Source organism: Astatotilapia calliptera, chromosome 17 (genome assembly GCF_964374335.1).
Source record: "Astatotilapia calliptera chromosome 17, fAstCal68.1, whole genome shotgun sequence".
Classification (NCBI taxonomy): Eukaryota; Metazoa; Chordata; class Actinopteri; order Cichliformes; family Cichlidae; genus Astatotilapia; species Astatotilapia calliptera.
This window is the reverse complement of record NC_137438.1, coordinates 7,786,811-7,998,091: the sequence shown is the minus strand read 5'-3', so window position 1 is coordinate 7,998,091 and position 211,281 is coordinate 7,786,811. Positions and strand designations below refer to the sequence as shown.

General features: G+C 40.4%; 5 protein-coding genes across 9 annotated transcripts; 2 read left to right on the top strand and 3 right to left on the bottom strand.

The window, feature by feature from the left end:
* The first annotated feature begins 1,938 nt into the window (after positions 1-1,938).
* znhit6 (zinc finger HIT-type containing 6) lies at positions 1,939-60,667 on the top strand. Of its 2 annotated transcripts, none has more exons than XM_026147485.2 (10): positions 1,939-2,163; positions 2,587-2,652; positions 5,325-5,431; positions 5,541-5,626; positions 14,351-14,454; positions 43,137-43,205; positions 43,392-43,472; positions 47,703-47,783; positions 57,123-57,247; positions 59,721-60,667. In XM_026147485.2, the coding sequence occupies exons 1-10, from the start codon at positions 2,048-2,050 to the stop codon at positions 59,969-59,971; spliced, it is 1,086 nt and encodes a 361-aa protein (XP_026003270.1). In that variant the 5' UTR covers positions 1,939-2,047; the 3' UTR covers positions 59,972-60,667. The 2 variants fall into 2 exon arrangements, with proteins under 2 accessions (XP_026003270.1, XP_026003271.1); XM_026147486.2 differs by having other exon boundaries at positions 1,946-2,163; positions 59,754-60,667.
* Positions 60,668-71,500: 10,833 nt separating this feature from the next.
* Positions 71,501-74,461, bottom strand: ccn1 (cellular communication network factor 1). Its single transcript, XM_026148135.2, has 5 exons — positions 74,144-74,461; positions 73,710-73,944; positions 73,028-73,372; positions 72,711-72,916; positions 71,501-72,588 (listed from the first exon to the last, which is right to left on the bottom strand). Exons 1-5 carry the CDS (start codon positions 74,189-74,191, stop codon positions 72,286-72,288), a joined length of 1,137 nt encoding a protein of 378 aa, XP_026003920.2. The 5' UTR covers positions 74,192-74,461; the 3' UTR covers positions 71,501-72,285.
* Positions 74,462-75,389: 928 nt separating this feature from the next.
* Positions 75,390-160,646, top strand: ddah1 (dimethylarginine dimethylaminohydrolase 1). 3 transcript variants are annotated; one of them, XM_026148137.2, is made up of 7 exons: positions 75,390-75,820; positions 82,632-82,958; positions 134,607-134,706; positions 139,610-139,683; positions 146,347-146,466; positions 151,819-151,962; positions 157,093-160,646. In XM_026148137.2, exons 2-7 carry the CDS (start codon positions 82,665-82,667, stop codon positions 157,207-157,209), a joined length of 849 nt encoding a protein of 282 aa, XP_026003922.2. In that variant the 5' UTR covers positions 75,390-75,820; positions 82,632-82,664; the 3' UTR covers positions 157,210-160,646. The 3 variants fall into 3 exon arrangements, with proteins under 3 accessions (XP_026003922.2, XP_080147840.1, XP_026003921.2); XM_080291714.1 differs by lacking the exon at positions 75,390-75,820 and adding an exon at positions 82,402-82,495; XM_026148136.2 differs by lacking the exon at positions 75,390-75,820 and having other exon boundaries at positions 82,407-82,958.
* A 774-nt stretch (positions 160,647-161,420) lies between these two features.
* On the bottom strand, positions 161,421-168,639 carry mpl (MPL proto-oncogene, thrombopoietin receptor). Its single transcript, XM_026148139.2, has 12 exons — positions 168,297-168,639; positions 167,925-168,042; positions 167,420-167,589; positions 166,807-166,958; positions 165,799-165,934; positions 165,596-165,707; positions 165,195-165,364; positions 164,609-164,751; positions 164,064-164,244; positions 163,747-163,828; positions 163,496-163,583; positions 161,421-162,816 (listed from the first exon to the last, which is right to left on the bottom strand). The coding sequence occupies exons 1-12, from the start codon at positions 168,388-168,390 to the stop codon at positions 162,358-162,360; spliced, it is 1,905 nt and encodes a 634-aa protein (XP_026003924.2). The 5' UTR covers positions 168,391-168,639; the 3' UTR covers positions 161,421-162,357.
* A 5,724-nt stretch (positions 168,640-174,363) lies between these two features.
* Positions 174,364-197,638, bottom strand: tie1 (tyrosine kinase with immunoglobulin-like and EGF-like domains 1). 2 transcript variants are annotated; one of them, XM_026147324.2, is made up of 24 exons: positions 197,343-197,638; positions 196,113-196,409; positions 195,845-195,952; positions 195,593-195,748; positions 194,875-195,006; positions 192,986-193,126; positions 192,724-192,852; positions 192,116-192,261; positions 189,370-189,514; positions 189,124-189,288; positions 188,439-188,579; positions 185,209-185,511; positions 184,502-184,792; positions 183,992-184,188; positions 183,763-183,909; positions 183,613-183,676; positions 183,345-183,455; positions 180,853-181,043; positions 180,489-180,602; positions 179,700-179,770; positions 178,661-178,701; positions 175,774-175,870; positions 175,573-175,672; positions 174,364-175,389 (listed from the first exon to the last, which is right to left on the bottom strand). In XM_026147324.2, the coding sequence occupies exons 1-24, from the start codon at positions 197,404-197,406 to the stop codon at positions 175,318-175,320; spliced, it is 3,423 nt and encodes a 1,140-aa protein (XP_026003109.2). In that variant the 5' UTR covers positions 197,407-197,638; the 3' UTR covers positions 174,364-175,317. The 2 variants fall into 2 exon arrangements, with proteins under 2 accessions (XP_026003109.2, XP_026003110.2); XM_026147325.2 differs by lacking the exon at positions 185,209-185,511.
* Between the last annotated feature and the right edge of the window lie 13,643 nt (positions 197,639-211,281).

Below are 211,281 nucleotides of genomic sequence, written 5' to 3'. Positions count from 1 at the left end.
AAATTAACAACAGGCACACTAGCGGGGCAACAATAAGACGAGCTGCACAAGAGGAATGGTTTTTATAAGTGGAGGCCACAGGTGTTTTCTTTTCCTCGTCGTCTCTTTTGTTTTTTCACAAGTTTTGCATTTGGCAAGGTCTGTGTCACTGCTGGTTACATGAGGTGATACCTGGACCCTACAGAGCTCGCACAGGTAGTTCAACTCCAGGATGGCACATCGATATGTCCAATGCCAGAAGGTTTTCTGTGTCTCCCAGCAGTCTTAAGAGATAAGGAGGAGATTCCACGAGACAGACTGTTTCTCTAAGAAAGATGAAATAGTTGTAGAAGGCCCTTAACCCAATAGCAGGACCTGTATCTGCTCCTTTGTGCAAGAAGGAATAGGATGAGCACTGCCAGAGCTACAAAATGACCTCCAGCAGGCCACTGCTGTGAATGTCTGACCAAATTATCAGAAACAGATTTCATGAGGGTGGCGTGTGGCCTGACATCTTGCCGTGGGCTCTGTGCTCACTGCCCAACACTGTAGAGCCCTAATTGCATTTGCCATAGAAAACCAGAATTGGCACCTCATGTTTCTTACAGTTGAGAGTAGGTTTACCCTGGACACATCTGCCAGACGTAAAAGGGTCTGGAGAAACTGTAAAGAGTGTTAGGCTGCCTGTAACATCGTCTGGCATCTCGACACATCTGCCATTAGATATTAGGATGAAATCCTTGGAGCCATTGTCAGATCCTATACTGGTGCAGTGAGTCCTGGCTTCCTGCTGGTGCACAACAATGTGGTGAGAGGAAGCAGGCAGTTCCTGGAAGATGAATGAAACAACATCATTGCCTGCCCCCCCACGCTTGCCTGACCTGAATCCAATAGAACGGCTCTGGAAGTTCTGTCAGTTTGCTTCTCACGCTGTTCAGCAGCGCAGTCATGTACAGATCTGAGTGAAGCTCCTCCAGGGTACCATCTGTCATGCCATTAGGAGCATGCTCTGATGTTTTCAGCACGCCCCAAAATGGACTAGTCTGCTGTGTCATTTTTTCACCTTTTGGGGTATCAGTTGATATAGCATCCTTTCGTTCGTTTACCCAGTCCACATCAGTATAAATATCCAGCGCGATTTTTTTTCCAGTTAAGATCTGATGAGTTTTCAAAGTCTTTATTTAACTTTAAAAAGTGACACTGTCATTTTATAAAACGAATTCAATTAATTCACAATGATGCAGCGGTTAATCACAGTAATAGCGTCCGAATGCAGTGGCCTACTGAGGCCCTTCTGTGTGGAGTTTGCATTTTCCTCTTGTGCCTCTTGTGGTTTCCTCCCACAGTCCAAAGACATGCATGTTAGATTAAGTGGTTATTCTAAATCAAGGAGCAAATGTGAGCATGAATGGTTGTTTTTATGTTTTGGTCATACAATAGGACGACCAGTTCAGGGAGTGCAGGTAGTATAGACTCCAGCTTCTCTGCGATCCTCAATTAGAGAAGTGATTAAGAAGATCGATGGATGGATGAATTCACTTTTCTTTCCAAACTGCTGATCAGTTTTTTGAGGGATGTTGAATATGGTGCATGGGCATGTACCCTCTTGTTCACACACACACAGCTTAAAGAAATCTTCTTTAATTCATATCACTCACTCCTTTAATAAACACAGCCTATATAAACACACATAGAAATCTCGTGAGAAAAGAAACTCAAATAAGTGCTGGAGCTTGTGAGAGGGTCTGATGTAGCTACTATCCTGCCCAGCGACCCATTATTGCTCTTACTTCTTGCATATTCTATTATCCGTGTCTATTTTCAATCTATTTTAAGCTTGGATACACTGGCAGGCACAGAGACCAAAAATAACAACAAACAAACAACAACAAAAACAGTGCTGGCGAGCTGATCATGGGATGCATTTCTGACGCGCAGACACCGAGAGGCGCCAATGAGCACATTTTCCAACCGGAACTTGTATCCACGTGCTGGCACCGGGGCGGAAGAGCATTTGTTTTGATCCCGGCGTGTCGCTTCGTCCGCGTGCAACTACAATTCTCCCGTTATGAGCGCAGTAATTCTTCCAACAGCACACATAATGTCATCCGCGGAGAACAAAGTCGAAAATAGCAGCACCGAAGAAGAGGAGAGAGGGAAGAAAAGAAAGATGTCTCTTTCCAGGTAAGCGATTTAAACCGACTGCAGCTCAGCCACAAAACTAGGACAATATTTTGCGTTTGCTGTAAAGATTGTTTGCTCAGCTTCACTTCTCAGAGTCGGCATAATCCTAATATTTGTTAACCGAGTAGCAGATACATCTGCTGTCCCATACCAGATGCTACTTATCGTAATATGTTTATGCTAGGCAGTTATGAAGTTAGCAGGCTATTAGTTAGCTTCAAGTGAGACCACCACAGCCAAACTCTTCACTCTGTTTCTTCTTCGTTTATTAACACTTACTTTAACCTTTTAGTATATATTAAGTATATCTCCTAAAGTTTGTCACACAAAACATTTTCTGGCTCAACTACAGGTTATGTGTGCGTGTTGAGCACCGTTACTTGTTAAACACACTCACAGTTTGACGTGTTGTATGTCCTGCAGTTGTGGTGTTTGCGGATCAGAGGAGGCCAAGTACAGGTGTCCAGCCTGCCTTACTCATTCCTGCAGGTGAGATGAATATCCTCTGATTAAGTGCTAAAGCCTTAGCAGCAAATACACACAAAAACGAAGCTGCTTATCCATAATGTGGTTAGGACTAATTGTGCTTTTGTAAACCACTGGGTGACTTCACCTCTTTAGACCTTTATAAATTCAAAATGTAGAAGTTTATTCTCTTATTCTTTCATGACCTTCTTCCAGGATGTGGCTGTTATTGATTTATTGATACTCTTTTAAAAATTTGTTAATATACAAATATTTTAAGTGGAATAGAAAGTGACCTTATTGTGAAGTAATTTAAAACTGCAACACATTTTCACCTTGTAAAGTGTCCCACTGGTGTTGCATTGTTTGCTTTCACCTATCAGAGAGCACAGTGTGGGGCTGTGGAATAATAATAATCCATGGAAAAGGACAGATTTTGGCATCTTAAGTCATCTATGTCAATTAAGTTTTAAATACTGTCATAGAATAAACAGTACTTCTGTATGCATGAGTGTACTGGACAGCATTCATAAGTGAGGTCCAATCACATTTTAACTCCAGCTCTCATACTCTGTTGACTGTATATAGAAATGGCACTTATTCCTCAATGGTTAATGAGGTATGTGGTGGACACTCTAAACTGTATTTGGGCTGTGATCATTTCATTTCAAATTGCACCTGTGAATGGACCCCCAATTCTGAAGCCTTTGTCATTACCTCTTTTCCCTTAAGGTAGTGCAGTTGAGAAGCAGACATTTTGACAAGTTGTCCAAAGAAACTCATGACAGAGTTAGCGGGTTGTGTATGGCAGTCCTTTGTAAACTAGTTGCCAGAGTCTGACCCATAGCCAATAACACCAGAGGTTCCCATTTTTTCAGCCAAGCAATTAATAGTGCTGTGGTAGTTTCAGCTTTTTGTCATTGGCAAAAAGCTGAAATGACTACCTTCTAGATTGGCCATTGCACTGATGGAAAATGGTTCCAACATTTTTGAAGTTAACTGTTCATTTAATCACATCGCACAATCTTTTTTTATTAATTTATTAGGTCCAAGATTTCATGCAGGAAAAAAAAGAGACATAACATTTACAATGTCATCACAGACAATTTTGTGTTTGTAGTGTTAAAGCTCCACTGGGATAGCATAATTCTGTCTTCCATTTGTTTTCCATCGCTATTTAAAAAACAGAGGGAAAAAATACCCGGTAACCTAAGAATTACAATCTTCCACATCTTCTACCCTTACGTGCAGATAAATATTATCGATGACTGACAGATGGCCGTGTTTTTGTTTTTACTTTCTGAACTTTCCTTTGATTCATGTCCAGCATCAGCATGCCTCAGAACAGCATGCCTCACAAAATCTCAATGGTCCGTTGCCCATTCTTGGAATTCTGTCGATGCTAAAGCATTTACAACTTCACCTTCTAATACTGAATAGTACAAAAATTATATTGCTAAACATTTCTTTAAGATTTATCTGACGGGGGCTAACAAATGTGCTTTCCACTCTCGTATTGTTGCCTGTTGTTTTGGGCATCATTCAGCATTCCTTTTACATAGTTTCTAGGAATACAGTCTCTGGTATGACTTGGGCCAGATATCCGTCTTTCAGCAAGAGTGCGAAAACTGGCCTAGTCATGCCAAGGTTTTTGTGTTTGGTGTGAAGGAGTGTACGTTTTTATATTTAACCCCCCAACGCCTCGTAGATCTCCTTTTATACATGAGCTTTTAAGACTTCTGCATCATCAGTTCAATTCCCAAAAAACCCCAAATAAACTGCACAATATATTTTTAAACAAATGCCAAACGTGTAGCAAATATGATACAAATCGAAACTAATTTATACAAATTAAGATTTTTTTTTATTGTATTTTTTAACGTCAGAAGCTTAAATAAATACTCCTTTTTTTTTTTCTTTTGAAAAATTAGGATTTTCCTGGCAATTATTTCATGGTACAAGCTTTAAAGGGTTAAGATCTTTCAAAAACAACACTTGAAGTCATGACAGAGAGCATGTTTAGCCTGGTTATCAGCTGCAGCTGGGAACATCATCTCAAAGATAAGAGCAAGCCTCACTCCAGAGCATGTCCACTGCAATTGTGAATCCATGAACTGATTTATCTGTAAACTTTGGAAACTTCTTATTTTGGACTTAATATTTGTATTTATTTTACTTTTATTTTGACGGTCCTTTTGAGTTGAATTCATGTGTTCCCTGGGTCACTATTTTAATTTGCTGTTGGATGAGACAACAGGGTGATTCACAGAGTTGAGCAGGTGAGATACTGAAATAATCATTGAATGATCAAAGAGAAATTGACAGGTTAGTTGACTACCAAAATCATCTTTAATCTTGTATTATTTAAAAATGTCAAACATCCCGCGTCAGGCAGTATTACCCAATGTTCCTTTGGGTTATTTTAAAAAACAAAAAAACAGTACAGTTTGTTTGTTTTTAACATTTTTCTTTGGCTCCCTTTCAGGCAAGGATTTATGGTTTACATTGACTAGCACAATTCTACATTCTGTTTTTATTTACATTTCACACAGTGCCCTTTTTTGTGAACTGGCTTAATCATTCCAACCTAAACTCAATTTCCTTCGGGGTCAACCTTTGGGATCAATAAAGTTTTATTGAATTGAATTGAATAAGGAAATGACTGCCTACCATGACTGTCCGTTTATCTTTTGTAGCTTGCCGTGTGTGAAGAAGCACAAGGAAGTTTCAGGATGCAGTGGCGTTAGAAATAAAACAGCATTTGTGACACTGTCACAATTTGATGAAATGGCACTTCTCAGTGGTGAGCAGCCTCTTTGCTGGTATAAGTCATTCTATTAATGTGTGTTATCATAGAAATGTGCTATTTTCTCATTTTCATAATTACCATTGGCCCTTTGTCTCAACTGTAGATTACAGGTTTCTGGAGGATACTGGCCGATTTGCTGATGGTGCCACCAGAGACAACCTCGTCCAGGCTCCTCGTGTCACTGTCAAAGTAAGCCCTGTGTTGATAGGTTTAGTGTGTTGAATGTTGTTTTGTTTTAAATTTTTGGGCATATGTGAGCATGAATTCAGAATGGAGTACAGATAAATTCTTGTATTGTTTTTAGTAACAAACACTAATAATTGTGGCCCATTCTAGCTTAGATTTCCACTGAATTCAACTCGTTCTGCCCCTCAGAGTAAGCCCAGTAATAAAATATTTGGGGGAGATGTTTACCTTTATTTGTTTTATGATGTTACAAACATAAAAAAGATTTAAATATGAGTTTTAAATGTTAGTATAATAAATTAAAATAGGGTGGGTTGCTTTGGTGAGGACGTGTGCTATTTAAAATAATGGTGCTTACTAGAACCATATACCTTTATTCATCTTGTCCTAATAGACTGGTTCAATAGTGTAGTGGTTTACATATTTACCTAACAAGCAAAAAAAAAAATCCCTTTTTTAAATCTGGGAGAAGACCCAAATCCCTTCATAAGGAAGTGTGACAGTTGTCAAAAATCTGCCAAATCAAACATGTGGAGCTACCTGATGAGGAGAATAACAGATAAGCACAGTTTGTTGGAGAACTGTTTATGACCCCTGGTGAAACCTTGTAGAAAAGCCAAAACCCTTTAAAAGTGTGGAGCACATACACTTAGTTGACACTCTATTAAATACACTTTGCTAGTACCAGATTGAACCAAGGTGATGGAAGCATTCCTCCAACTCTGATTCATAATTTGTAGCATTAGGCAGCTGCTGCACATCTGTGATGAGAATCTCCTGTTCCACCACATCCCAAAGGTGTTCTATTGATTTGAGATCTGGTGCCTGTGGAGGTCATTTGAGTACAGTGAACTCATCATCATGACATTGGCGTGAGATAATTTGAGCTTTGTGACATGGCTCATTATGCTACTGGAAGCAGCCATCAGAAGCCATCAGGGAACACTTGGCTCAAAAAGGAATTCACATGGTCAGCAGCAATACACACATGTAAAGATCCTCATTTGATATTCCTCACCATCACCATGCCTCCTGACATCGCACCCACATTAAACGCAGGGACTGAACACACACACACACACACACACACACACACACACACACACACACACACACACACACACACACACACACACACACACACACACACACACACACACACACACACAATGGCCTGTATTTGTATAGCGCTTTACTTAGTTCCTATGGACCCTAAAGCGCTTTACACTACATTCAGTCATCCACCCATTCACACACACACACATTCACACACTGGTGATGGCAAGCTACATTGTAGCCACAGCCACCCTGGGGCGCACTGGCAGAGGCGAGGCTGCCGGACACCGATGCCACCGGGCCCTCTGACCACCACCAGTAGGCAACAGGTGAAGTGTCTTGCCCAAGGACACAACGACCGAGACTGTCGGAGCCGGGGCTCGAACCGGCAACCTTCCGATTACAAAACGAACTGCCAACTCTTGAGCCACGATCGCCCATAACAGAACACACACACATTGGACAAAACAAACAAATGGCCAACTGTACCCTCATACATACAATAATAACACTGAACCATTGAACTTACAACCACTTGCCCTTTATATAACTAACTACTGCATAATTTATCCATATCCATCTCAATGATCTCAACTGCACTACTGTAAATGCTGGATAGACAATCATACTGTACAATACAATAATTATAGTTTTTACAACTTTATTAATACTCGCAATTGTATATCTACAATCTTTATAGTTTTCATATTTCATATTTCTGTATAGTTTTCATATTTCTAACCATATTTATAACCTCCATTGTACATTGTAACATACCTATAATTAGAGCTGGGCGATATAACGATATGTATCGCGATATAACTTTTACTCGATAGAGAAATTAAGCTATCGCGATGGACCTCGCCGCTCTTGTCCTCTTAAAATAAAAAAAAGTAAAAAAAAGTAAAAAAAAAAAGGTCAGCCAATCCAAACTAAGTAGCGCAGAGCCGAACCAATCGCAGCCGCAGCGTCATGTCGCGTGACTTGTTACGTACAGCACAAGTGCCAAGCCGCACGTGTGTTTGTTTGGGAAGCAGCCAGCGCGTAATGGAGGAAATGAGTGTGCCGACTAGAAAAATCAACCGAGCGTGACCGAAGAGAAAACAGATGATGGTTCCAATGCCGGAGAGATTGTCGAACGGAAGAGCCATAGAAGTTCCGTAGTGTGAAGGTATTTCGGCTATTTCAAGTCTGACAAAAAACAAGAGTAGCGTGCACTGTAAATTGTGCCGAAAGCAAGTCTGGAAATACAATAAACTGGTGCATGCGTCACACTGTGCGCCACGTTATTGTTTCGGTGAAATGAATTTCTACAATACTGTTACTGTTAATTCTACTCTCTGCAGTGTTTAAATGCTTACATATACACACAGTTACTGTCCGTCCACACATACGACTCGGTTCTGCTTCTATGCCCCAGCTTTGTTTACTTTTTCCCACCGAGGCTTCTAGACTTCTGATTGGCCAACATTTCTGCACGGTTAGGAATCTAGCGCCACCTGCTGCTTTGGCATGTTCATAGCAGCGTTTTCCTTCATTTCTGCCTTTATGTGTGGACGGGATTATTTTTTAAAACGAAAACGGAAAATCTCCGTTTTCAAAAATACCCGTGTACGTGTGGACGTAGCCTCAGTCTCTGACTGGAAGCGCTAATTCGTCATTCGGCTTTTGTCAGACTAAAGTAACTGTTAAAACTGTTTGAAAAGCTCAGCTATACAACAAGGAGAGATTGAGAATTTCCTTTTAGTTCTCAGTTTATTTGATATTGACAAAAGTTAGTCAGTTTTGTCTGTTATTCTGTAAAACAAACTAAGATTTATTTTTAGAATTAATATTTTGTTTCTAAGTGGAATTGACAATTTAGTAGTCTGTTTCGTTTGTTCTATTTTGAAACTTAAACGCTTTAGCGGCTGCCTTTTGTGTAGTTTGCAATATTTGCCTTTATTTATCTGAAAAAGTCTCATGTTCCTTAAGTACATCTACCCTGTTGAACTTATTATGGGAAATAAATATTTAAATAAAAACAAGCTGCTGATTATTTCACATTTTACTTGTGAGCAACGGCACATTTAAATCTTACAAATATAGTTATTTGGCTTATATCGTGATAGATATCGTTATCGCCTGAAATGAAAAAAACATATCGTGATATGAAAAAATCTCATATCGCCCAGCTCTACCTATAATAGACCCATATTCTGTGATATATCTATATTATTGCTAGAGCACTTCTGGATGGATGCAAACTGCATTTCGTTGCCTTGTACTTGTGATTTGATTTACTGATTATATATTTGGGTCAATGCGCAGTTCAACAGGTGTACCTAAGAAAATGGTCGATGAATGTACCGATATGATATATACATCTTAAAGTAATAATAGTGTCAGATCCACATCAGACATATCCAATATCCCATAAGTGTTTTTCTCTTTGTGCTTTTATTGCTTTGCTTGTGTAATTTGTGGCTGCAGTTCCGCAATTTAAACATTTTTTTTTCTTCAAACCACTGACATTCTTTTGTGTAATACTTCATACCAGCTATTACCTGTTCTTTTACTGCAGCCCAATTCAAGTGGCATTTGATAGCTTGAAGTAATTTGTGTTCTTTTATGGGAAGCAGTCACTGCTTCAGCTGTTATAGATCAATCAAAATAATGAGGCTTATTCTCAGGGAAAGATAAAGGCTTGGCGCATGATGAGCTCTGGGATTTGGGTTTTTCTCCAGAACATTGCAAGTGCGGTAATCTGTTACTGGCCCTGTATATCCGCACCTTTTTAATAAATCTTTTTTACTGTCTCTTACTGCCAATCTGAAGTGATAAAGGAGCCAGAAAGGAAATGCTTGTCTTTTCAAATTTAGATGAGGGCAGTAGGAGTTCAGGCCATCTTTGGTTTGATTGCTAATGAAACTCACACAGCTGTAGTTATTGGCGTAAAACAGATGTTTGGTAATTGGATGTATTTGTACCGTGACAATACCCCCTTGCCCCAACGACTTTTTCACAGAACTGGAAGGTCAGCCTAGGATCCAACTTATCTGTTATTTACTAGGAATAGAGGCTGTCTTCAACACCATTTCTTGTTTCATTGACAGCTGTTTTGTTAGATGTATGTTGCAGAGATATTTCTTAGAGTCTACTAGCTGTTTGGTTCTACTTGCTTTGGGATCTTCATAATGCCTCGAGGGACCCCTCATTGCTTTATATTTCTCTATGAAAACAGAGATTGACAGACCACGTGACTTTCACGCGTTGCATTTTAGGTACGAGTGGCAGCAAATTCAAAACACTGCATCAAGCGCTAGCCTTTCCAGCACCATGTTTACATTTTATTTGCCCCAAAAACGGTTGTGTACAAAACGAAGGAGAACACGATCAACGATCATTAAAAATGACTGAGCTGATTATTAGCCCCTCCCTCGTACTTTACTCTCGCGCTGCTCCGTGTGGCAAATCGAGCGCACCTCTCTGCATTTCGAACACGTGTCACAACAATTAAGAGCAGCGGTCCCCAACCTTTTTTGCGCCACGGACCGGTTTATGCCCGACAATATTTTCATTGACCGGCCTTTAAGGTGCCGCAGATAAATACGACAAAATAAAACTAGTACCGGTACCGAAAACATTATTACTAACACACGTGAAAAGACCAAGGAAAACCGAGTAAACGATAAAAACGATAACAAAATAACGCTGAAAACCGATAAAAACCCTGAAAACTATACATTTCACACCTGAGCCTCAACTCTCACGGCCCGGTACCAAACGACTCGCGGACCGGTACCGGTCCGAGGCCCGGGGGTTGGGGACCACTGATTAAGGGGACCCGAGGGAAGCGGAAGCTCGGAAAGCTAAGCAGAAGTTATTTGGAGAGGAGAGTGACTGCCGCTGGTTGAAAAGAGAGGTAAAAAACAAACAAAAAAAAAAAAAACTTAAGTGGTGTGGAAACATTATGGGTTCGCGGAGTCAGACGTGGATCAAGTAGACATAGTGTGTAAACTCTGCTACAGTGTCGTAGCTGCACCACAGAGCAACACTGCAAAGTTCACTAAACATAGATGTTTACATTTTTCATTTATTTTTTATATTGCAAACATTTGCACTGTTATCAGTATTTGCACACTATTTTATGACAATCTTTAAAGCCATTATTCAATACATTGTTATTGTTAAATAAATATCGTCAAATAATCGAGATCTCAATTTCAGTGAAAATAATCGTGATTATCATTTTTGCCATAATCGAGCAGCCCTAGGGTTAGACCCATACAAGCATACAGAGTGGACTAAAGATGTTACCGTGCTGCACAGCTTTCATCACGCACATATTTATAACTATATGGTCCCAAGTGTGAGTGCATACACTCACAAAATGTTTAGTATCTTCAGATCCCTGCAACAAGCTCAGGTCCAGTTTACTTTGGTGATTTGGACTATTCCATTTTACAGCTGTTGTTAAATTTTTTTTCTTTACCTCCTGTACAGGCCAACGCAATTTATTTGTCTTTTCAGGTTGTAGTATTACACAACATTTTCAGATCCAATAGAAATAAAAATAAGTGTTTCGTAATTCATTCAATTTATTGTCTTTATTTATAACTGGCATTATTGTTTTATTCTATTATAGAATCTTACAAGAAAAAGGCAAAATTGTATTCCATTGTGCTTTATTAGCTGCTTTGGTGAAAAACAAGTCAACTGTGCAAAAAAAAAAAAAAAACCCATATCAAAACAACATACTGGAAAACAGTTATTCATCACTTGATTGCTTCAATACAACACTTGGGCACATATATGCAGGACTTTTCGTGGCTGTTTTGATCTCGCTCTCTCTCTTAACCGATCAAATCTGGCTGTGGTAGCAGCTTTAAACTCGGTATGACCCAGGTTGATAGAGGGTGCCCAGTCTGAATCGCATTCCAGCATTTTGTAGGCTGGTTTTCCTACAAAACACAACAAACATTAGCCCGCAAAGCCACAGTGAACAAAGCAGCATAGCGCAACGAATTCAAATCAATATAAGACTTATTTGTAACCTACATCAACAATTATGTTATGATAAATTATGTAATGACTACAACAGAAGACTTACATTTGTGGAAATGCTTGGAGCGGACTAACATGTGAGCTGGAGTGTGCTGGAACGTTATATTTGGTCTTCGAATAACTGCAATCCAGGCCATCCGTCAGTTCTTTGTTACTTCGGAAACATGGTTGGAACAATTTCTCTTCCACGACAGAATCAGATAAAAACCGTTACGCGTCGGCTTCCCGTGGCTATCATGCGACGAGCTTTTGCAGTTAATAATACAACAGCTTCTTGCCATTCTTTGTGTTTCTTTTTATCGCTGTGTGACTGTTTTCTTGTGAAAGCCTGCGTGCGCTAGTACCACTTGCCACTCGTACCTACAATCCTTTGCGGTTTTGACGTCACATTTTCGATCTCTATATGAGATGAGATTCTAATAAGCAGTATTTGGTATGACAGTCTTTAACGAGCATGTCTGTGAAGGTTCGTAATCCACTGTGAACGACCATCTTTGAACAGAGGCGGTGGCTTACGACTCCAACTGTCTGCCATCTATAATCCAGTTTTGAGATCCCTTCCCAGAGGCCTTAATGCCCACTCACATCCTGGGCTATATGACCTCAGTAAATCACGTGGCAGGGTGGGGCTAGGTGGGTTCACCCGATAGCTTGGCTGATTGTGACCCACACCTCATTTCACACCTTGGGTCATGTGATTAGGTAGAGGATCAATAGGAGGTCCATGACCCTCTTGGGGACACTCCCATAGGGTTTAAAATCTGGAACTGTCCACGAATTGCTCTTAGAACTAAAGAAGCTTCTTGGATGAAACGTCTTCAAGAAAACTTTAAAAAGTCCAGATGCTTTTCTTTCCAAGCTCCTTAAACTATGATGACCTGTATGACTGAGAACCTTCACAGACGTATGACAATCTTTAATATTCAACATAGTCTGAATTCTCTTAGACAGGCTTTCTCATAGTTTCTTCATGATTAGTTCTCCAGGCTTTTTGAAGGACAAAGCTCTGTCAGTGCGCCCCAGGGTGGCTGTGGCTACAATGTAGCTTGCCATCACCAGTGTGTGAATGTGGGTGTGAATGGGTGAATGACTGGATGTGTAACGTGCTTTGGGGTCCTTAGGGGCTAGTAAAGCGCTATACAAATACAGGCCATTTTGGATGTTCTCTGTTCTCTTTTCAAGATGAGCCACTTCAATATTTGTTGAGGTCTTGGCTTGGGGAAGGCCAGTCCATGACAGATTGTGATTTTCTATCCAGGTATGATTTTACTGCATTGCCAAATGTGTTGGGGATCATTGTCATGCAGAAAAAAAATGAAGCCATTGACAATTGGATGCTCTCCAGATGGCATTGCATAGTTGTTAAAAATATTTTTCTATGTTTATAATTCCATCAGTTTAGACAAGATACTCAAACCATGCCAGGGCATCTGCCGTTTACAGATGGCTGTAACTCTCACTGTTGTACCCCTCCTCCCTTTGCCCTCTTCTATACATAATTACAATTTGAACCAAAAATGTCAAATTTGGATTCATCCTCCCCATGAGACCTGAGTAGATGGACCAACTGAAGGACCAGATGTGTCTTTCAGGTCCTCTGTCAGGCCCTTGTTGGATTTTTTTCATATTTCTCCAGGACAGTTTATCATAGCTTTTTTTAGTCCTGCCACTACTTCGTTTGTTTTCCACTTTCCTCAGTGTACGATGTGCCAAGTTTTCATCTAAGTGTTATTTGGGAATCACCTTGTTGGTGCAAAAAAATTATTTTTATTCCTGCTTTGCTGTGTTTTCTTTGGCATTTTTTTTAATTACACTGCAAAATGGGAACAAATCATTAGGTTTTATCATTAGGTGGCAGACCACTAGTAACAAAATGACTAAATGGAAAAAAAGGGCTAGCTTCTTGGAACCAAAATATAAAGAAATGAGGAATGGTTTAACACTTTTCCACAGTACTGTAGAACTAATGGGAATTATCAGGATACTAGAAAATACTGGCTCCCAATCTTGTTCATACAGATGTCACTCACAGGTTAGGGTCAGGTGTGTGCTTTGGAACTCGTTTGTTTATCTTGACTTCTTTCAGCTGTGTGGTTTTGGTTATTTAACCATTTTAACTACAGCTTATCATTTCAGTCGTTCATCCATTCATTCATACTTTTTTGACAGCTATTCATTTCATGGCATGTAGTGAATCTTTTGTATGGTTTATACATTATGTTTCGGTACCAGTTTAACATAAATGTTTACCTATTGTATATTTATTGTATTTAGCCAACCATTACCCACACTTATTAGTTGACAGTTTCAGCTGTTGGTATAGATTTGGCATATATTCCCATCTCCCATCCTTCATGTATCCTGGCTGCAGAAGTACCACGGGAGAACTTGTACCCCTGCTTGGGAGTCACTGCTGTACAGGGTTGTTCTACTGATGGGGCTGCAAAGACTATTTTGTCTTTACATTTTGTATTCTAAATTGTAAATGTATTGAAAAAGACCACATATAATTTTTGCTACTTGTGCTTAAAATGGCAATAAATTAATGATATAGTTATTGCTGATTGACACGATTAATTTAACTTTACAATGAAACTATATCATCTTTATTTTTCTGTTCTTCAGTCTAAGAAACTGGCCTCTAATGCCAGGAAGATGAACATCACCCTGAGATTCCTCCCCATCACCTTCTCTAAGAGCAGAGAAAACTCCACCTTCTTCCTTACAAAGTAAGCATACACCTGCTCAAATGCAGAAAATATCATTATTGTTAATGTTATATTTTGAATTCTGTTGGATGGAGTTAAATGTCAGTGTATTTTGGAATATATCTAAGGTAAGTTAGTAACTTTCTTCATTTTGTAAAGTAAGGCCCTGTCATTATCTTGACCATAATAAAGGATGTACAGGATGAAGATTTTCCCACACACATCCTATACAGGGTCCAGAGAAAATAAAACTTGCTGACACACAAACAAATGTGATATTAATAGGTAACATAAGTGTTTAGAGTTCTTTCAGGGGAATACCATGAAAAGCCTTACAAAGACATTCAGGCACTGTTGAACATACTGTCTAAGACAGCACTTTAGTGTTTTCTGGTAAAGCCCTGCTTAATCTGCTGCAAAATGAGCTTCTGATTAGTGCTGTTTTACTTTACCACAGGATGGCACTCTCGTGAAGTGTTTTATCTAGACTTGGCTTTTCACACGCTTATCTCATGGCAGTCTTGTGCATGGTGATGAATCCTGAATCTCTAACCATGTGTATGAAAGATTCATTCCCCACGAGAGTCTTTAAATCGTTAATAAAGGAGTTTATAATATACTAAATGGGACATGAGCTGAGATGATTACCATGATGTTAGAGCTTGCCAGACACATATGCCAGCTTGTTGCAGAGAATCAGTGGCATCATAGTCCATGCTGGTGGACACCTTGCAGTTAATTTTTTCCATTCTTGCCCAGCTTCTATTGCATGACACGGCTCAACTCGACTCAGTAATTTACATAGTACCCATTCCTGTTTAGGGGCATGGTAGGATGGTTTTAAATCCTTGTAAAGGCTGAAGGAACTGAGGAAAAAAAGACTGCTAAAAGGAAAAAACTGGAAGGTTTGAGTAATTTCATGTCCCATGTTGCACATCCTATGTTGCACATATGTCGCTTCTTTCTGGCCTGTCAGCAGCCTGCAGTGTTTACATGTTGCCTTTTAGTTCTGGCTTACATGGTTTAGAATCTCGACTGAAGCAGTACCTCTTTTGCCAGGTACGATGTGCTTTGCACAGTGGAAAACCAAAACCAAATGGCATGCAGGGAGACTTTCAGAAAAGTCTCAGCTTATTTAATATTGCAGACTTGCAGTTATTTAGACACGAAGGTTTTATTGTTTTCTTTAGAAATAGCGTGTATTTAGTTTTTTGTTTTTTTTTTATTTTGGTCAAATTTGTTCAAATGCGCTGGTTGTCTTGTCATTTTTGGCAGCTATTCTAACTCCCTGGACAACCTTGTGCCACTCATTTTGCAATTTCTTTGAGGTTTGGCCCTGGCTCTCTAATCCCACAGTGGAAGAATAAAGAAGTGGAAGAGGGGGGGAAATTGTTATTGAACTGCACATTAAAGTTTTACGAGTCTTGAAATGCCCAGGGACAACATTAGGTGCCAATCAGGATTGCCACTAAAAGAAACCTTTGTCATTCCCTCCAGCTGGTTTTATGTTGTTACTTTCCCTTTCACCACCCTCTTTTCCATCTGTAAAGTCGACTGCTCTGTCATGTCTGTGTCTGGTGTTCTGCAGGTGCTGATTTAAGTGAGCACATCACATCGGCTTTGTCAGGTTCTTGTGGCAGACTCCAGCTTCATACTCTGTGTGTTCAGTTCAACAGTTGTCAGATGTTTTAGGGTTTTTTTTTGTTTGCACAAATTTTTATCTGAAGGATACAGATATGATATATTTTCATCGTCCTGTTAGCCTAGCATCAGTAGAGGAATCACCAGCCAACTGTCTCACTAGATTTTTCAACTAACCGCAACACTGCACCATTTACAGGCTACCAAATAGACACAAGGGTTGGGGTAAAGGTATATAATAAATAAATGGCAAAGGGCTGAGAGAGAATTTGTTTCAGAATGTACCAAGTACATAATATAAAAAGCAGATGTGTGAACAGTGTGAGTGCAGCTGGTTAGCGACATATTCATGCTACGCACTCACAGTGCCAGAGAAGGATCATTACTGGCATACAGCTGACTGGAGGGTTTTCATGCCTGGTGGTGGTGTGTGTGTACGTGTGAGTGTACATGTATATGCGGTGAGCTTGGGAGCACGTGTCTTTTTGATTACATGTTTGTATGCAAAATAATGGCTGTGCAGCTACTTTCTTTCCACCTCTTACCCAATGACTAATTTAAAAAACAAGGCAAGAACAGTAAAGAAAAAACTTGAGGCTGCCTCTCACTCCAGTCCTTAGAGGATAGTAGCTGGCATTTGGCAGAACATTGGGTGTAGTTGTATTAGGATAGAATTATGTGTTCTACAGTCTCAGCCTGGCAGGTCAGAGAATTTTCCTCACAGATGACTTGAGTGGACTGGACAACACATTGCAGAAGCAGTTATTGCATGTAATAACTGAAAATATTTCTATAATAACTTGGGATGATTAGTAATATGAGCTGCAGCAGTTTTCATGCCCTGTGTATTACTTTCCCATATATTGGGTTGGGAGAATCAGCCTTAATTAACCCAGCTTTCTGGGTGAGAGTGGTCCTATATTTGCTCCCAGTTATTGACAGGTGTTGAACAGTGAAATCCAAAATGAAGTGTTTCTTATTGACAGTAGAAGATAACATAATAGCTTTGTAGACGAAAGCAGTGGTATCCCATATGTGCTGTAGGCTCAGTTAATGTACTATAAAGGTATTTTGAATGCTTGGCATATCTTGTGTTGTTTAATTTTTTTAAATTGCGTTAAAGAAAGTCCATTCAAATTACTTAGCATTTTTATCTTCACCAAGGAGGTTGATTTTGGCAGCTCATGTGTCTGTAAACACGATAGCTCGAAAAGTTTAGAATGAATTCTAATAACATATAGAAAGTATAGTATAAATATTTCAATTCTGTGTCACATTTGACCTCTGACCTCCTCCTTCAAGGTCCATAGATTGATCTGAAGGTCAAAGTGATAACAGTGCTATATAGAGCTTTAAAACTTCCTCTTCCTGACTGCCATTGTTTGTACTGACAACATAGGGGCATGTGGAGAATGGAGGGGATCCAAATATGACTGCTTCAAGGTCAAATAACATCAAACTTAAATGTCATATTCTCTGATCTCACTTTAACATTTAGGGTCTGCCTTTTCTTTCAAGTTGACCCCAAAATGTGTTATGCCTAGGGCTGCTCGACTATGGCAAAAATGATAATCACGATTATTTTCACTGCAATTGAGATTTTTATTATTTATTTAACAATAACAATGTTTTGAATAATGACTTTAAAGATTGTCAAAAATAATATAAAATAGTGTGCAAATACTGATAACAGTGCAAATTTTTGCAATATAAGAAATAAATGAAAAATGTAAACCTCTATGTTTAGTGAACTTTGCAGTGTTGCTCTGTGGTGCAGCTATGACACTGTAGCAAAGTTTACACACTATTGATCCACGTCTGACTCCGCGAACCCATAATGTTTCCACACCACTGAAGTTTTTTTTACCTCTCTTTTCAACCAACAGCAGTCACTCTCCTCTCCAAATAACTTCTGCTTAGCTTTCCGAGCTTCCCTCGGGTCCTCTTAATTGTTGTAACAAGTGTTCGAAACGCGGAGAGGAGCGCTCGATTTGCCACACGGAGCAACACGAGAGTAAAGTACGAGGGAGGTGCTAATAATCGGCTCAGTCATTTTTAATGATCGTTGAAAGCCCAGATTGTAATTAGGGCCCGAGCACCGAGAGTGCGAAGGCCCTATTGTATCTGCTCCGTTTCTTATTATTATTATTATTATTATTATTATTATTATTAGGGCCCGAGCACTGAGAGTGCGAAGGCCCTATTGTATCTGCTCCGTTTCTTATTAGGGCCCGAGCACCGAGAGTGCGAAGGCCCTATTGTATCTGCTCCGTTTCTTATTATTATTATTATTATTATTATTAGGGCCCGAGCACTGATAGTGCGAAGGCCCTATTGTAATTGCTCCGTTTATTATTAGGGCCCGAGCACTGAGAGTGCGAAGGCCCTATTGTATCTGCTCCGTTTCTTATTATTAGGGCCCGAGCACCGAGAGTGCGAAGGCCCTATTGTATCTGCTCCGTTTCTTATTATTATTATTATTATTATTCAGGCGAAACAAGGGCCTTTTTGAGGGCCTAAACATGCTCAAAAACTCATGAAATTTTGCACACATGCCAGGTCTGGTGAAAAATTTTGTATTTTAATGGTTTTACATATGAGCACTGGGAAATGGCTCTACAGCGCCACCTATGCCTTGTTAAATGCAGCCCTACGACCACATCGTTTGAGCTACATGTATGAAATTTGGCACACATGTGTATCATGCCAAGACGAACAAAAAAGTCTGTGGGCCCATTGACGCAAACCCAACAGGAAGTCCGCCATTTGGAAGAGAAGGTGACATTTTGGCTCTAATTTTGCCATTTCCATGCCTCGAACTTTTGCGAACTCCTCCTTGGGGTTTCATTTCATAACCTTCAAATTTGGACAGTGTCAACTACACCCTTGTGCCATGTTAAATTGCGGAGCTTTTGAGTTTTCACAATACTATGAGGCCGTGGCGCCATGGCGAATTTCGATGACTCGCCATGAAAATCTTATTGCCTCTCATTTTGTCATACATTTTCTGACCTTGACCAAAGTGAACACATATGATAAGGCTCCACCCCTGAACATATTTCAACTGCCATATTTGACACCAGGGACAGTGCCACCTAGTGGGAACAGGAAATGTCATGTTTTACACTTTGGGGTACAGTATAGTGATGGGTGACATCTGCAGCCTCAAATTTCTCCAGGAAAGCCTTAAGGAGTTGGTCTTGGGTTACAGTGAAAACTGTGACTTTTCACGCAAGGGTGTGACCCCAGCAGCATGACGAACTTTGATGTCACGCCATGAAGAAACAAATTAGTATAACTCAATGAAATCCAGTCTGATCAGTACCAGACTTTACAGGCATGATGTCAGACCCGCCCTGAACAGATTGATGTGCCCATTGTCGGAAATACGGACAGCGCCACCTAGTGGCAACAGGAAATGTCATGGCTTTAACTTTGTTGTACTGATTTTCACAGGTTGATCGTGGCCACCTCAAAAGCGGTGAATATCACCATCAGTCCCTCGTGATGCTTCAGTGCAAAAATTGTGACTTTAAACTGAACGGCGCACCCTGGTGGCAACGCGGTTCATCATGAAAGATGAAGTGGCTTTTGAGGGGCTTGGAAAGTTTATAGAGGCTTGAAATTTGGCACACACCTCCAAATGGATGAAGGCATTGTTGTCATGTAACCATTTTCCTTGAATAGCGCAAAATGGCTCCACAGCGCCCCCTACAATATTTCAAAACATCAGCCCCTGCTCTGTGTTTCATCTATGAGTCTGACACTTGGTAAGCTTGTGTAAGACATCAAGATGTACAAAAAAGTCTCTTGGAGCAATATCCCAAATCCAACAGGAAGTCAGCCATTTTAAAATTAATGTGTAATTTTGATGACATTTTCCTCCCTTTTCAGGCCTCATACTTTGACGAACTCCTCCAAGGGATTTCATCATATTGAAGCATTCTTCAGTGTGTAGAATCTAAAGACCTTTGTGATATTAAATTGCGAAGCTTTTTCCGTTCAGGGAAACGGGGTGGTCATGGCGGCACGTAGAGTTTCAATCACTCGCAAAAAGCAGTAATCTGCTGTCACTAAAAAACACAATGTCCAATCTCTCCCAAAGGTCGCAGGTGTGATGAGACTCGAGCTTGGAAATGTTTGTTATGCTATTTGTCAATAATGGTTAGAGCGCCACCTAGTGGCATGACTATAATCCTGGTTGAATAAGATGAAATGTTAGCTGGTGATTAAAAGCATGAAATCCATCAATGTGACATCACATCGGACGTGCCGGTTTGAGGTGTTGGCAGTGGCTCGACGTGCCGGGGGTGTGAGGGCCCTCATAACGCTGCTTGCAGCTTTAATTATTATTATTATTATTATTATTCACCCCAAACAAGGGCCTTTTTGAGGGCCTAAACATGCTCAAAAACTCATGAAATTTTGCACACATGCCAGGTCTGGTGAAAAATTTTGTATTTTAATGGTTTTACATATGAGCACTGGGAAATGGCTCTAGAGCGCCACCTATGCCTTGTTAAATGCAGCCCTACGACCACATCGTTTGAGCTACATGTATGAAATTTGGCACACATGTGTATCATGCCAAGACGAACAAAAAAGTCTGTGGGCCCATTGACGCAAACCCAACAGGAAGTCCGCCATTTGGAAGAGAAGGTGACATTTTGGCTCTAATTTTGCCATTTCCATGCCTCGAACTTTTGCGAACTCCTCCTTGGGGTTTCATTTCATAACCTTCAAATTTGGACAGTGTCAACTACACCCTTGTGCCATGTTAAATTGCGGAGCTTTTGAGTTTTCACAATACTATGAGGCCGTGGCGCCATGGCGAATTTCGATGACTCGCCATGAAAATCTTATTGCCTCTCATTTTGTCATACATTTTCTGACCTTGACCAAAGTGAACACATATGATAAGGCTCCACCCCTAAACATATTTCAACTGCCATATTTGACCTCAAGGACAGCGCCACCTAGTGGGAACAGGAAATGTCATGTTTTACACTTTGGGGTACAGTATAGTGATGGGTGACATCTGCAGCCTCAAATTTCTCCAGAAAACCCTTAAGGAGTTGGTCTTGGGTTACAGTGAAAACTGTGACTTTTCGCAAAAGGGTGTGACCCCAGCAGCATGGCGAACTTTGATGTCACGCCATGAAGAAACAAATTAGTATAACTCCATGAAATCCAGTCTGATCAGTACCAGACTTTACAGGCATGAAGTCAGACCCGCCCTGAACAGATTGATGTGCCCATTGTCGGGAATACGGACAGCGCCACCTAGTGGGAACAGGAAATGTCATGGCTTTAATTTTGTTGTACTGATTTTCACAGGTTCATCGTGGCCACCTCAAAAGCGGTGAATATCACCATCAGTCCCTTGTGATGCTTCAGTGCAAAAATTGTGACTTTAAACTGAACGCCGCACCCTGGTGGCAACGCAGTTCACCATGAAAGATGAAGTGGCTTTTGAGGGGCTTGGAAAGTTTAAAAAGTCTTGAAATTTGGCGCACACCTCCAATGTGGTTAAGGCTTTGTTGTTATGTGATCATTTTCATTGAATATCCCAAAATGGCTCCACAGCGCCCCCTACAAAATTTCAAAATCACAGCCCCTGCTCTGTGTTTTATGTATGAGTCTGAAACCTGGTAAGCTTATAGGAGATATCAAGATGTACAAAAAAGTCTCTTGGAGCAATATCCCAAATCCAACAGGAAGTCAGCCATTTTAAAATTAATGTGCAATTTTGGCAACATTTTCCCCTCTTTTCAGGCATCGTTCTTTGACGAACTCCTCCAAGGGATTTCATCATATTGCACTATTCTTCAGTGTGTGGAATCCAAAGACCTTTGTGTTGTTAAATTGCGAAGCTTTTTACGTTCAGGGAAACGGGGTGGTTATGGCGGCACGTAGACTCTCAATCACTCGCCAAAACGCAGTAATCTGCTGTTACTCAAAAACACAATGTCCAATCTCACCCAAAGGTCGCAGGCATAATGAGACTCGAGTTCGGAAATGTTTGTTATGCCATTTGTACATAATGGTTAGAGCGCCACCTAGTGGAACGACTAGCTAATCATGAATGAATGAGTTGAAATGTTAGCTGGTGGTTAAATGCATGAATTCCATCAATGTGACATCGATCGGACGTGCTGGTTTTAGGTGTTGGGCGTGGCTCGACGCGCCGGGGGTGCGAGGGCCCTCATAACGCTGCTTGCAGCTTTAATTAGGGCCCGAGCACCGAGAGTGCGAAGGCCCTATTGTATCTGCTCCGTTTCTTATTATTATTATTATTATTATTATTATTATTCAGGCGAAACAAGGGCCTTTTTGAGGGCCTAAACATGCTCAAAAACTCATGAAATTTTGCACACATGCCAGGTCTGGTGAAAAATTTTGTATTTTAATGGTTTTACATATGAGCACTGGGTAATGGCTCTACAGCGCCACCTATGTCTTGTTAAATGCAGCCCTACGACCACATCGTTTGAGCTACATGTATGAAATTTGGCACACATGTGTATCATGCCAAGACGAACAAAAAAGTCTGTGGGCCCATTGACGCAAACCCAACAGGAAGTCCGCCATTTGGAAGAGAAGGTGACATTTTGGCTCTAATTTTGCCATTTCCATGCCTCGAACTTTTGCGAACTCCTCCTTGGGGTTTCATTTCATAACCTTCAAATTTGGACAGTGCCAACTACACCCTTGTGCCATGTTAAATTGCGGAGCTTTTGAGTTTTCACAATACTATGAGGCCGTGGCGCCATGGCGAATTTCGATGACTCGCCATGAAAATCTTATTGCCTCTCATTTTGTCATACATTTTCTGACCTTGACCAAAGTGAACACATATGATAAGGCTCCACCCCTAAACATATTTCAACTGCCATATTTGACATGAAGGACAGCGCCACCTAGTGGGAACAGGAAATGTCATGTTTTACACTTTGGGGTACAGTATAGTGATGGGTGACATCTGCAGCCTCAAATTTCTCCAGAAAACCCTTAAGGAGTTGGTCTTGGGTTACAGTGAAAACTGTGACTTTTCGCAAAAGGGTGTGACCCCAGCAGCATGGCGAACTTTGATGTCACGCCATGAAGAAACAAATTAGTATAACTCAATGAAATCCAGTCTGATCAGTACCAGACTTTACAGGCATGATGTCAGACCCGCCCTGAACAGATTGATGTGCCCATTGTCGGGAATACGGACAGCGCCACCTAGTGGGAACAGGAAATGTCATGGCTTTAATTTTGTTGTACTGATTTTCACAGGTTCATCGTGGCCACCTCAAAAGCGGTGAATATCACCATCAGTCCCTTGTGATGCTTCAGTGCAAAAATTGTGACTTTAAACTGAACGCCGCACCCTGGTGGCAACGCGGTTCACCATGAAAGATGAAGTGGCTTTTGAGGGGCTTGGAAAGTTTAAAAAGTCTTGAAATTTGGCGCACACCTCCAATGTGGTTAAGGCTTTGTTGTTATGTGATCATTTTCATTGAATATCCCAAAATGGCTCCACAGCGCCCCCTACAAAATTTCAAAACCACAGCCCCTGCTCTGTGTTTTATGTATGAGTCTGAAACCTGGTAAGCTTATAGGAGATATCAAGATGTACAAAAAAGTCTCTTGGAGCAATATCCCAAATCCAACAGGAAGTCAGCCATTTTAAAATTAATGTGCAATTTTGGCAACATTTTCCCCTCTTTTCAGGCATCGTTCTTTGCCGAACTCCTCCAAGGGATTTCATCAGATTGCACTATTCTTCAGTGTGTGGAATCCAAAGACCTTTGTGTTGTTAAATTGCGAAGCTTTTTACGTTCAGGGAAACGGGGTGGTTATGGCGGCACGTAGACTCTCAATCACTCGCCAAAAGCAGTAATCTGCTGTTACTCAAAAACACAATGTCCAATCTCACCCAAAGGTCGCAGGCATAATGAGACTCGAGTTCGGAAATGTTTGTTATGCCATTTGTACATAATGGTTAGAGTGCCACCTAGTGGAACGACTAGCTAATCATGAATGAATGAGTTGAAATGTTAGCTGGTGGTTAAATGCATGAATTCCATCAATGTGGCATCGATCGGACGTGCTGGTTTTATGTGTTGGGCGTGGCTCGACGCGCCGGGGGTGCGAGGGCCCTCATAACGCTGCTTGCAGCTTTAATTATTATTATTATTATTCAGGCGAAACAAGGGCCTTTTTGAGGGCCTAAACATGCTCAAAAACTCATGAAATTTTGCACACATGCCAGGTCTGGTGAAAAATTTTGTATTTTAATGGTTTTACATATGAGCACTGGGAAATGGCTCTACAGCGCCACCTATGCCTTGTTAAATGCAGCCCTACGACCACATCGTTTCAGCTACATGTATGAAATTTGGCACACATGTGTATCATGCCAAGACGAACAAAAAAGTCTGTGGGCCCATTGACGCAAACCCAACAGGAAGTCCGCCATTTGGAAGAGAAGGTGACATTTTGGCTCTAATTTTGCCATTTCCATGCCTCGAACTTTTGCGAACTCCTCCTTGGGGTTTCATTTCATAACCTTCAAATTTGGACAGTGTCAACTACACCCTTGTGCCATGTTAAATTGCGGAGCTTTTGAGTTTTCACAATACTATGAGGCCGTGGCGCCATGGCGAATTTCGATGACTCGCCATGAAAATCTTATTGCCTCTCATTTTGTCATACATTTTCTGACCTTGACCAAAGTGAACACATATGATAAGGCTCCACCCCTGAACATATTTCAACTGCCATATTTGACACCAGGGACAGCGCCACCTAGTGGGAACAGGAAATGTCATGTTTTACACTTTGGGGTACAGTATAGTGATGGGTGACACCTGCAGCCTCAAATTTCTCCAGGAAAGCCTTAAGGAGTTGGTCTTGGGTTACAGTGAAAACTGTGACTTTTCGCAAAAGGGTGTGACCCCAGCAGCATGGCGAACTTTGATGTCACGCCATGAAGAAACAAATTAGTATAACTCAATGAAATCCAGTCTGTTCAGTACCAGACTTTACAGGCATGATGTCAGACCCGCCCTGAACAGATTGATGTGCCCATTGTCGGAAATACGGACAGCGCCACCTAGTGACAACAGGAAATGTCATGGCTTTAATTTTGTTGTACTGATTTTCACAGGTTCATCGTGGCCACCTCAAAAGCGGTGAATATCACCATCAGTCCCTCGTGATGCTTCAGTGCAAAAATTGTGACTTTAAACTGAACGGCGCACCCTGGTGGCAACGCGGTCCACCATGAAAGATGAAGTGGCTTTTGAGGGGCTTGGATAGTATATAGAGGCTTTAAATTTAGCACACCCCTCCAAATGGATGAAGGCTTTGTTGTCATGTGATCATTTTTATTGAATAGCGCGAAATGGCTCCACAGCGCCCCCTACAAAATTTCAAAACCACAGCCCCAGCTCTGTGTTTTATGTATGAGTCTGAAACCTGGTAAGCTTGTGTAAGATATCAAGATGTACAAAAAAGTCTCTTGGAGCAATATCCCAAATCCAACAGGAAGTCAGCCATTTTAAAATTAATGTGTAATTTTGATGACATTTTCCCCCCTTTTCAGGCCTCATACTTTGACGAACTCCTCCAAGGGATTTCATCATATTGAAGCATTCTTCAGTGTGTAGAATCTAAAGACCTTTGTGATGTTAAATTGCGAAGCTTTTTCCGTTCAGGGAAACGGGGTGGTCATGGCGGCACGTAGAGTTTCAATCACTCGCAAAAAGCAGTAATCTGCTGTCACTAAAAAACACAATGTCCAATCTCTCCCAAAGGTCGCAGGCGTGATGAGACTCGAGCTTGGAAATGTTTGTTATGCTATTTGTCAATAATGGTTAGAGCGCCACCTAGTGGCATGACTATAATCCTGGTTGAATAAGATGAAATGTTAGCTGGTGATTAAAAGCATGAAATCCATCAATGTGACATCACATCGGACGTGCCGGTTTGAGGTGTTGGCAGTGGCTCGACGTGCCGGGGGTGCGAGGGCCCTCATAACGCTGCTTGCAGCTTTAATTATTATTATTAGGGCCCGAGCACTGAGAGTGCGAAGGCCCTATTGTATCTGCTCCGTTTCTTATTATTATTATTATTATTATTATTATTATTATTCACCCCAAACAAGGGCCTTTTTGAGGGCCTAAACATGCTCAAAAACTCATGAAATTTTGCACACATGCCAGGTCTGGTGAAAAATTTTGTATTTTAATGGTTTTACATATGAGCACTGGGAAATGGCTCTACAGCGCCACCTATGCCTTGTTAAATGCAGCCCTACGACCACATCGTTTGAGCTACATGTATGAAATTTGGCACACATGTGTATCATGCCAAGACGAACAAAAAAGTCAGTGGGCCCATTGACGCAAACCCAACAGGAAGTCCGCCATTTGGAAGAGAAGGTGACATTTTGGCTCTAATTTTGCCATTTCCATGCCTCGAACTTTAACGAACTCCTCCTTGGGATTTGGTCCTATAAGCTTCAAATTTGGACAGTGTCAACTACACCCTTGTGCCATGTTAAATTGCGGAGCTTTTGAGTTTTCACAATAGTATGAGGCCGTGGCGCCATGGCGAATTTTGATGACTCGCCATGAAAATCTTATTGCCTCTCAATCTGTCATACATGTTCCGATCTGGACCAAAGAGCACACATATGATAAGGCTCCACCCCTGAACATATTTCAACTGCCATATTTGACATCAAGGACAGCGCCACCTAGTGGGAACAGGAAATGTCATGTTTTACACTTTGGGGTACAGTATTGTGATGGGTGACATCTGCAGCCTCAAATTTCTCCAGGAAAGCCTTAAGGAGTTGGTCTTGGGTTACAGTGAAAACTGTGACTTTTCACGAAAGGGTGTGACCCCAGCAGCATGGCGAACTTTGATGTCACGCCATGAAGAAACAAATTAGTATAACTCAATGAAATCCAGTCTGATCAGTACCAGACTTTACAGGCATGATGTCAGACCCGCCCTGAACAGATTGATGTGCCCATTGTCGGGAATACGGACAGCGCCACCTAGTGGCAACAGGAAATGTCATGGCTTTAACTTTGTTGTACTGATTTTCACAGGTTGATCGTGGCCACCTCAAAAGCGGTGAATATCACCATCAGTCCCTCGTGATGCTTCAGTGCAAAAATTGTGACTTTAAACTGAACGGCGCACCCTGGTGGCAACGCGGTTCATCATGAAAGATGAAGTGGCTTTTGAGGGGCTTGGAAAGTTTATAGAGGCTTGAAATTTGGCACACACCTCCAAATGGTTGAAGGCATTGTTGTTATGTAACCATTTTCCTTGAATACCGCAAAATGGCTCCACAGCGCCCCCTACAATATTTCAAAACATCAGCCCCTGCTCTGTGTTTCATCTATGAGTCTGACACTTGGTAAGCTTGTGTAAGATATCAAGATGTACAAAAAAGTCTCTTGGAGCAATATCCCAAATCCAACAGGAAGTCAGCCATTTTAAAATTAATGTCTAATTTTGATGACATTTTCCCCCCTTTTCAGGCCTCATACTTTGACGAACTCCTCCAAGGGATTTCATCATATTGAAGCATTCTTCAGTGTGTAGAATCTAAAGACCTTTGTGATGTTAAATTGCGAAGCTTTTTCCGTTCAGGGAAACGGGGTGGTCATGGCGGCACGTAGAGTTTCAATCACTCGCAAAAAGCAGTAATCTGCTGTCACTAAAAAACACAATGTCCAATATGTCCCAAAGGTCGCAGGTGTGATGAGACTCGAGCTTGGAAATGTTTGTTATGCTATTTGTCAATAATGGTTAGAGCGCCACCTAGTGGCATGACTATAATCCTGGTTGAATAAGATGAAATGTTAGCTGGTGATTAAAAGCATGAAATACATCAATGTGACATCACATCGGACGTGCCGGTTTGAGGTGTTGGCAGTGGCTCGACGTGCCGGGGGTGCGAGGGCCCTCATAACGCTGCTTGCAGCTTTAATTATTATTATTATTATTATTCCGGCAAATGAATCGGCCTTTTGAGGGCCTAAACATGCTCGAAAACTCATGAAATTTTGCACACGCGTCAGGTCTGGTGAAAATTTACGTATTTTAATGTTCTCAGACATGGCCAGGGAAAATTAGCTCAGTAGCGCCACCTAGAAAAATGAAAAACGCGAGCCCCCGATATGGGTATGACCTACATGTTTGAAAGTCGGTACACCTATAAAATGTTCAGAGTCGAACAAAAAAGTCTATTATGGCAATGTCCTAAACCCAACAGGAAGTCCGCCATTTTGGATTGAAAGTGACATTTTGGCTCTGATTTTACCGTTTCCATGCCTCGAACTTTAACGAACTCCTCCTTGGGGTTTGATTTCATAACCTTCAAATTTGGACAGTGTCAACTACACCCTTGTGCCATGTTAAATTGCGGAGCTTTTGAGTTTTCACAATACTATGAGGCCGTGGCGCCATGGCGAATTTCGATGACTCGCCATGAAAATCTTATTGCCTCTCATTCTGTCATACATGTTCCGATCTGGACCAAAGAGCACACATATGATAAGGCTCCACCCCTGAACATATTTCAAGTGCCATATTTGACATCAAGGACAGCGCCACCTAGTGGGAACAGGAAATGTCATGTTTTACACTTTGGGGTACAGTATAGTGATGGGTGACATCTGCAGCCTCAAATTTCTCCAGGAAAGCCTTAAGGAGTTGGTCTTGGGGTACAGTGAAAACTGTGACTTTTCGCGAAAGGGTGTGACCCCAGCAGCATGGCGAACTTTGATGTCACGCCATGAAGAAACAAATTAGTATAACTCAATGAAATCCAGTCTGATCAGTACCAGACTTTACAGGCATGATGTCAGACGCGCCCTGAACAGATTGATGTGCCCATTGTCGGAAATACGGACAGCGCCACCTAGTGGCAACAGGAAATGTCATGGCTTTAATTTTGTTGTACTGATTTTCACAGGTTGATCGTGGCCACCTCAAAAGCGGTGAATATCCCCATTAGTCCCTCGTGATGCTTCAGTGCAAAAATTGTGACTTTAAACTGAACGGCGCACCCTGGTGGCAACGCGGTTCATCATGAAAGATGAAGTGGCTTTTGAGGGGCTTGGAAAAAATATAGAGGCTTTAAATTTAGCACACACCTCCAAATGGATGAAGGCTTTGTTGTCATGTGATCATTGTCATTAAATAGTGCGAAGTGGCTCCACAGCGCCCCCTACAATCTTTCAAAACCACAGCCCCTGCTCTGTGTTTTATGTATGAGTCTGAAACCTGGTAAGCTTATAGGAGATATCAAGATGTACAAAAAAGTCTCTTGGAGCAATATCCCAAATCCAACAGGAAGTCAGCCATTTTAAAATGAATGTGCAATTTTGGCAACATTTTGCCCTCTTTCCAGGCACCCTTCTTTGACGAACTCCTCCAAGGGATTTCATCAGATTGAACCAATCTCCAGTGTGAGGAATCTAAAGACCTTTGTGATGTTAAATTGCGAAGGTTTTTACGTTCAGGGAAACGGGGTTGTCATGGCGGCACGTGGAGTTTCAATCACTCGCCAAAAAGCAGTAATCTGCTGTCACTCAAAGACACAATGTCCAATCTCTCCAAAAGCTCATAGGAGTGATGAGACTCGAGCTCAGAAATGTTTATTATGTCATTTGTACATAATGGTTAGAGCGCCACCTAGTGGAACGACTAACTAATCATGAATGAATGAGTTGAAATGTTAGCTGGTGGTTAAATGCATGAATTCCATCAATGTGACATCAGATCCGAGGTGCTGGTTGTAGGTGTTGGGCGTAGCTCGACGCGATGGGGTGCGAGGGCCCTCATAACGCTGCTTGCAGCTTTAATTATTATTATTATTATTATTCAGGCGAAACAAGGGCCTTTTTGAGGGCCTAAACATGCTCAAAAACTCATGAAATTTTGCACACATGCCAGGTCTGGTGAAAAATTTTGTATTTTAATGGTTTTACATATGAGCACTGGGAAATGGCTCTAGAGCGCCACCTATGCCTTGTTAAATGCAGCCCTACGACCACATGGTTTGAGCTACATGTATGAAATTTGGCACACATGTGTATCATGCCAAGACGAACAAAAAAGTCTGTGGGCCCATTGACGCAAACCCAACAGGAAGTCCGCCATTTGGAAGAGAAGGTGACATTTCGGCTCTAATTTTGCCATTTCCATGCCTCGAACTTTTGCGAACTCCTCCTTGGGGTTTGATTTCATAACCTTCATCTTTGGTCAGTGTCAACTACACCCTTGTGCCATGTTAAATTGCGGAGCTTTTGAGTTTTCACAATACTATGAGGCCGTGGCGCCATGGCGAATTTCGATGACTCGCCATGAAAATCTTATTGCCTCTCATTTTGTCATACATTTTCTGACCTTGACCAAAGTGAACACATATGATAAGGCTCCACCCCTAAACATATTTCAACTGCCATATTTGACATAAGGGCCAGCGCCACCTAGTGGGAACAGGAAATGTCATGTTTTACACTTTGGGGTACAGTATAGTGATGGGTGACATCTGCAGCCTCAAATTTCTCCAGAAAAGCCTTAAGGAGTTGGTCTTGGGTTACAGTGAAAACTGTGAGTTTTCGCAAAAGGGTGTGACCCCAGCAGCATGGCGAACTTTGATGTCACGCCATGAAGAAACAAATTAGTATAACTCAATGAAATCCAGTCTGATCAGTACCAGACTTTACAGGCATGATGACAGACCCGCCCTGAACAGATTGATGTGCCCATTGTCGGGAATACGGACAGCGCCACCTAGTGGGAACAGGAAATGTCATGGCTTTAATTTTGTTGTACTGATTTTCACAGGTTCATCGTGGCCACCTCAAAAGCGGTGAATATCACCATCAGTCCCTTGTGATGCTTCAGTGCAAAAATTGTGACTTTAAACTGAACGCCGCACCCTGGTGGCAACGCGGTTCACCATGAAAGATGAAGTGGCTTTTGAGGGGCTTGGAAAGTTTAAAAAGTCTTGAAATTTGGCGCACACCTCCAATGTGACGAAGGCTTTGTTGGTATGTGATCATTTTCATTGAATATCCCAAAATGGCTCCACAGCGCCCCCTACAAAATTTCAAAATCACAGCCCCTGCTCTGTGTTTTATGTATGAGTCTGAAACCTGGTAAGCTTATAGGAGATATCAAGATGTACAAAAAAGTCTCTTGGAGCAATATCCCAAATCCAACAGGAAGTCAGCCATTTTAAAATTAATGTGCAATTTTGGCAACATTTTCCCCTCTTTTCAGGCATCGTTCTTTGACGAACTCCTCCAAGGGATTTCATCAGATTGGACCGATCTGCAGTTTGTGGAATCTAAAGACCTTTGTGATGTTAAATTGCGAAGCTTTTTACGTCCCGGGAAACGGGGTGGTTATGGCGGCACGTGGAGTTTCAATCACTCGCCAAAAAGCAGTAATCTGCTGTCACTCAAAAACACAATGTCCAATCTCTCCCAAACGTCTCAGGTGTGATGAGACTCGAGCTTGGAAGTGTTTGTTATGCCATTTGTACATAATGGTTAGAGCGCCACCTAGTGGAACGACTAACTAATCATGAATGAATGAGTTGAAATGTTAGCTGGTGGTTAAATGCATGAATTCCATCAATGTGACATCAGATCGGACGTGCTGGTTTTAGGTGTTGGGCGTGGCTCGACGCGCCGGGGGTGCGAGGGCCCTCATAACGCTGCTTGCAGCTTTAATTTAGATTAAAATTCGATTAATTGAGCTGCCCTAGTTATGCCTTTTAAAGAAAGTGTTGTCAAGAAAAAAGCGAAGGAACCGGCTGGTTATTATTATTTTTTTTAATAGATTATATAGTAATCAATATCCACGCTCTTCTCTATGAACTACTCCTACAAAATAAAAGCCTGCACTTTGTGCTTGTTTTTATTGCATTACAATTTTTGTTATGGTTTATATGAAAAGAACAAAGAAAACAAATGTATAAAAAAAAATAATGCTATTCTCTTAAAAGAAAATGATTCCCAGAAAGTGAGCTGTTTTGGCTGAGGTTTGCACTCTGGGTGCTTCTTGTCTGTTACTGCTTTTCGTACAACCAGTCCTTCGTCTTTCCTTCGTCTGTGACTCATCTCTTTGCAATAGGTCACTCAACTGAATGGGTTGTATTCTGGTTATAATCATATATAAATAAAAAGTTGCCAAGTGCCTATGTTATTTTGCAGTTAAGTCACTGTCTTGCAGCAATTACATCATTGCACACTTGCTTAAGTTTTGGTCATGCCATGGTCTCCAACCACTGTTTTCCTCAGTGTGGCTGTAGCATGATTGGAAGTTAAATTGATGGTTATAAAGTTATCTCTGGGAATGTAAAACAGCAACAACATAATACTAAGTGTTATTCTACTGATGATTTGACAAGGTCCATAGACAGATCCACAGCTGTAATTTGATGGCAAAAAGAAAAGACAACCAGAAAATGAAGGCACACAAGAAGGAGATATGAGCAGCTGGTGACGTGCTATGCAACGTAAACGAAATGCTCGACTGAGCTGGAGCACTTGCTGGGTTTACTTCATATGACAGGAAATGGAAATTACAGATTTTATTTTAAAATTTAAATGTTATTATGTGACAATAATGTGCAGGCTCCTGAGGAGTTATAAGCTTAACTTTAGATATTGTTAAGATAGTTTTAAGCAGCTCTGGTATTCCTCCACCCAACATTTCCAAGGGAAACATCCCTGCTGTTGCAGAGCTAGTAAGATGAAAGTGCACCAAAGTACAGACTGTTTTTGTTCTGGGTGGGTTAATTATGCTGCTGTCTGGGAGGTGAAGGACATGAGGGTGAGGGTCACAGTAGTCAGTTGTCTGGAACAGCAATACTTTGAAAGGTTATATGACTTAAATCTAATTATAAACCAAGTCCAGTGTAACTGACCTATCAATGATAACCTGAGTTACTGTGGACAAAGAATGATTGGCCCGATATGCCAGGGTTTGTTTGCAGTGCTATACTCTTTGTGATCAGTTAAGTCAGGTGGCTCGATGGTGTATCGTATTTAAAAACTCCCTGGCATTTTTATTTAATTAAAATGGAAAAAACTAAACCTGTTATAAATAAAATATATAATAGTTCATAAAAAAAAAAATCTAGTCCTCTTTAGATTGAAGAGGCTTTCTCCCAACAAGCCATACCTGTTTTTATTGTTTTTGATGTAGCACTTGGGTGTTCTGGAATTTCTCTGAGCATTGTATAGTCTGACCTTGGGGTGAATTTGCACCTGGTAGGATTTACTGTGATGAATGTTTCACACGTAATACTTCTCACTGTACAACGGTGGACTTTATGACCTCTCTCAGATTGATGGGCAGCAACAATTTATTCTTTAAGATCATTGATGGCGTTGTATGAACTAGGGCTGCCACAAACGATTATTTTGATAGTCGAATAGTCACTGATTATTTTTGCGATTAGTCGACTAATCAGATCATCATCCATTGGACGTAAAACGTACAGCTTATTGCACCAGCAGCATCTGCTCTTATATAACTATCATTGGCTTACAGCTTTAAGTGTTTAAGGTCTGTGCTAACTAAAAATAAAGACAAGATGATAGTTTATTAAATTTTAATGAAGTTTGCAGATTGTTTCGGTGAAGTTTAATAAACTCAGCCGTCTGCTCCTTGCTATCTAAAATATAACAGGACACCAGAGTATATTCTCGAGCATCTCACACTTCTGATAATCAGTTGTCTGCCTGACGTTTATTCAGCTGTGTAAAAACTATAACTTTAATCTCAGCCAAACCGATTTACTCAGGAACAAATAAAATACTGAAAAAAGCCAAACAATAACATTTTTAAGTTATCTAAGTGACTTATATATCATGTTTAACCTGAGTAGCAAAAGACAGCAGTGGGTTTGAAAACGATCTGCCGGGAGTCCGGTGTTCTCACCGGCTCTAGTGAGCCTGTAACCCCAGTTAGCTAACGACGTAACAGACGTCTCCGAAAACGTCGGAGCGCTTTTGAAAATATGTGGTGTCTTGATAAACTGAGCAGATTTTTGAGGTTTACACAGCTACATTCTCGTCTGAAAATATGTTAAACGTTTATTTTGTGACCCAGAAAGAATAATAAGAGTAACATTAAAACTAACTAGCTACCGCCATTGTTGGAAACTGAGCTTCTTCTTCTTCGGAATTTAACGGCAGCTGGTATCCTTGTACATGCAGTGCTGCCATCTTCTGTTTCAGTCCGTTATTACACTAAATCCTACTACTTATTCCTGCGTCTTTTGGGATCTTACAAAGCTTCAAACGACGCGTCTACTATTAAATTAGTCGTCGACGATTTTGATAGTCGACGTAATCGTGGCAGCCCTAGTATGAACACACACCTGAATGCTCACGAGCAGCAAACTGCTTTTTATATAGGTGCTCACACTTGCTGATGATTGCTCCATTTGATTAAAATGCACCTGGATGCTGGTTATCCTCTTAATTCTTATGGAAGCAGTAAGGGTGTACTTAGTTTTTCATGCAGTACTTCTGCATTTCGACTTTTTAAATTAATTAATGACATAGTGTTATATGTCACAATTTGTATTTCATCTGAGGTTGTATTTCTGTAATTTAAGACCTGACATTGTTTCTAGATTCTGATACAAAAAAACGAGCTTGAAGTGACTGTACTTTCTTTTTACATTGACTGTAACTGTCAGGCAGCAAAAATACTTTTTTTTTTCTTGCTATGCGGGTGGATGTTCGTCTAACGATGTGACATCACATGTAAACTATGAATAGTGGAGGTAGTTTTTTATCCCTCAGAGGTCTAATTTACAATTGGTGGTATCCCTAACCCTATACTTGGGGAATGGCAAAACAGTCTCTTTATTTTTGTGTTTTTGAAAAAAAAAAATGTCCCAGTTTGAAGAATAATTTTCTTTGTTCCCGATTGCCAGCACTAAAAAACAAAATATACATATTATGATTGCCTAGGGTTAAATTTACTCTCTGGTTAGTAATGCCGTCGATGACTTGGCTCTCAGCGGGATAAAGCATTTGTTTGCCGTTTATCTCGATCCCTTGCTGTGAAGGTGCAGTGGAAATTCACATGCAGAACATGTCGCAGCTGAAGTTTGCCACACTGAGAGTATGGAAAAGGGCTGTAATTTTAGTAACTCTATTAGACCAATTAATGCAATTTTGAAAATGCCGTAATGTGGCAGTGATATTCATCGCAGGTTAGCAGAAACCAAAGTGATGTGTGAGCCGTTGCATGTGATGAATGAGTACACAAATGGATTAAAGCAGGATTTCATGGCAGGGGACGACTATTCATCACTTCACTCTCATTTGCATTACCACTTGTGCTTTCCAAGTTCAAGTGAAACAATCAGCAGCAGCTTTAGTCTGTGTTTTTTTTAGACTCCAAACGACAGCTTTTTGGCTGGCTTGGCTTGATACAGAGCAGAATCTGTGCCTGCCGCCATCCGAGGCAAACCTTACATCAGAATGGCAAGCTGCATCACTGTTACAAACACTGTCATCACAGTTGGCCGCATATCCGAGGGCCACACATCAGTCTCTTGACTAGGGGCAAAATTCCAAAATGCAAATTGACCAGAAACTCGATTGTGCTATAGATGCAGGTGACATGAAAAACTTGCATTTGGGTAAAATGTTGGAATTGGGTAAAAAGCTTTACATGCGTTCACTCGTTATTCACATAGTTTTGTACTTTGCCAGAAGAACTCGGTTATTATTGCGATGATTCCTGTTTATAAATGAAACTATTAACAAACACACACGCACACACACTGTGTAAGGTTTTGAGCCACCTGCCATTTTGTTATATTGTGATTCCAAAGACCTTCTTGTAATTGTAGTCTTGAACAATATGTCACCAGACTGTCTGAAGTTCTTTAAAAATGTTTCATTTTTCAGTTCAATCCTTGTACCTGACCATTTTCATGCAATGCACGTTTGTTTGTTAGACCATGCAACACTGACGTCATTAAAAAACAACAAAAATAAATAAATAAAAAGGGCACCTATCTCAAGAGGTAAGCCAGCGTTGTCTATATATAACAGACAACTGGATAAAGATTTAGCTTTAAATTGTTTTATTGGGCATTTCTTACTAGCAGCCTATTGCAACACTAACAGCATGATTCACATTTTGTCCTTTGTGTCAGATTTAAGATTAACATAAGCCAAAGTCGCACTCAAAGTCTGGCCTGTACGTGTTAACATATTTGTGTTCATGACTTTTCGGGAAGGTTAGTCCTGTGCAGGGTGTCAAACAGCTAGAGTGTAAGAGACTCGAATAAGAACACTTGTGATGCGGCTGCATGTAATCTTTCTTTTCTTTGCCTTCTTTCCATCAGCCGCTCTGTCGCTCCACCCTTTGAGGTTGCGGACACAACTATCGCTTTGAATTCTGACTTTAGTTTTTGTATCTTAATAGACAGTCCCCACAATCCTGTCATCTAATTTTACTAGCACCCACTTGCCACTCAGATCCTGGCATCTGCCTCTGACCATCAGAAACACAGCACACATGGTTTCACGTGTAGTGACATTTTTGTTGGATCGGTCCAGTCCTTAATCCAGCCAGATGGATTTCTGCTGCGACTGCCAGACCACCAGTCAGGGTTTCTGCTCACTGCTGTGGATAGCACACACAACACCAATCACTTACTAAACCAACAGTGTGTACTCTGGTTAATGAATTTATCCATCTCCCCGATCATGCTTTCATTCGTAGTGTCCTCCACACATCAGGACAATTGCTCAGACTCTGTATAAAGCAGTAGCCAAACCTCAAATAGCAAAGGTTCAGTATGCTTAAAACATACTAGTTTGTACAACATAAACTGTTGAAAAGTAAGCTTGCAGTCATAGGGACTATTATAGTTATGTGAAACAGGACCTTTCTTTTCAAACCTCACCAGTTAATGCATAAAGTGGACCTGATTATTGGATTGTCTGTTTCGTTCATTATGCTGCTTAGCGGGTTTTCATATTAAAAACAAGTTTAAAAAGAAATTGAAAGATAAAAACACAGGATCAAACGAACCCCAGAGTGATTATAAGGCCACACATTATTATATACACGCCACACACTAGGGGTGGGTGATAGAAACGATATACGATAGAAACGATATAAATTTGGCCAACGATGGAGATTTTGACTATACCGCTCTATCGCGATAGTGCATGTTGATGATGTCACCAAGCTGCGCATCGCAGCGGCTACAACCATTATCATCTGCAAATTATGGAGGTCGACAGTCATAGCAAAGAGATGAAGCACTTTTGAAATATGGGGAAAGCCAAAAACTGCGCTTCCTCCTCTTCCGTAACATTGATTCATTAATGTTGAATTCTCTCGCAGCTGTTCTATTCCCATGTTGTTGCAGTATATTAATAACTAACTTCGTATTGTGGATGAATAATCTCAGTTGTTCTCCTGACTGAAGTTTGGCCCGTGCATAGCATCCTGCTATGCGATTGCATTTGTCCCTGACCACCAGAATCCCTCACGTTAACTTTTATCGAGTGGAAAAAAGTTGGCGTTCATCCTTCAGCTTCACTGTGCTAATGTTATGCTAACATAGCTGTGTTGCTAGCAATCACGTAGCACAACATTATATACCAGGTAGTCCAACTTCAGTAACCCTGCAAACGCCACTGCTGTTTAGTTTTCTGTCTTCATTTATGTTGGAAGTGGTAGCAGAGCTGTACGTTTTAATTAGTTTCAAAAATCTCTGTCAGAACATGGTATGAAATGTTTAGGTGTAAACTAGCGAGCTAACTTCCTGTTAACTTCTAACTCTGTTAAATTTAATAAATTCTGTTTTCGTGGAAGCCTGGATGTTAAACTTAATTGTTACACCTGGTAAAGCAGCAACGCTGATAATTTTATTAAAGATGAAAGAATTTAGACCGTTTTTAACTCTGTGTTCGTTTGACTTTGGGACCTGAAATGGACGGAGTTTTGGACCCAGATTACTCTGCGAAGCTCCTCACTACGGCAGCCGTAATGCACAACCAGAATTCATACGCACACTCTGAATTTTTGAGAAAATTAAAGGATTTTAGATGTGCCTTATAGTGTGGAAAATACGCTATACAGAAGAAAAGAATATATCGCGATATATATCGTTACCGCACATGCTTTAAATTATATCGCGAAATGGATTTTAGGCCATATCGCCCAGCCCTTCCACACACATTATGTATTTATGGTATTCTTCAAGGCAAAGATTCAATTCGGTGATTAGTTGGAGTGACTGTCTGTTCACAAATATTAATGTGAGCAAAGGAAAAAAAATCCTCCAATTATTTGCTCGCCTAAATCTGCTATTGTGCTGCAATATCCGTCTTTGCTACTCAGACTGTTGAATATCATATCAGGGGTTTTTTTTTTTAAAAGACACTTTTTGCCAAGACGGTGAGTTTTCAGAGTGAGAATGAAGTAAGTTGAATCTGAATTGTGAGTTTGCTGTTTTACTCCCAGATTAGATCATAGGCTTTGTTGGATCTTGTTAAAACTCAGTCTTGTTCCAGTGCTATCAGTAAAAACTGTTAAAGGTCTAGGTAGCGTGATCGATTTTGACTTTTATATGCAGCTCTTTCCAGTTTTTGTTTTTTGTGTGTGTGATTAATAATGATGGCACCTTTCACAGGTATGCATTTTGGCCTGGCCTGACCCAATTGCCTGCATATTTGGGCAAGCCTCTTTTCCATTGAAAGACATGATTTCCATTTGCCATAATGACAGAGTAATGGCATCACACCTGGTGCTCCACCCTCATTTGCTTACACATGGAAACACACAGACAGTTGTGCAAGTCAGTCTGACGCACTAAACAAGAAACTTGGCCCAAACTAAGCAAACACATAAATTTCTTTGAAAAATTGGGTGGATTTCTTAGATGCCTTCCAAAGTAGGAAATCACCGCCCAGTCCATTGTCTTCCTGTCTGCTGGGGCCTTCACTTTGCCCCACACCTTACAACCAAGTGAAAATTCAACCTTTTACTCAGTGTTGTGCGCACATACACTGAACAAAAATATAAACGCAACACCTTTGTTACTGCTCCCATTCCCCATGGGATGGACGTAGAGACCTAAAATTCAATCCAGATACACAATATAACCATCCCTCCCAAACAGTGGTCACAAATCAGTCCAAATGTGTGGTAGTGGGCACATCTGCTATATTGAGATAATCCATCCCACCTCACAGGTGTGCCACATCAGGATGCTGATCTGACATCATGAGTAGTGCACAGGTTTACCTCAGACTGCCCACAACAAAAGGCCACCCTGGAATGTGCAGTTTTGTCTCACAGCAAAATGCCACAGATGCCACAAGCAATGAGGGAGCGTGCAATTGGCATGCTGACAGCAGGAATGTCAACCAGATCTGTCGCCCGTGCATTGAATGTTCATTTCTCAACCATAAGCCGTCTCCACAGGCGTTTCAGAGAATATGGCAGCACATCCAACCGGCCTCACAACCGCAGACCTCGTGTAACCACACCAGCCCAGGACCTCCACATCCAGCAGGTTCACCTCCAAGATCGTCTGAGACCAGCCACCCAGACAGCTGCTGGAACAATTGGTTTGCACAACCAAACAATTTCTGCACAAACTGTCAGAAACCATCTCAGGGACGCTCAACTGCATGCCCGTCGTCCTCATCGGGGTCTTGACCTGACTCCAGCTCGTCGCCGTAACAGACTTGTGTGGGCAAATGCTCACATTCGATGGCGTCTGGCACGTTGGAGAGGTGTGCGCTTCACGGATGAATCATGGTTCACATTGTTCAGGGCAGATGGCAGCTGAGAATGTCCCAGTTCTTGCATGGCCGGCATACTCACCGGACATGTCACCCATTGAGCATGTTCGGGATGTGCTTGACCGGCGTATACGACAGCGTGTACCAGTTCCCACGAATATCCAACAACCTCGCACAGCCATTGAAGTGGAGTGGACCAACATTCCACAGGCCACAATTGACAATCTGATAGACTCCATGCGACGATGTGTTGCACTGCATGAGGCAAATGGTGGTCACACCAGATACTGACCGGTTCTGGGTCCCCAGACCCCCAATAGCGCAAAAAACTGCACATTCCAGGGTGGCCTTTTGTTGTGGGCAGTCTGAGGTACACCTGTGCACTACTCATGATGTCAGATCAGCATCCTGATGTGGCACACCTGTGAGGTGGGATGGATTATCTCAATATGGCAGATGTGCCCACTACCACACATTTGGACTGATTTGTGACCACTGTTTGGGAGGGATGGTTATATTGTGTATCTGGATTGAATTTTAGGTCTCTACGTCCATCCCATGGGGAATGGGAGCAAAAACAAAAGTGTTCCGTTTATATTTTTGTTCAGTGTATAAATACACACATTTGGTCTTTTTGTTTTTTTTCCTTATCCTGTTTCTGTTTGCATTGGGGAGAAAAAAGCCATCTATGGTATAATGCTACCATGTGGACCCGACAACAGAACACTGCCTGGATTTTTAGTTAGCAGGACGTGTCAGTGGTTTGGACATTTATCCAAATATACAGTTTATTTACTAATTTACTAATTTACTAATTTATTTATTTGACCAGAACTTTGTTGTTAGGCTAGTTGCATTGTTACTATTTAAGTATGGTCAAATAAAATGTAGTGAACTTGTATTTTCCTCATTCCTACCTCTGAAAATACAAATTTAAACTGCTGATTTATTCTGTGTTCTGGGTTTAACTGACAGACTAGCTAAAGTTCCGCTTTACTTTCATTTAAATATTTATCCTGTTCACAGGACATAATTTCATTTACCTATGGAGAGTTTAGTCCACAATCACAATATTCTCCTGTTTTATCTGTCACTCACCTATGTGTCTTCAGCAAGTGAACTGCTCAGCTGTGAACCCATTGTGAGCTCAAGCTCTCATATTTGGACACTTTGTTCCCAGTAGAGTGCAGATGATGCCTTATTCATTCTATTTTGTACAAAGGTGGCAAAAGTACAGACATTCTGTACTTGAGTAGAAGTACAGATACTACTGTTAAAAAAAATACTCCAGTAAAAGTTGAAGTACTCTATCAACTTCTTTAATTAATAATGTAATGGCTCAGTCGATTTTCTTAGTGTACAGGCTGGTGATCATCTGGGCTGCTGCTGAGGTTTACTGCTTTTTGTGGATGTACACAATGAATTCAACCAGATATCAGCAGATGTTTCATAAGTTTTTCTGGATGACTTCCATTGTCTACACTGACAGTACACTGTTATGCTGGCTTTTTTCTAGATGGTTTAATCTCTCTGGCTTGGCTTTAAAATTGAGCTTTCGTTGTTCTGAAATTGAGTGGACAATCTGGCCAAAAGGTCATAACATGACAGTATGCAGTAAGATGGCCTTTATTTATCCCTGAGCCGTGATAAGCTTTGTAGATAACCCTCTCTTAAACCACTGTCAATAGCTCCTGTCATCACTGCCATCCAAGAGCAACCCCTAAGCCCAGCAGTTTGGTGCCTACCTGTTAATGTGCCTACCTCTATGGCTCAAATTAACCTAACATATAAAATCCTACAATATTGAAAATATAGCTAGTTACAAATAACAATAACAAACAATACAAATAAGGGCGATGGGACCCCCAGCAAAAAGAAACAATAACAGGAATAAGACTACAAACCGTCAGTTTCTGGCTTCTCCCCTAAGCTAATATCAGTAGGCTAAAGTATTAGAGTTACTTGTATAGGGCTGCTAGTAACTCCCACCTCAACTTGTTATTAATAAACAGAAACTGTAAAACCAGCAGAGGGATGATGCTGTTGGTGATGGAGATGAGGGAGTAAATAAGAGGGATCAAGACACCACTTACCAACCTCCATGCTGTAGCTTCACTGGCTTTATACGGTTGCGAGTGAGCCTTCTGCAGCCACTCAGGTAGGAATACATCAGAGGAAAGAGCAGGTTGATGAGAATGGCAGACAATAGGAGGTTGATGCACGTGCTGGTGCACTGATGGTGCTCGTAACAAAAACAAACCTCCATGATGTGCTCCAAGTCAATCTTGGTGAGTAGCAAAGCCCTAATAACAAGGTCTCCTTTGCTCTCCTTACATTTATGCTTTGGGACTTTTTGAGGGTAATGTTTCATCTTCATTTTTAAGATCTGTTAAGGCTTTAGTCCTCTGCTTTGCTGTAGAAGTGTTTGATGATTCAGCTCCACCCTACTCATGGCAAACTCTGTGGTCTTGGTTAACACAAGTCCTTGTAGTTAGGTTTAGCACTCACTATTCTGTGGCATGACTCTGGAGAGAACAGCATGCTGCTGCTTGTGCCATTAGGTTTTATTCTAGTCCTTTCTTCCTCTGCAGCATTATATTTATTTTATGATGATCACTTGGTGTATGATCTGCTATAGTTTGACGAAATAGCTATGTGGAATATTAAGTGTTGTGAATCCACCAAAAGATTCTGTAAGAGATTACTAAGGAATAGATCATCATACATCATGTTATTCTTATCTCCCAAACGGTTTGATGTATTAGGTTTTGTTGGCTTTATCTGACGGCAGTAGTAGAATACTGCAGCTGCTTAGGGAATGATTGTTTGGTTGTAGAGCACACCCAGCAACCCAGAAAACCCGACCACATTTCACAGTTACTGCCCAAAGCATTACCCCAGAAGAAGTGATTATTATGCGATATTGGCCAGCTGGTGTCCTAGTATTGAGTGTATATGTCACGGTTTCCATGGTGACTGTTTTTTTTTTCTTCTTCTTCTTTTTGGTTTTTTCATTTGCACGCAGTCACACAGATGGACAGGATCTTGGAAGCAGCCAGATGTATTGTCTTGGACAGATTAGAGCCGTGTCCATGTTGTGCTCTGAAATTAAACAAGGGCATTTGTGTTTGACTGTGAATTGAGTACAGTGAGAATAACAATAACCTTATATGAAAACACTGTTTTTGATGAGCTGCAAATAAAAATGTGCATTTCTGTCTCTTCTAGAGAAAAACTGTTTCTGTGGCACCTGAAGCTCATATTTCCTCAGAGCAGTTCAGAGTTCACTCAGAGGAGGTGAGTAATCAAGTAATAATTACATTTCTTCAATAGTGTATCACAAAAGTTTCTTCTAAATCTTTAGCGTTTAAGTGTGCCCTGAAACCAAAGTGTGTTGATATTGAATTGAAGTTGGGACCATTATTGATCCTTTATTTTCTCTTGCATTTGCCTCTCTATTAACGATGCCTATTTTTGTTGCAGGGTGTCTGACAAACAAACCTTGAAGCAGATCTTGACTTCTTATATTCACCCTACAGAGTCGGACCCTGTCACACGTCAGAAGTGAGCTTTCCCCCCTCACATTTGAAAACAGAACATGTTTTTTTTTTGGTTCAGTTTGTTTTTAGAAGCTGAGATATTTATTTGAAAAATGATGTAAAAGCTCTAAACGTTGCTTCAAGAAACTGAGTCTGTAAAAGGAAACCGCTTCTAAGTGAAGGTTGAGACACTAACAGAGCCACACAGAAATGTGTCTGTAATTAAAGTTTCATCATTAGAACAGGAAAACCAACATGTTCATGTGTACATATTGTGTACACATTTAAAACTGTAGGATAATTAAATTCAGTTTTATTTATATAGCAACAACAATCACACCTTACAGCCAAGGGTTGTTTACCTTACAACAAGGTAAAGACCCTACAATAATATAGAGAAATCCACAGCAATCAGACCCTTTGAGCAAGCACTTGGTGCCAGTGGGAAGGAAAAACTGTTTTAACAGGAACAAACGTCTAGCAGAGCCAGGCTTGGGGAGGGGGGGCAGCCATCTGTCACAACCAGTTTGGAATAATGGGGGAGAAAGACAGGACAAATACACGCTGTGCAGGAGAGCCAGAGATGAATAACGTAGAGAGGGTGTCTATCTCCCAAAGCCAAACTGGGAGCTGGTTCCACAGAAGAGGTGCATGAAGGCTGCAGGCTGTGCCTCTTCTGTTCTACTTTTAAATACCCACAAGTTCAGGACCTTGTATGTGAGGAGAAGGATTTTAAATTTCATTCTGGATTTAATGGGGAGCAATTAAGAGAAGCCAGTGTGGGAGAAATATGCTCTCTCTGTCTGGACCCTGTCAGTACTCCCTGTCAGTTGTCAAGGGACAACTTTGACAGTACTGAATTACAATGGCCCGGCCTAGTAGACAATTATTCGAGTAATCTAGTTCCCGTGAGCTGTTAGTACCTTTCCTTGCTTTGGAATGTGCTCCTAGATAAAACTTTGTCCTTGCTTTGTGGCAGTGTGGACAAGCAGCAACTGTGCATTGATTCATTTGGGAATAGTACTAGTGACTTGCCGTCAAAGTGAAAACTATTTCTGTGATCTTGGGAGTAATTTCAGGTATGTGATCCCTTGTGTTTAGCGTTACTGATTTTTATAAATCTGCTAAAACTCCAGCTTTATCTTGCAGCAAAGCTGGAAATCATAAACTAATCCGTTTCATTCAGCAATAGAAATTCAGCTCACACAGATTTGTTTAGTTTTTTTTTTTAAACCCATGAATAAAAATAGAAAACATAACAATGTGATAATAGACCTAGAAGTTAACACCTCTTTGATGTATGGCTTGAAAGACCTCTAAGTTCGGGGATAATGACTGCTGCTCAGCCCTTTGTTTTCTGTTGAAAAGTTTTAATGAGCACTTTTTATTGTTGGCAGCGAGTTTGAAGTAGTGTTTTGTTCGTAGATTCTCATAGTTGAGAAAGAGAGCGGAGAAAAGGAAGCCAAATGAATCATTCACAGTAATTATAGTTGAAATGTGGATGGTGGCATTCATACTTAATGGTTTAATGTCAAGTATCCAATTTGACCTGCTTCAAAATTGTAATGCATTGTATACAAGATTTTTGCATTGCCCAAAATTGTCTCGTAAACTGTCACATTAAGCGTCTGAATCAGCTACAGCAGAACAGCACAATAGAGTCTTGTGTTCAAATAGAACCATGGTTTTGACTGTGGGTCTTAATACGCTGTAAAAGCTCTCCTGCTATAAATCATGCTTTTAAAACTGCTTTCACTATTTTCATTATTTTTTGAACTCTGACAATACTTAATACCTATTTTGATCTACAAAAACTATCATTACTTTTCTTGTACAATGGACCCTGGGTGGATGATGTAAACTGGTTGCACTGCAGAGCTATCATTACAAAGTTGCTATTTCTGGGCCATTATATTAACTGTTAAAAACACACACACACACACACACACACACACACACACACACACACACACACACACACACACACACACACATTACTGTTTTTGTTTGTGATTTCCAGGTGAAAGAAAACAAAGGAAATGATATTAGTCTTTTAAAAATGTCCTGATGATCAGAAAAAAGACAAGAATTGGGCTGTAGTTTTGGTGGACATAGACAGCTTCTAAAAGTTGACTAAAGGAGCTCAAAAATGATCCTAGCAATGAGCTAAAATGAGGATGACTAAAACCAAATGGTGTGCTTACAGGTTTTGTCCCACATGGAGTCTAAAAATCTTTGGGTAATGAGTGAATATCGATTTCCTTTTAGACTGCTTATGAAAAGGGAACCGGTGGTCACCACCAACATCACCTAGGTACATGAGCCTGCTACTTCAGTCAGCTCAGCAATCCAGATAATTTAGACTGACTGCAGCAGAATGTGCCTCTCTCGCTGTCTTCATTTTGATGTGCAATTGAGGTTCATGTTTTACTCCTCAACAACATTGGGGCCATTCCAACCATCTGACAACAGTGACAGCCTGGTGGTAAAATGACTTTCTTCAAATTTTAGAAAACCTTAGACACAGTGTGTTTTAAATAGCAAATTTAAACTGCTGATGATAAAGTTAATATAAGCTTTACGTTTTTGTGTAGTCAGGGTTCAGTTCTAGTAGTAAACCCTCATAACCTTTTTTTTTTTTTTTTTTTTTTTGTTGGCTCTTTTGCCATCAGAATTGTTGTCTAAAGGCAAAGAAAGATGCCCAACGGATTTACTTTACCAAATTGACCATCCCAGCCTTGCCATAATGGTCCATTTGATTCACCTTTTATTGTTTATTTTATTTTCACTTACTGAATATGGGACAGACTTTACTGGGGGAAAGAAGGGGAGAAAGAAAGAGGGAAAGAGAAACAGCTGAGAAGAGGGACGGGGGAGAAGGGCAAAAACCAAAAACCAACAGAATGAGCAGAAAAAGAAAAAAAAGAAGAAAAAAAATGCATATATCAGTCACCTGGGTCACCTGCTGAGAAAGAAAAAAGAAAACAAGCAGAAGAGAACAAGAGTAATAGAATAAACAACATCACAATGATATATGGGAATATGACAGTAAATACTAAATATTAAACATTATTGTGCAGCACATAAGATCAACAGAACACAGTGTGCTTTGAGGTAGGAGCCGAAAAGGGTGTAGTTTGTGGGTGTGATCACCCGTGTGTACACCTGTGAGCATGGACGCGCTTGTTTTTTAAAAGGTTCCTTCATGTAATGATCTGCTAGAGGGTGTGGGGGGGCCACTGCCCCGTCCTTCAGGGCATGAAGCAGATATGGAGGAGATCAAAACTCCAGACATCCAGAGGCCCCCAGAACACAAGAGACCAAGGAAGACCAACCCTCATAACCTTAATGAAACTGAAAGCCTTGGGAGGCTCATGTTCAATAAAAGATTTTGATAGCTACAGTTCACCGTTCCACAGGAAGTTTCATAAATATTACTGTATCTAATTAAAGTTATCTGTAGAATGTGAATGAGATGGGTTGCCTGTAACGCTGGTGATTTCTGCTACTGTGCTTTGTCACAGCTATGCTCATGTTTCTCAGAGTGGATAGATTGTCAGCTTTTAATAAGTTGAATTTATCTCCCTGCACACAGAAGCTGTTTTTCAAGAGGTAATCTTCTGTGCTGCTCTTTGTTATCGATCAGCTCAGTACAGTTCAGTAACACAGGATGTGGTCGGGGTCTCCGCACGTTGACATACATTTGCTCTTTTTTTCCATTTCCCAAGCTCTTGTTTCTCCCATCCTGAACAGTAGTCTTTGAACAGGGCAGCTTCTTAGATTGCACTATTTCTTATCTGAACCTCTTACAGAGCAGTGATTTGACTCCTCTGACCTAAGCTTTATACTGATAACAGCGATCAGTGCCTTACTGCAAAATCCACATCAAGAGCATTGTGTAGAGGTGTACAGCTCTTTAAATAGAGACGTGACATAGTCTTTGCCAATCTTTTATACACAGGCTCTTTCTAGTTTCAAGCCAGTGAGGTTTCAACTCTGCATGTTCCATTGGCTAGCTGTTCGCAGCAGGCTCAGGTGCTGTGGTTGACAGTACATACAGTGATTTAATTTGCATAGGAACCTCAGTGGGAGCCTATACATATGTCAGTCAGTATACCAGTGTACATTTGGATCACTGCTGTGCCACGCTCAGTCAATGAGCTCTTTGTGTTTTGACCCTTTTCGTCACTACCTTAAAGCTAGTCACTGTGGCCATATGTTTAGTTCTTGGTGTTAATGTGAGTTTGTTTTTCAGGTTGAAGATGTATGTGCAAGCTCGGTTTGATCATGTCAAAGTCTTCATGAAAGTGGAGGGAAGAAAGGCTAACTCTGTCAGGTGAGATGCTCTTTCACTCCATCCCTAGCATCCCCCTCTGTATCTCCTCTCTCTACATCCATGATTCTTCACTGTGGCCCTTTACTTTCTTCGTCACCTCTCTTGCGCACTCTGTTGTTTTTGATTGATTGATCTAAGATATTCAGACTCTTCTATCTTTACTATCTTTCTTTCCTGCATCTTCATCTATGCCTCCTATATCATTCATGCAGATGTATTCTGCTTTGCTTTTGAGGGAAGCAAGACAGAATCTCTGGGAGAAATTCACCTGGTATCACAGAAACTCATGTCGAGGGGAGTTAACAACACAGTGATGGCACGGCAGGCATACTGAAAACAGTCCATGAGAAAACAACCTAAAGTGTCACACTGGGCAAATTTAAATCTGGTCAGGGGTTTTTGATCTTTACCCCTAAGCCGTAAAAGGCTGATGGTGTAATGTTGTCACCCTGCCAGGTGAGCGAGCGGGCGCGCACAGCTAAGTTTGTGAAAGTGATACCTCGAGAACAAGACGACGTAGGAGCTTCATATTGATACCATAGGTGTATATACTACTGTAGGACAAGGCTATGGGATAGCACTGGTGGTTGTTAGTATTTTAGAAGTCCTCAGCATCTTTTGATCACAGCTTGCATGTGGTGATAATTTTCTTTTTACATCTGTGAATTAGCTAAGTTATTTAAAAATTTGACATTTGCTTCTTAGACTTGGGCTCTCTCCACTTTGCATACCTTTTGTTTTGCATGCGCCTTCTTTTTTTTTCTTTTTTTTAAATTGTGCATTCATTTTTTGAACGGGTCAGGGAGAGGTGATGGTAGCACCCATCTGCCTCGCCTACTTTTAGGCTCTTTGGCAGCCTTCCGTTTCTACTTAGTGACAAAGTGAATGATGATCCTTGGTGCTCATTATATTTGCCCCCTGGCTGAGATGAGACATCATAAAACTTCCCATCCTTCATTCTTGTCTCACACACACACACCATCATTTTGCTTTGCAGCAGCAGGTTCAGCTGCACACTTCTTCTCAGGAGATAAATTAAATTTTATAAAAGCATATAGAGGGATAAGAGATTTACCAAGACCCTTACCTTTTTATCCTTAATGCATAGTTTTAAATTCTTCTCATCTCTGAGGCCACAAATATGAACCTTGTACAAGCTAGTGTATTACAATAAGTTCATAAAGGCAGTAAGTTTCCAACCATTACAAATTTCTATAAAGTGTAGCACAGTATAGTATAGTCTACTAGTCACTTTGTTATATACATATAAACTAGAGATGGACCGATCCGATATTACGTATCGGTATCGGTCCGATACTGACCTAAATTACTGGATCGGATATCGGAGAAAAATAAAAAATGTAATCCGATCCATTAAATATCACGAAAGCACCTCACAAAACTTGCAACACGCCGTAACTCACCTCAGAACGTTAGCACGTCGGAGCAGTATGCATCACGTGATAGAGCGGCTGTAGCATGCGGGACCTGTCGGTGGTCTGGATAGCATTTGAAGCTTCGCTAGCAACCCAGCATTTCATCTCCGACAAAGTTATCCCCGAGAGAAGTAAAGCAAGTGTGTAAGTCCATCTCTGAATGTTTGTAAAGCATTCCTGCGTTAAGCTTAACAAACGATATATGGAGCGACTGCTTCTTCTTGCTGCTACTTCAATCATGAAACTGCTTAAATCAGCTGATCAGCTTTTCTGTCGCGAGTCCGTGTCTCTAGTTTGCTTTTGGCCCACTTCGCACCAGAAAGAGGAAACCAGCGGCTGAACAACAGCAGCACGTTTAAGCTTGATCAGCTGTTGTTAGAATTCATTTAATATTACTTTCTACTCGAGGATCTTTTTCTATGTAGCTGACGCTGGTAACTGTGCAGGGGCGGATCTAGCAAAGTTTAGCCAAGGGGGCCGATAGGGCGTTAACAGGGAAAAGGGGGCACAAAGACATACTTTTCTTTCTTATTCTCATTTAAAATGTCTCGCTTTTAATAAATAATTATCTGACACCCAAAGTTTTAATTTGATGCAAAATGAATAGAAGTCAATTACTGTATATAGTAACTATTAAGTCTAATATATATACCCTAGTAAGCTATAGTACATTTTCCTTTGGGAAGGTACCATCTGTGCAGTCTGCAATTTTGTTGAAGAAAGATGTTGAATCTATTTAATATTTCTTGAAAAATAATTGATTTCTGTGCATTTTTTTTCACACTGCATCAAATTAAGGTTGATTACGTCGATTAAGCATCATGAGGTGGAGTGTGAGGGGTGGTTCCCCATTTTTTATTTATTTATTTTTGTTGCTGGGAGTTGGAACCCTATTAGTTAGGTTGCTTAATATTTACGCCAAGTACTCTTTAAAATACCAGAATAGGGAGGATGGTGTAGGTTTACAGTTTTTTACATACGCTAGGACACATTTCTCAATACTTAGGTCACGTTTGCAAAACTCCTCACACAGTGAGCACAACAGAAGTCTATGTGGGCTAAACTGAGGACCAGTTATCATTGTTTTGGCACAAAATGCATTCAATGACTACATCTCTCAAATTTCATGAATCATCTTCTCACTCAGACACAACAACTGCCAAAAATCTTTGTACGTACAGGACATTTTGCATGTGCTTACATACTGTTTTCAAAACTGTTAAACTTATGGCCAAAACAATAACACAATGCAAAACTTGAAAAGACAGCAAAATCCAACAGCAATATTTTATTGAAACATATTTTAAATCTAAAAATGCAGTTTAACCAGCCACAGCTTATTCTCATTGTAGATGAACATCTACACAGGTGTTACTCCTTCAATTTTTCAACTCCTTCAATTCTGGCATGCCAGAAGATTCTTTCCTAGGTGTATTGCCCTAGATGACATAAGATGTGATGTGGCCAAATGGAGAAGACCGAGTAGATTAGCATTACTATTGTATGTGTATCAGTGGATGGTGTGTATACAAATTCTTGTATTTTGGGATTACTTAGTGCAAAAAAATAAAAATACATAAACAAATATTAACGAATTCTGCATGATGTCTGATTCATTCCAGTAACATATATTGAAATTATAAACAGAGATGTGTCCTTGTTTTACACAAGAAAACACTGTGTAATGCTACACGTTGTTAGTGTTTTTTAGGTCATTGTTTTGTGGGTGACAAAGTGTGTTTGTCGGCTGTCAACCTTTGCTAGTGTTCTGGAAGAATGAGTTTATTTGAGGCCTGAATGAAGTGTTTTGGTAGTTGTAGTGCATTTTGAATGTGAAATGAACTGCTTTGCCAAGCTGACGGTCAGTTAGGAGGATTGTGTGAAGAGTTTTGCAAAAGTGACCTAAGTATTGGGAAATGTGTCCTAGCGTCTGTAAAAAACTGTAAGTTTATTAGATTGATCAGTATTGCTGAACTATGAAATATTTTTTTTTGCATACAGGTATAACAGAATAGCTTTAGTGTAGTTGTTGTTTTAAACTTGAGTATGAACTTATACAAAATGCAGCAAGATATTTAAAAAACAGTTTTGTTGATTAAAAAACACTATATCGGATTCATATCGGTATCGGCAGATATCCAAATTTATGATATCAGTATCGGTATCGGACATAAAAAAGTGGTATCGTGCCATCTCTAATATAAACCACGCTAAAATTCATACTCGTGTCCTACCTTAATGTTATTTAAACCTAATACAGAGAGCAGGGACAGCAACAAGCATCTATAATAACAACAAGGGAAAGTCAGTGCTCTGCAGCCATCAGAGCTCTGACTTGCTCAGGCATGGACTCTGAATCCTTTATCAGCAGCTCATACTTGAAGCCTTGTAAGACGATAGTCAGGGTCCGTATGGATTGCACATGGTTTTCTAGCACATGATTCAAGAGCTTTATTAAAGTGGAAGCTTGGGAATTGGGAACCTTTTTTGCATTCTTTAAACCATTCCTGAAGTACTTCTGGAGTGTTGCGGGGTACATTATCAAATTCACCCTGTATGTTTTATCTGAAAGCATAAAGCATCATAGTTTTAATAAAATATTGATACACTTTTTATGAAAGGCAGTGACACAGAAGATGATGGTGGAGTTTTGCCGAGAGCTTTAATAATCATGTTGACGTGTTTCTTACTTTAAAGCTGAAGTGGATGTTATAAACATAAAAGTAAATTCAAAAGGACGTTTTTAGAGAACAAATTAGAGATGGAGCTGTGCTTTCTAGAAGTGTGACTAATGTGTGCGTCGTAACTTTGTTCATTTAAAACCTTTCTTTCTTTACAATGATGCTTCAAATTGCACTTGGTATGTTACAGCATCAACACATTGTAATGTTCCATTTAACATTACTTTATTACATATTTGCATAAATGTATCCAGTGTCGTTGTATCAAAAGTCATTTTTTTGTTTTTTCCCCCCTAAGGCTGTTCTGTTTAGGTGGGCGGGGCACATCATATGAGGTGATCATGTCAAGGTGGAAATAATAGCACAGGAATTTCCTGTTAAGATTTCGTTTTTACATAAATGAATCACTACTTTTGTCATTTTTGGCAGAAGATCATTTCTTTCAAAAGGTCTTATACGTGACTTTTAACAGCGTTTGGCCTGATACACATTTAGTAGTCGTTAGTAATGAGTAACTGAGCAGCATGAACAAATCAATCTATTTGACATTCTCTCCTCAGTATCTGCCAGAACAGTGTTTTAAGTGTCTGTTAATTCAGAGTACAATTTTTAGTTTTGAATCCAAATGAATAGAAGAGGGTAAAATTCTATATTTTTTAGGGTAATAATCTTATTAACTATGTACAGTTCTGCATCTCAGTCTTGTGTCAACAGGTTCTACTTTAATGAGAAGAGAGGCTCTATCTGCGCTTGTATCTTGTTTAAGAGGTTCCAAATCCGGTCGGATTATTTCAACCACAAATAAGCCTCTACTTTCTGAATAATGCAGACTTGGTGGAAAACCCCTAATTTTACAGTGTTATTAATGTTAAGAAGTCATGGATAGAAGTAGTCATGGCTTCTTAGTGGTCATTTGCCACGTCTAACACAAAAGGTATGACTGCGTGTTTTTTGTTGTCTACTGGAATATCAACCACCTCCAATAAAGGAGTTCTTGTGCTAAAATAAGTGGCGCTTGTATAGCCCACATCCTCTTACTGGAAAGGTGAGCATGTGCATCAAGGGAACCATTCACACATTTCTGATGTTTGTTTATGGGGTTGTTTTTTTTTTCGTGTTTATTTTTTTTTTTAGTCATTCCTCCCATGTGATCCTGGGGATGCCCTCTCCTCTTTTCCCTTACCACTGCCTTTCCTCTCAGTCTGCCAGACGGAGAGGGATGCATCCTTGATGTCTAAAATGGAGCTGCTCTTTTTACAAAGCGAACCGTATTTTTCTGCTTTCTGGGTTTTTTAGTTTAGTTTTTTTAACCAGTATTGTGCTGTTGCCTTAAGGCAGTGATGTTCCTGTCCTGTTGAAGCTGTTCTTTTTCTCACATATTTGTGGCTAGTGCTTTCCTTAGTCCCCTGGAGCTTTTCTATCTGCTCTCCCTCGGCTTGCCCTAATGCTACGTTCAAGTATGTTTCTGCACAGCAGATGCTTACCTCAGGTCTCCTGCTGGTTGCTGAACAGCAAGGCATTTCTAAGGTATTCATTAGGTAATAATGACATTTTTCTTCTTTCAAGTGACTTCAGCTTTTACACAAACACACAGTGTGAAATAGTGTTTGTTAAAAAGCACTGTTTGACTATCTTCAGTTGTCACTTTTGGTAAAATTTGCTGTAATTTTTGTTTGGGAGAACATGGGCAGACACATGGTGCTTGAAGGTCTGCACTGAAACAGTTTTGTGTTACTTTTTAAACTGAACCTCTGTAGTGCAAACTTTTCCAAACCTGGCTTAAGAGGAGTTACACCCTGAAATTAAGGAATAAAGGTGCAATTAAGTGTATAAAGTGTGGACAGGGATGGTTGCCTAGGACACTGGCTGACCTGTACTGAATGTGGACATCAAGGTAGAGCTATTAGTCAGAGTTAACAGCCATAAGACTTTATGCAGTTCTGACAAAGAATTACTCTGAAAATACGATCTAATTATGAATGTGAATGTGTAGGCAAAATATGAATTATGTTTGTCTTTTTTTATGCCAAAGCAACATTACAAAAAAAGCCATTAAAACAGCTTTTTAAAATTGTGTTTTGGTGTTATAGCCCAAAAAGAAAGAGCCTGATTTGCACATCCTAGTTTTACAGATGGAGGTCACTAACATTTTTTTTCACTTCTTTCTCTCTTTTTTTTTTTTACCCCACTAGTTTTGCATTTGGCTAAAGTCAATGTCACTATTGTTAGCATGAGGCAAGGCCCTACAGAGGTTGTACAGGCAGTCCAAATCCTCCAGGATGGCACATTAACATGTGCCTTTGCCAGAAGATTTGCTGTCTCCCAGCACAGGACTCGTCTCCACTCTTTTGTCCTTGAAATCCTTGGACCCATTTTCAGACCCTGTGCTGGTGCGGTGGGTCCTGGGTTCTTCCTGGTGCACGATACTTCCCTATCTCATGTTGTGAGAATATGCAGGTAGAGTAGTGTTGTGCAAATTGCTACTGAAGTATCGATTCTTGCAGTGCCAGAAATGTATGTTCTAGAATCAAATGTCATATTGAAATATCGATATTTTAGTGATTTCAGGTAAACTTGTAGTTCATGATTAACAGGAACACAATGGAAAGTAACTATATTATTGAAATTGTCTGAATGATTGTTAGGAACTACTTCTTCCGCCTGTCATAGTGATATACAAAATATGGCTGTATAAATGCATCAGTGGGCGCACTCACTCAGTTGAGGATCATAGGCAGAGTCACAAACAGCCAAGATGCGGTGTGTGACAAATGTGGCAAGGCCACAAACCTTGTTAAACACAAACAATTAAACAATTAAATTGTGACACAAAATATGATGATGAGGTGAACCGAAGTAGGACGGGAAGGACAGGTGCTGCACGCTGAGTCCTTTGGTGCAGGAGAAAATGTGGAGCTGTTGGCAACGTGTAGTGCTTCTGAATTTTGGAAAGTGACTGACTTCTAGGCTTATTTTTGTGTCTATGTTTAAATGATGTCAATTCAATGCTTCCTTAAAATTACAGAATCCCATTTGTTTAAATTGTAGAGCACTTGAAGTGGAATATGGAGACCAGGTGTCTTAAAAATATACAAGGTACTTGCTGTATTTTTTTTTATTTTTTTACTGAGTGCTATTTTTGAGCTATTTTTTTTAGCAGTGTATTTCCGGGAAACCATTGGGGGGGGGAAAAATCATTCATCTCTAAGATAAGAGATTTACCATCAGAGGTGGAGTTGATGGAGTTCGGCTTGTGCTGATCTGTTGTGTGATTTCAACATAGTTTGGTTTCCATGTCTGATCTGATGACGCCTTCTGTATTTTATACCATTTCCTTAGGTTATTTTTAGGTCAAATCAGCAATGTGGTGGAACAGCTGCAACTTTTACTTGCATTCACATTTTCTTTTCTGAGTGCCTACTTTTTAGCAGTTAACAAAAATGAAAGGGGACATTGTCATTGCGTGAGGAAAAATAACTGAGGTCAAAATTTTTTGGAGGAATCCCGGAAACCTTCTGCAGCCAGCCGCACCCTGTGAGTCAATATCAGTTCAAACAATAAGATTGTCTTAACAATTAACAGCAGTGTTATTCTGTAGAACGCTTGTGCAACTGGACTTGTGTAATTGTATGTTTGCAATAGATTTATATCTTAATCTAATAGTTTTCAACATCACAGTACAGAGATCGTTCCCATTTAAAACCTCCAGTTTCATATTGCGATGGCCGTCCATCCCCAAAACAGCTCAATCTTGCACGTGATCTTGCAATGCCTCGAGCTCTTTGTCATGTTCCTAAAGACTTTCTCCAGTTTATTTTGTTGTGTTGTTTTGCCAGGTAAGGCAACAACTTTTGGGTGTTCGGTGTGTTTCCCAGAGTTCAAATCCACATGAATACCAGGCCCGAAGGTTTCCAGCTAGAGATTTGCGGTGTGACGGAGTGGTCAATGTTGCTTGACTCATCTGTTGTTGGTTTTAATGTTGTGGCTGATTGGTGTATGTATTCAGTGGTCATATTTGCAGTTTCTCTATGTCCTTCCCATTTTACACGGCTGTCTCTTTGCTGATGGGACTCGGCAGCAGAAGGAAAACAATGGGAACCTCCCTGAAGAGAACATCAGTGTGTCCTCTGTTCATTCACAAGAACATTATATAGAGTATATAGAGACCAGATGTGTGCACGCTCTTGGCTGAGCCACCCGGTCTTGATCTTCAGAAATATCCAGGATTTAACACTGCAGGGAGCCACTCTCTCTGTTTGCCAGCTACCCCTCTTAAATGGTTGTTTACCAACATGTATGTTTTAATTTAGCCCCCCCCCCCCCCCCCCCCCCCCCGGAGAAAAAATGTAAAAAACATCCGTTAAGAGTAATCTCTTTATCAGTAAGACATAAAAATGAATGACATGGAAACAGTAGATATTTGGTGTGCACATCAAAGTGGATGCAGTCATTGTAAGTATGCTACTTTCTTGCATATTGTGGCTTTTCACACTGGATTCTCCTTTTGATCTGAAACGTCACTTTGTTTTACTTCAGGAAAAAATGTGCTGTGGCTGTTAATATGTAAAATAATGCGTAGTAGTAGTAGTAGTAGTAGTAGTAGTAATCTCCATTAATGACCTGTAAATGTCACATTATAGCAGTGTTTTGATCGGTGCGCGTAGTGGGTGGATACCTGGGTGGATCTAATTTTCATGTGATTTTTCCAAAACAAACAATGGCTTAAGTCAGTTACGGTTCTACAGTACACATGTGATGTCTTGTGTTTTGGTGACAGCAACCTAAGCTGGCTCTGTGTTGCTAGCTCATGTCTCCAAGAATCCAGTCAACTATTCAGATCGGTGATTTATGACCATCTCTAATGTGCCACAGGTCTACTTTAAGACAAAGCTAGGCTGATGTCATCAAGTGCAAATAGTTAAAGGAGCGGTAAGAAAGCTGTGCTTGAGAGATGTCGTCGACTCTCAACTAAAGTCAGTTTCCATTCCACGAGACAGGCACTGAGCAGGATCTCGTTTTGCTGCCAAGCCATGACTCAAATCTCTATCAATCCTTTAATGAGCGTCAGCAGTCACTGTGCCTCGGGCGACAAGAGAAATAAAGAGCTGCAGTTGCCGGTTTAGGAGGTCCAACAGTAGTGATGTGACTTTATTTTTGCATGACATCTCTTTGTTATAAACACTCGTTTGGTCTCTTTTGTGCTTTCATTTGATTTAAAATAGGTATCATGAGTTGGACATTGAGAAGAGCCTGAGGGATAACCTGAGCTACAAAACACTGATTGAATATCCTGAGCTGCATGTTGTACTCAAAGATCACTGGAAGGACTATCCACTGAAAGGACCAGGTAAAAAAACAAACACACCCACCCTAATCTCAGCCCTTTTTCTCATCTCATCTAACTTTCTGTTATTTTCCCCTGCATGCATGCTTTTCTGCTGATTTCCAAACAACTTTTAGTAACTAAACAACAGGATGAATATATAATGAGTTCAAATACTATGTAGCCCCCAAACGCCAATCTCTCTCCACTCCCCCGATTCCAGCAGCATTGTATCATGTCCTGGTTTCTCCAGCTGAGGCTTTAAGACTTTGTTCCCTTATTTTTCACTATGGCAACATGCTACCCAAAAGGAAATGAGCGTGCTCTGTTCAACATCACTTACACCACCTTAACCTCAACTGCAATTGTGGCCAGAAAGAGGATCAAACATGGCTTATTGCTGAAGATTGACCTCATAAGCTGTGAAGTGAGAATAGACGAGAAAACAGGAGATGAGTCCGTGCTTCTTCTCACCTCTGCGTCACTTTCCACTACTGCTGGGTTTTCAGTGTCGAGAACCATCAGTCGCGTCAAAACAGGACAGCGTGTCACGAAAAGCACGCTCATCCGTTTGGTTCCTGTGAGATGTGTACAGTTCGGTCCAGCTGTGGTTATCGCAGTACTTTCGGTATGATCACAAAAGACCACACAAACACAGTATCACAGTTACTGTCAGAGCCAGACTAGCCGAATGGCGAATGAGATCATTTTTAGTCTGAGTGTGTGCGTGTCTGTGTTTTTAGTGATAAGGCCTCGGTACCACGCTGTTTTCCTATAAGGTTAGCTGTAGAAACACACTGATGATTACACATGCCATGGACTGTGAAGCTAGACGGGAAATGATAACAAGCAATTGGACAGCGTGGCAGCGACTGTATCTGCTGAAGTAATGTTGGGGGTCTGGCAGGCTCCAAGCATGCACCGTGCAGCCAGACAGTTTAAACTGAATTCTATATTTTGTTCTATAAACAGACCTGAAATATGACAGAAGTCTTAGAAAGTACTGTCTGCAGCCCCAACGTAGCCAAAAGGTTAAAGTCAGTTATCTTTGGGTTTCTGTCGCGCAGAGCTCACTCGTCACTTCACTGGAAATGTTGCAGTACCACTCTTGGGTGTCAGATCTACAGGGTGGGCCATTTATATGGATACACCGTGATAAAATGGGAATGGTTGGTGATATTAAAGCCCTGTTTGTGGCACATTAATATATGTGAGGGGGCAAACTCCTCAAGATGTGTGTTGACCATGGTGGCCATTTAGAAGTCGGCCATCTTGAATAAAACGTTTGTTTTTTCAATAGGAAGAGGGCCATGTGACACATCAAACTTATTGGTAATGTCACAAGAAAAACAATGGTGTGCTTGGTTTCAACATAACTTTATTCTTTCATGAGTTATTTACAAGTTTCTGACCACTTATAAGATGTGTTCAATGTGCTGCCCATTGTGTTGGATTGTCAATGCAACCCTCTTATCCCACTCTTCACACACTGATGGCAACACCGCAGGAGAAATGCCAGCACAGGCATCCAGTATCTGTAGTTTCAGGTGCTGCACATCTTGTATCTTCACACCATAGACAATTGCCTTCAGATGACCCCAAAGATAAAAGTCTAAGGGGGTCAGATCGGGAGACCTTTGGGGCCATTCAACTGGCCCACGACGACCAATCCACTTTCCAGGAAACTGTTCATCTAGGAATGCTTGGACCTGGCACCCATAATGTGGCGGTGCACCATCTTGCTGGAAAAACTCAGGGAACGTGCCAGCTTCAGTGCACAAAGAGGGAAACACATCATCATGTAGTAATTTCAAATATCCAGTGGCCTTGAGGTTTCCATTGATGAAGAATGGACCCACTATCGATGTACCCTATATACCACACCAAACCATCACTTTTGTTGTTCCAACAGTCTTGGAGGGATCCATCCAATGTGGGTTAGTGTCAGACCAATAGCGGTGGTTTTGTTTGTTAACTTCACCATTCACATAAAAGTTTGCCTCATCACTAAACAAAATCTTCTGCATGAACTGAGGGTCCTGTTCCAATTTTTGTTTTGCCCATTCTGCAAATTCTGTGCGCCGATCTGGGTCATCCTCGTTGAGATGCTGCAGTAGCTGGAGTTTGTAAGGGTGCCATTTGTGTGTAGCTAATATCCACTGAAGGGATGTTCAACTAATGCCACTCTCCAGTGACATGCGGCGAGTGCTACGCTGTGGGCTCTTGCTGAATGAAGCTAGGACAGCCACTGATATGTCTTCATTAGTGACAGTTTTCTTGCGTCCACATTTTGGCAAATCCAACACTGAACCAGTTTCACGAAACTTAGCCAGGGTGTAGTTACCGTTGCATATCGCTTTCAACATAACACAAGTTGTTCCCAATGCTTCTCTTTTTCTCTCATGACTCTCATGTACATGTTTTAACCTGTTAGAGTTTTACTATAGGAAATAACTGTGTGCAGTCACCTTATAAAAATGGGATTATATTGTTTCAGCTGAACCTGCATCAGCTTGTGCTCCTTTTGCAGCAAAGAATGACAAGGTTGGCCAAGAAAAGGAAACTGCGACCCAAGTTTCGCCATCGCCACAAAGATCTCCCACAACAGGAGAAACCAACATCAGCAGAACTGCCCAAGAGATGGAACCCCCACCACAGAAAAAGGCAAAGAGAGGAGATGAGGAGCAAGAGGAGGGAGAGATCACAGACAGTAGTGATGAAGACGATAAAAATATCCCATGTGATTAAAGCTGCGACGATGCCAAAGATCCCAATAATGACACGAAAGTGACTAAAGATGAAGTGCAGTAGAAGTCGGTGGTGGACAGTGTTGTTATTAATGAACACAGTGACAGCAGCAGGGATCAGTGAATGATGAGGGGATTACTGAAGAAAGAGCGGAGGTCAGCATGACTAAGGAGGGGGCTCTTAAAGAGCCGATGGCTATTCTCATATCCCTGCCTGTGGAGATGAAAATGAGTCAGCTAATGCTGCTGACAGCCGGGGGATTGGAATGACAGTATCCAGATACTGAGGCTGTGACGCTGCACACGTCACAGGAAGTCATCAGTCTTCTGTCAGTTTACTTTAGTCCTTTTTCAGTATTTGTATATAGGTCATTTTCAGTAGCGAGAATAACTGTTAATGAAATGTATTATTATTTGCACTTAGAATCATTTCAGTTTTTATTTTTATACTGACTGATTTCATAAGTGAATCACTGATAATATTTAGGGTTTTGATATTACTTTAATTTCAAAGCAATATATATATGTTAGTAAAATAAATGTGTTAATAACATCTTATTCTGTTAAAAATGTTGTTTTGTTATTAAATGAATTTATTTTAAAAACCATCATCTGTACTAGGATTTGTGTGTTTTTAAATTCAGTTTTTATATTTGTCTGGATTTCTGCTTTGTCAAATAAAATCAGTGTTTGGAAATGTTGGTTTTCATGATACTTATTTCCCCTTTATGTGTAATTCTCATACTGCAAAGATAAAAATATATTTTTATTAACATAGAAAATCTTGTAAACAAAACTCTGAGGCCATCACTGTGTTTGCTGATGTAGCTGTTTGACAGCTGTTTGAGGGTTTGTGATTTTTAAAAAAAAATAAAATAATTTGCATAATGTTAAATCTTCAAATTCTAGGGGCACTTGACACTCAAAAATACAAAAGCTCAATGCAATTTATTTAGTTTCTATATGTGGAAACATGTAAATTTGCTTCCATATGGTGGACAACAGGAAAAGCCCAGAAATGACTTGTATTGAATATGTATTTGTAATGTATTAAGTTCACTGGGCTTTTATGGGCTTTTTCACTAATTTTCAGTCTAGTCCTTGTATCTTATTATCCTCAGAGAGCCACTTAATGCTGACTTTGTCCAAAATCTCAAGGGATTCTCCAATGTTGTCTCCACATAACTGATAACATCACAAAGAACCAATTTTATATGCTCTCGTTCAGAAATTCAGGAAACTGGAGAAGTGGGGGATGTAAAAAAAAAAAAAAACTAGATTAGCAGTATGTGAAAGTCCTTACGAAACGAAAAGGGGAAAAAAAGGAGGTCCATCTGAAAAAAGTCTGTTTGGCAGTAGCTTAATTTTTCAGCAAGACAAACACACTGCAAGTCCAGAAAAAGTTTTCCTTCGGATCACAAATACAATAAAATGCCATCAGTCATGGACAGGCCTCCCACTGCCTGGACCCAACATCAGGGAAGCTGTGTGGAATCGTCTTGATAGGAAATGGAACAAAATCAACATCCAAAGAGGAGCTTTGAATATCGTTCAAGAAGCCTGGACAACTATTCCCGAAGACTGCTTAAAAAAATGACAAGCTGATAAAGAGTTAAGGCTGTCTTTAAGAATAAACGTGGTCATACAAACTATTGACTTTTACAATTATTAGAATTGTAGAATTGTACAAACTCTGTTGTTGCCTTATGTACTTTATTTCCATGCATGTTTGCACATGTTTCAATAATTTGGTGCACCCACCTTCCATTTTCCTAGCAAAACGTAAAGAAATAGGGGGTGACTCAACTTTTCTTTAAGGTGAGTATCAAGCCCGGTGTCTAGCAACACTTGGTCACGTTTTGGATACAGTCAAAACATGACTCATAAAAGGACCGCAACTACTGAACAAAAGAAACGGTGCTTGTAGAGATCATGTGATATAATCGTAAACTCCAAAGATAATTAATAGCTAAACTAACAATAACCAAAAAATGCAGAAAAGAACTCACGCCCGTCTCACTCTCGTTGAGCAGTGTCTCCCTCTGTTCATTTAAGTGAAAACTTCTGGAAACCAGAAAATTGTTCCTCAGTCACCTTTAAAGTTCAGCAGCTCTCCTTTCTGTCAAGCTTCACTAAGATCATTAGTCTCGTTTTTCCATCAACTAATAAAAATTCATGTTGACATGCTTGTTTTTCCTGACACCTCAGGGTGTCTCCCTGTGTAAATGTACTTACGTATATGGTGCCTCCATGTTCTGTATTCTTACCTAATGTTAGTTTATTGCCACACAACAGCGTGCCAGTAATAACTAACCGTGCAGCCCATTGGTGGGGCCCATGTTTATGGATGTATTTTTATGACCCCTTGCTAACCTTTTTTTGGATGTTAACCCTGATGGACGGCTACCCTTTGATGTCTGCCTTGTGATGACGCATTTTCCACCCTTTTGCAGTTAAGGGCGGTGATCTCACAAGTGATTGTGCCTTAACGCTTCAAATGAGTAGTGCAACTTTAGCATCTGTGTTCCAATTTGGGCATACGTTTTGAACCACACGCTCATATCCAGATAAATCTAGAAACACTTTTCCATGTAAACATTATCAGCCCAAAGCATTGTTCAATGTTTTGGCTTACAGCTTTTAATTTTACTGCTGCAGATCTGAAAATGCTTTCTAAAAAAACTGTTTTTAACAGCTCTCTTGGCTCTGTCTAAAAGTTTTTAAAAAAATCTGCCTACGTGTATCGGAAACAGTCGGATTGTCTTTTTTTCCCACCAGTTGCCTGAGTTTAATAGATATGATTCGTTAATTGTGTTTTATACTGACTGGCGCACAAAGCCTACACAACCAGTAGGGGTGTTTTGTCCTTCAACCAAAAAATAGTGGTGCTTTATTAGATCACTTCATACCCCGTACACTGTTGCTGCATTGTAGCTTCTTCCCTACTGTGTACAGTATACAATCTAATATTTAGAAATTGTTCAAGATCTGTTGTCTGAGCAGTACCAAAGACTACCGCTACAGTACAGTACTAAAGAGTGGCTGCTCCTGGCTCATCTGTTTCTTGTTTTTTCTCATGGCTCTTCTTGTGCTGAATTACCATCTATTTTATTTTAGCAGTTCTCTTAATTTTCCTGTCCCAATAAAGTTACTCAATGTGACCACACAAAAGTTGTGCCTTTGTTGCTGCTTGCTGTTAAAATGAAATTGAGGCTGTTTTTAGTCTGCGGATAGCACAGGCACTGGAAATAATGCCTCTATATTATCTAAATTGCCTTTGAAATTTCTGAAGTCGGTTCCCACTTAATTTTTTCTTAATTTGATGGGTAAGGCTCACTTGTACTGCGTGCAGAGCTGTTTTTCTTTTAACAAGACCAGCTCTGGGGATATGGCTCTGCTGTGGTGACCTAAGGCAGGTACTGAAGCATAAAGTCATGCTTCAAGAGCCAGATGTCACACATCTTTGCATGGCACATTGTGCATCCTAAGAGTTACGTTTTGCAAGCGTACTTCACATTTTTAAATGAAATCTTTTAAGCTTATTTGTGTTCCAAGTGAACAGAAGTACAACTAATCGAGGCCATTTGCTTTCCCCAAATATATTATGTGACATTTTGGATCATCCTACAGTAATAATTTACTGTGGTCTGTTCTTTATCAAGCTCATAGAGCTAATGGGAAATCTGAAGCCACTTATTTTGCAATACTACAAGTTTTCTCTGGTCAACAGACGGTACCTTTTCAGCATGTAGAGATGTTGTAAGATGGGATTATGTGCGAGTACTTTAGTGTAATTTTGCACAGAGCCATATTAAGCCACTTTCAAGGATACACTGTGCCTGAAGGCTCCCATTGAGAGAGTTCTGAAAGTGTGACTCCTAGTAACATTTTATGTAGCATGAGCAAAAGGATAGCATAACTCCACACCTAATTAATTCATAGTTCTTGTCATACTGTCATGTTAGACTAAACCTTCCTGCAACTGGAGACAAGATATGAGAGCCACGTCACTAATAGTTAAACAACCAAACAAGCTGAAATTTAGCATTTACCAACATAAGCTCGCATCCTCTGAACAGACACAAATACTGAAGACAGTGGGGAAATAATTATTTACCCCCTGCAGAATTTGTAAGTTTGCTCTCTTTAAAAAGGAGGATTCTGTGTTCAGATGAACAGAATCCACCTTTTGGAATCACAGATACTTGTTATCTATTGAGACACTCATATAACATATATAAAACACCTGTCCACAGAATCAGTTTTTTCCATTCCAACCTCTTCACGAACATGGGCAAAACCAAAGCGCTGTCAAAGGATGTCAGGGGAAAGATTATAGGCCGACATAAGGCTGGAAAGGGCTACAAGTCCATCAGCAGGAAGCTTGATGAGAAGTTGATGACTGCTGCGGTTACAGAGAATTGGAAGAAATGTAAAATTACCATCAGTCGTCCTTGGTCTGGAGCTCCATGCGAGATCTTACCTCATGGGGTGAGGATGATCATGAGAAAAGTGGTAGATCAGCCCAAAACTACACGGACTGATGGACTGATATCTTGCAACAACTACAAGGTTGCCGTGACCCAAAGACCCATAGTCTAATATGGACACTGGATGACTTTCGCGCATTCACGGGCCAATGGAAGGGACAATGTACCATAAAATTTTGAACAAAAACCTCCTTCCCTTCAATGTTACTTAGGCAGAACACTGAAGATGAGTTGTGGCTGCGTCTTTGAGCATGACAATGACCCAAAACATCTCACCAAAGAAAAAAAGAGTGTCTAAAGAAGAAGCACTTTAAGGTCATAGAGTAGTTTAGCCAGTCTCAAGACCTCAGTCCCATATGAATCTGTGGAGGGAGCTATAGCTTCGAGTTGCTAAAAGCAGTCAAAAAACCTAAAGTATTCAGAGAGTTTCTGTAAAGAGGAGTGGCCCAAACATTCCTCCTGAAATGCGTGCAAACCTGGTGGTCAGATACAAGAAACATCTCGCTGCGCGTGCCAACAAGGGTTTCTCCACCAACTACTAAGTCATATTTTGTTTGGGGATAAAATACTTATTTCACCAAAAGACAAATACAAATCAATGTATAACTTCTATGTAACAGGGTTATTTTCTAAATATTTTATTGGTATTCTGTGTCTCTCCATTACAATGAAACACTGTTCACATGAATATGAATAAAAAATAAAAATAAGGCTGAAATCTTGTCTCTGGACTCGCTCCACAGACATTCCCAGTTGTATGCATGCATTCACTTGTTCCCTTTGTCTGTTTTATGTCAACCTGACAGTCTGAACTAACAGAGCATGCTTGATGTCTATTATCCTTTTGGTATCAGTTCTGGGTTATCGTGGTGAAATCATCCTGAGTTTCTTTCTGATTGTACTTTCTGTTACACGTCAGTGTAGGAACTGTGCACAAGCATTATGATTTTTCCATTTTCCCAGAACTCTTATTTCCCAGCTGTAAACCTGTTCATTGCAGAGAGAATATGAAAAGGACTGTGTTTATACAGATCCAAAGTGCTTTACACTTTACAATGCATTAACCTATTTGCAGAGACATGAGCATTCAATGTGCCCACCTAACCAACAGAAGCAATTAGGACTTTAGTCTTCTTTCAAGGAGACTGGGCATGTGGACAGGAAAATAACCATTAGTCCTGCATTTGGTGGGATGTAGCCTTACAGATTTACATCTTCTTGAAATAATAATGCAAATGTATATTAAAACCATTTTTGAGACTATATTTAATCACATGCAAAATGTGGCTGTAATGAGCGCACTGATTTAATGTGATGGGACACAGTGATGATGAAAAAGACAGGATGCATTATTCTGCTGAAAGCCTTTCAGCAGGCGCCTTTCCTTTTCTTAGCTGACAGGAATGGCAGCCAGTGTGGTCTTCTGCTGCTGTAGCCCATATGCTTCAAGGTTCAACAGAGATGCTCTTCTGCATACCTTGTATGTAATGAGTGGTATTTTGAATTGCTGTTGCCTCTTCTCTATATACCCTAGAGATGATTCTGTGGCAAAATCCCAGGAAATGAGCAGTTCTGAAATGCTCAGACCAGCCCACCAACATCCATGCCACGTTCAAAGTCATTTAAATAAACTTTCTTCCCTGTTCTCATGCTCGATTTGAATTTCTTCAGGCTATCTTGAGTATGTCTACTGGTGTAAATGCACTGATTTGATGCCTTTTGATTGGCTGATATTTGCATAAATGAGCAATTAAACAGTTAAACCTAATGCAGCTGCTGGTGAGTTTATGTGATTACCTTGTATTGGAGTGCTAGTCTTGAAGAGATCTCTGCTTAGGCACTCTAAAGCTCTGCTGAAAGACTTGTGCTGGTCATAGACTAAATTACGAAGTGATTGTTGGCAGCTGACTGACTTTACTGATCAAGCATGTTAAACCTTCTTTTGGCTGTCGTGGCTGTTGTGGTTAAGTTGGAGATGCTGCTCCATGTGAAGGAATTCAAGTTTTTAAAAGCCATCAAAGGCAAGATGGAGACTGGTGCAGCACTGGCATTTGGAGTGATGCGGGCATTTTAATAATACCTATCGAGATTTCAGACCTCATTTATAGTCATGAATTCAGTGGGAGTATATAGAGTTCTCGCAGCAGGATGAAGCTCAGCGAGACTCTTGCTCCTGTGCATGTAAAGAAGCCAAGGTAGTTAGAATGTTTAAAGAGTTCTGTTGGAAAGAGTTCCTGTGGATGTCATTAAAAGTCCCACCTTGCCTGCAATATGAAATGGGATTGTAAGCTTTCAAATGGGAGTTTTTCGAATCTACTCGAAGTCTGTGTTTTCTATCTGAAAGAGCTGGCATTAAGAGCGCTAGTTGTAAGACAGCATTTAGTAAGCGTATACGTGTCTCTTTTTTTAATATTTTTGTGTGTTGACCCAGTTACCAATTGTGAAAAGCAGAGAAACGCAGGAACTTTTTAGCCCACGAAGCCTAAAGTCACTGCTACTATTCATTAGCTACTTTTCCATGCTACAGCTGTGGTCAGTTCCAGAGATCAAAAGATGCAGAAAAAACATCAGAAATGGTTTTACAGGCGAAAGTAGGTGGCAATATAATGACTGAAGACTTTCAAGCCCTTATCCCTTCACAATGGTGGAAACTGAGCTGCAATTACCCAGCATGGGGGAAACAAAAGACTTGGAAAATGCATTAAGCCTTGTCACTTAGTGTTCCACAGCAACATCAGCAAACCCTGCAGCCCAATGCTGCTCGAGAGTTCAAAGCACACTTTTAAATGCTAACCGAGAAGAATTTTTATTTTATTGCATTAGATATTGTGGAGCAGATTTCAATTATCTTGATTTTCTCTGAACTTATGTTTCACACATTGAAGTTTTTAATGTCTATTAGGAGCATATCTGCATGGATCATTAAAGTCTATAGCATCTGCTTTTGGGAAATAATGTCCAATATATTTCTATTTTTTTAAGAACTTTCTGCACTAATCAGTTTCTGTTTGAGAAATTGTTCTGTTTAAATGCCTGCAGCTGGTATGACGATCTGCAATGTGGTCTAAAGATATTTGGTCATCCAGCTGAGACACTGACTATTTTTAAAGATTAAACAGATGGAGCACTTCACAAAGTTTTAAGGACTTGAGGTGTCTCCCAAAATCATTTTTCTCAGAAGATTATTAGATAACTTGTCATATTTTCTATTTCCATGACTTTATATTAAAAGATTTATTAAACTATAATCCCAGGAATTAGGTGGTGCATTGAATAGCATGTAATAATGATTTACAGGTGATAATGAACATCAAAAAACTATGTAGGTTTAACCGTACTTACCGACTACAACCACTGTTGTGCGGATGACATGTAGATGGTTGATGTGAGAGAACAGAATGAGATGGATGCAGATGATCTGCTCTGGTGACCCCCAAAGGGAACAGCCAAAAGATTGCTCACACAATTTCATATAACCAAATCATGTATCTTGACTCGTCTGTGCTAAGAACCACCGGGTCCCAAATGCATGAGCCTCAGCATGTGTAACGAGTGTTTTCAGTGAGAAGAAACACAAGGAATCATGTGACAGATGATGATGGCACCATAGTCTTTTGAGAATCCCAAAATCTAGTGAGATTTAGTCATCTACCAAATACCTCTAAAACATGTAGAAGTAGTGCTGTTGAAATATGATTCATTTACTTTTCTTCTTTGCTGCACATTGCATCCACGTTTGATTTAGCTCAAATTTTACAGCTGGGAGTGACGCAACGCTCCCATGAATCTGGTGGACAGCAGTTTGGACTGTTGCCACAAAGCAAGAACGTCCTGGGGTCAAATCCACCACCTGATCTGTGTGGGGTTTGCACGTTGTCCCTGTGTCTGCGTGGGATGTTTTCAGGTACTCCAGCTTCCTTGCACAGAATACACGCAGTTAGTGGGGTTAGGTTAACTAGTGATTCTAAATTGTCCATACATGAGTGTGATTGGTTGTCTGTCTCTCTGTTAGCCCTCTGACAGACTGGTGATTGGTCCAGTGTGTACTAACCTCTTGCCCTATGGCCCCTAGTCCCTCGCCACCCTGAAGTGGATAAGGGTGGCGAGGACACTAGCTTGTGAATCCCCCATACTATGAAGCCACACTTTCCATCTGTAGTCTCTTCATTTCACCTGCTGGCTGAAGATCAACACCCAATAACAATGTGCCGACTTTTTTCTGAGTCACTTTTCACATTCTTCTCTTTCTTTTTTTTCTTACAATGGCACCGCGGCAAAAGGCAAACCCTCTTGAAAACTCAACAAAAGAATGTTTCTGCCAATAAGAGGGGCTTTCAGTACCATCAGCCTATTTATCCTTAATGTCAAACTTGCAGTGTTGGGAGACAAACAGCTCCTGACTGTGTGACCTCATTAGCCTGCCCATGTCGAACGATAGAAAGAGGAGTAAATGCCAGTGTTAGCTCAGCTGACAGAGTTGGAGATGATTCATTGCAGAAATCCATTAGTCTGAGACTCGAGACGCCCAACAATTAAGCTCTGCCTCTCCCATCAATGTGCGGCTTGTTAGAGCTAATAATCACGGTAGTAGCCAGCGTCCCTCTGGGACATCCCAAACAATCCAACAGCCTGGGAGGGAACTGACTCGGATTTTCCCTTAAGCCCACTCATCATTTATTCTTATGTAATTGCCAGAGGGTATCTGGTGGGTGTGTCAGGAGATATTTACTGCCGCTGTTGCGTTGTGTGAAAGGGTCCCACACCCTGTCAGGATCTGGGGAAAAAAGGGTGCCTTTTACATCATTCTTTTTACCATGAGAGTATTATGCAAAATAGCAGCGCTACAATGATACCTATGATGTTGAGCAAGTTTTCAGACACACATTTCACAGCAACAACTCTTTAAAACGTGCAGGTCTTAACAGGTGTGTGAGTCTAGACAGAAATCACACACAGCATGCTGTTTCCTCCTTTGTCCAGCAGATGGTAGGTTATGAAACAAGTATCTGTATGCAACCCTTCTTTCTCCTTGCTCCTGGGTTGCTTACAACAGTGAGCATTAACCTGAGGTTGTAGATGGAGGGGGCAAAGGGCTGTAAAAGAGTTGACATCAGCTCTCAGCAGCATCCAGCGGGTTGTAATGGCCACTCTCAGTCCTGTTAGCTTCTGGTTGCACTGCATTACGTAGTTGCTTGATGAGACTTTAATGCTAATGTCTTTGTCATATAAACACTTTATTTTTTGGTTTAGGGAGTGAGGTAGTCACCGAGCAATTTAATTGCAGGGGCGCCTGTGTGAGAGAGAGCGATAGATTTTACAGGTTTGTGCTGTGTTTGCTCGAAGACCACAGTTATTTCACCCACACTCCCCTCTTTTTGGAAAAGGAATTCTTTTTTGACATAGTAAAGGCTGAGGAATTGTAAGTCTCTACATTGACCAAAAGCACTGCTCACATAACGTACAGATGCCATTACATAACCAAGTGTGCTGCATTCAGTTATCAAAACAAATGAGTCTGATTGCATTGCAACGTCCCAGCCATGAAAGACAGGGAGGGAAATTTTCTTTTTTTGGAAGGAGCAGAAAGGGAAAGAGTGAGAAAAAAGAAAAACAAAGCACCCTGAAAGTGTTTAGACCCTTTAGTCACACATCTTTGTGATTAGGTAGACCTCAGAAGCCTTTCATGTGTAAAACTTCAGTGAGCACATCCTGTGCGGTGTGTGGCGTGTCCTGCTCGGCCTCTCATTAAATACACTCGATTGAGATTTATTTCCAGGAGCTATGTGGGAAAGTTATGCGGAAGTGGCACATTGTGTGAGATTAGACAGGTTTTTTTTCCCTTACTTGCCAGGAGATAAAAATGCCTTCTGTGGACACAAACGAGAACTCGGGAGGGTTCGTGTATATTTGGAAAATTTCCTCAGCTGAAGTGAACATGTTGCACTGAAATATTTTCCAACATCTGCCACCCATCAGGATGTCTGCTTTCTGAGCCACTGCTGCATTCCTGAGCCGCTCCCTCTACCTGGATGAAAAAGAAGAAGAAGAAGAAGAAGAAAACCCTTCCCTGTCGTTCTCCTCAGCGCGATGCTTCTAAATGGCTACCATTGTGCAAACGTCAGATCCTGTGAGAACTAGCACAAGTTTTTTTCTTTTTTTCAGGTTGTTATTCTTCAATCATACATTCCATACTTTTATGGATTTCATGAACCTTAAGGTTATAAAACTTAAATCGGAGGCTTAAATCATACAGAATGAGTCTATTAAAGAATAAAACAGCAGAATATGAGTCGAGAAGCGTTAATGTGATGGTAGCAAAACACTGTTTTAGTGCCCTTGAAAACCACAGTTTCTAATACCAACTGTGTTACCCCTGTTTCCTGCTCTTTGCTTGTTTCTGTCTCATAGCAGTATTCATGCCTCTTAAACCAAAACCTGGAAGGGAGAGTTAAGTCCTCCCTGCTCTGTTTGACTGTTTACAACTGTTTAGCAGACCCCTGCAATTTAAGAGCCAACAGGGGCCAATGCATCTAATTCACTTTTTAAAGGTAGCTGCTAAAGAGTAGTCAATTTGGTAATGCTGTGTGAAAAAAAGAAAACAAGAATGAAATAAAAAGAAAAGGGTAACTGGGAATGTATTCATGATATACAATAATTCCATTGTCCTTGTTGCATGGTGTCTAATCCCAGCCCATTCAGCGCAGCACTTAAGATTCTTGGCATACTCCCATACTCATTGCTACTCATGAACTTAATCTTTTTTTTTCCTCTTCTCAGAATCGGTCAAGTGTGTGGCTTAGCCAGATCAAATGAAAGCAAACTAGCTCGCTGCAGAATGGCATTCCAAAAGCACAAAAAGTCAGGAGAGCAAGCCTCCAAGGTTGTGTTATATAAGAGCAGAACGAGCCGCTCGGTGTCTGTCTGAGAATCTGTTGGCTCTATTGAATGATATAACAGAGGGCTTAAATATCCCCGGTGCGTCGTTTGTTTGTCCCGTCCCGCAGTGCAGTCTGAACAGACTCGACTCTGGGCTCGTCGTGTTTCATATAAATAAATCAGTTTTATTGTAGCATATAAAATTAAATCATTTTACAATTTATTCCAGTATGACACATAATATCCAAATAAAGTAGCTACATTATTTTATTTTGATAAATAATATTAATAACAATAATAATAAAAAAAAACATTCATTCATCCTTTGACATGTTTCGCTTTGTCTTTTTTTCTTTCTTTTTTTCTCATGAAGGGAGGTCAATAGCTGCCACAAAACATGAACAATAATGCCCACGTCAGGAAGGAATGAAACCGCGCGCCTGTTAAACAAGTCGAGAGTTTACATTTCATCGTCTGGTGTCTTTTTTTTCTTTCTCTAAAAAAAAAAACAAACCAAAGATACAACATGATAATGCTAATTGAAGTTGCGCATGTGCATATCTACATATACACACACAAGTCTACAGTCTGGGTCATGTCTGGTGTACGGGATCAAAATATACACAGTGAATCGATATCAGCGACTAAGATTAATGTACAAATATTAATTACATCTTGCTCCTTAACGAAGCTACTTCAAATGCTCCAATTAATACGAAGCAGTTCATATTAGGCATGCTGAGTCACAGCAAACAGTGCACTTCATTAAGTCCTCATGATGTAAGCCAACAATTCCTTGGGAATCTCGTTACAACAAGAAGCTGGTAGTTGATTGGTGGTCTATTTACACCCCTGCTTTCATCTAGACTGCCATTGGCTGCCAATGCTGCTGCTGCTGCTGCTGCTGATCTCTTTCTCTCACGGAGGGGTTTTGGCTGCTCCTCACCAATCAGTCTCTGAACTTGTGGATGTCGTTGGAGAGGCGGTAGAAGGGATAGGAGGCTTCGTTGGCATGGGGACAGTTGTAGGTGCACTTGCAGGACTCAATCATCATGATGTTCTTGTAGAAGGTCTCGCCGTCCTCACAGCGGAACTTGACGCGGATGGTTCTGGTGTCGTGGGGGCTGCAACAGCGGCTGTCCATGCAGGTTCCGCAGTACCTGGGTCTGTACTTCTTCAGGCTGGAGCAGCCGGCGTAGGTGAACTTCACCGGCTGGCTCGATCTCTTAGTTCTGCTGCACTTCTTTCCCTTCTGCAAGAAGAATGGGCACAAGAGCGACAATTGTCAGTTGCGCACTGAGACCCAGCTGTAGCATACCTTCAGCATCATGCGTGCTTCCATTGGATTGGTTCAGCTAGCTGGCTCGAGCTTACCTTCAGACTGGAGTAAGGTGACTGGGTGCATGGCCGCACTTCGCAGATTCTCGACTCTCTGACCAGCTTGCATTCACTGTTGTTGTTGGTGACTCGGGTGGAGATGCCAGTTCCACAGCTCTTGGAGCACTGGGACCAGGGTGTGGTTTGAACGATGCACTTCTGGCTCTCGAACATGTGGTGGACTTCCGGCTGTGGTCTGTATGCTATGATTAAAAAGAAGCAATGAAAACATTAGTGAATCTGAATGCAGTTTATTTTACCATCTCAGTTGAACCCAGAAGAAAAACCTTCAGAATTAAAGACTGCTTTCTTACCTGGTAGGGACTTCAGCCCTCCCTTGACAATTGAAATGAGCTCATTCCTGTTGGTGAGATCATCTTCCAAATCCTTCATCACTGAGTCTTTGCCAAAGATCTTCTCTAGGATGTCTGTCTCCTTGCTGTCATCACACACCCACTCTTCACAGCACTGGCCTGCTACCTTGACCAGCCTGGGGTTGGCACAGCCCAAGTTGGGAAGAGAGAGCTCCTGCGGGCATAGCGGTACGCATCCCACTGCCCCATCAATGCATGTGCACTGGTGTTTGCAGTTGGGCTGGAAGCTCTCTCCATTCTGGTAGATCCTGCTGTTGTACTCACATGGTCTGCCCTCTGACTTGGCTGCAGCAAGCAGGGAGAAAAAGGAAAAAAACAGAGGGAGAGGAATGTTATTCTTTCCTGCTTTGCTCAAAGAAGTCTGCTGAAGACATCACATGGCTGCCAGATAAGGATCAGTTAAACTGTGAAATTCTTCAGGCTGCCTGTGAGGAGTCTTTTTCCCTCCACAGTGGGCTGCCTGTGCTTTGAGGTTCAGACTAGTTTCCTCCTAGCTGCATTCCATAGTGTTGAAATCACATAGGTTCCCATATTCTTGAATAATAATCCCTCTTATTAAAAAAAGTCTTCAGGCTAAGTCATGAGGCATGCACATCTGGAGGAGGATGATCTTTATACATACCTCGGCAGATGCCACGAGTAGTAGCAGCAGCAAAACTGGCCCCAAAGTTACACTCCAGTCCTTTAGTGTGGTCACAGGGCTCGGTCAGACTACAGTCCTCGTTCAGCTGCCTGGCGCAAACTTTGCAGCAGCCGCAGCCATCCAGGACGACACTCACGCCGGGTGCGCACTGGGGCATCTCCCGAGGGCAATCACACACGGAGGGGCAGGAGGTGGAGGAATAGGAGGAGAGGACCTGTATAACCAAAAAAGAAAAGAAAAACACAAAACCATCTTTTAGAAACGTTTAAAATCAAGCGACATAGAATGGCTTACAACAAGATAAACTTAGTCTCAAAAGAGCAGCTTCTCCTCTCTCTAACTAAATGTAGGGAATTAAAACCGCAAAACGTTTCTCTTTATATTTCAGTGAAGAGTGAGAGAGGGAGACTCACCAGGTTAAAGCTTCCGAGGAAGGCAACGAAAACAGTAAGCACCAGCATCTTGGATAAATTTCTTGTGCGCGTTCAAAAGGAATCCTGCTCTCGGTGTAAGGAAAAGTCTGTCTTCGGAGGAGTCCTTAAGTATTCCCTCTCTTAGCCGTTTGTCTCTCTTAATGTCTTTGCTGGTAGTCTCTATCGTCAGAGGCTCCTTTAGAGTAGAAGAAGCTCTCAGTGAAGCGCTTGCAGTCTGCTGAGGTCCGGCCACCTCTGTACTTTTATACTATAGTGAGAAGCTGACGTCGTCGCTGGCCTGCCTGCTGAACTGTTCCCAAACTATGCCAGGAATGTTTCTCGGCGCATTTTCCATCCAAGACCTAAGCTCCACCCTGTCTAAACCTTTCTCTTTTTTTCTCTCTCTCTCTTTCCCAAATGGATTTTTCCCCCCTGGATCCCATCTGAACACACTTTTCCGTCTCACATTTTTCCCTTCTTGTTTATCCCCCCTTTCATTTTCTTCCTCTGCTCGCCCCTCACGTCTATCACATCAGCTTCATTTGGTTTTTTTTTTCTGAAGTGGTGAACTTGAGATGCTTTATTGTCACTTTTGTGTGTGTGTGTGTGTGTGTGTGTGTGTGTGTGTGTGTGTGTGTGTGTGTGTGTGTGTGTGTGTGTGTGAGTGTCAGCCGTTGAATTTTAGAGTCACTTGTCTTCATATAAGAATGCCATGTCGCAGAATATCCCCAAAATAGCATCCCAAGACTTAAAGATCAGATCAGAAGTTTGAACAAAACTTTATTATGGATCAATTTAAGTGTCAGTTATGCAGTTGAACATGTTCGACTGTTGCTGATTACTGTGTCAGGCATGCTTTTGCCTACACAGTAATTAGGCGCAGATCAGTTGATTAAATACACTTTTACAAGACGATGAACACGTTTAAAATAACCGTACGAGCTTTTCTCTTAAAGGTGTAGGCAGAAATACGTTGAACAGTCTATTTCTGGCTCTCCGGTGCCTTTATTCAGGGGAGCTAAGCATTACCAGATGCGCACCAGAGCTCAGACGTAACAATATTGCCATATTTGGTATGGCAGTAGCTTGCATTATTAACATATTTCTCTCCCCCTTGGCCAGCATTCCTGACAGCATAAAGGCTTGTTAAATATGTTCTTCATGCAGGGAAATTCCTTTTCCTTTCATCCTTTGAAGCAGTTTTGCCCCCCTTACACACTCACACAATGTGTCCATCATGTTTCGTGGGGGGAAGAAAGAAAGTGGGTCCTGCTGTAGGTGAAGTGATCTAATTTTCCGCAAGAGATGCGGTGATGTTAGTGGTGTTTGGTGGGGGGAGACAAACACTTGGGTCTTTGTCTTAGCTTTTAACAACACGAGTCTCAATAAGTCTCTTCCACCTGAGTTTTGAAATGATTCCGAGTTATAATAGCTTTGACCAGGTGGCAGCGAAATGCGTAAAGACGAGATATAAACCGTTGTTATTGTCACGACGGGATGGCAGATTCCAAACAGGATTTCTTTTTTCTTTTCTTTTTTGCATGAGGGCAAAGAGTTTGTGTTTGTAAGGATCGGACATTTCACTTCTCCCCTCTTCCCTGTAGCCTTATGTGTAGACTTTACATAACGGTACAGTGAGACAGCAGCACTGAGCAAGACGGCTGAAGAGCCTCTCCGGTGAGTTTGGACTTCCTTTGTTTTTTTTGTTCTGTTTTGATTTTCATTTTCCTCTAGTGAGCCTAACATTGGTGGCTACCCTCAGAATAAAATCCCCTTTATATGATAATAGAACATAGCAGATACATTTCTTCTAAAAAAAAAAAAACCAGCCACAAAAATAAATAACCCTTGGTAAAGCGTCTTCTTCTTTGTTTTCTCGCAAGAGACACTTTTTAAAAGATCTTTTAATAGCCTATAGGTTTCCCCACGTGGACTGATTGTCGTGGTTGTTATTTTTGTGGCCATATTTTTATAATTCCAATTCAAGACACTAGATGGTGATGTGTAAGGAATAACTGGTGGATGACCATTTTTTTTATTATTATAATTTAAAGACTGACCAGAATCCAAACGTCAAACCATCTTTAAATAGAGGAGGACGTATTCAAGTGATAACAGTCCTTGTCCGTGAAGCCTCTTACTCACGTCTGTGTGAGTATTCAGAATGGAGATGGACGTGTGGGTGCAGCCTTTTTGGATAGGGGGTGTGTCTTTGTGAGCACATGTGTAGTGTTCCTGTGTGCATTGCAACGCTGTATTATGAAAATGGGTCTCTATTTTTGTGGCAGTTATACAATTTTTTAAAGGGAGATTTCTATTGTGGCCCTGACAGAACGCACTGAAAATTTAGAAACAGCTACAAAATCACGGAAAAACACAACGGAAGTTAAATAAAGTACAATAGAAATAGAAAAAAACAACACAGTAGAATTTGAATGAAACACAACGGAAGTTGAATAAACAAATGGTAAGAAATGCTGCAAAAAGCGCACAAAACGCAACAGAATTCAAATAAAACACAATAGAAATAGAAAAAAACACAAGTGAAGTTTAGGAAAACAAGAGAAATACAATGAAAAATGCAGCAAAAGCTCAGAAAAAACTCAAAAAACAATCTAAGTGATTTTGGGGAGATAATTTGATGGACCAGCTGCAGAAGTGACAAGCAAACAGTAGGTAGCTAACATCAAACATGCACAATATTATATGAGTTGTGTGATTAAAACACATGTTACAAATCCAATAAGTCTTGAAGCGTTTTAAGGGGCAAACCTTTGCATGTTTTCCTTTCTTGTTATTCCCACAGCTGTTTGGTCACGTTGTCTCCACTGAAACATTTCACTTGTACTTTTTTGTGAATTTGTTTATTTTTCTCCTTCTGTTGTGTTTTTGTCAACTTCTGTTGTATTTTTTCTGTTTTCATTGTGTTTTGTATGCTTTTGTGGTCATTTTCTTTTTAAATTTCCTGATGTTTTCTTAAGTTACAGTGCATTTGACCTCTCAGGACAACCGTAGATATCCCACACTGAGACCCTCTAACACACGTCCAGCATGGTTAGGCTGGATAAAGACACAGTGTGTTAAGCAGGCTTGATGAGGAAAGTTGATTTTTTTTTAAGCTTAATCGTGCATTTAATTCCACAAATGTATGTAAAAATAAACACTGAAGTGGGAGAACACTCCTTTAATGGTCATTTATATTATTGCTTTGTTTGATTGTCCACTTCTCAGTTGTCCTTTAGTGTTGTAATGGTTTTATGCCTACCTCTGTGTGTGTATGACAGCATGTTTGCATCCGTCCCAGTGTTACAATGATGGGAAGCAGTGTTTTCATTTTACGTCAGTGGAGAATAACACGCAGCAATATTCATTCCATTATTCCCCGTTCATTTTAGGAAACATTCCAAAAGCTGGATGTGCGTCTTTTGTTGTAATTGCCCTTGCCAAATAGTTTCCACTAAAGCCATCGGAGAGCCCCTCACGCAAACAGCACACATTACGGTCCTTTGACCTTCGTGATGATGAGGGACTCGCTCTCCTTCTTGACAGAATCGATGATTGGATTGTTGTCACTGCTCTGCATCTGAGCGACTTCAAAGCCTCTGGCTGGGAAGTCTAAGCAGTTTCAACGTTGACCAATGCTTGAGAGATTCCAAGGCTCACTGTGACGGAAGCCCATTATCAGAACCCATCAGGACTGCATGACCTTCAGGAAGTCTAGACGGGTGGCAGCCCTCAGCTTCCTTATTTATGTTTAAGACACGGATGGACCAGGATCTACATGTTTAAACAACAGATTCCATTGTACTGTAGCCAAGACAGATGTCATAACTAGCATGCAGTTTGTACTAGCAACATTTCCTTCTTCTGTCAGCTCACGGAGAAGCAGGAAATTTGATGAGTTACAGCTTGTTTGCATATGAATGGCTGCTTAGATTAAGCAAGCAATTAAAACGCAGAGTCCAGTTCTGAAGAAATATAAATCTGACAAGTTCACAAGAAGACAAACACATGAGATCACACTTTCACACGAATTTCTGATGTAACTTTGTGATACCAGACTTCCTGATTCATTAAGAAGGAAATCAGCTTAGTGAAGGTTGACCTCAAGTGCTTAACTGTTATATCATTGTTATATTGGCACAGACAGTGTTCACTACGGTGTTGTTCAAGGATATTTTTCGAAAGATAATTTCATTTTGGGTCTGATGATAATTTGGATTGTGCTTTCCTTTTTTGTTGTTTGCTTACTAGTGCTCTGAAATATGTTCTGATTCTGTAATCTGCTGTAGTTTCACATTGCACAAAGATGTAGTAAACCGAGGGTGCTAATTATCACGTAGTTGCCCATAACAGGTCATTTCCTTTGCACATCCAAATGCATTTCTGTGTTTGGTAAAAGATGGGAGGAATCTTTCGTCTTTTGCATTCTTGTTTTTTTAGTCATCAGCGACGCATCAGTTTTGCGTGAAAACACACATTTTTCCCCAGTGGCTATTTGAATACTTACAGTAACTCCAGCTTTGCTTTCCTCCCGTTGTTGTATACTCGTACTTTGCTTCCTGTTGAAATGTTATTTACTGCGTGAACCAGCAAAGCCAGAGAACATGCTAGTCTTGAAATATAGTCGGACCATTTCCACAGCAGTCCTAAGAACCTTCTGGCTCTGTCAGCAAATGACAAAAGAGGAACCTCCTTTTTGTCCAAAAAACATAAAACATCTGATAACACGGAAACATGTCTTCCATTTCATCTTAAATTAATTATAGCTAAGACAAGTTCAAGGTAAAAATTCTCTTTGATACTTGGCTCCATTAACATTTCTCTGAGGTTTAGTGCATTCCAGGAGTTGTTGCGCGATGAGGAGATTAAATGTACTGGTGTGTCTGATTTTGCTCAACCTGCCTGCTCTGATTGTAATGAACATGACGGATAACGTTAACAGATTCTGTGCAAACAGACAGAGTGTCTGGGTCTTTTCCTACACCAGTGTAGAAGTCATCGCTAAATTTATTGGGAACAATGTTTGGCTGTGAACTAATACACATTTGGTGTAATAGCAATTACTTATACCTGAAGGATTATCTATCTATCTCAAGGCCAATTCCCTGAATACGCTGATTGCGCTCAACTGTGGGTGTAAGTGCCTGTATATGGTCGATTAACTATAGTAAATGATGATAAATGTTACTGCATCCTCTTCTTTCAGTGAAACTTGGCTTGTTGATGCTGTTTAAAAGGTTTCATTCACAGGAAACTCGTATAGCTGCTATGTAAAATAGAATATCCATTGCTGTTCTTCTAGAATGATCAATTTTTATGTATGAAATTTATCCTATTACTTTATTTTTTTTATATTACTCTCTGTAATTAGGCACAGAGAGTGAAACATCCTTCGATCACCTGTGTAATCATGCATGTCACTTCAGACATCTACGATCTTATGATGAGTTCAATCATAACTGCTTCCGCAGCCCGCTGTGCTGCTTCAGATCCGTGTCTGCTTTCACCATTTTGATTATATAGCTGCACATTGTACCAGCCAGGTGTGCCTGAAGTATGAGGGCTTTCCTTCGTCTAAAGTAAGCCAAATTCCTCAGCTTGGAGAGAGAAAAAAGAGGCTTTCTTTTGTGCCACGTCCATCTGCGATCAGGAATGATGGGGAAGGGGAAAAAAAGAAGTCTGAGTGGGGGCAGGTGTTAAAGCTGGGCAAGTGTGGTGGTGGTTGGTGATCCTGGCTGGGGTGGGGAAAAAAGAAGAAGGAATGCGGGGCTTCTGGAATGTACTGGAATGTTTAGAGCAGTCGAGGATAATTGAGTGAATCTGGAACAAGAAAAGACAAACCCAGGTCCCGCAGTGGAAGAATGTGCTTCTGGGACGTCTGAAGAAACATTCCATCCATTCAGACAGCTTCACCGGGCCCAGAACCTTCCTTAGATGGCACCGTAGGGAATACAACTCCACCAGCCCACCTCCACCCATGCACCATTCCTTCTATACATACACATTTAACAGTGAGCTTCCTTTCAAATCCTTCTTTCCCTACATATCATACAACAAACTTCTCTTTTTATATATTTATAGTCTTTCCCTTTGAGTTATGTGTGCAGTATTTGTTTCAAGTCTGCCAAGATGAAAGCAGATACACGTCTCAAGAATATCAAGTTCAAGAATGAAGGTGTGCACACGTTTCCTTCATTTCGAAATGTATTTTGACCCAAGTTGGAATGGTGTGGGAATCAAATAGATATCTGCTACTCATCTGTCTTTATGTTCCCAGTTTTATCAAGATCCACACGCTATTCTTTTTGTAGTGAAGGTCTTTTGTGAAATGTATTTCTCAGGGATACAGTTATTTTTTCATTACCAAACTTAGTGTTGAGGTCAAGGAGATTCCTTACTTTGTTGGCAGCTCCTCTTCTGACATTACACTGTGGAGCTGTTTCACCTAAAATGTGAAGATGCGGGAATACTTATTATCAATCTGTCAGTGCAATCTCATCAGTGTTGTAAAGACGCTTGTTTTTCTTCATTCAAGGCATGATGATCAACTATTTATTGCTTTTTTATTGATGACAAGTAAAGTCAAGTAAAGTTTTGTGCTTTTAATATTTCTTCCTACATTTAAATTCCAAATTAAATGCTAAATGCTCTTTTTCAGTGCAACTAACTAACCTTCACTTTCTGCTTGTTCCTTTGATAAGCACCACCAAGAGGAGTCATAAAGTAGTTACTGCAGGTTTAATATAAATATCGATTTACCACAATGAGGATCATAATCAGAGGAAATAACACCACATACAGTGGTGAACAATGACAGCATTTCCATAATTCAGTAGTTCCTAGAACCAATTTTTACGGTAATAACTTGGAGTAATCGTTTTCTGCGTCTCACGTCACTGTTACACTGTTTCTTCTATGCGTTGAGGTTTATGTTTATGGACAGCTCTCTTAAGGTCCTGCCAGTCAGGTTGATGTTTGAACACTGTAAAACCTCTATTCTTTTGTTTTTCATTCTGTTTTAGATTTGCTGCTGTTCTTGGGATCATTATCCTTTGAATGACCCAATTTCAGGCAAACTTTAGCTGTCACATAGATGGCCTCACATTTGACTCTAGAATACTTTGTTATACAGAGGAGCTCATAGCCACCTTGGTGATTGCAAGGTGTCCAGGTCCAAATGAGCCATTCCTGTACTATAATGAACTTTAACATTTCACATGCTGACTGAGTCTGAGACGTGACTGTTGGATTTAGTTTTGTTATTTTTGTTTGTTTTCAGTTTCTCTGACCGTTGCGCTGTCTGACCTTGAAGTGAATTTTCCAGGATACCCACTTCCGAGAAAATTGCGGCATTGGCCTGAATGCTCCAAGCTAGCAAGCAGCCAGAACGTCTGCTTTTGTAGAGGCAGTCACCTCTGCTGATGGTCATCAAATCAAGTGCGAATCAAATTTGATTACCCTCATAATTACCCTGGAAGTATGGGACATAGTTTTTCACAGGACTGCATCCTGTGAAATGTCCCCCCACATAACTGTAATGTGTTATTAACAGGAACACCAACAAGCTAAAATGGTCTAAGTCAGGGGTGGGCAACTCCAGGCCTCGAGGGCCGGTGTCCCCGCAGGTTTTAGATGTGTCCTTGAACCAACACAGCTGATTTAAATGGCTAAATTAGCTCCTCAACATGTCCTGAAGTTCTCCAGAAGCCTGGTAACGAACTAATCATGTGATTCAGGTGTGTTGACCCAAGGTGAGATCTAAAACCTGCAGGACACCGGCCCTCGGGGCCTGGAATTGCCCACCCCTGGTCTAAGTATTCCATTTATTCATTTTATTATTTATTTATATTTTTATATTTCTATGGATGATGCACTGATCGCAGACCACTTTTAATTTCGTTGTACCTGTGACAAAGACAGTAAAGACATTCTGATTCTAATTGACCAGCCAACAGTCCACAGCATTATTTACAACCACATATGAAGGGAAATGTATGTCCTTCTATAACTGAAAAGCTACATCCGGGTAGTGTTTTGCATTTTCCTTGGCAAAAAAAAAATCTAACAAACCCTTTTTGTTTTGTTTTCTGATTTGTCCCTACAGAGATATGGAACCTGTATTTTTCCTTGTTAATGATTTGAATAGACTGTTAACTCGGGTTTTACTATCAGGTTTTGCTCTGTTGATCCAGTGGATAATTGATTGAGCCATAGGCTCATGGGGTCCTGGGCTGAGCGCCTGGCTGAGGGCTGACAGACTCAGGCTACACGTGATGGTCGGTGCGCGTCACCGAAGCGCTGTCGCTCGCCTGGAGACTGGAGCAGGGCTGACTGACACTGTGTGCAGCAGTAAATAAAGAATAAAAGCCCAACAAACTAACAGGGAACAAATAAGCAAGCTAGGAATTATCGAGTCAGCTGACTCTAGTATTTTTCTCTCTCATTCATTCGCCGAGTTGTCTCTCAGGGTGTTTTTTTTCTCCAGATTTGAACGTGCCAAGTAAAGGGAACGCAAAACATGGCTGGTTTGATGGCAGGTTTCGGTCATTACACCCACGCCGTCGTTCGGGGAATCCCTGTGTCCCTGGCCAAAGAAGCGCTGCGGAGCAGCCAGACGGAGGTGGACCTGGCCAAGGCGGTGAAGGAGCAAGAGGCTTACGTCGAGGTCCTGAGGACGAGGCTCGGGCTGGAGGTGGTCGAGCTCCCCGCGGACGAGTCGCTCCCGGACTGCGTGTTCGTGGAGGACGCGGCCGTGGTGTGCGGTGACACGGCGCTCATCACCAGACCCGGGGCTGAGAGCAGGAGAGGAGAGGTAGGGCAGTGTCAGCATGATTCAGTACGACGAAAATAAAGTTTGATGTGAAAGTGGAAAGGAAGGCGTCCTCCCGCCTCCTTTGTCCGCTGTGCTCACTTGGCATGCAATTAAGCTGCAGGAATAAGCAGCTGGATGCACTGGCATCAAGATATACAAGTGGGTGATGAGGGTCACAGCACGTAGGTGGGTTATAAACATATATTTTTATCAGTTAATAACATCAACGAAAACGTAAGCATGAGTCAGTTTCTAATTAACTTAAATAAAATCGGATGTGTAGTATTTAATTCATCCTTAAACAAGCTTGAATTCAGATTTTGAATTTTACAGCCTGGAAAAGAGCTGCACTATTCAAAGCTATACGTGAAACCAGCTGTATGTATACTAGGCAACACATATTAACCCAGTGCACTGTGCACCAGCCTTTAAACAGGAATTATGCTCATTACTTATATGAGGCAACGCCCATATTAAAGACAATGCTGCTTTTGTTTTTAACATAGCACACTACAAAAACTATATAAAAAAGTGACAGTTTAAAAAGAACTGAGATGCTGAATGTTCATGCACTTTTAGTATGTATTGCCAACTTTAACATCATATTGTTTCTGTGGTATGGAGAGCATTAATGTCAGAGCATCCTAGAAGCCAAGTAGCTCAGATTCTGGCTGATTAGGAGTCTGATGAGATGTCAAGAGGAAGAGCAAGGGGGAGGTGAATTTAGGACTCCACAGAAATGAATCAATCAATCCATTTTTTCTGAAACAAGACAACAGTATGAGTGCACTTGGTTGCCTAGTGAGGCTGGCTGAAATGTAGGGTGTGTGTGTTTATGTGTGTGTGAATGACAATGAGGGAAATGGTAGGATGGTTTCTGTGAAAGCCCCTGTCATTTCACATCAGAGTTACTTTGCTTGGCTCACTGGTGCTAATGGTCCCCGGCCTCACTGGCGGCGGGGATATTGATTGAAAAGCTCGGCGCTGCTACCTTCAACCACCACATTTCATTTATGTTGAGCGCACTGCCCATTATATTTGCGTGAACATGTTCCAAAGCTATCAGCGCACTTTCACTGTGATACTTTATAACCTTTAAATGTGATTTTTTTTTTTTTTCTTCTAGATTTCATACACAAAATTGCAGCGGTTTGGTGTCCAGCCTGTGTTCAGCTCATGGGAAAGTTTCATTAATTAAAAGAAAAAAGCAAAAAATTTTGGAAACTTCTCAGATATAAGAACATAAATGTTTGCAAAACAGCCACAGATGGATTCTAATGAGTAAATGACTCCTGTCTTGGGTGGAATTATAAATGACTTTGCTGAACTGGATACTTATATTCGTAATGAGATATAATTTTCAGCGCAAATGACACATCATTATGATTGTGCGAGTTAAAGCCCCGTGGGCCGTAGGATACGCTGTGAAAAATCAACAAATGGCTTTCCACACTAAAGGGAGCAGAAAAGCTTTTGTTCCACAGTTAATGTTATGTGGCAGCTTGGCAGTGAGTGATAAAGGAATGTTTCTGCTTGTTTATGTGTGCGTGCAGAGATGAGAAGCTTTTCTGTGTAATGTCATTTTGGGACTTTATATATACATGGAGCTGAACAACCGTTCCCAGTGTAATGCTCTGTTTTTAACACAGCTATAGGGTTTTAAAAAATGGACAAAATGCTCTGCTCCTTGTATCTCCTGCACACGTATCACCAAAACATGTGTCATCAGCTTGTTTTCCTGCCTTTCATTCAAACACAGTCCGGTTTTCTTCACGCTCTTATCAAAGTCAATGCTTACAGAGCTCGACTACAACATATTCATGTCTCTCCTTACCAATTATTGCTGATAATTTGCTCAGACGAGACAAGGGTTTATTGATTTTTACTTATTGAAGATGTATGAAGGAAGGCTCAGTGCAGGTTTCAGGAAAAGCCTCGTCGCCGCTGGCGATTAAGAAAGTAAGCGAGCCTCTATCATTGATTCTTTTGAAATAACCAATCAATCAATCAAAGCTTTATTCGCCACATGCAGGTTGCCCTGCAGTGAAATGGGACCCCCCCCGGGGGTACACGTCCTTTGGATTGTCGAGGGAAAGCAAAACTTTGTTCCAAATGTAAAGTGTGTTGATCAAGCGCTTTAGAGAGCTCGTGTGAAATGACGTGAGGAAATTAATGTGGGAATTCAAAGGTGTCACTTGCTGTGTTGTTATTATTTTAGTCTTGGTTATTGGTTTCTGGTCCATTAGATCTGCATCAAGTTTCATTTGCTCATGTTATTGCAATCCTCTTGTCACTACATGGCAGATTAACAAGTTGGTTTGTGTTATCTGACTTTTCCTCTCTGTTTTTCAGGATACTTTTTTTTGCATTTGATCAAATGCATTGTAGATTTTAAAATTGTTCAGCTCTGTAATTTCTCAAAGATTGCTAGAATCTTTTCCATTAGGCTTTTGCTTAAAAGCTTTTCTATGAGGAGAAATGTTTGTCTAAATTGATTGCATTATTGGGTACTACAGCCTGGAGCTCTGTATAAACCACTCCAACAAAGAGCCGAAGCTATTTTTCCCCTGAATGCCGAGCATTAGTATGAATGCTTAACTGACAGAATTCACTGAAAGAGGAGCTGTGGATTGTCATATGACCTTTAATTTCTTGCTTATTATGAACCCATTTATGCGTCATAATGAAAATGGCTCTGTTTTTTTGGCTTTAGTTACTCCGTGAGGAGCTGGGATGCCAAACCGTTTGCGTATAATGCCGAACATTTTCGAAAAACAGAGATGGAAAATATTTACTCAAGGTCCCCAAGAACATACGTCTGAAATACAGTTTTCAGCTTTGAATGCATTTTGTTCCCAGAAAAGTAGTAATTATAAGATTTTGCTTTGACAGCTTGCGAGCTTCCCTTTTCAGATTGCAAACAGCCACCTTGTGCTGTGTTATTACGGCAAATTGGTTAGCTTTTCGAGGCCAGTGACAAACATGAGCAGAGCTTTGTATTAAGGATGACTTTCTCTTTGTGACAGATGTTTTTATCAGGTTTTTTTTGGTAATTTTTTGTCTGTTTCTGCTATTCATTGAGTCTTTTTTTTAACCATCATTCTTGTCGCTTCACCAGAGCTGTTGCATGTAAAGTCCCATGCCACCATGGCCCACTTGGCTCATGACTGGTGTTGACCGCTTGCGAGCTGAGGACTCACACAAAGTACTGACAGCACAGCAACAACAGGAAGTCTCACTGAGCTGTGCTCTGCATGCAAAGAATGAATAACAATAAATAAGGAAAAGGAAAATACCCCCGTGATCCACTGACCACATTTCAGCCTATAATTTAATGACAAGTGAATCCAGCAGAAATGAGCGTGCTGCAGATGTGCTGTGGATGAGCCTGCATGATTGTGTTGTTGCTCCTCTCTTCAGAAGCTCTGACGCAGGTTTTGAACTGCTGGCGTCCTCGTGCCAATCAAAACTCGCATGTTTTCGCTTGCGTAAATACTTTATTGATCCTGCTTTCAGCAGCAGCTCAGGTTCATCTTTACATGGAGGACAGTTTTGCAAAGGATTTTTAAAGGGATTTTAAAGTACAAGCTTATTCAACTGAACTGAAGTTAACTTTTGGATAAAAAGGTCACAAGTTAGAAATATGTCTAGTTTGTCCCCCAAGTACAAGGTGTGATCAGTTCCATATTTGGGCTGGCTCACATTTTTTTTTTTTAAACACAGACAACAAACAACAGATAACTCATTTACAGCATAACAAAGTGTAAATAATCATGTGGGTTTAAAATTTTTTTATTTGGTTGATTGATGGCTGCTGGAGCAAAGCGTGGCTTTTCCTGCATTTTGGGACTAAAGGCCGGCATCCAGAAAGCAGAAACTGACTGCGTAAAGGGTGTGAGTCAAACCAGCCAGCCACTCAATGTGATAGAGTGAGTTTGTGTTTCTTAGAGATAAGTAACAGTGATAACAAAATTAGGTCAAAGAGAAGTCAAAAGGGCAATAAAATCAGGTCGATGTGGAAATAAGAAAAGTTCTTTAACAGTTCAAAAAAAGAAATACCTGATACAAAATGTTCCTCTTTGGGGGTTCTGTCTTGTGTATGCACATATGTGATTTCATTGAGGGTACCAAAGAAAGCGTATATGTGTACCAACTTTTGTGCTGTGACCCAGACCGAACAGCAGCTGAAGAGTCAGTGGCTAGAAGCTGGAAGGAGAGGGACATGACGGCCTTAAACTTCCCATTCATGTTACAGACGTGCCCCCAACTGTCGATGAGGAGTTCTGCTGTAACATCCTGAGTTGTCCAAGTGAGACGTTCCCACTGGAATTGAGTAGCACACAGTGGACTGCTCTTTTAACTCTCTGGGGAGATCCAGGACGCATCACGGACACAAAAGTACAAATGAGACCTGAGGCTAAAAAAAAAAAAAAAAAGAGGAAAAAAGGCTCCCCAGATCAATATAATATAAAAATGTTTCTATGATTTTTATGCTCGTTCTCATTATTGCCAGTTTTTTCTTTTACATTTATCCCAAACATGTTGGTCAGGGTATAAAAAATGTCTTCATTTGACCCTTGCTGTAAGAAAACCACACTACCAAACAGAATCTTATCATTTAGTCTCCACTCTCACTGTGGCCACAGCCTCGCATTGGCCTCTGAAACAGGCAGCTGTTGGACATGGCACAACAAAATTAGTTTTCCTAACTGGGTTCATTCTCTGTGACAGAGTGCAGAGCAATCACAGTCAACCTGCTGCTCTTCACATTCAGTCCAGCCCGTTAGTGCACATTAGAAAAAATGGTTCCTTTGCCCTTGGTGATCTGCTGTCTGGCCACAAAGATGCCAAAGTTGAACATGTGACATGGATTGTGTGTAAAAATGTTGTTTCGAGTCAAGATATGTTTTTTCTTTTTTTTTCTTTTTTTAGATTTAAATATTGCTTTTTGTCTGTTTTCAAGCTGGAGATGAAAGTGCAATTTCACGGCAGAACAGTTCTAAAATTATACTGTAACCTCTAATCTGCTCGAACCATAACCTCCGTTTCATCACTTCGCCTGCTGCCGAGCGAGCAGGTTGTTCAGACTTTCATAATTACGGCACAAGCACGGAAATGTGGCATTTCTGCCTGTGAGAACCCAAAGGTAGATAAAATTCGGGTTGTAACTTTTGCTCGAGAATTAGCCAGCCGTAACAGTGTTGCTTCAGCAGACTCGTGGTTTTCAAGCGTCTCACTCTGGGATTGCTTCCTCTCGTAGGGTAGATGGAGATGCTCTTCAATCCTTGGGAGTGACGCCTTGGTGGATAGAAGGTGTTTTCACAGTAGTGATTTCTGCTGAACTTTTGAACTGCGCCGTATAATTGTCGCCCCAGTAACTACAGACAGCTGACTTTTTTTTTTTTTTTTTTTCGTATTCTTACCTGGAGCATCAGGTTGTGCTGGCAGCCTCTGAGTCTGACAGCAAAGTCGAGTTTAATTGCCTAGAAAGAAAATCCCTTCTCTGATCCTCGACCCTCACTTTTTGCTCAGGCAAAAAAAAAAGACCTTAACTTGCAGCAGCTAAGCAGGCAGGCGTGCGGGATTTAGTTTTATCAAGTAGAATTCAAAGCTTCAGTGAGGTAATTACTGAACTCCTCCTCTGACACTGATGTTTTAAGTGTGGCCCCTAAATATTTAGAGTGTGCTACTTGAGACCTACTGTATCTTGTAATAGCACACGGCTTAAAGGGCGACTGCAAGTTGCCTGGAAAATAGCAATCATTTAAAAAGTGCTAAAAATCTGTCATAACTGAGTGTACAAGACTTGGATGTCTCCAGGTGTGGAGACAGGATGGAAAATCCTGCTCCACAGACACAATATTTAGGTCATGTTTTTATAGACGTAATATTTAGGTTCAGTCCACGTAGTTTATGCTTCCACGTGGGCCCCCTTTTCCGGTCATGCTTCGTGTAGCTACCCCCACAAGCGAACACCAGACAGCACATGAGCCTTGTTTTGACTAGACGGCCTTTTGCAGATGCCGATTCCTCGCTGCCCTCCCCTGCTCTTATACGACTTCCCTAACAGAACCGAACTGGCTTCCTTTGCGGAGACTTAACATCCGAGTGCGAACGTCGGAGAAGGGCGAGACATCTGAAATCCACCAGCAGCGTGTGGGACGGGGTCTACGTGCATTCCCCAACTGTCTGTAACATTCCTACCGCATTTAACTTGCCCTTCCTCCCGCTGTTTGCCTGTCTGATTTCCTCGTCTGGATCTTTCATTCGTAACATCTTGGTGCCGCTGCTTTCTCCCATCCTCATTCATTCTTGAGACCGTCAAAGCATTAGCTGTACAGTCTCGCTCACATAATTGCCTACATTTATATTAATGGACTAACTGTTGTGTTAAATCACCCACTTAGTAATGTAGCTTGTTCGCCACTCAAAAACTATAAGTCTCCTTTTGACTGACTTGTATAGGATGTGTAGAAAGTGCTATAAATGTTTCCCTCGCTGACTTGAAATGAAAATACACACATTTTACTAGATAAAATAAGTTAATTTGTAAAGGTGTAGTAAATCAAATCAAACCACACCGAACGTTAAGTGATCCACCTCTTTAGTTTTCTGCATGGGTCAGCCAGCACGTGCCGGGGCTTTGCCTCTCATGTGGGTTGTGCAAAGATGGAAGTGGGTGAACAGCCTAGACAACCCTCCCCAATAATCTTGGACCACGCCCACTTTTAGCCCCAGGTTCACCCACCGCAACCCCTCCAACTCAGCATCAGCGCGGCAGCCTGGGAGACAGATGTGGGAGACTCGTGAACAGGAACTCCTCTCAGCCTCGCGGGATGACCCGGTCACACTCGGCCGTCACCGTGGGTGTGCGAATGTCTGGTTTGGTATGTGAGACCAAGCAGTGGAAGACATAGGAAGTAGGCCAGGCATAGACAGCCTTGCTGAGGTCAGAAAGGGTGCAGAATAAGTAAAGAAAAAAAGTTGTCCTTTTTTTCACTTGAAGTTTTGGTAATGTGAGAAAGGCCCATTTAGTTTAGAAAAATGATGTGCTGTGTAGTTTTCTCCTTACTTTTGAACATTTTTCTACTTTTGTCTACTTTCTGATCTCGGATCCATCAGACTACAAATTCAGAGTAAAGTAATACTAAGTGGAGATTGATACATATTTTCACTTTTCAGTGGGCAAAGAATTTTTCATTCTAATTTAATAATTTACATTTCCTTTAAAAATGTCCTTGCTCTTGCAGTCTTAGCAATGTTTCTCTTGTGATTTGAAATATTTGCTTTAAGCTTTGAGCTGGTGCATTGCCGTTTTTACCACATCTAAAGGGAAGTTTCACTGACCTTTGATTCCAGGAGTGCCAATGAAAGTAAATATGTAAGCTCACAATCCCTCTTAGCACCTGTACTTCAAGACTTTACCATTTATAAGTGGAGCAATGCTGGCTTTTGGGGATTTGTACTCTGAGGCATGCATTAATATGGAAAAAGTGTTAAAGTGATGTGAATTCACTGACCATGTATTAGTTACACATTGCTAATATTGGGTTAGCTGCCATTTTTGCTTTCTGAACTGTCTTAATTCATCAGTGCATCGATTACAAAGGTGCTGGAAACATTGAGAGATGATGTGACTCTCCTGTTCTATCACATCCCAAAGGTGCTCTGTCCAAGTCAGATATGGAGACTGTGGAGGCCATTTAGATACACAGAACAATTTGGCATGTTCAAGAAATGTCATGCCGAATTCTGACCCTGTTGTCCGAATGTCACTGAAATCGAGACTCATGAGACCAGGCTATGTTTTTCCAGTCATCTATTGTCTCATTTTAGTGAGCCTGTGCAAGTTCTGTGTTCTCAGCTGATAGGGGTGACACCCCGTGTGATGTTCTGCTGCTGCAGCACACCTCCTTTAAGGTTTGACATGCTGTCCATTCAGAGATGCTCTGTGTGCTTTGGTTGTAGTGGGTGGTTATTTGAGGTTCTCTTGTCTTCTTATCAGCTTGAAGCTGTCTGGCTATTTTCCTCTGATCTCTGGCATCAATGAGGCCTTTTTAACTTAGTTGTGTAGGAAAATCCCAGCATGTCAACAGTTTTTTGAAATACTTAGATGAGCCTGTCTGACACAACAACCATTCCACATTCAAAGTTACGTAAATCCCCCTTCTTCCCCATTCTGACACTTAGTTTGAACTTCAGCGGGTCGTCTTGACCATGTCTATTTTTTTTGAAACACAACAAGCATCTCTAATACTGAAAACTCCAGTAAGCATTTATCTTGGTATCCCGTAATAAACTAAAAGCTGCTGATGACAAAATGTTTGCCTCTGCCACATTTTACTACAGTTAGTAAATCAAGCTGAAGTCAGAAGGCTAACTGAAATATATTAATGCTCATTTTATTATCTTTCTCTCTGCTTTCTCTCTCAATGTTTGACTTTTCACTCTCACACGTATCTTTTATTCTCAATCTTAAAAACAAAATACTCTGAGAGACACAAAGGGAATATCTCAAGCCTTCCAGGCTACAGCCTCTTGTCTGTCAGGCTATTTGACAGTTGTGTTTAAATGCCGAGTTTCCTCCGCTGTCACTAAACAACAACTTCATGCACTGGAGCTGACATTCAAAATGCAAACGGTTAAAGGTCATCTTCACTGAAACACCACGATATTCTGCATGAACATTTTTCTGGTCATTAACCTGTAAAACTAATAAAAAAAACATATGATGCTAAACTTTGTTGTTCTGCTATTAAAATCCTTCAAAGTCTTTTGCTTGGTGACTATGAGATGCTAGTTATAGTTTTGATATATTTATTTGAATAATTTTAGGACAGCCGGAGATTTACTGACCCTAGTTTGCTTCCTTTCTTTTTTTATGTGAAGACAAAAGTGATAAATTGAGGGTGAATAGCCAGCAATAGTGGTGAAACAATTGTTTACTGCTCTCTATGTTAGCATGCTAATAAGCATTAACACAGAGTGCTGCCCATCAGGCTGAATGGAGTCCACAGACTGCGTTTAACCAGATGAGAATGTTACAGACTGTCGGCCTGGAGCGGAAAAACTTTGGAAAGCTCCCCCTTTCCCGCCTACCTCTTTGGACACTATTATTTAAGTTTCTAAATTCAGATTTTCTCCTTCTTTGTTGCCTTAAAGGTGCAGGCTTCTCTCTTATATCTTCATATCGACTCTTTCCACTTTACCTCCAGGTAAACCTCTTTCCTTATGTAGAAAAATGGGGGTGTGGCTGTATGCACATAGTACGCAGATTGAGCCTATTGATTTAGAATAACTAACATGTGCATGTTGGTAAGAAGATAATCTGCTGGTGCCCACATGCCTTAAACCTGATATGGCATGCAAACAGACTTTTGGGGCGTTTTTGACACACTTATTAATAAATGAGGGTCAATATGAGGATTGTGTTTCTATACTGATTTTTGTCACCACCACAAGTGTTCAGACAAATCTGTTCCATGTGTTTGAAGAAAAATTGGTGGATATTCACTGCTATAAAGATTTACTCCTTCAGGACCATGAAAGTTTGCAGTTTCGAGGCAATCCAACCCAAAGTGGTGGATAAGTCAACAGAGCGACGGAATAAAATTGTCCACAAAGCTAAGCAGCTAGCATGCTTAGAACGTATGGCTTATACCTTCTCTGGTAAAGAACTTTCTGCTGTTGTCTCTTTATAATAACTGATCATTTGCTGAAGCTTTAACTGCTTTTATTTTTTCTGGATTTTAACATTCAGACAGATGACTCTGTGTTGATGAAAAGCGCGTTCAAAGTACCCCAAAAAGCTAAAAATGTGTCTCCACAGTGGGTTTACAGGTGTGACTCTGTCAAAATACTGCTCATATCCTGCATGTAATTATCACCAGGCGCTGACGTGATGCTGTTTTTTCCTCAGTTGGCAGTTTAAACCGACAAAACATTAAAGGAAGTCTGTATCAGGCTACTAACTTAAATAGACTTTTTTTTTTTCCAATGAGCTCATACGAGCTGAAATAATGTAATTCTGCACACAATCAGTAAGTGTTGTAAAAGCAAGGTTCATTATAGTGTTGATAGAACATGGTCGAAACTGTTTTGCTTTTGGCGCTTGGTTTCTGTTCGAAACAGTGCCTCGCTCCTGGCAACCTGGAGCCACATCAATAGTGAAGTAAGTGATGAAACATTGAACTCAACCAATTAAAAACAAAAGTAAATGAGGCACAAGTTGAAGCTTAACTTCAAGGATTTTGTAACTACTTTAATTTTTCCAAGTGCTACTGTAACTTTAGGCCTTCTGTGTCAATTCCACTGGAAGTACACACGGCACAAATTATTAACCCTTTTATTTCACGTGCTTGTGGTCACATCAGAAGATTAAGCGTAACCAAGCCCTTGATGGCAGCTTAAACTAGGTAAGCCTTTCACACTGTTGTTAGCAATTAACAATATAACTACTCTTTGTGCGGACCAAAAACAAAAAGGTGGCACTCACACAGAGCTGCATATGCTGCTTATGAATGTGTGTAGTCAATTCCACCCATAGAAAAGCACCTCCGCCTGCAGACACGTGTATTTAAGGCCATATTCCCCATCTTATCTTTTGTCTCTGATGTGAACAGCAGTCGTGTCGTGTAGATTTTGTGCTTCATTGCTGGATTGAGTCCTGGGTTTAGTTCTGTTTTCTACTTCGTTTTAGTTGAATATGCAAAGCCTCCAGAGCACTGCCCAGGCAAAAAATGTTTTTACATCTGCTCAGCTCTCAGATCACAGAGCCAATATTGTTTCAAAATTATCTTTCTGACGGGAACATGAAGCCATTTGTTTCTGCAGCACGTTCCAGTTTCCCCTTCATTCCTGTCATCATATCTCTCCTGTTGTCTCTTGTCTGCAAAATGTCCTTTTTCTTTTTTTCTTTTTTTTTTTTTCTTTTTTCCACAACAAACATGTATTACTGCTGGATACTTGTATGGAAGATCCACGACTGAACAGGAATGCATCTTTGCACTTGTTGAAATGTTCACTAATCATAAACTGATGATAATTATCACTCTGTCAATGATGAATGCTTCACGTGTCTTCGCTTAATTTTTGGTTCATCCATCACAGCCTGGAACAAATACTTCTGTCTCTGTATGAACTTCTCCTGCTCTCTGCCTCTTTGGAAAGGCCCACCCATTGGTCTTTGATGAAAGTGATATATCTCAGGCGCCCTTTTTCCTCCAGAGCCGCCCTCTCTGAGTTAGCACTTTTTTGGTCTCCATTATTTAGTCTGACTAATGCGGTTTGCAGAATACTTTTTAATTGTGCCGCCGTACAAGGCACACTAGAAATTGAATTTAACAGCGAGTGAATCTTGGCCGATGTAATGAGATAATCTCAGCATTTGAACAATATGTGGCCATGTTGCTGTGCCTTATTGTCATGTTTCTGAGTAGAATGATACCATCACCACTCCTATTCCCAAAAGAGGAATTGCATGACACTCCTCAATTGTGTGAGCAATTTAAAGTAAGTGGATGCCAAGCTAATGATGCAGTTAATTAGAGGATTCAAGAAGATGACATTCATTATGCACTGGATGCTTTCTGAGCAGAAATGCTGTCAGCCAATGAGTTCACGTGATTCCATTCCAACCATGAGACAATATCAAAATTCTGCTTAGAGCCACAGAGGTTTAGGGTGTCAGAATTAATTGGTAATAATTTATGTATTTCACAAACGATTTGCTTAAAGTAGATCTGCATTACCATTGGACTTCAGTTAGCTGAATCTGCTTTGGCCTTTCACTATGAGTGTTTGATCCTTTTTTGGTTGACATTACTGTACCATCCAAAAAGTCTTGCGTTACACCTTATTCCTTTGTATTTTGCTTCCAAGCTGCTATATCGGTGTAATTTTTGAAGTGGTCTTAAAAATATGGGGTTTTTTTTTTCTTTGGACTTTGGCTGTTTTTTCCCCCCTTATTTTCAGTCCAGTCTTGTATCTGAACAGTTTCAAGGGATCCTTTTAAATTGTTAAGTCACTGACCTATGAATCATTTAAACATAAACACCAATTTCATGGGATCGTGTCAAAGGTAAGACAGTATTACAGGCATAAAATAACATTATAGCACCAGCATTGTGATTCCCAAAGAGCTATTAGCTGTAAGGTAAAGTAAAGTAGGCATGGTGTGTAATTTGTCCTTAAAAAATCTGAAGAATCTGGACAAGTGGAGAACAAAAGAAGACGTGCCAGACATAAAGAAAAAACCTTGTGCATCTTCAGCAGATGAACAGCATCTGAAAGTCATGTTCTTAAGAAATGGATAAAAATCCAGCAAAGAGATGCATCTGGCCCTTCATTCAGTAAATCTATTATTCAAGAAAGCCATTTTTAATGAAAAGAAACAGGGTAAAGCCAGAGGAATGCCAAATTACACAAGAACGTAACTGGAAATCAACAGGTCTTGTGGAGTATTGAATCCAAATTGGGAAATTTTGGTTTAAATCATCACCAATATGTGCGGAGGAGGTCAGGAGAGAAATACATCAGCAAAGGTCTTTAGCCATCTGATTAACAACTTAATTTTTCAAGATGAAAATGATCTCAAGCTCAATGCCAATGCTGCAACATTATACGCCTTTCCCGTTTCTCTAGCAAAATATATAGAAATGAAGTGTGGTTCAAGGATTCTGCACAGTACTGCATAATATCAGGATGTCACATAGATATGCTGGAAAAATAAGACTGGTAGCACGCATCTTTTTCTTTTTGAATTGAGCTCTTCGCAATAACTGTGGCTAGGTGCTGCTAGTCCCGTTTCTTACATACTCAGGCCAGAAAGCTAGCACAGCAAAGAATCTAAATTACAGAAATGTTTCTTAAAGGAAAGGCCTCAGCTGATAATTAGAGTATAGGTTCACCTCCAGTTTCAGCTTCTTTCTTTAGTTAATCATATGCACAGTGCATTCCAGGTCATGTACTAGCTGTATAAAGGCTAGAGTGACTGAAGCAGACAGTAAATGCTGTTTCCTGCTTGGTGGTCTGCATGAATTCTTATTATTTGTCTTTATTCAAGTAAACATGATTATACCGTGTGCATTTATTCTCAGACAGAGGAGGTGATACGCTGGTGTCTGCCGAACACGGGTGAGTCAGGAGAGGGTAGAGGACATGATGGGTGAGATCGGCTGTTAACTCTCACACTGCGTGTTTGAGTTTTATCTATTCTTTGTGCTGCTATTATACATGCTGCATTTATCTGTGTTTTCTATCCTATAGATACTGATACATTAGTGGATGTTTATATTACAATTGTTAAAAATTCTAATAAAGTCCTCAAATGTGTAAGTCATCCATCCTGTTTCAAACACTTAAGAGTTTAAGTTTGCTCTTGCATGTAATTGAGAACAGATATCTCTAATACGGTCATACACACATAGCTCACGTCTGTGGATGTGGGCACTGAAGCGCCATCCAATTCTTATTCAAACCTTTTGTTTACAAGGGGCATCCAATCAGAAAAGTAATGAATTAAAAGTAGAAAAAAGTTTTTCTGATAATGGATAAACTGAAGGGTCATATCAGGTCCCAGTGTAAGGTAAACAAGGATGCAAAGTTCCTTTTCAAACCATGTAGTTTTCATTAACAAACCTTTCTACAGAAAAAATGTCTTAAAGAATAGAAATTTCCCACTTTAGAAAATGCCATTCATCCCTAGGTTTGAAAGAAGTACTCTGTAAAGCTCAATTTCTGGAGCACAAGTTTGATCGTAGTCCTGTGGCTCGGGGCTAAAAGCATGTCTGTACTCACCTTCATGTTCACTGGTTTACTAAACAGTCGCAGTCACTGTTTCTGCCAACACCTCTGATGTCATATTGCATTTATGTAATTGAAAATAGGAGTGCACAGACTTGAAGAAGATTTCTCAGCCAAAATAATCATTAACAGTTCTTAACTATGTATTTTCATAGATGCTTGATTTAACGTCTGGTAATGTCTGGCTGCAGTTTCTTTCTCCTTTTTTTGGACATGTTCACATACTGCACCTTTGTGTGTGAGAAATCTGTGTAATCTGTGCAAATTAGGTTAAGCAAGTAGTAGCAAGAGTGCTCCTATAGCGCACCTATGAGTTATATAGATAACCCATATACCACAAGGCTACGCAGAGGCCTACATGTGAACACCCCCTCCCAGTCTAAAAATAAACGAATGAATACTAGTAGCAAATCTGTCTCAGTTTAGTTAGCCTAGAGTTTACACCCAGTTGTAAACCGTCTGTATTTCGATTCATGAGGGTGCCTCTTGACCTTGACAAAGATACTGCGCCTACCTCCTCTAAAAGTGTTCTTGACTTGGCTAAATGGTTTTAGTTCTGTTTTTTAACCATGGAAATAATTCTGTCATCATCCACTTCAGCTGTCTTCTGTGATCTAGCCGACCTTTTGGTGTTGCTGAGCTGGCCGGTGCATTCCAGATTGTTAATTTGGCCACTCCTAAAGTTTTTGCTATGTTTACTTTGTTCGTCTCTTGTGCTAACATCTCTTCAGGCCTTATATTGTCAATTACAGTGAAAAGCTATAAAATACAAACACCTTCAGATATCATATCTGCTTCATTTGTCACAAGGGAACAATTGTCCATTTAGTTTTCAGCCTCTGACGATCGGAGAGCACGTATAAAAGTTAGTGCAAACTTTTGGTAAAGGCTTTGAATTAAAGCTGAAATCCTGCACTTTAATCGCTTAATGAATGTTTAAAATCCACCCTGATAGTGTAAAAGACAGAAATACTTCAATTGCGTCTTTTTCCAAACGATTATGGACCTAACTGTCTGTATATGCTTGTATTCACATGTGTGGCTGTAGCTCATGTGGCAGAGCAGGTCAGCCACTAACCAGAGGTTGGTGGTTCGATCCCAGGCTGCTCCAGTCTGCATGCCAAATATCCTTGGGCAAGATACTAACCCCATGTTGCTCTCTGATGCGTTCATCGGAGTGTGAATGTGTATGAATGGTAGATACTTAGCACTTAATACTCAGAAAAAAGTGCTTGTGTGAATGGGTGTAAATGTATTAGTTGTATAAAGCTTTGAGTGCTCAGAAAGAGTAGAAAAGCGCTATATAAGAACCAGTCCATTTACCACATGTGTATGATGGTGAGAATTTGTATGTGCGTGGTTGGTGTGGCGAGTGACGAGATGTGTGTTGCCTCTTCTGTCTGCCCTCAGCTGTCACAGTGTGGTGTGATGTCCGCTTTCAGTCAGTTCTCACGCCAAGGATCATACTGAAAACACACTCTTCTTCTATGTTACCCTTCACACACACAGCACTCGCAGCGGCAGCCAAACTGTGTCACTGCTGAAATGATTTGTCGAATAATCCAGACAGTTAGCAAATAATTGACTCATTAAATTATTTTTCTGCCAAACATTTTCTAATTGTCGGCTTCTCAAATCGGGGGAATCTTTCTTGTAGAATTGAAAATCTTGGAATACGATGGATTCTTGTTTATTTTTTATTTCATATTTAAAAAATGAAGGACATTTTTATTTCTTGCTACAATTATTAAACCTTACACTGTCAGATAAAGTGCTCTTTACATTTAGACCCCTTTCTGTTGTCAGGCTGGGCGGATGTTAATGACACAGCCTTTATTGCGTAGTCACACTGATTGTATCGCCTACTACAACAGCCACAGTTATGTGCAAGACAATACAACATGAAGTATTGTATGTTGTGAGTTTAACTGGTGTTCCTCCTAAAGTCTCTTATGTTAATTCTAGAAAGTAAACTCTTATCAGTCTGGTCTCAAGCACTGAAGTATGTGAGGTATTGTGTCACTGCATAAAACACCCAATTAACATCAAGAATAGTTTAAGTAGGGGTTGGAGCCAGCATCAATATATTTCACACGGGTCCTTAAGCAAGATCTAAAAATGTTTAAAAAAAAATGTTTAAAAGCAGTCAGTAAACAACTTCATCTCATAACTTTATGCTGGGGTCCGCCAAAGAGAAAACATATTATTAGATGCTGAAAAGATGAACGTGACTGGAAGGAGATTTTATGTGCACAGTAAAGTTTAGCAGTAACCCCCTGGTATATTGAATATTAGCTTGTTGTGAATGGGTCTGCACCTCATTGTTCTTTACGTAAAATCCGCATTAGCTGTCTCTCTGCTCACATAGGTCTGCCCACCTACTGTTATTTCTCAATAATCCCTGCAGATAGAAAAGAAAAGAGAAAAGAAAAGCACTACACGCTACATAGCTGGTTAGCTTCCTATGGGGCAGTGTGTGTGTGTGTGTGTGTGTGTACGCATGCTTGTGTGTGCAAGAGAAGGTGTTCAAGTTCAGAGCCGTGAAAATTGTTACATTTGGGCCACGGCATGGCCAGTGTTAGTTACATAAGACCCCCCTTTCCATTGTGCAACTGTGTTTATTTGGTTTTCCAGCAAATGCTTTGGTAAAGAGGTGAATCTCGTAGAGAGGCTCAGGAGGATACACAGGCCTCTGAGGTGGAGCAGATGAAGTATTTTGTTGGCACTGCACTTGGAAAAAAGACATCAACAGTGTTGGGAAATGCTCTGGGGACTGCATGGGGAGGTGCTGCATTTTCTTTCTTTTACATTCATGTAGAGAATGCTATGCTAGTGCTCCTATTGTGTATAATGTTTTCACTTTCCCTGTGGAAAGAATTTTCGAATTTCACTCCTGTGTCAATCTGTGGCCAAATACCTCACCTTTATCTGATCCTATATTGCCTCTGTTGGGTTCTTTTGAAGCTGCTGTATGTTTATACAGACTCCCTGTGCAGCCTGTGAATACCTACACCCTTGCACAATACTTGGATTATATGATGATAGACACAGTAAAAATGACAGCAGGCTGTGGTTCACCGCAGCTGATGCTCCTTAATTCATGCGTGCATTTTGGTGCGCATATAATTTGTATCTTAATGTTGTTACCAAGTATTAAATACAGCTGCCCTCAGCAAGCAGCAGGCATGTTTTGCCTTTTGAAATCACCTAGCAGCAAAATGCAGCTACAGGAAGTAAAAGTTGATTGACTCCAGGGTTTCAAAAACATCCTTTTTTTGTTGTTTTTAAATCTCTGCTGTGGCCCGCGTCCACCCTTGGCAGCCCGGAGAGGTCGGTGTTTAGCGCGAAGGGGAAATCGGCTCTGACAGAATGACAAGGTTCTCCGCTTCTTAGTGCTTACCATAAACTCATCTAATTGCTCTGAGGCTCCAAACCCACAATAAGAAGTCATCTGCTGGGGCCCACAGCAGTGGGAGGCTCCAGGAGACTTCCGGAAAACTGGGAAGAAAAAGCCTCACGCATGTCACACACACACACACACACACACACACACACACACACACACACTGAGCTTGTAAGTTTATCATTGACAAACAGAAACTTTTCCTCATGCAGCTCCTTGTACAGACCCACGTTTGCTATTGGCTAATTCTCTTCTCCTTTGCAGACTTTTGATGGGATAGACTTAAACATATGTATTTGCTTGTGTGTTTATGTGTGTGTGCCATCTTATCTGTGTCATTAGACCAGACACTGTGGGGGAGAAGTCACACCAGTCTGGCCGGTCTCTCTGCCTTACTGGAAACAGCCCTGGCAGGTGATCACAGATCAGGGGCTGCAGGGTCAGGAGGCAGACTGGGGAACTGGAATCCTGTTGGCCAGCAGAGGATGTTCATAGCAGCTGGTTATTCGACTGGATCAGCACATTAACCCTCCAGGAAGCATGATTGCCAGTATCAGCTTTAAAGGTCAGCAGCAATAATTGAGTGCCTGTGTGCTAGTGTGGCAGGGTGTCTTTTCTAAATTTGTAGTGATTTCCACAAGATAAAACCAAAAGATAACCACCAGTTCATCCAAAAGGTGTCAAAGTCTTATGTTCACATTCTCAAGAAGCAAAAATGAAAACTTTTACAAGATTGTACAAAAACTGTTTTGCATTTGGTTTCTTGACTACTGTAAATTTTTATATTACACGATATTACATGAAGGTCTTGATACCTTTAACCAGCTGTTAACTGGTAACTGGTCATGGCCACTTTAAATAGATAATTCAAGTCTCTGAATTGGACCCTCATTCTGTGCTGTTGGTCACTTTTATTGAAATAAGTTGACAAATAATTTAGTTTTCTGTGCTGCAGCAACAGATTGCCCAAACCTAATTCATTCCAATCCAGTCCAACTATTCTTAAAGCACTTTAAAAACACATATTAGACAAAAATAAATATGTCACGGCTGCGGCAGAGGTCGTGTGGTATGTGGGAGAAAAGGACCCAAAATGCAGGTACTGGCTTGATGCAAGTGAGGGTTTTATTTACAATAGGTGAAGCACAAACAAAAGCGAGGGTGGTAAGGACAGCACTAAGAAATGAACCTAAACTGGGAAAAACTAATAAACCTGGAACATGCAACATACAGGGAGAAACACAGAACAAACAGGGAGAAACACTGGATGAGGGCAGAGAGACGCGGAGAAACACCAACTAACGCAGACGAACCGACAACGAGCACAGGAAAACACACACTATAAGTACAGATGGAGGGGAATGAGGAATGGCAAAACAGGAGCGAGGCACAGCTGATCCTAATTGACATGACGAGACAAGAGACACAGACCTTCAAAGTAAAACAGGAAATATACGCAGACAGCGAACAGAGGAAACACATGGGACGGGATGACTCGACACTAAAGAGAGGGAGCACAAAACCAAAATCTAATTAGGAAAACCTTAACAGAATACATAACCAGAACACAAGATAAGAGTCATTAATACAACAGCCCTGAGTCAACAGACACAGGACCATGACAAAATAGCAATAAAACATGGAAGAATACAAATAAAAACATTAAATTTACAATAAATAAAAAGTCTAACAAAAAAGATTAAAAAGTAACTTAAAACTGACTAGAAGCTAACTCTGGTATTAATCTTGAAAGGACTGGAGAAAAGGTGTTTTTAATGGAAGAAAAAGTGCAGCCTGGGGCAACTTATTCCAGGCCACAACAGTAAAAGCTCACCCTCCTTTTTTTTCTAAGCTTTCCCCCCCACATCAGTAGCACTAGTTTCCCATGTTTAAATGGTACTTCTATGTAGTCTATGGAGGCTTTTTTGCCAACCAAAGTCACTTGCTAGCTGATAACGTCACACTCCACTCTGATCCAAATGTGGTCACTCTGTCTCCAGAAACAAACGACGGGAAAAAAGTGACGACATAAGGTCAAACTCAAATAGGCCAGGAGTCGACATTGAAGTGGTTAATCATGTCTTTCCATTTTACTTGAACAGTCTCTGCTCACATTTGAAAGCACCTGAATCAGAAACACGTAATTTACTTTTGACCATGTCCTTAAAAAATCACTTCAAAACAGTGAATTATTCAAACAGCTCATAAAGTGTTGATTAAATGATTTCCTACGGAGGAACTGAAAAGTCAGTGTTTACAGTCACGTTCCATTATTTTGCTCCAGTGATGTGCTGCTGTCTTTGTTGTTAAAAGGTATATATCACAGGCACGTCACACTCAGTCACTGTCCTAGTTAAAAAGCCTCGCAGGAGGATTTGTGATTGACTTGAAAGGTGGTGATTACTCAAAAAGCCTGAAGGCAAATAAGCTCGAGAAGAACTAATTTAGGTTTGTTGTGATCTTTTATGCATGTGGGTCGCCTTATCAGCGCATTCACAATTCTCAGCGGAGACCTAGCGGGGCTGATTGATAGCCAAGTAGCTCTAGTAATGTTTTGGTGACATCACAATGCCGTGTGTCATTACAGCAGAGCTATTAGGAAGATTCTGCCATCCTTTCCATGGTTCTAATTGGTCCATTTACCTTTAAGCATGCTCTGCTGCAAAGGTTGAGGCACATGGATAGCACCGGGTTGAATACATTTTAAATTACACTGCAGAAATAATCTTCATTCTAAAGCAAAGTCTGGTTGATGATTCCATGATAATTGCATAATATTGGCAGATGCATGACAGTAGTCATGCAAAAATTGAACTTTCATACGTAATAAAAGAGAGAGATTTTCTTTTTATGACTTGCTGCCGGCACCTGCTGCAGTCAGTCCCGAATATCAGACTTTAGCTCTGCTGCAAAATTGATTTATTTAAGATGGAACATTGAGAAATCTGTTCACAAACAGTTGTTGAAAGTCTTTTATCAGCCTATGCAGTGAAGTGTGATTTCAAGGGAGAAGAACATGTGATGGAGAGGAGCACACAAGGTCATGTTTTGCGTCTTGTTTGCCAGAGATAATGAGAACAAACCACCGTGAGAGGTTCACTCAGCAGTAGCAGCTGCAAAAATAGAAAAATGACTCAGGAGTACCTCGGTAGTTGTCTTCTAACCACCAGTCAGACAGAGGAGTGCAGCTCAACATACAAATAGAAGGAAACAACGTTATATTCAGACCTATATGTACTGTACAATATAGACTACATGTTCTCAGACATCTGAGGTCTGATTTGCCCTCCTTATTAGGATTTGGAACAGTTTTACCAGCTGTGACACGCAGCTAATGAAGCAGTTCCAGTATTTTAAAACCCATAGTGCTGTCATGTGAATGCTCAGTGTACTAACTCACTCATATCTGAACACACCCACATGATGGAGCTCAGCTGATACTGTATTTTTTTTATGGGGCGTTTTTGTAAAGAGTAACAAAAAGAGCACACACAGTTTGCTTGAATTCAAGTTGAAACACGTGATAGGATAGACCAGGGTAGGTTATCACACTTCCTACTGTTGCATGAATTGCTGATCATGGAACTATCCCCATAGTGCAACCTAGCTCAGAACAATCACCAAGTAGTTGTGTCTAAATACTTTGCAATCAGGAATTCCTCATACTGAACTTGGTATTATTTTAGCAATGCCCATTTGCCAAAATGTGAGCAAATATGAGCTGAAAATGAATGGGCTGCATTAGTGCCTGCAGGTTAGGATTGTGGGAACTGTAGTTTCAAACTTGAAGCTTACTCCCTTCAGTTGTTCTCATGCTGCATTATCATTGTTTGAATTTTACTATAGTCAAGAATGTCCTATCAATGTGGTGCTTATATATTTGTAACACTGACATTCTCATAGCTTATCCCCGTGAAACCAGTGTGACCGTATAGACACAAACCTAAAATAATGCAAAGCTGTGTCTGGAGGATGCAGGTGTGTCATTTTGTTTGAGGGAAGTTGTCACTGTCAGACTTTGAAAGCCAGTGGTGTAGACTACACAGACAGTCCTGACATAAGCAGTCTCAGGGGAAGTACTAAAAATGTGCTGAGCTCAAGACTGCGAGCCTTCGTCTTTACATGGTACTGGAGTCTTCTACACTTGCACAGACAGAATAATACACAAATGCGCTCAAAACCAGACAGACACACACAAACGATCAGATAAGAGACCAATCTCCAAAACAAACGTCCAAAGAACAGCACACACTTTCAAAAGCTTCTTCCAGTCACTGAAAAAACAAACCAGTACACACAGACATCCCTTCCAGACACACACAGGTTGATGTGTCCCAGCATGCACCAGGGAACGCTTTGTTTCCTCTTGGCTGAAATCTGCATGTACTGTCCAGCCATAACAGACTGCACAATTCCTCATCGTTACTGCTCTGGAATAGTATTGTTTGACCTATTAACCAAGAGCATCAGGTCAGCTGCTGCTTCCATCCTTATGTATGTATGTATGTTTGTGTGTGTGTGTGCGTGTGTGTGTGTGTTGTTACAATATGAACCTGAATACCAATTTATCTGATCAGTGGCTTCTATATATGTTCCTGTCAGAGATCTGCCCTGAGGCGTCACGGCCCTCTGCTAATTTATCTGCCTCATTAACTCTGGCTATGTAATATCATCAGCTGCAGTGTTGGACTGCATTATATAATGTAAATGCTGGTGTAGTTGACAGGCAACCACGGAGCAACTCGGGTGACGACCCGCGAAAGACAGGGTAACTGGATGCAACATAGCGTGATTAAAATAAAAATCTAAAAATCTTTTTTTTGAAGCCTTAAAAAGTGTTTCAACAATTCATGTTTATGTAGCTTGTGGGAACATTAGGGTAAACTAGCAATAAGCTGGACTCTTAAGTGTCTGTTGTTGTTTTCACATGGTTATGTTGAGCTTTTAATGTTTAACATGCGTATGCTGCAGTATTTCTGATGAAATTTCTTTTTGATGATGATGGAAATTTAGCCCATGGCATGATGATATTGCACTTATGGAACAAATACTTTATGCTGACTTTACTAAGTCAAACCTGGAAGATGGCTCTCTGGGAGACATTCATATTAAGATTTATCCCCAAGACAAGAGTGTGAGTTTTCTTTCATCTCTGTATGAGTTCTGGTATATCATGAATGTTTCTGACAGATGATGGAGTTGGGAGATGTTTACTGTGGCTTTTCTGCTGGTCTCTGCAACATTTAGACCATTAAAAATATTCTCTGTGTGGCCCACCAGATGCATTTACCTGTATCTGACAGAATTGTGATGCCATCTTTAACTATTACAGTAAAAATACCTTCATACCTGGTTCCTGCCAACTCTCTGAATGCACTTGTGTTTTTGTTAGCTTTTTTTCCACAGCATATAGTAAAGTGAACTTGAACAAAACTCTTAATACATATAGACATATAACAATACAGTCTGAGCCTTGGGAGTGGTTATTGATCACAAAAGCAGTGTCCTGGATACTTCATGAACTTCAGCTACATTTTATGTAGACTGCCTTGAGCCTAATAGACACTGTCTACACATCCAAAAGTAAAAACTGAACAAAGTCTAAATGCTTTCTGTTGCCTGCTACATAATGGTCTTGCCACTTTTCACTATAAAATGTTATTTTTGTTAGAATCCTGATATCGCATCACTGAATTAGCCTGCCTTATTAAACTAGGCGGGTGCACGAAACATCCATTGAACTTTCATTCTTCCTGCTTCAGACCTCTGAGCAGTTGCTGTGCCAGCTTTCCTTTCATCGCAGCATAATTAAAGCCCCCCAATGTGACTTTGCCGCGTCACTCAGTATTCACTTCGCAAATCCACTATGAATAGCAAGGAGAGTAAAATGTATAAACTGAATGGCTTTGGTGTCACTAAAGGCTTTACATTCATGAATGCTAAATGAGAACCAGCGATGTTGTGCGCCTAGCTGTGACATTTTTTTGTGATTGAGGTTGTAGCACTCAGAGTTTGTTTACAAACTCTTATTTTCTGAGCTGTTAATAATTGTGACCCGAACTAATGACAATGATTATGCCTGTTTTATCTAGTGATTAAACTCTTGTCACATAGCATTATGTAATGTATTATTAAATCACCTGGTCTTAATTGAAATAGGAATCTGTTCTCTGTTGTTACTGAATAGCTGGATGTAAATGTGTGAGGGTCTGCCTGTTGGCTAAGATTAAAGGTCATTCCTTGAAATGCTCACCTGAGCTTTGAACTCACTCACATGCTTTGTGTCATATGCACACGCATTCAAGCACATTCTTTGCACGCAGTCATCAACTGTAAACAGTGCTTCTCTTGGCTTGTTTTTAGTAGAGGTCATCAGTAAAGTAACATGACTTTGCCCTCTGAACTCATCATCGGTTGAGATGTTGTCATCACCCCTGCACCCCCCTCTTTTTTTTTTTTTTTTTTCTCCTAATGGATTCCCCTTTGCTCATGCATTGATTGTTTCTCCAGGCTCCAGGAAGATGACATCAGTCCCATATCTCCTTGAAGGCAATTCCTCCCTACAAAGCGCAGACAAAATATCCCCATCCTCCTCCTAGTTTACTTTTCTGTGTACCTACACATGAGCAGACTTAACCTAATTAATTTTGTCTCATCCATCCATTAGTTATATGGTAGCTCTGGCAGGGAGGCAGACTGAGAAAGCAGGTAGTTGATTTCCCTACATTTCATCTGAAGAGAAAGTAATACAAATATATATGGCCATGTCAAAAATAAAGTTTCCATACGATTCTGTGCAGGCCTGTGGAAAAATAAGTAAACACTTGGTGCTTCCATAGGAACCAAGAGTGTTAGTAGCAGCCAGGTGCTGCCAATGAAATACAATTGATTAACCAATTAAAAGCCATTGTGAGCACCTCTATAAACATGGAAAAATACCCAAGAGCTAGATCTCAGACTTTACAGGCCTCAGTCAGCACATTAAGGGTTCATGACAGTATGATTCGAACAAGTATTTTTTGGTTACGGGAGCTTTTTAAAGTTGCATCTGAACAAACCACAAGACAAGATTAAAGTGGAGACAGTCCCACGTTTCGTGAACACCAAGCACAGCATATCAGCACACCTCATGCCAGCTGTCAAGCACGGTGGTGGAGGCGTGATGATTTGGGCTTTTTTTCAGCCATAGGACCTTACAGTCAACCATGAACTCCTTGTATACCAAAGTACTGCGGAGCCAAGTGTGAGGCCATGTATCCAACAGCTAAAGCTTGGCCTAGATTGGGTCAAGGAGCAGGACAATGATCTGAACCACAACCACAACTGGCTGAAAAAGAAAAGAATCAAGTTGTTGCAATGTCCTGTCAAGCTTCCGACCTCAACTTAGTGGAATTGCTGTGGGACCTTAAGAGAGCTGTGCACGAGTGAATGCCCACAAACCTCAATGAACATTAAAAGTCGTACTACAACCTGATGAATGATGAGGTATGCTTAGTTTTTCCCTTTCACATGACTGCTTGAGTAGCTTCTTACCAGAAGTTGAGCAGCTAATTGTATTTAACGTGGTGTATAAAGTTTTTTTTAAACAGTGTGTTCACAAAAAATGGCTTAAATATGCCTGGCAGGTGAAACCTGATGAGATGCTCTTAAGAAAACCTAGTAAAATGTAGGAAAGACCTGATAACATTGTTTCACATTTTCTTTTGTTTGACCTCTTCAGCTGTGAAAATGTGGATTTTTCCAAGCAGAGTCAAGTGCAGATGGTTTTGGTGCTGGCTGATATTCCAGTCTGCACATTGATCAATGCATCAGTCTGGCAATATTGTAAACATCCAACAGAGTTTAGCCAGTTTTTCTAATTCTTGCGTGTTTCAGAGTAGGGGTGGTCTTTGAAGACCCTTTACTAAATAAATGATCATTGTCTTGGTGTGTACGACCCATAATGATGCACATGTTTAGGTGGTTCTTTTGCTGTACTCATTGAAGATGTTTTTAAGGCTGATAAGGTCAAAGTGCAAGTGTGAGCAAAGGAGCAAAAAGGCTTTTGGCATGACTGCATCTCTTTTTTCTTTTTAAGCTTCCCTTCTCTTCATTGCTACACAAGTCGACAGGCGGATGTATCATGTGCATGGTAGGTGAAACCAGCCGATCAGATAACAGGGGAAAGTGGAAATAAAAAACTAATCAGACAGAGATGTATTCCAGTCAGAGCAATAGGGTCAGAAAGCTCTGACTGTTGCAGCTTCTGCCCCTTGCTCTTTATTTCTCGCCGTCTCTTTTCTCACTCTCTGGCGCTAGAGTAGCTCCAATCATAGCACCTGGTTTCCCCATTATCTCTTCCCACTCGGTGCGGACTGAGCGCTGTGCTGTTCTACAGCCCGTTGACTTCAAACATGAGCTACTCCAGGAATGATAATGACAGAAACATGCCTGGAAAAATAGAATGGTCCTCCAAAAATACACTCTACTCTTAGTGTTGTTGGTCTTTTTTTGTATGTGTGTGTTTAGCTGGCAGGAGTCGGGTATCATCGCACAGAATTATTGATGGATGTTCTCTTCTACCTGTTTACCATCCAACTGATTGAGTACATGATGGTAATTGAATGCTAGCTGGGCAATAATGGGGGATTGTTATGTCCCAAGGAGCACACCTGTCCTGCGCCAGACCTGTGGAGTTACACACACGCCCACACACACCAGAAGCTGAGAGACATTCCCACTGTGCTCCATTTCACATTCCAGTCCTCTGACAGCATGTCTGCTTTTATATGATTATATTCAAGAAAAAAATGACACCTTTGGTTTGAAAAACTTATTTGTTTTGGTTTGACTGCCATTTGGAAAAAACCTGATGATTTTTCAGGTAGTTATTAGCTGTTACTGTTTCATAGCACACTTGGCAGATCAATCTGAGGTTTGCTATTGATCGGTTTTGATATTGATTTTTTATTTTTATTTTTTTAAGATTGTTTTATGTCTTCTGTGACATTCTGTGACATTTCATTAGGTCACTCATAGAAATCATATGCACACTAAATGGAAAACTGGAGAAAGTCTAGTAATAATAAATTACAATTAAATGCACAATTTCACATTATAGACTCAGGCTCAATTGCTTTTGACTCTTTTAGTGCAGAGTAAAAGTAAGAACTGTATGACATAATGACACAGTGGGCAAAACCGCACAGTTTGTCTACTACAACAACGTGACTGTGATACACAAATCCACTGCAACGTGAAAACCACCTGCCTCATATTATGCTGGTAGCTTTTTTGTCACCAAAACCCATCAGGGCATAGATATAGCACCTCTGTGTGTGTGTGCTGTGGTGTTTGGCAAGTGGATGTTGGCAATGGATCCTTTGCTTCTTGTGGGTGGCGTTGTTGGATATGGAGTTTGCATTGGGATCTGGGGTTAACATCTTAAACTCTTTGTCATGTTCCTTGAGCCATTCTTGGACAGTTTTTGTGGTGTGGCAGAACACGTTGTACTTTAAGGACACTGCCATTTGGAAGTGCCATTACCATGGTGGAGGGATGGGGTATGTCTGGAACAGTGCTCATGGGTCAGTCAGACTAAAATAAAAATAGGACGACAACCTTCTTGTGAGTCGGAGAAATTGGTGCTTGCCAAGTGATTGCATTGAATTTTTTTTCACATTCGGAAACTGATTGCAAGTAGCTGAGGTGACCAGCTCTCTTGATCATTATTCAGGTCACGTGATGAGAGCCAACCTGTCTACAAATAATCGACGACAATCATCCTTAGACTTTTATAAACACAGTCAGTCTGCACTAATGAGCTCATCTTGTGTTCTGGTTGTATTCTTGTGTAAAAGCAAAGGTGCCAAGCACTGTTTGTCCTATTTTACAATTAAATTGCTGTCTTGGAGTAATTATATCAGTATTTTCAGAGAGATTTCTGTTTGAAATCTTTGAGACACTCGCTGAACTCTGAATGTAAGTATTGAATATTAATATCTGTGTATGGTAACAATCTGGCAACCATTTTCACAGTTAATTGCCATATTATCACAAACAGGCTGTATTTAAATGCCAATTGGAGCCCATTCAAATGCAAACTAATAGCAGTCTTATTGGTAAATGGTAAATGGCCTGTATTTGTATAGCGCTTTACTAGTCCCTAAGGACCCCAAAGCGCTTTACATATCCAGTCATTCACACATTCACACACTGGTGATGGCAAGCTACATTGTAGCACAGATTTTATTTAGTATAACTAAATCCAAAAAGATTATGTGTAACTTTGCTAAATTATGAGACTTCTGTCTTTGACAGTTACACAGTTTTCAAAGTCAATGTGTAGCGAAATTCATATAAGAAATGAGTATTTGTAACAGATTTGTTTTTAATAGGAAAAAGGTGTTTTTACTTTTTTAAGAGAACCCCATAAGCTAGGGGTGACCAACTCCAGGCCTCAACAGCCTGCAGGTTTTAGATATCACCCTGGGTCAACACACCTGAATCAAATGATGTCCTTGAGGCCTGGATTTGGACACCCCTGCCATAGGCTGTTACCTGATGATTTGTGAGTTTTGACAGACTTTTGGTATCAACAGCTGCTGTTCCAAAAGAGAGAAGCCGGTGATGCTAGCTAGACCCCTCAGTGGGCCACCCACAGAGCTGTGAGTATGCCAGAGCTGCCACTGACTGAATGAAAAGAATAAATGAATACACATGAATCAGTGGTAAAATCCCCTTTTACTGTAGAGGGGAAAAAAAAACATCTTCACAGGTCGTAATGACTATGACTTGCTCCAGTCAGTGTGCACTGGAGAAGTTCACAGCTCATCTACTAAGTGCTGCCATAGAAGCGCTCAAAATGTGTATGCATATAAATTTCAGTTTGACTTTAAAATTTATGTAAATTCGAAGCTCAGAGTTGTGTCAGACATTTAGGAGGAGCGCTGAGTATGCTTTAAAATAAATGAAAGTATTGTCTTTGCCTCACAGATCAAATAGGCTTATGTTAAATCATCTGTGCTTGAACCATATATAAGCCCTTAGATCCCACGCCCATAACCCGATTTCTACAGTTACCTCATGCTTTAAAAGTCATGCCTGAGGCCTGTAGGAATGATTTGTCATGGCAGTGTGGCATCAAGGTCTCTTCAAGAATGTTACAGAGCTCTTGGCCTTCACCTGCTCTGCACAAGCCGGCATTCCTGCGAGATGCATAAAGAGACAGATTGACCATGTAAGGTTCTGGTGCTAGAATGGATCATGACTCAGTGTTGTATCTATGGCCTCCTCGTACACACTCATAGATTAGGAATGAATGGTGGGTACACCTACTGTTTCCTTGATCATTTTCATCGTGCAATCCCTGAAAACAAAGCTATGTGATCTTGGAATACCTCGTCAAAGGTGGCACAAGTTACACTAAATAGTGATCATTCATTTTTAAAGAGTTTTAGTCCATCCTTTTAAGACACATGCACATCCACACAATCTCACCTCAAACTCTTGTTAAATGTTGGTCTCACAAGTTTAACCTTGGACTCTGAGACTTAACTGTACCAGAAACAGTTTAGCGTTACGGCCTTGTTAGAGGGACCATCCGGACATTTCTAAGAAAATTTACCTTCATGTTTGCATGATAGAGCTGAAGCTGGACTAAGAGCTGCTTAACTTTCTATCTCAGAGCCAAAGAGGTAAAGCAGACACTGAGGTATGATTATTCTGGTGATTTAATAATGTCACATACTGCTTACACTTCATCTTCAACTGTGGCCCACAAGTGGCTCTTCAATAATTAAGAATTAGTTAGGATTAACGCACACTAGACTGGCAATTTATGGAACGGGTAAGGAGTAAAGACTCAAGATGCTGGAACAGCTACAAGCTGCAGTGTACCAAACACAAGGAATGTAAAACATGTGATTTTACACCTAATGGCAAAATCTGACTTATATGACTGTCATATAATTCCACATTTCATTGCTCACTTTTCCCTTGTTGTTTACCTAAGTTTATGTGTAATGGAAGAGGAACTGCTTTAATGAAACGGCAACGTTCTTCCTCTTCAATTGTCATTCCCATTCAGACAATGACTAATGGAACATAAGAGAGCACGAGTGCCTTGCATTGATTGTTCTGGCACAGAATGACTTTCTGCATGCAACCCCTTCCATCGTGTCTGACTCATTCTTTTTGTTTCTTTGCCGATGCCTTTAGAAAGAATCTACTTTTGTTATGAGAAATACAATAACAACGCTGAGCATTTACAATGGAACAATTTGGTGTCCATCCAAAGCTTCCAAAGCAAGAGGAAGAGATTAATGTGAAGCCAAATTCCTTGTCACTCTTCCCATACTTTGTCATAGGAATCCACATTTTCCTTTGGCTAAAACACAGTTCGCTCCACCATTTGCGTAATCATCTCAGATTAGGCCCATGACATCATTCAATGATAACAAGACTAGGGCTGATGGCTTCATTGGGGAAAGCTCCTAAATAGATTGGGGCAAAAATCAAAACAAAGTTTAGAGGATGTGGAAAGGTTTTGCTATGATGTACAAATAGACGTCAGATCTTTTTCCCTTATAGTAACTCTTTGCAGGAGAACATTTGGTCTTCGTTTCCAGTGCTTATACCAGAAGGACTGAGCTGGTCATGCGTGGCCCATTAACTCAGAGCAGAAGTTCATTTAGGGTTCTTTGTGAATAGAGAACAGCCTCCAGGTTGCACAATCTCACCATAGAAACTTTCCATTGAATTCACTGTGTCATCAATTGCTGTTAGCACTCAAATTCAGATTTAAAACCTTAAATGTGTATTCAATTTTAAAAAAGCATGTTGTGTCTACCAACAGTTAAATTGTCAGTTTACTTTATGCAATGTGGTTATTCTGTTTCACATTGTAATCTGCTGTATTATGCAACTGTCTAGCGGATTCTTCAAGCCACTCAGCAGGGGTTTCTGGTGTCTTTGGAGACAATGATGGAATAAGTGGAACTGAACCAGCAGGCTCGTGATTAGTCACAGGGATAAGCCACGGTCTGAACTCATCATTTCAGCCATCTGAACTCAGAGCTTAACTGCACAGGAATGATAAATTAAAGATGGAGAGGATAATACAACAGCACAGACAGGTGTTCCAGTCGAAAGGTCCCACTGTCCGGGGACCTCTAGACGGAGTCCACGTGTTTGTTGCATTTTTCCTCAGATTTCCTGTCATTTTCTGCAAATCTGGTATCTATACAGTTAGGACAGAGAATGGGAGTGAGGCTTGTTTTCAGTGCTACCACTGAAATACTTCACAGCCTAAACAATGATTGTTGATACAAGTGTTGGCAGTGATCTCTTACAGTGGTGCAGAAACATAATTTACAGCTGTAGCAACATGTCAGCCAAGAAGTTGAAATGTGGAGATTCTGGAAATTTATTTGACAAAAAATTTCAGTTTGGAGAAAGCAACATTTTGTTGTTGTGAAAAAGTCTACGAGTTAAATATTATTAATACATATGAACACTTTAAACATTTTCTGTAAAGTGCTTTTTATTGCATGAAGCTCAGGGGAGTGTCAAGAAGGGGAACAGATGGTGTGTGTGTGTGCACGTGCCTGCGTGTGTGTCGCCCGTTAATCTGACAATTCCCAACATTACTGGATGAAAGCTATATATAATTATATCCCAATAATATCGTGTATATGATTTCAAAAAGTGTCATTTCACATGAGCACATTTACTTTAACTATTTTCAATAAATTTGAATATGCAACCTGTGAACTTTAAGCTAATTAAAAAAAGAATTAGAACTTGTAACTCCTACTTTTCACATGATAAATCTCCAATAGGAGGCAAGGTTGCATAGCTTGGAAATTGTGGCTTATAAACCAGTTTTCTATACTTATTAAATATTTTGGACTGAATATTGCTAACTATGCTAAAAAAAAAAATCCCGGAAACGCCCCTGATGAAGCGGCTCTGCTATGCATCAGCTTTGCGTCAGCTGTTGCACCGCTCTCCTCTGTCACTCCAACCATCTGAAATCAAACACTGTGAGTCACGTGTGGTGTCACTGCTGGTGAGAGGGTAGAAAAAGTATGTCAAATGTGTGCTACCGTGCACGGAGGTGCTTTTAGTCCAATGGCCGCATGCCCTGAGCAGAGGCTAAACTTAGCTGGGGACCCTAAATGAACAGTCTTTGTTCAGCACTCACCAAGCTATTTGTCATCATGTCTGGCTGTGACCGGTGACTCCAAAGTGAGATATTACTCTTATGATTGGCATGAAGTCAGCATACTTGCGTATGTAGCTCAGCAGCTGTTGATAGGGCACTTGGACTGTATATTGAGTCATTATAGGAGCTGTGTGAGCTTGCACTGTTTCTCTGAATTGCTGTTTGTCTTTTCTGCACGTGAGTTTAAAGTCAAACTGTCGGCCTTGCCCCATAACGCAGTACTCTGTGCATGCTTTGACCTTGCGTGTTTGTGGTAATGAAGGAACTTTAGGTTTCTCGTTCATATGTTGGATTTATTAAAGCACTTGGGTGGCTTAATCAGTATTCAGTTTCAGCTCTGCAGCTGTGTCTGAACCACCATAATTAGATCTACATTCTATAGGTTCACTTTAGCTTTGCTCTGCAACAGCAAGGAAGAGTGATGACATCTGAATTTTCTAGTAGTCCCAGTCTTAAAAAGAAAATGCAGATTTTTTCTTTTTGCAATGTTTTTTTTTTTTTTTTGTGAAGTCACCTTGTCTAAAGTTTGTCAGCATTGAATTACTGCTAATCTGTGGCAGTTTGCTCTGTCTTTGTGTAATTGACTATAGATAAGACAACAAGACAAACAGCCAAGGCCAGAATACAAGAAATTGAACTGGCAAGGTTATAACTGAGAAAGTATGTGTCAAGACCTCTACGCTAACAGATGTCTTTATTGGTAGCAGCACTTCATTTAAACTTAATCATGGACAATATATTTTTAGAAAGAGGAGTGTGATATTTAATTACTATTCTGAGCATGTTTGAACCCCTGATTTTAGCCGGGCAGCCTTTTAAAAAAAATTCCCCTGCAAAAAACAGAAGCGATGGTGGCTTGTGACAATGATCAGAGAAGCTTTTTTTCCTGTGATGCTTGGAGTGCGAAACTGTTTTCTCAAGCAGGGATGGAGCAGACAGCTGTGTCTATATTAACTGTAATGGTGCAGAATCTTCAAGAGTTGCAGACGAAAAGAGGCTTTGGGTTTGACGCTGCTAGAATTACAACAATGTTCCACTTCAGACCTACCACCAGGCGGTCCTGTTTGTGTGTGTTGCTGGCATAGACCGGAGCAGTGGAACAGTGTTAGACCATGTGGTAACCGTGGAATTGTTTTTGTTCATCTTCTTAATGCTTTCCCAAACCGCCCCTGAAGCAGCCAGCAGCGCCATCTCAAGATGATAAGAGACTCACCTGCTGTGCGAAATGCTCTCACCTGAACTTAAACCGAGCTCTCGGAGCACACTTTCACCCAGACATACACTATAGACACAACCTAGCACTAAACATTCAATCCCTTATAAGGTAAAATCACAGGTTGGGTTTTTGTGAATCTGTTTTGCAGCATCCCAGGCTAACGTCGGTATTTGTGGCTGGGAAATGCATCAATTATGCTGAAAGGACATCCTGCAGCATTTGTTTTCTCTGCTTCCCTGTATGGAGTGTGAGATTATTTTATTATCTTGTGCTACGTTATACCCCTAATTAAAGATTGGGAAATTATGTAGTTTTAGTTTGCATTATTCTCCTGACTTATAAAAAGGTGATAACTATTACATTTATTAAACTGATTTGTATTACATTAGACTGCTGATTTATTGTGAATGGATGATATTGTTTTATGATACTGCTGAGTTATAAGAAATATTGTTTTCAGAGAATCATGGCTTTATTTGTCTGATTAGAAAAGAACAGAACATACTGCACAGGAAGCCAAGGTCATAGCTTAGGCTCACTGAGAGAGAGAGAAAGAATGTGGATGTTTAGGTTTTATGACTTTGGAGGGGGGCTGAGGGTATAAGAATGTGAGAAACGCTCAGACACTTTGAGATCAGGCGGACACCCTCCCGCGCTCAAAAGTGTTGTATGGAATAAAATGATTGTTGATTGAGCATTTATACACCGAGTGTTGTCCTTCCTTCAGCCCAAAGGTCAAAAGAACTGAGAATTTAACAGGAACCTGTGGTTCAGACCCTCTGGCTGCTCATGTTACGTAAAAGACTATATATATTCCAAATTGTGTTTTTGCTTGTGTATGTGTACGCTGCACACTTTAGATGACGTGACGTGTTGTGTATACATACTTTCTTAGATATTTTCTAAGCATTTTCACATCGACTTTCACATAACTTTGTACACATGTCGCTGTGTGGAAGAAGCATGTGCCTGTGTGGGTTTGTGTGCGCACATGTGTGTCAGCATGTGTGTCGGTGCATACCTGAGCTTCCAGCTGTGTAGTTAATCATGTCCACCTCCAGCCATTCAATAAGCTCTGGTAGAAATGGCGACTCACACCACAGCTATCCCACAATGCCCCCTTCTCCTCTTTTTATCACCAGCTAGTAATTACCTGCTTCAGTGAGAGGAATGCAGCTCACTCACCACATGCATACACAAACAGACACACACGCACGGGGACGCACACTCGGCTTGATTAGTAAACCTAATGGTTGCTCTGTATTCCATAAAGATTCCATAAAGCAGAGCTCCATAAAATTGCTTTCCTGCCATCAGAGCTGCTCAGCTACCACTGCCTCCTGCTCATCCTCCTTCCTTTCCTATTCTCATTCATGCACTTGTACTTCCTACCACCTCCATCTGGGTTCAATCCCGTCTCTTTTAATCCTCATGTCAAAGCAGCCACGGGCAGGATACTGAACACTAAAACTGATCCCGGTGTCTCATTGTTGAGTGTGACAGAAAAAGTGCTGTGTGAATGAAGCTTGCGGTGTAAAATGTCTTGACTCTAAACACAATATTTAAATGCAGTGCATTTTCCATACGCCATTCATCTTGTTGATGTCACATGCCAGATGTCCAAAACTGCAGCTTGGATTTCTTCCTAATTAACTCTTGACAGCAAGAAGAATGGTTGAATATACAGATGATCGGTGATCGCTACCAAAATGGGTCTGGTTGAGGTGCAGCTTGTTAGGGCGCATGGTTCAATCCTCAGAGTAGAGACAGATCTCTTTTTTGGGGGTGCACCATAAGGAACAGTCGGTGTAAAAATACAAGTGAAACATGTGGACCGTCCCCTCCTGACGAGACCTTGTGAATAAGGTAGCTGCCGAAAGTAGCTGCTGCTTCTCTCAGTGCCAGTTTACAAAAATGTAAACAAGTATCGACTGACATTATATTTCCTACAAGCTGGTGTATTCAAAGAAGTGATGACGCGTTCTCGGAGGAAAGTGTGTTGTTTTCACTCGCAAGTATACCTCAGTCAAGTTTGCACATAGTCATGCATTCTTTGTTAGCTTAAGTCTCCATGTTGAAGCAAAGAATCTGCCCGAGGCTATTTTCCTACCAGCTCTTCTCACCCAATGAGGTCACACCATTCAGAATCCCGAGAATGTGAAATATGGTGAAGTTTAAGAGCTTCCGAGCAGCTCTATATGTTATCAGATTGAAGGGGAGCTCGAAGAGCTATCGACTTCTGTAACGGAGAGTGAAGGAGGGGGAGAGAGTGACACGCTTCTTTACCTTTAAGCTGCTTCTCTAATCTGCAGTCAAGCTGTAGCACATGTCAGGTCTTCACTTCCAACACTGTTTTATTTACATTGTAGTTTTAAATCTGACGTGGGTTCTTTAGTGATCGGTTCATTGTTTAGTCTATCAAATCTAAAGTGTTGCTATGCCAACCCCTCCAAAAAAAAAGAAAAAAGAAAGTAGTATATTATTATATAGGAGAGAGCGATGTATCACAACTTCTGAGAAGCTTAAACCCAAGACAACGAGAACATTTGGCATTTCTGCTTGTAAATTCACTTGAGCAAAAAACTTGCTGCCTATGCTGCATGATTATGTCAGCTGTTATTGTTATGGAAGCGTCCCTTGGATCAGTAAATCCAGGGGACGCTTATTAATCAATCACAAGAGAAGTGTTGCAGAACATATCCTGTCAGGACGGGTGATTAAACAGGTAAACTGTTTTTAAAAGATGGAAGTAGCCTTCTGGTGTAAAAAGTAAAGCAAGTGCTTTAAACCTGCAAATCCTCTGGTCACAAAAAGAATTGTGATTATTGAAAAATCCATAAGAGAATTAACCATCTTCTCATTTGATTTACAGACTTAGTGAGTTCATGGTCATATGTCTCAAGTCTCATTACATACAGCATTTTATAAATTAAACCGAATGTTTTAGGGCTTATCTAGACATGCTTAAAAAGAGAGAGAGAGAGAATCTGAAAGCTACACAAGAAAAGTATAGAAACCAATCGGTGACTTTGTGGTGGCTGTCTAAGGTTAAACCCATGTTGGGGGGGCCTGTCTGGTCGGCACAGCTGACGCTAATGTCATCAAAAGTTGAACATATGTCACCCACTGACCAATAATTTTTACTTGGCAATTTTTCTACCATCATAGGCAGAGAAACTGCAATCTCAGATATTAGTAAGAACTACACAGACAGATGTCACAAAAGACACATTTGCAGTTTACACAAAATAAATCCAGAATGGTCTATTGTCTGAAAGTGATATTAGCAAAAAGATGATTAGAATTTATATATTTGTTCCACATCTCTTTGGGAAGTTAAGACATTTTGAATCCCCTTTAATCACACGGTGATCAATATGCAACACAAAATTTGGAAATGAGTGTGAGGAATGTCTGTACGTCTCAAGTAAACTGTGTAGTAATAACCTAACACTAATAAACCATGCCATAATATCCTGGTTGCTTTTGAAACAATCTAATGAGTTTGTTATTTTTATTATGTTTTTGTTATCTTTTAAAAATGCTCAGACTTCACTGTTTATTATGTGTAATGTAATGTAATCATTGTGAAACCTGCCCGTTTATATCGTGACGGATGAGATGTCCTGTTGTCCAGGACATGGAGATGTTTGCTATTCCCTGCGGTGTCTGAAAAGTATGCTGTTTCCATTACTGTCAGTCTCACTTCATTGCATTGCAGCACTGGTGATGTTTTTGCACTGAGGCCCAGGGGCAAGAGTTGATCTCTGTGGCCTTTCGAGCCCATGCCTCAGCAGTATTAAGGTGAGGTGGGGAGTGGCTGTGGCTCTCCTAGACAGACACACACACACACACACAGATGGGTTACATGTGGTGCTTCAAAGACATAGCTAGTCAGGCTGACTGCTGGCAGGCTGTTATCTCTGACAGGAAAGCAGAAGGAGGCTGCCAAAGACTCGGGTCTAACTAGCTAGCTAAATAACTGTGGTGTCTGTGAGGAGAAATAACAGGATTACTGGTCAGCTAGACATCAGACTCACTCTCAGGGTAGCAGGCAAGTGAGTAATATCACAAAGTAAGTGCAACGTCAGCTGACAGTTTCCATCGAAATGATTTGCTTTGATTATTTTTTTAGTTTCAAATGAATAAAGGCCTCTAAACTCAACAACTAAAGTCTGGGACAGTTTTATTTTGTTTATCCAGTATCAGCTTAGGGGGCAGCACGGTGGCACGGTGGTTAGCACTGTTGCCGCACAGCAAGAAGGTCCTGAGTTCAATTCCACCATCAGGCCGGGGTCTTTCTGTGTGGAGTTTGCATGTTCTCCCCGTGTTTGCGTGGGTTCCCTCCGGGTACTCCGGCTTCCTCCCACCGTCCAAAGACATGCAGCTTGTGGGGATAGGTTAATTGGAAAATCCAAATTGTCACTAGGTGTGAATGTGTGAGTGAATGTGAGTGCAAATGGTTGTCTGTCTCTGTGTGTTGGCCCTGCGACAGACTGGCGACCTGTCCAGGGTGTACCCCGCCTCTCGCCCTATGACAGCTGGGATAGGCTCCAGCGCCCCCCGTGACCCTGAAAAGGATAAGCGGAAGCGAATGGATGGATGGACAGTATCAGCTTAATTATCTTTAATTAGCTAGAGCCTCTATAATGCCAATCTTAAACAGAATCAGTTTTCTGATTCGACATTTTTATTCTTGGACTACCGGTCTAGCTTTGCATGATTCAAGGTTCAGAATCTTCATTTTTATAATATGTAGCTTCTTTAATAAGTCTGGTTAACATAAAACTTGTCATGTGTGTTTTTTTTCCCTTCAATCAAGTGGATTTATAACAAAATTCACATAGTTGTTGCGTAGTTGTTCATCCATCCACCAAACACGAGAACATGCAAACTCCACACAGAAAGGCCACTGGCCAAACGGGCTGAAAAGGATACACACTTAAGTGTAAGTTGTTGAATTTGATACAGTTTGTGCATAATTTATTACATTCACTATAGAAACATAAAATTATTTTGTTTAAATTACAAGTTAGACCCTTTGAAATGTAACAACCACCAACTTTCACTTTTTTGATTGTGGTCCTATTTAGAAGCAGATTCCAAATGTGCAAAGTTATCAAAACACAGTCGAGAGCAGTAGACGAGTCAAAGATCAAACGTACAGTGCATAAAAACTGAGCTGGCACAAAACCTGTTAATGAATAACAAAGAAAAGGATTTGACTTTAGCTAACTTTCCACAGTTTCCTGATTCTACAGAACTGGGAAACCTCAGGTGAACAGACTGAGCTGTCCTGACCACACACTGTTACACGGGTTACATTACTTATACTACTTTGTAGACTGAAAGTGGATTTGTGGGGTTTTTAAATGTTAAAAAGAAGTGCTCGACATTTAATGAGTATAGCTGTCTCTGTAGTCTCCCACTGTGATGACATTTAGCTGGGAAGTAGATCCTACATTTCATTTCTGTTACTTCATTGTGAACTCAATATGAAAGTTATCACAACAAAAGGAAACGCTGCTTCTGACATTTTTTGGCTTACTGTGTCTGTAATCTGTCCGTCTGTCCACGGTTCACAAGAATCAATCATTTTAGTAAAAGTTATACACTTATATTAAACTTACATGATCAAACTGTGCTCAAAGTTGAGACCACATTTGTATTTTATTTATTTAAATGAGAAATAACCTGTGATTGACCACGTTGGTTGGTTGTCAGTATCCATTCCATGCATTTCCTCTGATTTGGTTACAGTTTGATTTCCTTGCTATTCTTTAGGCATAGTTGCTGTACAATAACTCCTACATTGATATGCACAGAGATGAAGACATCACATTTTTTCCAATGCCAATTGGAAAAAAAAAAAAGGAAAAAAAAAACATCAGGCTGGTGCAACTTTGCAGACTCATAGCCTGCAGGATCATATTTGTGCATATATTTTCTGGCTACGCAACAGAATCCACAAAACACAGATGATTTGTTGGATTTAGCCTTCAGCTGTTTCAGAGAATTGATATGTAGAGCTTTTCTGTTGACAGCAGAGATGAGCTGAAGTTGCTTTCACTACATTGGGCCTGCACTTGCATAGTGTTTGCTTGAATAAATCCTGAAGGCGATATTGACTATGACAAAAACTGAATTGTAACTGGCTAAGCAGTTATGGACAACAGAAAAAGTCATTCTTGATTGATTTCTGTCAATCTAAGATACCTGCACATACCTGCAAATGCACTGCAGCATACCTTACATAAAGCATGTTTGTTGATGGGCAACAGACAAACTTAGTAACAATCTTGGTGTCATACGCTAGCATAACACCTCTCTCACAGACCATTGTTTATTAAATTAGTTATTTATCTTTGATTCTCTTCCACAGTGTGTCTTTTGTCCTGTCTATTATTGTAGAGTCTTTACTCTAGGTGCTTTTTCAATGTATAAATTGAATCGAAAGAAGTTTACCTTTGTGCAAAAGGCTTTGTAAATAAAAATGAGTCGGTCGCATTGATTTTCGTCAGACATGTGTGCCTCTATTGGTGAGGCCTGTCCTGTTCTTTTAGCACATCATCATGCATGCAAAGTTAACTACCTAACTGCTAAATCCCTGCAGTATGTTTAATTCCACATGGTCTATTACACTTGAAAGGCAGTTTCCTGGATCCAGCCCTGCTGGTTAACATTAGCACCTGACCTCTTGTTTCATGCTGAAAGAAGGAAAAAAAAAAAATTCTGGGAAAGCCCTTCATTAACATTTATGGGAAACCTTTTGGCCCATATTGTCTTTTTTTCCTTTTTAAGATTAAAACACATACTCCTTTTCCTAGTTTTCCATACCAGCCCCTCCCATACATCACATGCTGTTGGCTGTTTTGGGAAATCCCTTATAATGGGCAGTTTGTCTATAGTTTGCCTGGCAAACTGTAATTTTTTCCCCTTTCGGATCACATCCATTGCATTCTTTGGAAAAAGTGGGTGTAACTGTGTGTATGGTGTTTTCTTTCTGCAGAACGCACTGTGTTTCCAGACTCTTTTTAGTATTCTGGACGGAGCAAAGAGGAACAACCGCTGGAACACCTCAACAATGCAAAGAATCCAGAAATGAAAAGCTATCAACAGATTTTCTTACAATCTAGACAGTATGCGTCAGACAGTGGCCAAATATTGTGGTTATATAAGTTTGCAGCTAAATTTGGCTTTATTTTCATGCAAATATTCTGAACATTAATAGCCTGAACAAAAATTAACAGTATCGGCAAATGTGTGGAGGAAGGATTTTTAACGAACCAACTCTTGTCACTCAGGATTCTCATGTCCAGCGAGTTTCAAATTCTCTGACTGCCTCTATCCTCCCTCCTCGCGTCTGTGGCTTTCCTGACCTTTTAGCTCGGGTTTCCTCTCTCCCAGTCGGCCAGCACCATACACTAAGAGGACTCCCTGTGTGGGAGGAAAGAGAGCGAGGGGAAAGCCTTTGCAATAGCTTCAACTAAACATGAGTCACCCAAAGCATCTTTTCTTGACCCGTCCGTGGCCGTGCACTCCTAAAGCACCATATGCATTTTTCCTCTTCTGGAAAAGGCAGTGGTGGGTCAAGTCATTGGCCACATAAATTCAGACAAACCTTCACTGTGTGTGTGTGTGTGTGTGTGTGTGTGTGTGTGTGTGTGTGTGTTTGGACATTCCGTTCTGTAGCGTACCACGGGCCTCGCAAATGTTGAAACAGCTTAAATATGTGGGAGCTCTGGGTATTTTTACTTTGGCTTTCCATGAGCCTCAACCCATGGAACTAAAACAAACTCAACGGTGATTCCTACTCAAATCATCTCAGCTAAATCATCTCAGCTGAATCATCTTTGGTACATGTAAGACAAATGCCAAGTTTTGATTGTCTAAGGGTAATGAGCTGCGGTTATACCACAGAGCTCGGAAAGCCTGGCAGGTTATGGGAAATGATTTCTGGTGACATTTGTCAGGCATTATAATTTCCACTCAACTTTTGATCCATCTGTACTTCCACAAAACCTCCATTTCACATGACTACTGACGCATATTACCATAATACGTCAATTCATTGTTTTTGAATGTCCTTCATAATTGTCTGATTTAAATGTTTATTAACAAACTCCAGTCAGTTCAGGCAGCTCGCAATACTTTCCAGGTGGTTGTAGGAGCATACTGCTCTGTTTTTCTGTCTGCATTTTGCAACCTTTTGAAATTTAGATAGTAATGTATTTGTCCTGCTCAATATAATACAATGGTAACGCAATGATATTGTACAAAGAGGCGTCCCTTTTGGTCAGGATAGAATTCCCTTCCAATAAAAGGTCTTGTGTCTGTGGTTTATCTTCTACAGGGAAATAGTTTTTATAACCTTCATGAACCCCACCTGTACTGGGTTGGGTAATACTGGCAAAATGTGTGTTTTTGTTGAGAACTCAAGCCTAAACTGCTAAACTCTATAAAATAATGATCATTCACACTGTTATAGATATGAAACAGTTTTGCTTCCTTGATCCTTCCGTGATACCTTTACATTATTTCCAATGATATTGTGATTGTAGTGAGTTTGTAATATCACAGACTGGACACACAGAGACAACAAATATACTCCAAAATTCAAATAAAAGATTGTGTGTTTAAATAAAAAGGAATATAAGAGAGGAACTTAAACCAGTAACAGTGCGTATAGTTAAGTGTGTGAGCAGAAAGGTGATGAAATGTTGCATAGCACAGAACAAAAATCAAACTCATGCAAACTCATGTCTCAGGGAGCAGAGCACGTGTTTTGAGATGTCACTGACTCAGATGTCCCAGCACAGTTTCAAGAGCATCGAGAAGCTTCCAGGAGCCAGCCCGTTACTCTATGAGAGCTGGAGAGAGCCAAAGAAGCCCCTTAACCCATCAGCAGGATCAGTATATTCTACTTTGTACAAGAGCCGGGGCAGGATGAGCCGTGCCAGAGCCCTACAGAATGACCTCCAGGAGGGCTACTGGTGTGAATGTCTCTGACCAAACAATCAGAAACAGACTTCATTAGGGAGTGAACTGAGAGCCAAACATCCTATAGAGGGCTCACAGCCCTGGATGATGGAGTCCGATTGGCATTTCCCTTACAATGCCATAATTACAATACCGCCACAGAGCAGGTTCACCCTGAGCACATGTGAAAAACATGAAAGGATCTGGAGAAGCTGTGAATAACTAACATTATTCGGTTTGACCAGTTTGGTGGTCTGTCATTAAGGGACGCACAGACTTCTACAGGCTAGGCACAGCACCCTGACTGCCATTAGGTATCAGGATGAAATCCTTGGACCCATTGTCAGACCCTACGCTGGTGCAGTGGATCCTGGATTCCTCTTGGTGCATGATAATCCCTGGCCTCATGTGGCGATAGTATGTAAGCAGTTCCTGGAGGATGAAAGAATTGATACCACTGACCGGCCTCCATGCCTGCCTGACCTAAATCCAATAGAATAATCTATTTTTATCTCTTCAGGTTAATATTACTATACTATGCATAAAAAGATCATCAGCAAATGCAAATTGTACTCCGTAAAAACTGATTATCATTTTGGCTTTTATTTTTCTTTCTAATTGATGCCAGTTTTATGATCTTATTCATGTATGCCATTCAGCTGGGGAACATGCTGCTGAGCCCAGTCAGCCATCACTGCACTCAGACTTTAATGTGTAATTGATCTTCTCTGTGGTAGCTGCTTTTGTCCTTCAGTTTTCAGTGCTGTTATTTTTTTTGATAAGATACTGACCACTTTAGCTAGGGAAGGGGTAAAGTGTACTTGCCCCTGAGGTGGGAAAGATTATTGGGTTTTTTCCCTTGTTTGGGTGTAGAGGTCCAATCAGTGGGGGTCAAACCCAATAAACATGGAGGAGTGTTGCCAAGTCAAGATGTATTTACTGAAGGCCCCCTCTGGTTTACCCCAGAGTGAAGACTCACGTAAGTTTGTAACCAACCACGTCCATACTGCTGCTTTCCAATAGCCTGCAGCTCTCCTGTATTTGTGGAACCATCACAGTGAGAGGTAGACAGCAGATTGGAGCGAGTGCTTTATTTGCTCTGGGACAGACATTGGACTTGTCAAACGGGCTCTTATTTCTGCTTATTTTTACAGTACTCAGCTCTGCTTCAGTCTCTCTGTGAGATTGCACTGTGACCAGCAAGGTGTCACAACACAAAACGCTAATTGAGTCAAACCTTTTTTGTGGATGAAGTTTCTCAACATTTCCTTTTAGCGTATTACTTCACCTGAGCAACATATTAACGTCACATTTGACAGGCTTCTAATCCCATCGATGTGTTTGCTCTTCTGCAGACAAATGTGCTTGGCCCTGTTCCATGATAACAGATAATTTCAGAGGCTAAGAGTGTTATCTAAGAGGGATTCTTTATTCAACGGATGTACTTCTTAATCTCCCGTCATTTCTAGTTATACTGCTTATCAGTTACACTGAACAAACCTTTGAGGATGTGGAAGAGATTTTGTAATCACATTGGCTTTACAGTTCACTTGGTGAAAAGATCCTTAAATCTTCTGTCGACTAGAGGTAATTCAAGGGATGTATTTATTTTTAATAGACACTGTGTTAAAAGTCCATCTTATTTATTATTAGTTATTATTATTAATCTGAAAAATAATCAGTGTATCATGTACAGTCACTAAAGCATTAATAGAAAGCTAATTGCAGAAAAGTCTCAGTTTATGATCAAGAGGTTCCTTATACCATATTATGCTGTTTTGAACTATAATGTGTAATTTTATGAGGATTGCTTTTCTCTGCTCTTCAAGCGTAATTATTTTTCACAGAAACCATATGCTTTTCAAAAGCTAAAGACACCCAGTTTAACAATCACACACATTGCCCTGCGTTTTGACCCTTTGAAAGAGATTTTTGTAATGTTGGCCTAGCTTTAAGGTCCCACCTTTTCAATTTACTTTTTCTTTTTTACACCAATCTCAGCCCATGCCCGACTACAGTGTGTCGCTTTCTTCCTCAGAGCTCTGACATTTTGGCAGACCCAAGTAAAAGCTATCTGACAGTGGAGTAGGTTTGGCTGCAGATGCTTTTTTAATAAGGCAGGCTGCCAGAACCTTGTGGTGGATGTAGGGCAAGGGTCTCGTGATCTGCTATTGTTAAATGTGCAAGCCTTTGTGTTGACCTACTTTTTTTTTTAGCATTTATGTAATCCTAAAGCTAAAGGAGAGTGGGTTGCAAAAAAAGAGAGAAGATGTCATGGCTTGGTTAACCACAGGTATGTTCCAACATACATCAAGGATTTGTTTAGGTAATGCAGAGACAGGCCACAGAGGATTTGTTTTCTTGTGGCTGCACAAGAAATGAGTTTTTGTCATTTCATGCTGTTGTTAGCCCTCAACGTTAGCTTCCTTTAAGAATGTGCCATTTGACCACTTTTGCAGCATCAGAGTGGGCACATTTTCCCATGTATGCACCCATCTGTGATGCTCTGTATGTCTCCTTTTGTCAGTTTTGTCTAGTCGTTTGGACTAAAAGGCAGTCATTAGTCCCATTTTGTGCTCTGTTGTCTTTGAACATCTCTCTGTGTTTGGCATTTGCTATCTGCCACGATCGTCATCTGCGTCCCGGATGTCCAGCCAAATTTTCAGCTGTGACGCATAAGGCTCCCTGTTCAAACGCGCGTTCATATGTCACTGCAAGCAATCCTCATTTTTCTTTATTGACTTTTTGTATTGAGCTATTTGAATTAGAGACTGGTTGTTTGTTATTATGAATCCTTTCAGGTTCCAAGAGAAATGTTAAGGCTGCTCCTATTGTATTGATGGATTCAATTACATCGTAATCATCTGAGTCTGCAGATTCCCTAAGCTCTGTGGAACTTTTCAGTAATTTAGGTGTACTGTCCACTCTCGATAACTTTGCAGCTGGCACCTGTTTTTAGTTTACCTGATAAAATGCCAGCTATTGATGAGGTCAGAATTATTAACTCCAACTATGAAAATGTAATTCTTTTTAAGTGTTTCCCAAGTGCTGTTAAACGGAGCGAGGATTTTGTAACATATTTTGGATGCTTACATTATTTTAATTTGCACACAGAAACAAAATTATTTAATAACAAACAAAACCTAACAGTCAGTTATGTCACAATTCCAGCAAGCAATCCAAGCCATTCTCTAGGTTTGGTGGTCTACTGGAATGGACCTTGGTCTTCAGTTCTCAGATTTTAAAATGGGATTCAAGTCAGGGCTTTGTGCAAGTCAGTCAATTCACTTTGGGTTTCTGGAGGTAGTTCTTCACCAGGAGTGATATATGTTTTGAGTCAATGTCATGTTGGAAAACAAAATGACAGTCTAGACCAGGGGTCAGCAACCTTTAACACCCAAAGAGCCATTAAGACGCGATTTCCACGCAAAAGAAAACACTGGGAGCCGCAAATACTTTTTGACATCTAAAATGAAGATAACACTGTATATATTGTTTTTTACCTTTATGCTTTGTGTGAACCACTAAGGTCTATTGCTTGTGAAATCCATGAAGTGCTACAGAGAAAATTACATTTTATTTATGTAATTAACATATTTTGAACTCTTAAAAAAATATAACAAAAGGAAAGACACCCAGTGATTATATATATATATTGGAAACGCGTCCTATGATTTATTTTGATTATGCCATAATGCTTTCTAACGTGGCAGCTCAAACCTTTGGAAATTCGAAGATAACCCTCAGTTTTAACTTTTTTACAAAGTTAAAACATATGATTGCATAGCAGTGGTTTCTGCTAGGGTTCAATTAAAAGGTTTTTCAGGGGGCTAATAATATTGACCCTGGTAATTTTTTTTTTTTTTTATTAATTCTGTTATTTTCTAAAGAAAACTGGTATATTTAGAAACAGTTTGATGAAAAACATTTCCTCTTCTAAAAACAGCATTTGTGAAATTTCTGACAACTCTAAATTCAGTAGGAGGGGTAATAACTTTCATCGTCTCTGTATATCTTCTCTGAGATTGTGGTCACCCAAACAGAGTTAAACTACAAGAATATCCTCCACCAGTGTTGTATTTTGGACTTTAATGAAAAATGATCCACATCGAACACTTATGTTTTTTATGGATTCTTTTACCCATTTTCCACCATGTTTCATAATCTTCACCATTTTTGATTTTGACTAACCGCAGACAAGCAACAACAGCTTGATATTGATCATAAATTGTCTGACCACAAGAGACAAACTGAGTGTATGTATGTGTTTTTGCTGATTATTTTGCCAGTTTGGAAGATTGCCAGTGTAGTGTTTAGCATAGTTTGGTGTTGTGCTTGTTATGCCTCTCCTAAGCAGTCAGAGGTAGAAGAATGAAGATAAATATTTTTCCATTTATGTTATTTTTAACTGTTTTAACGGAATCTTCAACTATGTCAAATTCATCCAAACCAAGATATCAGAAAAATAATAGTTTGTAGCCAAACCACAAACCACCTGGCACTACATGCCAACTTTTTTTTGTGCGTTATAAACTGACAAACAATACCAGTTGACTGTCACTCCACCTCCTTGTGTGTTAGACTCTCAGGAATGCTGTATCCCTATTATACTGGAGCGTGGGACTCTGTTGCCTGGTGTAGGGAGGCTAGGATGACCCTCAGGAATGCTATTGTTATGTACTCAATTCCCTTTCCAAATGCACTGCGCTCTATCAGACTGATGGTCCTTTTTAGCAGAATGCGATATCCACGGGTACCAGGGGCGAGAGAAGGGAGAATTGGTCCATAAAAAGCCTCAAATAAAGGGCTGTTCTCTCTGCTCCGTCTCCCCTGTCCTGTGCAGGAACGGCAGGAATGTGGCAGGCAGACCGACTGGCCTCGGAGCCTTCAGCCTCTAATGAATTTTAAAAGGCCTTTTTCATTCAAAGCAGGGTGCTGGCTAACAGCATGCCGCCTGGCCAAGCACTCTGGTGGGCAACGGGGAGTAGGAGGAAGGGGGAAGGGGTGAGGAGAGAATAAGGAACACAGGATGGTTTGCGGGAGGGAGAGGAGAAGGAGGACTGGCAAAGCGAGTTGGCACCTAGGCAGGACGGGTATTGGATGTCCCTCACAGTGAGAGATAATAGGCCACTCTGCATGAGAAGTCACTGTAGGAGCATTCTTGACCCTGCCACGAGGGCTTAAAGAGAATAGAGGGAATGTGAGAGACAGAAGCCCCTTTCACAGAGCCCGTTTAAGGCGGGACTGTTGCACCTTTATTCTGCCTCGACAGTCTGTGTGAAAGGTACAGAAAAGGAATGGGGACGGCATTATTGTTACGCCTTTCAACCGGCTGGTCACAGAGCCGAATCGACATCTGTCTCAAAGGGAGAGCCAGCGTGGCAAGAAATGGCACACCAGATATCAATTATGATTTTGCTGTGTGTACAGTGGCAGTAAACCTTTTTTTGGCGGGGCTTCATACTGAGTTAAGCGCTGAACAACAGTGGTGTGAAAAGTGTTTGCCCCCTTCCTGATTTCCTAATATTTTGTCACACTTGCATGTTTTAGGTCATCAAAGACATTTTAATATTAGACAAGGATAACCCAAGTAAATACAGAATGCAGTTTTTAAATGATGATTTAATTGATTAAGGGAGAAAAGTTATCCAGAACATCCTGGTCCTGTGTGAAAAAGTATTTGCCCCTCTTGTTAAATCATGAATTAACTGTGATTATCCATGTTTTTTGGAAAGCTGGGTTCAGTTTCACTAAACACTCAGGTCTGATTACTGGCAGACCTGTTGAATCCAGAAATCACTTAATCAGAACCTGTGTGACAAAGTGAAGCAGGTTCAAAGATCTCAAAAAGAAACACCTCATGCCACTATCTAAAGAAACACAAGCAAAATTACAAGGTGAATAATTTAGCTGTGTTCCAGTAGACCTACAGCAGACACAGAGATTTAAGATTTAGAAACCGCTTAGTATAATGTAATCATGTGTACCACACGTGTTTTAAGTTCTAACGTCTCAGAATACAGCTGCGATGTATAAAAATAAAGCCTCGAGACATAAATTGCAGGTTATCAAAACAGAATCCTCGCTGCTCCTATCAGTCTTTATGAGAGCAGAAAAAGGGATTTTATACTCCTGGTTATGCACAGATATATACACAAATATATTACGCAAATGAATTTGTTACAACAGGCTGAAGGGAACCTCAAAACCGGCCATCAACAATAAGCAGAAGACAGATGGAGATGTGAAAGCGGGCCGCACATGAGCCAAGAAAAACTTCCTGCCGCTGCCAACAGAGAGGTGTTTTGAAATACCAAAGCTCATAGAAAATCTATACACACACAAACACACACATGTCAGGTATTTCATATCTGGTGGGGACATCTAACTGACATAATGCTTCCTCTAGCCCCTTACCCTAACTCTAACCATCAAAAATGAATGTCTAACCCTCAACCTAACCATAACCTAATTGTAACCCTGATGCTAAATCCACATTTTGAGTCTCAAAAATGCCTTCAAATTGTGGGGACCGGGATTTTGGTCCCCACAAAGATATGAATGCACGTTCACACTAGGGCTGCCACAAACGATTATTTTGATAGTCGACTAGTCACCGATTATTTTTGTGATTAGTCGACTAATCACATCATCATCCATTGGACATACAGCGTACAGCTTATTGCACCAGCAGCATCTGCTCTTATATAACTATCATTAGCTTACAGCTTTAAGTGTTTAAGTTAAGTGCTAATTAAAAATAAAGACAAGATGATAGTTTATTAAAGTTTAATGAAGTTTGCAGATTGTTTCGGTGAAGTTTAATAAACTCCTTGCTATCTAAAATATAACAGGACACCGGAGTAAATTCTCGAGCATCTCACACTTCTGATAATCAGCTGTCTGCTTGACGTTTATTCAGCTGTGTAAAAACTATAACTTTAATCTCAGCCAAACCGATTTACTCAGGAACAAATAAAATACTAAAAAAAAGCCAAACAATAACATTTTAAGCTAAGTGACGGCAGTGGGTTTGAAAACGATTTGCCAGGAGTCCGGTGTTCTCACGGCTCTAGTTAGCCTAGCCCCCGGCTAGCTATCGAGCTAGTGGGTAACAGACGTCTCCGAAAACGTCGGAGCGCTTTTGAAAATATGTGGTGTCTTGATAAACTGAGCAGATATTTGAGGTTTACACAGCTACATTCTCGCCTGAAAATATGTTAAACGTTTATTTTGTGACCCGGAAAGAATAATAAGAGTAATATAAAAACTAACTAGCTGCCGCCATTGTTGACAACAGAGCTGGGCTGCGCTATGAATTCTGGGACGGAGCTACTTCTTCTTCTTCGGGGTTTAACGGCAGCTGGCATCCTTGTACATGCAGTGCTGCCATCTTCTGTTTCAGTCCGTTATTACACTCTTAAATCCTGCTATTATTCCTGCGTCTTTTGTGATCTTACAAAGCTTCAAACGACGCGTCGACTATTAAATCAGTCGTCGACGATTTTGATAGTCGACGTAATCGTGACTAGTCGACTAATCGTGGCAGCCCTAGTTCACACAAACACACACAAACAGGTGCATGTGTTTATTGTCACTGTAGTGCTTCTTTTGAGAACGGTACTTCTAACCCAAGCAAGACTGAATCCAAAGGACCTGAAATATTTATTATTATTTGTAGAATATGAGTGATTGATTGATTGATTGATTGATTTAAATGAGTTGCAACAACATGTTTGGAGTGTTAACTACACTTTTCTTTGTATCTGAATGTTATGAAAAGCATTTCGTCAAAAGTATAAGCATTTTGCCCCAAACTAGTGGCTAAAATCCAGAGCATCCCAGTTTTACCTGTTCAATTTTTTTATGTTGCCAGGGGCCAATCTGTAGTGTGGGCTCTGTGATGCTCTCCACCTGCAGATATTCTGAAAGCCATATCTCCCAAGTCACTCTGGACTTGTAAGCAAGCCTGCTTCTCCCATCAGAGAACCTCACGATTCAAACCCCATTGTCCCAGACGGCAGTCCCCTTTTTAATCTGCTCCTACATAGAGTTGTTTCCCTTCTTGACTTGGTAATACTCCCCTAATCTTGACTGTGAAGATCTGTGATTGGCCAAAGTCTCCAAATACAGAAAATATTTGTACCTACGCCACTGATTTAAAGGAAAACATGTCTGTAGCCTGCCATCTTTGGGTAGGAATATATCTGTGGTGACATGTTACTAATTTATTATATTTTTGAAGTCAGATTTTTCTACAAAACCACTTTTTATTCTTGTTTTCCATTTGTACTGAAATGTAATTCAGTCATGTGAGCTTCTATGTCCACATGTGCCACACACAGAACAGCACAGCCCACAGGGCAGATGCTTTCACTTCATGGGGGCCATTATGGTTCATGTGGTGATTGGGGACCCTTTGGGTCAGGTCACATCATCTCCAGTGATTCCAGAGGAAATGCCAGAGTACTGAGGTAGTGGGATGCCTTATATAAGAAGGAAACACTGGCTGGTATGTGAGGCCCAGTAGGTAAAAAGTATGCCTGCTTACATATATAAATAGTCACTTCTTTTCAGCTTTGGTGTGCAGACCTGGCATCACTAACAGGGTTTTTTCCAACCATATCAATCAGTGTCTGAATTGACTCATTTGACTGAAGTTTTATTATGTGTGATGAATTGGTGATGGCACAAGGAAAAACTTTGCCAGGACATGCCAAGACTCCAACGCCATGACACACAAAGGCAGCATAACACATGAACCGAATAAACATCAAAAGCACAAGATGTCTCTCACCCATCTGGATCGTTCCTCGGGACCTGACTCAACCTTTTATTTCTCACATAACCTATCTACAAACCTAATTAAATAGAAAGCAGAGTGTGGCTTGGCAACGCACAAAGAAAAATGAATGGGATTAACTGTTACCTATACAGCTCTTTATGTACTGCACGCTTTTGCTGTCAGAGCTTTTAAGAAACCACTAATGAATTTGTGAACCCCAGTTTCTTGGAAGAACGCTGTGTTCCTCCTGGTTAACTGAGATGAACATGCAATATAGACAAAACACGGAGGATTCCACAGTTTTACTTCTGGAAAGTGAGTGGATTGGAAGTTTGCCATTCGGGTTGTGAATCACTGGGCCATAAAGCCACTTAGTTGTCCAAATGTCCTGCTAGGTGCTAGCGATTCCAGTACACCTGCTTTGGATGCCTTTGTGCACCACTGCCGATGTATGCGCAGGTGAGAAGGTAAATCTGTGTATTTGCAGGCCTCCCCAGTGTTATCTGGAAGCACATGGCAGTCTACCTGGATGACCTCATGCTTTGGCCTTCTGCAGTTGAAGAGAAGCAAAGGCATTATAGTGGCCAGGCTGAGGTCATAGTGAGATAGGGCCTGTGGAAACACTGATGCTCCTGCTAACATGACTGGCCTTGGAAACTACTCCCGCAGGAACCCCAAAAAACAGGACAGTAAAATCGCACTGGGCGGTCAGACAAGAGAGGAGATTAGCTGAAGGTTGAGCCAAAAACAGACCAGCTCTTTCCCCCAGGTTTTGAGTTCAGCAGAGGGGACATACAGGTGAAGTGTGGATTTCCCGTAATATTCCATGAGGGAGATGTATTCCATTATATATGCTAATAATCACCAGGTGGCAGCCATCCTTACATTCCCTTCCTTTTAAGCGTATTAAAGACAGATGACCCAGAACAGAAGGACAGCAGGAAGTATTTGTGCTAAATTTGTGCTGGTCATTCACCGTACCTATTTTTCCACAACTTCTGCCTTGTAAAAGTTTTAACGCACTTCTTACAAAATGACATCATTTCATGGCTCACTGTAATGTCACCATAATCTGTTGGGGATAAAAGAGTTTTTTTCATTACAATCTCGTGAACCAGTATTTAGATCCTGGATCATATCATAATATTAGGAAATGCTGAAGTAGTTTACTGTAAGTCATCACAGTTCTGTTTGTTTTTTTTATGTGCACACATGTTTTAACTTTAATTCTGTTTGTGTCCTTGTTTTTCTGCCAGACGGAGGCAATGAAAGGGGCTCTGAAGGATTTAAATCTGAACATTGTGGAAATGACTGATGAGAATGCGACACTGGATGGAGGAGATGTCCTTTTTACGGGTACGTCACTCTGCCTCTTCAATCACTGTATTTTATTGATTATTCATTAACCTTTGTCTGGTCATTCCAAACCAGCAAACTGAGACTTCCCTCTTATTTTTGAGTCCCACAACATCAATAACACCACTTCATAGATCTGAACCAGCCAAGATATTAATATATTGTGGGGATTAGAAAAATATTTTGCTGCTATTGGTCATAATCATCATCATTACCATTGCATTAATAATACAATCTGCAGTATTGTTATTGCATTCAGATGTTTAAACATATTGGCACCCAATTAGCCTTTATTACAGGTGCAGTGATAACCACTTTAAACTGTTGAATTGAATCTATAATCTTAAATGTTTATATGCAGATTACATTGCATTATAAAAGAAAGGCCTAACTCTGAGTACGCTCTGTGCCAAAGTAGACAAGAAGCGCAGGCTTTTGCAGAGCGTGTTTGTGAAAGTGAAACTAAAGCAGAGTCTAAGTGTGAGTTACTTTGAGGAGCTGTTGGGAGGATGCTATTTGAATAACCAGGTTATTCATTATTGTCTTTTATTCATTTATATCTTTTGATTAAGCTTTTAGTAGAGGTTCTTGATTAAAACATTTATTCAACATATTACAGATATAGTTTCAGTTAGGTTATTATCAGTATTGGGTAAGTTACTTTAAAATAGTAACGTAGTTACATTACTAGTTACTTCTCTCAAAAGTAACTCAGTTACTTCAAGTTACTCGTTACTTTCAAAGTAACTAGTTACTAGGGAAAGTAACTTTGGTTTTACTCAGAATTCTCTTGTTAATGTGTTTCTTCCATAACTTTGCCAGTCTTCTAGCTTGCTTACTTGCCACAAGTGCACTGTGCCACCGACCAATAGAAAGGAAAAGATAATGTGCATATTTCCACGAGAGAAATCCCACGCCTGGACCGTCATTGACTGCTGCCATGATTCTAGCCTACGTCACAGTCATGTGCGCCATCCAACACATACATCCAACACAAAAACTGCAGTCGTGGTGCTTTCGATTGTACTCAGAACTCAGAAATTCTGCCTTCTGAATAGGAAGATGTAGGCAACACCAGACTGCAGATGAGCTGCATACAGGGCTGGACTGGGACAGAAAATTGGCCCGGGCGTTTTGACTAGAGACCGGCCCACCATTATAGGAAAAATCATAAAGCCCTTGAATGAAAATAAACACTGTTGTGACAGTGATGTACACTGTTTTGATGGTATATATGCATCAATCTATCAATTGTTTGTTGTAGGATTCAGATAATTATTTTTTAAAAGCTAGACATTTTAAATGAGAATAAGAAAGAAAAGTATTTCTTTGTGCCCCCCTCTCCCTGTTAATGCCCTACATGCACCCCTGGCCACACTTTGCTAGACCCGCCCCTGCACAGTTACCAGCTGTCAGCTACCTAAAAAAGGATCCTGGGGTTATTTGTCTCTCAGAAACAGTTCATAACTTCCCTTCAACTCATTCATGTCACCTAAAAGGTAAACCTGTTTCTCCATCACCTGTTCATCTCTGATGATTCAGTAAGGACATCTCCTGGTTTCATCTTCATGTTTCCCTCTCTCCAGATAACCAAACCATATCATGACCAGCAGCTTTTTTGCAGCTGTGGCTCCAACAAACGTCAGCTGATACTAGAAATTAATATTAAATAAACTCTAACAATAGCTGATCAAGCTTAAACGTGCTGCTGTTGTTTAGCGCGACATCCGCTGGTTTCCTCTTTCGGCGCAAAGTGGGAGATAAACAAACAAGAGAGCCGATCAGCTGATCATTGATCAGTTTTCATGATTGAAGCAGAAACGGGAGAGGGAGGGGGGAGAATGAAAGAAGAAGAGGCAGCTGTGCAGCAAAGACACAGAATAACTCCAGCTTTGTGTCTTTTTCATTGTAGCTGAATTACGGGACAAACTGTTCCTTTTCACCTCAAGAAGAAACGCGTAATATTTTCTCTGAATACCAGACGGGACGGTTGGCAACTCTAATAACTTATGAACAAAATAAAGTTCAACATCATTAACTTCATAGCACCCACCCAGCTGTATAGAAACTCCGTCATGCTAGCTAGCACGCAGTACGGAAAAAGTCAGAATAACGAAAATAAACTCCACCTAAACTTGGTTCATATCTGACCCAGAGAGACTGCAGGTCATAACTTCTTACCTGAGGTTCAGTTCACACTTGGACCGGCGGCCGCCTCGGGTCTCTTTTCCTTCTGCCTCCCTTTTCCTTCATCCACCTGCTGGCCTCCACCACTTGCTAATGTTACTGAATCTGTGGAAGCTCTGCGATGCCACCACACGAAGTAACGAGTAACGACCCTATCTAAATCCCAGTAACGAGTAACGCGTTCCTGATTTTGGCATAATAACTAGTTACCGTGCTCGTTACCACAATAATAACGTAGTTACTGTAACGCGTTACTTAATAACGCATTAGTCCCAACACTGGTTATTATGCACATGAGAATTGGCCTCTCTTCTCATAAGACAAAGTTTGTGTGAGGTCGAGCCACACACACACATACACACATACACCTGCACACACTGTAGGTAGGCTTATGTTCTAGGTGAGAGTTCAGATATATTTGCTTGCAACTGCATTTTTGTGCGTGCAGAATTGCTAGTTTGTTGCAGAGCATGGCCCGAGGTTTTGGAGAAGCGAGAGTCAGAAGATGGACAGGAAGCACCTGCCGTGGAGACGGAGACAATGTTCTTTTCAAACTGTGTTAAAAGTCCTTGTGGTTTTGATTTGACGTATGCATGTATTGTATCTGGTGACGCATGAGGGGGCGTTAACCCTGATGAATCAAAAGCAATCTGAAGTGTCTTGCAGTGTGCATCTCCCCACGCTGCGTGTGTTCATTAAAATCATCGTTTGACTCCACCCGGCCGGATCATTGTTGTTATTTTGGAATTCCTCCTTTATCCCTCCTCAATATTTGAACCCTTAACAATATCTAAACACTTTTATGCACATGGACTGAAATCTTGCAGTGCTCCCCCTGCTCAAGGAGGCACATGTACAGGCTCATCTTAAGTTTGTGAGTGAACATCTAAACAATTCAGAGAAAAACTACGTGCTCCCGCTATACTTAAGGGAAGAGAAATAGTGAATATGATCTAAAGAATCCCAATCCTATTGGAAATCTGTGGAGAGAGCTGAAGCTTTAAATTGCCAAGCTGCGGCCAAGAAACCTAGAAGATTTAGAGAGTTTTTGTAAAGACGAGCGGCCCAAAATCTCTTCTGAGATGTGTGCACACCTGGTGGAAACATCTTAATGCTGTGCTTGCCAACTGGTTTCTCCAGTCTGCGACTATAAATGTACAAATTCAGCAGGAGATCTAATACTTATTTCATCCACTGTAAATATCAGCATCCTGATATTTAATCTCTTGCAGTTCATTCATGAATTGCATTTTAAATAACTGGGGGTCATGCAGTCAAATGGTTCACTGAGCAGTTTGAGGAAGTTACTTTTTTACTTAGACCTGTACAGGTTAAAAAAAAAAGTTCACAAAGAAGCCCAAGTCCTTAGTTTGTAGTTTGAATTCATCGAGGTTCAGGAATGGCTGTTTTGCTACAGATTAATGTGTATGACCAGAGGCCAACCTGTTGTGTCACAGAGAGAGGTAAAGAGGAGTCATGTGATCCTTTTGTTTCCAGAAATATAGTATAATGCTATCATCTGGAAACAAATAGTGCCTTTTACATGCTTGGACATGCTTTTCAGCCATTCACCATTTTGTTACCTTTTTAAGGCCACCTACATTTTTGTATACGGTGCAATTAAGTATTTAAAAAGTGTTTAAAATAATTACAAACACAAATTTGACAGTGAGGCCTTTATCTTTATATTTAAAACAAAGTCTTTGAAAGCATGAAATGTCTCATATCATGCAAATTTGAAGTCATGACTGTTGGAATAAATATCTTAAGGGATGAGGAGAAACTCTGTAGCTAACAACACATAGTCTAAGGAGCTTGGAAAGAAAAGTGCCTGGACTTCTTTAAGTTGCTTGAAGATGTTTCAACTCTCATCCGAGAAGCTTCTTCAGTTCTAAGGTCCTTCAGTTCCAGACCTTCAGTATCTTCTACTATGATGACCTGGATGACTTTGAACCTTCACAGGCATACTAACAACACATAGAACTTGGTGATTTGCTGTGTTTAGGTTGTATGAGGACTACTCTACTTGTTAGAAATGTAGTGAAATGGCAGAGGGTAGCCTCTAGTTCATACTCTGTGAGCAGACAGTTGCGTGTCTGTAAATATGCATCTGTGCTTTGAGATCCTCCACACAGGCATTCCTCCATGTGACCTCGATGACCCGGTGCCTCAGTGAACCTAGCTGTACATCCCACCGACACACAAAACCGTCATGTGCCATTCTGCACAGTAAGACCACGGTGCAAGCAAGAGCATGGTGGTCTTTTATTCGATTTTCTGTATGTTCACTTACAGTCGTGAGTTAAAATGTGGGTCAGTATCTTCTCCGCTTCACAGACCACTAGGAAAATGCACAGTACAGTTAATTGGGTTTCTAGACACTGGCTCTGTGCTGTTGTTCCTTCCAGCTGAAATTGGTTTCACATGGCAGAGCTAGAAACATTTCCTGTTGGCAAGGCATGTGCTAATGGCTTATAGTGTAAAGGCTCAGCAGCAACATTAGGAGCCCATCCCTTAGCTCAGTGTGCTGCTCAATACCTCGCCAGGCATTCAAGGCTTTCTGCCTATGTGCCACCATACTAACCACAGTTGGCCCCCCTTCGCAGGCATGCATAAAGTACACGGTGTGCTGTCTGGAGTATTCTGCTACTGTAGCTTCTCATGCTTGCTGTATTGCTGGTTTTCTGTTCACATACTTAAAAGATTCTCTCTACAGGTCGAGAGTTCTTCGTGGGACTTTCCAAACGGACCAATCAGAGAGGAGCAGAGATCTTAGCAGATGCATTTAAGGTGAATTTATGTAGCAAAGTAGTGCCTGCATTCTTGCATGGAAATGCAAATAAGTTGGTGAATGTGGGCTACACTTGTTTGTTTGTGCTGCTGTTGGTTCTTTAGCTTGTAACGTGTGGCCACTGAAGAAGATAGAAGTCTCTTTTTGTTTAAAAAGTCTTTGTCATAAGATAAGATAAGATAAGATAGAACTTATCTTATCAAAGACAAAGACAAAGAACTTATCAAAGACAAAGATCCCGAATGCTCAACATTTGTTCAACTACAAATGATCGGGAAAGATAGGAAGTGGCTGAGGATGAATTGTACCTAAAGATAATAGGCTGAAAAGCATCAAATGTTCTGTGTAGGTGAGGGAAGCTGTAGTCACAATTCTAATTCAATCCATTGTTTCAAGCAAAAGTAAAGGCTTGTCACTGGAAAAGTTCACAACTGATCCATTACATAAGAAGTAAAAGTAGTATCTCAAATATATTTCCTAAATATATTCCTGACCGGAAGGCCTCAGTCAGTACGGATCGGGAACTGCACCTCCAGCACCACCACACTGAGCACTGGGGCCCCACAAGGCTGTGCGCTCAGTCCTCTGCTGTTCACACTGCTGACTCATGACTGTGTAGCAACACACAGTTCAAGTCACATCATTAAGTTCGCTGATGACACGACCGTGGTGGGTCTCATTAGCAAGAATGACGAGTCAGCGTACAGAGAGGAAGTGCAGAGGCTAACGGACTGGTGTAAAGACAACAACCTGTCTCTGAATGTTGACAAGACAAAAGAGATGGTTGTTGACTTTAGGAGGACACGAGGCGACCACTCACCGCTGAGCATCAACAGCTCCTCTGTGGAGATCGTCGACAGCACCAAATTCCTGGGCGTCCACCTGGAGAAGGACCTCAGCTGGTCCCTCAACACCAGCTCCCTGCACAAGAAAACCCAACAGTGTCTCTTCTTTCTGAGAAGACTGAGAAAGGCCCAGCTTCCACCACCGATCCTGACCACCTTCTATAGAGGAACTATCGAGAGCATCCTGAGTGGCTGCATCACTGTCTGGTTTGGGAACTGTGCCATATCGGACCGCAAGACCCTACAGCGGATAGTGGGAACAGCAGAGAAGATCATCGGGGTCTCTCTCCCCTCTATTGAGGACATCTACACCACACACTGCATTTGCAAAGCCACCAGCAATGTGGCTGATCGGACACACCCCTCTCACACACTCTTCACACTCCTGCCATCTGGAAAAAGGTACCGAAGCATTCGGGCACACACATCCAGACTGTGCAACAGCTTTTTTCCACAAGCCATCAGTCTCCTCAGCAAAATGGGACTGGATTGATACACACACACACACACACACACACACACACACACACACACACACACACACACACACACTATCACTCAGCTTAACTCAACTACCTCAAAACATTGAGACTGGACTGACTAATCAACACAAGCGCAAACACACTGACCTACACCACCAAACCATCGTACACACCAAACTGTAAATGCTCTTTTGCACAATATTATTACTGGACTTTTTGCACTAACTTCTTTACTTCCTAATTTTTGCTGCTGCACTAAGGAATGTTTACTGTTCCTCCACTACCTCAACTCATCATCACAAAACCTTATTATTATGTTACGTTGTGTTTTTTTTGTCACACTGTCACTTTGTTGCTCTTGTTTGCACATTTGCACGTGCACTTTGTTGTCTGCTGTCTGTTAACAAAAAAAAAAGTCTTCCTTAGATAGTTAGTTAGTTTTTGTTAATTTATGTTGTAATTTATGTTAGGTCAGTCTGTCTTGTCTCTGCTAGCCAGCTAACTAGGCCTCTTAGTTAGCTAGTTTAGTGTTTTCTGTTAATTTATGTTGTAAATTTATGTTGCATGTAGCACCTTGGTCCTGGAGGAACGTTGTTTCGCTTCACTGTGTACTAGCTGTATATGGTTGAAATGACAATAAAGCCGACTTGACTTGACAATATGAAAACATTCTTTTTAATAATCTTTTTCTTTAAAGCCTTCTGCAAGCAATTATAAATCTCAAACAAGAAAGGAGGAGATAAATATGATATCAATCATGGAGGCTTTAGGCCAGGAGGGTAATAGTATCATCACTCCATCTTGGTTTTTTTTTTTTTTCATTAAGCTCTGCTGCCCTTTTTTTCTCTGATTCCATTTTGTTCTCCATCCATCTCTGCCTCACTCCTTCCTTTTGAGCCATTATATATCTTCATCGTATATAGTCTTCCATCTCTGCTTTCACTTCTTCCTTTGCTGTATTCACTTTGCAAATCCCTCTGAGGACATCCGATGTACCAGTCAGCATTGAGGCTACTTTGTGGACATAAAAAATACCAGTTGTTGCTAGGAGATGTGAAAACCCTTTCAGGACATCCCACTGAGTGTACATGGAGGTACATTAGCCCTTTTTATTGTAAGCCAGCATTAGCATTCAATGAGTTCTGAATCCCAAAATATATACATAAAGGAGGGTGTAACACTGAATAAAAATAAATAAAGTTTTAAAAGGTCTTTCTACTTTTTATTATTAAGCTCCACTGCGCTCTGAGAGTATTGATTAGTGCAGCTGTAAAATGTCCCTGTAGCAATTAAGAGTTTGATCCTAGTTCCAGATTTCATCTGCCTTTGAGGCATTTTTAATCGAGTGCTGGTGCAAACTTCTGCCACCTCTGTATATAATGATTAAAGAAAGTAATTGATGACACAAATGAAGCTGATTTGGGTGAGTAAACCTCTTAATTAGTTCACAGGCACTTTCTTCCTGTCCCTTTATTAACCTCAATCATTCCATTCACTCATCACTGCTGTGATGACACACTGTTATTCTCATACTCAGCATTCTCATGTCAGTGTCATTACTCAAAAAAGCAATGTATCAAATATTACTCAGTACTCTCTGAAGAAAGTATTTTTTACACTTCCCTTTACAATATTTTTATGCTTCTCAGCAAAGTGGCCTGAATCACACTGCCACATAATTACCAACTGACAATATAGACGTATCTGGGGTCTGCATACACTCAGCTTTAACATTATTCCGCTAGCTTTGTGTTAGCCGTCCAGATGTTTACAAAGAGCTGATGCTATGTCCAAATTGAGGACAGTTACGTGTTACATTACTGGAAAACTGTAATCACAGTTTTCGGGCAATCATTTTTTGTAGGACATTCACAGTTCCATCAAAAGTTTTATCACAGGTAAAAAGAAACTTCCCGGCTTCCTCCTGCAGCACAAAGACGTGCAGCTAGTTAGGTTAACTGGTGATTCTAAATTGCCCAATAGGTGTTAATGTGAGTGCGAATGGTTTTCTATCTCTCTGTGTTTGCACTGCAACAGATCAGGGATCTGCCCAGGGTGTACCAACCTCTCGCCCTGTGACAGCTGGGATCGGCTTCAGCCCCGCTGTGACTCTAAAAATTGGATAAGCGGAAGAGAATCGATGGATGAAGTTTAATAAGAGATTAATTTCTTTATGCCAATTAAATTTCTCAGAGAAAGACGTGAAAAAAACACCACTTGTTGGGTGTAATGTGTTACGTGGTATGAGGTTGTTTCTGTTTGTTATAAATAAATCCTAATTAGAAAATGCTGATGTAAATCGATAGTGCCATTATCATTAATTGTGCTTCATTCTAGATACTTAATTCATTATTGTGTTACTGAGCTTTTAGATAAATAACATTGGATTGTGCTAATTGTGGGCTACGTTGTAGTCAAATTTCCCCCCCCCCCAAACCTTTAGTTTTCATTTATTCCATCAGGTTGTGCATAAAGTGTTCTGAGATATAGCTGAGGAAACATTTGTCCTCTTAGACAGAAGTGGAGTCCCAAGCAGCTTTGTTAGGGCCAAATAGTTACGGCCAGACAACATTGTCAAGATACTCCTAGATCAAAAAATGCTGCTTTAAACTACTCGGTGCCTTTAGAGGACTTCTAGAGATTCACTCAGTTTCCATGCAGATTTGTTAGCCATGGCTTGCTTTTCACTACTACATCCATGGGGAAAAAAATACAACATAAAAGCAATATTTCAAGCTAAACCAAGAGATTAGCTTCAGGGAAGACTTGGACAAGCAGGCTGCAAACAGGATCACAGTGGTTGGTCACAAAGGTTGAACCTGTCTATCCTGCTGGCTGTTCTTTTAAAGTGAAGATGTTCTGCTTGACCTATTCGTAACACTTTTGGATTCCCTCTGAACAGTCATGACAAATCCAAAAAGCTGGCTAACACACAAGTTCAGAGGTGGGTTATACTGTTCAAGAGTTGAACGCATTACCATAGCCTGAATGGCCTTACTGTAGTGCTTCCATCTTCCCATCTGTATCTGATTTGAATTCCTCATTATGGATTCCTCTGTGTTTTCTGTTATCTCTGATAAGACAGGACTTAATGATGCGTCTCTGGCAAAAGACAGTAGGAAAAATCACTTAAGCGTCAATTGTTGTTCTTTCCGTTTTATATCAGATGGATTTCTCCTGTCGCTGTTGTTTTTTCCTTTCATTTTCAAATTAAGGATCACTTTGTTGCCAGGTTATTTAGTAGCCTACTCCACAACTGCATACAGATGTTGATTATCTCTTTATGGTCCGCACAGAGGTCAGAGTAATTGGTGTTATTGATGGGGTCCGTTTATTTTGGAAGTAATATAGAGGTTAAACCGCCTCTTTTCTGCCATGGGTAAGAAGTGCTGACCAGCTCAGCTTGCTTTACCTTTTTTCTTCAGTCAGTCATGTTTTCAGCTAACAACATGGCAGCTGGTGAAGATGAAAAGCAAGCCTTTCTTCCCTTAAGGATTTATCTTGGTAAGGACGAATGCATGACTTGCATTTCCAATTTTGCACAGAAACTTCCTGTTTATGGATAAGGAATGATAAAAAGATTATACAATTCAGTTGTTCTCACTGGAAATTAGGAAGACATCAGCAAAGGGGGTAATTTAGGTCTTTCGTGTGATGAAGTCACAATAACTGGGTGAATTATGGTGTCGTTTTATTGGTGCCATACAAATATTTACTTGAAAACTGTTAGCATATAGTTGAAAGAAAAAATGGGGTGTAATGATGGAAAATGTACACTTCCTTTGTAAGTTTTATGAAGCTGAACGCTATAAAAACCCCTTCAAAACACATTGTGTGATTAAGAAAACACATGGGTGTCTGTTGGAAAAGTTCTTTTCTTAGGTGCGAAGTTGAATTTATAAGGTCATCCAAATGTATTCAGGAACAAAAGGTCTTAGAAAATAAGCTTCGAGTCTCTTTATCCTGTCAGATTTTAAATTGTATCTTGGTCTCACTTCAAGGTTTACGAATCACAGTAGGATCCGTCTCCGGCTTAAGAAGTCTCTCCCACATAAAGGCCTGAGTCCTTGCATCTAATGTTTAATCGCTCGATTCCTTCTGCTGGGTAAAACAAAACAAAGTCAGGGGTAAAACAATATTTCCGTTAAATATGCTGCAACTCCAACGTGGCCTTAAGGCTTTAATCCTTGCAAAGAAGGCGGCTTTCAACGGATGTTTTAATGAGAGTTCTTAGTCCAAAATCAACCGTTAAAGGCTAAAGGTAAATGTAAAACTATAGGTTCCAAAACAGTTCTGTTCATCTGCAAAAACAAGCCATATAGCTGTCAGATAGGATTTCTTTAATCCTATTTTTATTGTTTTTTATCCTTGGGGTCGGAGCTTTAGAAGCCTGTATGATTCTTTTTCTCATTAGAAGTGGTTGCATGAACGCTAAAGTTCTCTGCCTTAGTTTAAACAGCTATGGTCACTGGCAGGCAGGGCCGAGTTTTGCATTTCTGTGCACCAATCAGGTTTTAAAAACGTGTAAAGAAAAATGCGATGGCAGTCACGATGTCGCTATAAATCCAATCAAACCCTCCCACACAGTCTTAACAAATGAGGATGTTTAGCAGTATCTTTAAAGCGATTCTTACGTAAGACACTTAACATTTGAAACGTTCCAGGGGTTCTGTGAAAACCAACCAGCATCCAGGTGTTAATAAAACTGTTATCGCTGCCAGTTCTTCTAAGTACCCTTTATGTAACGTGTGTTTTTGTAACACTTTTAATGGCAACATTTGGTTTGCAGACGTCCCACAGCCAGAAAAAGCCTTTAAGAACTGGCTCCTACAAGGTGCTGCGTAATCTCCCCATGAGCCCTGAGATCAACAGCATCTCTCAGACCATCTTGCTTTTTCCGCTACTGAGCTGTACAATACTTTATTTCAATGCCACTTTAGGCCCCATGATACCACACAGATCACTGCTGAGCTTTTACAATCTACAGTAAAACTTTACACACACATGTACATATAGCCCTATATTATAATGAATGATGTTTTAGCATTGTTGTACTGTAGTTTAATGGATGGAGAAGCATCGTTGCTGAGTAGTAACGTGCTTTTGTATCATTTGTTTAAAACCATTCGTTCACCCACATTCAGATAAAAAGCTCTGTCTTATCAGTAAAGAACTACTTGAGGAAACCTGTTAGCAGGTGATGAGAAAGCCTGTTAAATATTTAAAGCTACAAGCCCCAAATGATTAGCATTACCTGACCCTGTCCTATCATCATGAAATGAAAGTCATGTTATTTGAGCTTATTAAGCGTTTGTAATGATATTGTGTTTTACAGGACTATGCTGTTTCCACTGTGCCTGTGCTCGAAGGCCTGCACCTGAAGAGCTTCTGCAGCATGGGAGGACCAGGCCTTATTGTAATCGGCTCCAGTGAACCAGCACAGAAAGCCCTCAAAGTATGGAGCTTGTGTATGTGTGTTTATGTATGTACACCGTAACTATGCTCTCCCTAGCTGTAGTCATGGAAACCTGTGAATTGATGTATTGGCAGTCTTTTCTTTACTTTGACGCACATTGAAGTAGTGGATCCTTTTTCCTTTTTTTTTTTTTTGTTTCATCGTTTGGTTGACATTCTGCTTGATCCGTTAGTATGAACAACCCTGAAAGAATAACGCGACAAGACAGGACATTGCACGTGTTGATTCAGAGCAGACTCCCTTACTTACAGTTTGTTGGCGGCTTCCCACTCCAGGCACATTGAAACCACCTGTCACCTAAATCCATCCCCATTAATTCATATTCTCAGCTAATCTGCGGGGATTGCCCCTGGCGCTCACACTCCAGCTTCAATTACGACTGTATTGTCCTTCCATTAAACAGCTTGAGCTCATTACTGCATAAAAGGCTCCTGTATCGATCGAGCTCCAACAACAGAAACCTGGGGACCGCCAAGACCGAACAGAGGAGACGGCTTACACCCCGACAGAGACGGATCGCTCGTTTGCACCGAGAGTGCAATAAATCTCGGCCCATCCCTCCCATGGAATTATCCCCCAAAATTCCCAAACATTAGCATGTGAACTTTTGCAGTGGCACAAACAAGAGAAATTCAGCGAAATGTGTATTTACACAACACAAAGGCAGGCAGTGTATATATAATTACATAAGTATGAAGACTTACAGGCAAGCACATACACCTTTGGGCTTGACAGGTTCCCTCTGGCAGTATTCCTCATTTGCCTTCTAGTATGATATCTCCCCCTGCTGGCTCAGTACTAAACAGAGTTACTGTAAATCAAGCAAAAGTCGTTTAGTGTATCTCAGAGAACATCAGGCAGCTCTTCCTAAGAAGGCTGAAGTACTCGAGAGAAGCACAAGGTTGGCCCTGTTGGTTTTGTAAGCATGTTTGCATTGCTAAAGTGTTCCCAGGAACCTATGCATCATTGCATAATAGAATTAATTTATAATCCAGTGCCAGCTCATTAAGATTCCTGCCTGTTTGATCACTCCAGTAATTAGCTACTGGGGCGAAGAGTGGCCGCTAGCGAAACTTAATGACAGACTGCTCGCTTTCTAATTATGGCTTACGTCACCCTCTCTCTCGCAGCAATTAGCTCCTGTTTTAAAGGGCCTTTAACAGCCCTGGATTTGTAATTAGATAATGTTCTTTGTGTGAGGGAGAATGAGATCTTATGAATGCAGATTTAATGAATCCAAACTGTTCGTTTGGGATGTAGATGCAGCTCTTCTGGCGACGAGGCTCCTTGTCGAATGCAGCAGACACTTTGTGCAAATTAAAGTTGGAGCCCAGCTAATTCATTCTGTCTTTAGGGAGCTGCGCTTTGCTGGCGTTCAAGAAAATTTGGACCTGCCCTTATTTTTATTACGGGGTTGAGTAACGCATTACTCATTTGCAATCACAAAATAGCATCGACGATCTGTAGTTTGTATTTCGGCTATGCTCAGGAAGGCTGAGCGCACCGCGTATCTGTGTTTAGCAGAATGACCGGATGGATTTCATCATCCATCTGTTGCTGTCACTGTCAAGCTTTTCTCATGAAGTCATCATCCCAAAATACAGCCTGTGTCAGAGGCTGCAGCACCCTTTCCCTGTAATCTCGCACTACCCCCCTCCTTCCTACAGCAGACTGCCCGGCAGGCTGTAGATCATCAGTGGCCCCTTCATCCAGCCTAGCTTGATTCATGAGCTCATTGCTCTCTCTTGGTCAGAGTCTGATCTTCACCTCAAGGATGCTTGCACGCTTGAATTTTATAGATAATGAGGTGACGGCATGGTGAAGGTTCTGTTGGAGATTTTTTTTTTTGATGGCCAAATCCAGTGTTGGAGAATGTAGGTTCCAGATTTGGATTATTTATATATTGAAGCTTTGTTTCTTGTTCTGTTTCTCCCATACTACATACTTACTCCATACCACTGTTACCATGTAAAACAGTCATAGATAAAAATCTAGAGCTAAGTTGACTTTATATCACCTCAGAACCATGATTGTCCGAACAACATTGAACAGCAATCCACCTGATAGCTGTCGCAATATTTTAGTTTGAGCAAATATAAAACTTGGCATTACTATCTAGTCCAGGGGTGTCAAACATAAGGCCCAAGATCCAGAATCGGCCCACCAGGGTTTGGAAAAAGTGGTTTTATAGCTTTTCCTCCCCCATGTGCATATCAAAATAAATAAGTAAAAAATCCAAAGCAAAAAACCCAGATTTTTACTCAGTAAGAAAAAACAAAGAAAAACAAAAATGTAATAATTACAGGACAGTCTGCGCCGTGTACTAACAGAACGTTTTCTGTAAATTTAAACAATTATTTCTTATTCTTATTCTTATCATGTAGCGAAAACAAGACATATCAGTGGAACTGTACTTCTTTTTCTGGCTGTATGTGGCCCATAATGTAAAACAAGTTTGACACCCTGATCTAGACCTTCACAGCATGTTCTAGGTTTCCTCTTGTGATACCACTGTGTCCCTGAATCAGCTGTAGACGCCGATAGCAGCAGCCTTAAACATTAGATAAATGTCATCTGAAATTTCCTGCATCCTCCCCCTGCGTTTCCTTTTTCTGTGTACTTTTCCACTGAAAACATTACACTGCAGCAATAAAATACTAGACCAGTAATACCAAACATTTATGGTCCATCAACAGGAAGCAATTTCAGTCTCATTTCCTGTCCAGATCTGGAAGCTGCATCAAGTAGTATTTGTCTTGTGCGTGATGCCACCGCTCAGTGAAAAGCAGTATTGCATAAGTTTTAAGCAGTTTCTGGGAAGGATTGCTAAAGTGAGCATTAGAAATGTTCACACCAGGTGCCAAGATAAAGATTCTGCTGATTCCCACATAAGGTCCTGGAAATTGTTGGTGTTTTTCTAGACTGCTCAGGTTTGTCATTGCCCCAGAGGGATTTTATTACCATCCAGTAAATATTTAGTTCGAGTAGCTTTTGAATGACTACATTTTGCTGCCCAGTTACCACTCTTGTGCATTAGCTGGACCTCAGCCATTGTTCGAATTAAGTCTGTGTCGATTGACTGTAGTTTAACACTTGGTGAAGATCCAGAATGACGACGTTAAAAGCCACTATTGTGTAAAGGTATCTAGGATAATTTCCCATACGTTTCAGTTCTTTAGGCTTAAGATTTGATTCAATTAAAGAATCTTTAAGTTTAGAAAAACACAAAAGAGGTCTGCCCCCTATATTGATTGGCTGCAGCGTCTGGCAGTGAACAGAAAACCAGCTGTTTCATTAGTCAGGTGAGGATTTAATTGAATTTCATGGATCAAAATTTTACATGAAACATGAGGAAATCTTGCTGTATGTCATTTCCCTTATGCGCATATTTCCCCTTGAATTTAATGAGAAAATGAAGAGTAAAGCAGGAACAACTGGGATCTTAGGTGGAGTCGACATTTTACTCACTCTTAATACTCGCGTGTGTCACAGACCATGTTGGCCCTCACCCTATGGACTTGAGTGTTTTCATTTAGGGCAGTTGCAGTCACATGACACTCCCACGAGTGACCTGGGAATGTCTGATTACGCATCTGCCGACATATGTGCGCACACTGCTGTGCTTCGTCCCGCAGCCCTGCGCCCAGGAGTGCCATTTGTGGCTGATGTTTTACCATTTGTACCATTTGTAAATAGAAAAACTCGTTATAGCTGATAGATGTACAAAAACAGTAGCTTTGTTGGCAGTTTAGTGTACTTTTATAATGCAGCAGTCATAATATTACGCAGTGAAATCTTTTTTTATACCAACTCTGTTGATATAAACAGTGGTTACTTAATGTGTTTGCTTTACATGCTGCACCTTCTAGAGATTTCATGTCCATTTAACAATGAATCTCTTAAGTTTTCTATTGGCTCTTACTAACTGCACACTTGTTTCTCTCTTTACCCTGACCAAACAATGATGGTGCTGCCAGAAACCCTAACATGTGTCATTTCCTGTGTCCTGAATACTTTCCCAGGAAAGCACTTAGAACAGCACATTTGCTGTTTGGATAGGAATAGGTGACTATTCACACTGGAAAAAGGTTGATTTTCTTTTTCTGTGAGTAGTGTGAGTATATTTGACTTATAATGCAATGGACATAATAAAACGTTCAGAGTAATGTATATTTCTATATAATGGTCTTGCAGTAATTGACCTTTTCCAATTTCTATATATGCCTTTGTCTTCCCTGGTGCAATGGATCCTGTCAGTGGGAAGTGAAATGAAAACATCTACAGCCACAAAGCCCACTGTGCTCACAAAGCACCAGTTTTTCTCCCACATTTGTAGTAGTGTGTCATCGCATTTTCTCACAGTCACTCCTCTAAACCTTTATGTACGTCAAGCAGACGTCACACTTTTTGGATGCAGTGCAGTGGCCTGTATGTAATTGGAGATTATCGAAATTTCAGGAGCAGGACCACGCCTCCAAACACACTCCTTCCGGTTCTCATCTATATAGGTTCCGCCAGTTCTGCCAGCTGTTCATCCTTGTTTACGTGCCCCTCCCTCCCCTTTTCAGTTCTTTAACTTCTTCACTTCTATTTAGTACATGGGGATCTGCCAGGTCCAGGAGCCGTCGCCAGTCCTCTTCGAGGCCTTCCCCAAACCGCAGCTCAATTCATGTCCAAGCTTTCGCCTTTACCTACTAAAACGCTGCCAAAACTAAAATGAGGACGTGGGCCCAGCTAGTGATATAGATAGATAGATAGATAGATATGTGTATGTGTATATATATATATGTGTGTATGTATGTATATGTATGTATGTTTAATTCAGGGGAAAAATCTCCCTTCTCAAAATATTTTTTCTGAATGTTGACATTTTTTTTTTCACTAACCTTCCCTCCCTTACCCGTCTCCAAGGTAACCATCTGCAGATGTTCTGCTCATAAACATTAAGAGGCACCTGCCTCTCCTCTGGTCATAACATCCTCACCCGCCGACTTCCACCTGGCAACGCGAGCGTCTTCTCAGCCCCCACCGCCGGTCCCACCTTCAGCTCCTTCAGATTACATAAATAACATGACATCTGCTGAGAAAGAATGTCTATCTGCTCCTGTGTTCTCCATTAACCCACCCGGCCCCCTTCCCCCCCAGGCCCCTGTGGCGGTTTGGCCAGCAGAAGGATGTGGCGCTGACTTTTGGTATTGAGGCCTCGCTTCTGAATCAAAATCTCTCATGGCCTGGCTTGTGTCTGTCTTTCTGAACATTATGTGGACTTTCACTTATGCATTTGCCTCAAAGTCTGTTTCCTGTCATGTCTTCTTACTCCCAATTGCGTAGATAATGCAGCAGATGAGTGACCATCGCTACGACAAACTGACAGTACCCGACGACCTCGCCGCCAACTGCATCTACATGAACCTGCCCAGCAAGGGACACGTGCTTCTACACTGCACAGCAGAGGAGTTTCCAGAGAGTGCAAAGGTGCTTTTCCCCATCCACATTCAGCAACTTTGTATCACTGACGATAAAGCACATTCATCCACAATCCTGGCAGGAAGGACCACCGTCAGAACAACCAAATTGGTTTAGCGATTTAGATTTAAGGAGCACTTGTCTTTGTTGTTGTTCATCTTGTCCAGGCCTCTGAGAAAAACAACTGGGGAAAGAAACCCTACAAAAGCTACATGGTTGTTTTAGTGGACCAATGCAGGCTAACCGCAGCCAGAGCTGTAATTTCTTTTTAACAAAAGAACCTGCAGTTTGTTGAGAAGTGTCCTTTGTGAGCATCAGACCGCAGGCTAGGAGCCAGAGACATTGAGGTCTTGTTTTTCTCAGAACTTGAGCAAAGTTGTTCAAATCAGCTGCTGTAACAATTGGTTTAATATCATTGACAGGTTCAATGACTTCCAGTTTTACTGTTTTGGTTCACTCTGGCCAGTTTCAAATGTAAAGTGTTAAATCCACTGTGGCTGCCCAGCAACAATCAGCACAAACAGCATAATATGCAGCCAGCTGGTGAGCGTCGCAGACTTCATAGACCAACATTTCTCTCCCGAAAGATCAGGACTAATTGCCCTTTGAATATTAGACTTCTATTCATCAAATATATTGCAAATAAAACGTCTTTGACAAACTTTGAGAAACCGTGTGGGCTCAGCGGCTGTCTCGCCGTGTACATTTTCACTACACGGATACACACAGCTACGTGCTTTCTCAAATATCTCTGAAACATGCAGTGACCTACTTACATGCTGTTTATTTTTCAAGATGTGCCTTTCACCCGTTACACGTACTTGCTACAGTCGCTTGACGTGAATGACATGTTATTGTCTCACCTCCGTCTCTTTGGGGTTTGGACAGGCTGAGCCGTAACTGTTATTTAGATGCTTTGGGGTCATTCCACATCACAACAAGTCAAAAGAATTCTCACTGGATTGAACCTGGCAACCTGCAATCTGCAGAGACAGTACTCAAACCTCAAAATGTACTCTGTGGTTGAAACCTCAACCTCCGCCAGCTATTTTTAGAAGGAAAAATTCACCAAATTATGCGTCTTTGGACTAGAATCCACAGTGAAGACTTTTGTCAACAAGATTAACTGAGGGAATTCAACTTGAACATAATAAAATCTTGAGCATATCATACTTCCCTTTTTGAAAGCACATATTAACAGAACATTTGGAGCACTATTTGAGATATGTATGCTAGTTCCATGAACCAGTTTCCTTTCAAAGGTTCAAATTCTTCAGAAATTGACCTGGAACACAGTTTTGGCTCCAAAAACTGTCTTTTTAGAAATTGTAGCCTGAAGAGAGTGGAAAAATATTAATAGCACAAGATATAACTTCTACTGCTTCTTCTTTTGGCTGTTCCCTACAGCAGATCATTTACGTCCATCTCACACAATGTCTAGCATCCTTCACTACCACACCAGCCCTCTGCATATCCTCCTTCACGGCATCCATGAATCTTCTTTGTTGTCTTCTTCTTTTCCTCCTGCCTGCCAGCTCTATCTTCAATACCCTTTGTCCACTGTATCCACTATCCCTCCTCTGTACATGTCCAAACCATCTCATCCTTGCCTCTCTGACTTCTAAGTAAAATCTGAGCATCTCATCCTCCTGTTTTTTGGGTTCGCCACAATCTCCAAGCTATCCATCAAAGCAGATCTCACTACCATCTTCTAAACCTTTCCTTTCACTCTTGTCTTGCTTCTACTGACTTTCATCCCTCTTCTCTCCAGAGCATACCTCAACCTCTCCGGAATCTCTTCCACCTGCTCTCTGCTCTCACTACAATCACAATGCTGTCTCTAAACGTCACAGTCCACAGAGATTCCTGCCTGAACTTATCTGCTAACATGTCCATTACCAATGTAAACATGAAGGAGCGCAGAGCTGAAGTAATCCCACACCCACCTTAAACCCATCCGTCACTCTTACTACTACACACCTCACCACTGTTTCACTCTCCTTATAAATGTCCTTTCCAGCCTCACATACTTCTTTGTCACTCCTGACTTCCTCATGCAGTACCACAGTTCCTTTCTTGGCACCCTATCGGTTGCTTTCTCTACATACACAAAGACATAGTGCAGCTCCTTCTCTGTACTTTTCCATCAACACTATCAAAGCAAACATCGGGTCTGTAGTGCTCTTTCTCAGCATGAAGCCATACTGCTGCTCACTGATCATCACCTCTCTTCTTAACAACTCTTCAGCTTCAGCAGCTCTTTCTCATATCTTTATAGTATGGCTCATCAACTTTATCCCTCTGTGATTACTACAGCTCTGCACATAACCCTTGTTCTTTAAAATGAATATCAGTACACACCTTCTCAAATCTCCATTCATGCTTTCAGTCTCCGAGAGATAATACAAGCTGTAATATAGCAAGGGCAGTTTTATCTGAACTGACTGTCCTGTCTAGTACAGTTCCCAGGGGAACTTGTTGCTTGTTCCCTCAGTGAGATGTAGAGATTTGTCAGCACAATTACCAAGACACTGCAAGATGTCTGCTGCTTTCTGATTCTAAACACTGTCTGGCCTGATCTCCGGTCTATTTTTAGTTGGCTCGTGAAGTTACATAATAGTTCCACATCAACAAAGGCAGGGGGTCATGAGAGAGGATTGGTAGGGTCGGATGGGGGTGGAGATGGGGCACCTTTAACGGTTAGTGCTGGCAGCTGCTGTTGAGGGCTCTGTTTGGACACATCGAAACTAAGCAGACAAAAGGTCCGGTGAAATATAGCAACTACTACTTTGCTGAGACCATGCCACCCTGACCCAGCATATAAATCTCAACTGAAGTAATGAGAACTCAGCTGGAAATGATCAAAAAAAGAGAGACTTTGGTTTCAGAGGTGCTATAAAGAGCAGAGGATTTAGTGATGTTATGTTGGGAGAATACTGTGAAAGCTTAATTTTCCCTGAGTTATGTCTGATTATATGGTCTAAACTTAAGATGTTTTTGAGAGGCAGTTCTGCTTGGTTAGTCCAGGATTGTTTTCCAGAGGGAAAATCATTCTAACTTTAGTGACCTCAAATGTATTTTTTCTTATCACTCTCTTTCCCCATGAAGCTTTTATTTCATTTTATTTTTATTTGACTTTGTCTTTATTTCTACCTTTACAACTTTGGGTCAGGTTTCCAATAAGTGCACCCATTCATATTCCCCACAATTCTAGTGCATTGATCAAACTGTATTATTAGCTTTAGCAATAGGCTAAGTTGTCTGTTGTATTCACTGACGACACTTGTCAGCATGTTGCTTAGTTTAAAGCATTGCTGCCATGCCTGTAGACCATAGACTGTATATAAAAGATGGAGCTAACCATCATCACTCCCTGGGTTCTGAGCCTTTACTTCAGCATTTTATCTGTGACAATATTGTGGGTTTCTTCTTTGTTTGTTTGTTTGTTTGTTGTTTTGGGGGATGGGGGTAGCAATGTTTCATCAAAAGGCTAAAGTGCCAAGTTATCAGCTAATGTTGTCAAGTAAAACCTGTCTCGATAAACTGCAGATACTTGCTAAATAGTCCTAAGTAAATCCGTAATTGTAAAGCCCTAGAGATGGGTTGTCCACTATTTGGCAACTAGTGATAGCACGGAAAAAATCTGTATTCCCTAACCACTTGTTGAATGGGTGCTGGAGGTTGCTGACAGTTGATAGATAATTGTTCACAAAGAGCACCAAAAACCTCCTCATGATTACTTTGGTCACAAGCAGATTCTAGCTGTTGTAGCTTGCTTGGAAGATGCCGACTTTATGCTTGCTAACTGCTACCCAAACAGTAATAAAGCTTGAAAAAGTGCAATACAAGCCAAAAATGAACAACAATGTGAACGTTTTGAGTCACCATTGCAGCCACCATGTTTACTTTGAAGGGGAACTGTCTGTTTCCAGCTTTTGCTGCACTTTTTGACAGCAGTTGCTTTACAAACCACTCTGCCTCTTCCCTGCAAACCATGAGCAACCTCGGCAATCTGCTAACGACCAAAGCAACAGGAAGGATGTATTTAGCACAGAACTGTATGTTTCATCTAGTGACTACCAGCATACTTTAGCAACTCACAGCCAACAAATTGGGAGATAGAAATTTTTCTCATGTGGTTGGCAGATGGTTACAGACTGGTCTCTATTGGAAATAAGTGTAATTAGGGCCCAAGAGACTAAGGAAAAAAAAAACAAGCAAACCTGAACCTGAAGCACCTCTTGGACAGGCCGAGCATGCTGCTTCAGACCATGTTATTTCATTTATTCAATTAAAATGCCCTAAAAGGCACAAATTGCACAGTTTGGGCCAGACTGGCCACTCCCCACACTTCAAGCCCTGCGGATCCTTAAAAAAACAGCAAATGGCAAGCAGGTTTTCTCAGTTTGATTCTAATACATATAAATAAGAATTAACATATTTTAACAAATAGTATATAATTGTTACAGGAGTCCATAGCTGGTCAGCACCAATGTTGAGAATATTTCAGGAAAGCTCTGATTTGTGCTGCTGGCCGTGTTACACAAAATGTCCCAGAAAAGAATCAAGACTTAGACAGAACTTCAGTGAGGTGAGGTTACACATGGCATCTGGTTCAGCAGAGGCTTTATCAGCCAAATTGCATCATGAGATAAAAATTAGTTTAGTTGGTCCCTCTGGCTGTGCCATAAGGCCTCACTGAAAGTCACAGCAGGGTTGAAGTTAGAGTTTATAGAGAAAACTGTCTTGGTTTGGAAGCGTGGTAGGAAAACGCTAGTTTTTTTCTGGAAGGTGTCCACACAGTGACACACTACTTTACAAGGGTCTTTTGAGAATGTCGTCATAGTTCTCACTCCCTTCTCTCTCTCTTTTCTTCTTCTTTTTTTATATTTTGCCGGGAGACCAGGAAAGCTTGAATGCTTGTTCTTCACAATTTGCGTCTCCCTGCAGAGTTTTTATATCACGGAGAATTACAAGTTGACAAGCTGAGCAAACAAACTTAAGTGTTACGTATGTTCCACTTCCAACTTAACTACTTCACATTAGATTGTTCTTTAGCCTTTTCTAATTCTACTGAATTGAAATGAACAGAGAAAATTAGCTAATTCCTAGCTGCGCTCCTGTCTGTGTGTCCTGCAGGTGTTTGAGAAGCTGAAGGACCACATGCTGATACCCACGTCCAACTTGGAGAAGGTCAAAGTGGATGGAGGCCTAACATGCTGCTCTGTACTGATCAACAAGAAGGCAAACATCTGAGCGGGGTCTCTCAGTGCATGGTAACCACGCGGAGCCTTTAACTAATCACCATGGATCCCAAGGTTTGACCATCCTGGTATACAGAGGAGGTGTAGGGAAGTTTAATGTTGCTGAGGGGCAAAGGGAGTAATCTGTCTACCCTTTCACTCCAAAACACTAAAATAAAATTAAAAGTTTGAAAGAATAGTTCAGTTGATTTAAAATACAATATGTTCGTCAAATTTTCTCCTTATTAATTCATTTGTATTTTCCAATAGCATATGCTGCTTCACTTGTATACAAGCTGTTGTCATTAATTACAAGTGTATCTGATAAAGACCTGATCCCAGATCAGATTAGTCAACCATGTGCCATGTTGAATTTCCCCTTTAACCTGCACAGCAGGTAGAACCACATTAGTAGAACCACACTTACTTACTGTCCAGTGTTTACAACTCTGAACCACACAGAACAGAGCGCTGGTGAAACCCAGTGGGACCTGTCAGCTGTTGTCTCTGTACAGTATGGTCTAACCAACATTTGACTTCAGATGTATTAATAATTCAGCTAATTCAGAAATCATTTGGGTACAAATAAAAATGATACAATTGATGTGCATTGTTTATGGTCACCCTTTTAACTGTGATTTAATTTTTCTGTGTGTTTGCTTATGTAATGAATTATGCACTAATTCTTCAAGAACTGTGTTTTGGAGCAAGTCCTGCTACGATGTGATATAAAATCTCAATGTGATTGTTGCAGTTACACTTTTTTTTCCTCTTGTATGTCAAATTGCTTCTGTTCTATGGTGGCCCTGAGAGGCCAAACGGACTGCAACTTAGGAAAACACCAGCAATAAGAAAAATGCTTCAAAAGCACACAAAACACAACGGAAATAGGAAAAAAGAAATAGCAAAGAACAGATTTCCAAAAGCACAAGGGAGGTGTATTTTTGGGGAGACAATAACCCGACGGACTAGTTGCAGGAACCAAAATATGCTAAGATTGCACTGGGAGACACTTAAAAGAAGTGGAGAATCTATTGGTTTTGTGTGGAAAGAAAAGATGAGAGGTAAGTGTGTTAGCCTGACTATTAGCCTGAAAATCCGTCATTAGTATTATATGAATCATGATAAAACACGCCTACCATGTTTTGGGTTCCTGCAACTGGTCCGTGAGGTTATTGTCTCCCCAGAAACACTTCCCTTGTGTTTTTTCCTATTTCCGTTGTCATTTTTCCTATTTCTGGTGTTTTCTTAAGTTGCAGTCCGTTTGGCCTCTCAGGGCCACCGTACTGTTCCTTTACAAGTGGTGCTAAAACAAACTTCCAAAACCATAACATTGCTTATTAATTCAAACAAATATTGTGAATTCTTATTCTGAAAATAATTCTTATTCTGAAAATACAGTTCTTAAAAAACTTGAAAAGCCTTGTGAAGATGTGAGATTCTGGTGTGATTACAGTGATTTTTTTTTTTTTTTTTTTTTTTTGCATTATAACTTGTTATTTATTAAAGCCACCTGATAGAGAAGCTACCAGTGACTGAAGATTAAATATAAAGATGGATGTCACCTCCCAGACCGGTGGAAAAAGAAAACAAAAAAATTACGCATGTGTGGAAGTGCCTTAAACCTGCATTACTTATAATGGGCACCAGGGGGCGACACCTCTTGTTAAAAAAAGAAGAAAAGATCATGGATTGTATGGAAGTCTATAAGAAAATGATCCTACTTTGCATTTGTTGTATGACTTCAGAAAACATGGATGAGTTTATAGTCTCAGTTGGTGTCCGATAAAACAATGCCGTCGTATTGGCATCAATTAAAACAATATGGCATTGTTTTAATTGATTTTAAATGATGATCTATTTAGGGTAAAACACGTAAAGGTAAAGATGAAGCAGGATATTCTTTAGCGTCCAATGTTACTTGTTTTTTGTTTTGTTTTATTTAGTCAGATCTACTTCTTGCTCGTCCAGGTTCAAAACATTAAGATGGTGATGACAAAAATGCTCCTTGCAAACCAATGTGTAGCTGTATCCATCTTTTATATACAGTCTATGGCAGTAACTGGTCAAGTGATGCTATATTGCAGTGGTTTTGTAACGTTTTGTTGATGTAAACATTGTATAAACAAAGAGGGGATGACAGACATGTAAGAAAGACTTAGAAACCCTAACCCGACAGAGGTGGAAAATTAGTGTTTTCATTATTAAACTCTGACCTAGACTTTCATTTACTCGAACAGAACACCTCTGCTTCTTTTAATCTACAGTGCCTCTCTGGAAAATCAATGACTTCAATCCTGCTGAATGATTCTGAAGGCAGTGTAGTTTTCTCACATCATTAACTGTGCCAGTGTCGTTAATTACTCTAATTTTTTCTTCTTTTTTTCCCCCCTTGTATGGCAGTTTTCACTCCACTGTTGACTAAGATCTTGCTGGGAAACTCTGTCTGTCTCACAGAACCCAGTAGGACCAAATGTCACTGCAGTCAGAGTTTGTACTCAAATACAGAACAAGCTGTTTGCTGTGTTTCCATGTGTTGCGTCCCAGTAGGAGCTGAAAGGTTGACCTGCCTCGGTGGCCTTATTCCTGTTGTTGCTGAATTCACGTTTTTAGGGCCTGTAAACATGGCAACATAGCATACGTAAACACGTATACTGTGTTACACCATATGCATGTTAAAGCCCATCAGATTTCAAACCATGTCGTTTCTCACCCTGATTGCAAGTGAAAGTTAAGGAAATGACATCATGAGGTGAGTCAACCTCCCTCCACAGACATTTGTGTATGGGCAAGTGGGCAGTGATGAAACATGGAAAGAATTCTTGTTGGGAGGAGAGGCTTGTACGCCAGTAAACACTGACTCTTTTAAGCTTTCTCTCTTTCTCTCAACTGTCTCCCTCTCATAGCTCGCTTTTCTCCCACCCTCTGCGATTGCCTCATAGACGATTGTGGGCTAATTTATGGCCATGATATCATACAGTCTGGCGAACGCTGTAGATGTGCCATTAAAGTGCGACAGCAGTATATTTTACAGAAGGCGGCTGGCTGGATGCGGGGTGATAGCATACAGTAGTTGCAGAGCCATTTGTGATTCTCAACCAGTGAGTGATACAGTCATACACTGTCTGATTAGTACTGTGTCAAGAGCTGGCATTATCTAAAATCATCAACCTCCCCGAGTGACACCAAAATATTCAATAAATGTTTGAATGAACATTTAATGCAGTTCTTGCTTTTTGAAGACGGTGTTCCCAAACAGTGCAGTGATTTTGTTAAAGAATTCTTGTTCATTTTCTTGTTGGTTCCCTCGTCCGCACCAGTGGTCGTGATGTTGTGATTTCCCATGTTTCATCTCAGGTCTTAAGTACAATTTGTGAGTGATAATTATTTGAATCATCTTACATTGAGCCTTTCAATTATTTTGTGTAATAAATTAACATCTAGCTGTAATGTGTCTGTTGGTTTTTGTTTGTTTTTTATGACAGAGTTGAAGTGAAACATCCTCACCAGTTTACTCATATTACTACAAAGTTAATATTGCTTACGGGGATATCGTGTGTGTGTGAATGTATGATAAAAATACAAACTTAAGACTCGGCCAAAATCTAAATGTTCTCCCAGTTTCTGTCATGTAGTGTAGCTGCCCACATGTCTGAGAAGGACTTACTGTGACAACAGCCCACCTGCTGATCTCTACCACCACCTACTGACAGTAAAAGTATAACACACAGAAAGACTGCTTGTGCTTTGAAAAATAAAAATAAGATATCTCAAGGTAGGATACTGTAGCTGTTATTTAGGTGGAGGCAAGAAAAGCAAGAAGATGAAGTCTGACGTGAACGTTTTTGTTCTAAAAGCCTTAATAGAAAAAATTTATCGTTGTTATTTTATGGAAACACTTCTTTTAATCATCCGATAAGTCACCACTGAGCCCTAACCCTCATTTTGTATCCTTTTCACAGCCAACTTTACATATTGTACTGTACATGAAATCTCCACCACTGGAAACAAAGTACACTTCTTACCTTGTTCTTTCTTTTTAGGGGAACTTGATATAGATGTTTCTGATACTCCTTGCCGCAGTGACCTTGCAGTTAAACTTACCTGCAGGCCCAGCCAGAGGCAAATATGTAAAATGTTGAGCATCTCTTGGGTTTCGCTTTGAAATGTAATACCAGTCAAAGCCTAAATGGTTCAGTGACTACAGAAAATCCAAAAAGAATATAATTTTGTTAAATTTTATTGTCAAAACTGCAAAACATGAAAACAACATTGTAATGCATAATTAACACTTTTTTCAGTTATTATTGTACTTTCTTTAAAAAAGAAAAAAGAAAGGAAGTTGCAAAAATGTCTAAAAAGTAACACGTACAATCACTATACAACATTGGTAGGATAGTGAAAGGGGAAAAAACACTCGGGTGTCACCTTCACTTGGCAACAATGTAACATTTAAGGGGAAATTTGCTTTATACAGCATACAGAAAGAATGTACATCTTCTACACCAAGGTCCAAAGCAAACTCCGTTGCATTCCATTACTGCGATGTACAAAATTGTATCACAATAGTGTAAAACTCCCCCAAAAGAAATGTTAACATAACAACTTTAAATTATATGAAATATAAGCAGCTGCGGAAGACTCTCTGCTCCATAAACAGCGGCAGTGTGAATGAGCCGGAACGTGTCGCAGAGGGATCCTGTGAGCATATGGCTGAGTATAGCACAAGACTCAGAAATGATTCTTAATTGGTCACACCACTGAATGCAGTCACAGACTCATAGTCTCACCATTTTCTCTCACACAAGATAGAGACAGCCCTGCATACAATATACAATTTGACGATGGAAAGTAAGATGAAAGTCGCTGTAAAATCCTGCCAACCAAAAACTTAAACTCCAAATCTGATACCATCTGATCCTAAAAGACTACATATCAGGGCTGACCGTTGATGACGACTTTGTGGAATCGCTTCTTTACTTGGGCCAAACAATGTGTTAAGGCTCAAATAATTCATAGCTGAGCTCTGTTTTCATTTTGTAGCCTTTTTTTTTTTTTTTTACAGCCAAACAGTACAAAGGGCAGAGATTACTGTACAGAAGATTTGCACTGATGGAAACAAACAAAAAAAACCAAACACTTGCTACACTTTTTGTTCTTCTTATGGAAAGTTAGTATAGATGTTTCCGGGACTCCTTGTAGCAGTGACCTTGCAGCTGAATTTTTCTGCAGGCTCTGCCAGAGGCAAATATGAATGGTTAAGAAGGTCACTGCATAAGCAAGGTGAGAAGCAGACGGAGCCATCAGAGCAGGAACACGTGGGAAGGTACTCATCTCCTATCTCATGGTTTCCTTTCTCTGTCACATGCTCATGTATGTAAATGTTTGCTGGTGAGCAGAGAAAGATACTGTCTTTGTTGAGAGTCACGTAGTCTGGAAAGATTTCTGTCCCCGGGCTTCCATCTACCAGTTCGCTGCTGGTGAAGCTCCCTTCTGATGACAGGAGCTCGGCGAATTCTTCTGACGGCTTCCTAAACTCGGAAACCTCTTCTTCAGACATGATCTCCACTACAGATGTAGTGTTTTCCTCGGAGCACAGCTTTTCTAGAACAGGATGATCCTATAGTGTACAGGGATTTATTTTTAATAAGGAAAAAAAAAAGTCATTTGAAAAGTGCTTTCATTTGGAGCAAGCTTAACTTTTGTTTTTCTTACAAAAAAACAAAAAACATACTGCTATTAGTTTGATCAAAATATTTTTTGACATCTAAATGTAAAAAATGCATTTAAATCCTTGCTGACTTTGATGTGTAACACTGGTGATCAGAGCGGAATCTACGGTTACAGCCCAAAGACGAAGCAGCACTTTTCAGTGGAGAAGTCTACAAGAAGGTAGTTCATCAGGTTAGAATCACGAGGGACACGCCTCTAGTTCTCCACCATGAATTTGACTGTCAGTATAGACTTCTACTGTATTAGATACTGTGATGAGTTAAAAGATCACCATTTATTAGTATCATTAATATTAATTCATTTAAAAGCAAGCACTTTTTTATACAACGAGAGTGTGAAACCTTATCATCATGCCACAAAGATGTCACAAAACTAATCTAAATTCATACTGTAGATATTTTCCAAAACCAAATAAAATACACATCAGAGTATTCCAATAAATAGTTGCTGTTTTTTGCTATGGGTGGGCCTGCAGGAGTTTTGTGATCCCACATAATATCTGTTTCTAGTCCATTTTTCCAAGAAAACAAGGATGAAAGTACCTGTAATGCAGTTAAATAACTTACCCTTTTCTGCGTGTTGATCTCTGTCAGATAGCCTTGCAAGACTTTCTCAGGGTTTGGAATTGGTGGCCAAAAATACTGCTTGACTTTCCTATAAAAATGCACAAAAGAGAGGAAACATGTCCTTAAATCTTTTTATGTCATAAAATTTAGTTAAAAAAAAAAACCCTTATAAAAGAAAGGGAACATCTTGGTTTGGATTTTCTTATAGGTGATTAAAATTTTGAATGAGCTGTGAGAAAAATAAAATCTACCTGATGTGCAGGGCACACACGATGGTGCTGGTGCTGGCTGTTATCAGTATAAACACTGGGATACACACGATGAGCAACACGCCTGAAAATGCAATGCATCCAAGTTTGAAATGTATCATATCTGTTTGTTCCCTTACAGCAACAAAGAACATCATTGTACTTAAAGATAACATTTCAAACTACTAAAAGTTAAATAAACTACTTGCTTCTAGTTCTTAGAAAGGAGTAATCTACTCATCTCTACCTAGTGATACTTTTTATTTTACTTTATGGTCAAGTTTGTATTTATTGAATTTTTGATCTTGCTGGAGGCTTACCTGTGTAACTGAGGGAGTCACGGGGGTTTTCACCAGTGAACACATTGGACCAGTCACTCCAGAAGCCAGAGTAAATTTGCCCAGCGGGTTTAGCTCTGACCCTGACTCTGTACTGGCTGCCTGCTGGAACCTCAACACATGCTTCTGTCTTAGGGCCCTTTACTATCTCTGGACGGAAATACTGAAACAGAAAGGGAACCAAATCACATTATTATATGATTATAGTCTGTTATTTCCTTTGCATTCTTTGACAACACCTTTGAGATTTCTCTTAAAATGCACTCATGCATGTGATTTAAAGGGCTGGCTGCACGTAAACTGAAAAAGTTCAACGCTGGCGCCATCTGCTGGAAAGATCAAGCAGCCTTCACACTGCTTGACACTGCTTAGACCTAATATCATTGGTCCACAAACAGAATATGTGCCATCATGATAATTCTAAATAGTTTTGAAAGGAATCTAAAGGGCAGGAAGGAAGATATATTCAATTCAAACATGGCCCTTGGATGTCAGTAAAGACAGCGCACACATACACAGCTACTTACCTTCCATCCTTCATATTCTTTCAGCTGGTGGTCAAATTCATACTGTAGGTAATTTGACAGTGACGGAAGAGGAGCGTCCCATTTCAAGCACAACTTATCTTTCTTGAGGATTCTTTTCAGATGAGTTGGTGGGGATGTTTTGACTGCAAAGAAAAAATCTTTCATAAGACCTTGTCTCAGGTTTGATCAGTGAAAAGGAAGCCCACAAACCTAACTGAAAGTTTCCTTCAAGACATCCAGGCAAGCTTAAGAGCTAACAAACCTCTGCCTTTCCTCCAAATTGAAAGGTAAACCAAGTCTGAACATGTTCACAACTGACCAGAGGACTGTTGTATATATTAATCACTTATATGACTGAAAGATCTGAGTAAATGTATGAGCATGTTCTTAGAAGCAAAACTTCAGCATACAAACTAAAGTAGCAGTTAGTCATTCATGGCACAGTTGGTTAATAATGGGGACTTTTCTGAGCTGCTTCTTGATTTAAAAAAAAAAAAGCAAAAAAAAAACAATTTTAGTTTAAACACAGATCGCACATGCAAAATAACCAAGAATGATAGAAATAAAACAATTAAATGCCACTCACTGGAGTTGCTGAGTGTAAATGCTCCAGTGTAGAAAGTCCTCGTTTTTGGACATGAGATGTTTGTGAGCTTGACCCTGACTTCCCTGGACTCTCCTCCATGGAAACAACACTGGTCAATGATTTTCTCATCAGCCACACATTCAGTCCAACTCGTCCACCTCGAGGTCTTGCTACAAGAGTTGTAACAAAGTCAAATCACAGAAAATAAAAGTTTCATATACATTTCTGTTGAATTGACCCGTTCAAAACTCTGGATTAGTTTGAGTATTTTAGTGCTCAAACTGTGTGACAATAAGATGGAAGGATGCTTGGATGGATGCTTTTGTGCCACAACACAGGTGGATGGAAAAATGACCTGTGCGTAATAATTCATGAAGTGATGAATGAGTGTTTTGTGTTACCTGTGAAGGATTTGGTAAAAAAGTCCAAAGTTGTTTTTATCATATTTGCTCGAATTCCAGTGACAGGTGACATTTTTCAGGTCAGAGGTGAAGCATAAAAGTGCAGTGTCATCTGAAAAGCATGGAAAAGATCATTACTGAGCAACCAGGTGCTGTTCAATGGGTACCATTTTATTCTCTCTGTAATTCTCGCTTGGTCGCACCTGCACTTTGGGGGACCACAGCTCGCGCAGGATCTGACCACCTGCTCCAAAGGCCATCAAAAGGTGAATCAGGTTTAATAGCGACTTGCACTTTAACCTCCTCGCCTTCTTTTAGAGAATCCAGTGTGTCCTCTTTCTTAGGTAGAAATCAAAAGCATCATCATAAAGCTTTGTTTGAAAAAAGTAACCACAAAAATATAAGCTACAACGAGATGAGTCAGTCTCAGAAGGCAGAGCTCAGGAATCATTTGGTAATTCTGGCACTGGTTATCAGCAAACTGACAGTAAATGGAATTCTATATTTAGGCAGTCTTTAGACTGACTTTTATAACAACTAACCACCAAATGCACAACTTCAAACCTTCATAGACTTTGGGGAGCTGTATAAAAATTCACATCCAATGCAGTTGTCATGAACAGCAGTTGAGCCGTAAACACTTGAAGAATTATAAAGATGGTCTTAACCCCAGGGTCTAGAAAGGGAAGCTGCTTTGTGAAGCACCCTAAGGCTTCACAATGGGTGACCGATGAAAACACAATAGACTACTCAGTCTTTGTGGACTATGATGATTGCAGACAACATGATCTGTACCGAGAGCATGGAGCGGGTGGAAGAGATTCTGGAGACATGGAGGTATGCACTGGAGAGAAGAGGAATGAAAGTCAGTAGAAGCAAGAATGGACCAGAATGGACAAAATTAGAAATGAGCACATCAGAGGGACAGCTTAGGTTGAGCCGTTTGGAGATAAAGTTAGCGAGGCAAGGCTGAGATGGTTTGAACATGTGCAGAGGACGGACAGTGGATGTATCGGACAATTGAAGGTTAAGATGGAGCTGCAAGGCAGGAAGAAAAGAGGAAGACCACAGAGAAGATTTATGAAAGGAGGACATGCAGAGCGTTGGTGTGACAGAGGATGCTGGGTGTAGTGTCAGATGACAACAGATGATCTGCTGCAGCAACTCCTAAAGGGAACAGCTGAAAGACAAAGGAGAGCAGCTGTGTGTACCTCTAGATCTAACTCCTTGTAAAGGACCTCAGAGGAGTACTCAATTCTGTACTTCACTAGTACGTCTTTTATGTTTGAAGTCCATGAAGGATTCAGCTGTCCCACTTGGCCATTTGGGTGTAAAGACAGATTAACTGGTGGATCTAAAAGAACTAAAAGAAAAAACACTCGGGTTTAGGAGTTGGGGCTGGGACATCATCACAGAAGGAAGAACACAGTATTGGATTATAGGTGGGAAGATGGTGGGAATAATTGACTAGTGCCTTGGCAAAGGTTGAGGTGGCCCCTGACTTTCTAGTTAACTGGTGATACCCACAATAAGTTAGCAATGCTATTTGTGTTTTCTTCTCTCTTTTTAATCAACATAGTTACTTCCTTGCAAATCATCCTAAAGCCTTCCCGTCCTTTAAACTAGGATTCAAGGATGCAAAACCTAAATTCCAGTTCACTGCAACTTATTTTTGATCTAACCCATAACACTCAGCATCTATTCGTCACCTTTATCAAAAGATGAAAATGTTTAAAATTTTGTAATATACAGTATCTAAGTAAAGTTTCTTCAATACTCTTTATGTGATGAAAAATTCAGTTTTGAAAAGACAAGATGTCTTACCATGATCGTTCATAAAGACAGTCCGAGTGTAGATGGTGGCGTTCGTAAAGGATTCAGTGACTGTAAGGATGCAGTCAACAAACCACATAACTTCAGGTAAAGAGCAGATGTGCAGCAAAGTTCCCTTCTCTGTTCTCTGGACGGATAATTCACACCTCTGCGCTGGAGAGCTTGATTGGGATGAAAGAAAAAAACAGCAGGCAGGGCTGCTCATTAATGAGCTAATAAAACAGTTTTAAACATCTTGCCTTGCGGGTAAGAAGAAATGCAATACAGGCGACTATCGTGCATAAACCATTAAAATGGTCAATCAATAAAAAAACTAACTAACTAAGAACTTTCCTAAAAATGTAGTCAGTATACAGCAGAAGCGTGCACATAGAATAATAAATAAATATCAGTAGCATGCCAGAAGTATCAAAAAGTGTCTAAACACAATGCATAAATAGTATTTAATAGTTTTCATAATACAGAAAGTTCAGTAGATTCACAGTGTTTAACATACTCTATAGAGTAGAACAAATTATAAGTCCTGTTGTCTGCAGTCTCGAAGAAGCAGGTGAAATCAAATGTTGTCCGAGAGAAACACTTTGGATTAGGCTCATCCTTCAAGAACAAAACATCTGCTCCAAAAATGACAAACACAATAAATGAAGAATATTGGAAATACAAAAAAAAAAAAAAAAGACATTGTGGGCATTGCATTCAAGTTAACAAGGAGCCCAAAGTTCATATTAATGCCTTATGCCCCGCTAACAAAGAAACGTGCTCTGAGTATCTGTATTGCTCCCATTTTCACATTTTGGCAATAGTGTGTGGTTGCATAGTATCAGTTTATACTCCAGTGTTGATAAATAAACCATCCTTCAAGCCCTACCTTCCTCTGACAGATTACACTGTAATCCAGGCACAAAGAAAGCTTGTATCCACAGAATATTAAGGAATATTCCCAATCTGTAGAGGAAATTCATCTTGAATTGAGGCGCTGTGAAATTCTAAACCACCATGGCCATCAAATTAACACCGGTGCAGGCTTGTGTATATACAGTGTGTACGCTGTTTCCTATGCATGGTTTTAAGTAGGCAAGGGTGGGTAAGGATTGAAGGGTTGTGCTTAAAACAGGAAGCAAGCTTTCTGTACAGCAGAAGTAGTCACCAAGAAGAGGCAGATGGACTGATTAGACGTAAATAAACAAAAAGGTTGCGGTGAGCAGAGAATGTGACACCTCGGAAAATGTAGGAAGAACCCGAAGAACACAAATGAGGTTCTTCGGGTGCTTCAAATTCTTTGGTGACCACCTTCAACAGATATTAATTCAGTCTGCCAATGTTTTCCTCCTACTGATGAACAGAGAAGCGAGGTTTTAACCTCTGAAAAAAAAAAAACCTTGCTAATTAACCGCTTCCTGACTTACTGCAGCATTGCAGAGCGCAGTGCACAGTTTTGAACTTCAAAAACATCTCAAAAAGTCCATGTTTACGTCTAAACTTCATCCTCCAGCTAACTTTGTTTAAATAATTTTTATTATTTGTCATGATGGAAATAAAAAAAAAAGAAAAATCTGGCTTTATCCACAAGAAAAAGTATGGATTATATTGTATAGTAGTATATACATTGTATAGTGATGCCTCTGATGTTTGCAACTGGAAAGCGCCAAAAGATCTTATTTAAAACTATATTAAAGTTTTTTTTGGGGGGCGGTTTGTTTGTTTTGCACAGACGTGTATAGAAAAGAAAATAATTTTCACCTTATGTCATTAGAACACAGTAATAATGAAACACGTGAGAGCAGAAAAGCAAACTTATCATTTGATGCGTGCTGACCACACCACAGATATGTCTGATATATCTCTGCTACCATGAAATGAAAACCTTGAGTCTAACTAACTTGCTTTTCAGAGTTTCATTAGTTATAAGCCATAATCATCCAAATTAAAACAAAAAAGGTTTGGATTTTTTTTTTCATTTTATGTGTAATGAATAGAGAATATTTGAAAGTTTACCCTTTCCAGTTGAATTATTTAACAAAAAAAATCATAGACTATAATTTGAGATGCACTAATGGTATCCACATACTTGACTGTGTTATTAAGAAACTATTAACCTTGCGTAATGTTTGGTTATGGTTGATGCCATGCGATTTGCCAGCTACCAAAGTTGACCAATCTCTGAGAGGACTGGCTTTTTGTTTGTTTGTTTAGACACACCTGAGGCTGAGGACCTACCACAAAGATTGTCTGAACTGCAACTAAACACCAAAGCTTTGCTGTGGAGTTGTGTTTATTAGTAAACTTAATCAATATTTAGATAGTAGCAGAAATATTTTAATGTCCTGTTAAAAATATCTTTTCTCTGACATGAATTTTGCATGTTAGCTCTATAAAAAAAAGCTTGTATGTGTTTATGTGTTTGAGAAATGCGGATTATGTGTGTGAAGGTATGTTGGAGAGCGCAGGAACAAAAGCCAAGGCTACGACTGAGACTAACGGAGATCCTGTTCAAGATATTTATCAGATTGTGAAAAGACAGGTTTTACATTTACACTCAACTGCTACTTCACGTGATGCATTTTGTTAGTACCTGGCTTGACTCCCTTTTTCCTTCAAATTTCTGCTCTGACCTCTGACATCAACAAGGGATTTTCATCCAGAAAACGGATGCTCAGTAAACCTCTGTAAACCCGAGACATAGCCATGCATGAAAATCCCTGTAGAGCAGCAGTTTCTGTCATAGTCGGACCACCCTGTCTGGAACCAACAACCACGTCAAAGTCAGTTAAATCACCTTTCTCCTTCATTCTGATGCTCAGTTTAAACTTCTGTTGGCTTGACTGAATATAAAAAAGCTAACTTATGTTGTTGTTGTTTATTGTTAAGGTATGTATGAGCGACTGAGAAATAACAGGTTCTGACAGCTGGAGAGAATTTAAGACTATTTTTCTGTAGACTTCCTGTTATAAATGAATAGGTACTGTGTTGTATTCTGTGGCTTTTGTGGTGATTTTGAAAGTTTTGAATCCTTAGTTAATTTTGGGTTGCTTTTTATTTTTTCTTCTTCTCTGTGTTTAAGGTTTAGATTTTTTTTTTTTTTTTACTGCTTGTTTATTCTAGGAAGGAGTTTTAGCTTTTTGATATTATGCTTTAAGGTTTCTGTCTAGATTCCTCCATGTTATTTTTGTAGCATGTTCCAGTGAGAGTTTCCTGTCTGCGTTTAGAAGGTATCTTTTTATTATCAGCACCTGTGTCTCAATTCCCCCACGTGTCTCCACTTCCCTATTCCGCAGAGCAGTCTGTCTACACTCAGTGGATTTTATACTTTCGACTCTGCATTCAACCTCAAGACAATAAATTATGCTCTTGCTTAACTTTTCGCATTCTTAAGTCGTCTTCGTCACTTTTAGGTCCTGTTACACTTACAGACACTGCCATTACAGTTGTAAACACTTCATTGTAAAGTTATAAATAAAAATACAAAAGAAGAAGAAAACAAAAAAAGTATTTTTGCTGATGTCTGTGTGCACCTCAAGGAAGAAAGGCTCATATATTTCTTGCCAGGTGTGTTACAGTCTTTTGCTGAGGTAATTACTTTATTTATCATTGAGATAATCCTTTGAGATACTCAAAACTGAAAAATGTGTAGAAGAAAGATGTAAAAAAAGAAATACAGTTCCAGATATCTCATCCACATTATTAGAAAACATATTTCTAAAAATTGGAGTTTTATGTCATCCTCAAGTCAGTTTACCTTAAGGCAGACACTGAAGAATCAGGAAAACTGAATTAAGGGCTAAGAGTATATGAAAGCGCCACAGTAACATCAGATGCTTTAAATTCTTTTAGACATCCTCCATGTTAGTAATAAATTCAACACAAGGAATCAGTGTAAGCAAAATGTGAAAGAAACCTAGCATCAAATATGAAGCATGAGCACTGTAATCATTTAAACAATGGTCAAGTCTACCAACGGCAATGTTGTGGAGACCTTATATAGCCAAGTGTAGCAAGCTAATATCTCAGAGCAAATGATTAAGGAGCTCAAATGAGGTATCCTGTAGCCACTGGACACTGACTATAATTACAGAAGGACCTGTTTCTGAGCACTGGCCAGGTGACTGCACTGATGCAATATAATGTCTCGTCTAATTGGTGCAAACGACTAGTGGTGAACCCAGAGAGCTAGTTAATGGCTGTTTTCACATGGATTCTAAGTATCTAGGAAAACAATATTGAACAAACTGAAAGCAAACTTGGTGAAGCTTTTGTGCACCAAAACATTTGAACAGCCTTCAAACTTGAAGGTGAAGAATCCTTATATACCTACTCATTTTTTTAAATGTATGCTGCAAAGCTATGATGGATACTATCTTTCTGAAAGAAATGATCAGTGTGGCCAAAACAAAAGCCACAATCACAAAGTTTTTTTACAAGATGATAGAAAGATGTTTGTCCTCTAATTATGGTTGACTTTAGTAATGAAAATTGCAACACATCCCATTTTTGGCTGTGTCACAGATGACCGATCAGACAAATTTGTTGCACAAGGACATGCAAGGGGAACAAGGGGAAGGAAGAGGAAAATATGCATCACAACTATGACAATATAACAACCACAAATTTTAAGACACAGTGCAGTGAAAAACTCATGCATGTTGGGCAAAACACTAAAATACATAATCTACTGTAAAAAAAATTACAGTGAAATACCTACAAAGATTTTTCCATTGGAAAGGAATGCTGTTTAAAATATGTACATATAGAGTGGCTTGCAAAAGTATTCGGCTCCCTTGAACTTTTCCACATTTTGTCACATTTTTGCAAGCCACTGTAAGCAAAAGCTGAAAAGAGAAGCTTCTAGTTTGTTGTTTAAAGCATCCTAAGCTCTTCAAAAAACATGTTACAAGTTGTAAACAATGTAAATGATGGACCCTATGCCTCTAGGACAAAGGGTAGGATGAGCTGTAAATGGGCCAATAAGAGCAAGTACTGCTAAGTAACAAAACTAATACTAGTACCTCTTCACCTAGATATGCCACTTTCACTCTAAGGAAAACCACAGAAGAGAAAGCAGTTGCGCTTTACTGGGATCTAAGAGCAATTTGTACAAAATGAGGTCAAAATAGGTCAGCAACAGCTGAAGTCCTTTCTACAATGCCAAATGGTGTCTTGGCCAATACAGTAAATAAATAAATACATTTGAGGTGTGTGAAAAAGGTTATGTGGAGTTAGTGTTAGTGTGACATTAGTGTGACTCAATAGTGAGTCCAGCACTTTTATTTTTAAGATCACAATCAAAGCGTATCCTTTCTGCTGACAGGTGTTAGCTATTAGTTGTTGGTTCAATTTACAAGTTGTTCGGAATTCTTGCAATTCTTGGTGTTGCCAGCAAAATCTTGGGAAGCTTGAGTAATGGAAATGGGTCAGTATTGTGGTTTACCACAACCAGTTAATGAGTGGTGGATAGATTGGCCAGGAAAAGTTTGGAAAGCATGCTTATGTGGACTTGCATCACTTTGCGAGTGCAAGTCAGCTACCTGCTGCTGTGAAATGAGGTCCACCGAGTTTATTGCACCTTTTCGAATGGATCCTTGAAGAAATTCAGAAATATAGTACAACAAAAAGAGCCATCTCAGTGGAGCATCACACAAACCGAATTGGAAAAGAAACAGAAAAGCCTTTAATAAGTTAACCGTTTGTTTCAGGATGGAGTCTTGCATGTGGGAGAACTCAGGTGAGCTGGCTTGGTAGTTGAGTCTTCTTCCCTGACATAAGCACCTTATCATTTTGACCAAACACCAAGATGTTTGCTAACTATCAAGAAGGCCAACAATTCAATTCAGTTCAATTCAGTTTTATTTATATAGCACCAAATCACAACAACAGTTGCCTCAAGGCGATCAACATAATCACAAAATATTAACAAGCACACTGGTGACACAGGAAAGAATCAACAAAGAAGACTAATTTATACTGTACAAAAAATGGCTGGGTAGCTATAAATGTTTTAAGCTAACATTAGCACTCACACCACACTCCTCTCCACCAAAACTGGGCATAAAAACGTGGCTTTTTCTCTTCATAATCATGTAGCAGAACAGAAGCCAACCCAGAATGATAAAATATCTGCCCATTAAAGATTAAATCCTGGATTTCAACTGGTAAGAGGGTTCTTCCTGTTAAAAGGGAGTTTTTTGTTCCCACTGTCGCCAAAGTCCTTGCTCATAGGAAGTCATATGATTGTTGGGTTTTTTCTCTGTATGTATTATTGTAGGGTCTACCTTAGAATATAAAGCGCCTTGAAGTGACTGTTGTTGTGATTTGAATTCAATTGAATTGAATTGAAAAATAATAACTTTAATACAGCCAACTGTGCTGCTTAGCTTTGCTTGTTTCTATTGACAACTGCTTAGATGGACCAGATATCTAAAATACGCCTGTCAGCAAGTCAGGGGAGGTCCCATGTTTTTAAAAAGTCTGTTGCCGTGCTTTCTTTTTCAGTTACCTTTTTATAAAAACCCAGTTTAAGGTGAAACCTGCAGCTGGTTAACAAGTAAATATGTAATTTTTTTTCAACACAGGCAAACTATTGGATAACAGAAGTAGCTGTAGACAACCTAAGTTCAAAGGTCAGATTTTTGAGTAATATGGTATAAAAATAAATCTAGGGCCACTGCTGTTCCCTTGTTACACATGTGCCATAGTCAGGAAGCTGGCAGGCTTTTACGATGTTTGACAGTTCTGTGCTTGTGGTTGGTGTGTAAAGGAAACCCAGTGACAGATCAGCTCAGTGCAGGCAGCCAGTGTTCCTGAGTTCACTTTGGTCCCCAGTAGCCTGGCCTCTTCCCATCATCTTAACTATTAAAAGGGCCAGCACACCAAAATAATCACCTCTTTCTGAAGTTGAAAAAAAAGATCAGTTGCACAAAATTGAACTACGACAAAAGGAATTAAACTACTTGTGGCGATGAATCCAGTCACCACATAAAACCTTTATTAAGGAAACCAGTTAATGAACAGATACTGTACATACTCACAGAGTGGATTATCGTCGGTGTTACATTTTTATAATGTTAAAAAAAACTACAAAGGTTACTTCTCTGTATTACTTGTAGGCTTCCAAATAATTTCTCTTGCGATGGAAATTTGCATGCAACACATGAAATCCATCATAGTTTTTAAATCAGTCTATAACTCTGATTATATTCCTATAATAGGAGAGTTTGATCTATTAAAAATGAGGCAAGTATATACAGTTACATCCATATGGCAGTGATAGGCAAATAGTAAAAGCACAAAGATGACAGCGTAAAGCTACTTTTAAGTGCTACATTGGACATCTTTCCATCACAATTGATTGTCTTGACACTTGAGCGGCGTTGAGAACTTGTCGTGTCTTATTTGACAGCACTGTCTTTTTCTTTTATTTTCTCTCTGTGAAAAGATGTTCTCCATTTTGAGAAATGGAGGGGAAAAGTCCAGCACGGACACCCCACAGACCCTGTGGTGTTTCAGCAAGTCACATAGCTCCATATCAGTGCTCAGAGAAAAACTTCCATCATTATAACTGCTGGAAAAGGAAAAGATGGAATGCTGTATATGTTTCTCTAAGACTTTGTGTCTTCTTTCCTTTTTTTGTGACAGGGGTTCATAGTTCCCACAAGGTTAGTAGCAGACACATCTATCCATCAAGGACCCAGCAGTACGCCTCTTCTCCTTACACCTGTAGTACTTCCAGACAGTGTCCTTTCACAGTCCTCCATCTATAGCTGGGTGGTTGAAGTAGAGCGCCTAGTCCTCCTGTCTTGACGCCTAGTTGGTGGGGGGTGGCAGTAACGTGGCAGCCTCCCTTGTGATTTTCTCTTGGAGCTTTGTGGCCTGCGAGGGTCTGGGGGGGCTGGTAGTCAGGCCTCCTCGGCTGTGGCATCAATCCCAGCATAGGTGAAGTTCTCAAAGAGAGCCATGTTCACATAAGCCTGAAAACAGATTAAACCTCATGATTAAGAAAGTGAATGCAAGTGAAGTGTCTTACTACAACAACAACAAAAACCCTGTTTTAGCCCACATTTCTAGTTCTGTTTTTTATGCCCAAATAATAACAACAGGATGTTTTTCTCTATTCTTCCCTTTCTACCAACATAATGCAAATGAAGCCTTACCTTCCTGGCCTCCTGCATCCTGTTGAGCTGCAAAGAGATTTGGGAGAAGGGGGGTCTCTCATAGGGCCGATCTCTCCAGCACTGCCTCATTAGCTCATAACTGGAGACAAACATTAACACAGTGATAAATATGGTAAAACCCAGTGCCATAATGGGCTGTGTAATTTGATAATCACTAGCTATAAGATACAGACTACTTACACCTCATCATCACAGTTTTTGGGCTTCTCCATTCTGTAGCCTTGTGGCAGTTTTTCATAAAGCTCAGCACATGTCATCCCACAGTACGGTGTGCCACCTGAAGCACATACACACAGAACGTCATAGAACTTGAATAGGACAACGTGGGACGATGTGTAAAATGTCAATTAAAAACACTCTCACAGACCCGTATTTTATTTAATATTGTCTCATTTTGAATTTGATGGCAACACCACATTTCAAAAATGTTTCAGGGATATATTTATGTATCACTGTGTAGCATCTCCGCTTCTTTAATTAAACAAGAGTCTGTGCACTGAGTAGAGCAGCTTACTGGCTTTTGGGAGAGGGATGTTGTCCCATTCTAGTCTGACATATGATTCTAGCTGCTCAACAGTCCTGGGTCTTCTTGGTCATTTTTTTTCTTGTCACGGTGCACCAAATATTTTGAATCGTTTAAAGGTCTGGACTGACGGCAGCTCAGTTCAGCACCTAAACTCTGTGCTGTTGTAATAGCTGCAGTATGCGGCTTAGGCTTAGCTTGCTGAAATATATAAGGTCTACCTTTAAAAAGATGCTGTCTGGATGAAGCATATGTTGATCTAAAACCTGTATACATCTTTAATTAATGACACCTTTCAAAATGTTTGAAGATCACAGGCATCCAGCATTGAGTTTTGACCTTGTCCACTGTACACAGAGATTTCTCCAGATTTCCTGAAGCTTTTGTCGATGTACTCTATTATGTACTGTAAATCAGCGGTCCCCAACCCCCAGGCCACGGACCAGTACCGGCCCGTGAGTCGTTTGGTACCGCGCTGCGAAAGTTGTGGCCCGGCATGAAATTTATGGTTTTCAGGGGTTTTATTGGTTTTTATCGTTTTTATCATTAACTCGGTTTCCCTGGGTTTTTTCCCGTGTGTTATAAATAAATCGTCTTCTTTTGTTACCAGTACTGGTTTTATATTGTTGTATTTATCCGCGACACCTTAGAGCATAGGTGTCAAACTCTGGCCCGCGGGCCAAATTTGGCCCGCAGCCTAATTATATTTGGCCCGCGAAGCCATACCAAATTATTATTAGAGCTGGCCTACTGGTATTATACAGCTAATATATATATTGTTTAGTATTAAGCTTTGCTTGTTCCATATTCAGTTTTTCAGCAAAACTTGTTTGAGTCCATAAGAAAAGATTCATTCTTATATCTAGAGGAAGATTTTTTTTTTTTCAATAAATATTAACGTCAGCCCGCGACTTTGTTCCAGTTTTGAATTTTGGCCCACTGTGTATTTGAGTTTGACACCCCTGCCTTAGAGGCTGGTGTGTGAAAATATTGTCAGACATAACCCGGTCCGTGGCGCAAAAAAGGTTGGGACTGCTGCTGTAGATTATACATGGTTCAAAGTCTTTGCAATTTTACACTGAGTGCATTATTCTGAAATTGTTCAACAATTTGTAGACACAGATTTTTACATCTTTACTTCTAAGAAACTCTGTCTGTGTAAGGTCTTCTTTTTACACCCAGTCATGTTACAGTCATGTTGCTAATTAAACTAATTAGTTATAAAATATTCCTCCAGTCATGTCTTTGTAGTTCAACTCAAGTTCTAATATTTAATAAAATAGTAAAATGCTACAGCTTAAAAATGTTGATATTTGTTCTATATTCTACTGTGAATAAAAGATGAAATAAAATTTAAAATGACTGCCTTCTGCTTTTATTTAGATTTTACACAATGTCCCGACGTTTTTGCAATTGAGGTCGTAAAATGTTTTCTTGAAAAAAATGGCTGCTGTAAAACGGCACATGTGACTTAAATAACATCACCTGAAGACAGAGGTCCTCAGCTTTGACAATCCCTGAATATGAAAACACATTATGAAAGTTCTAAAGAATTCTGAGTCATAACATTGACGCAGGCAGTAGCGGTTTTAGATACGGGCGACACGGGCGGTTGCCTGGGGCAGCATCCCGGGCATCGGCAAAAAAAATAAAAAATTAATGCTCATACTCATGCTGCCCCGACGTCAGCCAGCGCATATTGGGAATGGCATAGGCACCGATTGGTTTTCTGTCGCCCATTTGTTGGGAGTAAGGGCATCAGAATCAATCAGATTCAATCAGAATACTTTACTAATCCCTAAGGAAATTTTGTGGGTTACAGTTGCTCCAAGAAGAAATGGCAAAAAATAGCAACAGTAACAGACTAAACTCCAAACAATACATTATGTTACAGATTTTACTATTAATTAGTCATTGTCAATTGTTGATTTGTCCAGTTCTCATTGTATGACGAATTATGATGGCTGTTTGGTGGCCGTTTGCATACTATGCATACTCTCCCTCTCTCTCTTCATATGTGTTTGTGTGTGTGTACAACAGTTTTATGTTAATGTACAATCCTTAATATGTTTTGTGTGTGTGTGTGTGTGTGGGGGGGGGGGGGGGGGCAGAGGGAGTGTTCGCCCAGGGCGCCAAACAGGCTAGGACTGCCACTGGACGCTGGTCTATAAGGGGAAGTGTACTGGTTTTGTACTGCCTTTTAAACAGTAACAAAGAGGAAGCATAAACATTATAGTATAAATACAATTGATTATGACTGCAAACTTTATTGTTGACTGTGTGGTTGGTCGTCACGTGTATTTACATGCACATATGTGTTTACACATGTATGCAAATGTAAGTCATCCTGTTTTTCATTTGGTTTTAATTCAGATCATTTATTTTTTTCTTTCCCATAGACCCTAGAAAGAGCAGATGCTTCATTACAAACAGTTTATGGGGATTCAACTTTTGTTAGCCTGTCACAATGTGGCTCTGACATCTGTATTAAAAATATAGAAGTAAATGGTGTAGTTTCTGCACTATATGAGGCTGTATGCTTACCTAAGCTTACAATTTCCCAGAGAAGAACTCCAAAAGACCATCTGTTAGAGAAGATACAAAGATAAGACACAAAGCTTAGTAAAACTGTAACAAAGCTTAAACAATTTAAATACTGGCTCTTGGAAGCATTTTCATGTTTCTTTTTGTCGATCATATCTTTGTTGATTATATCTGGTGCCTTGCAAAGCAGCTAGCTGCAAAAATATACAGATTGTAGATGACAAAAGATTCTGAAAGATTCTGATTATCATGCTTTTACAAGCAATATAGATACCTCTTACTCAAAATGGAAGTATTTAACACAACCACAAACATCAAACAGAATAACAGGAGGATATTTGATTCTTTAATTGTTAAAATGAAGATTGTTTGTAAAATGAACGCAGAAACTTAAGGGGAACCGAGCGTCAGAAAAACAACCTCTTCCCTGCTATCTGATTAGCAAATTTCTCTTCAGAGAAATACCACGGCTTTCATTTGTCACAGAACAGTGTGGTAGATCATATGAGCAGACAAGTGTTGTTCGTGCCGTCAGCCTGTCCGTTTGTTTTGTTCGATTTCTTCCCCGCAGCACGTTTCGCGACGTCTCACATTGTGTCTCTTACAAATGTTTACAACTCTCTGGCCCTCTGAGCAGCATTCACACTTTTCCGTTGGCCATGCTGCACTCTCTGCTGTGTATAAATAGGTTCCAGTTGACATGCCAACGTGTCTGTCTGCCTGCTAAGTTGTACCCAGGGCTTCCTGATTGTGCTTATCAGTTGTGCAGCACACTATTATCACTCCACCAGTGACAGACGGATGATTTGTTGTTTTCTGTGGTGAGGCACTTTGTGGCATGTCTAATCAAAACTTTACTAGGAGTAGTAGCAAATAAGGTTTCTGAAGATATTAAATAAGAAATAGAGGGAGGAATTATGATTATAAAGACCTATGTATTGTAATACGGAAACCATGTTTTTCAGGAAGTGTTTGTGAACCACTTTACCAATAGTTCTCATTTCATAGCATATTAGTAAAAAAAATGTAAAAAACTTACACATCACTCTTTGTTGTATAAACACTGTAGTTCAGGGACTCAATGGCCATCCAGCGTACCGGCAGTCTCCCCTGAAAGTGAAGCAACAACAGATTCATGTCAAATCTTGCAGCTTTGGTGTGTTATGGCATGTTTTAATCTTGTTCTGACATCATTTATGTTTGAGTATTAAATAAAAAAGATGAATGCATGAAATGATAATAAGAAAAATAGGGTTTAAACTGTATTATAAAGTGGTGCCACATTACATTATTAAGTCTATTGCCCATTACAGTAAGATGGTAATCTGCTCTACAAACACTGCACGTGCTGGAGTTTACAAACCTAAACATGACTGCCCTCTGCAGGCGCTCTATTATTGTGAAAATTAGTGACTGTCTGAACAGTATTATACCATTAAAAACAACAAAAACAGCTGAAATTATAAAAAAAAATAATAATAACAACCTCTTATCCCCTTGGACTGTTTCATTTGATCAGCTTGATATAATCTTTTTAGCTAACCATATGTGAGTTAATGCAGATCTACAGATACGCTGACAGCCTAAAGATATGGCTTTATGCAGTCACAGACTGCAGCAGCCTGCTGATAAATGTTTTGCTGTACAGCTCCTTTGTCTTCTGCCGTTTTCAGCATGTGAAAGGTGAGAACAACACATGCAATCCACTCTAATAAAAGGAAAAAAAAGGGGGGGGGGGGGGGGGCAACATCTAACACTGCTTTGTTTTAGTCTCAAGCAACCGGTGCTTTCTGCAAGGCTAAACCAAAACATAACCCCCACCACTCACCATTGTCTTCTTAACATAGACTTCCTCACCACGGGACAGACCGAAATCTGCTATCTTAGCCACAAGATTGTCCCCAACAAGAACATTCCTCGCTGCCAAATCCCTGTGGATGAACTAGGACCAAGAGAGCAGAGGAGGGGAGGGAAGCGGTGTCATGACAAAGATACAGATACAACAATTTTAAGCAAAATTAAAAATGAACCTGTAAACAAATCTGAAAAAAAAAAAATCTAGTTTTAGGTCACAACTTCATGCAAAACTGAGACTTTAATCAGATCTAAGATCATTTGTTCAGAAATAAAAAAGCACCATCACCAACAGGCACAAAACAGCAGCTAAGGTTGCTCATCCTTCCTCCTCCTACCTGTTTGTCACTGAGGTAATGCATCCCATTCGCAACATCCACAGCAAACTGCAGCAGCTGCTGGGAGGTGAGGGTGGAAGCAGTACCGTGCTCTTTGGCAAAGGCAGGGTCCGTCTCCAACACCCGACTCTTCCTCAGGAAGTCAAGGAGGTTACCATAGGGGGCGTATTCTATGGCTATGTACAGATAACCTGGAGCAGACAGAGAGACAGATGGACTGATATCTCTGTCAATAAGAAAAGGCCATGCCACCTGCTAATAAACATATTACCTTCCATCTGTGCAAACTGCTATTGGCTCAGACAGACCATTTTAATGAAATTGTATTATTTTTACAACATACTATGACTTTGACCTTGGCTGACTCGCTTGGATTTGCCTGGAAAGAGACCCAGCTACAGCTTGTACTGGGCTTGACCTTCAACTCTTTGGTCTTTGACACAGCAGATGTACACCAGACCTTTTGTAAAATCCTCACAGAACTCAACCAGATGGCTGAAGCTTTGCTAATAGATTACAGCTTCCAGCCAGAGCCAGAGTTCCTACAGGCATTTGTAGTTGTTGGAAGAGTTTCATGTTGATTTCACTAGGACCAGGGACAGTGCCAACACAATTACTAAGTACCATATGTGAAAGGAAAGAATAACGGGTTTATGGGCAGAGTGGTCAAAGAACTGGAACATAATACAATTATTTTACTTGTGAGTTACAAAAGCGTCTGTTAATCAAGCACATGCCATGTTTCTTGCAAAAGAAGAGTTTCTCAATATGGAACGGTGACAGGTCATCTGCTCCAAAACCCCCATCACCTGAAGAATAACCAAGCTCAGTAAGAATGTGAGGTCATGTTAGTATTAGCACATAGCTGGAATAGAGAGAGAGAGACTGCTATGAAAGCTCTGTGGAGAGGCGTGACCTTTTCGTTCAATCGTTATCTTCTACTTTTAAGAGTATATCAAATATCATCTGAATTTATTCCCTCCTCTTGTGTTCAGTAGCTCAGCGGTGAATTCCTTCCGGACACACCTTGTTTTTCTAGTACAGGAGGAGAGCAAATTTGTTCCAGATCTCAGTAAGACGAGATAGGGTGAGAGCTGAAAACGACACCATAATCTCTCCCTTAAAGACATTAAATGCAAAACTGACAAAATGTCAAGTTTGTGTTTCCTCTTCTAGCCAGCGACTTTTCTTTACAGCTTTCCTTTCAAAGGAAGTGCAGTTACACAGACGGTAGCAATACTTCCTGCCAATTAGCACTTTTTCTTGATGACCATTCGTCGAAATCTTCTTTGATGTTAAAATTTTTACTTGCTCGCTCTCCTCTCTCCCCACTTTCTTGAAACATTCCTCCCTCCTGACCTCTTTTCCCTCGTGCTCACCCCCTCCTTCCTCTGTTGCTCTTTCCATGAAATTAAATGAAGAAAACACTCGAGGTTTTCTTTAAATCTTTTCAAGTATGTGTGCTGCATCTGTGTGCACATGCATGTTCATGATTATTAATCAAGGGTGTAAACAAAGAAGAGATAAGGTCTGCAGAGCTAAGCGCTACTTCGAAGCGAGCGTTTATTTTTTCAAGGTCGACTTGTTTGTAACAAGAGGTGCACAGAGGTGCTTCTCATGTGCTTCCAGTCTTTGATCAAACAGAAGTAATTAAATGATTCAATTTAGAAGACACTGGCGTAAACTGATACTTCGAGGTAGGGATCATGAAGGAAACCTTATACAAATACATTAATGCATGCCACAGCTGTTTGGTTGTTAGGCGCGCGGACAAATCAAACACATGTGATAGCGCAAATGCTTCTGGCAGGCGAAGATTATTTCGTTTGGACACATTCTGGGGTTTTCCAGGTGCAGATGACAGAGAGTCAGATGGGACGGGCGTATCTGTTTGCATCTCAAGTAAGAAGAATTTAAACTGTTCAAGTACAGCGCTGCATATTAAGAAGGAATGAGCTGAATAAGGAATCTGCTGAGGGTACAGTTTGTTGAACACAGGCTTTTGTATAAGATTACATTTAAATCTTGATAAAGATATAAAGATGCTGTATATTAGCACCATATTGTTTACCTATTTCTCTAAAGAAAACCTTCTTTAGGCTATTTGAATCTTTAGAGCGATTCTAGGTGTGTTTTCTGACACATACCAATGTATCTATCACGCAGTTTGGTATATATTCTACAGATGAAATCACACCAACAACCAAACTAGATGGTGTATCTGCTTCCACGAGAAGTGACCAAACATCATCTGCTGAGGAAAGTCATATTGTATGGTTGTTGGGTTTCAGCTGGATTTATTTAGGGAAACATCAGATTGTTGATGTATAGATTTCTGTAGTATACAGTTTATACAACCTGGTCACTAAACTGTAAGGCAGTCGTATACTTGTGACACTGAAACAGCAGTTTGTTTCACCTGTGAATTACTGTTCCCGAACAGCCAATAGTGCGTCAATGCTCATTACAGCCACTAGATGTTGCTCACTCACCTCTATTTTCACAGGCTCCTATTAAGTTGATGATATTGGGATGCTGGCCTAGTTTACACAGGACCTCCAGCTCTCCTGCAAAGTCTCTGTGGTCATTTTCTGAGGCAAACTCTGCAGGAAGAACAACATGATGGGCATTGTTAAGCAAAGTGCAAGCAAAGCAGTATTTGAAATGAAAATTACACATCAGAATGCCGTACGGTGTCTTAATGTTATGTCTAACGACTATATCTGTATCAGTTTAATGATAAATGTGTGGCTCAGATACCTTTCAGCATCTTGATGGCTGCGCTCATTTTGTTGCCGTCCTTCTTGATCATGGCTTTGATAACCTGTTATTGAAACCACAGTTAGCTCAAGTGTTGCGAAGAGAATGGCAACCACAGGGAACACTGCAACGTTCAGAAAGTCTAAACACCTGGCCAAAGTTTCCCTCTCCAATGACATCTTCAAACTTTATGTTCTCCCACTCAAGGATTGGATAGGTGAGGGGCTCTGGCGTGGGCTTTGGCCTTCGTGTCAGGGTCAGAGTTCCTGAGTTAAACTGCAGAATAGTTTCCTCCCCCTGGAGATATAAACAGTGTATAGTCAGCAAAATAATTTCTCTCAGTGGCTGCAAAGTCAACCGGAATAGAATGAATGCTCACCGATCCAGATTGGTAGGTAAACGTGCGGCGACGGTTCAGCAGCGTCTTCCTGATGAAGAAAAGAGCCAACAGTGCCAACAGTATAGTCACACAGGTGACAGTCACTGAACCCACCACCGCAATTAACAGCTGATAACTGTCAGTGGGCTGGCCAATCACATCCAGGGTGGTAGGGGTAAAGGTTGGAGAAGCTTTTTCTAGCATTGGGAAAAAGACAGAGTGAAAAAAAAGAAGAGGAGAGAAAGAAGATTTAAATACGGGGGAGATAAATATGGAATTTTGGAAACATGGAATCCATGTGTGGGTGGTCTGGTCAACTGGAGGAGCCAACCAAATACAGTAGTGAAGAGGTTGGACATAAGATTATGAGGTCCCATATTTGAGACTTAAAATTTATCAAAAATATCAAACTTAAGAATATAACACAGTCTCATTTGGAACCTTTTGCATGTTGCCGTCTATATTTTACCTTCTATGTGACTTGATCATTATGAGGAGCTTCCTGCTTACCATCCCCCTGTGTCTTTGCCTGAACATAGTTGCTCCACTCTCCTGGCACTTTAGAGAAAGCCCTCACTCTGAATTGGTAGACTGTGCTGCCATTGAGTGCCGTCACATCTTTGGTGGTCTTGTTCCCATCGTCTGTGTCCACCCAAGGGTGGGGGCTCACCTGGCCGACTGGCTGGTACTCTATGATATATTTAATGATACCTCCATTTGGGTCGTCAGGGGGCTGCCACTTCACCTGAATGGCTGACATGGACAGAGGCACGGCCTTGACGTTGAGTGGGGATGATGGACCTTAGATACAGAAACATTAGAGCTGTTACAATCAATCAAAAATAATCTTTCTTACCACACATTCTGAAATCAAGCAGGTAATCTAATCCAGACACTTCAAGACTGGTTACTTGAGGAACGTTTGACTATTAAGGATTTAAAAGAATCATATGCATAGATTATGGCTTTACATCTATCAGCTGCTATTTCCCCCCCTTCAATTTACACACAACTTCTGGGCAGAGAGAGAGTTGCTAAGTAAAAGCCGAGCTCCAAATACAGCTGAGTGTTTAAACCAAGGCTAAAACCTATAGGGCGCAATATATTGCAATACACTTAATGTTGTGTCACAAGCTGCGAGAAGTGAATGATGAACTGCTTTACATTTTAAAACTTCTTTGCAGCTTTTTTTTCTCTAACCAGCAGGTTTTAGTTACCCTGGCTGTTGATGTGGAAATGGTAGCGTTTGGAGGGCGGGCCCTGGCTGCCACAGTTGATGAGGCGCACCACCACAGTGTAGTCTTGTTGATACTCCAGGTTGTGGAACTTGGTGGAGAGCACATTGAGCAGGGTGTCAACCTCCTGAAGTTTCTCACTGTAACGTGGCGGCCCGAAGAGCTGCACTAAAAAGCCAGTGGCTCTGCCAGCATTAATGGCTTTGCTGCCGGGTAATCGCCAACGTACAGTAACATTGCGGCCTTCCACCGAGCTGCTGTCAATCTCAGGTTGAATTGTGGGCTCTGCAGCAACAGAGAACACAAGATGAGCTGTGGGGACTACGATCTATTGGTACACTTTTTGGTAACACTTTATATATAATATGAAACATTTCACTGTAATTAAATGGACTTCAAATGTATTGTGTTTGAAATTAAATTGTGATTATATTATATTTACCAACAAATACTTAGAGTGAGGTGCACAAGAATAAGGAGGTAATAAGTTGGGATGGATGTTCTATTGTTCAATTTATAAATATATTATATACACACTACTGGTTTAGGAGCACCCCAATTTTTCCACTTATTTATTGCAATTCAAGTCATTCAAGTCCAATGAATATGCCAGAGGTTTTTTTTTTTTTTAAAAAAGGTAGGGCTACTCAAAACTGAAAAATAATGTACATTTCAGAATTATACTGTAAGGCCTTTTTCAGGGAGCACAAAATGGGCTACCAATTTAAAACTGTTCTGCAGCAATGATGGTGGATTAAGCACTGAAAGCTGGTGCTACTAATTCCGCAGAAACTCTGACAGGAAGAGGTGTGGCAGACCCAAAGCCACAACTGAATCAGAGGACAAGTTTCTGAGAGTTAAAAGTTTGTGTGATAGACAGCTCACAGGACAACAGCTTCAAACACAGCTTCATATTGGTCGTAGTAAGCAAGTCTCAGTTTCACTGTGAAGAGAAGACTTCAGGCTGCAGGTTTGACAGGACGAGGAGCAAACCATTGCTAAGACGTGAGAATAAGACAAAGAGGCTTGTCTGGGCCATGAAGCACCGCCATTGGACTATTGAAGACTGGAAGAAGGTATTATGGACTAATGAATCAAAATTTGGGCAGCATGGTGGCTAGCACTGTTGCCTCACAGCAGAGAGTTTGCATGTTCTCCCCATGTATGCGTGGGTTCTCTCCGGGTACTCCAGCTTCCTCCCACAGTCCAAAGACATGCAGTTAGTGGGGTTAGGTTAATTAGAAACACTAAATTGCCCATAGGTGTGAATGTGGGAGTGAATGTGAGTGCGATTGGTTGTCTCTGTCTATGTGTTAGCCCTGCGACAGATTGGCAACCTGTTCAGGGTGTACCCTGCCCTTCACCCTAAGACAGCTGGGATAGGGTCCAGGCCCCCCGTAACCCTGAAAAGGATATGCGGAAGCAAATAGATAGATGGAAGGATGAAATTTAAAATTTTCGGTTCATCACGCAGGATCTTGGTGTGCTATCAAGTAGGCAAAAGGAGGGTTCCACAGTGTGTGGCATCAACTGTCAAACTTAGAGGAGGAAGTGTGATGGTCCAGGGTCGGTGAGTTGTACAGAGTGAGAGGCACCCTGAACCAAAACGGCTACCTACCCGAGTGGTAGGCCATGCAGAATCTATCTGTGCCATGCAGAACAAAGCTGTGTGTGTGTGTGTGTGTGTGTGTGTGTGTGTGTGTGTGTGTGTGTGTGTGTGTGTGTATGTATATGTATGTTTCAACAGTGAAAAGTTAAAAAAGGAGAACAGTTTATGCACAATCATATTTGTAAATTCAAAGGGAATATTGAATAATAAAACATCTATCATGCAACCAATATAATGAATATTAAATAAAGATGTAAAAAGGCAAGATTAACCCCCTCCATAATATGGCCCGTGCCCTTTACCTCCATACTTACAAGTTAGACGGGGATATATTGTTTTGTGTTGGATTTTTTCACTACAAATGAATTTGAACCCCCTAATTCTAGTGCACCTGCTTTGTAAGTAACATAATTACATTATAATTTCAAATAAAATAATTTAAATTCCATTCCATCACAAGGGAATTAAGCTGAATTAAGTTGCAGATCATATTTTAGTGTTACCCATGTATCCTAATTGATGGATGATTTTCTTGATGTTAATTTGAGTTTTCACAGAAATGGGGTGAGCAGCAGTTAGTTTACAACAGCGCTAGCTTTAAATAGCGCTGTGTTTGTCTGCTTTCCGCCCCTCAGTTATATTATATATAACAGTTCTGTAACTGTAACTTCGGTCGTTGCTGTGCTTTTTTTGGAAGTCGAATTTCCCAGAGGAACCCACCCGAGGGATTAATAAAGTTCTATCTTATCTTATCTTATCTTATCTTATATGGACCTCGTTACTCTGTCCTTTTGTCTGTGATTAACCAGCTCAGAATGCTATATTTTCCCCAAAGGTAGACTTCAAGTCCCTTTATGGCAGTACATTTCAAAATAAAATGGACAAATGGCTAAGATAAATCCAGTATTTGTTGATGCACAGTTTTATTTATTTCATTTTCCATTCCAGTTTTTGACTTAAACAATAATGGAACGTCCTCAGTCCAGCCAGGAGAATCTATTTAGTGTTGCTTTTCCAAAATTTACACTAATGTCAATAGTTTATGTTTGTGCAAGAGACAGGCATAAACTATCATCAACAGATCATTTTAGATCCATTTCACACGCGGACCTCAGACATTGTAAGAGACTCAAGCTTAGTAGAACTACGATTAACTGCACTTCAAAACACTTTTTCATGTTCTTTTTTCTGCACTTGCTCTTTCTAATATGCTCTCTCCCTCTGCCCAGCCTTCACTTAGGAATAAACCTGCTATTGCTTCTTGAATACAGGTTGTTACTGCTTTAAACGGGGTCATGACTTCTAATAGGCCGATAAAAAAATTACACTTTTTAATACCTTCTATGGTATTCCGTTTTTTGTTGTTGTTGTTGTTGTTGTTGTTTTTAAAAGAAACACCCATAAATCATTCCACTTGCATTTTTCTATATTTGCTCTAAACTTGAGTCAGGCATGGGAAAAACACTTCACTATTACACTAACCAGACTTAAAATAATTGAGCTCGCTTAAGTTCTGTGGTCAGGAAAATTGATATTTTTTCCCAGATAAATATACACATGTCCAAAGTTTGTGTGGTCTGTAAAATTTATCTGCAGGTCTCACCAGGACAGTCGGTCTCCATTATGGCTTGCGGCCCCGGGTCCCCCTCTCCTCCTTCCCCAGGACGACTCAGCTGGACACGGACGTAGTAGCGTGTTGAGGGCTCCAGGTTCATAAGTGTGATAGGCTCTTTGTCACTATAAACTGAAAGGAAAATTGACTTAGGATAGGCTGGTGAGCCAAAGTTTTCATTCATTTTTAGAGTAGGATTATTAAGCAGAAACACAGAGTGTCTGAAGTGTTTTAAATAACATTACACACATACACTTCAACACATATGTTTAACATTTGTTGTCTTTAGGTGGGGGAAAAACAGATGTGAACTCAAACTTAACGGAACACGATGTTCAGTCTCTGAGAAGATCTCTTTTGTTTATAGACCCGATTGGGGTGTTTTTTTTAACAAATACAATTTGTTATTTTTTAACTTTTTTAGATTTTCCATTGAGAACAGTTTTTATTTTAAATTTGTGCAATCTGTTGTCCTAATCATGCTTCTTGCTTTAGCTAATACATTATATCTTTGGCTGAACTGAGAGTGTGTTGAAATAACGGAGATTTACGCAATCTTTGTTTTTGTTGCTGCAATGCAATAAAAGAAAAAGTAAAAAAAATAATTATCTGTGATTGCTCTTCTTTCTGATAAAGACTGACTGCATGACTACATGAATATGTTTTTCCCGTATACCTATGATGGAGGACCACAAGTCTTCATTTTTATTCTCCACAGGCTTATAGAGGACTCTGATTGAGATGATGGGGCCATCTCCCACAGAGGTGTACACTGGCATCACCAGCAGCTGCTTGCTTCTCTTTTCCAGCAATTTGGGAGCAGTAATGGGCATCGGGGGCACTGAAAAGAAGCAGGATCTTTTTTTATTATTTTGAAATTCACCTGTCTGTACAGAACTTTAAAATGTCGTAAATCACTCACCTTTAACAGTGAGGGTGAATTCACGCGAGTCCTGGCCTCCATCGGTGGACACCCTGCACTCCCACAAGCCTTCTTGTTCAGCGCTCAGGTTAGGGATATCAAATTCAGCAGTGCTCCTGTTTGAGTCCATGACAGTACGAGAGGCCTGCAAATACATGTGTAACACAGGGAGGCAATGAAATATGCTGCAATATATATATATATATATATTTTTTTAGATCCAACTGCTGGGATCATTTTGACTTTTTCCAACACTTTGAGAAAATTCTGGTGGTCAAATTTTCCTTTTCTTTTTTTTTAAACAGTGTGTGTCTATTATCAAGGAAACAGCGGAGAAACAATAACACAGAAACTGAACATATCACTTAAAGGCAAAACATGGTGACTGCTGCACTGTGGAGTGATACAGCCTTATCTGGTTGGGCCATTGTGCTGCTGACTTCCTCAGAACATGACTCGAGCTTGCATTCATCGGGCTTGACATAAAAACAAAGTTTAAACCCCAAATAAAAGTTCTTTCATTCGTTCTATTTTACACTTTCTTTACTTTTTAGAGAGAGACTTTACAAATTTAACGAAACAGTTGGACTTGTTTGAAGACTCTTCATAAATTTTTTTGCTCGATTACACTAGAACAGGGGGCCATTTGGACCCGGTTTCCACGCAAAAGAAAACACTGGGAACCGCAAATATTTTTTGACATCTAAAATGCAGATAACACTATATATATTGTTTTTCAGCTTTATGCTTTGTGTGAACAAAGTTGTGTTGCTTAAGAAATCCATGAAGCGCTACAGAGAAAATTACATTTTATTTATGTATTTAACACATTTTGAACTCTTAAAGAAATATAACAAAAGGAAAGACACCCAGCTGAACTAAAATTCTGCCTGAATATTGGTTAACACTGGTTAATGTGTGTGGCGGGGCGTGGTCTGCAGAGCCGCTCCAGGGGAGGCGGACGCACCTGAGTGGCACCCGCAATCACGCCTCGCTGCCTGTGCAACGTCTGTTGTTGGTATGTGTCTGAAAAGCTACAGCCGGCTGTATGCGTACAGCAACCGTGTGTGAAAAGTGGTCAATAAAGAGATGCTGAAAAGCATGTTCATGGAAACATCGTCGGGTCTGCCGTGATAGGTTTACAATGGGACTTCTGCTCCTGAACCTCTGCGCACAGCGTCTGGAAATCGACCGGGGCTGTACGAAGTCACTTTCATCTTTACGCAGGACTGTAAGCTGTCATCTGTGAGGCGTGAGCGGTGTTTGTTTTTAACATAATTCACGGTTGAGAACAGCTGCTGACATAAGGTGGCTCCGAAGATCCATAATTGGCCTATCTGGGGTTGAAAGTCTCTATAAATGCACGGCGTTTGGGCGAGCATACCGGCTTCCGCAAGTGCGACGCTTATTTTGAGCGATGAAAAAAATAATATAATTTTATTTTTATATTTCAATATCACAATAATCTTCCAATTTAGAACTACAAGTTAAAAAAGAAACTAATACAATTAATATATAGCTGGCCAGCTATGTCACTTTCTATCACTGAAGCTATCCGGCCCTAATTAATCTTAGCCTGGCTAACCAGGCCTACATTTTTAGTTAATTTTGGTCCTAAATGAATAAATCTTTCCTTATTCAGTATAATCAGAACTGATTATTTCCACTTGCACAGTCCATATTTGGGAGAATGGCACTTTTTGAGGGACTTCAATGCCTTTTTCCAGAATAGAGCAGGCATTAGTAACATCAGATGGCGATGCCTAGGTTGCGGTGGGCTACAAAGCAGCTTGCAGATGTGCAAAAAATGTGGGAAAGCTAATGCTACAGTCACACTACAGGAAAGTTGTTAACCACAACACAAGCCTTGCATCGAGGTCTGTGACCACCCGCAGTCAGTTGCTATCTTCAAAGTGGATTTGGGGTGATAAAATGACACGATAAGACAGAGTCGGTCTGCAGTCAGTCTTTGGGACTAAATGGGTTTGGGTTGCTCTTTATACAGTAAATAACTGTGACAAATTAGCAAAAAAAAAACCCCAAATACGTTACCATCTATTGCAAATCTGCTGCCATCCACTTATGAAGAAATTAATATTAAACAGAAATTCTCATTAACTGCTTACATTTCGTCCAATCAGAATCCACTAACAGTGACGTAGTTGCTGTAGTGATTTAACTGCGAACAGTTTATTTAGGAATATAGCCACAATATAACCATTTAGCAACTAGTTGAGCTGAGTCTCCTATTGCAGGCAAAAAAAATGGTTTGCAAAGTCTTGGCATGCAGTCTGTGTTTACTAATTAGGCAGCAGTTATTTGCAAATGTTCAACAGTCTGTCCAACAGTGATTGCAGTCACTCTGATTCAAACCATGATAGTTTGGAGGCATGGTTCCTCCAACTGGATGACTATTTAGTTGCTGCAACTACTTGTAATCAGCTGCTGAATGGAAAAAAAAATCACTGTAATCACCAAGCAAACACATCATTTTCCCGGTCAACAGAGGTTGCTGTACTGCTTTTACCCTAATGTGACTGAGCCATTAAGCAGCTCAAGCAAGAACTTGGCAAATATCATATAGTAACTTAGATGAATGTGTAGAAGGATATCAGGTGAACCATTAGCTGATATGGGCCGACACGGAGGTCTGCCAAGATATTCAGCCTGAATTAACACTCTTGTATTCAGGCTTACTGTGAGGTTTCCTTGCCGGAGTGCTGCTGGCAACTGCTGGTCTTCCTACCTTAAGTACTGTGCTGTCCAACTTTCGCAACTCAATGCTGTTGTGACTGGGCAGGGGGTTCCCTGTGGCTGAGCAAAGGATCATGGCTTTGGAGTTGAGATTCAACTCCAAATGCCTATCCAAGTCCAAAATCTGAGGAGCCCAGTCTAAAGATGTAGAGAGAGAGACGGGACAGGAAACGAAAAGAAAGGAACAGCAAAAAAAGACAAAAAAGTATGCTTCACTAATGAGCACGGTAAAGAAAGAGATCATAACAGCAGCAACTCTGCTTGTAAAAACATTTATATAAGTACACCCGTTGGTCAAATTTTGAAATCACATCCCCTAGTGGCTGTACTTTTTGTGTGTGATGAAATAGGAAAAATACACTTTTGACAAATTCAGGTGCCAATACAAAGGCTGTGTGACCCTTGGCATTAAAAAAGGTTGCACATTCAAGAGTAACTTGTTCAGTTAGATCATTCATTATGGTTTGTGTGTGGTGTGTGCAACAGTTTTATTAAGTTGCATAGCTGGTCTATATACAATATTTCAAGAAGAATGCAAATAATATTGAAATAGTGAGAAAAAAAAAACGTGCATATCACTGTAGCTGTTAAGATACCTACCAGACCTATCACAGTGCTGTCCTCTCCACCCTCTGGGACACTGGCATCCACTGAAACGGCTGCAGACGCCTCCGTTCTGGCATTTGCAGCTAAACTTGCAGTCTGGCCCATACATGCCATTATGGCAGGCTGACAACAGAATAGAAGAAAACAAAACTTCATAGTGTGAGACTCGATAAGGTCATTATTGAAACTCCATTAAAAGAAAATGTCATAAAAAAAAAAAGAAAACACATGATCTTATTTAAATTATGTATCATACCATTCTCACAGTGGCTCCCAAACCAGCCACTGGCGCAGGAACAACCATAGGGGTCTGGTAGGCAGAATCGAAGCCCCTTGCAGTTCAACTTGGAACCACATGTCTCCTGGCAGTTTTGACCAAACATTCCTTCTCTGCAGGCTGCAAGTCATCAGAGAAAGAAAAAAATTACAAATCTGTTTGTTTAAATTCCTCATGTTTTGTGGTATCATGCCTTAAAACTCTGAAACTCTTTTTTTCTTGGTTTCACAGTTGCATTAAATGTTTTACTGTACTGCCAAGAACTTCAGAATTTGTAGAATATGCTGTCTTCAGGTATCTCTAGTGACAGATTTAAATTCAGTGTACCTCATGTGTAGTTTTCTATCTATAACTATAACGGAGCTCAACACACAAGACAATGCTGGGTGAACTTCACCAAATAGAAATGAAAAATGATCATGAACAAGTTAGGAAATTTATGTTTGTTCAATTATGTTGAAAAGCCTGTTCATTTGACCTTAAATGGAGCCACGTTTATGAGGAAATGCATTTATGAGTTGAGCAGCAGAGTTGAGTATGTGAGCTGCTCCCCTGTAAAAACTCCTCTCTGCCAGTGCCAGAGAAGACCATCCCATCTTGAAGGACAGACCAAACTCTGTCCTTCAAGATGACAGCGCTCACCCGTTCAGAGTGGGCTTTATAAGAGACTCTAGAACTTGTGAGTTGAGAGGATGGAGCTACCCGCCTGCACTCCTGACCTCAATTGAACAGCTGAGAGATCAGCTTGGGTGTGCTGTTAGTGCCAGAGTGACGAGCAGAGCCACACTGGGACTTGGAGATAATACTGGTTGAAGAATGGGATGACATCCCACAGCATGAGGAAGAGGATTTTTCATGGACGCAACTCACGTACTCAACCCTTCTGCTCAACCTTTTCCTTCCAAATGTAAAAAAAAGATTTATGTTTATATTTTGATGATCTACTAGTTTTCTACCAGTGGTTAATGAGTGAACTCATTTTAGTGTGTGTTTACAATATAACGTTTAGTGAGTTCTTTTTTTCTGATTGGTTGATGTATGAAATCAGATGCTTAGTTAAAAGCTAATCTACTTCATTCATGCATAAGTAGTATGAACTAATGCTACATAGTTTCAGCAAACTGATGTGCCTCTTGCTAGATGTGCTTTTAAATATAATAACCCTAACAATAAAGTGCATACAGAAAAACATGTAGCACAAAATAGCTACCGCATACAGATAATGACAGTAATGGAGTCTATGGCTATTTGTGCATTTGAGAGTACGTGACCCAAGGTGCTTTCCAGAATACACAATCTTTTGTTAACCAGTGTCATTTGCACAGAGGCTGATTAGTGATACAAACACCATTAAAACATCCATCACTCTAATGGCTGCTTAACTTTCAACTCAGGTAATAAATCTAAGACTACGTACAAGAAATTTCGACTCAAAAGCTTGCATCTTTTCTCTAAGAAGTCAAAGTAACATCGCTTTGATCCTACAAGGAATAATTTACTCAGAACAACAGCGTTTCTGCGCAAGGCTATATTACTGCCTCGGCCTCACTCGATCAGCCTAACGCGGTTGCCAGTGTTTTTGCTGATTCATTTTTCAACCTTAGGCTCCACAGTCTGTCTGTCTCTTTTTGGTAGTGTTTATGTTAAGGAGTCAGACTGCGAGGCTTTGACTCTGATTGTGCATATTTATACCAAATGTGTAAGTGAGTCAACATAATTCATGTGACTTATTAACACTGCTTTTTCACCTTGCACACCCTTTTTGTATTATCCTCCTCTATCTCCCTTTTTATTGATCTCATTCACAAACAGAAAGTTCTCCTATACAATACTGCAGATGCAGATGTTTGCCTGAGTAGAGTACAAACCTGTCTCACAGTGTGTTCCCATAAATCCTGGAGGGCAGATACAGTCTCCGTTCACTTCATGACACACGCCACCATTAAGACACTCTTGACAATCTCTGATACAGTTAGGACCCCACTTCTGACTGGGGCACCCTGCAAAGAAACACATATTCTTTACTTAGAACAGCACAGAGACTTCAAACAGCTTCGATAGCATTTATATGTATTTTGCCTTTTGTGTGTTTTTTAAGCACATGTGACCTATTTAAATGAAAAAAAAGGATACATAGTACAGAATGCATGCTAAATGACAGTAAAATGTGCATCTGGTGGAGACAAAAAAGAAAAAGCCGGCTGCAGGTGGAGGGTGGGGATAGTGTTAATGCTGTAATTTTTCTTTGGGGTACTGAGATAAAGGAAATGACACAAACATATGTGCTGCACATGCCTTGCCAAATAAGATGTGCAGATGTAGCCTATAGTGAATTCACAGTTTAGGGTAGGCTAGTATTTAACAGTAACTTTCCACAAGCTTCCATATAAATAGAAAGATTTTGAGCTGGGGAATCTTGTGCATCTCAATCAGTCAAGCAGAACGTGCACTGAGTCAACCTTAGCATGTCTTGTGTAATTCTTTGTGAGTTCAGCTGCACATCTGAGCCAAAAAATGCTACAAAACCCTTGATTTAATCTGACACCGATTGATTGTGTGTGTTTGTGTGTGTGAGACCCAACAAACCTCTGACAATGAGCCTCATCCAGGCACCGTTGAGAGGGGTGTCTCCAACGTAGCTGGCACTGTAGATACCTTGATTGTCAAGCTTTACATTCTCCACCGTTAGCTCAACAGTTTCATTGAACATGTCAATCCAGTGTGTCATATAATAGTAGTTTCCTGCAAGAAACAAGCGACAACATTAATGTCATTGTTTGAGCCTGCGTTTGCACAAAAATGTCCTTCCTCTGTACCGAGTTGCATACGTTGACTCACCGTTGTACTTCCAGGTCACATCTCTCCTTTGGGGGTTGAGCAAGTGCATAGTGAGGTGAACTGTCTCACCTACATTAGCAAGTAGTGTGAGGGAATTTGGAACGAAATCTGTTGTAAGGAACAAAGAATCTGTTATTGTTTGTTTTGTTTTTTTAATGGCACACCCTTGAAAGTAGTTGCATTTAAACATGTATTTCATGCATAATGGATTTAAGCAATAAAATAAATCTCTCTGAAGAAAGTCTTGTTTTTTGAAGTGCAAACACACCGTTGTCAAGGTTGTTAATCATTGTGATCTTTTCAACTGGGGGAAAGTCCTGAGAAGATTCACAGTAGAAGATGCCAATGTTTTCTAGGCGACTAAAGTCTCTGGCCACAACCATTTTATTTCCGGACTTGTGCATTTTATATTGTGGGACACTGGAGAACATGAGGATTTTGTTGTCCTTCTTAATGTCCAACTTAGCCTGGGCAGAGTTGCGCTCTCCATTGATACAAGAGATGGAGAAGTTCTCGGGTGTTCTGATCATGGCTGCAGAGAACATGGTCAGGTCGATCACAGCATCTGTAAAACAGAGCATTAGTCATTCTCTGATGTAAGGCAGCAGTGTGAGTTTTTTTTAATCATGTGTAACAAACCTTATTTAATTATTCAGAGAGATGGAGAGTTGTCTTTTCAGGGGGGAGACCCATAATTTTTAATCAGCTGTTAAGTGATTCACACAGTGACAGAAAATACATACACTACATCTTTACATATTTTTTTCAATTTGTATTGCTTTTCCCTAGAAATGTACACATTACTAAATTACTCCATTGTCATCTTGGAGCTGTTAAAGTTCTCAGTCGTTAGCAGTGTGAAACTACTGTTTCATTCCAGTTTTGATCAAGTGTCAGATTTGAAGTTCTGCATTAAATTAAAGATGATTGTGTCAAGTTAGTTTCATAAATTTCATAAAACTCGTCTATCAGACACATGGAATAAATATTGAATCTAAGGGAAAAATTGTAACTCTTTTTTTCTGTTAATAACGCCTTGTTTTCATATTGCGTTAAAATGGGGAAGATCAACGAAGATTAACGAAAATACCGATTGGGGTTTGGGTTCAAACATAAACGCCTCTTGAAGTGATTCATTAACAAAAGTGCCAAATCCAATAACATGAGTTTGCCCAGCATTCCTTCTCCCTGGTATGTGAGCCCCAAATCCACAGAACAATGGAAGGAAACATGGATGAGCTCCTTATTCCCTGAGGGTACATAGATCTACGCGCTGTGCTGACAATCGCTCTCAGGCAATCGAAAAAAAAAAAAGCTTAAAAACTATAAGTGGATGAAGGTTGCGTTATCTCTGTACAACTTGGACGTTAGTTCTTTCATTCTCCCCCCCCCCCCCCCCCCACACACACACACCGTTAATATAAGATTTCTCGAAAATGTTGCTCCATCTGTAAGCTACTCGCTACTCAGACAGGTTTTGAAATAGTTTCACTCTTACCTGATAAAGTAAAGAAGCACAACGCAAACACCCACAGAATCATCTTGGTATTTGTAATCCTCATTGGGGAAAGCTGGAAATCAACTGCCGGCGTGTGATTCTTTTCAGGGTGAGCTCTGCATCCAAAACGGTGACGCTGCGTCACGACGGTGCGCTTTTTTACGCATAACTCGTCGAAGCCTCCAATTCTCCCGTTCAGTTTGTAAAATCTCGTCGGTAACCAGCTGGTTTTAGGAGTTCACTCTACTGTCACTCTAAGCAGAGAGTGTAACTTTTGGTGAAGCTCAGCTTTCTCTGGGTGGGAAAGGAAGGAAGAGCGTCACCAGACAGCGGAGGACTGCTGGCGCTCCAGAACTCCCCGATCCACGATTAGTGTATATATGACTTCAAACTTTGTCACTTTTTGTTCCAATACAATGCTGAACGTTAAGCACTCGTCTAATTGCTTTTGCATACACTGAACATCATGTTTTAGAAGTAGAACAGCTGTTCTGTGCACGATGGATTTAGGATGAAACTTTTTTAGGTTTCATCAACAACAACAAAAACATGAAATATCAGCTATTTAGCATTTTAAAATATACACTGTTTGAGGAGTTATGATTGCATTTTATTAAAATATATTGACTTCTATACCCTGCACTTCCCAAACATCTTCCAATGCGGACATTGTACCTAATTGCTGCCCTTGCGCAGATACCAAATACTTCGGCAGCCAAAATCACGTTTTGCCAAATGCAACAGCTTTGTTCTTTCACTTCAATGAGTAGCGCACAATCCCTGCAGCTTTTATGGCCAGTCAGTCTCTTTCCTTCACAATCATTCAGCCTCAGGAAATGATGAACAATATGCTTGTTGTGTCTATTCAGATCCCAACTTTTTAAAAGTGCTCTCACTTTGCTATGTCCATTTGGAAAAAAACTGAACACGCCTTTTCTAATTCTCTCCACAAAAACTGTCGGACTTGTGTAGTGTTTTTTTTCCCTTGCAACTTCAGACAACCTGACACAACTTCTTATTGTTTGAGATTTCCTGTTTTCAATTTCGGGAGCACACACAGGCTGTTTTAGACTGCAAGGAACATTCTATTGTATTACCCAAAAAAACAAAACAAAGGCTGCAATTTTATAAGCTTTGTAAAGTGTTGATACTTAATGGATAAATAAAACGATATCCAATGGTCAAAATACTATCCAGAATAAAGAGATGTGGTGTTGATTCAAGTTGGGGGGAATCAAAAGTTGAAATTGTTACACACAGGTTCAAACTATTTTGGCTACACATTACAGTGATTCCATTTGGGCCTTGTGGCAAACAAAAGGCCGTGAAGTTCACACTTGGCTGTGGGAGGCATGGTCCTGTTTTGCACAGAAATCAGAACTTCTTATTTCCTCTTATTTCCCCTGCATGTGCTTCAGAATAAGGAAGAGCAGTGATAGTGAAATGTCACGTGAACAGGCTCTTACTGCTGTGGAAGACAAACAGTAAAGTTTACAGTAGAGCAATGTGCGACAAAGTGTACCCTTAAACTAGTTGTGCACACCCTTGTGAGCCTTTTTTCATTCGTTTACTCTTCACATATTTATTTTGCAGAGTCTTGCAAACTATGTCACTGCAGTTGAGAGAAACAACTGAGGAAGGCGTGCAGAAAGGAAGACGTTCAAGGACATAAAAAAGTTCCGTATTGCAGACACAGCTTGGTGGAGCCACTATAGGAAGCCAGAAGGGAAAAGACCAAAGGCTAGGTCAACACAGATGCCTCAGTGTGCAGTGTGTGTGTTTTGATATCTGTGCACAGATATGCTTTATATATCCATTTATGATGGAACACTGGAGTGAATCAACCCTCTATTGAATGCATATGCAGTGCAACTGCATGTGTGAACAGAATACTGTTTGTTTGTACATAAAAATGAAGGAAATGCAGTATGGTAAGCATGCAGAACTGCAGCCATTCATCTTTGCTCACCCAACACAAGCCATTGTATCCTCTAGTTTTTGTTGTTCCACAGTAATTATGAACTGTGGAACAACAAAGCCACTCGCTTAATGACACTACCAGACAAAGACACGGCTCAGTGGGTCTTCTGTCCAGGTTCAAAATAACAATATTACCAACAGCGCGACAAACAATAGCATGTCTTCGTGCACTGTTGTGTGCAGCAAGTAACAGAGAATGTGATGTTTCTTAACCATATATACTGTGCCGACTTGTAATTGTGTGTGAATCACTTAAAAAAATTAAAGAAAAGTGTGCAATGTTTGAACTGCTGTATCTAAAACTCATGTTATCGTGAGCTTTAATATTTACGTTATTTATTGTAGTTGGAGGGAAAATGGTGTCAAGTGGTAAATTCATGGCAGCGCGCTACTCGACATCTCTTAGAGGTTTCTGACAACTTGTTGTGGTTGAGGTGGAGGAGGTGGTGATTGCGAGGCTGGGGGTGTCTGGAAGTGAAACCGGCAACAGAGGCGGGAGGTCTGAGAGACTTTGTGAGAAAGTTTGTATTAAATTCCCATTTCCCCTCATTGTGTGGCGAGCTGGCTTGGCTCCACACGCACTGATCCTACTGGGCCCTGGGAGCCTAAGCAAGAGTGTCACTCACACCTCTCAGGCCCCCTAAAACAACCCCCTTGATTCCTCCCCAACTGCAGTTACAAACCCCCCTGACCTTCATCTTACCATAAGCTGTGCTCTTTGATAAACATTCCTTAAGATCGTGGATGTTTAGAGTAATGTAAATCATGCATGATTAGGGTGTTTGTGTATATGTTGTCAGCAACAGGGTGATTCTGGGATTTGTGTGAAAATGATTGGTAGAATCTAAATACCTCCACTGAATCAAGTCGAATTTCCCCAAAGATAATGAGCTCCACGGGGCTGATAACTCTACGGCACTACTTCAGCGTAGGCTTTAAATGTGTTTACGCTCTCGTACAGATCATCTCTCAACAGTTTTTTTCTTAAAAGCAGGATTTCCAACACTTTGTGCTGACAACCTGAAAGGTTTACAAACTATTATCCCAGCTATATTTCACACTCACTTTAGAGAAAATGGGCAGCAAGCCAATCATGCTCCAGTGGAACTGAGAGGTGTTCAGCTTTCAACTTTAAAAAAGAAATAAATACACTCTTCACTTCACAGATCAGAGAATGCATAAAGAGTATTTATCATAAAGGTGACTGGAGCTAAATACAATTCCAATACTTCCTGCCGAAGCTGTCCACTCCTATATGACAGCACACTCACAACAGGGAGAAGACAAATGCATACACATGCAGCGTGGACACACCGTAGACACTGTGGTACAGTGTCTTATGGATATTTGATTTGTCACCCGCCTTTTGTTTTTGCATTTATTCGTTAGTTATTATTAATCCCTGGTTTTTTTCCACAGTGTGTCTTTTGTCCCATCTCGCTCATTGTCCCCTACTAGATGCCGAAGATGGCCGCCTCTCCCTGAGCCTGCTTCTGCCGGAGGTTTCTTGCTGTTAAAAGAGAGTTTTTTCTTTCCCACTGTCACCAATTGCTTGCTCTTGATGAGATTTGCCAACAAATTAATGAAACTGAATTGACAATTAAATTGAATTTAATATGAATATGAATATGAATTTAATACAGAGTGTCACAGTTAGTTTTTGACTTTTTATTAACTCAGATTGAAGCAAACTCACTGATAACTCTGTTATCTTCAAAAAACACTTTGAGCTTTGTGACATGGTGTGTTATTCTCCTGGAAGCAGGCATCCAAAGGTGGGTGCTCTGTGCTCATGAAGGAATGGACACAATCAAACACAGTATTCAGGCAGACTGCAGCATTTACACAGAGCTCAGTTGGTACCATGCAGCCTTAAATGTGTCACTAAAATATCCTCCACCACCAGCAGCAGCCTAAAGCACTGATCCAAGGCAGGACGGAGCCATGCTTTCATGTTCTTCATGCCAAATTCTGACACTTGCATCCAAATATGGCAACATAAATTGAGACTCTTCAAACCAGACAACATTTTTCAAATTGTTCTATTTTTGTGAGCTCATACAATCTGTAGTCTCAGTTTCCTGTTTTTAGTTGAGGGGAGCGGCAACCAGTGCGCTCTTCTGCTGCTGCTGCACATTTGCTTTGAGGTTTAGTATGTTATGTATTCAGAGACGCTCTTCTGAATATTCTGATTTTATGTGTTTAAATGAGTCATTGTAGCCTTTCTAGACTTCTGGCATCCACAGACCATTTTAGCACAGAAAACTGCTGCTCACTGAATATTTTCTCTTTCTTGAACCATCTGTAAATCCTACAGATAACTGTGTTTGAATTTGCGGTAGATCATCAGTTTCTGAAATCCTCAGACCCATACCCATCTAACACCACCAACCCTGCCACACTAAGTCATTAACTGACCTTTCTTCCCCATTCTGATGTTCAGTTTGAACCTCAGCAGGTTATCTGGGCCATTTCTACATGCCAAAGTTGCTACTGTGAGATTGGCTAATTGCTGTAAGGAGCAGTTGAACAGGTGTACCAAACAAAGCAGCCAGGGAGTGCAATCTGGTATTAGTGAAGCATGTGCCACAAAGCTGGAAAATAAATAAACATTCTTCCAGTTTTCCCATGAACGTCTGCTTGTGAGGAAAAATAGCTTGTGTGTGCAGAGTATGCTTTATGTCACCCATGCCCATCATACCATTAACCTTGGTCAACTGTGGTTTGCATGAAGCTGTGACTCAGACCCTGGATCATCCCTGTTGTAAGTGACGATTTATTATTATTGACATAAATTCATGCTTTCAAAAGATCAGATTTTTAGTTTAAATCTGTTGTACGAGTCAGTAAAAAAGAAGCTATATCCAAAAATCGAGTCAGTAAAAAAGAAGCTATATCCAAAAATACCACAGATTAACTACTACATTTGTAATTCTTTAATATGTGAAGAAATGAGATTTTTAATCTCAATGAGATTTTTTTTTACCTGGAAATGAAAAACTAAAGTATTTTTTTGTTTCGTTTTTTGGCACAGACTTTAACTCAGCAGGGGTCAGAAAGTTGCTGCAACTGCTCAGCCACAAATTGACATACATTTTTCAGATATGTGTCTTTGTTTATTTCTCCAACACTTGCATCAAGGAGCAATCATGAATCCAAAAATGGTATCTGAACCGAAGATCTGATGTACAGTCAAAACATGCTGCAAATTGGTACCATTTGTGACTTTAGCGAAACACATGTGGTGCAAACACTTGAAGCACGGAAACTCAAATCTGTTATTGCGTTCGCAGGAACACATCTGAAAGGTGCAGCTGTTAAATCTGGTTGTTAAAAAAAAGTGACTGGAGAGATTTGTTCACCTCCTTGGAGCAAAGATGTGAAGACAGAAGTTCAGATCACAGCACATGAGATCTCGACTTTTGTCGCATGTCGTTTCCCTTTCCCTCCCATCTTTCCTGTCACTTTCCACTGTATACTTTCACACAAAGAAAAGCTGCCACTTAAGTAACCTTAAGGGGTAAATACTGCCAACAGATGGCTCAAGACATAGAATGATGGGAAATGACATGACAGGGTACAAAAATATACAACGCCAGTGTGGATGGGGTGAGCATGGGATGGGAAAAGTTGCTAAGATGTAGTAGTGGGCTACATTTGATCTAAATGTACACTTGCAGGCACGTATAGACACTCACCCCTGTTTTACCACACATGCACACAAAAACTACCTTCTCCTTTGGGAGGAAGATACAAAGTGAGTTACTGGCAGGTTTTAGGGCCTCGTGATTCAGGTTTCAAGTTGCCCATGACAGGAACACTTCCTTTCTATGCCTCCCATTTCCTCAGGCTCCACCAGCAATCTTATTATCATTGTAATAGAGTTATACAGACATTAACTTGATGGTTTAATTCAAGCCATAACATAGACTAACTTTTAGATAGCAGGGATGGTGTTACCATCCAGATATTCCTGTGTGATTGTGGACCATGTGACCAGAATGCTATTACCCCAATTTGTAAGTGTCTCGAGCTTCAAAGAAAGAAAATGTAAACTGACAGCTGGCAGATTGTTTCTCACTATCTGAGAAATGTTCACCTCTTAATGCTTTTGACACAAGTGGGTATGACTGTGAGCATCATTGTGTTTTCTAATCAGGTGGCAGATAAAAGATCACTGTATCACTGGTAATGCACCAGCCATGATTATCTTATTTCTAAAAAGCTATTACAAGTCCCTGCTTCTCCTTATTTTCTTTCAAATAGATGTCCTCAAGAGTCTGTGTAATATCAATTAATGTGAGGGCAATAGTAGCATGTCATTAGGCCCAATATTAGACAACATTAAAAGCTTATTCTATCAGATCACTGTGTGTATAAATGTGTATTTTTGTCCCTTGTCCCCTTTTGTACGCATGCAGCATTATGTGTGTGTGTGTGTGTGTGTGTGTGTGTGTGTGTGTGTGTGTGTGTGTGTGTGTGTGTGTGTGTGTGTGCATTTTGGCAGGGCGAAGGGGTCTGTGGCATGTTTGAAGGGCACTCGCAGCACTCACTATATGATTTGTGGCAATTTCAGCATTTCATGCTTACACTTATTTTGTATGTGTTTCTATGATGTTTTCTCATGTTTATGTTTCTATTTCTACCACTTGTCTCACAAAGTAAAGCTGACTGTGTTGTATATGTAATGAATTTGGATATATAAATACATTTTCCAATCAGCACTGATGGAGGGAAAACGTTCTTGCCAGTGTTTCTGGCCCACTCCACAGCTGTTTGTCATATTTATCACATCCTATCATAAAAAAGAAAATTGGTTATGTTCACACTGTCACATTTATGAAAAACCAACAGTGTGGTTTGGCAGGACTGTCTTTTGACCATTTCCACCAAATAAAACTTGTCTGGGCAGAAAGAGCCTTAACATGCCACAACTGGTATTTAAATCTTAAAAAAATAAAAAAAATAAAACTTTTAAAAAAGAGTTTTTAGATTAGGACTTACAAGATGTACAGAAATGTAGGAAAGAAAGTTTTCACAGTTCTTTGAAAACCAAGTCCACCCTTACAGTTTCCATAGGAATTAAGAGGGTAAATAGCAGCTAGGTAATCAAAACGTACATAATTAAACGATCATCAGGAAGTGTGAGTACCTCTGTTGAAGCAGAAATTTGGCAGTTTTCTGATCTGGAGGGTTCAGGTGTGTTTTAACACAATGCAATAAAATTTTCAAGAGTGGAAATTTACCAAGGTCAGAGAAATTGCAAAACACCCAAGAGCTACATCTCAGACTCTACAGACTTCATTTAGCATGTTTAATGTTAAAGCTGATGACAGCACAATCAGCAAAAGACTGGAAAAGCACAGTTTGTTTTGAAGTCTTGCCAAGACAAAGCCTCTCCTCTCTAAAAAGAACATGGCAGCACGGCGTAGGTTTGCAAAGATGCATCTCAACAAGCCACAAGCCTTCTGCAACAATTTCCTTTGGACCAAAGTGAAGATGTCTGGCCACAAGAAAGACAAACACAGCATATCAGTGCAAATCCCCAGGACCTGGGTACTGGTCATTATGGTGAGCATGAACTCCTCTGTATGCCAAAAAGTTATAGAGTTAAATGTGAGATTGTCTGATAGTCAAAACAGGACAACGATCATACAACAGAATGGGTGAAAAACAAAAGAATCAAGGTGTCGCAACGGTCCAATGAAAGTCCAGATCTTGATTGTGTAGAAGGACCTTAAAGAGCCGTGCATAGAGGGATCTCTACAAACCTCAGTGAAATGAAAGAACGCTGTAAAGAAAAGTGAGACAAAATTCCTCCGAGAGACTGATAAAGTCTTACAGCAAATGATGACTGTTAGAGTTGGTTGTACAAGCTATTGAATCATTAGGTGCACTTCGGTTTTCACAGGACCGCATAGAGCCCCATGAAAAGTTTCCTTTTTCATGACAGTATGATACTGTAAGCCTTACATGTTTCACAAAGCACTGCGCATCATAAAAGTATGAGTAACTCAAGTTTACCCATTTGTCCTGTTAAAAGTACTGATGTTGCTCAATAGGCTAGTTGATCATTTTGTGACATTTATAGTGTGCTGACTTCACACAGTTTAACTCAAATCTTGAACTTTGTGCTTGGAGAAAATTCTGAAAAGAATTTTTAACAAGCCTGATAATATTTATGATTTCGGGTTAAAAAAATATCTTTGTGTAATGCATTATTCACTTACATGAGGATGTGTGTCAGTAATTTAAAAACCACTATAAAACATTTTTTAAACTACAACACCACGCTACTAGTACTAGTACTACTACAATACTGTTACAAAAGCTGCGACTATTTTCCTGCTCATTCATCAGACCCACTGAAAAGAAAACATGGTCCAGAATCGAGAGTATGCAACCTACCACCAGCCCAATTCTCGCAATCTGCTTGCTGGGGTGAGGTCGGGGCACTGCGAATGGGAAAAGAGTGATCTGGGTCCATCACCAGCTGTAGAGCACAGTGACTTGTCATTTTGACACCAACCAAACCCTCCATGTTGTCAGGATGTTGATGGATGTTGATGTTATGGCCCCTTCTGACCCTGAACAGGTAGATGGACTTTACACACAGGCACACACCTCATTAATGATGTTATGGAAAGCCTCTGGATCAGACTGAGGAAGCCCTAATCATAACAGCATGGAGTCGACCTGCAGGTATAATGTGAAAAAAAAAGTTCTGAGTTCACCATGGGATCACAGAGGATAACGTGATTTCAGACAGTCAACAGACACAGCCAGATAACTAAAAAGGGGGTTGGGGAGGGGGGATTATTTTCCAGAACAGGCAAAATGGTTTTGCTGTTACTGTGGTGTTTATAAAGGCAAATGTCACATATAATCCTGAGAGCCTGAACCCTTTTTGTTTAAACACAACTCCCAGAAGAAAAAGACCTTTGTTATATCCCAAATTCCTGTCCTTCTTTCTGTGGTTTGGTCACAGTTTTGGTTCCAGTTCAGGTTACAGCACTGAAATCACCTTTTATTCATATTATTGGGTTTGTTTGAAATCCACATTCTTTGTATGAATGTGATCAAATTCAAACCACTCGCCGAATGGCTGTTGTGCTTAATTTTTCTGTGATTTATTAGTTGGCTAGCCATCACTATATATTGAGCTCGTTTTTCATCAGTATTATCATACAAGTTAGGGCTACAAATCCTAATTACAGAAATAGACTATCTGTCCCACGTGAACATGGGCATTGAGGAAACTGTGGAAAGGGAGTGGTACTGAGTACAGCCAACGTGTCTCTGGAATATTATAGGCAGTTTTGAGGAAGTTAAATAACACCCTGAGAGTGCTAAGCTGGAGTGTAAGATTTTATGCATATGTATGTTGAGAATATATTTGCAGAGGCCCCGGAAGTCAACTATGTGTCACCTGGGGACACATGATGAAAGATAATGTGTTAAAATATTCTCAGGCTGCGTTCCTTTTAAGTGAGAACTCAAGCAGAGAAAGCAAGTGAGAGGGAAAGCAAGAGAGTGCATGGAGGCATGGAAACACACACACAGAGAGATGGATGAGCTGTTGTTGCTTGTCCAGAGAATATCCAGAGAACTTGAGCCAGATTCAGGAAGAGGTACTGCTGCTGGAGGCTGATATGTGTGTGAAGGAAGTGGAGGGAGCGCAGGGGCAGGAATCACCCTACAGGCAGGAAAAGGACTGTGGAGGTGATGGCGGGGGTGGAGGTGGCGGGTCTCGGCTCCTGTTTGATAGCTTGTTCGACAAACACACATACACACAAATGCACACTCAGCCACACAGGTCTGGGGGCCATAGTTTCTTGTTCCCAGCGTCTGGTGAGAAGGAGGGACACAGCAAGTGAGATCTGGATGGCTGCTTGTGCCAAAGCATGCATGCCCCTGCATTTACTGAGGAAGTTAGTGATAAGTCTCGGATTAAGTTGTATTACATGCAAAAGTTAACACAGTGTTGTTATTATAGGAAACTGACTATTTTTAAAGTACCAGGAACCTCCAAGAAATGCAACACTTTGCTATGCAAAGCCATTTTTAAAGACAATTTTTCGCTGGTTTGGTGATGCTGTTTGAAGTCAAGGTTGATCAGGTACCCTGGAAGGAGTAATTCATATCTACTGAGGGAGCAGGTCCCCATCCACAAAGTCTGCCATGCTACACTGCATTGTTCTTACCAAAAGACTGTATATTTAAGATGGAAGAGGAGAATGAGGCATAGGATATTCAGTTTGAAAAATTAAAATACAGTTTTAATTTTATTTCTAGGCATGACTTTTTTCATGTCTTAGTTCTTTTTAGCTTAGAAACACAGGCTTAATTAAACAAATACGTAGGACAGCTTTCTTTCACTTGTACAACATCTCCAAAATTAGAAACATCCCGTGTCAGAGTGATGGTGTTGGCCAGAGGGGCCGATGGCGCGACATGGCAGCCTCGCTTCTGTCAGTCTGCCCCAGGGCAGCTGTGGCTACAACCGTAGCTGCCTCCACCAGTGTGTGAATGTGAGAGTGAATGAATAGTGGCATTGTAAAGCGCTTTGGGTGCCTTGAAAAGCTCTATATAAATCCAATTATTATTATTATTATTATTATTGATGCTGAAAACCAGTTCATGCATTTATTATTTTCAGGCTCAAGCTGTGGTAAGAGTACTGACGGGGACCCGAAAGACAGAAACTATTTCTTCTATTTTTATCTTCTCCTCAATCCTTTCTTGTTACATCCAGAATCAAATTTAAAGTCCTTCACCTTACATACAAGAGATTAAAAAATCAGCTCCGATCACACCGTAAAGCTCTTATATTACACTAGAGCACTTTGCTCTCAGACTGCAGGCTTAATTGCAGTTCCTAGTATATTTAAAAGTGGAATGCAGAGCCTTCAACTTTAAGGTCCCTCTCCTGTGGAACCAACAGCAGAGCTTTTAAGATCAGGCTTAAAACCTCCCTATTGGACATGTTTATAGTACGCTCTGGCTCAGGTTACCTTGAACCCTCCCTTAGTTAGTCGGCAATCGTCCTAGGCTCCTGGGGGCTTCCCATGATGCAACAAGTGTTTCCTCTTCACTCACCTCTTTTAAACTCTATGCGTTTATACATCCCTTTGCATTTAATTATTAGTTCAAAAATAGTAGCTCTCTTCCTCAGCATGTCGTTAGTCCTGTTTCTCTCTGCTCACCCCTAACCACTTGTGGAATATGGCTTCCCCTCCCCTGGGCTTGTACTGGCAAAGGTTCCTTCCTGTTAAAAGGGAGTTTTTCCTTCCCTTTCTCGGGAAGTGCTTGTTTGCTTTTATCAGGTCATCTGATTGGTGTATTTTTTTTTCTAATTTTTTGTTTGTTTAATATTGTAGGGCTTGTAACCTACAATTTAAAGCTCATTGAAAACCTCTAGTTGCTAGAGAAAATGGGTGTAGATGTAGCTTGGTTTGTAAACAGCTGTTTTGAAGTGTTGACATGACCATTTCCCCTGTCACCAACATGGCAGTGAAAAAACAGGGACAGAGAATAGAGCGGGTGCATTCACACTGGCTACTGATTTGTGACTGACAGTTTGTTAGCCAATGAGTGTGCGGTTTCATTGCACAGATCTTGAAATATAGGACGACCAAGATTTTCAAAGTAGACTCAATTTTTTATTCAGCATGACCCCAAATGAGTGTCTGAGTGTTGTTGTGCATTAATATAACATAAATAAAACAGAACTAAATTGAATATTTTAAGGTTTCCATGTAACATTATTTTAAACGTAACCAACAGCAAACCTTAATATTAGTGTAAACCTAAGAAGTGGGCACCCTAAATAAAGTGGATACTAGCAGAGAGGGTGCTTTTCTGCATGGCAAACCTGAAAAAGGAGTCTTTCAGTCTATAATTAAAAGTCAGATTTCTTGCTGAGCCATAACTGAATCCTGCCACACTCTCACTTTTCACATAAATATTCTTATAACTTTCACGGAGGGATTAGAAAAATGCAGTTGGAGCTTATTAAAAAAATTGACTACAAGTTGACTTTTATATGGATTTTGCAACACTAGCAGGTCTACATTACAGAGTTATAACACAGCTAATATTTTCACTTCCACATAGGGTGTGTTTCTGTGCTACTGGGGCCATTTTTAAGCAGTGCGTTTATCAGTCAGGGTGCTGTTTAAGTCTGTTGCACATTCACACAACCATAACATCCAAAACAAACAGAAAAGTGATAGCACCTACTGATTAACACAGCGTTTGGGTAAGTCACTTTCCTCAAAGAGGAAACATTCAGGTCATTAAACATGGACCTCAATGTATTAAAAGTTGGCAGGTATTCAGCTTTATGTTTTTACATGCAGTAGGTCATTTGATAAGTAGTATTCATTCACCTTGAAGAGTAAAAGAGCAGAAAATAAATACCCTGCAGCACGATCAAAGAGAGAAGCTGGGACAGTGATACTGAGAGTATCCATTTCTTCTCTAACGGTGTATACAATACTGTACCTGCAAGATATGGAAGGAGATCAAGTCAAACACACTCTTGATTTTGTATGCTAGTGCCAGCGAGGCATGTAACATCACACAAATGAGAAGAGCTAGTGAGGAAACTCTTATATTAGATTAAACTGGATGAAACTTTCACAACCTCTGCGCTGTAACTGGGTCATTACAGAAGAGTGAAGGATATGAAGGAAAGAAGGACAAAAGGGTCTATTTTTGCAGAAACTCATTAGAAGACACCTGAATTATATTAATTCAGTGATTATATGCAATCATTCTAATAAAGGACCCCCTAAAATTACAAATTTAAAAAAAGAAAAGAACAGTTTAATTATAAAATGTACAGATTTTTAACACATGTACAGACGGCCTTGTGCAGATGATCATATTTCTAGGTGGAGCACACTTACATATGCAAACCCACAAATGTATACAGATGTATGCATGGCCTTCAAAAAAATACACTTAGAGAAAATTAAATTGGAGTAGACAATCTAGACAAAACTTGGATGCTTTTTTGTGTGACTGTCTCTTCTGCACACTAAATGTCCAGTGGTATGTTCGTTTCTCACATATAACTTCCTCCTCATGTCCAAGTGTCCATTGTTATGTACAATTCAGCACGTGTTGTTATTTCCCTCGTCTTTAAGGACCTACCAAGGCTTTCCCATCTTCCCTACAGAAAGGGCCATGACCTCAGATCCCAACACTTCACTTAGAGGACAAAGAATAAACATCCCATGCCAGCACAAGTGGGGAAAGCCCCTGGCCTCCTTCTACAGTCTTATCCAGAGTCTGAGAACAGTTCCAGACCTGCCACTGATGACCTTAACCTTGTTTACATTGTAGATGGACTCAAAGCATTAGCAGCAAAACATTTGTATCTTATCATGAAAAATCTGGATCTTTTTTGAACAAACTGATTTTCTTCTGCACATGTAAATATGTTGTCCTGAACCTTTTATGAGTTTTAAATTTGTTGAGACATAACATAAATGAAGTTCTGACAGACATAACTGCAATAAGGAGAGGAGAAACGAGTAATGTATTAGCAAATTCATTATTTACATAAAGTTTTGCATGCTTTGAGAAAAATCGTACTTCAAATTACATTGTTGATGGCATATTTCTTTACAACAAATGATCTCATTAGCAAAAAAGTGTAGTACTTCCACTAAAGCTAACATTTAAAGCTGCTTTAATATGTTTATTTTAACAAAGACTACATTTAAGGCAGGGTAGAATTAGGTAAGGGCTTGATTAAAGTAGATGCTTTGAAGAAGCATTCATCCTTGGACTTGCATGACTGGTTCACCACTAAACTCTGGTTTCTGAAAGGTTTCTGAAAAAAAAAAACTTTAATTTTACTATCTGATTTTTTTTCTGTTCACATTTTACTTTATTGAAATAGCACTCAGACCAAAAGACAGCGATTTAAAGAAAAACACATGCTTGC

Bases quoted from the DNA above. Each gene is read 5' to 3' on its own strand.
- mpl (XM_026148139.2), bottom strand. From the start codon at position 168,390: ATGAATTTCCTCTACAGATTGGGAATATTCCTTAATATTCTGTGGATA. The intron at 167,590-167,924 runs GTATGTTAAACA...ATCCCAATCAAG, and splicing joins AATTTGTTCTACTCTATAGA to CTCTCCAGCGCAGAGGTGTG. The intron at 164,752-165,194 runs GTGAGTGGCATT...TTTTCTTTGCAG, and splicing joins ATTTACACTCAGCAACTCCA to TCAAAACATCCCCACCAACT.
- ccn1 (XM_026148135.2), bottom strand. From the start codon at position 74,191: ATGCTGGTGCTTACTGTTTTCGTTGCCTTCCTCGGAAGCTTTAACCTG. The intron at 72,917-73,027 runs GTAAGAAAGCAG...TTTTAATCATAG, and splicing joins AGGGCTGAAGTCCCTACCAG to CATACAGACCACAGCCGGAA. The intron at 72,589-72,710 runs GTAAGCTCGAGC...TTCTTCTTGCAG, and splicing joins CACCTTACTCCAGTCTGAAG to AAGGGAAAGAAGTGCAGCAG.
- tie1 (XM_026147324.2), bottom strand. From the start codon at position 197,406: ATGAGGATTACAAATACCAAGATGATTCTGTGGGTGTTTGCGTTGTGC. The intron at 193,127-194,874 runs GTTTGTACTCTA...GATGACTTGCAG, and splicing joins GGGAACACACTGTGAGACAG to CCTGCAGAGAAGGAATGTTT. The intron at 183,456-183,612 runs GTATCTGAGCCA...TTCTTCCTGCAG, and splicing joins AGCCATCAAGATGCTGAAAG to AGTTTGCCTCAGAAAATGAC.
- ddah1 (XM_026148137.2), top strand. From the start codon at position 82,665: ATGGCTGGTTTGATGGCAGGTTTCGGTCATTACACCCACGCCGTCGTT. The intron at 134,707-139,609 runs GTACGTCACTCT...TTCTCTCTACAG, and splicing joins AGGAGATGTCCTTTTTACGG to GTCGAGAGTTCTTCGTGGGA. The intron at 146,467-151,818 runs GTATGGAGCTTG...CCAATTGCGTAG, and splicing joins CAGCACAGAAAGCCCTCAAA to ATAATGCAGCAGATGAGTGA.
- znhit6 (XM_026147485.2), top strand. From the start codon at position 2,048: ATGAGCGCAGTAATTCTTCCAACAGCACACATAATGTCATCCGCGGAG. The intron at 5,432-5,540 runs GTGAGCAGCCTC...TCTCAACTGTAG, and splicing joins TGAAATGGCACTTCTCAGTG to ATTACAGGTTTCTGGAGGAT. The intron at 43,206-43,391 runs GTGAGTAATCAA...TTTTTGTTGCAG, and splicing joins TCAGAGTTCACTCAGAGGAG to GGTGTCTGACAAACAAACCT.